Consider the following 288,358-nt stretch of genomic DNA (forward strand, 5'->3'; position numbering starts at 1 on the left):
CCGGCCCATTCCCCTCTTCCTGCCGGACTACTCCCCTCCTTCTGATGGCGCATTCCCTTCCTTCTGTATGCCCACTTCCCTCCTTCTGCCGGCCCATCACGGCACTCTCTGCAAACAGACATGAGGGCTAGCGCAGTAAAAATATTTGGCCAAAGGATTATTAAGCCTGCCACCATGTCAAAGAAGGCTCTTTAAGCAGGTACTGACACTGTACTAGAATTTGCATTTCTAATGTACAAATAAGAGCCATTTGCTTTAATCCCTTAGTTAAAAAATAACTATTGGTGGCCACTGGTGACCATTATAGTTCAACAACGGTCTTCTCCCTCCTCAGCAGGCTGTTTAAACTTGAAATATACTGGGCCCAGGACAACTATCCCCCCATTTACAGTTACATTAAAGACTGAGTTGTTAAAGAGACAAGAAGAAGGAGATCCCTGTAGAACATACAGTGTAAGATACGGTTGTTTGTTGTCTTTTGTCCTGATCACAGGTACAACACAGTACATATTCTGCTGCAAAGATAAATCACTGTAACTGTAAGGGGAAGCAACTAGGTACCAATATCCCAAAATGTGGGCCATAGGAAAAAAAAGTTTTAGTTATATGTTAACTGTTGTTAATTTGTATTGTTTATTTTACTTCATTTATTTACCATGAAAATGGTGGTTCGCTGTGAAGTCAACTTTTAGTAAGTTATACAGTAGAATGGCTAATTCTAAGCAACTTTTCATGAATTTCATGTTTTCTTTTTTATAGTTTTTATTTTTTTAAAAAACAAGTATAATAGACACTTCTTTGAGGACTTCACGGTGAGAGTGAAAAGGAGAGCTGCTTGTGATACAAAATCTACAGGAGAGAGAATGCAGAGAGAAAGCTTCTATTATTCTGGGGGCTATTTAGAGTCATTTTAGATATCCTTTCAGATGGATATTAATGAGCTGGAGAGAGTGCAGAGAAAGTGCAACTAAACTGATCAAGGGAATGGAAGATTTAAATTATGAGGGTAGACTGTCAAGGTTGGGGTTATTATTTAATAGTACAATAGAGGGTATTATAGAAAGATAGAAAATAGAATACAGTATACTCCACTACAGTTTTTTCTTTCAAAACTGTGATTAAACATGTGTAACTTGCTCATAGACTAATGCCTCCTCTCCTGATGCCACCCGGAAGCGTTTTGTAGGCTCGGGTTCAGGCACACTTGGATGGTTTCAGGGATATGTATTCATGTACAAAATCAACTGAGTTTGCCTGCACCCAACACAACTGTTCCAAGTGCAGGCAAAAGAGGAGGCTAATGCATATTTCAGCAGGCAGAATTCCACTCCAACATAACTAAAGACTTCTTTGCAATTGTGTCAGTCAAACTAAGCTGAAATCGGCACAATCCTTCCATAGGTTACAGTACTATTTTCATTTATAATCAGCCTATAGAAGAATCATGCCACCGAAAGCCAGTGTAATGCGCCCAAACCATTGTGCATTCTTCTTGATATAATAAACCATAGGGGCTCCTGTTTTTGAATAGCTTTGGGGTGCAGGCTCTGATTTACATTACTTAACTCAGCATCATCACTGGGCTGGGGGTGATTTTAGGCTACAAAGAATTTCATGCCACAACTTTTTACTAATACTGATACTATGTATTTTTATAAGACCATGTTAGTCTTGCTTTAAAATATTTCTGCAGTTAAATTTTTATAATGTATTAAAAACTGTATCACTTAAAACTCCCCAGTGCAGATCTTGATAACTGCCAAAAATACACTATATTCTGCTTAGCCAGAATTTCAACAATCCCATTGTCTATTTTGCACAAATTGTTTTATTTTGTCCAGACTCTTCTGATACCTGTCCCAAGAAATATCCTCAAGGACATGCAGTCAACATTTTTGGAGATCTATCTGGGCTAAGTCTAGACATAGGATCTCTAAAGCCATAATGTTGGTGCATATTTTTCATCCATTGATATTGGGAAGTGTCACATTTAAGAGAGTATGTACAACAGAGAATATGGGCCTTAGCAAAAGGTAAGAAAGATACATGCAAAAAATGTTATATACCCTGTAGATTAGATGGGATCAGATATCCAATGCTGAAAGTGTCAGCTGTTTCATTAATTGGCATATCTGTAAGCCTTAAACATTAAGTTAATATGTGGCGGGCTTAATTATGATGTCACAATAATCATAACTGTAAGTTCTAAGTTAATATGGGGTGGGGCTTACTTGTGATATCACAATGAACAGAGTAGACTTAATACATGACACACCAAACACCTAATCATTGCTATCCAGCACACAAGAGAAAAAGGACCTTAGCAAAAGGTAAGAAAAATACATACAACAAACTCTATAAGCCCTGTATATTATGGGATGTCACATTATGAAAGTGCCAGCTGTTTGACTAACATGAATTATGGGTAATTTTAAATATAAATTTATATTTTAAAAAGTTGTATTTAAGCATTACCATCCCTTTAAGATAATATGGGGGCGGGGCTTAATTGTGATGTCACAATGAACAGAGTTCACTTGATACCTGACACACCAAACACCTAATCATTGCTATCCAGCACACGAGAGAAGAAGGACTTTAGCGAAAGGTAAGAAAAATACATACAAAAAACTCTAAAAGCCCTGTATATTATGGGATGTCACATTATGGAAGTGCCAGCTGTTTGACAAACATGAATTATGGGTGATTTTAAATATAAATGTATATTTTAAAAAGTAGTATTTAAGTGTTACCGTCCCTTTAAGATAATATGGGGGCGGGGCTTAATTGTGATGTCACAATGAACACAGTTCACTTGATACCTGACACACCAAACACCTAAACATTGCTATCCAGCACACGAGAGAAGGACCTTAGCGAAAGGTAAGAAAAATACATACAAAAAACTCTAAAAGCCCTGTATATTATGGGATGTCACATTATGAAAGTGCCAGCTGTTTGACAAACATGAATTATGGGTAATTTTAAATATAAATGTATATTTAAAAAAAGTTGTATTTAAGTGTTACCATCCCTTTAAGATAATATGGGGGCGGGGCTTAATTGTGATGTCACAATGAACAGAGTTCACTTGATACCTGACACACCAAACACCTAATCATTGTTATCCAGCACATGAGAGAAGAACGACCTTAGCGAAAGGTACGAAAAATACATACAAAAAACTCTATAAGCCCTGTATATTATGGGATGTCACATTATGAAAGTGCCAGCTGTTTGACAAACATGAATTATGGGTAATTTTAAATATAAATGTATATTTAAAAAAGTTGTATTTAAGTGTTACCATCCCTTTAAGATAATATGGGGGTGGGGCTTTATTGTGATGTCACAATGAACAGAGTTCACTTGATACCTGACACACCAAACACCTAATCATTGCTATCCAGCACACGAGAGAAGAAGGACCTTAGCGAAAAGTAAGAAAAATACATACAAAAAACTCTATAAGCCCTGTATATTATGGGATGTCACATTATGAAAGTGCCAGATGTTTGACAAACATGAATTATGGGTAATTTTAAATATAAATGTATATTTTAAAAAGTTGTATTTAAGTGTTACCGTCCCTTTAAGATAATATGGGGGCGGGGCTTAATTGTGATGTCACAATGAACTCTGTTCATTGTGACATCACAATGAACTCTGTTCATTGTGACATCACAATGAACTCTGTTCATTGTGACATCACAATGGACTCTGTTCATTGTGACATCACAATGGACTCTGTTCATTGCGACATCACAATGAACTCTGTTCATTGTGACATCACAGTGAACAGAGTTCACTTTATACCTGACACACCAAACACCTAATCATTGCTATCCAGCACACGAGAGAAGAAGGACCTTAGCAAAAGGTAAGAAAAATACATACAGAAAACTCTACAAGCCCTGTATATTATGGGATGTCACATTATGAAAGTGCCAGCTGTTTGACTAACATGAATTATGGGTAATTTTAAATATAAATGTATATTTTAAAAAGTTGTATTTAAGTGTTACCGTCCCTTTAAGATAATATGGGGGCGGGGCTTAATTGTGATGTCACAATGAACAGAGTTCACTTGATACCTGACACATCAAACACCTAATCATTGCTATCCAGCACACGAGAGAAGAAGGACCTTAGTGAAAGGTAAGAAAAATACATACAAAAAACTCTAAAAGCCCTGTATATTATGGGATCTCACATTATGAAAGTGCCAGCTGTTTGACAAACATGAATTATGGGTAATTTTAAATATAAATGTATATTTTAAAAAAGTTGTATTTAAGTGTTACCATCCCTTTAAGATAATATGGGGGTGGGGCTTAATTGTGATGTCACAATGAACAGAGTTCACTTGATACCTGACACACCAAACACCTATTTATTTATTTCCAGCACACGAGTGAATAACAACTTTAGCGAATGCACATGAGTGAAGAAGAACCTTAGCGAAAGGTAACAAAAATACCTACAAAAAATTCTATACCCTGTATATTATGGGATGTCAAATTATGAAAGTGCCAGCTGTTTGACTAATTAACATAACTAGAAGCCTTAAACCTGAAATTAATATGTGGGGGGCTTAATTATGATGTCATAATGATCGTATCTGTAAGCCTCAAGTTAATATGGGGCAGGGCTTAATTGTGATGTCACAGCCTATTTATTTATTTCCAGCTCACGAGTGAAGAAGAACGTTAGTGAAAGCACACGAGTGAAGAAGAACCTTAGTGAATCCACACAAGGGAAGAAGAACTTTGGTGAAAGGTAAGAAAAATACATACAAAAAACTCTATATACCATGTAGATTATAGGATGTCAAATTATTAAGGTGCCAGCTGTTTGACTAATTGGCATATCTGTAAGCCTAAATATTACGTTAATATGGGGGGCTTAATTATGATGTCACAATGATCATATCTGTAAGCCTTAAATTCATATGGGGTGGAGCTTAATTGTGATGTCATAATGAACAGAGTTGACGTAATACCTAACACACAAAACACCTAATCATTGCTATACAGAACAGAAGAGAAGGACCTTAGCAAACTGTAAGAAAGATGCAAACAAAAACTCTATATGTCCTGTACATTATGGGATGTGAAATTATGAAAGTGTCAGCTTTGACATAATTGTAAGCTTTAAACTAGGGATGCTCTAGTTCGGATTTGGGATTTGGTCAGGATTCGGCCTTTTTCAGCAGAATTCTGATTCGGCTGAATCCGTCTGCCCAGCTTAACTGAATCAAGGAGGGAAATCGCTTGACTTTTAATCACAAAACAAGGAAGTAAAAAGTAATTCCCCTTCCCATCCTAATTTACATATGCAAATTAGGATTCTGATTTGGTTCGGTATTCGGCTGAATCTTTCGTGAAGGATTTGGGGATCGGCCGAATCCAAAATAGTGGATTTGGTGCATCCCTACTTTAAACATTAAGTTAATATGGGGGTGGGGCTTAATTGTAATATCACAATGATCATATCTGTAAGCCTTGAACATTAAAGCGGTACTGATAGTCAAGTTTAAGAACTTTAAGTAACAAAATGCAGCACTATCAGTGGTTTTGCTTTCCTCCACAAATCAAATTAAGTCAAGTTTTTCTGTTTTTCTTTATAGATTTCTGTGAAAGTTTCTGCACATTTAGTGATTTGCTGTAAGCAAGAAAAATGTTCAGAAACGTGTTGACCGCTTGTTTTAAGGTAAGTCTATTAAAAAAGATAGGGGTGTGTTCTGTTGGGTAGAATGGGGAGAAATACAAGTGCAAAGTGCACAAAGTATGGGCTATAATAATGGCCCCAGAAGAGCAAAACCTGGTAACACTTCTCCTTTTAGGGTTATAGAGAGGAATAATAATTATTTGAGTAATGTCCCTCATTATTTGACTCATTAATAAGAATTTCCCTCTTATTATCAAGTGCCTGAATGAGTTATCATTATGTGCACAGAGATTAAAATCAGTTCTTTTAGAGCAAAGTGGGCTTCATATATATTGATTTTCTTTATATTCGTCATTATTCAAGTCAAAAGTTGAGTTTGAGTCAATTTTAGTATGTTGTATACAGTTGCCTTACTTTCTTCCTTACATTAATTATTCTATTGTTCTTTTATCCAAAACAGGGACAACAGCGTTCAACTCATTTTAAGGTAATGGATTGTATTTTATAATTACTTTTTATTGTGTATATGACTTAAAAACACATTTTTAGTACGGCTATAGAGGAAGATGACCCCGCGGTCAGTCTGCTTCTTCTATAGTTGCATCACTGTCTGACTATTATTACTTTATATTATTTAACATTGCTCGGTCACTTTGCTTTTTCTTTTTAATCATATTTGTTTTTTATCATATCTCTAGGAACCCAGGGGAACATTGGACCTGGGAAATCTGATTGGCGAAGGCTCCTTTGGCCAAGTCTACAAGGTAAACTAAAGTATCTAACACAGAGATAGTAGATAAATAAGAACTTAAATTGGTTGTTCCCCTATGAAATAATTATTAGGGTGGTATAGACCACGAGACGTTTCTAAGACAGTTTGCAATTGGTCTTTTCTAAATTAAATATGGTGTCCCGCAGCTCAAACGTTTACAATTTCAGGAGCTATCTAGTTTTCATTTACCCTAGCAACTATGTAGTGGTTACATTATAGACTGGAAAATTAATAGAAAGGGATCTTTTAGCATTCAAATTATCGCTTCATAGAGCAACAGATTTTTATAAAGTTTATAAACTGCAAGCTGGATAGAGAAAAGCAATTAATTAAAAAAACTTTATAGAAATAAAAAATAAAGATTGTGAAGAATAGGTCATTTTGTATGATGCTAAAATTGAACAGAAAGGTAGACTTCCCCTAAACCTTTGATTAATTCTGCTGTAAGCATGGCTACCTATAAACATCGTATAATAAGCTAGCCTGTTATTATAGGAAATTATCTAAAGATGGGAACAATAGAGGGATGGGTTAAACATGTACTGAAAAAGCAACGTTTCAAATATTAACAAAATCCTTTCTTTGCTTTTACAGGGACACAATCTCAAAAGCAACAATGTTGTGGCCATTAAAATGATGAACCCTTCTGAGGTAATATATCTTTTTCCTTAAATTATGAGAAAACTCATCATTTTGCCTTTACTTATAAGAAAGAGCACTGTATTTACTAGTGTTTCTATTTACCTAGGATACGCAGAAGGAAATCAAGAAGGAGATTAAGATCCATAAAAAAGTTTCAGAACATGAAAACATTGCCTCATTCTATGGAGCCTATCAGCAACCTGGCTCCATAATGATGCCTGTAATGGTAAGACTATGGCTTTTGTATAGATACATAGGAGCAGTTTGCAAAGGTTGAGGTGAATTTTCTACTGAAAAAAAATTAGAATTTTGAGCTATTTTTTGTGTAGTTCGACTAGGGAATGGTCCAAATTCGATTTGACCATATTTGAATATCATGTACTGTCTCTTTAAAAATTGAACCTCGACCATTCACCATCTAAAACCTGCCAAATTGCTATTTTAGCATATGGGTGACCTCCTTTGACCTATGTGGAGTCAAATGGTGGAAAAATCAAAGTTTATTTTTTGGAAAACTTCGATTTGAATTAGATTAAATGCGTTATTCCTTCAAATCAACCTTGACAAATATGCCCCATACTGTTGGTTACTCTTACCCATATATTGTTCAGCTTAAACTGTTGGCTGGATGAGGGAATATGTAGTACATCTGTTCTACCTTGTTTTCTACTAAACTCAATACTTTGAGGAGCATACAGGGACATGCTATTAATATTTGTTTTTTTTCTTGCAGATTGAAATGGAATTTTGTGGAGGTGGGACACTCTTCCATCTGATCCACAGCCCTTTTAGTCAAGGTCTTCCCGAACCTTGCATTGCTTATATATGTCGGGAAGTCCTAAAGGTATGTCAGGCTCAACTTATTCAAGCATGTTCTAAGTATTTGATTATAATTTGTGTTAGAGAACATTGACAAATTGCTGTTTAATTCTTGTTTTTTGCTTTTTCTTTCTTACAGGGTCTGTCACACCTCCAGAAAAAGAAGATAATGCACCGAGACATCAAGTCCCTTAATATTGCCGTAACCGAAGATGCCGGTATACGTTTAAGTAAGAAAAATTGATTTAATATATGATAATTATAGAATACATATAATAATCCACTACAGATAGGTTTGCCATCTGGCAGTTTTTTTAAACACATTGCTTAAAATTATTCTTGATACCAATGATATTAATAGATAACAAGCATTCCAATGGCATACCAACTATGGTGTCAATTCTGGCTCCAAAGGGTGTTTATATATTTATAGAATTTTAGTTTTGTATACAGCAATACCTTTCCTGAGACAGCTGTATAGGATACCATTGTCAAAACTGTTATTACAAAACTTTAACAAAAACTATGACACCCTTTGATCATGTCAAGCCATGGCCAGGCCAAATTCTAGCTAGGTAGCATTTCAAATGTACATACATATACGAAACTTTTAATTTCTATTATATATATATATATATATATATATATATATATATATATATACAGCTCTTGCAAAACAACAGCTCAATGACAACACCTAAAGGCATATTTATCAAGGGTCGAATTTCGAATTGAAAAAACTTTGAAATTCGAATTCAAAAAGACTAACTGAAATTAAGTCGTTTTTTTACCATTTAACTTTTTAATTCAAATTTGTTCATTTTCAGTTGATTTTGGGCTTGCACGAAAAGTAAAAAGATTCCGGCCTTGTAAAGAACTACTGGGAACGCCGCACTACATAGCACCTGAAGTGTGGACATGCAGCTCATATGATTACAAGGTAAGAAAATCCCTTCAGCAAGTATTTTTGAATGCGGTCCAACTGTCATTTTTCTGTATCCACTACACCTTTCTGATTAAATAACATTAGTGTTTTGACCACCACTGTCCCCATAGGCCTAAGAATATACACAATATATACATACATATACACAATATATAAATAGCAGTTGAAGCTAAAAAGAGATATTTCTATGGTTCTTACATTAAACAAGCACTAAATAGCAATTTCTTCTTGAAACTATTGATTTTTACATCAATACATGAAAGTGTCAGCAATGCTGATTATCTGTTGTCTTTTCCCCTCAATCATACTCAAGAATAAACAGAGGCGTGATTAAAAACCTATAATAATATGTAACTGAAAAGTACAATAATTGAAATAATTGCCTTTCTTTTCATTTTCAGTGTGACATATGGGCTTTGGGCATTACTGCCATTGAGATGGCAGAAGCAAGATGTCGTGAGTATTTCTCAGTATTTTTTTTGTGTTAGACTTGTTTGGGGCTTTCACCAAACACATATAGATATTAATTGTATTTGTAATGTGTTGAATGAAAGAAGTAATGTTGCACATAAGCATAGCTCTCCCCAACTCTGAGGGAAGTAAGAATCCAACATGAAGTTTAGGAACAAATGAATGTTATTATCAACTATGATTAATAATGAAATAAAGATACAATAGTTTGCTAGCTCTGTAGCATTTAGTTGGAACCCTTGGAATTTATTCCTTAACAATGAATAAAGGGACCTGGGATGAAAATTACTAGTGTATGATTCATCAGATTGTAGATTGCTGGGCAGGCGGTAAATATTTTCTAAACAATGACCTAGACTTTTTTGGAACATCTGGAATCTGACATGTATTTCTTTATACCCATTAGCACTGCTCCATTTACAACGAGAAGCAGTTGGAGAAGAAATAGTTTTTGGCGATCCTCCAACTCTAAGTCGACCATACAGATGGTAAGCTAACCACATCCCATTTGACTTTAGTCATAATCTGAAGGGGTGATCCTTACCCCATTGCCACCATGGGGAGGCTCTGCCCTGATTTCCCCCATTCACCTTTTTAGCACCAGAGGGGGTTCAGGAGGGTTCTCTTCCCTAGTACAGAGAGTGCACTAGAAGAGCCTAATTTCCAGTTTGAAAACCGACATTCTGCTCTTAAAGTTATCAGGAGCATCTTACATTATCTCTAAATCAACACCCTTTTATTTTTTTCCAGGTCTGCAGAGTTTAACTCATTTATTGAGGCCTGTTTAACCAAGGATCCCAAAGACAGACCAACGGCTAAGTTTCTGCTCCAAAACCATCCTTTCGTAGCAAATATACAGGATGAAATACAAGTAATAGCAGAATTGAAATACTTAGTCGGAATCCTGAATGAAGCTAGACATTGGCAAGGTAAGGGACTTGTACATTTTTTACATGTTCGGGCATTTTATTTGTAGAGGTAGTAAAGGACATGAATAGATTATGGTTTTGTTAGTATAGAAATAAGAATTATTATTAATTCAGGCATAATCAAACATAGATAAATACATCCCTACATTTTATTTTATTTGCAGAAGACAAAGCTAGAATACAATCAGTTGAGAAAATATCTCAGATGCCAGATAAGAATGCAAGAGCCAATGATGTAGATCTAGCCTCAAAACCAGCAGAGGAGATTCCTAGTGCTGCTATAGAAGAAGTGCCCAGTGACGTTGTTGTGTCACTGGACACAAAAATAGTAGAAACAGCGGAGAATGCTGAAGATGAAGATCTAGCCTCAAAAACAGCAGAAGAGATCCCTAATGCTGCTAAAGAAGAAGTGCGAAGTGACATTGTTATGTCACTGGACACAAAAATAGAAGAAACAGCACAGAATGCTGAAGATGAAGATCTAGCCTCAAAACCAGCAGAGGACATTCCTAATGCTTCTGCAGAAGAAGTGCACAGTGACGTTGTGTCACTTGACACAATAATAGAAGAAACAGCACTGAATGCTGAAGATGAAGTTTTAGCCTTAAAAACAGCAGAAGAGAGTCCTAATGCTGCTGTAGAAGAAATGCACAGTGATGACGTTGTGTCGCTGGACACAAAAAGAGAAAAAACAGCAGAGAATGCTGAAGAAACTGCTTCAGAGGTTCAGGTGGATGAACCAGCCAGTGAAGTTGTGAAGAAAATTTCACCACAAGATGTCGGCTCAACCGACATTGAGGGGAAACAGGACACCACTACATTCACCATTAACATAGGTGAATCTGAAAAGGATGTTGAAGCCTCAACTATACCTAAGGAGGACCCACTTCAGTCCAGTGAAGAAGCCCCAGAACTGTCTGTTGCTCAGGAGTTGTCTCCACAAGAGGAGGTCGGCTCAACCGACACAGATGAGGAACAGACCACCGTATGCCATATTAACATGGCTGATTCTGATGAGGCTTTACATGCCCCACTTCAATCCAGGGAAGGAGCCCCAGTATTAGAAGAAAATACTGGATATGAGATCACAGAAAATGCTAGTGACTATATAGGCTTAGTAATGTTATTCTTAATATTGTTACTGGCACTTTATTATTTTGCAAGGAGGTGAGGCTTTTATAGAAGCACACCTTTTTAGCTTTTAATGCATTTAATATTTTTTTATATTTTCATATATTTTTTCCTTTATTGGGATATAAGTAAAAGAGGAGGAAGGAGGCACATTTAATTCAGAAGATGGAACACTGCATCTTCATTTCTTTTAAATGTTTTTCTACATTGGGATATAAGTAAAAGAGGAGGAAGGAGGCACATTTAATTCAGAAGATGGAACACTGCATCTTCATTTCTTGTAAATGTTTTTCTACATTGGGATATAAGGAAAAGAGGAGGAAGGAGGCACATTTAATTCAGAAGATGGAACACTGCATCTTCATTTCTTGTAAATGTTTTTCTACATTGGGATATAAGCAAAAGAGGAGGAAGGAGGCACATTTAATTCAGAAGATGGAAAACTGCATCTTCATTTCTTGTAAATGTTTTTCTACATTGGGATATAAGCAAAAGAGGAGGAAGGAGGCACATTTCATTCAGAAGATGGAATACTGCATCTTCATTTCTTGTAAATGTTTTTCTACATTGGGATATAAGGAAAAGAGGAGGAAGGAGTCACATTTTATTCAGAAGATGGAATACTGCATCTTCATTTCTTTTAAATGTTTCTCTACATTGGGATATAAGCAAAAGTGGAGGAAGGAGGCACATTTCATTCAGAAGATGGAATGCTGCATCTTCATTTCTTGTAAATGATTCTCTACATTGGGATATAAGCAAAAGAAGAGGAAGGAGGCACATTTCATTCAGAAGATGGAACACTGCATCTTCATTTCTTGCAAATGTTTTTCTACATTGGGATATAAGTAAAAGAGGAGGAAGGAGGCATATTTCATTCAGAAGATGGAATACTGCATCTTCATTTCTTTTAAATGTTTCTCTACATTGGGATATAAGTAAAAGAGGAGGAAGGAGGCACATTTCATTCAGAAGATGGGACACTGCATCTTCATTTCTTGCAAATGTTTTTCTACATTGGGATATAAGTAAAAGAGGAGGAAGGAGGCATATTTCATTCAGAAGATGGAAAACTGCATCTTCATTTCTTGCAAATGTTTTTCTACATTGGGATATAAGCAAAAGAGGAGGAAGGAGGCACATTTCATTCAGAAGATGGGACACTGCATCTTCATTTCTTGCAAATGTTTTTCTACATTGGGATATAAGTAAAAGAGGAGGAAGGAGGCACATTTCATTCAGAAGATGGAAAACTGCATCTTCATTTCTTGTAAATGATTCTCTACATTGGGATATAAGTAAAAGAGGAGGAAGGAGGCACTTTTCATTCAGAAGATGGAACACTGCATCTTCATTTTTTGTAAAATGTTTATCTAAATTTGGATATAAGCAAAAGAGGAGGAAGGAGGCACATTAAATTCAGATGAAGGAAGACTGCACCTTTCTTTTTTCCCCTGGATATTTGGTTTAACATCAGTAGAAACATGAAAGGATAGAAATGGCAGGCACATATATCATTTAGCCTCCTTGCTCTTTATTTCATGCCAAAAATTGATCCAGGGACTAGTCCGATTGTCATCTTGGAGTCAGGAAGGAATTTTCCCCCCTCTGAGGCAAATTGGAGAGGCTTCAGATGAGGTTTTTGCCTTCCTCTGGATCAACTGGCAGTTAGGCAGGTTATAAAGACTTAAAATATCGTGTCTTTTTAAACCTAACTTAGCATATTACTATGTTACTGAGTTTGACTTGTGTAGTCAAGTTGTATTTTTTGTCGACAAAGGCAGGGATCACCTCCCAAAAAGTTGAATTCACTACACAAGTCAAACTGTGTTGATATTAAGCCAAATATCAAGGGAACAGCAGAAGAAGACAGAGGCCATACATATGGACAGCCCAATCCTGGAAGAGGACAGTCCACAGGGCAATGGAGTGAACATAGAAGGGGAGGAATGAGCATGGAACATTAGGAATGAGCAAACGTGGAAGAGGACAAACCTCTGTTATATATAGACATAAAGGTTGAACTAGGTGGACATGTGTCTTTTTTCAACTTATTATGTTACTATGTTTGTAAAATGTAGTTTGTATAATATGTAAATAAACATAACATTACAATTAATAATAATAGCGAATGCAGTCTATTTTTTATATTTCATATGTTGTTTAAAGAGGAGGGGTAGATTTATGCACAAATAATCAATGATTTATTACTAAAGGTGAGTGCAGCTCCAACTATTCCAAAGTCTACCAAGTGATCCCAACAGGCTTTAGTAAAAAGAGCAACCCAAATCTCTTAAAAGGACAGTGTAATCCCTTGTTCAACATGAATTCAAAATGTTCATCTAAAGAAAATAATTGGCACAAAAGAACAGTGACACCTTTGAGACTCCTCAGAGTTGACACATTTCCTCTATTTAAAGGTTTTATTCTAACCAACCATTGTATGTCCTGATGTTAGTTCTGTGAAGTGTTTCATTTATGTTTTCAGTTTCTACTGGTTTTAAAAATACATTGCAAATTTGTAAATGTAATAAAATATTTTTATATAACGTTGCTGATTTACAAATGATCATTTGGAAAGACTCATTCTAATTGAAACATCCGTATTCATGGAAGGTAATGAGAGCATTTACAAAAGCAAGGGTAAATAAGAGCAAGGGGGTTGTAAGACAAGAACAAAATTTATGCTGAAAGATGGAAGACAGAAGAGTAAACTAAAGAAGCACTCGGTGAGTTGCCTCAGGGCAGGAGCGGCCCTTGAAGGGGCAGAAGAAGATGACAATTGAAAAATTAATTTAAAAAAATGAAATGCTAAGAGCAGGGGCATTAATAGACACAGACTACAACTTAAAATTAAATTAGCAACCTACAGTATGTATCATACTTAAATGGATTCTGGCATGATATTTATGGTGTCATTTTAATTTCTAAATTACACAGTTAACACTGCAAATAAATCAGTCTACCATTTACAATTGAATTCTTAACACAACAAGTGTATTTTTTTAGTTGTATTATTGGTGTGTAGGTGCATCTCAGGTTATTTTGCCTGGTCATGTTCTTTCAGAAAGAGTCAGCACTTTAGGATGGAACTGCTTTCAGGCAGGCTGTTGTTACTCCTACTCAATGTGACTGACACTAAATGTGTCTCAGTGGGACCTGGATTTTACTATTGAGTGTTGTTTTTATATCTACCTGGGAGCTGTTATGTGGTTACCTTCGCATTGCACTCCAACTTGCAGTACAGCAGTATAGAGTTACTGAAGTTTAACAGAGTCACATGACTGGGGGCAGCTGGGAAACTGGCAATATCTCTATCCCCGTGTCAGATTTTGAAATTAAATATTAAAAAATCCATTTGCTCTTTTGAAAAACATTGTAGTACAGAAGTCTGCTGGAGTAGCACTATTAACTGTATCATTTTGAAAAAAAAAACATGATAGTATCCCTTTAAAAACAAAGAAATATTTTGGGCTATACTACACATACAAGGGCACACATAATTATTGTCATTGGCCTATGTGGAGCTACATACCTCCCAAATGTCCCATTTTTAGAGGGACAGTCCCTCTTTTGACAGCTCAACCTGCAGTCACTCATTTGTACTGCAAAGTCCAGTTTTTCTCTGTACTGAACAGCCAGAAAAAGAAACAAAGTTTCTAACTTAATTGGCTTTTGGCAGAGAGCCCAGAGCAGCCATAGCTGCTTCTAAGATACTTTTGTAACAATTTCTAGATAAGCAAATAAGTAATTGTAACAATATAAGATAACAGGTCCCTTGGGAAAAGTTAGACTCACAGCTTAAAGGGCAATTCACCTTCATTAGCAAAACTGTAATAACTGAAACCACAGAAATATGTTAAAACTTTCATAACCTGCCATATTTTGTAAAATGAATACTTAATAATTAGGGCGTGTGGCCACAAAAATGCCATACTACGTGCGCCAACTTTTTTGTCACTCTTTTTATTTCCAAAATGTTGGGGGGTAGGAAAACTACATGGAGTGGATATCAGTTCGGAAAGAAAAAAGTATGCATTTTCTCATATACTAAATGGCTGAATAACTAACCTTTGGTATTTTTTTCACAAATAAATGTTGTGTCCCTTAAAATTTATAGGATTTATTTATTTATTTTTCTTCTTAGGCTGCTGGGGGGAAAGGGAGGAGGGGTTGATATCATTCCAACTTGCAGTACAGAAGTAAAGTGTGACTGAAGTTTATCAGAGCACAAGTCAAATGACTGGGGGCAGCTGGGAAACTGACAATATGTCTAGCCCCATATCAGATTTAAAATTAAATATAAAAAAACTGTTTGATCTTTTGATAAATGGATATGAGTGCAGATACATTTGCACTTTCCCATAACAGTATCCCTTTTTAAGTTAAATATCAAGTTTTTATGCCCACACTTTTGCAGGCTTGGGAGTATTTTCTTAAGAATGTGCTTTTGCGCACTGATAAATATGCTGCATACTGTACAAGTATCATCACGTCTCATTATATTGATATGCAGAAAATAGAAATGGGAGAAGTAACAATTAACATGTCATTATTTTAAACTGCTTCCACTTTACAGAGAATGTGACAAGTGAGAGTAGTAGTGAAGGACTTTCATATAATTAGATCCGCCAGGTTTGTCTGTTTTTAAGTCAAATTAAATGGATTATCAGCAGCATTTATACAGTAAGACATCTACGCACTCTTACCGGATTTGATGAGAGTGGGTGCGTAGGTCAAAAGATTAATACATCAGAACAAATGGACCCGCACTCCAAGAGATTTTGTGAAAAAAGTGTAGTTTTCACAGATGCATATCCGACGTTTTGGTCCCTATTGGGACCTTTTTCAAGGATCCTTGAAAAAGGTCCCAATAGGGAACGAAACGTCGGATATGCATCTGTGAATAAAAACAAGACACTTTTTTCACAAAATCTCTTTTAGTGCGGGTCCATTTGTTCTGATATATATATATATATATATATATATATATATATATATATATAAACCCTTTTAAGAAAGGCCTCAGATGAGGCTGAAACGTTAGGCAGTAAGTTCTGCAATAAAAACATTATTATTTATATAAATAAGACCTGTGAGTGCGGATCTTCTTGTGTGTGTGTGTATATATATATATATATATAGACATATAACTAGATAGGTGCACTCAGATAGCCATGGTGATGCCTAGGTGCTGGAATAAAAATTCATATCTATAAAGCAAAAAAACTTCCGCACACATAGGTCTTGATAAGTGAAAAAAAGCTGGTAGATTTATTTAGACGTTTCGGTTTACAAACTCAAGCCGTCATCAGCCCCTTCCAGCATCTCACTCACAACTCCCTTCTTGACCCCCTGCAATATGGCTTCTGCCCAACACACTCAACTGAAACTGCACTCATCATAGTAACCAATGATCTTCTATGAAAGTCTAAAGTTCGCTATTCCATACTAATCCTTCTAGATCTATCTGCAGCCTTTAACACAGTTGGCCACACACTGCTCCTAGACATTCTGACCGTTCCTTTAAAGTTGCCTTCTTTAACTCTACTTCTACTACGTTTCCTCTCTCTATCAGAGTTCCTCAAGGCTCTGTTCTAGGCGCTCTGCTGTTCTCGCTCTATACAATTTCGCTAGAAAAACGTATTCAGTTGTTTGGACTTTAGTACCACCTTTATGCTGATGACACCCAACTCTACTTGTCTACTCCTGATCTTTCTAATTCTGTCCTTTCCCAAGTTACAGACTGTCTCTCTGCTGTCTCCTCCTGGATGTCAAAGCGCCACCTGAAACTGAACCTTTCAAAACCAGAACTCATTATATTTCCTCCAAGATCTTTCCCTGTCCCTCAAATATCACTCACAGTAAACAACACCACATTTCATTCCACCACACAGGCACGCTGCCTAGGAGTTATCCTAGACTTGCATCTGTCTTTTTCACCACATATTCAAACACTTGCAAAATCTTGTCATATTCAACTGCGCAACATTGCCTTAACATGACCATATCTCCGTTCAGACAGGTGCGCTCCGCCAATGAGGCGGCAGCGCCAGATAAGTTTCCAGGGGCGGCAAAAAGCCGCTCCTGTCACTTTAAAGAGCCGAATTTCCGGTTTTGAAACCGGAAATTCGGCTTTACTAGTGCGAGAGAGCGCAGTTGCGCTCTCCGCACTAGTGTTTCTGCGAGGGGAGGGTGCGGCATTTAAGGAGCTGCCTCAGGCGGCGTCTTCATTAGAATCGGCACTGCGTTCAGAATCAACTAAAACACTGATTCAGTCATTCATCATCTCCCACCTTGATTACTGCAACCTACTCCTCGCAGGTATTCCAACAAGTCACCTTTCACAACTCCAATTTGTTCTAAATGCGGCTGTTGGACTCATTCATCTATCTCACCGCTCAACATCAGCTGCTCCCATATGCATGTCCCTTCACTGGCTCCCAATCTCCTCTAGAATCAAATTCAGATTACTTACACTCACATTCAAGGCCCTTAATAATGAATCCCCTCCCTATATTTAATCTCTGATCGCTCACTCCTTCACGCAACCTTTGCTCTGCTTCTGACCTTCACCTCTCTTCTCCTCTCATCACTTCTGCCCATTCTCGTCTACAAGATTTCTCTCAGGCTTCTGCTTTTCTCTGGAACTCTCTGCCTCGAGTTGTCAGACTTTCTCCTTCTTTCCAATCTTTCAAGCGCTCCTTAAAGACCCACCTGTTTAAAGAAGGTTATTTAATTTACCCTAATTAATCAATCATTGCTGTATCAAAAATTACAAAATTGTTTCTAATATCCTAATGTCTCAATTGTACCCTAACCTTTACTTTGTAAACTCTAATTTGTAGGGCCCTCTAATCCTATTTTACTCTGTAACCCTTTTTTGTTATCCTCCATTTATTCCCTGTTTGTTATAACTAAGGTAAAGCACTGCATATCTTGTCAGCGCTATATATATAAATGATGATGATCTTAGTGAATTTGTGGAGTTGCGTCCATTCGCCAGCGCGCAAATTCGCCAGGCGTAAGAGTGCAAAGTAATGCTAGAGTCCATCTTCTTCACTAGTGAAGTGATGCCTGCGTCTGTTAGTAAATTGGCGAAGTTCCAAAATGACATCACGCTGGCGAATTTTCACCAGCATTAGTCACTTCGTCCTTTAGTAAATTTGCCCCTCAGTAATGTAAATGATGTAGAGTGAACCTGGCCTACTGTGTAAAGTTTAATCTATGACCAGTTGTAGGGATGTATCCTGATTGTCTGAGGAAGTTATGGGTTTCCTCTAATACTCTAATCTATATAATGGTGGGGGGTTTCATAGTTCTTCCTCTGGCCTCCACCTTAAGGCAGTGGCCTGGGCAGACAGAAGACTCCATACAGAAGAAGCCAAAACTTTATGGTAAGTGAAGTTGGTTGCAGGGGGACTAGCTGTTGTTATAGCATTGTCCTGCTAAGGAGGGGGATTGTGGTTTAGTAATCTCCAGGCAACACCAAGCAGTGGGCTGTGGGGGCCTATGTGAAAAGGCACCTAGAGAACGGTATCTAGAAGAAATAAGTCCAAGGCAAATAGAATTTCTGAGGTTTTGGTTGGAAACATGTTACTACTTACCTGAGCAGCTTCTTAAAGGAACAGTAACACCATAAAATGAAAGTGCTTTAACGTAATTAAAATATGCATTGTTGATCTGCACTGGTAAAACTGGTGTAAAGCGTTGCCTGTCTCTTCCTTTCAATTCTCTGCACTGCTTGTCCTGACTGTATGGAAATGTGAAGCAGAGTAGCAGTAGTCTCTTACAGCCTAGACTTCAGTACAGTAATTATTCCAAAGCGCTGACCCAAATGGGGTAGATTTTACCAGAATGTGGGTGGTGGATCAGTGTCATTACTGGACAGAGACTGACCATACCTTGCATATTCTGTGATTAACAGACCCATGAAGACAATCACAACCTCCTGCAAGGCATTATGGGGAGGGGAAAACCTGACTACTGCTACAATGGTAAGTATCCTGGAGTAGTCAGGATGAGCAGTGCAGAGAATAGAAAGGGTTCAAAGCATTTACATTTCACAAAGAACTTTTCAGATCATTGCAAAAAGTTTCTTACAATTAAACTTCCCCTTTAAGTTATATACTTGCACATATGGAAATTGATGGACTGAATGTACTAGCGAGCAGGGTTATGCTTTATACAGGTATGGGATCGGTTATCCAGAAATCCAAAAACCTCTTAATTGTGGGAAGACCAAGACTCCAATATAATCAAATAATCCATATTTTTATAAATAATTTCCTTTTTCTCTGTAATAATAAAACAATTCCTTGTACTTGATCCCAACTAAGATATAATTAATCCTTATTGGAAGCAAAACCAGCCTATTGGGTTTATTTAATGTTTACATGAGTTTCTAGTAGACTTAGGGCATGAAGATCCAAATTACAGAAAGATCCATTATCCGGAAAACCCCAGGTCCCAAACATTCTGGATAACAGGTCCCATATCCTGTATGTTAATACAAATTTATCATCAATAATGTATTTGTTTTGGCACAAACATGGATAATGTAATCAAGGTGTAAGTTATTTAGTCCTGGGTCACATTAGGGAACTCAATTCTATGTCTGCTGTATATACTAGGGATGCACCAACATCCACTATTTTAGATTCAGCCAAATCCTTCATGAAAGATTTGACAGAATACCGAATTGAACCCGAACCCTAATTTGCATATGCCTTTTTCAGCAGGATTCAGATTTGCACAAAACCTTTTGCAGGGCCAAACCGAATCCAAATTCTAATTTGCATGTGCAAATTAGCATAACTCCCAACATTTTGGAAATAAAAAGAGGGACAGAAAAGTTGCACTGCACAGTGCAGCGAATTCTTTTGACCATGCCCCTTTTTGTGACCACACCCCCTAATTACCATGTTCATTTTAAAAAAATTGGGAGGTTAAGTTTGAACATATTTCTGTGTTTTTTTTAGTTATTACAGTTTTGCTAATGAAGTTGAATTGCCCTTTAAGCTGTGAGTCTAACTTTTCCCAAGGGACCTGTTATCCCATATTGTTACAATTATGAATTTGCTTATCTAGAAAATGTTACAAACAGGCCCGGACTGGCAATCTGTGGGTTCTGGCAAATGCCAGAGGGGCTGCTGTATAGTTCCATAGAAAGTTACCATATAGTGGGCTGGTAGGGGGCTGTTTGGGCCTCTGTGTACTTGGAATGGCAGGGCCTATTCTGACTCCCAGTCCAGACCTGGTTACAAAAGTATCTTATCTTCAGCTGTGGCTGTTCCAGGCTTTCTGCCAAGTGCCAATTAAGTTAGAAACTTTGTATCTTTTTCTGGCTTTTCAGTACAGAGAAAAACTGGACTTTCCAGTACAAATGAGGGACTGCAAGTTGTCAAAAGAGGGACTGTCCCTTTAAAATGGAACAGTTGACTCTATGAATTAGAGTCGGGAAAGAAAAAAAAATTACTTCCTTGTTTTGTGCTGAAAAAAGTCACCTGATTACCTTCCCGCCCCTAATATGCAAATTAGGATTCTGAATCGATTTGGCCAGGCACAAGGGTTCGGCTGTATCTGAATCCTGCTGAAAATGGCCAAATCCTGGCCGAATCCCAACCTGAATACTGGATTCGGTGCACCCCTGGTATATACAGATATTCTTCCATTATAAACGACAACTGTAGGACATTTCTCAGTAAATTGAGTTAAAGGATGGAGGCAACAAAATCGAAGGGGTTTTATTCTAGGCACATATAGTATATACACGCACTTAAGGGAGAAGAAACAGAAATCATACATGTTCTGCTGATGCTGAAAGGCTCCCAAATTATGAAATAAGAGCAAATCAAATGAATAGTTTGAAGGGAAGCCTGAGAGAGAGAGAGAGAGAGAGAGAGAGAGAGAGAGAGAGGAATACTAATAATGCATGGGAAGCTACATGGAAGTCATTGATCCTATTGTGTCAGACAGACGTAGGGCAGCAATATTCATGTGTTGTGTCTGACTCTGTACAAAACCCCTACTAATTCTACTGCTGGGCACATGGAATCTTTGCTCCTAATCCAGAAACGTAGCAGTGGTAGAAATATTTTCTCCTACTTCATCTGAATCATCCTTCTTTGTCGCATCTGCCGGTACAGTCTGCATATAGATAAAGTAAGAATTTTGATTTCAGAAACAAAGGTTAGAGGACCAGAAACATTAAAAAATGAAAAAAGGACTAAACCCATTGTATTCTACAGAGCTTATCCGTTATCTGCTTTGTAAGCTTTCCCTATTTGCTCTATTCAGATTGAATTTCTGCCCCTATGGACACACAGCACCTTAATTATATAAACTATAGTAGTGAAACAGTTTGTTTTTTTAGCACTGCTGGGTAACAGCACATTATATTTAGAGGAAGAGAAACACCAAAAAATTAAAGTGTTTCAAAGCAATGAAAATATAATGCACTGCTCTACTGCACTGGTACAATGGTGTGTTTGCTTCAGATACACAACTATAGTTTATATAAATAAGCTGCTGTGTAGCAATGGGGGCAGCCAATCAAAGCGAGGATTCAAAAAGAGAAAAAGCACAGGATACACAGCAGATAACAGATAAGCTCTGTAGTATAAAATGGGATTCTCCAGAACTTATCTGTTATCTACTGTGTATCCTGTGTTTGAATGGCTGCCCCCATGGCTAAACAGCTGCTTGCTTATATAAACTATAGTAGTGTTTTTGAAATAAATACAGCAGTTTTACCAGTTCAAAAATAAAAGCAAAAGGGCAGACTGATATTGGCATCAATAGCCATTACATTTACACATAAAGTAAAAATTATTGAAAATGTGTATTTAAATAACACAAATAACATTTGTTTTACAATCCAGAATTTTATATTTGGGCCCACATCCCCTTTGAAAACCAAGATTTACATCTCCCTTTAATATGTATTTTAGCTGCACATGGCATCCATGGAACCAATCAGATGTTTGCTTTCATTGTTCAACCTGCAGCAGGCTGAAAAAAAGTCAGTCATTGATTGGTCGCAATGGGTTACTGCCCAGGTGCATATTTACCCAGTGTTGAAACTAGGGCGGCATTGAGAATACATCCCTGTGGCCATTGGTGAATCTGAAGCCACATGGGGCAATTTCCACACCTTAGGTTAGGGTAAGGTTGGTCAGATTCACATCCGCATCTGCACATCAGTGATTAAGGGCACTCCGGGTCGGACTGGGGGGCCCGGGGCCCACTGGGGCTGCTGTCGCTGTGACCTGCAGCAAGAAGATTAGCACAGGGAACAGGACTAGGCCAGAGGGGCCCACAAGAACCAGGGGCCCAACTGTTTTTTTCCTGGTACCCTGCAATCCGACCCTGAGAGCACTAGTCCTGGACTTGCTGCTATTTGCCCAAACACCAATACATATAGTGTATTTATATCCAACTACATTAGCATAGACTCATGTTTCTGTGTATGACTAAGGGCAGAACTACACGGATGATTTTAGCTGCAATACCTTCCGTTCTGACGTGCTGAGATGAATCGCAGGTGTCACGTCGAATGCGCTGAATCTAAGTAATAGGTTAATAAGTTAAGTAATAGGAATGTTGGTTATGCATCTGACACGACTGTTGGATGAAGATCACCATGCCGGTCAGTCGTGCCGTTTCAGATGCACGCATCAACAACATCCGACATTCCTATTACTTACCTTAGATTCGGCGCATCCGACGTGACGCCTGCGATTCATCTCAGCGAATCGGAACGGAAGGTATTGCAGCTAAAATAGTCCGTGTAGTTCTGCCCTAAGACTTCTTCAGGTTCATCAGTCTCCACATATTCATATTGTACCTCAGGGTCTTTCTCCGGCACAGTCTCTTCTTTCATTTTATCAACTTCAGTCCCGGAGGCTGCTGCTTCTCCACCGGCTTCACCCTCTTTGCCAGTGCTACAAAAGCAATAAAAAATAGCAATAAATATGTATCTATATTCATATATACAAAAGACAGAGATAAGAAGAGTTTGCCGTTTTTATTTGTTCTGAATGTATTTATTTTAAATCTGTTCCATTCAATAAAAAATAAATGTCAGAAAAAGTGGCTTCCTACAGGGGGGCAGTAGAAATGTCTGCAGGGTTACTTCTGACATAGAGCCGTCTGGCTTGAAAAATTGCTGTGAAAGTAAAGGCAATTTTCTTCTTGATTGGAGTGCTGTTGGGTGGGATGTCTATGGTTATGGGTTACTTTTGCTACTGTTTGAGGCTTAGCAAAGAACCATAAGTGCAGCCCAGCCCAGTCTATTGCTTCCTTTAAAAACAGCTTAAGCAGGGAGTTTCTTCTTAGCAGCTGACCCTCCTTTGAACAATATTTTCATGCTGATTAGCTTTTTAGTAAGGAGCCCCTTTAGGTTGCACCACTGTGCTCCATCATGAACCTTACCCATAGTTAAAAATGTTTAAAGGGATCCTGTCATGGGAAAACATGTTTTTTTCAAAATGCATCAGTTAATAGTGCTACTCCAGCAGAATTCTGCACTGAAATCCATTTCTCAAAAGAGCAAACAGATTTTTTTATATTCAATATTGAAATCTGACATGGGGCTAGACATTTTGTCAATTTCCCAGCTTCCCCCAGTCATGTGACTTGTGCCTGCACTTTAGGAGAGAAATGCTTTCTGGCAGGCTGCTGTTTTTCCTTCTCAATGTATTTGAATGTGTCTCAGTGAGACATGGGTTTTTACTATTGAGTGTTGTTCTTAGATCTACCAGGCAGCTGTTATCTTGTGTTAGGGAGCTATCTGGTTACCTTCCTATTGTTCTTTTGTTTGGCTGCTGGGGGGAAAGGGAGGGGGATGATATTACTCCAACTTGCAGTACAGCAGTAAAGAGTGATTGAAGTTTATCAGAGCAAAATCACATGACTTGGGGCAGCTGGGAAATTGACAATATGTCTAGCCCCATGTCAGATTTCAAAATTGAATATAAAAAACTCTGTTTGCTCTTTTGAGAAATGGATTTCAATGCAGAATTCTGCTGGAGCAGCACTATTAATTGATTCATTTTGAAAACTGTGTTTTTCCCATGACAGTATCCCTTTAAACAACCTATTAAAGGGGGTGTTCACCTTTATGTTAAAGGAAAACTATAACCCCTAAATGAACACTTAAGCAACAAATAGTTTATATCATATTAAGTGGCATATTAAAGAATCTTCCCAAACTGGTATATATATTTAAGTAAATATTGTCCTTTTACATCTCTTGCCTTGAATCACCATTTCGTGATGGTCTGTGTGCTGCCTCAGAGATCACCTGACCAGAAATACTACAACTCTAACTGTAACAGGAAGAAGAGTTGAAGCAAAAGACAGAACTCTGTCTGTTAATTGGCTCATGTGACCTAAAATGTTTGGTTTGTTTGTGTGCACCGTGAATCCTACAAACCCAGGGGGCGGCCCTTCATTTTTTAAATGGCAATTTGGGGTAAAAAAAAATGGTCATTTTCCAGTTTGCCCATAACAACAGTAACATCATCTCACCAAGAACCAATATTTAGAACTTACTCTGTTTCCACCGGCTTATCACCCTTATCATCCCCTTGCAGTGTGACTGAGACTGACTCTTTCCCGGGCTCCTCTGCTGTAGGACTGGTAGGCGCCTCTTCTGATGGGGATCTGGTGAATGTAAATGTCATTTAAGAACATCTGGTTTTACAGGAACAAAGTGTAGTAGGACTTGTATATATCAAAGGACCCTCTCACCACATTCACTTGGAAGAACTTCAAAAAAGCAATGGCGGAAATTGAAAAATGTCTATATGGCACAGGTTAAATAGTGGATAACGGATAACACCATTATGTTCTACAGAGTTTATCAGCTGTATAACCTGGGCCTTTTCTCCTTTGAATGGCTGCCCCCATTGCTACACAGCAGCTTATTTATATAAACAATAGTAGAGTTTCTGAAGCAAACACAGCAGTTTAACCAAAGCAGGGCAAAATATAAACATTATATTTTTATTACTTTAAAACACTTTCATTTTTTGATGTTACTGTTCCTTTAAATCTGCCTGTATCTGGTCACTTTAATGGGGTTGTTCACCTATAAATTAACTTTTAGTATGATGTAGAGAGTGATGTTCTGGGACAATGTGCAATTGGGTTTAAATTTTTCATTATTTGTGGTTTTTGAGTTATTTACCTTTTAATTCAGCAGCTCTTCAGTTTGCAATGTCAACAATCTGGTTGCTAAGGTCCAAATTACCCTAGCAACCATGCATTGGTATGAATAAGAGACTGGAATATGAATTGGAGAGGGTCTGAATAGAAAGATGAGTAATAAAAAGTGGCAATAACAATATACAGTATTTGTAGCCTTACAGAACATTTGTTTTTATAAGGGGTCAGTGACTTCCATTTGAAAGCTGGAAAGTCAAAAGAGGATGGCAAATAATTAAAAAACAATTCAAAATAAATACTGAAGACCAATTAAGAAGTTAGCCATTCTATAGTCAACTGAGAGATGAACCACCCATTTAAGCTGCCTCCTCATTCTCCTCCAAGGAAAACCAGTTTATCTTTGTTATGCCAAGTTCCTGTTTATTTTGAAGAGAATTTGGGGTAAAAAATAATGTCATTTTCCAGCTTGCCCATAACAACAGTAACATCATCTCACTAATAACCAATATTTAGAACTTACTCTGTTTCCACCGGCTTATCACCCTTATCATCCCCTTGCAGTGTGACTGAGACTGACTCTTTCCCGGGCTCCTCTGCTGTAGGACTGGTAGGCGCCTCTTCTGATGGGGATCTGGTGAATGTAAATGTCATTTAAGAACAGGAACAGAGTGTAGTAGGACTCCTAGATATCTAAGGACCCTCTCACCACATTCACTTGGAAGAACTTCACCAGAGACTCATCTGCTTCATCCATGGTTACTACTCCAGCCTATTTCTACTACTTCTCAAATTTAACACTCACAATAACACCCTCCTTCTGATTTATTCTGATCTGTGTGAGCAGATAAGCTGCAAATGGGTCTAAAGGGCCTGAATCAGCAGCTTAAAGGAGAAGTAAACCCTTGCTACTAAAATTCCCTACCCCCTACTCTACACAGACCCCTCCCTGCTCCCCCCAGCCTAGGTGGTACCTTTGCTAAATGTCTCTAACTCTTTACTTACCCCTCGGTGCAGATTCTGTCCAGCGGAGTTCATGGGTGCCGTCTTCTTCTCTTTGGTAATCTTCGAGCAATTTTCTGTTTCGTGACAACTGCGCATGCACCAAAACTCACGGAAATTGCGAAATGAAGGAAGAAGCCCGAAGATTACTGAACAGAAGAAGATTGTGCCCATGAACTCCGCTGGACAGAATCTGCACTGAAGGGTAAGTAAAGAGTTAGGGGCATTTAGCAAAGGTAGCACCTAGGCTGGGGGGGCAGAAGGGAGGGGGGGGTCTATGTAGGGTAGAGGGGTAGGGGATATTAGTAGCAAGGGTCTAGTTCTCCTTTAAATCTGCCTGTGTATGGTCACCATTAAATTAACTTTTAGTATGATGTTTCATTTTTTATTATTTGTAGTTTTTGAGTTATTTAGCTTTTTACTCTGCAGTTCTCCAGTTTGCAGTTTCAGCAATCTGGTTACTAGGGTCCAAAAACAAGACTGGAATATGAATAGGAAAGGGTCTGAATAGAAAGTTCAGTAATAAAAAGTAGCAATAACAATACATTTGTAGCCTTTCAGAGCATTTGTCAGTGACCCCCCCCCCCATCTGAAAGCTGGAAAGAGTCAAAATAAGGAGGTAAATTATTAAAAAACTAGAAAAAAGAAAGGCCAATCAAAAAGTTGCTTAGAATTAATCATTCTATAACATACTAAAAGTTAACTAAAAGGTGAACCACCTCTTTAAGCTGAAGCAGAGAACACCTAGGCACGGGCATTGTCAGAATACATTCATGGTCATTTCGGAAGCAACAAAATATAAAGAATTGATTATTTTCATACAAACAACTAGTAGTAGGTTTCTTTGCAAATGTTATATTGTGAGGAATCCCCTTAAGTACTATTTTGCTTGGGTGATTAAACTGGGGGTTATCCACACCCAACCCCTTTCCCATGTAAGTTATTGAAACAGAGAAAGATAAAAGAAGAACAAGACAATCCCATTCATTTCATGCACTGATTCAGCCCATTCCGACTTGCCATTTTCAGGGTCCTCGTTACTGATCCGGAAAAATCTGCTTCTAAAGCTTCACTATCCCAGGAACAAACCAACAGGCAGTGACCCAGTTCTGTCATTGGCTTTCAGTGCTTTAGTCATGTGTTGCTAATGATCCGTCAGCTTGTGTCTAACTGTCACCTGGAAGCATCACTGTCCCTTTACCCTTTTATTATTACTAGAGGAAAACACATGGATTTAAGGAAATCTGCACTCACATGTCTTACCTTGCTCAAACACATGCAAAGCCAATTAAATAAATATTTTTTACTAAGATAAGACGTATGAGTGTGGATTCCTTTCACTACATGGATATCCATTATTTTGTGCATGGCACCCAGTTACAGGGCTTCTGATACACATGAGAAACACTTTGCATAAAAGGAATACTAATAAACAAAGATAAGATGAGTGGGATTCAGGTACCAGCACCAAACATATTATGCACATGAACGATCTTTTTCACCTGGGAGCTACATTCAAATATAAAATGGAGCCACACAATCAGGGGCGTAACTATAGAGGAAGCAAACCCTGCGGTTGCAGAGGGGCCCAGGAGGGGTTGGGGACCCATGAGGCCCTAATTCATATACAGTTTCAATAAATATTAATAAAACAAGTCAACCTCTAGACATTTTGGGGGCCTGAAAAATTATTTGCTGTGGGGTCCAGAAATATTTAGTTACACCACTGCACACAATCATAAAAAGTTTCCTAGGAATTGCCAATTATTATGTATCTTGAATTGGTGCAGCGATTTAAGTGCCCACTTTTTAGCCACACCCCATAACCACTCCTTGTTTTCCTAAATACAAGTGCAACACAAGTTTCCCCTTCCTATCCCCAAGGCAGAAGCATGTCCTTCAGGTGGCACAGACAGAGCAGTACTTATTTGACCATTTTTTGAGCAATTTTTTGGGTTTAATCGGGTACATTTTTCACATGGGGATTATGCGAGCCATACACAGAGATTTTAAAAGTTAATAACCGCTCACAGGGACGTTTCATGGGGTCAGTTTATCATGGAGGAGGTCTTGAAACAGGGACAGATGATAAGCTTTATTTGGTAATGCCCATATCATGGAGTGCAAGCCTACAGGATGCTTTATTTATACTTGTCTTTATAACCTCCAACACTTGCCTCCAAGCCAGGACTGAGCACCAACTTTTAGACCACTGAGAGCAACATTAACGGGGGTAGGGAGCAACATTTTTCTCATGAGCCACTAGTACAATGTAGGTCAGTGATTCCCAAACAGTGAGGCTGCCCCCCTAGGAAAGCCAAGAGCCACGATTGTAGGTTCCAGTCTGAAAACCAGAGGGAGCTTTGAGAGAATGTCTGTTTATGCATACCTCCCAACTGTCCCGTTTTTAGAGGGACAGTCTCTTTTTTGACAGCTCAACTCACAGTTCCTCCTTTGTACTGGAACTGTACTGTACACTGAACAGCAAGAAAAACAAAAGTGTCTAACTTTATTGGCTTTTGGCAGAGAGCCCACAACAGCCACAGCTTCAGATAAGATACTTTTGTAACAATTTCGAGATAAGCAAATAAGTAATTGTAACAATATAAGATAACAGGTCCCTTGGGAGAAGTTAGACTCACAGTTTAAAGGGCAATTCACCTTTATTAGCAAAACTGTAATAACTTAAAAAACAAACAGAAATATGTTCAAACTTTCATAACCTGCCAAATTCTGTAAAATGAACATGGTAATTAGGGGGTGAGGCCACAAAAATGGGCGTGACCAAGAAAATTGTCCCTCTTTTTATTTCCAAAATGTTGGGAGGTATGGAAGCTAAGCTTAACGCGATACTGTCATAGAAAAACATGGTTTTTTTTTCAAAATGTCTCAGTTAATAGTGCTGCTCCAGCAGAATTCTGCACTGAAATCCATTTTTCATAAGAGCAAACTGATTTTTTTATATTTAATTTTGAAATCTGACATGGCGCTAGACATATTGTCAGTTTCCCAGCTGCCCCCAGTCATGAGACTTTTGCTCTGATAAACTTCAATCACTCTCTACTGCTGTACTGCAAGTTGGAGCGATATCACCCCCTCCCCCCAGCAGCCTAACAACAGAACAATGGGAAGGTAACCAGATAGCAGCTCCCTAACACAAGATAACAGCTGCCTAGTAGATCTAAGAACAGCACTCCATAGTAAAATCGGCCAGATTGCCTAGGGCGCCTGGCCGGCCTAGCCCAGCTTTGATCATAGCCCTTATTTTGCAACACCCCCAGAACTATTTTCGTGTTTGTGTTGCTCCCAAACTCTTTTTACATTTGAATGTGGCTCACAGGTACAGATGGTTGGGGACACCTGGTTCACATCTTGCTGACTGAAAGTCAGAAATTGCCACACAAATGTATCCCTGTTCTTACTACACCAAGCAGTGAGGAACATACTCTTGGAGATAAATAGTCTAAAATATATGTATAAAAAACAATTAGTAAAAAAACAATGTTTAGAATACTTACTTGGTTCCATTATCCAAATTCTGAGGCTCTTTCTCAGCTCCAGGGGGGACAGGTTTGTCTTCTACAAAATTATTCCATTTATTTCTGGTCACAAATAAGACTATAATGTTAATAAGTAATGATGCCAAGTTTAATATAATTAAAAAATACAGGTATGGGATCCTTTATCCAGAATACTGTTATTCAGAAAGCTCAAATACCAGAAAGTCCATCTCCCATAGAGAAAATAATTCTTATTGCTTTAAAAAAATTATTTCTTTCTCTGTAAAAAAAACAGTAGCTTGTTCTTGATGGCAACTAAGCCTGAATCCGTATTGGGTTTATTTAACGCTTGCATGTGTTTTAATTTTAAAAAATGATTTCCCTTTTCACTGTGGTAATAAAACAGTAGCTTGTTCTTAATCCAAACTAAGATAAAATTAATCCTTATTAGAAGCAAAACAACCTGATTAGGTTTATTTAATGTTTAAATGATTTTCTAGTAGACTTAACGTATGAAGATCCAAATTACAGAAAGATCCATTATCCAGAAAACCCCAAGTTCCCAGCATTGTGGATAAGAGGTCCCATACCTGTACTATAGTTAGTCTTGATCATTTAAAAAAAAAAAAAACCTTTGAGCACAGGGGATTCTAAATTTATATTCCAGGAAATGTGGTGGAAAATGTTAATCGTTTTGGGTCTTTTCCCATTGAAGTTACAAAATGTGCGCTGGCTTATTGTAATCAAAGAAAAGTGACTCCCTGGAATTCCCAAACTTTAACAGTAATGCCGCTCAAAACCCTTCGTGCTATAACTTAAGCCATAAACTCAGTCTAAGGAGTTAGTAGTGGGTGAATAGTCACGGGTTGTGATCTGATCTGTGATCTTTTTTTTAGGGGGAGGAACCAACCATTACCAACAATTATGGGGACGAATGCGTCCCCATTCAATTACACCAGCTGCGACGGCACCTTTTTCACCGGCGCGCTAGGAAGGGGAAGTGTAGGAGGGCGCTAGGACCGCGCGGCCGCCTGGTCGGACCGCGCGGCCTAGGGGCGGCCGGTAAACAAATCTGGCACTGTACAGAGAGCCACATGGCTGAGCTATGGGGTTTCCCAGGGGCTGGGGCCAGAGCATTGTGGATGCAGCAGGGCAGATAACGGAGGATACCACAAGGTGCCGCTGCTGCGCCACTTTACTATAAAAGGGAGAGCCACGTGCTCAGACAGCCATTACAGATTTCTGCTTTCTTACTGCTGGATGTTACTTCTTGGGGGAGAGAGTAAATTTAACAGCCAAGATGAAGAGGCAGAAGGCCTCTGAGGCTGGCGTAGGCGACCCCATGCCTGGGAGCTCAATCAGGAGGGTCTGAAGCTCCGGATTTTCCAAACTGAATGTGGAAATTGCTTGCGCTATAGACAGTGCTGGGAGCTACAGTTCAGCTACGGATTCATCAAAGCTGCATTTCTTGGATAAAGATTCTCATTACTGTGGATGCCTGTTTCCGCTCTGTGTGAGCCTGCCAGCTCTGTATTCGAGCCCTTGGGTGAGTCTGCCTGGGGAGAGTAGAGGAAAGGGAAAAGATCCAGCAGGGTTTCTATTGTGTCACAGGCTGTTTGTGTGCCTGCCACGTGGGAACCAGTACCTTGTCCATCAGGAAAGGTACTTGGAAAAATAGTGCTAACTGGACCATTTGTGCTCTTGTTGGGAAAAGGGACAGACTCTTTGTCACCAAGGGAGTAGTGCAGGACTTTGCCTGGTAGGGAATTACCAGGATAGGACTGCCACAGTGTCACCAGGGTAGTGGGACATGCTTTTACATGCATATGTGTACTTTTATAGTTATTTCCCCTTTAATCTGCACTTCTGCCTTGTATAAAGTTGATATTTTTATAAAGAAAGTGTGTGTATTGAATGTCTTCCTAATGGCGCCACCCGCATGTGTATTCCCGGATCCGATTAGGTGGAGGCACTGCCAGAGAAGAGTTTTCCCAGTACCCTTTCACCTAGCAAAGGGGACTCAGGACCCAGGGCTGCCATCAGAAATCACGGGGCCCCGCACAACAAAATTTCCTGGGCCCCCCTCGCCACCCTTCCCTTAGTATGAAGGCCACACAAGACACAGGCATTACACAGGCATTAAAACATTAAGTGCCCCCCTACGAGTTAAAAAAATAACTTTGGTGCCCAGGCCCCTCCTACAAGTTTTGGTGTCAGGTGGTGGTTAAAGAAAAAAATCATTTGTGGTCAGGCCCCCACACATTTTAAAAATAAACAATGAGCCAGGGCCCCCACACAAATTAAAAAAAAAAAATAGCCAGGGCCACCACACTTTTTTTTAAAAAACAACAATTAGCCAGGGCCCCCACACATCTTCAAAAAAAAAACTAGCAAAGGGCCCCCACACATTTAAAAAAAAACAATTAGCAAGGGCCCCCACACATTTTAAAATAAACAATGAGCCAGGGCCCCCACACATTTAAAAAAAAAAATAGCCAGGGCCACCACACTTTTTTTTAAAAAACAACAATTAGCCAGGGCCCCCACACATCTTTAATAAAAAAAACTAGCAAAGGGCCCCCACACATTAAAAAAAAAAAATTAGCAAGGGCCCCCACACATTTTAAAAATAAACAATGAGCCAGGGCCCCCACACATTTAACAAAAAAAAAAAAATAGCCAGGGCCACCACATTTTTTTTTAAAAAAACAAGAATTAGCCAGGGCCCCCACACATCTTTAAAAAAAAAAACTAGCAAAGGGCCCCCACACATTTAAAAAAAACAATTAGCCAGGCCCCCACACATTTAAAAAACAAACAATTAGCAAGGCCCCCACACATTTCAAAAAACAATTGGTCAGGGCCCCCACACATTTTAAAAAAAAAAAAAATAGCAAAGGCCCCCCACACATTTAAAAAAAACTATTATCCAGGGCCCCCATACATTTAAAATAAACAAATAAACAATTGGTCAGGGCCCCCACAAGTTAAAAGAAAAAAAAAACTGCACGTACCTTAGCCAGGGAGTTCAGATGCCGGTATCTTCAGTTTCTTGTGCTCTGATTCGCCAGTGAAATGTAAGTCCCGGTAAACCCGCATGGTGATTGGTTAAAGTAGAGGGGAGGTTCAAACTTCTCCCAACCAATCCGCATGTGGCTTTACCGGGACTTACATTTCATGGCGAATCAGAACACAAGAAGCCAGTCATCGGAGCTCTGATGCAGGGGCCCGGCTGTGCAAGTAAATGCAAGTAAGTGCAAGTTAATGCAGCACGGCCGGGCCCCCCTTAACTCCCCAAACCACCAGGGCCCGGGACAACAGTCCCCCCTGTACCCCCCTGATGGCGGCCCTGTCAGGACCTGTAATTGGTAAGAAATGGTATGATGTATAACCTTTGGCACAGGGGGTGGCCAAAAAGGGGTTACACTTGTATCTCTCTTTATAGGCTGCCTAAACTGTCCAACCAACAATGCTCCATCACTATTTCTTTTAACAAATCATTTCTCTCATACAAAGCCTTCTAAAGCATTTCCTTTTGTGGGACTGGCTTCCAGGACTGGGTTCTGAACTTTCCTACATTTTTAAATTTTTTACACAGTTTGGTAATTTCCAACTTGTCTGCCCCCCATAAAAATTGGTGTGTGCCTGTGCTTTCGCCATTGCATTAGTGCAATCTGACAATCAACATGTAAGTTCAATTAATTACCAGCCAAATGTCCTATGGGATGAACAGTTGGATACCAGGTACCCTGATGTGTGTGGCCAGCTAACATATTTTATATCTTCCTTCTACCAGACACTATGTTATGATGCAGAAAATGGAACTGGCTCCTCTTTCCTTGCTCAAGCACTGAGCAAAATAAAAAGCATTTAGGGTAGAGGCAAACGAGGCTACTGGGGGAGATTAATTGCCCAGTGACAAATCGCCTCTTCTTCTGGAAAATAATCGCCTCCTCCTGCCTTTGTACCAGCTAGAATGTAAATCGCCATGGATGGCACTCGGAACGCCTCAAGAGCAAACTTCGGACAACTTTAGAAACCATTCCAGTGCCATCCTGCTACATCCTGCTACATTCTAGCCCGCACAAATTTTTGGGGAGATTAGTCACCAGAAGAAGAGGCGATTGACTAATCTCCCCCAGTAGTCTCGTCTGCCACCACCCTTAGTAGTTACTTAAATCCATTTTTTGCAAAGGTTTCACAGAAACTAAGCAAATTCAGAAAATCTGCAAATCCTCTGCATTAAAATTACCTTATTATCATATAAATGGAAACACCTGCAAGCCACACAGCCAGCAGAGCACCCAGAGCACCTATGGCACCTCCAAGCTCTGCTCCATATCTCAGAGAAAATGTCAGCGTTTTAGACAGGGAAAATTCCACAGGTGAACCGAACAGCTTGTCCAGATGTTGCTGAATATTCCTAATATTGTCTGTCAGATTCCTGAAAATTGGCAAAAGAAATTTAGATATGCAGCACAAAAAGGCATGATATTTGATATTCTATATATATATATATATATATATATATATATATATATATATATATATATATAATCGGTTTTTATTTTTTCTTTATTTATCTTTTTATCCAGCAGCTCTCCAATTTGCAATTTCAGAAATCTGGTTGTTAGGGTCCAAATTACCCTAGCAACCATGCATTGATTTGAATAAGAGACTTGAATATGAATAGGAGAAGATGCGAATAAAAAAGACACGTAATAAAATGTAGCAATAACAATACATTTGTAGCTTTACAGAGGATTTTATTTTAGGTAGGGTAAGTGGAAAAAGTCAGAAGAAAAAAACTAACCAACTGACCAATTAAAAAGTTGCTTTGAATTAGCCATTTTTTAACATATCACAGGTTAATGGAAAGGTGTGAACAAACCATTTAAGGGCACGGAGGTGAACAAAGAAAAATGGGATAAAGAGAAATGTAAATGCATAAGGAGAGAGGAGGAGCAGAGAGTTATGTAAATATAAAATTGGATTATAAAACTAAGGTAATTACAGTATGTCTTTAAAGTCGTTTTTCACTTTCCAAACACTTTTTCCAGTTGCGTTGTTTTTAGATTGTTTGCCAGAAATAAGGAGTTTTTTCAGTTGCTTCCATCTTTTATTTTTTACCAAAATTTTACCAAAATTTTAGTTTAATGTTCCTGACACTGCTGTTTCATTCTTGCAGCTCAGTAATTCAAGTGCAGACTCTGAACTGTTGCAATTTGATACATTAGTTGATACATTTCTCAGCAGCATCTGTGGAATATTCGTAACTATTGTATCAGTTCTAACAGCTGCCTGTAATGAAACTCAGGGATTCTGCTCAGCAGGGACAAAGATAAGAAATGGATTGACTAAAGCTGTGCTGTCCAACTTCTGTTTTACAGAGGGCCGGAATTGTTCTGGCCTACGTGGTGGAGGGCCAATAATGGAAGCCAGTTTTGACCACACCACTCTAAACCACACCCATGTTACCACAAGAATGTTTAAGAACATATCCAATTAATGGTGGTAGCACCAAATAACCAAATGGTTGGTGCTCACTGCAGGGATATCACTCATATGTAAATAATTTGTCATATTACAAGATACCTTTAAAAAAAAAAAAATTATTTTTCATATTATAAAAAACCCTTAAATACATATGCCTCCTCCTCCTCTGTGAATAACACAGCAACGCCCAGCACATGATTACACACCTTATGGGACAATTTCCAAATGCTAACAAACCCACAGAGCAAACCCTACCAGGCTCATGTCCCACAAGTAGCGTAGGGCAGACAGAGTATGGCACACACAGGGAGCATAGGGCAGGCAAAGTATGACACACACACACACAGGGAGCATAGGGCATACAAAGTATGGCACACACATGGAGCATAGGACAGGTAGAGTATGGCTCACACAGGGAGTACCTTGCCTCAGGGGCATCTCCCCAGAAGTTACAAGGAGCGGCAAAAAGCCGCTCCTTGTAACTTTAAGAGCCGAATTTCCTTTTTTCTAAACCGGAAATTTGGCTTTTCTAGCACAGAGAGTGAAATTTCGCTCTCTGCAATAGCGATGCGCCCACCCAGACCCCTGTCTGCGATTTTAAGGTAAGTGCGACGGGCAGGGGGGGTGGCATTTTAAACGCTGCCTCAAGCGGCAAAACAGCCTGGAGCGTGCCTTCACACAGGAAGCATAGGGCAGGCAGAGTATGGCACACACAGGGAGCATAGGGCAGGCAGAGTATGGCACACACTGGGAGCATAGGGAAGGCAGAATAGAGCAGGAACCTACCAGGACCGCTCTGAACAGTTCATACTGTGCTACATACAGTGACACAATGTTGGTGCCACTCCAGCAGTTTGTATGAGTGTGATCAATGTGGGCAGTTTTAGCCTGGATCTGAGGTGTGAACAGTACAGGGCTTTAGGGGTGTGAGCAATAGAGGTGTCACAAATATGAACAATGCAGGAGGTTACTGTCTAAAATTGAGGCTAACAATGCAGGGACCAGTTAATCTCAGTACAGAAACCCTTTCAAGTCACAGCAGACAGACTTTTATGTGGGGGGCCGCAGGCTGCCAGTTATACAGCACTGAACTAAAGAATAAACCGATTCCAGTGTCAGTGACCACACCTCCCAGAGCTGCTTTAGAAGACACAAAAAAATTAAAAATTTACACTTCAATATTAGAAAAATAGTCACAAATAGAAAACAGTAACTTTATTTCTGGTGAACAAGCTAAAGTCAACTAAACTGAAAAAATTGTTGGAAGGTGAACAACCCCTATCATGACTGCGGCGCTTATATATATCACATATAACGACATACAATACATACAATTACTTACTTCAGCACATCTTCTTCACGCGCCACATGGTTATTCTTATCTACAGCTTGAAACCAAATGGTTGTTATTTCTCCTCTCATTCCACCACCTTCTGCAGAACTGGAAACTAATCGTATCCATATGTTGGAATGGAGTATGCCTCCTATAATACTGTCAGATGAATAATATACATAAATACATTACTCACACAGAGTCAGGTAATAGCCTACCAATTTGGGGTAACCCATAGCAACCAAATAGATTTTTGTTATTCTAGTTGGACGTTTAGGGTAAAGGCAAATAGTATATTTCTCTTGACTCCCCCAGAATGACAGGGGCCACTCAAGGTTTATAAAAGTGTAAATGACACATTATAGTATTATTATATTATTGTGGGGTTGGATGTATCTGGTAGAGCCATTCCTAAGCCGCAGTGAAGGTGAGATGTAATTACCTATTGACTTTCCCAGATACTCCAAGAGCCCAATCTGGAAGGCGAATTACGCTGAGATTTGGGAGGAGTTGCTGTTCTAAATATCCTTTAAACAAATGGCTGAGATATCAGTGCTTTATATAATCTGTGACCTTGTGGAGCTGGAGAGGCCCTGACCAAATGTTGGACCACAACAAGGTCATACGCTGTTCTACTATGTACAATATAGGAGGTTTTCCTATAAAGATTGGAGATGACCAAAGTGTGGCCCTCCTGCTACAATAGAACTGTAACTTCCATCATCCCACAGGCAGCCATATTTGCTATAGCTGCAATTGTATTGCAACTTCAATATCTGTCAGATTTGGGCCCCAAACCTTCCTGTAGTGCCACAGTGCCTCTCATTTCTTAGTCCTATAGCACCCAGGATTAATGTTCATTCTTTTCCCCTAAAACCGTTGATATCAAACTCAAATAAATGGCTATTTCTAAGGCACAGACAGTGTCCCTTGAACCTTGCTCCATACCTAATAATATTTGGAAGCTGCTGCTCAGTGATTTTTCGTGTCTGATTAAGTTTAAGGACCACTAGACCATTATGAGAAGAGCTGAAGGAATCTTCAGGATCCACTCTTATCTATGAGAGAAAAAACAGAGTGTTTTATAAAGTCATGAACAAACAGATTGGCTCCCACCATAGGCAACTGGCTCTTCACCACAGATGCAAACCATTGTTATACTGGAACTCCCCCTCCCAGCTGTTTTCCCCTTCCCATTTAGGGATTAGGATCTGTTTAAATATTCGGCCAAATCTTTTGCGAAGGATTCAGGGGTGCGGCCAAATCCATAATAGTGGATTCGGTGCATCCCTAGAGGAAAGGTTTGATGTTGCTGAACGTTAACTAACACCATACAGTATATATACCCCATGTAGAAAGAAGCAGCTGGTGCTTCAAGGAAAAGTAAACCTTAAAAAGGAATTGATGGGGGGTGCTATTCTAAGCACTTGCACATTCATTATTTATTTTCCTTTAATTCCATGATATTAAGGAATACATGTACTGTTAATATGAATGAATTTTGTTACAACAGCGCCACCTGCTGGTCAGTTTCCCACCATTCTGACCACCAAGTAGTCAAGGAATTTTTCTCACATCTTTCCTAAGCAGAATAACATCAGAGCAGTCTCTATTTCTCTCTCTTGACTACTTGGGCAAAGTGCAGCTTCGCCGCACTCCGCCAGGCGTAGTTTCGCCAGCGCTACGCAAAAACGGTAGCAAAGTTGCGCTGGTGTTAATTCTTCAAGCAAAGCGAAGTTGCGCTAGTGATGCCTAATTTGCATACGGCGCCAAGTTAAAGTACAATGGACGTATATATATAGCAGCAAATACATTAAACTACACAAGCCTGGGAAAGCTTCATAAAATAAAATAGAGTTGTTATTTTGCCCTATACATGTGCCCACTGTATAGTTTAGGTGCCATATGTAAGGAAATGTAGGGGAAAGGAGGGTACCCCCAAAAAAATTTACAATCTTTCTCAGCCTATCACCCTTAAAAAAGTAAAAGACGCCAGCGTTTTTTGGGACTTAGAAAAATGTCAACTTTTTTTGAAGCAAGCCCTACGCAAGAGGAACGTTCAGTAAAATGCGCAAGTTAGTGAATTAGCGTAGTTACGTCACTTCGCCATAGTGCAAATTCGCCTGGCGTAAGGGTGCGAAGTAGCGCTAGAGTAGGTCTACTTCGCTAGCGAATTTACGCCAGAACCTGTTAGTAAATCAGCGAAGTAACGAAATGACGTCACGATGGTGAATTTGCGCTAGTGTTAGCCACTTCGCGCTTTAGTGAATTTGCCCCTTGGTGTTCAGAATGGTGGGAAACTGACCAGCAGGTAGCGCTGTTGTAACAAAATGCATTCATATTAACAGTACATAATATCTTGGAATTAAAAGAAAATAAATAGTGAATATACATTGCAGAAGTGCTTAGAATAGCCCCCTCATTAATTTTACATCCACTTATTTTAAAGGTTTACTTATCCTTTAACTTTCCTTGTCCTTTCCACCCCTACTCAGGGTTTAATAAATTCCTAAAAATGTGTTTTTAAAAGTCCGATTTTATTAAAAAAAAATCACAATTTTTTGCATTTGGAGTTTAGTAAATAAGCCCCTAAAAGTAATGTAAAGGTGAACCACTATTTTAAAAAAATTTAAATCAGGGGATGCAAAACTAAGGTTTCACTGTAGATACAGTACTGACATTTAGACCACTGTATAAACAAACCCATCCGTCCTCCAGCAACAACAATAAATCTTTCACCCTTCAGCAAATAAACACCAAAATATTCTGTGTGCTGTTCTCTGTGTTGTTAACCACGCGCTGTGATATCATATGATTTCATTGTTATATTAAATAAACGTTATTGACTAGAATAAAGGGGTGGTTCATATAAGAAGGAAAAAAAATAGCAAAGGTAACAAGAAAGGCTCTAACGTAGAACGAGCTCCAATTTTGTGTGTTTATTACTTCACTTACACTTGAAAAAGAGCCTATTGGGCTTGAACCATGTTGTGGTGATAAAAATACAAAAATTGTAGCTAGTTCTGACTTACAGTCTTTCTTGTTACTTTTTCTAGTTTGCTGTTGTGGGTTTAAACCTGTGACAGAGATGCAATACAAGAAGAGGTTTTGATTTTCTCTTCCCCCTTAGTGGCTGGTCAAGCACTTTGGGGGTTATTTACTAAAATCCGATTTTATATTGTTTCAATAAAAAAGCTTGACCAAACTCCTATCCCCGATTTTGCCTTATTTATCATTAAAATAGCTCGGAAAAAAACTCAATAACATTGAGCGAAAACCCTAATTGTACAATTCTTTCTTTTGGGTTTTTGGCCGAAAACCCTGAATTTTTTGGATTATCGGGCTAAACCCAGCGCAAACAACAATATCGTCAAATTGGGATAGGGACGTCTCCCATTGATTTATACAGGACCTCAACAGGTCCGAGATGGTGGATTTTTGGATTCAGGCTTTTCACAGCATCAGGGTATAATAAATCTTGCAAAAATCAAAAGTTTTTTTTCCATGAAAAATTTTAGATTTTGCCCCAAAAAGCCCGACCAGAAAAATTCAAAGTTAAGTCAATAACTCCCTTCATTAGGGATGGGCTAATTTTTTCATCTTTTTTTGCTGCAAAAATGACGCCCATAGACTTGTATAGCGGCGTGTGTCAAAAAAAAGACACGCGACGCATAGACTTTAATGGGCATCGGCGACATTTCGGTGTCGGCGAATTTTTGACGAGACGGGTCAAATTCGTCCATATTCGCCTTCATATTAAAATACACATTTGGTAAGATGTAAATATCCCTATTGTAAAACAGCTTGCATTGGCTTCAAATTTTGGTTGTGTTTTTTTTTAAATTTTAAAATGTACATATTTTGTTCTACTCACGCTTGGAATGTCAAATTCTATTTGGTTGCCAAGGCTGACTAACCCTAGCAATTACGGTTGAAGTCAGGATGGACTATGAATAAGAACAAGATAAATAACAAAAAATAAGAAAAACAATAAATCAGAAACCTCACAGCCTATTTTTTTTTTTTTAGCTCCTGTGGGTCAGTGACCCCGTCAACCCCTGAACACTGCCCAAGGAAGATTAGCCTGTGTGAGACACCAAAACAGACAGCCTAGAAATCATCTGAGCAAAATAGAAGGCACATTACATACATCTATTGCTTCCATATTATTACCTTTATTTATATTTAATATATATATATATATTATTACATGCATTGGCTTACATACTGTATGCCTCGTCTACTATTCTGCACATATAGCAAAAACACAAAAGCCCTGTTACACTAATAATGCAGTACAGGTATGGGACCTGTTATCCAGAATGCTCAGGACCTGTGGTTTTCCATATAAGGGATCTTTCCGTAATTTGGATCTCAATGATTTGAAGTCTGCTAAAAAATAATTTAAACTCATTAGACCCAATAGGATTGTTTTGCCTCCAATAAAGAAGTATTAATTATATCTTAGTTGGGATCAAACACAGGTTACAGCCTTCTTATTACAGAGAAAAAGAAAATCATTTTTAAAAATGTAAATTATTTGAATACAATGAAGTCTACGGGAGACTTCCATACCTGTACAAGCCTCCTTAAAAGGGTGGTTCACCTTTAGGGTAACTTTTTATTATGTTATAGAACGGCCAATTCTAAGCAATTTTTCAATTGGTTTTCATTATTTATTTTTTATTGTTTTATAGTTATTTGCCTTTTTCTTCTGACTCTGTGTAGCTTTCAAATGGGCGTTGCTGACTCCCTTCTAAAAAAACAAATGCTCTGTAAGGCTACGAATGTATTGTTATGGTTACTTTTTATTACTGATCCTTCTATTCAGGCCTCTCCTATTCATATTCCAGTCTCTTATTCAAATCAATGCATGGTTGCTAGGGTAATCTGGACCCTAGTTACCAGATTGCTTTAGATGCAAATTGAAGAGCTGCTGAATAAAAAGCTAAATAACTCAAAAACCACAAATAATAAAAAATGAAAACCAGTTGCAAATTGTCTCAGAATATCACTCTCTACATCATATTAAAAGGTATCTCAAAGGTGAACAACCCCTTTAATACTAGGATAATGTAATTATTACATAATGATTTTACCTGAACAGTGGATTGGTCAGAACGGCCAGCTGAGTCTGAAGCCTGAACTCTTAATGTGTATATTCCAACTTCGTCTGGAACAGAGACCCCATAGATTTGTCCCGTATGGTTACTGATATCAAACTCATTCCCTGATTGGTTCAGCAGTCTGTAGGTAATCAACGTGTTTCCTTCAAGTCCCGATTCATTTGCCTGGGTTATAAAATAAATGAGAATCCTATTGGACAGATCCCCACTAGATTCCAACAAGGAAAGGGTCTTTGCACAATACAATGACATACGGACAAGCTGCTCCTCATTTACTCTCTTGGTTACAAATATAGATATTCATATTGTGACTCAGTATTGTGACTGAATGGACATGTGACCAAGCATACATGAATATTATGGTATGAAAACCATGTAATGGATATGAGCAAATGTAAAATATCTTCCACGATCCAGCCACAAAGCAACCAAACATTCAGAAGCAGGCCCGGATTTGTGGTGAGGCCACAAAGGCCTGGGCCTAGGGCGGCAGAATATTAGGGGCGGCATGTTGCCCAGCCACCTCCCGGGAGCACAGCTCCCCAGCGCTCCAGTGCAGACACGCATGCGCGATCGCACCGGAGGGGGGTAATCGGGACGGGCGCAAGGACCGCGTGGCCTCTGGGCGCCCGTCTACTAAATCCGGTGCTGTTCAGAAGTAGTTTATTTCGATACACATGGATACAGCCTTACGCGTTTCGTATCCTTAGGATACGTAATCATAGGCCTATGATTAAGTATCCTAAACTCTTAAAGGCTGTATCCATGTGCACGGAAATAAACTACTAATCATCTTACAAGTCTGTCTGGAAGATTGGTCTTTGGAAGTGCCTGCTGCATTTTTCATACGCTTTAGCCGCTACCTCAGCTGAAGGTTTCTTGGCGGTGCACCTGGACCTCTCCTCGCAATTGGTGAGTCTTTACACGTTTGAGACCTGAGAACTTCAATATTTACTGCTTTCAACCAGTGTTCATTATTTAACATTTAGAAGTGACAGACAGATAACATAAGGATAAACACATATAAGAAATACACAAACACGACACACATACAGATGCCATGTCTTACATACCGTCACTCTGACAACTGGAGACATCGGTGGGACGGATTTTAAAATGTTTACACTATAAAAATGCTTCTCAAACTCGGGGCCCTTGTTCATCGCTTGCAATAATCTCTGTGAGGGAGCCATGGCTGTAATGAAAAAAGGGGATATTCCCTATTAAGTACAAGACTTCTTTTAGCCTGCATTTAACCTCTATACTATACTATACATTGCATACGTTTTATATAGGATATAGGTGTGTTTGTACGTATCAGGGTTGAAACCATTAAAGTCAATGGTAAAAATTGTAAAACCAAAGTAAATAAGAAATCTACTACCCAGTGGCTACTATTTAGCACATGCCCCAGCTGGCTTCCAATTTACAAATGTTGGAAAGAGGGACAAAATATCTGACACGTGTAAAGAGGTGAAAAATTTTTGACCATGCCCATTTTGTGACCTTAAATACGTGTCCATTTTACAAAATTAGGCAGGTTATGGAGAGTTTGTTATTTCAATGCACCGTAATAAAGTTATGGTTTGTACTGACAATAAAGTATCCTTGAATCCTGTTTCTTTACTTGACATGCCATTCCTCTCCCTGGATTTGTGCATAATGTTAGGAGAAGCACAGAGTATAAAATGTCACATCCTAACTCAAAGATTCATAGGGTAGAAAAATGGAAGTTCTTCTGTACACAGTTCTAGACAATGCTTTATTCTTGTTATACAGTAAATGGGCGGATCCCACTATCTCCTTAATGAAAATAAAATGTGGAAAGGTACTGTAAGCACAAGTTTTGTGCATTATGAGGTATAGAGGAAAGTCACATACAAGTATGGGATCTTTTATCCGGAAACCCGTTATTCAGAAAGCCCTGAATTATCGGCATCTCTGTTTTAACCAAATAATTACAAATTTTTACACATATTTCCCTTTTCTCAGTACCTTGTACTTGATCCCAACTAATAATTTTTTTTAAAGGTAAAATTTGTATTGTTTTATAACACATCAAACATAAAACAATACATATGCTAAAATGCAGTTGATTTTCTATTACAGAGCTTTGAGCAGAATATTTACATTAGTTAATACACTTAAGCAGTGATCCCCAACCAGTAGCTCATGAGCAACATGTTCCTCACCAACCCCTTAGGATTTTGCTCCCAGTGGCCTCAAATCAGGTGCTTATTTTTGAATTCCAGGCTTGGAAGCAAATTTTAATTGCATAAAAACTAAGTATAGTGCTAAGTACAGCCTCTTGTAGGCTGCCAGTCCACATAGGGGCTACCAAATAGCCAATCACACCCTTATTTGGCACCCCAATGGACTTTTTCATGCTTGTGTTGCTCCCCAGCTCTTTTTACATTTGAATGTGGCTCACAGGTAAAATAAAGGTTGGGACCCCTGATCTAAATTTTAGTTCAAACATTTATACATCTAGATGCAGATGTTACTTCCCAAATATCTATCATCGACATTGAACAGTAACAGCATGTTCTACATGAAATTGATACTTTTTTGACTTTAATATTATATATGTTTCTTTTCATGTTAGGGAGCCCTGCCCCCCCCAGCCCCGCCTCCCACCATGGACTTGCTTAAGTTGAAAGTACCTAAAGTGGGATAGATTGGGCTCCCCCAGTTTTTCTTTGAAGAACTCGTATGAGCCAAATGTGGCACCATCCAGCATATCTTGTAAACACCTGATGTATTTACATGGCCAGTAGAGAAAGTGATCCCAACTAATAATTATTAGGAAAACAATCCTTTTCTGTTGAGTTAATGTTTGTCAATTTTTAATTGATTTAAAGTATGGAGTATATTATATTCTATATTACAGAAAGACCCCTTATCTGAAAATCCTCCATTCTAGATAACAGGTCCCATACCTGTACAAGGAATTACAGCAGAGGTTTATGAGCAGGAACCAACGTTTCATAGCAAAGCTGTAGTTTCTTAGAAAGCAGACAAACTTGATTGTGATTGGCGTTTGCAATGACAAAAAAGGCAAAACCAGGATAGGATGTTAATAAACGTTAGAAGACTGGCTGTGACAGGAAAAAATAACAGCAGAGTATTGATAAATATCAGACACTGATTACGAGCTGAGGGGTCAGTGACTGTGTATATTTTACACAGGGAGCCATTGATCCAATACATTGCTAAGGCAACATAATAGCATGGACTTACGTCGACCTTGGAGAGGAACAGTAAATAAAAGTAAAATAAATCCTTTGAAATATAATTCCATTGGAGCGTGAAGATCCCTGCTCATATAGAAGAAGACAATCTGCAACAAGTAGACAATCCTATTATAAAGTATAACGCCCTTGCGTCTGGTTGATGTGGCTGTTCATTTCTTCTGAATCTTTCCATCCAATCTTAGTCGTGAAACCTGTACCAATTCCCCCATCCCCTCCCCATAGACTGTGTTCAATCCAGTCAGCTGCTCAGTTGCCAGTTGACAAGCAGGGCTGATTAATTAAACAAACAAACACATTTCGATTATGTAAACACTTCATTTTCTTTGGTTTGTCTGCTAAAACTGGGAAAAGAAAACCCCAAAAGTATATGAAATCCTTATATATGGGCTTATGTAGGTCCATTCAGTCTAAAGCAAATGAGATGTTGTCTGGAGTGGGCAAGAAGCAATCAGTGTATAGTTAAAGTGCCATACAACCTATGAGTAGAATCTTCTTTCTACTTCTCCTCAGGCTGGAATGTATCTTACCTATTTTTTATGTTTTTGTAAAGGAAAGGAATGAGCAATGTAAGGGGAGAAGAAGAAAATATGTTAAAGGAAGACTAAACCCCTCTTAATTTCCTGGCATTGCCCCCTCTCCCTCCCCGCACTGTGCATTAGTAAAAAAAAAAAAACCCTTAAAAAAATCTGACCCTCAAATGCAAAGCAGCGCAATGGAGCGCCAGGGCACCATCTTCCACTACTTTGTATTCTTTCGGGACTCAATGCTGACACAAAGCCTGCGGGAGCAATCGGGCCAAGTCAGGAATCGGCTTCAACTCGGCGTTGAGTCCCAAAAGAATATGAAGCGCCCTGGAGCTGCGCTGCTCTGCATTTTTTAAAGCATTTTTTACCAATGCACAGTGCAGGGAAGGAGAGGGGACAATGACAGGCAGTTAAGATGGGATTTTTTTGTATGGGGGGTTTAGTTCTCCTTTAAGAGGAAAAGTTGTATATTTGAATGCTGTTAACAATAGATACATATGGTAAGGTAATATTACATGACAGTGTTATTTTTATGGCTAATTACAATAAAAGTACATTCAGCTTTTATTTTCTCTCTGGTGCATTACATTCCAGTCTTTGCTTGCATAGAATCCTCAGGATAGAGTCCTGCAGTTGGTCGGATACCGCAAAAACCTGCGGTACCCTGCGGGTTGCAGGTAGAAGTTTCGGGAGTGGGTATAGACGCGTGTCGGCGGATCTCCGCGTTTGCGGGTCTTCTCAAAAGCAATGCCACTTCTGGTTTACAGTGACAGCACTTCCTGTTTTAATCCTTTTTTTCTGATTACACCCACTAATGATGTCACTTTTGTTTACAATGACAGCTCTTCCTGTTTCTTGATGGTCATCGGGTTGCGGATAAGGTACTTGCGGGTTGGGTAGCGGGTCCAAGCGGGTAAGTATGCGGGTTGGGGGTCGTGTTTAACAAATTGGTTCCGCGTAGGACTCTACCTCAAGACTACCTTGGGCATGTCCGGACTGGGATTCAAAATAGGCCCTGACATTTCAAGTACAAAGAGCTCAAACAGCCCCCCAGCAGCCCAATAAACAGTGACTGTCTATAACATCTTGCAGCAGCCCCAATAAGCAACTCTACCCAGAAAACACATGATAGGAGTTATAAGGTTTGGAGGCCAAACACGGCGGTAATGCAAAAGCAAAATAGAAAGAATTTTATAGAGATAAAATAGATTATGTATGTTGTGGGTAGGGTTGCCATCTGGCCGATATTTTAACGGTCTAGCCGGTAAAACACCTGCCAAGGCCGGTATTACAAATTTACCGGCAATGTAGCTTCCGGTAAATTTGTAATACCCTTAAAAAGACCCGTCGGCCCCCAATCCCCTGGAACCTAGAAGCCCGCCCACATTTACGTCATGGCCCTCCCCTTTTGACGTCACAATCAACCCCTTTTAGGAAAAGGTGGCAACCGTAGTTGTGGGTAGCATCATGTCATAGGGCTTCTTTTCATCAGCAGGGTCTGGGCATCTTGTTTAAATAGAAGGATGATGGGAAACACTGCAAGAGAAGTAGTCTGCTAAAAAAAAAAACCTTGAAAGTTGGACAAAAGTTTTTTTGCGGGACAATAATCTCAAGTAACACTGGAGTAACTAAAATGGCAAGTCAACTCCAAAATAAAAATTTGCCTAATAAAAGAAAACATAATTCTAAACTTTTCAATATACATTTATTCAATTTTTCATGCTTTAAAGGAGAAGGAAAGCTAGCAAAACAGTTTATTGCCAATAGATTAGCCACAATAGTGCAAGCTATAACACTATTTATTCTGTAGAATTCTTTACCATACCTTATTAAACAGGTCTTACTAAACAGAAGCTCTCTCAAAAATCACCCTTTTCGCAGATGACCTCCTTATATATTTGGCAGATCCCAATGATTCCCTTACTGCCCTCCTCGACCTAGACAACCGATTTGGCTCATTCTCCGGACTACGAGTTAACTGGGAAAAATCTGTTTTATTCCCCATTGACGCTGACCAACCTCGATCTCTACCGAAACCCCGCTCGAATGGGCCACCCAGTTCAAGTACCTAGGAGTAATAGTCCATACAGATCTCACCAAATATACTACCCTAAACCTCGACCCAATTCTAAGCAATCTGACCAATACCTTAAATCGGTGGACTAAGCTCCCTCTTTCTCTCTGGGGTAGGGTCAATGTCATTAAAATGATTTACCTCCCCAAAATTCTCTACCTTCTCCATAATGTGCCAATATTTATCCCCAAAAAGTACTTCAAAAGTATAAACCATATCTTGATCCCCTTTTTCTGGAACAATAAAACACCCAGAATTGCTTGGTCAAAGCTGTGTGCCCCATGTGACGAGGGAGGACTGGCCCTCCCCAACTTCCATTGGTACTACATAGCTTCACAAATATACTACCTCCACTGGTGCTTTCACCCTGACCCTTACAACCCAAACTCGCAGTTACAAGCTCTTTTACTATCCTCGTGGGAGAGTCTTCGCAACTTTCCCTATCGGAATCCCAGGGATTCTGGCCCTCTACCGACGACACTAACTACCCCACATAAGGCTTGGCTGATAGCCCTCAAGATCTTGGCCATGCACCACCCCTCCTATCCCCTCACCTCCCACTCTGGGGTAATTCCTATTTAAATCACTTTAGATCCTTTCAAGACTCGGTTTTCTGGCCAAGGCAAGGTATCAAATGCTTGAAAGACCTCCTTGAAAATCATACCTTCCCCACCTATCCCACAATGCAACAAAAGTGCCACCCAAAGCAAATCCTGCTTTTTAAGTATCTTCAACTACGACATACCTTCCACTCCCAATTCAGCACTCTTACTCCCCAGCAATCTAGCCTGGTCATAGAAGATATTCTTCATGATCCCAACCCAGCAAAACTATTATCCCGAATCTACCAACAACTCCTCTTATCTGGCCCCAAACCTTTTCGCTTAGCACAAGAATGGTGGTCTAGCAAAATTGTAGGCCTTGAGCAAGATAACTGGGATGAAGCAACAGAACACATATACACTGGCCTGAAATCGTTGAAAGACAAACTAATACAGTATAAAAATTATGCACCATGTTTACATGACTCCCATACGACTCAAACATATGGGCCAAATCCCTTGTGACTTCTGTCCCAGGTGTCACCAACAGGCTGCAGATTTTTTCCATTTAATCTGGGAATGCCATCACATAATGAGCTTTTGGACACAAATCGTAAAATACCTAGCAGATAACCTGGACTTCCCGAGAGTAATTACACCTGCTGTTTGCCTTTTGGGGGTCCTAGAAGAGATAATCCCAGCTAAGTATGCTCAAATCCCTTTTCGTATCCTACTTTTTTATGCAAAAAAAACTGTAGCCCTCCATTGGATGGCTAAACGCTTACCCTCTCTCAGTGCTTGGATACATTTGGTTAATAGTGTAGTACCCCTATATAAACTCACTTACGAAGTTAGGGGAACAACAATGAAGTTTGATAAAATCTGGGGCTCGTGGAATGATATTGACCCGACCCCTCCATAGTAAGTCTTCCACCTCTTATTATTTAGTCCATCATGATTTGCTATCCTAGATATCCTTGAGGGCCCCAAACCTAGCCTTCAGCTGCAAAACTTCATCTGTGTCTGAGACTGAGAGTGTCCGTCTGAACTGCTCAATAACTGTATTGTATTCTGCTTGGTGACAGCATGTGCCTTATATCCATTCTGCCAAACTCATATAGATTATTCTGCGAACATACTTATCTGTTGTATGTTTGATTGATGTGTGTTTATACAAAGAAATAAAACTTACCTTTAAAAAAAAAAAAACAGAAGCTCTCTCTGTTTGTTTAGGATAGCAGCTGCCATATTTTCTTGGTGTGACATCACTTCCTGCCTGAGTTTCCCTGCTCCCTCATAGCTCTGGGCTCAGATTACAGCAGAGAAGGGAGGAGGGAGAGGAGCAAACTGAGCATGCTCAAGCCCTGCCCTGGAGGTTAATGCTGAAAACAGGAAGTCTGATATAGAAGCCCATGTGTACACAATAGAAGGAAAGAAATGCAGTGTTTCTTTTGACAGAGGACTCAGAGCAGCACTACTTTGAGGGTTTACTGGTGTATTTATATAGACCTTTCTGATAAAGCTTACTTAATTTTAGCCTTTCCTTCTCCTTTAAAAATTGATTTGTAAAAACAATTGCTATTGAAAGCAGCATTTACTTAACTCCTGGTTGTTACTTTATAAACAATGTTGCAAAAGTCTTCGTTCACCTGCAAAGACAGGTCTGTTAATCAACTGCCTTGTCTTACATTATATTAACAGCCTGAGCCACCAGTGCAGAGAATAGAACAGGGACAAACACTGGTTTCAATAGTAATATATACAAATAACCACAGAACATTTGTAATAAATGTGTATTGCAAGGTTGCTTCGAATTATATTTTCTTTATTTAGCCAAAAAATATATTTTTGGGTTGACATTCCCTTTCATAACAAAAGGAGCATGTCCTCCTCCACTGACCCAGTCATCGTTGACCTCAGTCTAATTGAGAATCTAATTAAACCCAGCCTGGCCAAGGTACAAAACATACAGTATTTACCACCAATGATTTAAGGCCAAATGGGGTGTTTGCAGGAAATCTCTCCTGGGGGCAATAATGAACCTGAAAATAGCTGCCCAATCACATTCATTGGAACTGCTGCATGTGGAACAAGTATTTTTACATGTGGTGATCCCAGGTAATTATGCAAAAATGCCTTCTTTTGTAGGCTGGGTTTTTTTTGACTGTCTGTCCTGGTCCTTAGAAGTTGTTGCTGCAAAAACGAATCTACAAACCAGGGGGAATGAATACTTGTGCCAATAGAATACTTCAGTTTTTCTTAATTTTTTTCTGAAACAAAAAAAAAAACTAAGGGGCATATTTATCAAGGGACGAATTTTGAAAAACGTCAAAATTTGAATTCAAAAAGACCAACCGAAATTAAGTCAAAGTTTTTTTTTTTTGGTCGAATAGATCCATTTTCAATCGAATAGGTCCGTATTTGGCCGAATTCGAATTGTATGAATCAAAGGAATAGCGCATTTGATCGAATTCGATTCAAAGTTTTTCCCGAAAAAAACATTGATTTTTCAAAGTCCACCAATTGACTCCAAATACGTTCTAGGAGGTCCCCCATAGGCTAAAACAGCAATTCGGCAGGTTTTAGATGGCAAATTTTTAAAGTGACAGTACATGATGAATTTTGATATTCGAATTTTAAAAAAATTTTCCCTAGTCGAAAAAAAAAAAATAGCTTGAAATTCTTATTTTTTTCATTCGAAAATTCATCTCGACCTTTGATAAATTTGCCCCAAAATGTGATACTTGATATAAATAGTGGGATCATTGTGCGTCATGCAGCCCAACTGTCGCTTTCCCTTTCAAACATTCTTTCATTCATTCACAGTTTAAATGCCACCAAAATCGATTGGCCGTAACAGAAAACATCTTATTCCTTGACATTTTGTTAAAATAAGTTTAATTTAAAAAAAAAAAAAAGTTTTTTTGAAGCATAAATAAATAACCTTTTAAGCAAATCATCAAAGCAGATCCCCAGGCAGCAAAATTTGCTTAAAGGCCCCCATACACGGGCCCATAAAAGCTTCTGACAGACTGAGTCGGCAGCTTATTGGTCCATGTGTGGGGCCATCCGACGGGTGTCCCCGATCGATATCTGGCTGAAAGTTGGGCAGATCTCGATCGGGCAGGTTAAAAAATCTCGGCGGATTGCGGCCGCATCTGTGCGTCATGCAACCACCCATTTCAGATGCATTGTGATCCGATCGTTGGGCCCTAGGGCCCATGATCGGATCAGCGTGATATCGCCTACTTCAATGTAGGCATATCGGGGAGAGATCGCCAAATCTAATAAATTAAAAACAAAATATTTTCCATACTGATGAATAATATTCTATAGAATCGCAAGCAAGTCCTGTCCATGATGCCGGGTTTTATGTAGGCCGCCCTGTTCCAAAGCGAGGCTTGGGTCTGAAGAATAAAGGGGAAAACAGAATAAGTAAAGTGCAGCATTAGCAAATGTTCAGAAATAACAGAGATAACTACACGTGAACTACAAGAGAACTGATCTCTAAGAAATATAAAACCATTATGGATCTCCATGCTTTAAAGGGGTTATTTATCAAAGGTCTAGTTGTGTTTTCCACGAAAAATGTGAGATTTATTATACCCCGACACTGAAAATAGCTTGAATCTGAAAATACAACCATATAAAACCTGTCAAGGTCATGTAAAAGTCAATGGCAGAGGTCCCTTGAATCATGTGAAGCTGTTGATAGCCTTCGGATGTTCAAGCTTTTTTCGGTAGGTTTCGCTCGAAAACTCGATTAATTTGAGAAGTTCTATTTTTATTCCCATCACCCAGACTACACTGATTCGAGTTTTTTTACATTCAACTTTTTTCTTAATTTAGAAATCATTCAAGTTGTGAGTTCATTTGAGGTCTAAAAAAGCCCACAAACCTCTAAAACTCTATCTTTGAAAAATAACTCCCTAAGTCTACTAGAAGAACATTTAAACATTAAATAAACCCAATAGGCGGGTTTTGCTTCCAATAAGGATTCATTATATCTTAGTTGGGATCAAGTACAAGCTGCTGTTTTATTATTACAGAGAAAAGGGAAATCATTCTTAAAATTTTGAATTATTTTATTAAAATGGAGCCTATGGGACCTGACGTGGGATGTAATTAGGAGGTTTCTGGATAACTGGCTTTGTGATAACGGATCCTATATTAGTACTTTAATTAGGCAGATTTCCTACTTAAATGGATTAACTGCATTGGTTGATGGTTTGCCAGTTTCACAATGACCTTTTCTACAATGGATTCCCAAGGTTAACTACATTCTGATCATATGAAATGTATGTTTGGATGATATGCCCTTAAATGTACTTTACCTGGGAATCTTTTCTGTGTTCATTTGTCGAGTATTGGAGTGAGCAGAGGCCTTGATCTGTGCTTCCAGCCTGGCGTATATACCCCCAGCTTGCTACAAAGGATAAAGTAAAGGATTTAGATATGCCTTTAAAGCGATACTGGCACGTTCCTATATAAAGCATAGGAACGTGTCAGTATCAAGTAGTTGCTGCACCCGCAATAGTTCCCTTGAAAGCCGCCCCCATCCCTGCGAACCTTCCTTTCATAGGCTGATTACGAATGAAAACAGGACTTCAGCCAATGGATGGATCACTCCACCCCCAGCGCAGTGTCATGGAAGCAAGACAGAAGATCCGTTAGTAGTGTCAGTGGGTCAGCTGCACAAAGGTTTGTGGGTGGCTTTCAGGGGAACTATTGTGGGTGCAGTAACTATGATTTTTATAGGAACGTGTCAGTATCGCTTTAAGTGTCTCAGAATTTCCTAATACAAGCCATTCTTCTTTGGGGTACAGATACATAGAAATACTGAATGTCTGGGACACAAGCTGCCCTCATTGTGTATAACACATCTACAGGTATCTTGTCATGTGAGAAAACAAAACTGCGAATCAATAATTCTGGGCTGAAAGAGATAAGAAACCATAAAACAGTAGACCAAAATTCTTACTTCTTTTCCTTCCTTGGCTTTGACACGTTCCAAGTCCCCGAGTCTTATTTTGATAAGGTGACCTGTGATTTCTGTCATCCTTCGTTGATCTGTCAAGAACAGCAATTAGAATGCGTTCAATACAAATAACCTTTTAAGTATATCTTCACTGTGTTAGAATTTGCCCTAAGGAACATTCACTTGCACCAGCAGATGGACACACATCAAGCATAAGACTGGGGTACAGTGGTTACAAAGTCACTGAAGGCAACGACACACGTGTGCCTTGTGTTTTGTGCAGAATAGTGGGTGCTGAGAATTGCTGCAGGGGAAAAACTCAACTTCAAAACAACTATTTTCAAGCGATTGTGTGATTTGCATGTGCTTCCTGCAGCGATTCTCAGCACCCAGCATGATGAGGAATTTTATAGCATTTTGTCACCGCAACAAAATACGGGAGACAAAATGCCAACTGTGTTAATGCCCGTAAAGTAAGGTATATCTCCCTTCAGGTATATAAGAGAGCAGATTTGGAGAATAACAGGAGCTGTATTCACTGAGGCTAGGAAAGGTAAGTACAGGTGTTGTTTCCGATGAGTTATCACATTTGGGGCTGTGAGGGAGGTCTTTGTCCAGTAATTAGGAAATAGAGTGACGAGTGCAGTAAAAGAGCTGAGGAGAAAAGAATCCGAGTTAGGCCTCTTTAATAATCCTGTATTAATTTACTCCATTAGCAGTGCTCTCCAGTGCCAGTGAACCAGCTTGTTCTGGTTTCAAAAGAATGATTCTTAATTTTGTTTGCAACATTTAGGGGCAAATTACTAACCCTCGATATTTGACTGGGAAATGAAAATCCTTCGACTTCGAATATTGAAGTCGAAGGATTTTGCACAAATACTTCGATCGAACGATTGAAGGAATAATCTTTCGATCGACCGATTAAATCCTTTGAATCGAACGATTCGAAGGATTTTAATCTAACAATCGAAAAAAGTTAGCCAAGCCTATGGGGACCTTCCCCATAGGCTAACATTGAGTTCGGTAGCTTTTAGGTGGCGAACTAGGGGGTCAAAGTTTTTTCTTAAAGAGACAGTACTTCGACTATCGAATGGTTGACGATTTTCAGTTCGAATTGTTCGATTCGAAGTCGTAGTCGAAGGTCGAAGTAGCCCATTCGATGGTCGAAGTAGCCAAAAAAACACTTTGAAATTCGGAGTGTTTTTTCTTCTATTCCTTCACTCGAACTTAATGAATGGGCCCCTTAGAGTCACGGCACACGCTCAGATTCGGGGAGATTAGTCCCCCGACAAATCTCTTCTTCAGGGCGACTAATCTCCCTGAACTGCTTCCCGCCAGCGGCGATTTACATTCTAGCCGGCTGGAGGCAGTAAGGGTAGATTAGTTGCCCCGAAGACGAGGAGATTTGTCGTCGGGCGACTAATCTCCTCAAATCTGAACGTGTGCCCTGACTCTTACTGTCTAAAATTGATAAGGGGTCATGTTTTCTGGCAAAACCTGCTGTGAATACAGCAAAAGTTTGAAGTTACCCTGGGTGTCGCTGTCTCATACTCTGAAGTATCTATTACAGGTGTGGGATCCGTTATCCAGAAAGCTCCGAATTACAGGAAGACAGTATACCATGGACTCCATTTTATCCAAATAATACACATTTTTAAAAATTTGAAATTAACATGTTCAAATGCTCAAAGCAGTTGAAACTGTTTTGATAACTCGGTCCTTTAGTACACACAAATATATATATATATATATATATATATATATACAAAATCGCAATCTGGAGCACTCCCAAGTGATCGTCACTGCCTAGGTGCTGGTTAAATTATAAATAATCAAATTGGTGAATAAACCGCACTGCCAGGACTTCCATAAGATGTGAAAAAACAAAAATTATTTTATTTTCAACGTTTCGGCTCCCAACTTAAGCCGTCCTCCTGAAGACGGCTTAAGTTGGGAGCCGAAACGTTGAAAATAAAATAATGTTTGTTTTTTCACATCTTATGGAAGTCCTGGCAGTGCGGTTTATTCACCAATTTGATTATATATATATATATATATATATATATATATATATATATATATATATATATATATATATAATATATATATATATATATATATATATATATATATATATATATATATATATATATATATACAAAATCGCAATCTGGAGCACTCCCAAGTGATCGTCACTGCCTAGGTGCTGGTTAAATTATAAATAATCAAATTGGTGAATAAACCGCACTGCCAGGACTTCCATAAGATGTGAAAAAACAAAAATTATTTTATTTTCAACGTTTCGGCTCCCAACTTAAGCCGTCCTCCTGAAGACGGCTTAAGTTGGGAGCCGAAACGTTGAAAATAAAATAATGTTTGTTTTTTCACATCTTATGGAAGTCCTGGCAGTGCGGTTTATTCACCAATTTGATTATATATATATATATATATATATATATATATATATATATATATATATATATATATATATATATAAAAATATATATATTTTTGTTGCATATCCTGACGAAGAACCCTGTGCAGGTTCAAAACGTTGAGCCAAATAAAGACTTTTTTTGTTTTTGCTACAAAGAAACCCTGTGAGTATCGCAATCTTCTATACTTTATATATATATATATATATATATATATATATATATATATTTTTTTTTTTTCTCCCTTATATACACATCCATACTGCCATTTGTATTTTTTACAGGCAGCCCAGTAAAAGGCATCATATAAAAGACAATAAGGGGCAGTTCCAATTCAATAAAAATAATGTAAATGTACCATCCTCCCTTTGGGCGTCTTGGTTAAATCTCAGAGAGCGAGACGCATCCCACTTATTCCTCTGCAGGCTAACTCTGTTGAGATAAAGACAATAGAAGAATTAGGGGCCTCACAGGGCTTGACAAATTTATCCAAAACTTGGATTCAGAATACTCACGTAAATGGAGATGAATCTCGAGAGGCCTGAGGGCGGAGATAAAAATAAGAGTTTAAATTTGCCTTTAAAACATTAAGAATATGTAAAATGAGTTACACTGGAAAATATATGATTTAATACTTCAGCACGTCTCTGTAAACATCTGAATGGGGGTGTCATGTTACACATGCATTATTTGTTTCATGGTTTGCTATCCCTTGTTTTGTCCCATCTCTCCTCCTGTTATGCACTTTGATCTCTGACTGCTTGGTTAAAGGTGGCCATACACAGGCAGATAAAGCTGCCGATATCGGTCGTTTAGACTAATTTGACAGCTTATCTGCCCGTGTATGGGGGCTTCCGACGGGTCTTCCCGATCGATATCTGGCCACGATTACCCATGATATAGCTATGCCGTTAGTGGCATATCGAGGAAAGATCCGCTCGTTTGGTGATGACGCCAAACGAGTGGTATTTGAGTCTATGGCCAGCTTTACACCACTTGTCCGGTAGTATATGCTAGGCTCCATTCTGAACTGCATGTACATTGCAGGAGTGGATCATATTATAATCTTTTGACCTATCCGGATGTTCATTGCTTTCAAGATCCTCACAGTTTTGAATTAAACTTCTCAACGATTTTCAAGGACTGAACTTCAAAAACCGCTGAACTGTTGATAGATTGCTGCTAAGGATCCATGTGGGAAGCAAGTTCATTTATTGATACACATCTGAAAAAGTGTAATCTTGTGAGAAGGAAATTTGCCTGCACTAACTGGTGCTGTCTGTTTTGGGCAACTAAGATACTGCATAACTGGAACCCTCACATTTAAACCCCTCCCTGGTCTCTATAAGGGTTTAAAGGGTAACTTAAGCCAAACTTTTTCAAGACACACACAATTGATTAGTCACCAAGGGTGATTAGATTTGTTTTATAACACACTACACTATACGCACTTTATATTTTATTGTTTACTCCCCCGCTAGCCGTGCGGCTCTGGCCATTTTGTTGGACGTTGTTTGAATGTCCACACTTTGGATGTACTGTATATTGCGAGTGAATGTTTTCGTAGACAAATTTTAAATAAGAACTTCCTGAAAAAATAAAATAAGTACTTGGGCTTGCCGGACTGATTACAGGTTGCCCCCTTACCCCACCCACTTATCAGGCCAACACCCTTATATGTTAAAATTGAAATTAAACTTTATCTCCCATGTGTAATAAAAGGCACCAAGTTTTCTCAGGGGCAGTAACCATAGAAACCAATTCGATGTTTGCTTCTAAAGAGGTGACTAGTAAATGCTACCTGCTGTTTGGTTGCTATGGGTTACTGCCCCGGGCAAACTTATTGCCTTTTATTACATAACCACCTATTTGTTGAATATTAGAACAGAAGGAGCTGCAGCAGAATCGATACATAATGCACATTCTGTGCTATAACTTACCTTTTCCTGTTGCCTTTCCTTTTTATGGATACTTGGGGAGGAAATGTGCTTTTTTGTCTGTTTAGCAGATCTCTTTGGCTTCACTTTCCTCCCTGCTGCAAAACAAACTGGTAACTAAAATGCTTTCCTACACGGTGATAGAAACTACCAATGGTTTTTATAGCACTAAAAATCCCACACAGGCCAGCCATCAGTACTTATTTTGACCCCATACTACAAAGATATCAGGGCCCTCCAACAATTATTAGATCATCAGTAACCTGGGTGCCGTGGGAGGTGAACCCTGCCCAATATTGCACAATGTTCCTTATTTGCATATTTGTGTTCATTCATGTGGGAGAGGGTTCCATGCTGGCTGCTCTAGCTTTTATATACAGTATATGGGGCTTTACTACAGAGGAAGCAGACCCTGCGGCTGCAGGGGGGGCCAGGTGGTATAGGGGGCCCCATGAGTCTCTAATTAATGAGCAATATTAATATATATTGGTAAAACAGCACAACCTCTGGACATGTTAGGTGCCTTAAATATAATTTGCTGTGGGGCCCCATAACATCTAGTTACGCCACTGTACAGTATACAGGGTAGGGATGCACCGAATCCACTATTTTAGGATTCGGCAGAATCATGAATTATTTGTGAAAGATTTAGCCGAAAAACTAACCGAATTCGGTACCTAATTTGCAAATGTAAATTAGGGAAACAAGGGGGAAAGAGAACATGCATGGTTAAAAAAAATGTTGACTTCCTTATTTTTGTGCCCTTTGCTTTTTTCGGATTCGGTTCGGCCAGGCACTTGATTCAGCAGAATCCTGCTGAAAAAGCCAGAATCCAGAACCAAATTCTGGATTCAGTTCATCCCTAATACAGGGTATTTTACCCAATGAAACATTACAGTGCATTACAGTGGCCAAACTGAAAACCATATGGAATGCTTGCTTGATCTTCTTCTCTTAAGAGTTGGCCATACACAGGCTGATATACGCTGCCCCCCCCCCCAAGCTAACTGGACAGTGTATGGGCCTATAAACCTCTACCCTATTAACACTTCAACGTTATTTTTTTGCTTTATTTAGATTTTGATAATAAACATGACATGAAGCTTCAGTTTGTGCCCGTTAGCACTCGTGCTTTGGTTTTATGCCTCTACCTTGTTTTCTAGATAATTCTTCCTCATCTCCAACCTCATCTTCAGTGACTTCAGAACCAGTGGTATAATCCTCCTCTTCCGACAGCAAAGATTGTTGTTTCTGATCAGAATACAAATTATACAGTGAAAAAAAAAACCTCACTTTAGTACCAGGCATTCTTAAAGGAACAGTTACACCAAAAAAGAAAATGTTTTAAAGGAATGACAATATAATGCACTGTTGCTCTGCACTGGTAAAACTGGTGTGTTTGCTATAGTAAAACTACTACAGCTTATATAAACAAGCTGATGTGTAGCCATGGGGGCAGCCATTTAAGCACAGGATACACAGTAGATAACAGATAAGTATTACTATAGTTTATGTAAACAAGCTGCTGTGTAGCCATGGGGGCAGCCATTCAAGCACAGGATACACAGTAGAGAACAGATACATTTTGAAGAATCCCATTGTATACTACAGAGCTTATCTGTTATCTGCTGTGTATCCTGTGCCTTTTCTCCTTTTTCAGCTTTGAATGGCTGCCCCTGTGGCTACACAGCAGCTTGTTTATATAAACTATCTCCTCTGGAATTCTCTCCCACGGTCTGTCCGACTTTCTCCCAACTGCTTTCAAAAGATCTCTTAAAACGCACTTCTTTAGAGTAGCCTACCCTCACTCTGCTTAACTACCAAATGCAATACCACATACAGTACTACATCTCTCACTCACTTAATTCTGATCCTCTCCCTCACCTTGTGTCTATTTCCCTTCCCTTTAGATTGCAAGCTCCTTTGCACAGGGCCTTCCTCACCTATTGTACCAGTATTGGTTGTGATGTATGAACTAAATGTTCTAATTAATATGTTGTATGTAATTAATGTGATTTAGTTGTATAAACACATTTACTTTACAGCGCTGCGCTTTTGTAAATAACTATGCAGCTGCAGGACTCATGACTCAACCAGCTCATTTATTGTTTCATGCATAGATTTAATATATGATATAAATAAACTTATTCAAACGATTTGTACATAGTGCTGATCTCCCTGTGACTTCCGCTTCTGATGAACTTTGTTTGCATAAATTCAGCATTACTGTATTTGTTATGTTTCTGCACTAAATACACAGAGAAAAAGGCACGCGGTACTGGATCATGAAAGGCCTGAAGATTGATATGTTAAATCATTTCACTGGTAAAAAGTACAGTTATGGGATCTGTTATCCAGAATGGGATCATGTGTACAAGGTACTGGTTTATTAATGCAGACCCGTTATCCAGAAAGCTCCGCCTGCCTCCATTTTAATAAAATGATTAAAATGTTTAAACATCATTTCCTTTTCTCTGCAATAATAAAACAATAGCTTGTACTTGATCCCAACTAATATATAATTAATCCTTATATAAGGCAAAACAATCATAAGGAATTTATTTAAATGTTTAAATATTTTTTTCATAGACTTAACATATGGAGATCCAGATCCCTTATCCGGAAAACCCCAGGTCCCAGGTCCCGAGCAATAATAGGTCCCATACCTTTACTATATTTACAGAGTTTCATGTACAAATACAGACCAAGAACATAATATTGTTGCCTTTATTTATATATTTTTATGCTTTAGTTTCCCTTTCTTAAAAAAACTATAAGCAAAGTGAAAGCAATGGAAGGATTGGGTGTCCCTAACCCAGCAGTTACTTACCAGCTGTAGACTGATGTTCTTCAGTGAAAGAAACTAAGCAATGAGAAACAAAGAGAAGTATATAAATTGCTGGAAAGAGGACAGTGGGTTACTGTATGGGTATAACAGGTACAAATGCACAAATATCCGTATGGCAATAAGAAGAAAATTAAAATCGTGTTTGTTCAATCCTGTGGGACCAATGCCCAGCTCTATTTCCATCATAGAAAACCTTATACTCCTATGGGTTGTTGGCCAAGACTTTGTTTTGAGTTCCCAGATAATAAAATTTCCCCTTCTCAGATCTAAGGACCAGTAGCAGTAAAAATAGAAATAATTAATTTGCCCTTTTCTATCAGGTTTGCTCCGTTTAACCTTTTTTTCTGTTGTCTAAACAAAGTCCCACTTGGCCTTGGCCTACTGTGTTTAGTGGAAGCTTAGATAATACATATTTATCAGCTCCCTCCAGATGCCCTGCCAAATAAAATCACAGGTATTACTAAATTATAATATTATAAGGTTAATTTACATACAGAGGACTTTGCAATTTAAAGTTAAAAAAAACCCAACTATTTATGAATAATGTATTGCTTACAAGTACTTAAAGGAACAGTAACACCAAAAAATGTAATTGTTTTAAAGTAAATATAATGCAGTATTTCCCTCCACTGGTAAAACTGGTGTGTTTGCTTCAGAAACACTACTATAGTTCAGATAAACAAGCTGCTGTGTAGCAATGGGGGAGCCATTCAAAGGAGAAAAGGCTCAGGTTACACAGCAGATAGCAGATAAGAACATAATGGTGTTATCTGTAATCCACTATTTTACCTGTGCCATATAGCCATTGCTACACAGCAGCTTGTTTATATGAACAATTGTAGTGTTTTTGAAGCAAACACGTCCGTTTTACCAGTGCAGGGCAACACTACATGATATTTTCATTACATTAAAACGCTTTAATTTTTTGGTATTACTGTTCCCATGTAAATGTGGACACTGTTACACTGCCCTTCCATACATGAAACCAGAAACTGAAATATCAAAAGAAGAAAAAACAACAACACAAGGTGTAAAAGTCACATTTATTGCATATACTGCAAATAAGGAGCTTATATTCTGCATGGACAAAACATTGAACCCAAAGAGATTCCTCATTCACTTACTGCATTCATCTCTCCTGTTTTCTGCCCATACAAAGTGTTTGGCTCTAACAGAGCATCACATTTAAAACTTGGTTCCTCGCTTAAGACAATCCCAGAGTCTCTGCAAAATACACAGTAAGAACATGGTTACAGATGCTTTTACTTGCAAAACTCCCTTGTGTTTATTAACTACAAGCACACAGTAACAGATGTCTAACAATCCTTTCCTTCAATCACATTCTCTTTTAGACACAGAGTAATCCTGTTTCTTGCAGTAACAATACCCAGAAGTACTTTACCTAAGCTGGTAGGCTGTGCAACAGAATAACAGATATTATTATATATGTTTGAGGGCACCACCAGGATCAGGACAGGTACTGGCTGCACTAGCAGAATTGTTCCTCCGATCACCAAAATGATTTTCTAGTAATACGGTTCTCACCCATTCAAGTCTTTGGAAAAAGGCACAGCTATGACATCTCTACGCTGTAGTAAATCACTTAGAAAGTTACATGAAGGGTTTTCACTCATATCGTCACATCCTCCTGGCAAACCAACTACGTGATCCCTCACTTTACAGCCCTAAGGAAAATGAAAAGGAGGATTTATGAAGAAGTACGTAGTAAGAAGGATATTCACAGACAATGTAGATGTTGGCAATACAAGGCCTACCTTTGGCAGCTGTGCAGGGTCAAAGCGAAGTACTTTTTGGTTGCAGCAGGGATATATGCCAGTGCCAGGGGAATCAAGGGAGCTGGCTGCGCCGGGATAAACTGCAGGCTCTGGGTGATACTGGCAGTGGGATGATTCATTGCATAGGAATGACTAGAGCACAGAAGGCACAACCAAAAATAGTTAGGCATTCTATAGAAATAATGTGAATATGCCTGTATAAATAAAGAATAATGAGAATAATAATAGTAAGAATGTCCTATGATTGAGCAATTTTGGGGCCTCATTGCTGTCAAAAGCATCATGTTATGTTGAAGCACCATGTTATTATAATAATGGCAGTCCTCTTTACACTAGACTAATACAGGTATGGGACCTGATCCAGAATGCTCAGGACCTGGGGGTTTTACAGGTAACGGATCTTTCCATAATTTGGATCTTCATACCTTAAAGGACCAGTTCAGTATGAAAATAAAAACTGGGTAAATAGATAGGCTGCACAAAATAAAAAAAATGTAATGTATAAAGGCTGGAGTGACTGGATGTCGAACATAACAGAACACTACTGCTTCCAATAAGGATGAATTATATCTTAGTTGGGATCAAGTAAAAAGTACTGATTTATTATTACAGAGAAAAAGGAAATCATTTTTAAAAATGTGGATTATTTGGATAAAATGGAGTCTATGGGAGAGGGACATCCTGTAATTTTGGCCTTTCTGGATACCGGGTGTCCGGGTAACGGATCCCATACCTGTATACGTAGAAATTGTATAGCAGCCATATGCACTAAAACACAGGACAATTTTTTCATTCATGGAGAAAGGTTCTCCTCTTTAACCTCAAAAAAAAAAAGAGGATATGTTTTTAGGGATCCAAAAGTGTGTGTGAGCACATGCAATGCTAAGAATTGTCTCCTGCAAACAGCTGTCTGCACCATAGAGGCATGTGGATTTATTATGTATCTATCAATAAAGCATCCAATGGGTCATATTACAGTACTATAATGGAGGAGGAAGCTGGATTCTATACACTGAAGTATCAAAGTATTAGAGCAGTGATCCACAACCAGTAGCTTGTAAGCAACATGTTGCTCTCCAACCCCTTGGTTGTTGCTCCCAGTGGCCTTATTTTTGAATTACTGATTTGGAGGCAAGTTTTTGTTGCATAAAAACCACATGTGCTGCCAAACAGAGTTTCGTGTCGGTTGACAGTCCACATAGGGGCTACCAAATGGCTAATCACAGCCCTTATTTGGCATCCCAAAAACATTTTTCATGCTAGCGTTTCTTCCAAACTGCTTTTACATCTCAATGTTGCTCACGGGTTCAAAAGGTTGGGGATCCCTGTATTAGAGTAAGAATTAAACAGGTAGTACGGACACTTACTTGCTTACATCTAGAGCATGTCAGCCAATTAATTGTCCCCCACAGTCGCCAGTAGACATCTCGCCAAGACTTTAGTTCTTCAAATAAACTTATCAGGTATTCATGAACATCCCACGATTTGTCTCTGCAAATCAGGGAAAAGATTTTATAGAATAAAACAGTCGGTAGTTAGAATTACATTTGTTCTCATTTCCTTGTGGTTAAATTCCCTTTTAAATATCTCACTAATGAAAAAGTCCTTTGGATCATTCGATGATTTTTCCAGGAGCCAAAACTGACCAAAGATTCATTTTTATTGTATGGTCCATCCGCACTAAAAGCTAAACTACATATCAGCATGAAAAGCTTGTCTATGGATGCAGCAGTTTGTAATGGTCAAATATGGTGGACAAATATGAATTGGGAAGGGATGTGTTTATATTGCATTTTGGCTAAAATGTTACCCACTGCCAAACACAAGAGATACAGGACAGACAAAGGTTGCCTTAAAGGGATACTGTCATGGGGAAAAAAAATTTTTCCAAAATGAATCAGTTAATAGTGCTGCTCCAGCAGAATTCTGCACTGAAATCCATTTCTCAAAAGAGCAAACAGATTTTTTTATATTCAATTTTTGAAATCGGACATGGGGCTAGACATATTGTCAATTTCCCAGCTCCCCCAAGTCATGTGACTTGTGCTCTGATAAACTTCAATCAAACTTCAGCAGCCAAACAAAAGAACAATGGGAAGGTAACCAGATAACAGCTCCCTAACACAAGATAACAGCTACCTGGTAGATCTAAGAACAACACTCAATAGTAAAAACCCATGTCCCACTGAGACACATTCAGTTACACTGAGAAGGAAAAACAGCAGCCTGCCAGAAAGCATTTCTCTCCTAAAGTGCAGGCACAAGTCACATGACTGGGGGCAGCTGGGAAATTGACAAAATGTCTAGCCCCATGTCAGATTTCAAAATGGAATATAAAAAAACTGTTTGCTCTTTTGAGAAATCGATTTGAGTGCAGAATTTTGCTGGAGTAGCACTAATAACTGATGTGTTTTGAAAAAAACATGTTTTCCGATGACAGGATCCCTTTAAGTTCGAATCCTCGAACGCTCGGACTTATCGGACTTCCCCATCTCCCGACCTGCCACTAACCTTTCAGATCAAATAAAGTAGAAAAAGAACAGATCAGCCGATGTTCTGCCCCTGACAACAATCATACGATTATGTCCGACAAAAGCTAGTGACAGTCTCCCACTGAAGATCGGCAATACACACAGAGATATTATCGGCAGCTGACAGAAATTTTTTAACCTGTCTGATCGACTGGCACGACAGATGTCGGGACTCTCCACACATGATCCGAAAATCGTACGAATCCTGGATTCAGATCTTAGCATCTATGGCCTGCTTCACCTTTAAGTTAACTTTTAGTATGTTTTAGAACGGCCAATTCTTAGCATTATTTCATATTCATGTTTATAGTATTTGAATTATTTGCTTTCTTCTTCTGACCTTTTCCAGCTTTCAAATTGGGTCGCTGACCCCATCCAAAACATAAATACACTGTAAGGCTACAAATGTATTATTATTGCTACTTTTTGTATCACTCATCTTTCAATTCAGGCTATTCATATTCCAGTCTCTTGTCAATCAATGGCCCTAGCAACCAGATGGCTGAAATTGCAAACTGGAGAGCTGTTGAATAAAAATCTAAATAACTCAAAAACCACAAATGATATAAAAAGAAAAGCAACGGCAAATTGTCTGAGAATATGAGTCTCTACATCATACTAAAAGTTAACTCAAAGGTGAACAACCTCTGTAACATAGTCAACTGGCCCTTGGCAATCACTATCTAATTGGGGCTTATTCAGATGTCAAGGATGGAAACCTAGGCCTGCAAAACTCATCCAGATAATCAGAATTATGATTAAATGAAAGTACCGTATGTGTAAGTAGACAATATTTCCATGCTGATCTATGCTGATTCTACCAGGGAGACAGTCAATCTTTTTCTCAGCTTCCTTGGTCAGCAGCCTTTTACACAGACAGCATCTGGAAACAAGAGTTAAAAGTGTTAATTCTGTGAACTTGAAATATTTCCTTGGTATTCCAACAACAAAATTATACTGGAAATCAGCCAAAATCATCCTTTTTTCCCTGTACAGGTATGGGACATGTTATCCAGAATGCTCGGGACCTGGGGTTCTCCTGATAATTTGGATCTTCATTTTAAAGGAATAGTTCAGTGTGAAAATAAAAACTGTGTAAATAGATAGGCTGTGCAAAATAAAAAATGTTTCTAATATAGTTAGTTAGACAAAAATGTAATATATTAAGGCTGGAGTGAACAGATGTCTAATAAAACAGCCAGAATCCAACTTCCTGCTTTTCAGCTCTATAACTCTGAGTTAGTCAGCGACTTGAAGGGGGGCCACATGGTACATTTCTGTTCAGTGAGTTTGTAATTGACCCTCAGCATTCAGTTCAGATTCAAAAGCAACAGAAATGACCCATGTGGCCCCCCCTCAAGTCTCTGATTGGTTACTGCCTGGTAACCAGGGTAACCAGTCAGTGTAAACCAAGAGAGCTGAAAAGCAGGAAGTAGTGATCTGACTGACATGTTATACATAAAATCACTCCAGCCTTTATACATTACATTTTTGGCTAACTAACTATATTAGAAACATTTTTTATTTTGCACAGCCTATCTATTTACCCAGTTTTTATTTTTACACTGAACAATTCCTTTAAATCTAATAGAAAACCATGTAAACATAAAATAAACCCAATAGGCTGGTTTTGCTCCCAATAAGGATCAATTATATCTTAGTTGGGATCAAGTACAATGTACTGTTTTATTATTACAGAGAAAAAGTGAATCATTTTAAAAAATTTGGATAATTTGTTTATAATGGAGTCTATGGGAGATGTTCATTCCGTAATTCGGAACTTTCTGGATAATAAAGTGTGTGACCCGGAAGATGGCTGGCGTGAACTCCGATCCCTGAATCTGCACAGAGGGGTAAGTAAAAAGTTAGGGGCATTTTCCCGGGATAGCAGCTAGGCTGAGGGGGGGGGGGGGTAGGAGGGAGGGGGGTCTATGTGGGGTAGGGTTTGTTTCTCCTTTAAGACAGAGATCAAGCTTAAGTCGGTTTCCTATAGAGGCACTAGCCTCTATAGGAAGACGTTAGATCATAATACGATCCTACATGCTGCCAGCGATCACCCACCCGCCACCGCCAGAACTATCCCCTACTCACAATTTTTGCACACTATACACAATAGTGACCTGAAAAAAACTGAAGTGCAATTACAAGAGACTAATGTGAGGTTCTTAGAAAGTGGCTACAGTGCAGACTTACTACTACAACAACAACTCCAGAGGGCTCTCTCACACACCCAGATGGATTTACTTAAGGAGAAACCCCATGTTGAACAGTCTAATACACAGCTGATTTTTACAACTATATACTAACATATATCTAAAGAACTAAAGAAATGTGTGCGAAAAAATTGCCCAATGATTGCCATGGGGGAAACATTTTCCCTACATTAGTCCCCATTACCCATGTTTGGAACCAGTAGGAATCGTAGCCTAAAGAACATCCTGGCCAAAAGTGACTTTATTAACAGAACAAAGGGTATACCTTATTGGCTTACTGGGCAGCACAAACTGGGTTGTTACCGCTGCCCAGATTGTACAACGTGTAGATCGATGAAAAATCACAGGAAAATACTTCCCTTATCCCCACACGGGCAAACGTTTCAAAATACAGCACAGACTTACCTGCACCACCTGTTTTGTGGTATATATTGTGACATGTCCTTGCGGATTGTACTATGTAGGCAACGCCACTACCCCACTACGGGATAGGATTGCAAATCATAGATCGGCTATTAGCAAAGCATTAAGAGAAAAAACCTTGAATCAGCTGGTAACCAGACACTTCTTACAAATGGGCCACGGTTTACCCACTTTTCCCTGCATTGCAATCGATTTTCAACCCCAGCTCCCAAGGGGTGGAAAAAGGGATTTAGCCAATTCAATTCATGTGTGCTTCAAGAGTAGCAGACGGCTCTTTGCAGCCCCAGGTGCACGCTGTACCCTCTGCCAGGGTGGAATAGAACCCTGCCTAAGGCACTTTAATGATGGTTGCCTAGCAAAGCCCGAGGTTATATCACCAGTATATCGCAACAAAAAAATACCGTACTCAACAGGCTCAGTAACAGTAACTGATTTTTATAGACAAGCAAAAGAAATTCCAACGTTTCACATCATAGTGATCTTTCTCAGGGAAAAAAATTGAAGAAGATCACTATGACGTGATATATATATATATATATATATATATATAGGTAATTGAACAAACTTTTTACACTCTGCTGTGTCTAATTTATGGTGCATGGTAAATAAAAAGACAGAGGACACCAGCACTCAAATTCCTTAGAAAAGCTGTATATTATATCATCTGCCTGTTTATTGGTAACAAATAGTATATATATATATAAATATACAGACACACATTCTATGAATTTCTATTTGAATGAAGCCGTCTGCATAAATGATGGGGAACAGTATACATTAGCAATGGTAATTGCTTGAAGAACACCAATCGATTTACCTGAAAAGTGTTGAGGCGTTTGCTGGAGAATCCGCATTCTTACATTCTGCATCAAACAGCCTCTCGATTTTCTTGCAGAATATCTTGCTAAGGATAAAAGACAGGCCTTTTGATATTCGTATTGTTTGGACAGAAATACAATCAGTGAATTTATGTTCATAAATAATATTTTGCACAGGTTTGGGAGATTAAAATGTTCATCTACTGTAATTTTTCTTATGAATTGGCAAATCAGATGGTTATTGTTTTTATTTTACATGTTTTCCTAGCAGCTCCCACTACAAGAGAATCTTGTTAGTTTACTAAAAAACAGGGGCATTCTTGAGGCATTTGCTTCAGACAGGGACTGTATGATTTTCTCCAAAGACCAATGTCCTGAAATAGGGCCTGTCCCCGTGAAACGGGGACTGATGAGAACCCTATGCAAGTGTGCTTCATATGGTGTTAGTAGAGGAGTTCTACCTCAGTCAGCAGCACCTTAGCTACTGTTTTACAGACATCAAAAGTGTGAGGTTGCCCTACCCAGAGGCAACAGGATGGGGAGCCCCAGTCTGAAGACAAACTATGGTTTAACTGCTGAATGCATATTTGCTGGACGCTCTTCAAGGTGATTTCTGCAAATGTTGTTTCCATAAATCTATAACCTTGATATAAGATATTCAGGGGCTGAGCAAAATGGCCCACTAAATGGGGGTTGAAAGTAGGGATACACCGAATCCAGGATTTGGTCTGCTTCAGAAGGATTCAAATTTGGCCAAATTCTTGGGCCTGGCGAAACCTAATCCAAATCCTAATTTACATGTGTAAATTAGGGACAGGAAGGGAAATCACGCGACTCTTCTTAACAAAACAATTTTTTTCTCTCACGAAGGATTCAGGGATTTGGCCGAATTCCAAAAAATGGATTCGGTGCATCCCTAGTTGAAAGCAAAAACTGAAAACCTATGCTCCAAAATGGATGACAGATTCACAAAAAAGATCATAGTAAGAAATGTATATGCGGATCTATTGCACTGGCTGTCAAGTAGTTACACAGACAAAGAGCCACAGGAATTATACATCCAGGACATTATACGTCCCAGGCATTAAACGTCCCAGGCATTATACGTCCCAGGCATTATACGTCCCAGGCATTATACGTCCCAGGCATTATACGTCCCAGGCATTATACGTCCCAGGCATTATACGTCCCAGGCATTATACGTCCCGGGCATTATACGTCCCAGGCATTATACGTCCCAGGCATTATACATCCCAGGCATTATACATCCCAGGCAAAGCAATCAATTCACAACCAAAGCTCCACAGAACATTGCACTATATATTTATCATATATACATCAGTTGGTTGGGCAGAGCAGGGGTGAACTTGCCTAGCTTTAAAACCTTTACACTGACACAGACATTAAGTACGTTATATACAGAAAGGCACCTTTTAAATTTATCTTTTTTGTCCTTTACATCATCTGCCTCATTATGCGTAAAGAGGTTGGCGATCCGCGTTAGAAGATTTGCATTGATGCAGTTCATGTTGCAAGGTGTGGCTACAATGGCACTCATGTTTTTGTGACAATACCGGATACATTCCTCTACCTACAGACAGGGAAAATACAAAGACAACATTACTATAATGTATAAATAGTTTGATTTGTTCTCTCTTTTACTATATTTGATTTGATTTTGTTGGTGGGGAGAATCCCCCTCTTATGTCGATTGATGCATGTGGATATGTTGTACTGCGGGGTGCAAGGGAGAGCATAACAGAATGCATGCAAATTACTAACAACTCAAGTAAGAGCCAGAGAGGGGCTGGTTATCAGTGATGTGCCTAATGTGAATAAGGCTGTTTAAAGGTGTAACTCAATAAGTTGTATGGGGAGTGGGGACCAAGGAGTACCAGCCCTCAGCCTTCAGCAAAAGGAGTGGAAAGTCTGAAGGGATTCTTGACTGGTGGCACAAACCAGACCACTCAAAGTATAGATACTGTATTTAGGAAACATGGGGGGGGGGTTGATTTATGATGTGGAAGGCAGAGTGCAAACTGCAAAGTACAAACCCCCCATATCTTGCCCCCTCCCTTCTAGATTAATTGCAGCAAGTATCTGCTCTGTTTCGGAACATAGAGAGCTATGCCGACCCCTGTGAATACAAAGTTGCCTGTGTTCAGCAGTGCTGTATTCATGATGAATGGGGTAGAGGTACATAGGCGTCTGCCATCCTGCCCCTAATTTAGATGCACAAAGATAGGGCTGATTTGCACCTGCCAACAACTCTGCACCTTGTGCTGAACCCTTTAGCCAGGGTGAGGTGCAGATCACAGCCAGACCTCAGACAGAAGTAAATGACTACTTAGTAATGTATTGGGGCTAACGTGAATACAGTATATCCCATGACTTCAGACCAGAAGTTGAACACACTTGTAGTTTAATAGTCAGACTACTCACCAATGACTCCATCTTCAAAAATTCAGAGGAAATTAGGATTGAGATGACATTGCCAGGTTCTAAAGAAATATAATGGAATGACAGTCATCTTTAGAAGAGCACAGTGCAGATTCTAAACAATGTCATGGTTGCATAGTGTTGGCTGCACAAATCTTCCAGCAATATATATATATATATATATATATATATATATTATATATATATATATGATTCGCGCTGTGCAATATGTTGGCGCTCTAAAAATACATGTTAATAATAATAATATGATTGTAGATCACTTCCATATAGGCCTGAAATTGCAATCTGTGCAATCAGAGGGGCTGCTGTAATATGCCATAGACAGTCACTATTTATTGGGCTGCAGGGGGGGGGGTCCAGACCTGCCATTAATCCTAAATGTTTTCAATGTTTTCCCTACTTGCAAGAACAGTATGGCGCATTTATTTTTCAGGCTGCACAGATTGGATGCGTGTTCTCTACAGTGCATGTAACTCCCTTGATCTTATATTCTCTAGAGTAGACACTAAACACCATTTCTAATCACTGGCTTTCCTCCGTTTCTGATCACGATCAGCCCATAGTTCAACCAGATCTATCATATTTGAACTAGCTCCATATATTCCATCTGCATTGTCCCAAACATGCATATACCGTAACCTGCAATATTTGGATAGGTCACATTTATCTTCTTCTTTTGACTCCTCTACCATTTCCCGTCCTAATGTAGCACCTCTGCTTGGAACAATACACTCACCACTGCCCTTAACAAGGAAAGCCCAGCAATCACTTTACTCAGCACTAATACTTCATAGCCTCTTCAGAAATGTCAGGTTTTTTTCTTCTTTTAGAAATTTTATGCTAACCTATCAATGAAAATCTTGCATGCATGTCATCTTGGATCTGCCTACGTCACCAAAATTGCCTACAAGTTACTCCTGCATGTGTGCCTTGCCTGCATTCTGACCCTATCGGCTGTAACGTTTATAATTTAAGCAACATGGAAAGCAATCAATGCATGTGCAGTGGTTGCACCATGGGTACTCAGCATGCATCAAGCCTATATGTAAGTCTCCAAGCCCTAGCTGGAAGCAAAATGCTCCAAGTCTTCGGAAGCAGAATTGCTAGAGTCGCATTAGAGCTGCAGTGTGCATGCTACAAAGTAAGAGCCAATGCATTATTTAATGCACTCTGTTTGTTGGCTAACTATACACCAAAAACTATAACTTTTCAAATGTAGTCGAGTACCATGATATCCTGGTCAGAAACAGACATTCATAGATGCAAATCTGCACTGCTCTAATACAATACTCGCTTCTGCTTAGTCAAACAAACCTGCTTTACTGCACTCAACAATTCACTAGGGATGCACCGAATCCAGGATTCGGTTCGGGATCAGCCTTTTTCATCAGAATTCGGATTCGGCAGAATCCTTCTGTCCGGCCGAACCAAATCTGAATCCTGGATATGCAAATTAGGGATGGGAGGGAAATCGCGTAAAAAGTGTTTTCCCCTTCCCACTCCTAATTTGCATATGCAATTTAGGATTTGGATTCAGTTCGGTATTCGGGCAAATCTTTCAGGAAGGATTCGGCCGAATCCAAAATAGTGGATTCAGGCATCCCTACAATTCACAGACTAAAAACTCCAGCAAACGTTTTCTATACAGTCAGTTAAAGGGGACCCGTCACCCAAAAAAATTATTCAAAATCCTATTTTATCAGATTAGTCAAGGAAAATGAACTTTAATTACACTATATAAATTATTTGAATCTTGTTTTCTTCAGTCTGGGAACTCATAATTATAACAAGCAGGCAGGAGCCATTTTGTGGACACTGTTATTAAGACAAGTCTTGTATCATCTCAGAATCTTGTTTGTACACCAGAATGGGGGACCTGATGTCCATCCCCATGTCCTGGTTACACAATTATATGATAAAGAGAAGGGGGGAATGTGTGGAGAGCAGTGACATCTAAGAAGTGCTGAATTGAAAGTGAAAGTAATTGTCTGCCCCGCCTCTATGCCACGGGCATAGAGGAGGGGCAGACAATATTTGATTGACAGCTGAGATTTTTAAATGAGTTTACAACAGCTATGAATGCTTAAATAAAAAATAGAAATTGGATTTCATGTTTAATTTGAAAAGGACTTTTATTGTACAGATTTTTGTGTCTGGGTGACAGGTCCACTTTAACCGCTTCCCCACTTTGTCAATCTACTTCACTCACTACTCAAGATACTGATTGCAAAAGCAAAAATGTACCCTCTCTCTAGAATCCCCAAACAAATTTCATCAGGCTTCTAATATTGAGCCGATAAATCTCATTAAGATCTTTTTTCAATTTACATTCATTTTCTATTTCTGGTTTCTGGGATAACACCAGGCTACTAATAGCAGGCTTTCAACTCAACAGCTCCTGAAAGGCAAAGAGTATCAATGACCTTAATTCTCAATGCATTTCCTGTATTCACTTACTGCTCAGGTTGGTGACTCTCATGTGAGTTAAGGTATTAGATTTCTATAAATGCAAATATGTCAGAAACTGCTAAAAATAGAAAATTGTAAATTGCTCAGAGAAGCACCCCTGTATGTTTAGATCAATTCATTTTGGGATTTAGATCCCACCATAAGTTAAAATCAGTACGTTCTTGTTCCCGGGACATGGCCGCGTTTTAGGAGCAACGGCTTGGTGAAATAATTCACTAGGGGGTTCCTAGAATTTTGGCACATTAGCTGTTAAACTAATGTCCGGGGGGGGGACATTCTCAAAGTGAACAATCTTGCCTTTGCGGACACTTTGACCCTCACGCGATAGGAGGATATCGATTGCGAATTTTATAGTTTGCGCAGTGTATTAAATAAAACTTCTTAATGAAAACGTTGTTACGTTTGCTTCAAAAGTTTACGCCACCTTCAAGCAAGTGTTAAAGGTTCGCAATGCGCAATTAAGATTTGCAATGCAATAAAAGCCTAATGAAGAAAATTACATTGCAACATCTGAATTTTTATTCGCAAATTTGTGTTCTTTGCAAATTTTATTTCATTTCCCCCCCTAGTGTCCTTCAAAGCACATTTCTTTAGTAGCTAAATCTTTATTCTAATCTAACAGCTGCTGCCACTTGCCAGGTGCAAAACTCAATGCTATAGATTTCACATTGCTAACTCCTGATGTTGCCCCACCCTATAACTTGTGTCTCATCCCCATCTCTCCTATTAGACTGTATACTATAGATTGCAGGACCCTCTCTACCTCATGTATATACTGGCATTTGTATACAACTTTACAGTACTTTACGAAGCGGTCCGAGTGCCATCCCGCCGGCGATTTATATTCTAGCCAGCGGGATGGCACTCGGACAGTACTGTAAAGTTGTATACAAATACCAGTAGATACATGAGGTAGAGAGGGTCCTGCAATCTATAGTATACAGTCTAATAGGAGAGATGGGGATGAGACACAAGTTATAGGGTGGGGCAACATCAGGAGTTAGCAATGTGAAATATATAGCATTGAGTATTGCACCTGGCAAGTAGCAGCAGCTGTTAGGCAGGCAGGGGAGGCAGTTCGGGGGGATTAGTCACCCCAAAGAAGAGGAGAATTGACGCTGGGCGAATAATCTCCCCGGATCGCAGTGTGTGTCTCTGCCCTAAGGTATACTATATCAGTATGCTTGGGGTGCAGCTTTATGACCTGTGAACATTTACTTAATTTGTAGGGATTTAGATAAGATTGCATTGAGTCAGACAATGAAAGCAGTAGACTGTAATACACTGATTGTTGGATAAGGAGGTTTTAAAAGCCAATTTTCACCTATATATGTTGAATTAAAAAAAAGGCCTAAAGGGTTTTAGTTACCTAACTTTGGGATCTCTTGATTCTCATTTTCTGGAGCGCTACGTTTAACGTATCTCATCAGCCAATCAAAGATGTGAACATCACAATGAACAGATATATCCACTTCCTCGCAGCGCTGAGCATCGGTGGACAAGTATTCGGCAAAGTACTTCATCTCCGATACCAAAAGGTCTCGAGGGCACACAAAGTCCTCCTTAAGGTTTTTGGCTTCATCGCACACATGGATCACCATGTTAGGCCTTCAAAACAAAATAGAATATCAATGCTGTGCTCTTTTTTAAAATCTACTTATTTTTGAAATAGTATTTATTTTCAGATAGATAAAAATGGCCTCTAGTAAATTCACAGAAAAGCAATAAAGTATTTTACTGTATAAGGAATAATAAAACAACACTAGACTCATTTTATAAAGAAAATTTTCTCCCTTTCCTTTTTCACTCCTCTTTTTCCTGGAGACTTGGGTTATAGAACCACTTAATACACTGCCATCTCATGGCGATGGCTCCTTATATTTCTCTTACATTCCTTTCTCATACCATTACTGATTCTGCTAGAGGCACCCAATCTCCCTGCCCTTAGATGGGAGCACTTGTGTTTCTTCTACACATTATCCTGGAGAGTGGGTGCCAATGGTAACAGAAGTAATAATACAAGCAAGGAAATAATCTGGTTGGGTTCTTCAGAAGGAATACAGGCAGGTTGCACTGACAGTCCTATAGCTAAAGTGCAGTAATGAAAGTCCAAAAGAAAAGAAAACAGGCAGCTTCCAGGAGTATTTTCACCATTACTCTCACATATATAATTATTAAAGTAAGCCAAGCATCCTAATATGGCTGCGGTCAGTCTTATGAAGTCCCTGTATCAAGCTGAATATTGAGGGCTCTGCCTGTTAACCCAGGGTAATTGCATTCTTCTTTTCCTGGATTTAAGATAAAATATTAACATGGCCTAACCTGTAGGAAGTTTAGTACCCTCTGTATGTTGGCACCATGAAGCCATAGGTCTTATGGTCACTTTAACTGTCCTTTTAAATCTGTTAAATTCAGATTATGATGACATTAGTGAAAGTCACTTCTGAGCATTATTTGAACCTTGTCCTACCCCTGGCTTCCTGTAGTGCTGTCTCCTTTCAGCGACGAGGAACACCTGTCACTCTCAGAACACTTTCGTGCTGTGGTGGCACCCGGCCTTCCTTAAACAAAAGCAAACAAGGTTCCAATATTATTTTCAGTAAGCATTCATAAACAAAACACAATGATGCTGCAATGCTGCTTTTCTTTTTCATGTCACTGTGCCTTGAGCTCACTCAAATAAGAGAAAATTTAACTTCATACTTACCGAAATTTTCTTTTCCTGGTTACTATGGGCAGCCTTCACATTAAGGGTATTCCCACCCCCTCAAGCCGATAGGACAGGTCTAACCAAATCCACTCCCTAAACACTCCTATATACTCCCTTTCTTCCCTCCTGCCCTTGTCTTTTTCTGTCCGAGCATTGTTGTTGGGAGGGCTTAGTGTGAAGGCTGCCCATAGTAACCAGGAAAAGAAAATTTCGGTAAGTATGAAGTTAAATTTTCTCTTTTCCCCGGTCACTATGGCAGCCCCCACACTAAGGGTGATTTACTTGAGCTGTTCGTACGGGAGGGATTAAACAACAATTTTTTTTTTTTTTGCTGAAAACACACATTTTATTTTGCATTGCATACTACTTCCAAGACTTTTAAGCCTAAATTTGGCTGTTTAGTCGATTGCACATCTAAATGATAGTGCTTAAGGAATGTCTTTGCCGACTTCCATGCAGCTGCTCTGCATACATCTTCCATTGGCACCTTTGCCTGAAATGCCCAAGAAGTGCTGATTGCCCTAGTGGAGTGTGCCTTTACCCCTTTTGGGAAATGAATTCCACTCTCCTGATAAGCCATCCTGATGCAATTTACGATCTATCTACTGATTGTGGATGTAGCTGCAGCTTGTCCTCTTCTATTGCCTGAAGGAACAATGAACAATTTTTCTGACTTTCTCCAGGACTGTGTCCTATTTAAGTATAAAGACAGACATCTGACTGCATCTACGTTGTGCCATACTCTTTCTTGTTCCGTTTTTGGATTATGAAAAAATGAAGGCAAGACAACTTCTCTGTTTAAGTGCCGTTCTGTCACCACTTTAGGCAAAAATCCAGGTACTGTACGTAACACCGCCTTGTGATCCTGAACAATTATCACCAAAAAAACCAGTCACCAAAAACCCAAAAAAACCAGCCACCAAAAAAACCGTCTTCAACGTTAGAGTCATATCCGAAACCTTATCTAAAGGTTCAAATGGTTCCTCAGTTAACTTCTGAAGTACTAGTGGTAAACTCCAAACCGCCGATAGAGACCTTGTTGGAGGTCTTAAATGAAGCGCTCCTGCAAAGAATTTTACCACTCTGGGGTTCCTAGCCCACTGTATTCCTGTTATTGCTGAAATGGCAGAAGTTTGTAGTTTTAAGGTTCTTACACTTAGGTTACCTTCAAATCCTGCTTGTAGAAAATCTAAAACATGATATACCGTTACTTGTTCAGGAGTGACTCCTCTCTTAAGTAACCATGTTAAGAATGTCTTCCACACTCTTTCATAGGTCTTATTTGTGGTGGATTTTCTGGATGCCATTATAGTGTCTATTACTGAAACAGAAAATCCTTCTTCCACTAACCTGCCCCTTTCAACCTCCAGGCCTTTAGAGACAAGGTCCCGGGGCACGGATGATTGACTGGTCCTTGAACCAACAAATCTGGCCTGTCTGGTAAGGTTAAAGGCTTGTCCTTCATCATTGACCTTAACAATGGGTACCATACCCCAGGCCCGGACTGGCAATCTGTGGGTTCTGGCAAATGCCAGAGGGGCTGCTATAAGGTCCCATAGAAAGTCAGTATCTAGTGGGCTGGTGGGGGCTGTTTGGGCCTCTGTGTGGGCTGAGTGGGCCTCTGTGAACCTGAAATGTCAGGGCCTATTTTAATTCTCAGTCCGGACCTGCCATACCCTCTTGGGCCAGTCTGGTATTATCGCCACCACATCGGCCCCCTCCGTCCTGATTTTCTTTAGGACCCTCTGTATCAGAGGAAACGGAGGAAAAATGTATAGCAGTCCCTGACTCCATCTCTGAGCCAGAGCATCTGTTGCTTCTGCTCGAGGACATTGAAAACGGGAGTAGAAGCTGTTCACCTTCCAATTCTTCTCTGTTGCCATCAAATCCGTCTTCATCTGACCCCACTTCTGGGTTATCTTGGCAAACACCTCTGCATTTAATCCCCACTCGTGTTTGTCTATTAGGTTGCGACTCAGGAAATCTGCCACCTGGTTGGATTTCCCTGGAATATGTAGAGCTGTCAGATCTTGAAGATGACATTCTGCCCATACCATAATTGGATGGAGTTCTTGTAACAGACTCATACTGCGTGTTCCTCCCTGTCTTTTTATGTATATTACCGTTGCCAAGTTGTCTGATCTTACCAACAGAGCAGACTTTTCCAGCACTTGCTCCAACTTTCGAATTGCTTTTCTTACCGCTCTGAGCTCCAGAATATTGGCTGGGAGGAACCTCTCTTCTGGTTCCCATGTACCTTGAACCATTGTTTGACCCAGATGGGCTCCCCAACCCCATGGACTGGAGTCCGTCGTCAAAATCTTCCACCGCATCTGGTTTAGTGAGACTCCTCTTGCAAGATTGCTGTCTTCCAACCACCACTTCATATTCTGTTTCACTACCTGTGTGATTGTAATATTCTGTTCCCAGTTTTTTTGCAATCTGTCCCACTGCTGTAGAAGAAGTTGTTGTAATGGCCTTATATGCCACCTGGCCCACATCAACATCGGAATTGTCGAATTTAGGAGGCCTAAGATACTGCTGATTTCTCTTGCTGACATCACCGACCTCCTCATTACATGATTCAGTACCATCTTTATTTTTGTCTTCTTCTGTTCCGGCAGCATCACCAATGCCTGTCCCGTTAAAAATCTGGCTCCTAGATATATTAGATCTTGAGTAGGGATCAACTGACTCTTTTCTAAGTTTATTTCCCAACCATGGTCCTGAAGGAAACCACTCACAAAACTTCGATGTTTCTCCAAAATCTCTGGATTCCTTGCTTTCATCAATATATCGTCCAGATAATGATAAATTTGTATTCCGTATTTCCTTATTTCTGCAATCAACACCTGTAATACTTTCGTAAATACTCTCGGTGAGGTTGCTAAGCCGAATGGTAGGCATGTGAACTGATAATGTAGATCTTCTTGTATCGCAAACCTTAGATATTTCTGATGAGCCTGTGCTATTGGTACATGCCAATAGGCGTCCTTCAAATCTAGGGACAACATCCAATCGCCCTGCTCCACCTGAGTAATAATCGATTGTATTGACTCCATCTTGAATCTTTTTACTCTTAAGAACGAATTTATTGGTCTTAAATCCAATACTGGTCGATAATCTCCTGTTTTTTTCTTTAGTAAAAATAATTTTGAATATATTCCTCGTTTTCTGTATTCTACCGGAACTGGAACTATTGCCCCGTCCATAAGCAACTGGTGAATATACCTCAGTAAGATTTGTTTCTTTTCTTGTTGATCTGGAATCTCCGACAACCTGAAAAGATTGTGCTCTGGTGTTTTCTCGAATTCCAGATAATAACCTTTTTTCAATGTGTTCATTACCCATTGGTCTCTTGTTGACTTCATCCAGACCTCTAAAAACTTCTCCAGTCTTCTGGGTATACATGAGGGCTGGACTGCCGTCTGTTCAGAATAACTTCTTAGACTGCTTGAAGTCTCCTCTGCCTCTGTGCGATCTTGACAATGTACCTTGCCCCCCTCTCCAGCGGCCGCCCCTTCCAGTCTGTCTCGTTTCTCTAAACTGACGGGTATCTTTATTAAATCTTCTCTCTTGAAATCCTGATCTTCCAGAACTCACCTCGAATCTTCTACCTGGTGTACGATCCTGTGGAAGAAAAACACTCTTCCCTCCGGTTACCTTCTTAATAATCTCTTCTAACTTTTCTCCAAAAAGCATAGTCCCTTCGAAGGGTAGATTACAAAGGCTCATCTTTGAAGCCTTGTCTGCATCCCAGGATCGCAGCCACAAAGCTCTACGAGCTGCCACTGAAATAGCCATAGCCCTGGATGAGGATTTTACCAAATCTACCGAAGATTCTGCTATGAAATCTGTTGCCAACCTTATTTCTGCGAAAGCATCAAGTATCTTCTTTCTCTCAACCCCCTCTCTTATCACAGTTTCAACGTTGTGTATCCATCCTTGCAATGCCCTTGATACGGAGGTTAAGGCTAACGCTGGCTTTATAGTTGCTCCTAAAGCCATATGCGACTTTTTAAATGACGCCTCCATCTTCCTATCCATGGGATCCAGGAAGGACACCACATCATCCACTGGTAATGTTGTCTTTTTTGACAGACGCGCCACTGCCGCATCTACCTTTGGTGGTTTATCTAAAACTTGTTCCTCCTTTATTGGGAACGGATACATCCTATGTACCCTCGTGGGTATGGGATATTTTCCCTCTGTTTTTTCCCATTCTTTCACAATGCATTCTTTTATGACTTCGTGAATTGGAAATGTAACCCTCTCTCTTTTGAGAGATTTGAATGGGTTATAAGAGGAAGTTTGAGCTTCTACCTCTTCTGGCAAATTAAGCTGAGCTCTCACCGCTTTTACTAATGGCTGAATCATAGTTAAATCAAAAGCTGCGTTTATTTCATCCTCTCTAAAATCTTCTTCATCCGAAATATCCGACATCCAATCTTCTCTGTCCTGTTCCACTCTCGTATCTAGACCTGGCTCCGGATCCATATCCCTTGCCTGTCTCTTAGAAGCTGCTTTTACTCCTTCAGCCACAGCTTCTTTTATCCACCTCATAATATCCGAAGTGTCTGCGGCTGCATCGCCTGCTAGTTTTCTAGAACACCTCTCACAGAGCCTGGAATGCTTTTGGGCTGGGTTGTCACATGCCACACAAACTTTATTTTTCTCTTTACTTGATCTTTTCCTGGGTGGAGACACACTGTTAACCAAAAAAATACTTTTAATATTTAAAACCCAAAGAAAAACAACCAAAAAACATTTCATTAGCGTGGCTCACCTCCTACTATTATGGGCAGCATTGTCTGGGCTACTAGGCACCTGAGGCTCCATAGGACCGTCTAAAAACAAAAATTGCATATAGAGGAAATAATAGTAACCCACTCTCCTTTTACATTTTCCTTAACAAAACCGCTGACACAGGATAATAAAAAATAACCGCTAAGTAATTACCTAGACGCTAGTCTTTTTCTCTCTCTCTCTCTGCACGCCAGCTCAAACGCACCGGAAGTCGCGTCACATGCGGAAGCTCCTAACTGCGCTCCTTAACCACAACGGCGCGGTTCCCTTACTCGCTGCCTAGCAACCAAAGACGGAAGGAGAAAAACTTCCTCAGGTGCCGCCCTTGCACCTGGTGTAACACGCAGGCATAACTTTTTTGTGACTGTTACCAGATTGGATCTAGTAAGCACTTCATCTTCCCCCCGGGCTGCCGAAAACGGGGTACCCTAACTTACGCTCAATGAGCCGCCCCTGAAGTACCTCTGGAGCGCGAGTTCGTTGAACAGGTGAGCCACAAAATAGACCTGTCTACTTATTCTTCAGCCTGTGAGGACAGGAAAAAAGACAAGGGCAGGAGGGAAGAAAGGGAGTATATAGGAGTGTTTAGGGAGTGGATTTGGTTAGACCTGTCCTATCGGCTTGAGGGGGTGGGAATACCCTTAGTGTGGGGGCTGCCATAGTGACCGGGGAAAACTGATTCCATTGCAAACTAAATCTAACAAATTAACTGCCTTTTGCACAAATTCTGCATGTAGAGAGACAGGATTTCTGGTGATTTTTATAGAGTGAGCTCTAATACATCTTCTAGGCAAAAGGAGCCCCCCTATAAGATATATTGGATCATTCATCTGACACCCAACTGCTGAATGAAGACAGAATGAGGAGAAACAGATGCTGAGAGAGGGATAATGAAGATAAACTTCTGTACCGTTTATTTCTTAAACAATACAGATTTTTTAATTGATTTTATTCAGAACATTTCTTATTTTAGTATGCTGAAGCGAATATTAAATTTTCATTTTAGCAATAATTCCCCTTTAAAGGGGATCTATCGAGAAAATGAAAATAATAATAAAGTTACTCTTCAGTATCTCACTCTCCACAACCTGTTATTCTTCATGTTCTCTTCATGTTGAGGTTTGGGTTAGATTTTGATTGACAGGTCGGGTCTAATACATCTTTTAGGGGGGCTACCTTTCCAGAATAACTCAAATAACCAACTCCAGCACAAACGAAAAGGTAACAAAATAACAGACTCGAGTAAACACACTGCACGCAGAGAAACAGGATTTCCATCAGAGACAGTTATTTTTAAAGACTGAGCACCTGGGTTAAGGGTGCAACCGCCCCACCCTGCCAAAAGATGTATTAGACCTAACTGCCAATCAAAAACTGACTCCACCTACTGCATTAAGAGAGAATGAAGAGAGGTTGTTCAGAGGGGGAGATTGAAGATTAACTTGATTATTTCATAAATGGTACAGAATTTTTAATTGATTGTATTTATGAAGTTTCTTATTTGAGCAAGATGAAGCTTATAAAAATGTTCATTTTCGCGATAGATCCCTTTAATTAAGGCAGAGTAGGCCAGGTACAGGTGAACAAAGACAACTACCTGGAGTTAGAATACATTAGACTACATCAGATATATAAAAGACCGTAAATAAATAAATAAGGCATTCTTCTTGCCTCGCCTTCCATTATTTTCTATTTCACAAATCTGTTATTCTCTGCCAAACGTACCACTCCCCTCTTAAAGGAGAAGGAAACCCTGTAGAAAAACCCCGTACCCCCCACCCCACGTAGACCTCCCTCAGGCTAACTGCCCCCCTGGGGAAAAGACCCATACTTTATACTTACCCCATATCGCAGATTCTGGCAGCGGACTTTATGGCATACATCTTTCGGGTCCTCGCTGACTGGGAGATCGGTATGTTTGCGCTCGCGCAGTTGGAGCAATTTGCCGGTTTCGACAACTGCACATGCGACGAAATTGACGGAGATTGCTGATCTCCCTGTCAGCTTACCGAGGACCCGGAACATGGATGCAGTGATATAAGGTATGAAGTATGGGGCATTTCCCCGGGGGGAAGTTAGCCTGGGGGAGCGGGGTCTACATGGGGTGGGGGGTACAGGGTTTTTTTCTACAGGGTTTCCATCTCAGGCTCTTACTCACTTGCGTTCTGACCTGCGCTCCCCTGCGTTCCGTTTTTTGGCGTTCAGCCGCAGGGGAGCGCAGGAATAGACGCATGTCATTATTTCAAATGGGGCTGTACTCACTCAGGCGCGTGTAGGCGCCGAACGCAGGTTGAGACGCAACATGCTGCATTTTTCCTGCGTTCGGCGCCTACACGCGCCTGAGTGAGTACAGCCCCATTTGAAATAATGACATGCGTCTATTCCTGCGCTCCCCTGCGGCTGAACGCCAAAAAACGGAACGCAGGGGAGCGCAGGTCAGAACGCAAGTGAGTAAGAGCCCTTAAACTGTCTGTACCTGCCATGGCATGATGGGCCAACCTGATTGGTTTGATTCAAACAAATCAGCATACCAATGCACCTTGTGCGAATCCCTCCTTCAACCAACTGGATGGAAAAATTTAAAACAGAACAAAGCTTCCTATGAAAAGCAACAGAACATTTCCCCAAGAAAGAGCTGTGAAATAGATCTGAATAAATGGGGAGGATGTCAAATGCAATTACACTGAATCTTAATTTGGAGCAGCAGAGAGAGCAGAGTTTCAAGCTAACAAGGGAAACAGGGAAACAATCAGATCTTATTTAATCAGCTGTCACTTAAATTGTTGTTAGTTCTGCTCATGGGTCTGAGCTCAGTGACTGTTTGCAGGCAATTAAGGTCACACTAACTCAATTCACATAAACATTGCTTGGTTTTAAGGCCAAATGCTGCTAAATACGGCCAGGATGAAACATGGCCTCTCTTTCCATTTCTGTGCTGCTTCTAAGTGATTTAGGGCTTGATCAATAGTGATTTATCCTAAGGCCAGGAAATACCATGTGTATAGATTTTCACCACAAACAGCAGCTAAAGGTCTTTTATTCTAATCACCCATGAGGCTTTAAGGCTTTCAGATCTTTGGTAACCAGCAAATTACTAAGGCAAATGTAGGTGGAAGTGCCTCACTGTCTGCAGTGTCTGTGCCTTTTCCTCTAGACTTCCTGCTAATCATATTTCCAAGAAACATCTTCAGAACAAAGGGACATATCCAAAAAAATATACAGTGAATTGTCCATGATATGGGCGTTACCATGCCACTGAATATGTGTTTTTAGTACAGGCATGTAATTACCTTAAATCTACTAGAAAATCATTTAAACATTAAATAAAACCAATAGGCTGGTTTTGCTTCCAATTAGGATTAATTATATCTTAGTTTTTATCAAGAACAAGGTTCTGTTTTATTACTACAGAGAGAAAGGAAATCATTTTAACAATTTGCATTATTACATTAAAATAGAATCTATGGGAGATGGCCTTCCTGTCATTTTCTGGATAACTGGTTTCCAGATAACAGATCTCACACCCATACCATAAAGGCCGGTGCATTTTAGTAAGTTACAAGTTTAACAAAATACATTTAACAAATGTTATTCCTTATGGTCTTTAAGAACACAAAAAATCAAAATCGTTACACAGGCATGCCTGCAGGAGTTCCCTCTAAACTTTTATTGTGCATGATTTTTATTAAAAAAATATATATATGAATTGCAATAAAACTTTGTTTTTTAATGATTATGAAGAGGCAATTGGATGGTTTCATCAAGGATCCTATAGTATGTTCCTTACATATGCTTGCAGGATGCAGTGAGGGACTGCCCTGTGCATTATTGGTGCAAAGAATCTATGGTAAATACAGAAGACTTTTGTAAAATAACATGGCAAATGCACATGCATATCAGGTTAGAAGGTTCCTACAGGCCTCCAGCTTCACCTTTCTCCGCTCTAGGGAAGTTGATGGCATGAGAACACAGCTGGCAGTGCATGATCTGCTGTTAGTACACACAGAGAGTGATATTCTGGAACAATTTTGGTCTTCATTTTTTATTATTTGTGCTTTTAGAATTATTTAGCTTTTTGTTCAGCAGCTCTCCAGTTTTTTAGCAGGTAGCTAGAGTCCTAATTATCCTAGCAACCTGGCAGTCGTTTGAATGAGGGACCAGAATATGAATGGTAGGTGGCCTGCATAGACAGATAAGAAAAACTTAAAAAAGCAACAACAATAAAATTGTTATATCACAGAGCAATTGTTTTTCGGCTGCCGGGGGCAGTGATCCCCTGTTTGAAAACTGGAAGGAGTCAGAAGAGAAAAGCAAATCATTAAAAAAAATAAAAAAAACATAAAATAATAAAAATTGCCCATTCTAGAGCATACTACAAATTAACTTAAAGGAGAAGGAAAGGCTTGCAGCACTTGTGGGGGCCAAATGTTAGGCACCCCCAAGTGATTGTATTGACTTACATCAAACGCCGGGCTGGTGCTCCTATCAGCAGAAAACTGCACCGGCCCAGGGTTATACCAGTGAGCACCACAGAGCGATCTTCTTCTGTCATCCTCCTTCCTTGCACTGCTGCGCAGTAGAAAGAAAAGCAGAACTTTAACGAAAAAGTCACCTTTTCGCTCAACTGCGCATGCATTCGCCCCGGGAAATCAAAGACAGAAGAAGACGGAAGTGGATCGCTCCGTGGTGCTCACTGGTATAACAGTTTTCTTCTGATAGGAACACCAGCCCGGGGTTTCAGGTAAGTAACTACAATCACTAGGGGGTGCCTAACATTTGGCACCCCCAAGTGTTGCAAGCCTTTCCTTCCCCTTTAAAGGTGAACCACCCCTTTAAGGCTGCTGAAAATATTTCTATACAAATACCTGTTATAGAGATAGTGCCTTGGCCCACTGTCACATCCTCTTGGTTATCCACGGGATCCAGAAGGGAGGACTTGATGTATGAGGCCAAGCTTTCTAAAGGTATCCCACCAGTTGCCATTAAAGGGTTATACTGATTATCAACAGGAGAGGTCCCGCTGCTCTTCAGCTCTTCAAACCGTTTGGCACACTATTCAAAATGCAAAAAAAGGAGACATTAAGGGGCTTATTTATCATGCTGTGGAGTGAAACGTTTCAGGTGATGTTGCTCATAGCAACCAATCAGATCTTTGCTTTTGTTTTCTTACTGTTGAAATCTAATTGCTGATTGGTTGGTCTGGGCAACATTGCCAGTAATGCTCCACTCCACTTTTAACATAGCACGATAAATAGGCCCTTTATAGTAATTGTACCAGTGTGCATGTCAATGCAGAAAGTATATATGATATTAATGCAGATGTCAATTCCAATATTGATCCTGCCAGGCCCTTACAAATACTGCCTCTATTCAGAAGCCAAAAGGTGGCAATGGCAGAATAGAGAACATCCATTTTCATAAAAACCTCATGTACCACATGGGTAGTTTAATGACAGCGAGCAAGTGGCAAGACAGACTGAGAGGGACTACTATTGCAACTACTGGAGTGTAGACTGATCTGGATGTAGGTGTAACTCATACTACCGGACTGGCACAAGACAGAGACTTAAATATACACAGGTCTAGGACCTGTATATAAGCAGCACCATGAACAGTAAGGGAGGTTTCTCTATCTTTGCTATCATAGAAAAGCAGTCATGCATTAATACGCTTTTTTAAACATGGCACTTCAAAATAGGGTTCATGGGTGAAGTACAAATATAAGAATGCAATGCCAAGTTCTCCACACTTAAAGAGGTGTTTCACCTTCAAGTTAACTTTTAGTATGTTATAGAATGGACTTTTCATTTGGTCTTCATTTTTTAAAGTTATTTCAAGTATTTGCCTTTTTCTTTGGACTCTTTCTAGCTTTTAAATAGGGGTCACTGACCCCATCTAGCAACAATGCTCTTTAAGACTACATATGTATTGTTATTGCTACATTTTATTACTCCTCTTACTATTCATGTCCTCTCCTATTCATATTCCAGTCTCTTATTCATATCAGTGCATGGTTACTAGGGTAATTTGGACCATAGCAACCAGGTGGCTGAAATTGAAAACTGGAGAGAGTTGCTGAATAAAAAGCTAAATAACTCAAAAACCACAAATAATAAAAAATGAAAACCAATTGAAAATTGTCTCAGAATATCCCTCTCTACATTATATTACAAGATTATAGAAAGGTGACCAACCCCTTTAATCACATCTCTAAAATATATGCATTAAAAATGATGTATAGGTATGGGATCCGATTATCCAAAAAGCTCCAAATACGGAAAGGCTGTCTCCCATAGACTTCATTTTATCCAAATAATCCGAATTTTTTAAATAACTTCCTTTTTCTATGTAATAAAACAGTAGCTTATACTTGATCCAAACTAAAATATAATTAAACCTTATTGAAAACAGAACAAGCCTATTGGGTTTATTTTATGTTTACACGATTTTCTAGTAGACAAAGTATGAAGATCCAAATTATGGAAAGATCCTTTATTCAGAAAACCCCAGGTCCTGAGCATTCTGAATAACAGGTCCCATACCTGTACCAATTCTGTAATAAAATGGATCTTATATATTGCTTTCTTACTTCCCATCACATTCTCTGCTCCCCTGTGCATAGCTCTCCAGCAGGCTGCACTGCTTGTCAGTACTCAGCAGTGCTTAGACCCCCAGTAAATCTACAGCCTGTTTGATATAGAAAATGCCCAGTGCGATCATACTGACTTGTGGTGGGAGCACATCTGAGTAGTGACAGAGTAGTGCAGTTGGCAGTAGCCTGGAGGTCTATGTAACAGTCGGCCACAGGATGTGAGATTCAAATTAGAAAAATAAATCACTTTTAATACAAAAACCGTGTGCCATTTTCAATGGGTATTAATTAGAGAAACGATTACAGAAGTGTGGGAAACGTGGAATTTCATTTATATATTTGTCCTTTAACGGATCACAGTAATGATTCTTATTAATTACTATAATAACGAAGTTCACTGCAGCTGTTGATCTTGACTTACATGACGTGCATTGGGTGTTTAACATGCAATTAGCCAAGCAAGAGATGTCAGCTATACATGAGTCACACCAGTACCAACCCCTCCAGTGTTTGCACAGGAAGGCTCAATGTTTTATACTATAAATGGTGTGCAGTGGAATCATGCACGTAAGGAACCACTCTACGAATCAAAATGAAGCCAAAAATAACAGCATCTGTTTAGACATACAAGTATGGGATCTGTTATCCAGAGAGCCACTTCAACGCAGAAATGAGAGGAGGCTGCTGCCCACAGTAGGGCAGAAATTAGCCAGCGGATTTGGCTACTGGTTGTTGGTCCCAATGTGGCCCTAGCCTTAATAGCAGCCACAGGAAAATATGGATACCCTGCAGCACACTTTTATCAGGAGTGATAAATGATGGTTCTCCAGCTTAGTACAAGCTGTCTCTGCACTCTAGTATTAGCTGCCTCTCTGGCCTATTACAAGCTGTCTGTAATTCCTGAAAGAGTTGCCTCTCAATACTAATACCAGCTGTCCCTCCATTCATGGAGGAGTCATCTCTCTGCAACCTACTGAGTACTGTTTCTACACTCTATTAAGAGAAGTGTCAACACTCTAGCATTGGCCGTCTCTACACCCTAATATGAGGTGTCTCCCACTCCTCAAGAAGAGTCACTTGTGGCTGGACGTCAAATACCTGGACGCCATTTCTGATATCCCTGTTGAGGATTTACAAATCTTTTTGACCCTAGTCTAACATAAAATGGTAATATTGATCCTGGTTGCCCATTAATTTCCACTCTGGTCTGTGCAATTCAGGAAATGTTACCAGTTGTACTGGGGGGTCCGGGGGGCCACTGGGGCTGCAGTCTTAAGAGCCCCCCCACCCCAGGCCCGTGCCCCAGCCGCAAGGTCCACCCGGTGATGCAACCTGTCTCTGTCCCATTTCACCCCCACACCTACCTTGTCAAGTATATTGTTTTCTATTTTTGAGGCCACAATCAGGGCTGGGGAGGTCAGGGGCCAGCATCCAGGAATTTAGCGGGAGCGGGCCAGGGTCGACTGGGCCCACCGGGTTTTTTCCTGGTGTCCCGCCGGCCCAGTCTAACCCTGAATGTTACCTTCTTACCATTTGGAACAAATGCTGGTATACAGCTTACAAAAAAAAACTAATTTGCAGAGAAGTTTCTCCAGTTCAAGTCTGTTTGTTATACCTTCCCATAATTCTGAGCTTTCTGGATAATGGTTTTCCATTCCTTCTAAACCTGTTTCCATCTAAAATAAGGTTACATGACAAAAAAAATAATAATAATAATAATAATTTGACAAATTTATAAACGAGTAAATATATTTAGCCTGTTACCTCTTTTGGCGTATATCCTGGAACCAGCCTTGCAACACTGTCCCAACTGATGGGCTGCGGGACACCCACCAGGGAACAAAGGATCATGTCTAAAACCATCTGGTTATTGTCATAGGGAAAGTTATTGTTTTCAGAATATCTGTGACTCATCTTGTCTGCGAATCCAAACTAAAAATCAGATAAACCTGCGTTAGAGAGAAAACATAAGTATGTCAATATATATATATATATTATATATATATGTGATATGTGTATAGACATGTATATGTTTAACTCTTTGGGTTCTAATTTATTGAGAGACAGAGACACCTGCTGCCTTTACAGCAATCTCAGTGCAGAGGGGCAGCCTTGTAGCAGTTAAAGAAAAAGTCCCAATGTAAAAACCTAATAAGGTTATTATCTCACCAGTAATATGTGGGGCCTGGGTGCTCATGCCTCAGACCTACAACTCAAAGTGGAGGTATCCAAACAAAGAAGAAAACGGCAGGCACTCACGGATCAAACTGGCTTGTAAAAGAACTGAGAACGTTATTTAGGCCACAAAGTAGCTAAATACATAGCCTTATGCGTTTCATGCCAGTAGGCTGTACAAAAAACCCCACAGGTTTACCAAATATATACCCCAAACCCACCAATCACCAAAATACATTAATTAACCAATAGAGTAAAAAAGGGGAGGGGCATTAAAAACAATATACAGCTGGCATACAGGAATATAACACAGGGCTAATTTTCTACTACTGCTCCTACATAATACAAATAACTAGTCTTTCTGGTAAATAAATGTGATAAAGAATTACTTGCTCTTTTCCTCTCTCACTCTGGCACCGCGTGTAATTTAAACTTAACCCATAATTTATGTAAACCTTTATAAGTGTTGAAAATGACAGTACCCATAAACAATGGTTATAATTGTTTATTTTTTTTTTATTGTTATTTCATTAAAGGGGTTGTTCACTTTCCAAACACTTTTTTCAATTCAGTTGTTTTTAGATTTTTCCCCAGACTTATTTCAATTACTTTCCATTATTTATTTTTTACTGTTTTTCCCAAAATCTACATTTTCCAAAAATCAAAGTCTGGCAGCTCAGTAATTCAGTTGTTACAACTGTTACAATTTTGCAACATTTAGTTGATACATTTCTCAGCAGCATCTCTGGAGAATTAGCAATTATTGTATCAATTCTAACAGCTGCCTGTAATGAAACTCAGGGATTCTTCTCAGCAGGAACAAAGATAAGAAATGTATCAACTAAATGTATCAATTTAGAACAGTTTACAGGGTCAGCGACAGGGTCTTCAGAAGGTGAAAAATTACACTTTATACTTCAAAATTAGAAAAACGGTCACACATAGAAAATAGAAAGTCATTGGAAAGAACCTTTATTTCTGGTGATCTATCTGAAAACAACTAGTTGTCTGAAGGTGAACCACCCCTTTAAGTGACTCAGGAATTTAAAACATTGTATTCTGTGCCTATATATCCCTGCAGACTGGGGATTGTCCAGTATCTGCAGCTCCTGATCAATGTTTATGCTGTTTTATTTTATATATGTATGAGGAAAAAAAACAATATACAAATAAAAGGACAGGCATCCAAAGGAATATATTCATAGTATACAGGGGCGTAACTATAGAGGAAGCAGACCCTGCGGTTGCAGGGGGGCCCAGGAGTGTAGGGGGCCCAGTGAGCCCCTAATTAATTAGCAATTTTAATATATCTTGGTAAAATAGGCCAACTTATAAATATTTTGGGGCCCTAAATTGAATTTGCTATGGGGCCCAGTAACAACTAGTTACGCCACTGATAGTATATAATTTCTGATTAACAACTTACAACAAAGATGTAAAAAATGTTAGAGAAGAACATATAAAGTATGTTTACACAATGGAGGAGAACATTTATGTATATATACATAATATTTCAACAAGTCATTTAAGGGCCATTGAAGATGACCAAAAATATATAATTGTAAAGAGACCCTCATTATAGTCACAGTGAATTATTCATAGTAGCAGGACACATCATAGTAATAATTTAGACCCTGAGGTCATCTTGTTTTTAACATAAAGATCCATTTCACTTCTCTTTTATTTAAAAGCCTTGTAGCAGGCTGGTTTGGATAGAGAATGGGTGGTGCCAAATCAGACCAGCTCTGCCTCTGCCTGAGATGTGGAAAAGGGCACTAGCAGTTTCACTCTAATTGGTGCTGATAAATAATGCAGTGCCAGCCAGGCATAACAAGAGCTGCTGAATGCTGCATATGGCAGCTCATTGTAACCCTTTGTGTTATCACAGGGACTACAATGCAGATGGGGAAGTCTAGGTGAATAAAGATAAGACAGTTTATGACTTCTTTGCTGCCTTAACTATTAGGTGCCCCTTGTTTCATGAACAACAGGCAAGTGTGTGCCAAATGACTTACCAGGGGAATGGAAGCAAAAAGTCATTTAAACCACTGAACAGATTTAGGTAAGGTATTTCATAAAATTGCTGAGAACCCCCTGATAGATGTGACTCCTATCGACCTATATCCCTCCTTAATTGTGACATAAAGATATTTGCCAAGATCATAGCCAATAGACTCAGACTGGTAGCACCTGAATTAATACATCCGGACCAGACAGGCTTTATGCCCTCAAAGGCCACTGATATCAATGTGAGATGCCTTTTCACTAACCTGGCAGTCCAACATGATAACGTGGGAAATAGAATTGTAGTGTCCCTGGACACAGCAAAGGCCTTTGACACGGTTCAGTGGCAATACTTGTGGGAGGTATTGGCACGTTATAAATTGGGCCCCAATCTCCGGAAATGGATTCAGACATTATATGCGCATCCGAGAGCTAAGGTTTTGGTCAATGGGCAACTATCGAAACGTATATCTCTGGGAAGGGGTACTCGACAGGGATGCCCTCTCTTGCCCTTGCTTTTTGCCCTCACCATTGAACCCCTAGCCATCAGAGTACGGGCTAATGTAGGAATTCAGGGCTTACATATAGGTAACCTGTGTGAAAAAATATCACTTTATGCGGATGATATGCTGATATATTTGGCTAACTCAGGTCCAGCCCTAGAAAATCTCCTGACAACTGTCTCTGAGTTTGGCCAATACTCAGGTCTGAAAATCAATCTTGATAAATCTGTGGTGTTTCCCATAGATCCCCTTCCTCAGGACTCTCCGAACACTTTACTTCAGCTCAAAGTAGCAAACTCGTTTAAGTACCTGGGTATAGTGATACATAAAGATCTTAACAGATATGAGCAACTCAACCTGGATCCAGTAGTGCAGGCACTGACTAACAAAGTCTCTATATGGCAAGACCTACCTCTCTCTCTACCAGGAAAAATTAACATGTTCAAAATGATTTTCCTACCCAAATTTCTATATGTTCTCCATAATTCTCCCATATACCCTCGAGCCCGCTGGTTTGCTAGAATAGACAAAATAATTAGAAGCTTTCTTTGGGCAGGAGAACACCCACGATTAAGCTTTAAGGTGTTACAGGCACCAGCATCTGGGGGAGGCCTGGCACTTCCTAATCTCAAAATGTATTTCCTTGCGGCCCAGTTGGTATATGCCCATTGGTGGTTTGTCCCTGATTTGAGCAACACAGCACTGGTCCTAGAAGCCGCAGTGATTGGCTCCCTTGAGGCCCTTGCCAAACTCCCTTACAGAGGTGTCTCCCCCCATCATGTTACCACTACTTCTATGCACACGGTGGTACAGGTATTTCAGAAGTCTCAAAAACTGGCCCGGGGAACCTCAACAGCCTGGTCGCCCCATACACCATTGTGGGGCAATACTTACCTACCTTATTTTTACTCACTCCCAAACATCGCCAGATGGGCACAGCTGGGGATAAAAACGCTTGGTGATATTATCTCTGGGGGTGAATGTAAAACTTATGCTACAAAACAACAGGAAGCCCACCCTCGCCCAGATATGCTGTTTAGTTATTTGCAATTAAGACATGCTTTCAGTGAGACCTGTAAATTTAGAGATAACAACCCTAGAGTCCTATTTACACAGAGTGGACCTTACAAAACCCCTGTCCTGGTTATATACTATACTATCTACTGCTGGTCCCTCACCCCTTGAGAGAATTAAGGGCAAATGGCAATGTGATATTCCTGACTTGGATGAAGAAAAGTGGAAAGACGCTCTCAAGTTAGTCACAGAGCTATCCATCTCTATGAGGGACAGGTTTATACAAATAAAATTCTTGAATAGAGTCTATTTAACTCCCTACCGACTGGCTAAAATGTATGGGAATGTATCAGACCTATGTCCCAAGTGCAGAGTGGAACCTGGTACCATGTTTCATATATTCTGGACCTGTCCGGTAATCCGGAGATTTTGGAGTGTTGTACTTCAATTCTTGAATGAAAAACTCGCATTGCCAAGTATTCGTTCACCAGAAACTTGTTTATTGGGGATAACGGGGGACCTGCAGCTACGTTCCTATTCTAGAATCTGTTACCTACAGCTCTTATATTTTGCCAAGAAAGCCATATTAATGCATTGGAAGTCACTTAACCCTCCTACACTACAATATTGGCAAAAGCTGATAAATGATTCTCTCTCAAATCAGAAACTGACCTATCTGTCAAGGGGCTGCCCCGAAAAATTTGATGCTGTATGGGGTACCTGGTTGAAAGTGCAAACTGATTAACTGCATGTATTCCATTATGCTGGATATGACACCCTGTACCTTACCTCCCCTTCCCCTTCCCTCACAACTGTCTCCCTTCTACTATCTTTTTATTTATTTATTTTTTTTATTTATTTATTTTTTTTCCTTTTAATATTTGTCTTGTGTCTGTTGAATGTTGAAAAATTTTAAATAAAAACTTTAAAAAAAAAAAAATTGCTGAGAACACCGTATTCTTTCATTTTGCAAAAACAGTTTGTGGGTGAAGTTCCCCTTTAATAGCTGCTTGTGAATCATTGTTTTAAAGTAAAGATGTACTTTGGGATCACAAGCATTTTGAGGGCCATAACTCAGGGGTTACTTTGGCAAAAGCTGATAGTATACAACGCACTGGCAAAATCTATAGAAGATATTAGGGATGCCCCAAGTCCATAATTCTTGGATTTGGCCAAATAGTAAATCCTCTACAAAAGTTCAGACGAATACCGATTGGTATCTAACTTATAGGTGCAAGTTGTGGGCCTCTGCAAACAGCAAAAATCTTTGCACTTCTGGTATCTGGCTTGCATTCTGCTTCTAACAGCATCAGATACAAGAACAATGGAGTTCCAGGGATTAATGTTGCATTAAAACAATGTGTCATTTCCTTGTACCTGTTGACAGTCGGGACTTCTACTTCAACAACTAAGAGGTCACAAGACCCCTATATAACGTAGCTCAGTTATCATGGGGGGGGGGGTTCTTTAAAATGGTCCACCTACAGTTTAGTTTGTGATTTTGCATGCTTAATAATGCTTATTAGCCCCATGGCTACTCTATTATAACTGCTATCCCATAGCCACAGCCCCTTCCCAGAGACTATTATCCCACTGCTACTATAGGCACCATCTCTCCCTACTATACCTGCTATCCCACAGTCATACTCCCTTCCCAGAGACTATTATCCCACTGTTACTATAGGCACCACCTCTCCCTACTATACCTGCTATTCCACAGTCACACTCCCTTCCCAGAGACTATTATCCCACTGCTACTATAGGCACCATCTCTCCCTACTATACCTGCTATCCCACAGCCACACTCCCTTCCCATAGACTATTATCCCACTGCTACTATAGGCACCATCTCTCCCTACTATACCTGCTATCCCACAGTCACACTCCCTTCCCAGAGACTATTATCCCACTGCTACTATAGGCACCATCTCTCCCTACTATACCTGCTATCCCACAGCCACACTCCCTTCCCATAGACTATTATCCCACTGCTACTATAGGCACCATCTCTCCCTACTATACCTGCTATCCCACAGTCACACTCCCTTCCCATAGACTATTATCCACTGTTACTATAGGCACCATCTCTCCCTACTATACCTGCTATCCCACAGTCACACTCCCTTCCCAGAGACTATTATCCCACTGTTACTATAGCCACCATCTCTCCCTACTATACCTGCTATCCCAGAGTCACTGTCCCTCCCCAGAGACTATTATCCCACTGTTACAATAGGCACAATCTCTCCCTACTATACCTGCTATCCCACAGTCATACTCCCTTCCCAGAGACTATTATCCCACTGTTACAATAGGCACAATCTCTCCCTACTATACCTGCTATCCCACAGTCATACTCCCTTCCCAGAGACTATTATCCCACTGCTACTATAGGCACAATCTCTCCCTCCCATATGGAGTGATATGGAGTGACATATAGTGACATGGAGTGATATATAGTGATATGGAGTGATATATAGTGATATGGAGTGACATATAGTGACATGGAGTGATATAGAGTGATATAGAGTGATATGGAGTGATATATAGTGATATAGAGTGATATGGAGAGCCCTACTCTAGTAGAAGGTTATCAGGTGACATGGAACATCAGATAGAGTCAATGCACTGAATGTATTTAATTGGAATGTAATTATGGGAGCAGACCAGCAATGTGCATTAATTAGAAGTGCCCATTGTTTGCAGATGATCCCTGTATGTACTGCCTGTAGCCTGTGAATAATGTGAATGAGCCCAGCTTACCTGAAAGATCTATATTATCACTCAGACAGAGATGGCCATTGTTCCAGGCTGCAGACACATCAGCTCCTATTATACTACAATTCCCAGGAAGCCCTCGGAGGACGCTGCAGGTGTAGTTGAATTCCAGTTGATCCGAACACACGTAACCCGGAGCCAGTGGATGTCCCAGCCGCCCCGTTGTCATTAGCTGCAGTATCAGCTCCTCCAGCAAACACACCCTTTTTACCACATCCAAAAAGCCGGGGACAGAGCTGCACAGCGCACACTTCATTGGCCCAGCCTTTCACTGACACCCAGCCAATGGTTGTGAAGGAACCCCGAGCTGCCATCCAATAGGGATTCAAGGAAAAGCCCCTCTTCATTAAGACGGAGCGCGGACTGGTAGGCGCAGTCACAGAATGCTTGGTTGCACCGTGCCTGGTTGCTGTGCCGCACTGCAGCGGGTTATGGGCGGGTCAGCGTCCTTTTGTCGCCTAGTAACAGGGAAGGCGGAGGTGTCTGCGGGCTCTAAATTGCAGTATTCCCGGATTCGGTGTTGCTTGAGATGTTGTGGGACCTTAATCTTATGATAACAAGTGAGAAATTAATGAGTTTGGGGCAATTAGTGTCAGAAGGGTGGGGGAGGGCATTTCATTGGGACCCTCGGCAAGAACGTGTCATTGATTGTACAGGTACAAACGCACTCATGTCCCATTGTGTGAAACAAATGGTGTATTATTTCATTTTTGTCATCTCTGGGGTGTCCGGCGCCCCAGGCAACCCGGCCAGCCAAGTCGCGGCCCCCTGCGCGGCCGTGCGTAAACGAAGACGCGTGTGCGCAATCATGCGTAAACGAGGGCGCGCTTGCGCAACCGTGCGTAAACCAGGGCGCGCGTGCGCAACCGTGCGTAAACCAGGGCGCGCGTGCGTAAACCAGGGCGCGCGTGGGCTGCTGGACCTGCGTCTGCGAGTGGCACCCGCTTAACCTCCTTCTTTTGCGGACTAGGGGTAGGCTGCTTATGAGGTTCGTGCCTGGCGCCTCCAAGCTTTGCGCCCTAGGAACGTTCATCTTGTGCCTGCCCTTAGTTCCAGCACCAGCACTGCGTGCCTCCCTCAGACTGTGTGACGTGCCTTGGTCTTAATTGGTCTTCATTTTTTATTTATTTTTCTATCGTTTTTGAATTACTTGCCCACCTTTTTCCTGCTTTTAAATGGGGCAGGGTCACTGACCCCATCTAAAAAAAAAATTCTCTGTAAGGCTACAATGTATTGTATTATTGCTGCTACTCACCTTTCTACTCAATTCCTCTGCTATTCATACAGTTATCCAAATCAATGCATGGTTGCTAGGGTAATTTAGACCCTAGTAACCAGATGGCTGAAAGTGCAAACTGGAGAATAAAAATGCTGAATACAAATGCTGAGAAAAATAACTCCAAAAACACAAATAAAAAAAAAAGTGAAAAACAGTTGCAAATTGCCTCAGTTTATCACTCTCTACGTCATACTAAGGGGCAGATCAAGGGTCGAAGTGAATTCGAGGGAATTTTCGAAGTATAAAGATTCTAAATTCGAAGTAATTTTTTGGATACTTCGACCATCGGATAGGATACTACGACTTCGACTTTGTTCGATAATTGAAGTACTGTCTCTTTAAAAAAACTTCTACTTCAATTCTTTGCCAAATTAAACCTGCCGAAGTGCTATGTTAGCCTATGGGGACCTTCTAGAGCACTTTTCTACGTTTTTAGAAGTCGAAGTAAAATCGTTCGATCGTACGATAAAAAAATGTTCAATTCTAAGTATTTAATTGTTCGATCGACCGATTTTACTTTGACCGCAGAATACCAAAATTTGATGAAAAAAGTTTGAATTCGATGTTCAAATTCGAAGTATTAAAAGTCAATTTAAAGGTGAACAAAGCATTTAATGTTGCATGGTTAAATATATAGATATGCAAATGTTATACGTTTTCGCACATTCTGGGTGTAGTTTTGGTGACTTTAGGTGGCTGAATATATTTATTAATTGACTGGATGTTTTGTGCTTTGCTGGTAGGCCATGAATACAGGGAAAGCTCTTACAGAGAAAATGTTGCATTAAAATCCATGCAGAATGATATTGCTGTGAAACCTGCCCTTTCTGTATTCTTGCTCATTGTTGGGACCTGAACCCATAGAGGGAAAAGTGGGTGTTCCAGACATTCATAATCTGATGACACTTTGCACACTACAGTACAACAAATAAGCCCATTTGGAAGCAGAAGAATAAGACTGATAATTCAAAATCTATAAAATACAATAATGAAGACCAATTGCAAAGTTGCCAGGATTGCTTGCCTCATACCCACGCTTCTATACACGTTGGCCTAGCCGCCATCTTCTTTCCTCTCCCAGGGCCAGAATGAAGATCCTAAAATAGGGGGGGAAAGTCTGACAGCTGATGCTCATTAGAATACTGAAAGCTCGGAATTACACAAAGGCCGTCTCCCATAGACTCCATTTTATCCAAATCAGAATTTTTAAAAATGGTTTTCTTTTTCTCTGTAATAATAAAACAGTACCTTGTACTTGATCCAAACTAAGATATAATTAATCCTTATTGGAAACAAAACCAGCCCATTGGGTTTATTTAGTGGCACATTTAATTAGCTTGAGTGAAGGAATAGAATAAAAAAAACTTCTAATTTCGAAGGTTTTTTTTTGGCTACTTCGACCTTCGACTTCGAATCGAACGATTCAAACTAAAAATCGTTTGACTATTCGACCATTCGATAGTGGAAGTACTGTCTCTTTAAAAAAAACTTTGACTCCTTACTTCGCCACCTAAAACCTACCGAAGGTCCCCATAGGCTTTCTAACCTTTTTTTGGTCGTAGAAAAATCGTTCGATTCGAAGGATTTAATCGTTTGATCGACGATTTTTTGTTCGATCGTCTGATCAAACTAATTGCGGTAAATCCTTCGACTTCGATATTCGAAGGATTTACCTTCGGCAGTCGAATATCGATGGTTAATTAACCCTCGATATTCGACCCTATGTAAATCTGCCCCTTAATGTTTGCATGATTTTATAATAGACTTAATGTATGAAGATCCAAATTACAGAAATATCCATTATCCAGAAAACCCCAGGCCCCAAACATTCTGGATAACAGGTCCCATACCTGTACTACTGGCGCAGTCAGGCATGTTTTTTTTTGCAAAGAGAAGGAGGGTCTGAAGCAAGAGATTTTAATCGTGTGCCTAAAAAATTGGCAGCTTCCAGATAATACACCCCTTCCTTATCCATTAGACTTTATACAAGAAACCAAGCTGTAGGAGAACAGGCTCTAAACACAAACACAAGAAGGCAAAAAAGGGCCAAAACTGTCAGAAAATGTGTTTTATTGTTGAAATTAAAAAAGGAAAGCCAAAGAAAGCAGAGACATAGTCATTTTGTGCCGCTGAAAATCCGTGTTTGTTTATGTTTTTTAGAAAAATACCACTGGATCACTTTTCCAAGAACAAATGCTTTTTATTGGTGTGTCGGTGGTACAGTTACTGAGCTGCTGGAGCATTATAAAGGCCACAGGAACCACTGACAGAATCTGTTCTCAGATTTGAAGGAAATGGCGAGCAGGCAGAGGAAAAACTCAAGAACTGATGCCAACCCCATGGCAGAGCCCACAAGTTCTGGTATTCACTCATTCCATACAAACAGGCCTGGCAAGTCTGATCTCCCAGCCATTGCTGGAGTTGGTTTAGGAGTTCCAGATGCAAAACCGCCTAATGTCGGGTTGGCATCCAAACCAGTAAAAACCTATCCCAGCAATGCCAAGCCTGTCAGGATTGGAAAGTCTGTTATCAGCAGATCGGTGCAGGTAAGAGTAATTTTTGTGCATAAATGGGAAAATACAAAAGCTCTGCTAGTCAGTGCCACGTGATCATCTCGCAACAATATTATAAGTATATCATATCCCAAGCCTTGTAAATTGCAATACATAGCAAATATATGTACCTTTACAAATATACATATAGCACTGCTAACTCTATCTGCACTATACTCACATATTTCAGTGCTAATAGTAGTGTGTTATATCTAAATAATCTGCTACTTTAACATATTCTAAACATAGAGTGATTTATTGAATATTGACCAATTTCAACCTATCTCTGTATGATCTATCTATCATCCATCCATCATCTATCTATCATGTCACTCTCTATATCTCTCTCTCCATCTATCATCTATCTATATGTGTGTCTGTCTCTATCAATATTTCTATCTGTCTGTCTGTCTGTCTGTCTGTCTATCTATCATCTATCTATGTGCCCATACATCAGCTATCTATCTATCTACCATCTATCTATGTACCCATACATCAGATATCTATCTATCTATATCTAATCCAGGACTTTCCAAAGTCAGGCCCGCTAGCCAATTGCGGCCCTTTTTCAGATTTACACCAGCATGAAATTAATATCTAGATGTTTCATCTCTATCTATCATCTCTCTCTGTCTATCTATCTAATCTATCGATCATCTATCTATCTATCATCTATCTATATCTCATCCAGGACTTTCCAAAGTCAGGCCCACGGGCCAATTGCGGCCCTTTTTCAGATTCACACCAGCCTCCATCATGAAATTAATAATAACGAGGCCCCCCAGCACAGTGCAATCAGGAATCCCATAGCAGTAATATTTGGGCACATTAGTGAAATGATCTGCCACTTGGTCTATACTGCTGCCTGTGTGCTGAAGGTGTTAGTAAAGGACATGTAACGGCACATAGTGACGCACCGCTCTCACATACTTTTTTAGGGCTGAAGGTGCAACAGACGTACTGATGTGCCAGTACAGTGAACTATGCGACGTATGCGAGAGCGGTGCGTCACTATGTGCCGTTATGTGTCTATTGCTAACACCTTCAGCACACAGGCAGCAGTATAGACCAAGTGGCAGATCATTTCACTAATGTGCCTTAATATGACTGCTATGGCTACGTGATTTCTTGTTTAAATGAGGCACAGAGAATAAGTCCAAACAGACTCCACTTCTCCACTTCCTAAATGCCGTTTGGACACTCCTGATCTAATCTATCCATCATCTATCTATATCTATCTATCTGGAATTTTAAAGACATGGAAGTGGAAAGTGTGACATCTAGTGGTGGAGGAGAAAACATCTATCTATCTCTCTCTGTCTCTCTATCTATCTATCTATCTATCTATCTATCTATCTATCTATCTATCATCTAGCTATCTATATACTCATACATCAGCTATCTATCTATCTACCTATCGCTATCATCTATCTGTCATCTATCTATCATTTATCCATCTATCTATATAGTCTGTCATCTATCTATCTATCTATCTATCTATCTATCTATCTATCTATCTATCTAGATGTTTCATCTCTCTCTCTCTGTCTATCTATTTAATCTACCTATCATCTATCTATCATCTATCTATATCTAATCCAGAACTCTCCAAAGTCAGGCCCGCGTGCCAATTGCAGCCCTTTTTCAGATTTACACCGGCACTCAGCCTCCATCATGAAATTAATAATAATGAGGCCCCCCAGCACAGTTAAATCAGGAATCGCATAGCAGTAATATTTTTTTAGGGCTGAAGGTGCAACAGACATACTGACATGCCAGTACAGTGAACTTAAGACGTATGCGAGAGTGGTGCGTCACTATGTGCCTTTACGTGTCTATTACTAATACCTAAAGCACACAGGCAGCAGTATAGACAGTGGCAGATCATTTCACTAATCATGTGCCCAAATATTACTGCTATGGCTACGCAATTTCTTGTTTAAATGAGGCACAGAGAATAAGTCCAAACAGACTCCACTTCTCCACTTCCTAAATGCCGTTTGGACACTCCTGATCTAATCTATCCATCATCTATCTATATCTATCTATCTGGAATTTTAAAGACATGGAAGTGGAAAGAGTGACATCTAGTGGTGGAGGAGAAAACCTCTTACTTGACACACTCTCATAGAGACATTTATAATGAAGAGCATTGAGACAAGCGTGCAATCTAATCTAAAGAAATATCCCGACTGAATCATTGGATGTTGCACAATTTGGTGATTTATTAAAAGTTTTTTTTTCATATCAAGGGAGTTCTGCTCTATTCATTGAGATAAAAGTGTAATTTGCCTGTGCACCCCAGTAAATTAATTTTGATGGTGCTCACCTCCACCTTTTTTTGGCCTCAAAGCAGGTGTTCATTTTTTAATTTTTGACATGGAGGCAAGTTTTGGAGGCTTAAATACAGAGGGGCAGATTTACTAAGGTTCGAGTGAATTTTTGAAGTACAAAAAGTACGAATTTCTAATCAAATTTTTGAATACTTTGACCATCGAATAGGATACTATGACTTCGACTTCGATTCAAAGTAAAAATCATTAGACTATTCGACCATCGAAGTACTGTCTCTTTAAAAAAACTTTGACTTCAATACTTCACCCACTTAAACCTGCTGAAGTGCTATGTTAGCCTATGGGGACCTTGCAGAGCAATTTTCTAAGTTTCTTATATTCGAAGGAAAATCGATCGTACGATAAAATCGTTCGAAGTACGATCAGAGTACGATCGTACTACGATCGGAATACAATGGTATGATGAATAAAATCCTCCGACTTTGAATGTCGGAGGATTCTATTAGATGGTCGAATTTCGTCGACCCTTGATAAATCTGCCCCCAAGTGTTATGCCAAACAGAGTCTCCTCTGGGCAACAAAATAACCAATTACAGCCATTATTTGGCAACCCCCAGGAATGTTTTCATGCTTGTTACATAGTTACATAGTTAAATGGGGTTGGAAAAAAAAATCCATCAAGTTCAACCCCTCCAAATTAAAAACCCAGCATCCATACACACACCCCTCCCTACAGTTGGATTGTGGCTCACAGGTTAAAAAAAGGTTGGGGACCCCTGCTGTAGGAATGACTCCAGAGCACACAGCAAATTAGGGAGTGCATACAAAGTATTGGCTCACAGCCATTGTCCTCTCTGCACAGGTTTTTAAAAATGTGCACCGAGAAAAATCTTGGCACAGATGACCAAAATTACAGGCAACATTTTTGCTTAATTCTTCGCTGATCATTGAAACTTGGTGGGGACGGCTGCACAGCATTCACAAAGAGACATTTGTCTCCAAGAAACAGAAGATTGGTTGCACCTCTTCAGACCAGATCATACTGGGCAAACTAATTAAATACTCCATATAAAAATCAAAAGGAATTGTAAGCTCAAATGCTATTGATATAAGAAAATTCTCAAGCAATTGATATGAAAGCTGCATTCTATTTTCAGACTCTTATGAGCACAATAAAACAAACCAGCAGCCCCCTGAGAAGCCTTTGTATAAGAAGCAGCTCATCTCACAGCCTAACAAGCTGCAGAGTAGAAGGGGCTTTGTTTATACAGAGGCTTCTCAGTCAGTAGACTGGTGATTTGTGTTGACTTTGCTATTTGAATGTTCAGCACAAGCCCTATTCATAGACTAATATTGAAAAAAAATACTGCTTTTTTAATGAATTCTGTGTTTCTGGCACTGAATCATGAATTACCTGACATATGGGGGATTCCAAACATTTTGACTATGATCTGACTGGTGGCTGTCACTTCTTGATGTGGCAGTCAGCATTTCCTATCAACAGTAACCTGTTAAGAATGTGTATGGCGATTAGAGTAATTTCTAGTGTTTTTTGACCCCTACACATGGAGCCAGAAGATGTGTCCCATGTGTCTTAAGCATTAACCTGGCTATGAGCTTTAATTAGCTTTTTATTCAGCAGCTCTCCAGTTTGCAATTGCAACAATCTGGTTGCTAGGATCCAAATGACCATAGCAACCATGCACTGATTTAAATAAGAGACTGGAATATGAATAGGAGATGCCTGAATAGAAAGACGAGTCATAAAAAATAGCAATAACAATAAATGTGTAGCCTTACAGAGCATCAGGGCAGTGACATCTAGGAAGTGCAGAATGGAAAGTGAAAGTAATTGTCTGCCCCACTTCTATGCCTAAAGGTGGCCATACACAGGCCGATAAAAGCTGCCGACAAACCAAGTCGGCAGCTTATTGGCCCGTGTATGGGGCCACCCGATGGGCTTCCCCGATCGAGGTCTCGATTGGATGGGACAAAAAATCCCGTCGGATCGTGGTCGCATCTGTTCGTTGATGCGTTCCTGCAATCCGACCCCCATTCCCATTCGTTAGGATCCGATCGTTGGGCCCTAGGGCCCACGATCGGATCAGCCCGATATTGCCCACCTCAAGGTGGGCATATCGGAGAGAGATCCGCTCGTTTGGCGACATCGCCAAACGAGCGGATCTCTCTGTGTATGGCCACCTTAAGGCAATATGTGATTGACAGCTGATATTTGTAAACAAGTTTATAATGGGTATCAATATGTTAATAAAAAAAAATAAAGAATTTGTGTTTGATGATTATGTTTAATTTGAAAAGGATTTTTTTATTACACAGCGGTCCGCTTTAAAAAACTGCCATCTTACTGAAAGTGTGAGATAATAAACGTAATTCCCTTGCTTCCTTTAGGTATCTATTAGTGAAGAAAACGTGTTTCTCTCTCAGAATGAAGCTTTGCTGAAGGAGAACTTTTTACTCACTGCAGCTCTCAAGGAAAAAGAAGTTACCATTGTAAATCTAAGGAAAGTCCTTGAAGAAAAGGTGAAAAACTGAACTAAAACCCTGCGTGAAGATGTGTAGTTTGCAGAAGGTGTTTTATTAGTGAATGGTAAAATATGGACATATGGGGGTATAGACTATTTTTTAGTTTGTTACTTTTTAGTGTAGTCACCAACATATTCTATGATTTGTGTATGGTACGTTGAGAGAGAAATAAAATGAAGATTGTGTTCATGGGAACTTACAGTTTACTAACAGAGTGGAGGACTGCAGGTTGTAGCTGGTAATATACATATACATTACTTCTTATAATATATTGCACATAGAAATTCCGTGGTATTAAACATAGAAAAGGCATGGCATTATAGAGGTATGGGACATGTTATCCAGAATGCTTGGGACCTAGGGTTTTCCCGGATAACGCATCTTTCCGTAATTTGGATCTTGAAACTGTAATCTACTAGAAAATCATGTAAACATTGAATAAACCCAATAGGCTGGTTTTGCTTCCAATAAGGAATAATTATATCTTAGTCTGGATCAAGTACAAGCTACTGTTTTATTATTAAAGAGAGAAAGGAAATATTTTTTTTTAAAAATTTGGATTATTAGGATAAAATGGAGTCTATGGGAGATGGAACAAAGAAGCAATTCACTGGGCAGGGCAAGCCCTTGCTAATTTATTGCAGGGTGCAATGTTTTGGGGTAATGTTTCAAGCATCAAAGATGCCAATTCCTCTTTAGCTGTGCTAACGAGGCTTAATTGGGGCGCCAGGGTGTGCGAGTTGGACCTACTTCCTACCACCACTGTCTATGGTAAATGGCCACCCCCTAATTCAGAGCTTTCTCGATAACAGGTTTCTTGATAATGGATCCTATACCTGCTGTGTGTTCTAGGATGAATTGTACATTAAATTAGCATGGCATGTATAGTTCCATGCATCCTGGGATATTGCAGATGGAATTAGCACTGGGATAATATTAAAGCTTAAAGGAACAATAACACCTAAACATTACAGTGTTTTAAAGTAATGAAAATATCATGTACCCTGCACTGGTAAAATTGATCTGTTTACTTCAGAAACACTACTATAGTTCATATAAACAAGCTGCTGAGTAGCAATGGCGGAAACTGAAAAAAAGGTTATATGGCACAGGTTAAATAGTGGATAATAGATAACACCATTATGTTCTACAGAGCTTATCTGCTGTGTAACCGGAGCCTTTTCTCATTAGAATGGCTGCCCCCATTGCTACACAGCAGCTTATTAGTAGTGTTTATTATAGTGTTTCTGAAGCAAACACAGCAGTTTTACCAGTGCAGGGTAGTACTACATTATATTGTTTACTTTAAAAGACTTTAATTTTTTGATGTTCCTGTAAGTGGAAATTTTAACATCACCCACCACCTATAAACAAAGCTAAACTTGATCAGTGCATCCAGGTAAATTTGCAGTAAAGGGATGTGCACATTTGTTAGGAGTTTTAGAATGGATTATGGAAGATATAGGTATAAGTATACTGTAGGTCTTTGGCAGAACAATGAACATGGGTAAAGCATGGGTAGAGGGGAGACAGAGGTTAATATAGTTTAGGGCTTTGAACGTGAGAAACTACATTTGTAATTAGAAGAAGGAGGCAGCCAATTACTTTACTGCTAAAGTCTATGGGGCAAATTTACTTACCTTCGAAGTTGCGCCAGCATTGGCTTCGCCGCACTTCGCCAGGGCGCCGCTAATTCACTAAAATCCGTTGTGCTCAGGGAGGTGAAAGGTAGCGAAGTTGCACTAGCGTTAATTCATCAAGCAAAGCGAAGTTACACTAGCGATGCCTAATTTGCATACGGCGCCAAGTAAAAGTACAATGGACGTATATGTAGCAGCAAATACATTACACTACACAAGCCTGGGAAAGCTTCAAAACATAAAATAGAGTTGTTATTTTGCCCTATACATGTGCCCACTATATAGTTTAGGTGCTACATGTTAGGAAAAAAAAGTACAACCTTTTTCAGCCTATCACCCTTAAAAAAGTAAAAGACACCAGCCAACTTTTTTAGAAGCAAATAAATATCTACTCTATTGCACTTCGCCTGGTCTGAGGTGGCGAAGGCAAGTCTGGCGCAAGAGGTAACGGTCAGTAAAATACGCAAGTTAGTGGATTAGCATAGTTACGCCCCTTCGCCATAGCGCAACTTTGCCTGCCGTAAGGGTGCGATAGAGTAGGTCTACTTCGCTAGCTAATTTAAGCCAGCGCCCGTTAGTAAATCGGCGAAGTAACGAAATGACGTCACACTGGCAAATTTTCGCTAGCGTTAGCCACTTCGCCCTTTAGTAAATTTGCCCCTATAGGTGGTCATACAAATATGTTGGCAATGTGGCCATTGAATTAACATGGTTTGGAGCTACAATAGTGTGCTCTCCTGACTGATATTTATTTGGAATTGAACAAATAGCTTTTTTTAACCATAACTGTTTTCTTTACTACCTAGTATGTATAAAATCATCTGGTCGTAATTAACTTTATGTAAAAGGGAGTGATAAAATTACCCTGTAAACTGTTTATTTATTTTTGTATATAATGTGTGCACCCTTGATTCTCCTGTGCTTATAGCACTCATGCCACATGTGGGAAAATAGGGGCCTATTTATTATGCTGTTTTAAACAAAATTTACCAATTTTGATGATTTATTTACATCAGATTTGCTGCCTATATTTTACACTGCTTCAGACCTTTGCAAGTACGTTCCAGCGGAAGTTGCTCAAAGAAAAAACACGTACAACATTACCCCATTTTTACAGAGTTGTGTGGCAAATTATTCCACCACCGTCGGAGGGTCGCCATTACTAAGGCTCGCCAGGGTGGGGGGCCGCTTTGGGGAGCTTTTAGCTGCTTATATTTCTCATGCACCTTCTTTTTATTGATACCAACACCTTCCTATTTTTATAGGAACATGTCAGTATAACTTTCCTTATCTGTTGTGTCCCCCATTAAACTCTGAGCCTCGGGGTCACTCTATTGTTACCCCACTGAATGACATCAATAAATAAGATCTCCTTTGCAGACACTTCATTATACCAAAGATTTAGAAGCTGAAATAAACAGTCATGCGTTAACAAAGGATCAGCTGGAAGAAAGCCAGAGCTTGGTGCAAAAGAAAGACCAGTTGCTAAAAGAGAGGATTCTACATTATGAAAAAGTAGCCCAGGAATTGCAAGATCAGGTTAGTTCCGTCCTCTTCATTCTACATTGATTTCACAACTATCACATGCAGCTATGCATGGCCAGATGCATCCAATGCAATTCCTGGAGCATGCCCATGAATTAACTGTCCATTTGTGCCTTTGTGCTGTTTAAAGTAGTTGGTAAATACAGGGCTCCCTCTTTGCATGTACAGGATATTAAGAAGGCTCAGCCATGTAAAGGCTTTGCCATGCCTTTGATAAATGAGACCTTATTCTGTGATAAATGAGACCTTAGTGCTGTCAAGTTTATGTTACTGGAATATTATTTGGCTTCTCTTTCTCATTTAGCATGAAGAGAAAGTGACTTCACTGCAGACACAAAGCCAGCTAGAAATCAGAAGCCGAGATGAAAAGATAAACAAACTGAAACAGCAGATATCGGAATTATTCAAAGACAAATCATGGTAGGTGCCATATTGCCTTGAATAATATTATATTTTGATTATTATTCATTGTTACCGCTTAGATCAGCTGCATGGGACCTATAGTTCTGCACAATTTACTATCATCAGCAAAAATAGAAACAGTACTTTCAATGCCCTCCTCCGGGTCATTAATAAACAAATTGAAAAGCAAAGGACCTATTACAGAGCCCTGGGGTACTCCACTAACAACACGAGTCCAATTTATCACCACTCTTTGCAATCTATCCTTCAGCCAGTCCTCTATCCAGGTACAAATACTATGTTGCAGACCAATATTCCTTAATTTAACCATTAACCTTCTGTGTGGTATTGTATCAAATGCTTTAGCAAAGTCCAAGTAGATCACATTCATTGCCATTGCGGAGTCAAGGTTCCTTTTCAGCTTCTCATAAAAGGCAATTAAATTTGTTTGGCAAGATTGGTTACACATAAAATCATGCTGGCACAAACTCATAGTATTATTATTTGCAATGAAGTCCAGTATCTTATCCCTTGACACCCCCTTTGTAAAATTTCCTACCACTGAGGTCAGACTAACTGGCCTATAGTTTTGAGGCTGAGAACAGGATCCCTTTTTGAATAGCGGCACTACATTAGCAATTTGCCAGTCTCTCGGCACCATACCAGACCTCAATGAATCCTGAAAAATTAAGTAAAGCGGTTTTGTAATCACAGAGCTACATCTATAAGTACCCTGGGATGAAAACTACCCAGTCCCGGAGCTTTGTTTATCTTCACATGTTCTAGTCTCTTTTAAATTTCCTCATGTGAACTATGCATCATTAGTTGTATTACTACAATTGGGACTATTGAAAAAAAAATGGTGTGTGGTTGAAAATAGAGAAGCTGACAAAGAGTTATTTTCATGTATGTGGCCCAAAAGTATAGAAATTATTTTGTTTTTATGTGAGAGCTATTTGTGTTTCTCATTACATCATCATACAGGGAACATAAACAACAGACGGACGAGTATCAGAAGGAAGTTAATCGGCTGGAAGAAGAAGTTCGGTCACTTCACTTGCAGTTAAAAAGAGAGAGCACATTAGTGAAGGTTAGAAACTGGCACTGCAATATATTTGCTAATAAATTTAGGTATAATTTTGGTAATTTCTTAAATCAGTAGTATCAACAATAATTGAAAGTCTTTTATGCATTTTAATAATGTACTGTTGCCCTGCAGTGGTATAAAAGTGTGCTTTTACGTAAGAAACACTGCTACAGTTTATATAAATAAGCTGCTGTGTAACCAAAGGGGCAGCCATTCATGTTGATACTGGGCATACATTTGCATAATTAAAGGGGTTGTTCACTTTTAGTATGATGTAGAGAGTGATATTCTGAGACAATTTGCATTTGATTTTTATTAAAGGAGAAGGAAAGGCAAAATTAAATACTTATCTCCCAGTAATGTACACCCCAAGGCCTCTGCAATCGCTAAGTTAGCAAGTAACACAGTCCACTGTAATGATCTTTAATCCTTCTCCTCGTGCCATCTTGGAAAGGTAACGGACGCTTTCTTCACCTCTTATCCGTATTGCGCATGCGCGAAAAAAACCCCAACTTTAACCCAGGAGTGCGTCACTACTGACGTAGCGCTCATTAAGAATCATCGCTAGCAGATCAGTAGTGGCAGCACGAAGACAAAGAATCACACAAACGCGGGTCAATGATGACGCTCACAAATGCAAATTAGCAAGCGCGTCATCTTGATTTGGAGCAAGGAAGCACCCACAGGACTTGCACAGTAGATGGAAATTACACCGAATGCGCATCGTCTGCCTCTGGCAGCAGGACACAAGCAGACTGTGTACAGCGTGACGTCACCCGAGTCCACCGATGCAGTCTGTCTAGCAGCGCTACTGCTTCCACTACATACCATGTAGAAAACTTTTAAAAGGCTACGTAAATTGCTTTGCCACAAGCCTTGGATTAAAGGCTTATTTATAATTTGACTTTCCTTCTCCTCTAAATTTGTTTTTTGTGTTATTTAGCTTTTTATTAAGCAGCTCTCCAATTTCCGATTTCAGCCATCTGGTTGCTAGGGTCTAAATTACCCTATTAACCATGCATTGATTTGAATGAGAGACTGGAAAATGAGTGGCCTGAATAGAAAGATGAGAAATCAAAAGAAGCAATAACAGTTAATGTGTAGCCTTACAGAGCATTTGTTTTTAGATGGGGTCAGTGATCCCTTTTGAAAGCTGGAAAGGGTCAGAAGCAAAGGCAGATAATTAAAAAAAACTATAAAAAATGAAGACCAATTGTAAAGTTGCTTAGAATTTGACATTCTACATAATACTAAAAGTTAACTTAAAGGCGAGCCACCCTTTTAACAAGTAAGCTATGTATAATATAATAGATTTAGGTATTACTCTGGAAGATAAACAGGAGAAAGATATTCAATGCTTTCTACAGAACTATGGAATGAAGTTGCCAAGAAATTTGTAGGTGCTGGATGAACTGATTGTTCATGGCGTTACTGGTCATTTAAAGGGGCAACTGTGCTATAGTGGAGGCTTCCTCAACCTGTTACAATAATCTAAATTATTACAGGTTTTGAGATAATGAATTTCATTTGTATGCTTTCTCAGCCTTAAAGCTTAGGGTTTATAAGGTTTATGGCACAAAGGGAGCTTTTCAACTGACTGAAAATCACCCAAAATCCCCTACCACCACAAATTCAGTGTAATCCCAAATGATTTCACGTTTTTACGTTGGCTGAAGTGTGGCCCATCAGCCTCAAGGGGTACAGCAGTATGGCAAATGCTTGTTTGTCTTGTTCTCAGAAAAGCAATAAAACATTTTACTTCTGCTGAACATACAGTTTAATTAATGTATATACTGAAATATTGAGACAAGAGGGATAGGCTGTTTATAACAACACTGTTTCATATAACATTGCATTCCTGTCTCTCACACCCCCTTCATGCCCCCGGCCCTGCTCACTTCATAATTCTCCTGTGGGGTCATGAGTTGTAGAAAAGAAACTGCATTTACTGTAGATTTAGAACACTAAACAGGTCAGAATAATTAAGTATTTTGTGATCTCTTCCAAAGGAATGTGATCAGTGCAATAAATGGAAATCAGCTGTGGAGGATACTAAGTTACAGCTAAAACTGAAAAATAGGACCATCGAGGAACTCCAATCGATGTGCCAGAGGTTCCAGAAGCAGCTCATAGAACAAGTACGAAATGACAAAATAACAACAGCTCACAAAGCTGCCATTAACACTTGCGTTTTAAGGGGAACTATCGCAAAAAAAGAAAATTTAAGATAAGCTTCATCTCGTGAAAATAAGAAACTCTATAAATATAATCAATTAAAAATTCTGTACCATTTCCTAACCAGTCATGCAGTGCTCTCTTCATTTTCTCTTTATGCTGGAGCCAGAGTTTACAATTCTGATTCTGCCTCCTGCATGCATCGAGAAAGATGGCTGAATACTGGGGAATACTGAAGATTAACTTAATTTCAGAAAAGGTACAGGATTTTAGAAAAGTTCCTTATTTTCATCAGATGAAGCTGAAATAAGTTAACTTAAAATTATATTTAAAATGTCATTTCCATGTTCCCCATCAATATTGTTTACTTTTATTTCTCATGTAAAGCAAACTCTATTCTATTGTTATAAGTGATGTTCAGACCTACACTATGGTCATGGATTTATCAGCAATGAAAAACAACAATAAGGGGGTTATTTACTAAAATCTAAATTTATCTCATAATATTACTAAAAAAAGCTCGACCAAACTCCCACGTCCGATTTTAGCTTATTTATTAATGAAATAACTCGATTTAATTGGATCATGAAAAACTTGATAAAATCAAGCAGAAACTTGAATTGTACAAATTTTTCGGGCTTTTTTCCTGAAGCGCTCAAAATTTTAGAGTTTTTGGCCAAAAAACCCAAAATGGTCAGCTTTTTAGGCTAAACCAAGCGCAGACCACAATAAGTTCAAATTGGGATAGGCGCCTCTCCCATTGACTTATACAGGACCTCAACAGGTGTTACATGGTGGGTTTTCGGATTCAGGCTTTTTGCAGCATCGGGGTATAATAAATCTCGATAAAAGTAGAGTTTTTTTTCCATGAAAAATTTTGAGTTTTTGCCAAAAAAAAAGATTTTCATGGAAAAATTTTAATGTTTTTTTCCATGAAAAATTTGAGTTTTTGCCAAAAAAAATGATCAGAAAAATTTGAGTTTAGTAAATAACCCACTTCAATTATATTATATATATCAATTATATATTACGTCATATAGAAATATAGGGCAGTCCTAAAAAAACCAAAAAACAGTGTACTAGAATGATAAGATTCTATTTAGCTCGAAATGGCTCAGTGTAATGATATTGTTCATGAAATTGCATTACCTTTATCTATAAACTGCCTTCTTTCTCCTCAAAGGAAAAGTTACAGAATATACTGATAATGAAGAAGAGCAGCAGCAGCAGCAGCAGCAGCGTGCAGTAATTGTTCTGCCTTCCTTCATCCTGGACTTTCTTCAATTTGATTTTTTTTTTCATGTACAATGATCGATTGCTAAGCCTTTTTTAACGTTACTTTACTTTGATCAGATCAATGTACTTTAGGTGATTCTGACACATGCTGGGAAATGCCTACCGTCTCCAGTCCGGTACATCTGAAGCAAACAAACTCATAAAATGTCTTCGCTTTGCAGGTTTTTTTTTTACGAATAACAGAATTGTAGTTTATAATGAAAGTGGATATTTATCTATACTGCATATGTTAGTAACACATTTAGGGCAGAGACACATGCTCAGATTCGGGGAGATAAGTCTCCCAGTGACAAATCTCCTCTTCTTCAAGGCACAAAATATAAAATATAATGTTTCTTCACTGAAATCTGCCAAGCGTGTTTGTGCCAGAGCCAACTCGTAAGAAGAACGATACTGCTCACTGTAGGGGCTGAAATTGGCCTGCAGTCTAATAAGCTTTATAGAATAAGAGCTTCGCCTGATTTACAGGAGTAGACTGTATCACACTTTATTGCAGTGCCAGCGTTTGCCTGTGTAGCCCTACATAAAGCTCTAACTTCAGGTCAATAAACAGTAGAATGGCATTTGGGAAAGGAGTCATAGCTACTCACAATTAGCAGTAACACTGCATCACTGCTCAATTTTCACCATCATTGGTCATTTGAACGCACTTTTTTACCAGGTGCTGACAAAGCCTTATATTCAAACCCTTGGGAAAGTCCCAAAATGCCAGGGTCTGGGGCAGAAAGTTGTTATAATGGTAGCAAGCTGCCCCAATACTGTATTACCAGCCTGCAGTTGCACCTTTGCTGGCCTGCTCATGTCACAATCCATAGGGTTTTACCCTTGTTTGCAGTATGAGCAGGCCAACATGCAATGTGGGTTTTGCTTCTATGTGCATTTTAAGGGTTGAGGGGTACAAAGCGGTTGTGCCTAGAAGGGGCAAGAAAAGGAAATCTGGCTTTATATACAATACATATTGTTTTTAGCCAACGTGCACAGCATTTTCAGCAGCTTTCTTAAAGGCGAACTATCCCTAAAATGAAAATGTAATATAAGCTTCCACATACTGAAGTTAGAAACTTTCTAAATACAATCAATTAAAAAAATGTTTTATTTCTGAAAATTTAGATTCACTATTCCTCTCTCAGCATCTGTTTCACTTCATTCTGTCCTCATGCAGCTGTTGGGTGTCAGATGAATGATCCAATACAGTCATATGAAAAAGTTTGGGAACCCCTCTTAATTCTTTGGAGTTTTGTTTATCATTGGCTGAACTTTCAAAGTAGCAACTTCTTTTTAATATATAACATGCCTTATGGAAACAGTAGTATTTCAGCAGTGACATTAAGTTTATTGGATTAACAGAAAATATGCACCATAACAAAATTAGACCGGTGCATAAATTTGGGCGCCCCAACAGAGATATTACATCAATACTTAGTTGAGCCTCTTTTTGCAAATGTGACCACCTCTAGATGCCTCCTATAGCCTTTGATGAGTGTCTGGATTCTGATGGGAATATTTTTGACCATTCTTCCATATAAAATCTCTACAGTTCAGTTAAATTTGATGGCTGCCGAGCATGGACGGCCTGCTTCAAATCATCCCATAGATATTAGGGGACTGACGGCCATTCCAGAATATTGTACTTATCCCTCTGCATAAATGCCTTTGTAGTTTTTGAAGTGTGTTTAGGGTCATTGTCTTGTTGGAATATCCAACCCCTGCGTAACTTCAACTGATGAACATTATCCTGAAGAATTTGTTTATATTGGTTTGAATTCATCCGACCCTCAACTTTAACAAGGGCCCCAGTCCCTGAACTAGCCACACAGCATGATGGAACCTCCACCAAATTTGACAGTAGGTAGCAGGTGTTTTTCTTGGAATGTGGTGTTCTTCTTCCACCATGCAAAGCGCTTTTTGTTATGACCAAATAACAATCAGTCCAAAGCACTTTGTTCCAAAATCACTGTGGCTTGTCTAAATGAGCTTTTGCATTCAACACTTTGTGGCGTGAGTGCAGAAAGGGCTTCTTCTCATCACCCTGCCATACTGATGTTCTTTGTGCAAATTGCGCTGAATTGAAGAACGATGTACAGATACACCATCTACAGCAAGATGTTCTTGCAGGTCTTTGGAGGTGATCTTTGGGTTGTCTGTAACCATTCTCACAATCCCCCGCATATGCCGCTCCTGTATTTTTCTTGGCCTGCCAGACCGGAGTTTTACAGCAACTGTGACTGTGACCTTCCATTTCCTGATTCCATTCCTTACAGTTGCAACTGACAGTTTAAACCCGAGATAGTTTTTTGTAGCCTTCCCCTAAACCATGATACTGAACAATCTTTGTTTTCAGATTTTTTGAGAGTTGTTTTGAGGATCCCATGCTGTCACTCTTCAGAGGAGAGTCAAACAAGCACAACTTGCAATTGGCCACCTTAAATACCTTTTTTACATGATTGGACACACCTGCCTATGAAGTTCAAGTCTTAACAAGCTAATCCAACCATTTTGGTGTTGCCAGTAATCAGTATTGAGCAGTAACATGCATTCAAATTAGCAAAATTACAAGGGTGCACAGCCAGTTTTTCACATTTGATTTAATTTCATACAACTAAATACTGCTTCACTAAAAATCTTTGTTCAGAAAACACCCCAGTACTCCTGTTCCTGGGAAATGAAAGACATACCACGGTTGTCTTTTTGTTGAAAGTGGAGTAAATTATTATGCAGACTGAGAGGGGTTCCCAAACTTTTTCATATGACTGTATAGGGGGGATTCCCTTTCCTAGCAGATGTATTAGAGCTCACTCAAATAATGGATTCCAGTATGAACAGAATCTAACAAAATAACTGCCTTTTGCACAAATTCTGCATGTAGAGTGACAGGGTTTCTGGTGATTTTAATCAAAAGTGCTCTAATAAATCTTATTGGATCATTCATCTGACACCAAACTCCTGGATGAAGACAGAATGAGGAGAAAAGGATTCTGAGAGAGGAATAGTGAAGATAAACTTGATTATTTCAGAAACTGTACAGAATTAATTGATTGTATTTGGAAAGTTTCTTATTTCAGTATGCTGAAGCTTATATACAATTTTCATTTTCACGATTGTTCCCCTTTAAGGCAGTTAAACACTGTTAGAAAGTAACATACCTGACCCCCAACTCATATCAGAGCCAGACTTGGAATGCCCATGAACACGCACCTTATCTATAGGTCGCTTTCGATCTATGGCGATAAAAAAGCGCAAGACACGCCACTGAATGAAATTCTAACACATTTATTGCAAACAAGTAGTGATACACTTCTTGCTTTTATAACATTAACATTTAGATTTGAAATATTTATTTTGAGATCAAAAACTTATATATTTACAGTAGCAAAAAAAAGGAGCAAATTTAGATCACATTGAGAGACCCCATTCGGGATAGGGCTGTTCAGAATTAGAGAAACCGACATACATTGTTGTACTCTCAAAACATTCAGTGAGGGTGCTGGAGTGAACACTAATCTCAACCCCGTCAGGCAGCCAATGGAAATCTTGCTGATCAGGTCCATGGTTCCCAGAGCATTTTGATCACCTGCTACATGTAAAGATGATCACAATACAGACATTAATGGTCGCACCAAGGGTCTCCCTAAACCTAAAGAATTATTGGCGAAAATGGGTCTAAAGCACTCTAAAATGGCAATAGCTTGCGCATAATATATATATATGTATATATGTGTGTGTATGTGTGTGTGTATGTGTGTATGAAGGAATACCAGCACTCTCGTCTAAACATTAACGATGCCTGGGTGCAAAAATGTAAAGCAGGAGAAAGTCTCGCACTCACAGGGCTTAAAAATCAATTAAAGGTTTTTATTTCACAGAAGGAAGACCCGACATTTCGGTCAGCCATCAAACCTTTTTCTAAGGGGCTTTTGCACTTTGAAAAAGGTCTGATTGCTGACCGAAATGTCGGGTCTTCCCTCTGTGAAATAAAAACCTTTAATTGATTTTAAAGCCCTCTGAGATAGATAGAGATATATATATATAAAATTGTTTTGTTAAAAGGGTGTCTACAGTATATGCAACAAACAATTATTTCAATCTAAATAAAACTTCTGAAATATTTGTTAGCTGAGCAATTAAATAAGAATAAACAACCTCAATCCTTATAACGTGCAGCTTTTGTAATCTGCTTTTTTTGCTTAGCCCTTCCAGGAAGAAAAAAAAAAGCCAAGCATGAATAAGTTTGCAGGCTGAAGGTTTGATGCATATTTTAGAAGGAAAACAACCAGGAAACCGCAGGTCAAGAAATCATAGAAACTGAACCTATTGCAACAATGTGCAGTTATTAATACATAGAGGTAATCTAAGATCTGATCTTTCATTAGACACAGATATTAGCAAGTCAACTGCAGTTCCTTTAAGATAGCCTATATATCTTTATGACATGAAAAATGTATATAATGCTTACAGAAGCAAATTCACCCCTTACGTGACTAACATTGTTATTTTGTTACGTATACAGAAGAGCTAACCAGTTATAAGGCTGGTGGCACACCAGGCCTTTTCTATATTTGTGCATTTCAGCTGGCAGAGAAGCTCCCAAAACGGCCCCTGCGCCCTTCAATAGGAAATGCATGACAATAGAGAATCTAGTACTGTAATCATTCAGTTAAATGGGGAGTGGCAGAAGTAGTTTGGAATCATTTCCAGGGCTGTATTTTCTGTATATTCCTCAGATGCCTATATAGAATCACAATTTGTTTTAAAGCCCTCTCTGTTGACTGGATGAATTGGGTAGGTGAGGGGCAGACAAGGTTGGGTGGCACTTCCCTGTGGGTTGAAAACACCAGCAGAGAAAGCATTCCCTGTGCCACGGCCCAAAAGATTAACAAGCTCAGAAAAGAAGTATCTTTACTATCAAACTAACATGCAACTTACAGTATTTAGATCCTGCAACCCCCAAAACCTTAGCCTCAACTATAATGCTCCACTTGTGTATACGTCAGTACTTTTCCTGAATTCAGGTGTAGAAGTGTATGTTGTTGAACCTTGCACACTGACTCATAATGCATGTTATTCTACACCCAGAGCATTATTTAGCAGCATTCTTTGTACCAAGGGGGGGGGGGTATCTAATCCCTTATAGCTCCTGGAGGGAATAGCAATGCATAGTGTGCTGCAAACACATTGATCAGAGATCAAAAGCAACCCCTCGAATTTCATTAGAGCTACTGCTGCATGCAGACTTGTCGTTTTCCACAAAAACAGACTCCAGTGCAGCCTCTTGCTCTTCTAATGAGGCAACTGTAGCAGCCCCTTGAATAACCGAGGGATCAGGGACTGGCTGCTGCTCCTGCCTTTGCTCCACGCCTGCTGCTTTCCTTCCCCGTCTTTTTCCTAGGATTTTGATGTAGTTAGCAGGTACAAATCCAGTCGTTTGACCATCCACGCTTCCCAGCAGCCAACCCCGTATTTTGGGCTGTTGCTCTGAAAATGAACAGCACAGCATTATATCATTGAATAGGTACAGAATATTTAATTGATTGTATTTAGAAAGTGTCTCATTTCAGAGATGAAGCTTATATTAAATTTTCATTTTCGAGATAGATGCCCTTTAAAGGAAAACTATACCCCCAAAATGAATACTTAAGCAACAGAGCCAGTTTATATCAAATTAAATGACATTAAAGAATCTTACCATACTGGAATATATATATTTAAGTAAATATTGCCCTTTTACATCTCTTGCCTTGAGCCACCATTTCGTGATGGTCTCTGTGCTGCCTCAGAGATCACCTGACCAGAAATACTACAACTCTAACTGTAACAGGAAGAAGTGTGAAAGCAAAAGGCAGAACTCTGTCTGTTAATTGGCTCATGTGACCTTACATGTGGTTTATTTGTGTGCACAGTGAATTGTACGAACTCAGGGGGCGGCCCTTATTTTTTAAAATGGAAATTTTCTATTTATGATTACCCAATGGCACATACTACTAAAAAAGTATATTATTATGATAATGGTTCATTTACATGAAGAAGGGTTTTACACATGAGCTGTTTTACTCAGTATCTTTTAATAGAGACCTACATTGTTTGGGGGGTATAGTTTTCCTTTAATACCCTAAATATATTGTCTCCCACCATATTTCTTGCTGTATATGAGCAATTTATCACAACTGACCACTCCAGTGGCTAAACGAGTCTGAAACAGGATCCAAAAATACCTTTAGGAGCTAGATTTAGCAAATCTCCAGCATGGAAGGAAATTTCTTCTTCAGAGGCAGCATTGAAATCATACTCTGCTCTCCCCACGACGTGATCGTCTTCTCCACTGGCCCAGTTTACATTTTCTAAAAAGATAAGAGCAATTAACTTTTAAAGGTACTTAATGACATTAAGGGGTATATTTATCAAAGGTCGAATTTCGAGTCCATGGGTTTTTTTTTTTTAAACTCCCATGAACTCAAGATTCGACCAAAATTCAACCAACGGCAAATGGTGAAACATTCGAATTTTTCAAACTCGGGTGAGCAAACGCAAATCGAATTTGAATAGAATTTCAAATGGGGGTCACTGACCCCATCTAAAAACAAATGCTCTGTAAAGTTACACATTTATTGTTATTGCTAATTTGTATTACTAATTTTTCTATTCAGGCCTATCCATATGACAATCTCTTATTCAAATCAGTCCATGGTTGCTAGGCTAATTTGGACCCTAGCAACTCGAATGCTGAAACTGCAAACTGGAGAGCTGCTGAATAAAAAGCTAAATAAATCAAAAAGTACAAATAATAAAAAATTGAAAACCAATGGCAAAATGTCACTCTCTACATCATACTAAATGTTAATTTGTAGGTGAACAACCCCTTTAAAGAGCCACTACATGATAAATTTCGAAAATCCATTTTTTTTTTTTTTTTTTTTTTAAAAACTCGACTCGAATATTAACTATTCCCTAGTCGAATTTCACTTCAAAAAAACCTCAAAAATTGGAATTTCAAAATTGGAATTTGAATTTTCACTTCAACCCTTGATAAATCTGCCCCTAAATCTAAACTTTTCCACCTCTGTGACTCCTATGCCTATTTATCAGGCTAGATTATATTCAGATGCCAGAGCTTAATGCTCCTTAAAAGAACAGTAACACCAAAAAAATGTAAGGCTTTTAAAGTGATGGAAATATAATGTAGTGTTGCACTGCATTGGTAAAAGGGTAGGTTTGCTTGAGAAACACTAATATAGTTTATATAAACATGCTGCTATGTAGCCATTCGAGCTGGAAAAAAAGGCACAGGATACACAGCAGATAACAGATAAACGCTGTAGCATACAATGTGATCCTTCAAAACGTATCTTTTATCTATTGTGTATTATGTGCTTGAATGGCTACACAGCAGTTTGTTTATATAAACTATAGTAGTGTTTCTAAAGCAAAAACACCAGTGCATGGCAACAGTACATTATATTGTCATTCATTTATGACACTTTTGTTTTTTGGCGTTACTGTTCCTTTAATAAAGTCCTGGAGGACAACCATAGATTACATATTCTCCACAACACAAAAAGTGTCATTGTGACACCAGAACCGTATAAGAACTGGGAGCTGGATTGGGAGATTGGGTAGGAATGATTACAGAAAAACACAGCGCTGCACTTAGCTGTTAAACGACAATGATTACCTTTTTTAATAAATAAATCCTACTATTTATATTTGGGATGCACCGGATCCAGTTCGGGATTTGACCTTTTTCAGCAGGATTTAGATTCAGCCAAATCCTTCTGCCCGGCTGAACCGAATCCTAATTTGCATATGTAAATTAGGGGAGGGAAATCGTGTGACTTTTTGTCACAAAACAAGGAAGTAAAAAATGTTTTCCCCTTCCCACCGCTAATTTGCATATGAAAATTAGGATTTGGTTCAGTATTCGGCGAATCTTAGCAAAGGATTCAGGGGTTCGGCCGAATCCAAAATAGTGGATTTGGTGCATCCCTTATTTAGATGGAGTTCGGCAGTTGAGAAAGCATTCAGTAAAACAAACAACCAGTTCAGCACTGCTTTGCCCATCTCACTTACCATTATTAACATCATTACTAGCAGAAAGAAGCTTCCATATGAGATAGGGGCCACCAAGGATGACCGCAAAAAACAGGAAAATAGGCCACGACTTGACAGAGTTGGTGGCGCCGTCCTGTGAGCCAGCACGTGATACAGTTCCAGCACTCTCACACCACAAATCTTCTGCTTCAGAGTTCTTCTGAAGGCCCAGCAGGCGTTGCAAACGCCTATAGAGAAACCTGATTGTTCTCACTAAAGCAAAAGCGGAGAAAACATTTGTAAAATGCACCTTCATTCTGGAGAAGTGGTTTGCTACATCCAGGACAGCTCTAAAGCTGTTATAAACAGCAGAGAAAGTGGCATCCATCATCATGCTAACGGACGAAAAAGCATGGACAATACTTTCAATGGACTGGAAGGCTCCTCTGCTGCTTTCTTCTGCATGACGGACAAACCTGCTGGGAGGTATGTCGTCTGTTTGGAATCTGTTATAGCCCAGTGCACCACCATGTCCATAGCTGTAAGGACTGTAGCCGCCATAGAATGAACTGCCGTAGGAACCAAAGCTGGGAGAGAATGAGCTGTACGCAGGCCGGTAGCTGCTGAGCCCAGTACTTCCAGTCTGCTGCGATGGTCTGGGTAAAACAGGCGGTGCTACTCTGGTAAGGGTGGGCTGGCCTGGTCTTGTCAAGATGCTTGCTCTAAGATCTGCAGACCTAAAAATAAAGAGAACAGAATTGTATCAAAGGAAAAATAAGCTTGAACCATTTATGAGACAATACATAAAGAATTCTTATATTATGGCCAATCACAGAAAACATAAATAGGTTTATGGCATAAAAGCAATTATCAATTGCACCCCAACTTTAGTAGAAGTTGCTTTAATTATATCTTAGTTGGGATCAAGTGCATGCTCCCGTTTTATTATTATTACAGAGAAAAAGGAAATCATTTGGATTAAATGGAGTATATGGGAGACGGCCTTTCTGGATAACAGATCCCATACCTGTATAGGCAAAAGCTCATCCAAAAGTTGCACATTGTGACATGCTACATAGTCTGCCTTTTTTCACAGTCTTAGATGCTTACTCCTAAACTAGTAATTATTAAGTCCTACCTACAGATGAGTTACTTGTGCTGGAGCACTTGAGCACTGTGACTAACTATAGTAGCCCTCTTATCTCCAAAGATCTCCCGTGTGACCTTAGCTTAAATGGTAAACAGACCAGATAGAGACTGAATACGCACATGGGGGAAGGGGTTAATATACTGCAAAGAGAAAAGCACTTATTTAATCCCAGTGCAATGAAAAACCATGGTTAAGGCTTCAAAAAAATTGTTACCTGAGTATTGGTAAACTCAGAATAAAATGAAATGCCATTAATAACCAGTAAAACAAACTCTTAGGGCAGGGGCACACGGGCAGATTCGGGGAGATTTAGTCGCCTGACGACTTATCGCCTCTTCTGCGGGGCGACAATCTCCCCAAACTGTCTTCCGCTTGCTATAATGAGAAAACGCCAGCATAATGGCACTTGCGGCGCTTCGATTTCCGAAGTTGCCTCACGCAAAAACTTCGGGTGACTTTGGAAATCGAATCGCCGCGAGTGCATTGGCGCAGGCGTTTTCTCATTATAGCAGGCGGAAGGCAGATCGGGGAGATTGTCGCCCCGCAGAAGAGGAGATTAGTCGACATGCGACTAAATCTCCCCGAATCTGCCCGTGTGCCCCTGCCCTTATAATCAAAAAGCAGCAACTCTTTATCTCAAAAGCAGCAAATATAATATAATAAGAAATAATGTATCCAATGCAATAAAATGAAATAATATTAGAAGTAGCTTATTTTTACAGAAGTATATAAACAACTCTTCATAATGTCACTTTTGTCAATTCAAGTTGTACACCATTATCTGCAGATTTAACAGCCATAAAATTCCTTTGTAACTTGTAGCATATTGTCACCAAGACTGCTCATATATCATATAATATGGAGTTCAGTATTCTGCATACACCTATGCAGCTATGATTTTCAGATCATAATTTGTATGTGCGAGGGTCAGTGTTCCTTAATCTTTCAAGGCAAACTGTGGAGTCATATAAACATAACAAACAAACCCTTTGGACTTCCTTGAGCTGAGATTTGTCTCTGCTAATCATAAACAAAGGCACAAGCCCTGTGGGCTGTACAACAGGGATTCTGCTATAACACAGGCCTCCCAGCACTGCTTCCAAGGAAACTGTATTGTAGGGTATATCACTCAATTATAGACAAGTTGCTACAACTATACTTGCGCTTTGTGTAGCACGCTGCTTTCCCACTGCCAAAGGAACCAATTATTTATAGAAAAAATCATGCTGCAAAATAAATCTGAATTTATTTGTGCCAAAGCCTAGTGTTTGGCACAAAGAATTCAGATTTTCACCATTTTGGTGTGCTGCAGTGTGAATTATTGTATGTATTGTAGGGTATAGAGCTCTCTGTATGTTCTCACCTGTTAGTACCACCCAGCTTCATAGGCACCTAAAGGTGCTGGAGGCATAGTGCTGAAGAGGGAAAGTCTAACACACTAGTTTGTATCCAGCTGACCAATGCAGCTTTTACATCAATATTTACAAATGCAAATCAAGCCACACATTACATTTTATACTACGTGAAGGCTATAGCCAGCCAACTACTGAACTACTCCAGGCTCTGGCTATTAGGGGGATGATGGAGCTGTTGTTTGGAGGCAACCTGGTTACACTGATTTAATTATAAAACACACCCCACAGCAGCTGCTCTGACATTTGCTTCCATTAGGGCTCTTACTCACGAGCGTTTTTACCTGCGTTCCATTTTTCGGCGTTCAGCCGCAGGGGAGAGCAGGAATAGACGCATTTCATTTTTTCAAATGGGGCTGTACTCACACAGGCGCATGTAGGCGCCGAACGCAGGTTGAGACGCAACATGCTGCATTTTTCCTGCGTTCCGCGCCTACATACGCCTGTGTGAGTACAGCCCCATTTGAAAAAATGAAATGCGTCTATTCCTGTGCTCCCCTGCGGCTGAACACCGAAAAACGGAACGCAGGGGAGCGCAGGTAAAAATGCTCGTGAGTAAGAGCCCTTAGTGTTACTTGCACTTGGCCAAGCAGGTGTAATGAGAGTTGCTGGGAGTTTAGACCTTGTGCACATATGAGAGAGCAATGGCCTTACTCTTCTGTCCGTGGGAATGATGGGAGGCCAGGGCACCCTACAGGGATAGGAATAAAGTAGCACTTGCTGCAGTCTATAAGGCCTTTCTAAAGGGCCATAGTTGCTGGGATATAGCACCCAGTTCACAGGGCCCATATATCAGATACAAAAAATATATCCCAAAAACTCTACAATTAAGTTAAAAAGTTAATCTTGGTGGTACTAACTGTTTTAAACGTCTTAATCGGTATGTAAATATATATGCACTTTAGAAATTTTTACATATTTTGCTATTGAAGTACCGGTATACTAAATGTAGGCATACTAAAAAGTAAAAAGAACACCACCTTAATTATAGATAAGTAGATATCTGGTTGCTTTGACATTAGAGTGTGATGTGGCAACGTGTGATTGGTTTTTAAGTACTAAGGGAGGGATCTTTTTGGTTTTAAATACTGGGGTTAAATTGAACATTGTGAATGCCTATGCATAAGTACCAGTGGGTATGAAACGCGTAAGGCGGAACATCGATTGGTCTGCATGCCTACTCTTTTAATTCTATGTTAAATAAAGATTAACTTTTTAACTTAATTGTAGAGTTTTTGGGATATATTTTTTGTTTGGGAATAAAGTAAGTCAGATATGTCCAACCTATAACACTGTAGCTGTGGCGCTGCACTTTAATGGGGTTGTTCACCTTTAAACTAACTTTTAGTATGGTGTAGAGAGTGATATTCTGAGACAATTTGCTATTGGGTTTTCATTTTTTATTATTTGTGTTTTTTGAGCTATTTAGCTTTTTATTCAGCAGTTCTCTGGTTAGCAATTTCAGTAATCCAGTTGCTAAGGTCCAAATTACCCTAACAACCATGCATTGATTTGAATGAGAGACTGGGAGGTGAATAGGAGAGGGACTGAATAGACAGATGAGTGATAAACAGTAGTAATAACTATATATTTGTATCCTTACAGAGCGCTTGATTTTAGATGGGATCTGTGACTCCCATTCGAAAGTGGGAAACAGTCAAAAAAAAGACAGCAAATAATTAAAAAACTATAAAGAAGAAAAAATTAAGACTAATTGAAAAGTTGCTTAGAATTAGTTAGGGCAGATTCGGGGAGATTTAAATCACCTCTTCCATGGGCGACTAATCTTCCCAAACTGCCTCCCGTCAGCCAGAATTTAAATCGCTGGTGGGATGGCACTCGGAGCGCTTCGTTTTCCAAAGTCGCCCAAAGTTTCCTCGTGAGGCAACTTCGTAAATGAAGCGCAACGATTGCCATCCTGCCTGCGATTTACATTCTAGCAAGTTCGGGGAGATTAGTCGCCCCCGAATAGATTTGTCGATGGGAAGACTAATCTCCCCGAATCTGAGCGTGTCTGTAACATACTGAAAGTTAATTTAAAGGTGAACCACCCCTTTTTAAGAAGAGCCAGTGGGTTGCAGATCCCTGAAGCCTACACTTTATATTCACTATACAATAGCATCTGTAATTATAATACAGTATATAATATCTGCTGCTCGCCCTTAGTACAACTGTATAAGTTGATGTTCTTCGGACTTCAGAGCCACTGGCCTACACGCACTTCCTATTGGCGCACGCACGCACACACCTGCCCCTTACACTATCGCCAAACATTGTCACGCTTACTGGTAGGACGTGGCTGGGAGGCCGCCTAACACCCTCCTGCTCTCCCATGGTTTAGGCGGAGGAGGCTGAGACGCCATCGCAGGTCCGTGCCGAAGGAAGACCTATGCACCGAGCAGCCAGCTGATGATTAATCGATCGCCGATGCACCGAGCAGCCAGCTAAAGATTAATCGATCGCCGATGTACCGAGCGACTGGGTCAAGGGGTCGTTCTTCCTGTCTGGTTAAGGAATGTTTACACACAGCCGAGTACAGCTCATTATTGAAATGAGTAACAAAGACCCTCATTATGTACCGGATAGAGAATCATTATTACGTTAAAGCTTTGCTGTATTTTACTTATTTAAAAATAAATGTTATGCAGTAGAGGGCTCCGGGTTATCCCGCGCTATCGGCATTTGATTTGTAATGTCTGAGAGGTTTCTGCGCAGCAGATATCGGAGTCCCCCGTTCCAATACACCTGTCTATGTGTTCCGTTTATTTGCATACCTCTAGGTTTACAGTAGAACCACCATTTTACTTTTTTTCAGGGGACCAGAAAATGTTAAATCCAGGAAAATGGAAAATGAGGCATAATATATAGGTGGGACCACAAAACAACAATGTAAAATGAGGGAAAACTTAAAATCTGTCTGTATGTATGTAAAATAGGGGTTCTACTGTGTTTATTTTTTTCTAACTAGCTTCTGCTGACTGTCTGCTCTCTGTGGGGTGACATAACAGTGACCAGTCCTTAATATTATGTATGCTACACTGTAGTACATACCTACCAACTGTCCAGTTTTTAGCGGGACAGTCCTGCTTTTGACAGCTCAACCCGCAGTTAAGGTTGCCACCCAGCCGGTATTTTACCGGCCTGGCCGGTAAAAATTATGGTTGATCCCAATGTTATTAATAGGGAAAAAATACAAATATATAGGAAGGCCCGTATTTTTTTCCAGAAAAGGTGGCAACCCTACCCGCAGTCCTGCGTTTGTACTGGAAAGTCCCGACTTTCTCTGCACTGAACAGCCAGAAAAAGCTACAAAGTTTCTAACTTAATTGGCTTTTGGCAGAGAGCCTAGAACAGCTAGCAGGTGCAAATAAGATACTTTGTAACAATTTTGAGATAAGCGAATAAGTAATTGGGCAATTCACCTTCATTAGCAAAATTGTAATAACTGGAAAAAAAAACACAGAAATATGTTCAAGCTTTCATAACCTCCCAAAATTTGTAAAATGAACATGGTAATTAGGGGGTGTGGCCACAAACGGGCATGGTCAAAAATCACCGCCCAATTTTTTTGTCCCTCTTTTTATTTCCAGCATGTTGGGAGGTATGCTATAGTGGTCACTTTTGTGTCGTGCAGGAGAAGCAAATCCTGAGAACGTGCGTGTTCTTTTCTGCTTTTACCAAAGGTATCTCCTATACATTAGAATTATCGGTAGTAGAACGTGTCCTGTACGGGGAAAAAAGCAAAGTTTTTCTTTTCACCAAATAGATCCTGATACCTTGGATACAGAGAAGAGCAGGAATGAGTCTAAAAATAGAAGTGTAAATGTTAAAATGTTTCATTGTTACAGAAAAAGTGTAAAGTAAGATGATATTTGGGGTATAAAGTTGCCACATTTTATCTTAGCACGGAGAGATTCCTATCCTGCTACTTTCACTGCCACACAATAACCTATTGGTATAAAAACTAGACCTACAAGTTTGTGCAAGTTCATACTATTCTTTTATATACAGAAGGAATATGCTGAAAAAAAAGTTGTGTTTTGGACTGATTTATTGAAAACTTCTGCAAAAACTCTTCTAGTCCCGCCCATCTGTTCCACGTCCTGCTGCCTCCTTTCCCAGGCTGTGCAGGGGAGCCAGTGGCACTCAGCACACTGCACTGCAGGTTGCCACCTGGCCGGTAAAAATGATGGTTGATCCCAATGTTATTAATAGCGAAAAAAGGTAAATATATAGGAAGGCTGGTATTTTTTTCCAGAAAAGATGTCAACCCTAACTGTAGGGCTACGCTTACCGGATCAGGAACTGAAACCTTTACAATCTTTTTGTGTGACTGCATGGCTGTGATTGGCTACTCCCCCTCCTACTCTGCTTCTGGCAGGGACTGTTAAAACATGCCACCTAAAAATGATGGTTGATCCCAATGTTATTAATAGGAAAAAAACAAATATAAAGGAAGGCCGGTATTTTTTTCCAGAACAGATGGCAACCCTAATGCCACCCCTTATTTGAAACGTGGATAGGGACCATATCAGAACTATAAGCTTCAATACAGGGACCATTTTTAAAGATAATTATCATATATAGCCCAGAGGGAAACTAACACCATATATTCATTACGCTTACAAGATTGGGTCCTGCGTCCTGCTTTCCAGCTCTCACACAAAGACATAGAGTAATCGCTCACTTCCAGGTCCCTGCTAGACTCCAGAAGGGACCCAGAAACCACTAAACTCACAGATTCCACATCTATCTGATACCCTTTGACCATGCATAACAGTAGAAACTAGTTTTCAGCACTCCTTTAGGTAGTGAATATGAGGGGGGGGGGGTGGAGAGTGGACTATCAAAACAGTATGTCCTGGGTGGAGGCATTGAGTTTGGCCACACAAATGGCACACAGATATTTTTTGGGGAAAAATGTATTTTTCTGTAATCCCTTTGACAGCTCTGGGATAACTGTAGCCAATTTAACAGTAAGAATGAAAGAGATAAGTTGTGTTTAATAACGGCCACATATTGAATCCACATCCTGCATGGCTTGAGTAAAATACAAATGTTTATGTAGTGAAGGATTTTTTGGTTTTGAACTACATAACTGATTAATTTCTGATGTCATGGATTCTTTAAAGTGTTTTATATTCATTTAGTATAATGTGTTTTTAATCTTTACTTGTAAAATTATGTTTGCTTAAAAGAGAATTCAACCGTTAACTAAAAAAAACCCTACCCCATACCCTACATAGACCTCCTCCCCCCCCCAGCCTAGCTGCCCCTACGGGAAATGCCCTAATTTTTAACTTACCCCTCGGTGCAGATTCAGGGATCGCAGTTCACAGCAGCCATCTTCCGGGTCTTTTGTAATCTGAGACTGGCGAAGCAGCGCATGTGCAGTTGGATCAATTTCCTGGTTTGCGACAACTGCGCATGCAGAAGCACCGGAAGAAAACACAAAGAGCCGGAAGTTGGCTGTCGTGAACTGCGATCCCTAAATCTGCACTGAGGAGTAAGTAAAAAGTTAGGGACATTTCCCCGGGAGCAGCTAGGCTGGGGGGAAGGAGGGAGGGGGGATCTACGTAGGGTAGGGGGGTAGGGTTTTTATAGTTAACGATTGAATTCTCCTTTAAGGAACACTACTATAGTATATCAATAAGGTGTTGTGTATCCAAAAGGGCAGATATTCAAGATGAATAGGGCAAAGAGGCACATGTTTATATAGTAGATAACAGGTAAGCTGTGTATAATAAAGGCACTGACAGTCGGGGAGTTTAGTCAACCCACGATTAATATCCTCTAGAGCGGACAACTAGTCTATTTCAGAAAACCAAAACCATTTGTATATTTTCTCACTGGCAACTTAGTTTTTGCTGATGGGAAAGTATTTGGAGGAGATTAGTCACCCATGGGTCAGGGCCCTAATAATATTTTTCATTGCCTGTGTGATAACATCTGAAGTATACATTATGTAGAAATATTTTTTAATTGAGGCAACATTTGTCACTTCTAACGGTCAGTCATCATGCTTTTTATAGAAGAAGAAAAGTATAGATCGTTCGCTCAGGTGTTACTCTTCTCTGGTACCTGTGAACGTTGTGTCCTCTGCTTCAGCTCTCCCATGCAAGTATTTGCAGTATTTGATGGAATTTTGCGTGCTATAGGCAAGAACATACTGTATTGATTGTAGTTGTAGAACTGGTGCTCTCGCTGGCTAAATGTCTGTATGAGACCTCATTTTTAGTCTCTCCCATTAGAGTTCTGTCAAGCATGACAGGTTAAGGCACTCTCTTAATTTCGACCTTTTTAAGAGAATAAATCGGGCATCTTTAACCATTTCACACTTAGCACATTTTGGGGCAGATTTATCAAGGGTCGAATTTCGAAGTGATACTTCGAAATTTGACCATCGAATGGCTTTACTTCGACTTTGAATATAGAAGTCGAAGTTTTCTTCACTGAATTTCAATCAAACAATGAAATCCTCTGAATCAAACGATTCGAAGGATTTCATTCATCGATCAAACGATTTTTCTTCAACTTCAAAAAACTTAGAAAACTGCTCTAGAAGGTAGAAGGTAGGCTAACATAGCACTTCGGCAGGTTTAATTTGGCGAAGTATTGAAGTCGAAGTTTTTTTAAAGAGACAGTACTTCGAGTTGGTCGAATATTACCACGATTTTACTTCGAATCGAAGTCGTAGTATCCTATTCGATGGTCGAAGTATCCAAAAAATTACTTCGAATTTCGAATTTTTTTACTTCGAAAAATTCCCTCGAATTCACTTCGACCCTTGATAAATCTGCCTCTTTGTGTTAAAGGAGAAGTAAATCTTTAAAATAAGTTGTGTAAAACTGACGACAGTGCTATTCTAAGCACTCTTGCAATGTACATTAATTTTTTTTAATTCCAGGATATTAAAGGATACATGTACTGTTAATTTGAATGAATTTTGTCACAATAGCGCCACCTGCTGGTCAGTTTCCAATTGTTCTGACCATCAAGTAGTCAAGGAAGTTGTCAGGAGAAAGAAAGAGGTCTGCTCTAATGTTTCTTCAGGTTAGGAAAGATTTGAAAAAGCTTCTAATTTTTTCCTAACCAGAAGTCTCTAAAAGTAAGATGACCCCAGAAAACCACATATATTCACAGTCTACACATTCTGACATGAGAGATTTTTTTAAAAATTTATTTATTATGGTTATATTTATAAGAGAATAATCACCCTTCAGTCCCTGCCAGTGGAGTATACAATATAAGATCTCTAACACAAACACATGTTGCCATGGGGCCCAAAATGGCAGGGGGGAGGACAGTTGGTGGGGTTGCTAAAAATGCCAAAATAACAGTAGGAATATAGATTTCATGTGTATGCTTCTGTTCTGTGCCCTTGAGCAATCTCACCAGAGAGAGAGGGAGTCCAACTTGTATATATTTGTTTTTCTAACTTTGTCGTGGAAGTTGAAAATGTACATTTTTATTTATTTATTTATTTTAAATCTTGTTGCAGGTATTTGTGACAATAAATTCTGATGGCCACAAATTTAAAGATTTAGTTTTCTCCATATCTTTGCCTGCACAGCTTTCTGTCCGGCAGGTAAAGTTTCATCTTTGTTCCACTTCTTGCGTTGCACATGCATACCTCCCAACATTTTGGAAGTAAAAGGAGGGACAAAAATTTTTTTTCCGCACGTAGCACAGCAATTCTTTTGACCACACCCCTTTCTGTGGCCACACCCCCTAATTACCATGTTCGTTTTACAAAATTTGGCAGGTTATGAGAGTTTGAAAATATTTCTCCTTATCTAAACTGTGTTTGCGTCTCAAAATTGTTACAAAGTATCTTATTTGCACCTGTTAGCTGTTCTGGGCTCTCTGCTAACAGCCAATTAAGTGAGAAACTTTGTTTCTTTTTCTGGCTGTTCAGTGCAGAGAAAAGAGGGACTTTCCAGTACAAATGAGGGACTGCAGGTTGAGCTGTCAAAAGAGGGACTGTCCCTCCGAAAAAGGGACAGTTGGGAGGTATGCACATGCAGTGCCTGTCACAGCTGCTTAGATTTCCTGGGTTTAAATGAAGGTGGATTGTCATAAACCTATTCTAATACAGGTAGAGCATAGATAGAGCAAACAGGGAGACATGAGAGCAAAAATTGCATGCACAGAACATGCCTTTTATATAGTATATACAGCTTTTTTTTTATATTTTTCCTTTTTGAACATGTTAAAGGGTTTGAAAACATTTACAAAAATAATCCCTGGGATTATTGTTTTTTTTACAATTCCCGTATGATGCCCCTTTGTTGTTACTGAAGTGTTCCTTGGGTGTTGAAGGGTCTTTCCTGTTGATAATACATTTGAAAAGGCAAGATAAATCTGCAATTTATAAATTGTTTACTCTGAGTGAGCTCTATTACTTTGTTTAAACATAATCTTTTTTTAATTTGTTTTTAATTTGTTCAGCAGAGGGCGCTCTTATACAGGGCAAAAAACACAAATAATCGACATTAAAACTTAGATACAAAGAAAACCGTAAGTGAGGCATAAAAAAAACTTCACCATTCCACTTGTCCGCTGAGAAACACTGGTTTTGCAAGGTCCTGGACCCTAACTAACTCATCAATTGCCATTAGGAGTTGTTGCCTGTTAACACTTATGGACTTCTCAAGTTACTGAATGAGGATCTGAAAATGAAGCAATTACAAAGCAGGAGCCGGCTATAAGAAAACTGCAAGATGCCTCCAACTTGCAATTTCCACTGTCCATAATGTCCTCAAGAAATGTCTGCCGAAGGGGTCTGCCCCCGAAACGTTACATTTGACAATAATAAATGTGCACCACTTAAATAGCTTTTACGTGCTTGGTATATTGTTTTGCCTCAAGAAATGGCAGTTAAGGGGAATTGTGGAAGTCAAAACAAGAGCTGGACGACAAACATAACTTTTTAGAGAGAACTTCTCTTCTGATGGGCAGAAAGGCAAAGGCAGACCCTCATATGATTGCAAAGGACCTGCTGGAAGGTTTCACAGTGCAGCATTGTTTGTATAAACATGATCTGCAATCTGAAGGTTTTGAAATGGTCCTTACAGTCCCCTGATTTAAATATTGAAATTCTGTGGATAGACCTTAAATATGCAAGCAGAGCCAAGAAGATCATGGGATTAGAAGTATTTAGAAGCAATATTTTTCAGTGGTCAGAGAAAGAACAGCCATAAATACATTTTTAAATCTGTTTTCTGTACTGTGCTGACTTTTTAATTGTCAGATTAAGTCAGGCATGGGTGCAAGGGCATGAATAAATGACTTCATATTCATGAGATACGCCTCTCCCAAACTGTTTGTCTAAGCAGGTTACTCGCCTTCAGAGCTGTTATTTTTCTCCGCCACTTCCTTGTTCTAGGGCTGCAGTGACTCAAGGTATACGTCATAAAATGCCTTTCGAGGGATTCCCCTTTTTTCTCCCTAAAGGTTTACTCCCACTGAATACAAAGAGGGAAAGCTCTCAAGAACATAACTGCCTCATGTTTCTTTAGTGTGCATGCATGTTTTGTACGTGTGTGTGTTACAGTCACATGAAAGTAAACTCAGAACACTTTCGGCTTTTTTGATGGCTCTTTCTGCACTTGGAGTGCAACACAATGTAGCATTTCACTCATTATCACTGATATAGTTTTCATGATTTGTTCTTCAACTGCATTAATCATCTTTGCTGTACTAAAGATTAGTATAGGTATAGGACCTGTTAACCAGAACTCCCGGGACGTGGGGTTTTCGAGATGAGGGGTATTTCCATAGTTTGTATCTTCATACCTTAATTCTGCTACAAAAATAATTTAAACTTTAAATAAACCCACTAGGATTGTTTTACATGCAATAAGGATTAATTACTGTATATCTTTGTTGGGATCAAGTACAGTGTACTGTTTTATTATCACAGAGAAAAAGGAAATCATTTTTTAAAATTTGAATTATTTGATTAAAATGGAGTCTATAGGCGATGGCCTTCCAATAATTTGTAGTTTTCTAGATAACAAGTTTTTTGGATAATGAATCCCATACCTGTACTTTTGTTTTAAAAAACTGCTCAAAATAATAAAGGTATGGGATGTATTGTTCAAAAAGCTGTAAAATACGGGAATTCTTTTTCCCATGTCATGTTTCAGCAAACCATTTGTACTCTTTGTCTGTTTTTTTTTCTTTAAATGGGAACTATCACACAAATGTAATATAAGCTTCATCATCCTTAAAGGGATACTGTCATGGGAAAAAAATTTTTTTTCAAAATCAATTAGTTAATGGTGCTGCTCCAGCAGAATTCTGCACTGAAATCCATTTCTCAAAAGAGCAAACAGATTTTTTTTATATCCAATTTTGAAATTTTTGTGGCCCCTGGTCACATGACCAGGGGCAGCTGGGAAATTGACAATATGTCTAGCCCCATGTCAGATTTCAAAATTGAATATAAAAAAATCTGTTTGCTCTTTTGAGAAATGGATTTCAGTGCAGAATTCTGCTGGATCAGCACTATTAACTGATTCATTTTGAAAAATTTTTTTTTCCCATGACAGTATCCCTTTAAATAAGAAATTCTCTAAATATAATCAGTTATAATTCTGTACAGTTTCTGAAATAATCAAGTTACTCTTCACCAGGAATTCTGGTGATTTTGAAAGAGTGAGCTCTTATACATCGTATATGCAAATCGACCCCCAAAAGTTGTATTAGACCTAGATATCAATCAAAATGAGACTCCCCCCCCGCATGAAGAGAGTCAGAAGCTGAGAGGGAAAGTGAATTATAAATTGATTATTCAGAAAAAGTACAACATTTGTAATTGATATATATTTTCAGTATGATGAAGCTTAAACTACAGTTTCATTTTCACAATTATTTTCATTTTCACAATCATTCCCCTTTAATAATCAGATTGATAATCACATGCTTTGAGGGGTGAGGGTTGGTTTCTCATTCACCTAACAGTGTAAATGAGAGAAATTAAGCAGCTGATTGTGAAACAAGCTCTCAAAATCAGTCTCTGAACTTCTGCTTATAGATTGAACTGTACATACAAATAAAAATAAAAGTGGAGTAGTAAAAATGTTCTTTTTTCTTAAGAACTAAACCCTAAAAATAATTATGGCTAAAAATCATTGCACCAGCCTAAAGTTTCAGCTTGTCAATAGCAGCAATGATCCAGGACTTCAAACTTGTCACAGGGGGTCACCATCTTGGAAAGTGTCTGTGACATTCACATGCTCAGTGGGCTCTGAGCAACTGTTGAGAAGCTAAGCTTAGGGCTCGTCACTAATTATCAAGCAGAAAATGAGGCTGGCCTGCAAACGCTGATTATTTATTTCTGATACTAGTTGCATTGGTTTTTGTAATTATCTGTAATAATTGCTAACCAGCCTTGAATTGTGACATTTAGGGGCCGATTCACTAAATTCGAGTGAAGGATTCGAAGTAAAAAAACTTAGAATTTCGAAGTATTTTTTGGGCTACTTCGACCATCGAATGGGCTACTTCGACCTTCGACTACGACTTCGAATCGAAGCATTCGAACTAAAAATCGTTCGACTATTCGACCATTCGATAGTCGAAGTACTGTCTCTTTAAAAAAAACTTCGACCCCCTACTTCGGCAGCTAAAAGCTACCGAAGTCAATGTTGGCCTATGGGGAAGGTCCCCATAGGCTTTTCTAAGTTTTTTTTGTTCGAAGGATATTCCTTCGATCGTTGGATTAAAATCCTTCGAATCGTTCGATTAGAAGGATTTAATCGTTCGATCGAAGGAATAATCCTTTGATCGTACGATCGCAGTATTTGCGCTAAATCCTTCGACTTCGATATTCGAAGTCGAAGGATTTTAATTGCTAGTCGAATATCGAGGGTTAATTAACCTTCGATATTCGACCCTTAGTGAATCAGCCCCTTATATTATATATATTCAATATATTGTACGTCAATCCCTAAGCTCAGTAAGTGACATCAGCACAGAGCAGAAAAGAAGATGAGGAGCTACTGGGGCATCTTTGGGGGCACAGATCTTCCCTGCTAAAGGGCTGTGGTTGCCTTGGGCTGGCACAGAAGCCCATAACATTTCTAGCCTACTTCTTTTTTTTTGCAGAGTGAAAGAAAATGTAAACTGTAAAAACAACTTTCCAGTGTAAATTCCTTATATACTGTCTGTTGAAAGCGGATTCTATATTTAACCACTCTTTCCTCTAGGATATACAGTATACCGAACTGTGAAAAATAAAACAAGGTGTTTAAGTTTCCGTGAAAACATTTTCATGCCCTAGAGCAGCAGCCCCCTGGATAATGCTGAGAGAGGGTTATGTTATTTGTATGTAGGAGTCCACAAATGGGATAAAAATGAAGAAATTATACTCGTCCAGGCCCCCAGTGTGGAATTGATGGCACAGTGCAAGCAGAATGATGCTAGAGTTGTTTCCTTTTCAGTTGGGATTTTTTGACTGATGTTTTGTGCTCTAAACGGGTATTTTTCTGTTGCAGTAATGCTGGCCTGTGGGCTTCACACTGTGAGTAAAATGGCTTTTGCTTGTCGTATTGGTTACCAGCAAGTAGGCTTTTAGAGGGGATTCACTTAATGTTATAGAGTGAGAAAGGCAGTAGACTTTTACTTTTGCTTTATGTTTGGTTTGACCTGATTGTAGTTGCTTACACAATCTTTTGAAAGCCGTGTGCTCAATGTACCCTTGGGTATTCCCAGCACCTAACTACGGTTTCAACGGTCCCTCCATACCCATGCTATTGCCCATGTTTTGTGTGTTTGTGTTTTTGCTTTTTATTCATTTCACCACTTACATCTGCTCTGCATTAAAGGTGAACTAAAGCCTTAAAAAGAATAGGACTAGAAATGCTGTATTTTATATCCAGGTACTAAACTTACCGTACCAGAGGTTCAGCAGCCTATATCAGTAATGATACAGGCCTTCAAAGTTGTCCACAGTAGCTCTCCACCATGGAAGATTTTAGGTTTATATTTTGAGTGACCGTGGGGTGGTTGTTGAGAAGATTTGCTTAGGTGTCATCAGAAATCAACAAGCAGACATTGATGTTCATCGTAAAAACGATAGAAAATTTGTAATGAATGTATATTGTAAAGTTGCTTAGAATTAGGTTTTCTTTTATTATTTTGGGGTTTCCCTTTAAGTCCCTTGTGTGTTCCCATCTACAGAGAGTGTTTCTAGAAACCAGGTTAACTAATGAGTGTCCCAGAGCACCGACTACTTGGTTTCATTGTAGGAGAGCGATCTCAGTGTGAGCAGCTCGCCTTGATAAATGAAACACATAGCCAAACCCACCATTGGCTGTAAGTGGGACATGGTAAAAAAGGGCCACACAACATACAAATCTAATGTAAACCGCAATACACAAAATTTAAAAGCAGTTTACTCACACATTTTTTTGACATTCCATGAGAGGTAGTGCATTTGACCTCTGAGGTAATATATTTGTCTTCGGTATATTTAATCCTTACTTCCTCCAAGAAATGTAAATAAGTGTTTCTGGATAAGTATTTTCGGTTTCAGAACACAAGGACAGTTGTTAATGTTGGAAGTGAAAATAGTGACATGAAATATCACACTATAGCTAAACTTTGACTTTAAAAATCAATTTTCCTGCTTATTTCCAGAACTCCAAATTAGGTTTCCTTTGAATTTACATTTTTTTCCTGCAATTAAATAAAATGAAATGTAAATTTAAGGTGAGTGGAATGTTGGTAACTGTACTTTGAAATGCTTTATAATAAAACACAAGACAAAAGGTGAGTGAAATTGTAATGTTAAAAAGGATGTTAAAAGAAACACTGATGAAGCTTTTGTTGTACAAGTATAGGATCCCTTATCCGGAAACCGGATATCCAGAAAGCTCCAAATTACGGAATGGCTGTCTCCCATAGACTCCATTATATCCAAATAATCCTAATTTTTAAAAATGATTTCCTTTTTCTCTGTAATAAAACAGCACCTTGTACTTGATCCCAACTAAGATATAATTAATCCTTATTGGAAGCAAAACCAGCCTATTGGGTTTATTTAATGTTTAAATGAATTTCTAATAGACTTAAGGCATGAAGACCCAAATTACGGAAATATCCATTATCTGGAAATCCCCAGGTCCCGAGCATTCTGGATAACAGGTCCCATACCTGTATATAGGGCCGCCATCAGGGGGGACAAGTGTCCCGGGCCTGAAGGGGGGCACGGCAGTGCTGCATTTTTTAAAGAGCCGGGCCCCCCTTACGAGCGCCCGAGCCGTGCGGCCGATTCACAGGTTGGAGAATGTGGAAGTGCCGGAAAGCCGAACAGCCAAAGTTCCGAACTGGCGAAAAGAACCGAAGTCACTAAAACAGCCGAAATTAAAGTTCTGAAGCTGCAAAAAGACCCAAAGTCATGAAAGGAGGCGAAGTTGAAGTCCTGAAGCTTTGAGTTCAATTCTACTGAACACCAGTTTGTGTTTTTTTTTTAATTCCCTGGCTACCAATGTATTATTTTAATATTCTATAGGCCCCTGCCACCAATATATTTATTTATTTTTTTAAAAAATGTAAACATTTTTTTTTACATTTTTTTTGGAGCCCCAATTTTTTTTAACTTATAAGGGGGCCCTGACCATCAATAGCTTTTTATAAATTGTGTGTGGGTTACTTTTTTAGGAGCTGATGTCTGTGTGGTCTTTTAACTGTGATGTGGAGTGGGCGGGATATGGGGTGGGGCTTGGGCGTGAGGGTGTGCGGGGCCAGGATGGCCCAGGGGGCCCCAAAAATTTTTATGTCCGTAAAATCTCTTTCTTATGCAAACTTAGTTTCCAATAAATATCCCTTTTAAATAGCAACATTACATCCTATTTTCATTGAAAATATATCCTACTAGCAAAACTGTTACATAAAGATCAACATATTTAACAATTTATTCTAAACAAGCTCTTAAATTAAAATCAATATTCAAACCAGCTTTCCCTCTGCAGTGTTTTATTTATCAGATCTCCCCCTCTCCAATCTTTATTAACCCTCTCTATTCCACACCACTTTAGGCCTATGGGATTTTTATTATGTTTTTATTTATGTTTGGATACTGAATGTTTTGTATTTCCTTTGTGAATATTATTAATATGTTCACATATTCTTTTCCTTAAATTTCTATTAGTTTTTCCAACATATTGGAGGCCGCATGGGCACTCCAAAATGTATATCACATTTTCTGTTTCACATTTAATTAGTTATTTTATTTGGAATATTTCCCCTGTCTTTTGGCTTTTAAAGGATTTAGTTTTTGTACTATGTCTGCATGCTTTGCAGAGACTACACGGGAAAAAACCTTGGTATGTGTCTTTTGTTTTAACCTTTTTATTGTTACAAGCATGAATTCCTTTGTGTTTTAGGTTCGGGGCCTTTTGAAAAATTATTCTGGGCTTTTTGGGAGAACTGACTCTAGCTCCTTATCCAAGCTTAATACATTCCAATGATTTTCAATTATTCTTTTAATTTCTGTCGCTTTAGAATTGAATTGCGTTACAAATCAGATATTAAAATTTTCAATTTCTAGCCGTACATTTTGTGTTCCCTCTTTCTTTTTGTATTCTAGCATTTGGTTCCTATCCTGTTCTCTTACTTGTTCATATGTTTTTTGTATTGCTGTTTTCTTATATCCTCTCTCTATGAACCTTTTCTGTAAAATTTTTGATTGTCGATCGTAGTCTATTAAATCACTGCAGTTTTTTCTTACCCTTCTAAATTGACCCTTTGGAATATTTTTTATCCACTGTGGGTTGTGGTTACTCAATGCTAGAATATAGTTGTTAGTATCAACATTTTTAAAGAAGTTGCATGTGTGTATTTCATCGTTTTTTTTAATGAAAATCTGTAGGTCCAAAACATCTATTTTTTGAGAGTTACAATTCAATGTAAACTCTAGATGAAATTCATTTAAATTCAGTTTTTCTATGAATTATTTTAATGCTGCTTCCCCTTTATTCAAAATAATTAGGATATCATTGATGTATCTTTTCCAGAGCACTAGTAACATGGGTTCTAGAATGAGCTCCTCCCAATAGCCCATGAATAAATTTGCGTAACTGGGTGCGAACCTAGTTCCTATCACAGTCCCGCATGTCTGAATGTAATGTTTTCCATCATACCAAAAAAAATTGTGGTTAAGGATAAAATCAATACTTTCTATTATAAACTCTTTCCCTTTTTGGCTCATATTATCGTCATTCATTCTAAAATGTTTCACTGCCATTTTTCCCTGTTCGTGTTTAATGCATGTGTATAATGCTTTAACATCAGGGGGCAGATGTATTAAGGGTCGAATTAACCCTCGATATTCGACTGGCGAATTAAAATCCTTCGACTTCGAATATCGAAGTCGAAGGATTTTGCGCAATTCGTTAGACCGAACGATCGAGGGAATAATATTCGATCGAACGATTAAGTCCTTCGAATCTTTGATTTTAATTCATCGATCAAAGGATTATCCTTCGATCAGAAAAAACTTGGAAAGCCTATGGGGACTTTCCCCATAGGCTAACATTGACTTCGGTAGCTTTTAGGTGGCGAACTAGGGGGTAGAAGTTTTTTCTTAAAGAGACAGTACTTCGACTATCGAATGGTCGAATAGTCGAACGATTTTTAGTTTGAATCGTTCGAAATAATTGGTCTGCCTGGAGGTGTTATTGGGTCTTTATGTATCTAGGGTAGAATATAAAACAGAGGTGTTTTTGGATATTTGTTAATTATATAATTACTTTCTGTTTTTTCAATCACATTTTCATTCTCAGCTTTTTGGACCATTTTTTCAAGTTTCTTTTGAACAATTTCAATTGGATTATTTTCAAATTTTCTATATGTACCCATGTCCCCTAACGATTTTTCACACTCTTTTTTATATTGCTCAATATTCACAATTACTGTACCTCCGCCTTTATCAGCGGGTTTTATGATTATTTTTTCATTTTCCGAGAGTTCCTTTAGGGCTTGTTGTTCCTTTTTGTTATTATTTTTTTATTTCTTTTTTTGTTAGTTCCTAGTCTTTCTAAATCCTGTAAAACTAATTTTTCATACGTTTCTATTGTTTTCCCTTTTTCTTGTGACGGTATAAATATGGATTTCTTTTTTACTTTTTCTTTTTTTATATTTGTAGATTAGTAATTTTTTATTTCTGCATTTTTGTTTAAAAAATATTTCTTTAAAGTTAGTTTGCATCCCTACCTAATTTACATATTAAAATTTGAGGATAATCAAAACCATTTATTCATTTTCAACACAATTGTCACACCCAGTCGTCCAGAGCTTTAACGTAACATGACTTTAAGGGCCCTATTTATGATGGTTTTAGCCTTCCGGCTCCTGTAGTCATGAGCAAAACCTCACAATAATTTGCTAACCTACGCTTGCTTTTGAGCCAATTTCCTTGCAATTTTCATTTTTGTTTTTTGTAAAAAAAAAAAACAATAAACCTTCGCCAGATTAAACTTACTCAAGGTTTCAATTATGATTGCTTGAGCCTGAAGACTCGAACAACTGTAAATTGGGCCCCGAATGTCAGGCGGAACATCAATGGGTCTGGATGCCCACTCTTTTAAATTTTGTACCTAATAAAAGTATTGATTTTTAACTTTGAATAGAACTCTTTGGAGTATATTTTTGAAACTGGATATTTGGGCCCTTGTGGACTGGGAGCTATATTTAAAAGAGACTTTGGCCCGCCCCTTGCGACTGGCTCTGTAGATTGCAGCTTTTTTATTGAATTTAACCCAGAATCCTTTAGCCACTTCTCTCTCATCCAACACCTTATAATCTACCATGCAAGTACAATGATAAATAACGTCATATAAAAAAAAGGAATGCATCTCATTTTTGATTCTTTCTTTTCCGGTTGTGCCTCTAGCATTCGGCGTGGCTGCAAGCAAAACAGGAAATGGGGTGAGTATCGTTGCAGAAGTTCACAGTACTTTCAGTGAATATAAGTGAGACTATAAGTGAATTTGTCCTGAAAAGTCCCTTTATTGGTTTATCACTCAGAAGCTTAAATGTTGAAAAAATTTTGTTCTTAACAACATTTTATCATCATCACGACTGCTTATGCTATTCCTTTTTTGGCGCTGACTGTGACCACTCAACAAGAATTATTGGTTTTAAAATTATTATTCCAGTCACAGAATTGAATCATTTGAGATTTCATCATAGAATAACCTGTCCCACAATATAATACTAAATATTAATCAAGTGTATAATATTAAATCAAACCACTGGAAAACATTTTTGTGGACAAATTTGCCTTACTTATATGGATAGAGCTGGGACTTGCTCACCCACAAAGAGTTGATCATACCGGGTAGCTTCCTTATAGTTGATACTCTGGCTTTTGGAGGTACAGTAGGCATTCTATTTTGATTACTACTCTGTTTCCCAACTGTAATTTAACATTTCATTTCATACTCCTTCCCCATTTAGATTGTAAGCTCTAATGAGCAGGACCCACTTTACCTCCTATATTGGCCATTACTTTTTTATGTGTGAGGTATATTACCTTCTGTTGTACAGCTCTGTGGAACATGTTGAATACTTGATAATAACAAACACTTGTGGTAAATTCTCATTGCTATTGTATTCTTAATGACTGTCGGCTTGGAAACCTCCTCCGCTATCGGGTTGGCTTAGTCTTATGGGTGGAAGGCAAAGATGTTCGCAAATGGTTGTTGGATCACTGGGGACAGTTAGTCATAATTTGTATGACTCCCCTTAATTATTACTGAAAAATAGATTTGTGTGATGATAACCTAGGAACAAGAATATAAAAGGTTACCCTTTTAAGTAACTTTTATTAGGTTATAGAACGGCCAGTTTTAAGCAACTTTTCAATTGGTTTTCATTATTTTTTATAGTTTTATAGTTATTTGCCTTTTTCTTCTGACTCTTTGCAGCTTTCGAATGGGCGTCACTGACTCCCTTCTAAAAAATGCTCTGCTAGGGTAGAGGCACATGCTGCTATTTGGGAGCGATTAGTCACCCAGCGTTAAATCGCCTCTTCTTCAGGCGACTAATCTTCCTTATAATCTAAATCGCCGGCGGGATGGTACTCTGAGCCCTTCGTTTTCTGAAGCCCCCGGAAGTTGACTCACGAGGAAATTTGGGTAATTTGGAACACAGTTACCAGCCTACTCCCTTGTATATAAGAGGACTCCAAGCTCCAACCCTGCACCCCCAATAAGATCCAGCTCCTATAGCTCATTGTAAGATTGTAATTGAGGATATAAGGGGCACATTTACTTAGCTCGAGTGAAGGATTAGAAGGAAAAAAACTTTTGAATTTCGAAGGTCTTTTTTGGCTAATTCGACCATCGAATTGGCTGCTTCGACCTTTGACTTCTAATCAAACGATTCAAACTAAAAATCGTTTGACTATTCGACCATTCGATAGTCGAAGTACTGTCTCTTTAAAAAAAACCTAAAAACCTAAAACCTACCGAGCACCAATGTTAGCCTATGGGGAAGGTCCCCATAGGCTTTCCTAGCAATTTGTGATCAAAGGATTTAATCGTTCGATCGAACGATTTTTCCTTCGATCGTTCGATCAAAGAATTGCGGTAAATCCTTCGACTTCGATATTCGAAGTCGAAGGATTTAACTTCGATGGTCGAATATCGAGGGTTAATTAACCCTCGATATTCGACCCATAGTAAATGTGCCCCCTAAGTGTACATTCCATAATACAGGTTGTATTGATGTGACCAGAAGCAATAATTTCCCAGATACAGAGGTTATTCATACATGACCCTGACATACCTAACACTCTCATGCACCTTTCAGCTATTCCATACTATGATTTAGATAATAGTTGCATTGTGTATTTGTGACTATGCCTTAAACACACAGGATCATGATGTAAAAACAGGACTTGTGTCATTCAGGGAAGAGCTAAACATAAAATCCCCATGCCTTATCTGTTAATCATTGTATGGCAAAGGCTGTGCTGAGCAGAGTCACAGGTCTGACTCTGTGTTTCAGTCCTACACAGAGGACCTATATCAAGACATCACATCGTTTGGTTTGGGGAACAGTTTGTGGTGTCTTGATAAAAGTCCTCTGTGTAGGACCAAAACATTGAGTTACACAATTACATTTTTGTCCCATCAGTGTCCTTCATGCTGATTTATATATATATATAATTCTTCACATAGAACCGCACTCCAAATTTTTAGTGAATCACATCTCCTTTACTGCATAAATTTTGTGTGTCCAACGTTTCGGCCCCCCGTAGGGTCTTTATCAAGGATGCTTGATAAAGGCCCTAAGGGGGGCCGAAAACGTTTGAAACACAAAATGTATGCAATAAAGGGAGTGCGGTTCTATGTGAAGAATTATACAATAAGATTTGATCCCACAATAGTACGGAAAGTCCGGAACAGAGTGCACTCCTAGCACTATGACCATCTTTTTCAATGGCAGTGTGAATCCCTGACATATAGCTACACTAGTAGATCCATATAAGTATAAAAAAGAGGCTCAACACACACAAACAATAAGGGGCAGATTTATCAAGGGTCGAATTTCGAGGGTTAAAAAACCCTTGAATTCGAGCCTCGAAGTTAAATCCTTCGAATTCGAATATGGAATTCAAAGGATTTAGCGAAAATCCTTTGATCGATCGCTTAAAATTGTTCGAATCCTTCGATTGATTTTAAGCGATCGATCGAAGGATTTCGGGGAAGGTCCTCATAGGCTAACATTACAGCTCGGTAGGTTTAAAGTGGCGAAGTATGAAGTCAAAGTATTTTTTAAAGAGACAGTACTCAGGCCGGGATTTGCGGCAAGGCCGCATAGGCCCGGGCCTAGGGCGGCAAAAAATAGGGGCGGCATGCCGCCCAGCCGCATTATGGGGACGTTCGCGTCCCCGTTCAACCACACCAGCTGCGCCGGCGTTTTTTCACCGGCGCGCTGGGAAGGCGGGCGCTAGGACCGCGCGGCCGCCTGGTCGGACCGCGCGGCCTAGGGGCGCCCAGAAATGAAATCCGGCGCTGACAGTACTTTAATTATCGAATGGTCAAATAGTCGAACTATTTTTACTTCGAATCATTCGATTAGATCGAATTTGACCCATTCGATGGTCGAAGTACCCAAAAAAATACTTTGAAATTCAAATTTTTTTTCATTCGAATTCTTCACTCGAGCTTAGTAAATCTGCCCCTAAATGTGTGATTGTGTTTATTGGACAGAAAAAAAGAATGTTTTTGTGAGTATACAACTGCCTTTGCCATGCTGTCAGTTAACTATTGTTATTAAGACTCCAACTTGTTTCAAATATGTAGGGAAACAGGTTTTCTACATTCATCATGTTACACACCTAGAATTCCTTTAAGCCCAAAAACGAAAGGTTTTTATTTCAATATGTAACTGCACTTTTGCAAATGTTTCAGTTAGGTGGCCATAGTTTTGCTACAGGCCTTGGTGTAAGATGGATGCAAGATTCTTTAGTTTAGAACTGTCCAGACTTCCCCTTGATAATGCCTTGTGCAGAAATGTTGGGGTGGTTCTCACTTTCCCCTTCACTTTTCTTTGTGTAGGAATTTTCTGTATGTATTATTTCTGTTTTGTACTTTCACTGTAAATTACAAATACCTTTGCTCACTTTTCACATTAATATGTAAAAAAAAAAAAAATTATTACTACTATTCTTTTGTATTTATTTTGTTCAGGTGCAGGTATCCAGAAACCTGTTCTCCAGAAATCTCAATATGATGGCAAGACCATCTCCCATTGAATCCATGAATCAAATACATTTTTTAAAAATGATTCCTCTGGAATAATAAAACAGTACCTTTTACTTGATCAAACTAAGATATAATTAATCCTTACTAGATGCAAAACAATCTTTTTGGGTTTTATTAATATTTAAATGTTTTTTTAGTAGATGCAAATTACAGAATGATCCCTTATCTGGAAAACCCCAGGTCCTGAGCATTCTGGATACCAGGTCCATAGCTGTAATGTGTGCAGAGGATCCTTGTTTAAAAGTATATTGATTTATAATTCTATATTAGGGGATTGGATTTCTCTCCAGCACCAGATTTGGTTTGTTTATTTTTTTACTGTGTTTGGTTGTTTTTTTTACCTGACTCCGAGTGCCCTCCATTGATCAATATTCTCTTTAGATAACTGTTCAGTCTCAACTGTTCCGTCTCTGGATCTTTATTACAACACATGACATGAGCTTAGGGAAACTCAAGTTGCAAATATGACATCTAGCCTTACATTCCTGTGTTGTTCTTCAACATATACAATATCTAGTAGAATTAATAAGTCTAAAGAAACTGGACTTTTCTGAGTTCCAGTTGCTTTAGATTTAATTCTACTAGATACAGTATATCATGGCCTAGATGAATAAAAATCCTAATTTACTGTATTGAATTATATCTCTGTTATCTCTGTTAGGGTTAAGCTAGATTCATCTAAATTGTGTTTTTCCTGGAAAAAGTATTATTGCTAAAGTGATGACTCAGAAGCTTGGTCATTTGAAAAAAAAAACACATGATTTGTTTTTAAGAGTGTTTTTGGGTTTCTGTTTTGTTATTGATAACAAAAGTGAAATGTCCTTGAATGATGCATGTGGTATGCCATCACATTCTTAAACTGACCTTACATTGGCTGATATTGGCAACAAACTCAGCTCCAGGTCAAATATTGGACTACAAAAGGGCAACTTAACAGGAAAAGTTAGGAAACCTCTTTCTAGAGTGTTTTGGATTCTGCTGTACAGCCACTTTAGAGAGAGAGGCCATCGTCTCACCAATTGCACCAAAAGAGCACTTTCCCTGACAAACAGTTGTGGGGTCCTTTCTTCTGGCTGCTGGTTCAGTGGTTCTCAAGCCCCCTAACAGGCAACAAATGTCAAGTCAATGAGTCAAAATCCTCTGGTGTGTATGTCATAGTTACTCATTCACACAAGTCTGTGCACTTCTGAGGGCTTCCTCTCTCTAAGGTGTGTCCCTCTCAAACCACAAAGAATTAATCTTATTTACACTGGCTTGTGTTTTCATCCATTACTGATCTGCATTGGTGGATAAATGTCAACATATGAGCAAGACAGTTTCTCTAGAAAGAGTCCTATGGTTATTTGCCACTTTTTGTCATAGCTTTATGCCACAACCATTGAAGCCTCTCTTAACAAGAGGTTTGTTTTGCTCTATCAATGCTCTGCATGGCGTATGTAAAATCACATTAGAGTCCTGTAGTGGGTGGGGAACATTGGTACCAGCAGAGCAATTTGGGTATATTGTGGGTGGTAGGTAACTAAATGAAGGTGCAGACCAGGTCTTGTAGAACGTTTTGCAGCTCTCTGAAATCAATTGACCTTTGCTTCCATGTTTCATGGTAGTTGGTTGTTTCAATTTGTGGGTTGTGCAATATAACTAATTAGATGTGAGCAGGTCACTGACACTTGTGGTTTACAGTTCAGCTGAGTTTAGGCTACAGTAGGCTGTCCAATGGGGTATCTTATGTTTAACCAAGTAAACTGTATTGTTTTAAATAGAAATTGGGTCAGTGTCGGACTGGCCCACAGGGATACCAGGATACCTGGCCTATTTCATGGCCATTACCTATTTCTATGAGAACAAAGAGACTAAATAGATGGAATAATAGATTATAGCATGTAAAGTAAAGAGACTAACAGAATAGAGTTGCGTGAGAAGAGTTATAATAGTACTGAGAGTGGGCCCCTGGTCTAAGATTTTTGGGTGGGCCCCTGGTGTCCCAGTCCAACACTGAATTTGATTAATACATAGATACTTTCTATTATGCTGGAACATTTAGCACTCCATTTGTACGTGCATTCTTTAAAGACTCGAGTTTCCAGGGTATATGTTTATTATAGCAAAGAGGGAATTACAGCTATATGGGAAAGCTGATTTACTTAAATACAAATGCTTGAATTTCATTTTTCCTCAAATTATACATGTATGGGTTAGGTAGCTAATGGGGTTATATAATTAATAGATGCACCATAGACACACCCATAATATTGTATTAAAAAATTTTCGTACGATATTCGGTGCATATACAGTGGGAGACGAGCCGACCGATATCGGCAGAAGACTTGGATATCAGCCGGCTCACAATCGGGGCTGGCTGGAAAATTTTGATTGGGCGCCTTTGAAGGCACCCGAACATCGGCCATTGTTAGTGCTGAATCGTCAGATACAGGTAGAATTCTATTGTTTCTACCTGTATATCTGACGATTCAACTCTACACATTTCTATTGAAACGAACGATCTTTCTTGGAAAAATCCTTTCCAAAAAAGATCATAATTGTAACGTCTATGGCCACCTTAAGTTTGCCCAGGAGCAGTAACCCATAGCATCCAATCAGCAGGAAACCTTTAATGGTCGCCTTTTTAAAAACAACCGTCTTCTTGGTTGCTATTGGTTACTGCCCCTGGGAAAATGTTGTGCCTTTTATTGCATATGGGTGTTTTTGGTCTTTTTTTCCGAGACGAGGGTAACTTCTAGCTTGGTGGTCCACAAAGGAATGGGAATCCATTACCATTTATTTCGCTGCATGGATTCGCAGGGTTGCTTCTGTCGCAGGGTGCGCTGGTGGGCCCAAGGATACAAATGCGGCAGTCATTTTTTCTGAGGCACTTTTACCTGACCCTCCATTTCAGGCAATTGCCACTGAATTGAATTGGGAGACATGAAAGTGTTTTGTAGCACCCTGAACTGGAAATCACCTGGAATTGACACGTAGGCCTTTACGTTAACTTGTGTGCGGGTGTTGATCAGATTCTCTTGTCACGTTGTTATTATTATAGTCATGGACAGTTCTTTGTGCCATACAGAACCATATCAGCTGCTCTATGCTAAAGTGTTTCATTGTGAGTAATAAATGTTTTCCCCTTTTTTCATCAGGCATTAGTCACGTAATATTATTGTTTTTGCTTTTCTTCTAGAGTTTGTTTGAAGCACCCGGAAACTGATGGGGATTGTCACTTCCTGTAAGTGCTACTGTAGCTCTTCTTTCAGCTAATACCAATATTTTATGTTTCCCCAAACTTGCTTTTGGTTTAAAATAATGCTGTGTACAGCAGCAGTGACTGGCCAATCAGAACAGAGTGTAGGGCAGGGGCGTAACTACAGAGGAAGCAGACCCTGCGGCTGCAGGGGGGCCCAGGAGGTACAGGGGGCCCCATGAGGCTGTCATTGATGAGCAATTTGAACATATATTGGTAAAACAGGACAAACACTGGATATGTTGGGGGCCCTAAAATTAATTTGCTGTGGGGCCAGCAACATCTAGTTACGCCACTGGTGTAGGGTGTATGTTGAAGACCTACCCAGAGCTGCCCCATTCCAGTAGTTCATGGGGCATGAGACCGACTTCCCATAAAATGAATCTTCATCTTGTAGTGTGCTGTGCAGTTTAACATAAACATAGGTAGGAGTTTATTCCGAATTCTCCTATGCAATCAGATTGCCCGTCTGTACTCAAACATTCCAAACACAGTGCAGGTATGGAACCTGTTATCCTGAATGCTTGGGACCTGGGGTTTGCCGGATAACGGATCTTTTCATAATGTGGATCTTTGTAACGTAAGTATTTTAGAAAATCATGTAAACATTAAATAAACCCAAAAGGCTGGTTTTGCTTCCAATAAGGATTAATTCTCTCAAGTACAAGCTATTAGTTTAATATTACATAGAAAAGGGAAATCGTTTGTAAAAATTTGGATTATTTGGATAAAATTAAATCTTTGGGAAATGGCCTTTCTGTAATTCAGAGCTTTCTGGATACTGAGTTTCCAGATAACGGATCCCATACCTGTACATTATATATATATATATATATATATATATATATATATATATATTTTTTTTTTTTTTTATCTCTGAACCATCTATAAAACTACTTTTGGATTAATGAGACAAAGTTCTGCAAATAATAAAGGTTACTGGCTCCCATGACAAGTTGAAGTGATAACTTATGCTATATCTCTGTAATTGCCTGTATAGCAGTGATTTATGGCACAACACTTCCCTGTATTGGAGAGCACCGTGGGCCAACTAACAATGTGTAACCAGGGTGCTTTTTAATAAAATCACATCTGTTCAAGTTTGGTTCATTCTCACTACTGCATCATAAAAATGACACTGCATATACCTCAGATAGCATTTAACAAAAGTATTTGCATAAAAAACTACTCTAACCTGAATGCTGCACCCTTTCATTTGGTTAAGAGTTTCACTGAAAATGTTTTGTAAATATGTGTGTATATATTTTGTCAAGTGTTGAGATCAAACATCACACTCGCATGCATTACATCCTGACTTTGTGATCACAGATGGCTTATTCTGATCCTAATCCTGATATCAGATTATGATACCTACCCTAAAGGTGGCCATAGACACACATTTATTATCGTACTAAACAAAGTACAGTATTTGGAGTGTGTATGGTGGAAGACTAGCTGAGCGATTTCGGCAAAAGACTATATATCTGATGATTCAGGTATAAGGGGGTTATTTATTAAAGTCCGAATGCCAAAAACTCGAAAATTTCTAGATTTTTTAACTATAAAATCCGAATTTTTAGTGGAAAAAAAAAAACTCAAATTTTTCGAGATTTATTATACCCCGAGTATGGAAAAAGTCAGAATTCGAAAATCCGGCATCACAGACCTACCGTTGAGGTTGTATATAAGTTAATGGGAGAGATCCTTATCCTATTTTGAAGTTTCTGTGGTCTGAGCTGGAATTAGCTGGAATCCGAAAAATTCTGACTTTTTGGAAAAAAGCGAGAAAAAAAATCGAGTGATTGGGGGTAAAAACTCTGGACAAATCATACAATTCTGATTTTTGCTAGATTTTTTTGTGTTTGTACCTGATCAGATTAAATCATATTTTTTTAATAATAAATAAGGTCCAATCGTGGATTCTAGTTTGGTCGGACTTTTTTTAATTAAAATAATCATAAAAATTTGGATTTTGATAAATAAGGCCCTTAATATCTGTAATGAAAGCAAACTATCTTTTGCAGGAAAGATTATAATTGTTACGTCTATGGTCAAGGCTGAGGAAACATAGTGTGTTGGCTCTGCTGCTCTCAGCCTGAGAGAAGCGGATTCGCTCCCTTCCCCTAACGTCCCTTATCTGCACTGAATAGTACAGCTTTTGCTTGTGAGCAGGTATGCAAAGTGGAGGACGGCCTAAAAATCCCTGCTTTCGGTATCTGCTCTGCCCCATGTGCCTGCACACAAGCAGAGGCTGTACTTATCTGTGCAGATCAATGAAGCATAGGACAGGCAGGGCCGGAACTAGGGGTAGGCAGAGTAGGCACGTGCCTAGGGCGCAAAGCTGGGGGGGCGCCAGGCACGTACCTCCTCTGTCGCCTACCCCCAGTCCGGTCCCCTTTGTTCCCGACTCTTTTTACTTCTCTTTGCGCTCCTGCGCATGCTTGCGAACACAGGCTCGCGTCATTTTGCGCGTGTTCACGACGATTCGCGCATGCGCAGGAGGGAAAAAAATAAGTAAAAACTGTCTTTCTTGCGCATGCGCACGAGAGCGCCACCTTGGGCATGCGCAGGAGCGCTAAGCCAACGCCGCATCTGCCGGCTTGCCTTGGGCGCCTGTGCGGCGCGGCCCGGCACTGAGGAAAGGGATTGGACCCGCTTCTCTCAGCCTGCAAAAAAAAGCAGACTGAGAGCTGCAGAGCCAACATGCTGTGTGCCGTCAGCCTCACCCTGAAAACTGATCTTGATCTTGATATGTGGGTCATTAGTAGGGTTGACACCCGGCCGGTATTTTACCGGCCTAGCCGGTAAAACACCTGCCAGGGCCGGTATTACAAATTTACTGGCAATGTAGCTGCCGGTAAATTGTAATACCCTTTACAAAAGCCCTTGCCCTCCAGTAAAAACTTACATTTCCTTTGGCTTCTGCGATGTGGCCCTACCCCTTTTGCGGCGCTACCCTGTGGATCCGCCCCTTTTGCCTCACTGAATGCTGGCTCCGCCCCCTTTGCATCATGGCCTGCCCCTTTATTATCAGCCCCCACCACTGGCTGGTATTTTTTTTTTTTAAAAGGTGGCAACCCTAGTCATTAGGGTCAGACCTTAATTAAATACACTACCGGTATAGGATCTGGAAACCCGTTGTCCAGAAAACTCTGAATTACGGAAAGGCCATCTCCCATAGACGCCATTATAATGAAATAATTCACATTTTTAAAAATTATTTCCTTTTTCCCTGCAATAATCAAACAGTAGCTTGTATTTGATCCCAACTAAGATATAACTAATCCTTATTGGAGGAAAATAATCCTATTGGGTTTATTTAATGTTTACATTTAGTTGTTATTTTAGTAGACTTAACCTATGGAGATCCAAATTACGGAAAGACCCCTGATCCAGAGTATTCTGAATAACCGGTCCCATGCATGTACTTACAAACACTACTACGTCTGCCCCTTATTGTACAGATCTTTCCACCACAATCATTAGATGCTTACATAAAATAAATGAACACGTGAATAAGGAATATAGGCAAGTTATTCTGAGTGGCAAATCATCACATTCTGTTGATCCTCTCAAAAGTGCTATAAAGAAACTTCAGCATTTTGTTGGTGTTGTTATAAGAGACGTGCTGGTTCTGCCGGAGGACACCTTGGAGAGTAATTGTCAGTGTACCCAAATAGGCAGAAACAATGTAGCTTTCAAGTTCAATATCTCTAAATCCAAGTGTTCCCTGAGTACATAAATATGCTGCTGTTAATCTGCAGGAGGTCCACCCATTAAAATGCATCATCTTGAGCAAATGGCACTTAAAGCATTGTCTTAGAGAGAAATCAAGCAAGTCGGCATACGGCTATAGCCACATCCTCTTTTACAAGTTGTTTTTTCCCCCAGGTAAAGCTAACATTTTTACTGTTGTCTGCAGTCTGTTTTCACCAGAATGGCAGTTGTGAAGGCGCTAGAGAAGATAAAAGAAGAAGATTTCCGTGTGTGAGTCCCCTTGAGCCTTCTTCTAAGTACCGAGCATGTCATTAACAGAACTGTGTGGAGGAGGAAATCGTTAAAAGGAAACACATCAAGGCCCCTAATTGTTAATAATCTGCTGATTTACTCTAGAATTTTCCCCTTTTGGTCCTGCAGATAAACATGTCATAAGTTTTAGGAAGCTAATCGCTCTGCTACAGACTGGTTACAGATAGCACTTAACCAAGCTGCAGGAAAGAGTTCTACTTTGCTGTTTATTTAAGGTGGGCCTTAGCGAGTTTCTAGAGATGAGCTAAAAGGCACAACGTGACTGTATATATGTTGAAAGGATATTGTGATCACCTAAAGACGCCCCATTTTTAATCAATAATTTCATTGAGGTTGTTCAAAAGCTTTATCTTAGTGCTAAATCAGCCCGTTGTGCCTCCAGGCAGCAGTGCTACACATGTAAGGGCAGAGGCACACGGGCAGATTCGGGGAGATTAGTCGCCCGGCAACAAATCTCCTCTGCTTCGGCGACTAATCTCCCCGAACTGCTTTCCCGCCGGCTAGAATGAAAATCGCCGGCAGGATGGTACTCGGAGCGATTTGTTTTCTGAAGTTGCCCGAAGTTGCCTCACGAGGAAACTTCGGGCGACTAATCTGCCCGTGTGTCTCTGCCCTAAGTGTACACAGGGCCACCATCAGAAATCGCAGGGCCCCATACGAAAAAATGTCCTGGGCCCCCTGGGCTGCGCCCACCACAAGCCCCACCTACAGGTCAGCCCTCCCCACCCCACAGGTCCACCCCCACCCCACACTAAAAAAAAACAAAAAAACATTGGTTGCTATGGTTCCCACATGTTAATAAAAAAATATTGGTGGTCAGTGCCCCCCCATTGAAAAAAACATTTGTGGTCAGGGCCCCCCATTAAAAAATATTGGTGGCTTGGACCCCACATGGGGAAAAAAAATTGGTGGTCAGGGCCCCATCACAGAAGAGGGACCACAAAGGGTTACCTTTAGGGAGGCCCTGCCATGTTACACTTACTTCATTAGTGTGGCCCACCTGCTGTAAGTGAACTGCCAACTACAGAAGGGAGGAGGGGAGCACAGGTGGCTGCATCTTCTTCCAGTGACAGCATTTTCTTCCCTTATTGGTCACAGAATTTCAAGTCCTGTAAAGCTGCATGGTGATTGGATGAGCTGGAGGAGAAGTTCAAACCTCAGCTATCCAATCCCTGAGCAGCTCAACAGGGACTTAAACTCAGTGACCAATAAGGGGAAGTAATGGACAGAAGATACCTCCCCTTGTGCTCCCGTCCAGCCTTCCCGAAGTCAGCAGCTCTCAGAAAGCAGGGGGGCCCGACTAATCAAGAAAGTGCGGCGAGGCTGGGCCCCCCTTACCCTCGGGGCCCCCTACAACTCTCCCCCCTGTCCCGCCCTGATGGCTGCCCTGAGTGTACCACTGTATTATCCTGCCATAATACTAGAGGGAGCTGCTGTTATGTGCTAGAAAAGAGTAGAGACAAGAGTCACGTGAGGAAGTTCTCTTCCATACCAAAAGCAAAACCTTCAATCTCCTGTAGCAGCAGTTCATTCCCATGCTTCTGACGAGAGTCTCATGTCAAATCAAAAGCTCTGACTTCCCCCTTTTTTTGGTTCATGTCCTGTAGTTTCTTTACAAGAGCGTTGCATTTTCAAGGGCATCCAAAGCTAGCATTTGAATGGACTTGTTAACTTTTATTACGATAGAGAGTGATATTCTGAGACAATTATCAGTAGATTTCATTTTTTATTAGTTGTGGTTTTTAAGTTATTTAGCTTTTTAATCAGCAGCTCTCCAATTTCAGCAATCTGGCTGCTAAAGTGCAAACGACCCTAGGAACCATGCATTCATTTCAACAAGAGAATAGGAGAGGGTTTGAACAGAGAGGTGAGTAATAAAAAGTAGCAATACCAATATGTTGGTAGCCTTACAGAGCATTTGTTTTTAGATGGGGTCAGTGACCCCCATGTGAAAGCTGAAAAGTGTCAGAGGAAGAAGGCAAATTATTGCAAAACTATAAAAAAAGAAATAATGAAGACCAATTGAAAACAAAACCAGCCTATTGGGTTTATTTTATGTTTACATGATTTTGTTCTAGGTATTACAGGTTTGGGATCCCCTATCTGGAAACCCATTAGCCAGAAAGCTCTGAATTACAGGAAGGCTGTCTCTCATAGATTCCATATTGAACAAAATCACATTTTTTAAAATAATTTCCCCTTTCTCTGTAGAAATAAAACAGTAGCTTGTACTTGATCCCAACGAAGAGATAATTAATCCTTATTGGAAGCAAAACCAGCCTATTGGGTTTATTTAATGTTTCAATGATTTTTTAAGGTATGAAGATTCAAATTGTGTAAAGACACCTTATGCAGAATACCTCAGCAGGTTGCAGGCGTTCTGGAGAACAGGTCCTATACTTGCTAAATGAAACATGGCGTAGGTGGGCATAGTACACAGTAGCTGCATGGCATGCCTGGTAGCAATGATTAAACTCTTGCTGGAAGGGTAATATCCTAACGGACATGTAAAGCCTACATTTTCCTACCATGTATATAAGTTGGGCATATCTTTCCCACCCAAGCCACATCATTTGTACTGTATATACCCCCTCCATCTGCCAGCGCCATCACATTTTCCTAAAACAAAGAGCAGCTTTCATCCTGTGGCCATTTTCCCTCAGACATCATCAGTAACATCTGTAAACAGGACATGTATGATGTAAAGTTCATGTAATGCAGAATGTAGGTTACACAGGCATAACATACTTTGATAAAAAGTTCTGCTGGGGTTGAGCACTGCAATGGTTAAGCTGAGTTTAGGAGAGTTGGTTAGGAGAAAAAAAATAGGATCTGACAGCTAGAGTTTCTATGGGAACTAGCAGTGCTATCTCTCTTCATTGGCTGTAAGACTGGAGGGTGTGTTTAGTAATCTGAGCTGAGAAGAACTGAGCATGCTCATAAATCAAACAGCCAAAGTAAATTCCTCAGGGAGGGGGCAGAGGAGGGTAGAGGATTTCTAAGTGATTAAAGGGCACCTGTTTGGTAAAAATGTTATCCCCCAACCAAAGGTGCGGGCTAACAGAGCTTGCATTCCAGTTGGGGATAACAGTAGTTTTTTTTTGTTTTTTTTTTTTAAAAATGCCCCCCACTAGCGCTACGCTACCAGCAGCCATGTTGCGTCACCCGCATGCGGGTGGGGGGGGAGTGGTTGGCATATGAATTGCTTCGGATTTCCGAAGTCACCCGAAATTTCCTCATGAAGACATTTGGGGAGATTAGTCGCCCGAAAAAGAGGAGATTTGTCGCTGGGCGACTAATCTCCCCCGAATCTTCGGGTGTGCCACCACCTGGTAACCTTTTAACAATCAGAGTGGATTTCAAAGAGGCTGTTTGGGGAGATTGGTCGCCGCAAAGACGAGGCAATTATTCGACAGGCGACCAAATCTCCCCAAAACGCCCAGTGTGGCCGGAGAGTGCAGGAGATTAGTTGCCCAGAGAAGCAGCGATTAATCTCCTGGTGTGTCACGTAAGAGAGTGAAAATAGATACTGAGAGTTGCTTTATACTCATAGGAAAACTAACACTATTCACTGCCTTTTGATCTATTGACAAAAAAACAGAGACAGTACCAGGAGGAGTAATTCCCTGCTACAAATAGAAGAAATATGGTACTGTCCCTTTGTCCATGAGGGAAAACAATGACAGTTGTTTTGCTAAAAGAACATCCTCTCACCAATAAGTTCAATATGATGGTTTTTTTAACGTGAGTTATCATTTTCTGGTAGTACTTGAAATAATGTGTCCTCCTTTTGTAAAATGTGAGGATATACAGCCCTGGATTTATAAACCGGGTGCCCCTATGTTTGCTCCGCTTGTCCCCTTCCCCGTCCCATTCCATGCATGAGTATATGTGTGCGCAAATGCACTTCTTAACTGTCGGATCCGGCACAGCACTGGAGACTGACGTTTGTATCTCCAGTGCTTGTAACTAATTTGGATGATGCTGGACAGCACACCACCTCTGAAATTCTGCCTCCCGAGGCCTGGGCCTTTGTGGCCTTGTCACAAATCTGCACCCTAGAATATAAGATGCAGCCAAGTAGTTCAATGGCCATACATAGGTAAAATGATGCAGGCTTTTTATCGAGATCATGGAGATTTGTGGTACGTGCATTCAGCATTCTGTATAGTTTACAGTGCAGAGTTTAAAAAATGAGCAAAACGCACTGTTTCATACACTTTCCAGGGCCTGCCAGATGCTGCAAGCAAGGTGCTGGGGGTCCTTGTACTTACCAGCTGCCAATGGCAAGTTTTATTAACACAGCAATGCATAAAGAACTGAGTTGGGTACTTATGGATCAGTCATATTGCACCTATTGCCTGGCATGTGAATCTCCATTTGCACCAACATGTATTTGCATTGTAATTTGAGGATTTGTATGTGGCCAGGGGCCAGGAGGCGAACTTGGCAGTTGCACTGCATGTTTATGAGCTGTAAGCACCCCGGTGTGCAATTCAAAGTCAAACCTGATCTTTTTGTGGCTGCAGTAATGGCCGTATTTATATATAGGCCCCCGGGCGGCATGGTTTTGGGGGTGCCTATTTTTTTCTTTTTTTTTTTAAACCCTCCCCACCCTCCTCTATGGATTTCCATAGGAAATCCGGTGATGGAGCTGAGGGGGTGAGGGGTAGGGGGGCCGAGGAGGAATGCGGAAGTGACGTCACTCGCACTGTGCGCCAGGCATGGTACCGCTTCTGCAGCTTTCCCCTAGTTCTGACCCTTGTGTCAACATATAAAAAATATAAATGTCACAATATAAGGCTGATTAATAAATAATAAAGATAATTACTACATGGCACCACAGAAACCAGTACAATTAGCATCAGAATTTAATAATCAGCCCTGTAGCATCAGCTTATGTTACAGACAAACCTCATTTTCTGCTTGATGATTTATGACGTCCCCTAAGTTTATCTTCTCAACAGCTGTTTAGAGCCCACTGAGCATGTGAGTGTCACAGACACTTTCCAAGATGGTGACCCCCTGTGACAAGTTTGAAGTCCTGGATCATTGCTGCTATTGACAAGCTGAAACTTTAGGCTGGTGCGATAAGTTCAGTATATAAACTATGGCATTTTTAGCCATCTTCATTTTTAGGGTTTAGTTCTCTTTTGAAGTACCCATGGCCCAGCTGTTATTGAACTACAGCTTACTCATAAAGCCTTCAGACACATCTCTGATCTACAGACTAGCCTTGCTCTTGACAAAATTGTGGCTATATTTTCCTGCACAAATCTCCATAACTTTCTGTCCGTGGAATCGTATATTAAAATGGCAGTGTTTAATTATTTTTATTTTGCATTTGCAGCCAGTTTCCATACCCACCAAGCTCACCAGCGACTGCCTGTGGATAATCAGTGCACACATTCTAATGTTTTTTGTTGTTGGATTCTATATTATGTACCTCTTTCTGGGCTCCATTTGCCATATTTTGGTTTCCTTTAAAATGCAGTAGGGCAGGCAACGAGAAATAACGTTTCATATAGCTGTGCATGGACTATAAGTGCTGCACCATTGTGTACCTGCTGCGGTGACTTGACCTCCAATAGGATATTTACAAGATGGAAGTCCGCATTTAAATCCACTCCATTTCTCCAAATAAATGATATAGTGCAATAAATGAAATTTCATGCCACTGCAGAACTACAAAGTTCAACAATAAGCTGGGGGTTTTTTTTTTAAACACCTGTGAGTAAAAGATAAAATAAATACATGAGCAGCAATCAGTTTTTAACATTGCAATGCCCTATAACTTGGTCATGGTGGTCCACATCAGTGTGTTATTCTAGTTATGAATGCTGTCGCTGTGGTGGGGTTCTCTTCTTCCATTTTCGGAGAGGGCAAAGTAAGATATTTCTTCATAACTGCTGACTGTTCTTTCTTTGGGGAAAGCCTTTTTTTTTGCTTTTGTCATACTTACTCTCTATCCATTATGCCTACTCCTTCTTTCATTACCTCTTTAGATACACACCAGCAAGACTTAGTTTGAGTTGCACCCACTCTATGGAGATTCCCATACATTTTACAGTCTCTTACGGGAAGCCAATCTAACAGCTCTTTTACCAGAAAACTAATTGTACCCCAGCCCACACTTCATTCTAATGGGCAGCTACAGGTATGGGACCCATTATCTGGAAACCCGTTATATAGAAAGCTCTGAATTACGGAAAGGCTATCTCTGATAGACTCCATTTGATCAAAATAATCAAATTTTTTAAAAATGATTTCCTTTTTCTCTGTAATAATAAAACAGTGGATTGTATTTGATCCAAATGAATATATAATTAATCCTTATTGGAAGCAAAACCAGCCTATTGGGTTGATATAACGTTTAAATGATTTTCTAGTAGACTTAAGCTGTGAAGATCCAAATTACAGAAAGATCTGCTATCCAGAATACCCTAGGTCCCGAGCATTCTCGATAACCAGTCCCATACCTCGATTTTGTTGTAAACATCCTTCTGAAAGAAAAGGGCACACACACGTCACTCTCACGCTAAGGGGCAGATTTATCAAGGGTCAAACTGAAAATTCTAAATTCGAATTTTCGAGTTTTTATATGGTCAAAACTGTCAAATTTTACTAGGGAGTCACTCAAATTCGATTAGAGTTTTTCAAAAAAACTTGAAATGGATTTTTGAGATTTATCATACTATGGCTAGGGATGGGTGAATTTGACCCGTTTCGTTGTGCCAAAAATTGCCCGCCGGCGAAATGTCGCCGACGCCCATTAAAATCTATGGGCGTCAAAAAATTTTTGATGAGCGGCGGGATTTTTTATGTAGCGCGTCTTTTTTTTGTCACAAGCCGCCATACAAGTCTATGGGGTATATTTATCAAAGAGTGAAGTTAATAGTGAAGTTCCGCCACTAGAGTGAAATTCCGCCACTTCCCATTCATTTCTATGGGGTTTTTAAAGGCGTATTTATCAAAGGGTGAAATTTCACTTTCACCCATTGATAAATACGCCTTTCAAAATCCCATAGAAATGAATGGAGAGCTGCGGAATTTCACTCTAGTGGCGGAACTTCACTCTTTGATAAATTTACCCCTTAGGGCGTCATTTCTGCAGCGAAACAAGGCGAAAAAATTCGCCCATCCCTGACTATGGCCTTTAAGAACTTGAATTTGAAATTCACCACCTAAAACCTGCTGAATAGCTGTTTAAGTCAATGGGAGACAAACAGGAATCAATTTGGAGTTGTTTGCAGCCTTCCTGATATTCAAGTTTTTTTCGGAGAAAATGTGATTTTTATAATAAATGTTGATTGGTCGAATTTCGAATGTATCGGAGTTTAGGGGAGTCTTTAAAAACTCACATGAATTCGAAATTCGACCTTTGATAAATGTGCCTCTAAAGCCTGAAATGACATTCACCAGATGCTCCAACTGCGTTTGTTTTAATGCATCTCCTGCACTTGCGTTCGGCTCATGTAGCTCTAGTAACAACAGATTCCAGTCCTGGAATCATGGGAAAAATCACTGCATTGAGGGTAAATAACATGGCAATTGTGCTCAAAATTGCACTTCAACCACTGCACTTGCAATTGTCTTGTAACATTGTCCATTTACAAATATGTCTGAATCTGGTATACAGTTAGAGTTACCACCTTTTCCGGAAAAAAATACCGGCCTTCCTATATATTTAACTTTTTTCCTTATTAATAACATTGGGATCAACCATCATTTTTACCGGCCAGGTGGCAACCCTATATACTGTATATGTTCTCCTAGAATGCCATACTTGTATCTTTTTTGTGTGTTGTTTTAATAACTAATTATAAAATTTCCTAAATTTGCACAGAGCTGTTCTTCCTGCCCAGTCCAAAGATTGTCATCAGGAAAGATAACAAAATGTTCTTTGAAATCTGCTTAAAATAGCTTTACCAGGTTTTGGTTTTTCTTAAACACACCTTTATATATCCTGGACTTTCTTGTTCATTTCCTTCCATAAATCGTCTTACTAGAAGAACCACTTTATGCAAGAGCAGTGTAAAATGACAAATTAACTCAACTGCAAGCAGCATTCCCTTTTTGTATTTTTAAAAGTAATTTAAGTTGGGGATGCACACAAGCCACTGTTTTGATTCTGCTGAGCCCCTAAATCCCTCATGAAAGATATGGACGAATACCAAATTGAGTCCTAATTTGAATATAATTAGGGAAAAGGAAAAAGTGAAATGGAAATGGTTAGAACATTTTTACTTCCTTGTTTTGTGATGAAAATTCACACAAAATTAAGGATTCAGATTCGGTTTAGGCAGGCACAAGGATTTGGCCCAATCCGAATCCTGCTGAAAAAGGGCAAATCCTGGCCAAATACTGAATCCCTAATTTTAAATAGAGCGCAATGTTGCTCTAAACTTGCAAAAATTGAGTGTTTGCTTTCACTAATGATAGTTTATATACTGTAAACAAGTGCTGTGTAGTGACAGGGGTCGCCTGGAGCAGGGGGTACTCTTGCATTCAAAGACGCTCCTGCTTGTGCCAGTGGCATGTACAATCCTTTGCATTTATGCCAAACAGGTGCTTGTACTTGAGCATGTTTGGGAATAAGGCAATAATTACAGGCACAGACCTAATATTGACACTTATGTTTCTGGAGCAGTTTCCAAACCATGAAATGCATCATGGGCCTAAATGTTAAAAAAAAATAGTTCATGTTCAGGAATGGGACCTGTTATCCAGAACGCTCGGGAACTGGGGTTTTCCCGATAATGGAACTTTCTGTAATCTGTATCTTCATACCTTAAGTCTACTAGAAAATCATGTAAACATTAAAGTTATAAAATTGTCTCTCTAGGTTGTCATTTATGAAGGTTTTTTTTAATGGTTTTATTTAAAGGGATACTGTCATGGGAAAAAAAAATTCAAAATGAATCAGTTAATAGTGCTACTCCAGCAGAATTCTGCACTGAAATCCATTTCTCAAAAGAGCAAACAGATTTTTTTATATTCAATTTTGAAATCTGACATGGGGCTAGACATTTTGTCAATTTCCCAGCTGCCCCTGGTCATGTGACTTGTGCCTGCACTTTAGGAGAGAAATGCTTTCTGGCAGGCTGCTGTTTTTCCTTCTCAATGTAACTGAATGTGTCTCAGTGGGTCATGGGTTTTTACTATTGAGTGTTGTTCTTAGATCTACCAGGCAGCTGTTATCTTGTGTTAAGGTGGCCATACATGGAGAGATCCGCTCGTTTGGCGATGTTGCCAAACGAGCGGGTCTCCCTCCGATATGCCCACCTTGAGGTGGGCAATATCGGGCTGATCCGATCGTGGGGCCGTAACGATGCCTAACGGGCGGTCGGATCGCGGGACCGCATCAACGAAAAGATGCGGCCGCGATCCGACGGGATTTTTTGTCCCATCTGATCGAGATCTGGCCGACTTTCGGCCAGATCTCGATCGGTGAAGCCCGTCGGGGGGCCCCATACACAGGCCAATAAGCTGCCGACATGGTTTGTCGGCAGCTTTTATCGGCCCGTGTATGGCCACCTTTTGGAGCTGCTATCTGGTTACCTTCCCATTGTTCTTTTGTTTGGCTGCTGGGGGGGGGGAAAGGGTGGGGGTGATATCACTCCAACTTGCAGTACAGCAGTAAAGAGTGATTGAAGTTTATCAGAGCACAAGTCATATGACCAGTGGCGTAACTAGATATTACTGGGCCCCACAGCAAATTATTTTTCAGGCCCCCAAAATGTTTAGAGGTTGACTTGTTTCTCCAATATTTATTGAAATTGTATATGAATTAGGGCCTCATGGGGCCCCTATACCTCCTGGGCCCCCTGCAGCTGCAGGGTCTGCTTCCTCTATAGTTACGCCCCTGCACATGACTTAGGGCAGCTGGGAAATTGACAATATGTCTAGCCCTATGTCAGATTTCAAAATTGAATATAAAAAAATCTGTTTGCTCTTTTGAGAAATGGATTTCAGTGCAGAATTTTGCTGGAGCAGCACTATTAACGGATTCATTTTGAAAAAAATTTTTTTTCCCATGACAGTATCCCTTTAAATAAACCCAAGAGGCTGGTTTTGCCTCCAATAAGGATTAATTATATCTTAGTTTCGATCAAGTACAAGATACTGTTTTATTATTACAGAGAAAAAGGAAATCATTTTTAAGAATTTGGTTTATTTAGATATAATGGAGTCTGTAAAACATGGCCTTCCTGTAATTCTCATTCTGAATAAAGGGTTTCCAGATAACAGATCCAATATCTGTATTTCCTTTTATTCAACTCTCCTGACCCATACACGTTAGGATCCACCTGGAATTATCTGGGGTTTTTTTTGTTTATCCTGCTCGTTTTCATCTCCTTTTCTTAATTTTACTGGCAAGCTGTGTGCATAACACAAAACTGAACCCCTTATGTAGAACTAATGCTAAGCTCTGTGTCTTTCACAGGTTTCAACTTTTTAAGTTTATTGATTCAGTAGATTCGCACAATGAAAATTGTTTGGTAATGTGTTTCGTTTCTGAACTACCTTTTGGGATACTGAAGGTTTTTTTATTTTGTGTTTCTTTTAGGAAGACCATTTGCAATTGAGCTTTTGAACCCTCACAAAGTCAAGTTGAACGTACAGGACATAAAGGCACTGCAGCAGGAAGACAAGCGATACATACAACTGGACATATATGTTGGAATATAGATGAGGTTTGGAGGCTTGTATCTTGTAATGGCATTGTATATAAGGTCTGATAGGGTTGGTCATGTGTGGAATTGTTGTGGGGTGAGTAGACCAGTTTAATGTAAGACAGATGAAGTCAATGCCCTTGCACCCAGCTGCCTCCTGGTGGTGACACAGAGAGTAAAGTAAAGGTAAGTTTGGCCCCGTTGCCTACTCATGTATTGTCCAAGAACTAAAGCTTGTCATTGTGTAGTTCCCATTCTGTGTGTGAGCAATAAATCTCCTTTGCCTGACAGTTCTTACCGGTCTGTTGTACTTTCCTGTTTTTATTTCATTTTGTTTCCTCATTCTGTATCTCCTAATCCCTCAGTATTATACTTTCCCTTCCCTCGTCACTGATTACTGTAAAAAAGCTTTTCAGCTTTAAAAATGTAAAATTCCTTGAACACTGTGCACTGACTCATTCAAAATCACATGATGTATGTCTTTTTATGTCTTAGGGCTGTATATTACAAGCTATTCACCTTGCATACACACTCTTGTCTTGCCAACTGTCAGGAGCGCCTAATGGCGCTCCCCTCCCCGGGGGTGGCCAATCCAAGATGGCGGCACCCATGCTCCACGTGGGTTGATGCCGGCGACGTGACGCCGGTGCGATGATGTCATGCGCCCATTGCGAAATTCAAGTTTAAAAGACCTTCCAGGTCATGGGTTTGAATATAGAACTTCCTGTCTTCTGTTCCTGGGTTCCCCAAATTCCTAAATTGTTGTTTCATGGATTCCTGACCTTGGCTTTGTTCCTGTTTCTGATTCTTGCTGCTTGCCTACTGAATTCTTGCCTGAACTTGACTCCACTTATGCCTGATCCTTTTTGATACCGCAAACTTGGACTTTGACCTTCAGCTTCCTCCTCGGTCCGGACTTCTCCCCTTGGGGGGCCGATAGGTCCCTGACACCAACCGATAGCTGGCCAAATATAGCCCAGATCTATGGACCAGGTTTGAAAACTCTGTTGGACAAGAACCACATCAGCATGTTGAACAGTACTAAATGCTAAAAGGAAAGGTTGTGGGAGCACTCCATACTAAAATACAATGGAAGTGCTACTGATCTGGCCAAATTAACTACAGACATAGAGAAAAAGAAGAGAAATTGATCAATGCACATTCCCTGGTCCCCTCTCATATAAGTAATCTATGCAGATGCATGTATTTACATAGACAGGGGTTTTCTAGTTACAAAATCATGACCCAAAAAGCCCCAAACTTAAAACAGAGGCTGGTACATACATGTAATAATAAAAAACATAAAAAATATATATTTCAAGGTTGTTTTCCATGCAGCTTATGTAAAGTATGCAGGCATGGGACCAAAACCAAAACCTTTAAAAGTTACACAACTTTTCAAATCCAGGACCTAATAAAATCTGATACGGTTCCAATGGGAAAGATATGATGATGTAGTAAACCACCTTCTTGCTTCAGTTATTTTCTTTTTTTTTCTTTCTTATTATTAATCAATATGTATAATTTTAGCTTGATTCTTATGTTGAACATACTGGCCAATTGTTACATACAACATGTCTTAATATAATACATGTTCCATCTGTTCATTATGTATTGCAACATGCTATAAGATGTACACGTCTAATATTCTCTGATATTCTTTTGTCTGTAACAAACGACAACTCCTTTTCTTTTTCTTTTTGGAAAAATAATAAAAATGTATTGAAAATAAAAAAAAATCTGATACGGTTAATTTAATCTACATATTGGAATGCCCATTTGGCCTCCAATATGTGGCTAAAACAAATAGTAAATTAAAAAAACCGTATGGGATAGCATATATGTGATTAAAGGGAATATGAAGCATACAGTTTCAAGACATTTCTCTGAAAAACATAACAAGTGTCCATCAGGCCTAAGATGGTTTGGAATTGAAAGGGTTAAGGCACACTGGAGCGGAGGCGATTTGGTAACTAACACATTACAAAGGGAGAGCTGGTGGATACACAGATTAAAAACATTAAGTTCATCTGGCTTGAATGTTGACTTTAATTTGAGAGGCTTTTTGACATAATTTAGGGAAGATTGTACTACAAATTAAACATTTTGATGTGTAGAATTTAAATATTTTTAGTGAGGATATTTCCATGGATTCCTGCGCTTTTACAGATTTTTTCAAATGGGACTTTTTTCAAATAATACTGTGTCTATGAACAAGACGGATAAAGTTTTCTAATTCAAATACATGGGCATTAAAGAGGAACGATCTGGAGGAGACATCACTGCTCTTGGAGGAAGCCTGAATGGCGAAACGCGTCAGTGGTGACGAGGAAGTGTGGAGGCGTACCCTTTGTGAAGCGGAGACATGTGCAGTGAGACACTAGGGAGAGACCCAAGAGAGACACTGCACCGCTACAAAGCTGCTACCTATTGTTTTTAGGTGGATTTTAATGCGAATCAAAGCCGCATGCTTGTGAGTGCAATTTTATTTATTTATTAAAGGGTATTTTACGCTTATGCACATGTTGCTTTTTATTGCCCACGAAGGAGAAATGGAAGGTCGAGACTAGGGACGGAACACCTATATCTTGAGACGTGCTTTAACGTATTGCTGTCTGTGAGTATAATAGACCACCGGGAATACCACCGATCATAGTGTGGGTATTAAATGTACCCCATCCTACTTCATCACCTTAAAGGAATTGTTCAGTATAAAAATAAAAACTGTGTAAATAGATAGGCTGTGCAAAATAAAAAATGTTTCTAATATAGTTAGTTAGCCGAAAATGTAATGTATAAAGGCTGGAGTGATTTGATGTAGAACATATCAGTCAGGACTCTACTTCCTGCTTTTCAGCTCTCTTGGTTTACACTGACTGGTTACCGTGGTTACCAGGCAGTGACCAATCAGAGACTTGAGGGGGGCCACATGGGTCATATCTGTTGCTTTTGAATCTGAACTGAATGCTGAGGATCAATTACAAACTCACTGAACAGAAATGTACCATGTGGCCCCCCTTCAAGTCGCTGACTAACTCAGAGTTATAGAGCTGAAAAGCAGGAAGTAGTGTTTTGGCTGTTTTATTAGACATCTGTTCACTCCAGTCTTTATACATTACATTTTTGCCTAACTAACTATATTAGAAACATTTTTTATTTTGCACAGCCTATCTATTTAGACAGTTTTTATTTTCACACTGAACTGTTCCTTTAACAAATTACACGATTGATGTGCTTTTTCCACCTCTTATCACAGTTAAAAATACCTGTGGGGTGCACTATTTTACTTAACACGTGTTTAGTGAGATATGTTGATTAAAAATTACTACACTATATTATTTTTTCTGTGTTTTTTCCCCTCAATAATTTCTTTGAGGTGTACAGCGAATATTTTTTGGGATTTAAAATTATGATCATAAGATTGATAAGCCACCATACCACATCAAGGTAAAACCCATATGACGGTCCCTAACTATTTACCTCTGGTCATAATTTCAAATGCTAAAGCCTCCCGGCATAGAGCATTACCTGAAATAAAGGTTTCCCGACCTGAGCATTGGTTTCAATCATAGGGCTTAGTCCTCCCCTGCCATTAGCTTTCAAAGGAGAGCGATAACCTAGACCCCAGCATTGGTTCCATGAGATTAGTCCTCCCCCACTTGCGGCTTTTAAGAGAGAGAGACTGCCCAGACCAGGGATCCCCAACCTTTTGAACCCGTGAGCAACATTCAGAAGTAAAAAGAGTTGGGGAGCAACACTAGCATGAAAAATGTTCTTGGGGTGCCAAATAAGGGCTGTGATTGGCCATTTGGTAGCCCCTATGTGGATTGTCAAACTACATTGATACTCTGTTTGGCAATACATCTGGTTTTTATACAACCAAAACTTGTCTCCAAGTCTGAAATTCAATAACAAGCACCTGCTTTGAGGCCACTGGGAGCAACATCCAAGGGGTTGAAGAGCAACATGTTTCTCACAAGCTACTGGTTGGGGATCACTGGCCCAGAACAACACCTATTCCAAAGGCGTGGGGCCACCATTTGGAGGGACAAGTGTGGGGGTGCTACAACCACATGGAAGCCTGGCCTGAAGCATAGCTGCTAAACTTCCAAACAGAATAGATCTGCTACAACTCCATGGCTAAATAAAAATATACTAAAATACAATAGAAGTGTTACTGATCTGGCCAAATTAACTACAGACATAGAGAAAAAGAAGAAAGATTGATCAATGCACATTCCCTGGTCCCCTGTCATATAAGTAATCTATGCAGATGCATGTATTTACAAAGACAGGGGTTGTTGAACAGTACTATCCTGATGGGTCTCTTTAGGCTCCAGTTATGACAAGTTTGTTGATCAGGGGGCCTAGGGTGTTGGTGGTCAAATTGGGTAAACACCCGCTAATTTGGCGCCCTTATCACACAAGTGGATCTTGTAGTATATCCCTAGCTTCTTGTGATGTATGCCTAGCTGCAGGCAACATTCCAGCAACATGGACCAGTCATTGGAAATTTTTACTATGTTCTTTGTGCTTTGCTTTCTATTGGAAAGTGAAAAGGGTGAAACAAGCACTCAAAAGCAGTTGTAGCATATGGTTTTGTCTGCTGACATGTCTAGGCCTCCACTTGCCCCTTTTGTGAAGAATAATGATCCCAGACAGGTCCGGACTAAGAATTAAAATTGGCCCTGGCATTTCAGGTACACAAAGGCCCAATCAGCCCACACAGAGGCCCAAACAGCCCCTACCAGCCCACTAAATACTGACTTTCTATGGGACCTTATAGCAGCCCCTGTGGCATTTGCCAGAACCCACAGATTGCCAGTCCGGGCCTGATCCCAGCACATTAATGTCCATGGCACCATCAAGGCTCCCATACACGGCCCGATAAAGGCTGCCGACAGACTTTCCCGACTGATATCTGCCCGAAAGCCGGGCCAATCTAGATCAGGCAGGTTAAAAAATCCTGTTGGATCGTGGGCCCATCTGTGCGTTTATGTGGTCCCGCAATCCGACCACCCGTATCGGATCCAATATGATCCTATTATTGGGCCCTAAGGCCCACGATCGGATCAGCCCGATGTCGCCCACTTCAATGTGGGCATATCGGGGAGAGATCCGCTAGTTTGGCGACATCGCCATACTGATGGAACAGGCAGTTTAAGAATCTCAAGTGTGCCTTGTCCCATAAAGCTAATACTCAAGTTTCTGTCTTTGCCTAATATCACGTGTTCTATTAAAAACAAATACCTCAGGCAAGATCAAAGTACGAGACTTGCAGATTGTCTCCAGGTAAGCGAATGGGGATTAACAAATAGATGGTGGGATTGAAATAAAGGAAGGAGAGGGGGAAAAAACGAAATGTTATCGTGCACTAATATGGGTTGATAAAAAGAATGAAGATCTTCAACTACTTGATGGATTGGAGGTTTGTAAATGCAGTTTACAAAGAATAGAAATAAAAGAAATGCTATTTAGTTGAAGGTGGTACAGTACCTGTTTGTTTATTATTTGCATACATGCCTATGCACGTTACCATGAGCAAGTGATCACATCAGGCTTTGTTCTCCACCCGCCCTGTGAACCGACTACTCAACTGAACCTAGAGAGGATGTCGGCAGGTCCACACCTAGAGACCACAAGTTTTTATAAGAAATCTATTTCTGAGGGAAATGCTTGCCTCCGCCTGTTATGCATGTCGGTGTCACTGGCAATGCACACAAATAAAGTTGCATTTGACAACAAAGAACTGTGCAATCTGCAACGAGTGAGGTCGGATTTACTTGCTGGTTTGATGATTTCTTGCTTTCATTCCTTGCTAGGTTTTTATGAAAGGTTTGCAGCACCCAGCAACCTAATATATTAATAATTGTATCTCAAAGAAGCTGGTATGAGAATGCACGTTCATTTTACCACTGATGCCCAGGAGACACAAACTGGGTGATGATATATTGGGGTGACCAAGGACCTCTTCAGCATACATAACCCCTCTCTCCAAGACCTCTGATTTTGTAAGCACTCCTAAAGTAAATGAAAAAGGGCCTTTATAAATAGAAGCTGTGTATAGTGGTATATACAGTACATTTTTTTTGCCCCCTCCCTGATCTCCACAATCGTTTGCTTTTAGGTTAGTAGGGACTGGAGTTATATTTAGCTGTTTATACATAATGATATCACTGTGAACGTATGAAAATGGATGAACTGTCTGCAGCCGTCCAGTTGTAGGTTGGCAATCTACAGGGGGCTTATTAATGAGGAAGGTTACTGATTATTCTCTAATTGACTCAGAGAAAATTCCATAGGCTGATGTTCCATTAAAGGAGAGTTCAACCCTAACGTTAAAAAAAACCCTACCTGTAAGGAGCGTCCGCCCGCACGTCCTTCCATGCCGGTGTCTTCTCCAAGATGGTGGTGCCCAGGGTGAACCACGTGGACGTCGGACGTCAGTGCCTAAATCCGGGCGCAGCATCATGAAGCCGGCGTCAAAACGTGCAGCATCAACGTGCAACATCAACATGTACATCTTGCTGTGAAAACTCGCCTATAAAAGGACACTAAAGGCCCACAGTCATTTTACCTATTATAGGTTCAACTCTGTTGTGTTCCTGGGTGTGTTATTCTTCTATTTGTGATTCCTGATCTTGACTTCGGCCTGTATCCTGACTAAGAACTTTTGCTGCCTGAACTGACTTTTGCCTGGATTTGACTACTCTTCTTCTTAAACCCTTGTTACCACAAACTGTGTTTTGGAGCCTACAGCTTCCTCCTTGGTCTGCAACTCCAACCAGAGCCTTCAGGCCATGACACTAGCCTACATCTCCTCCCTCCAGCCTAAGTGTTACCCTGGGCAAATGCCCCTAACGTTTTTCTTACCCCTCGGTTCAGATTCAGGCATCGAAGTTCACGGGCACCATCTTCTTCTTTTCGGTAATCGTCAGAATGACGTGGCGGCACATGTGCAGTTGAAGCATTTTCCTGGCGCATATAACGGAAACTCGCGAAAATTGCCAAAGCACCAGTCTCATTCTGGAGATTACTGAAGGGTAATCGCTGAGGGGTAAGTAAAACATTAGGGGCATTTGCCCGGGGGAACACTTAGGCTGGGGAAAGGAGGGAAGGGGGTCTATGTAGGGTAGGGATTTTTTAATGTTTTGAACGGTTGAATTCAACTTTAAGGAGTACCTCCACATGGGAGGCACATTGGAGTCTGTCAGAAATAGTGCCTAACAATTTGCACAGACTGACGCACTTTCACATATACCTCCAAACCAGAGAGCTCAGAAGTCAAGGTTAGGGCCTTTTAAGCTGTTGTTGAAATCTTAACAGCCTCATCTGTCATGTGGACTCATACCAAACAAACTGAAAGTTCATAGGTTAGTTATCCTCACCCACTTGCTGCAACAGTCAATTTGATTGATAGATTGATTGATTATTGTGCTTTTCCCTACTTTGTATACCAATGACTTTTGCTCAGTGGGATTCCATTGTGTGAGGCTTAGGGGACTCTTCCCTGACTGGAACCCTCTACTATGGTGTTGGATTCTAATTTAATGTTATAATAGGCATTGTGTTAGATGGTTTCATGTGTAGGTTTGATGCCTTTTCAGCACGAGAATTTCAGGTGTAAAGTACAATGTTGATTCAGGCACAGGCCAGATTTGAATTTTAACCAGGAAGTAATTATTATATAATTATTAAGAGGGGAGTGTCTGTGCTATATTACCCCGTACCTTGTCCAAGGCCAAGCATTAACTTCTTTCAGATAAGGCCAGATCTTGGGGATTGCTGATATAAAGGTAGATACAAAGGCAACAGTTATACAAATGCAGGTAGTCCTTAATATCATCATAACGCACCAAGTGAAGGGAGAGGCCCTGAGCCCTCCGCAAAGGGAGTGGTTCAAAGCTGAAAAATTGTAGAGCAGACACTCCAATGAGCAATCTTCCACCGGGCAAAATATTAAAGAAAAAAATGTCTTTATTGTGTCATTATTACAGCCTTACGCGTTTCGTGTTCACAACACTTAGTCATAGGCAACAGTGGCAAATTGAATTCATTGTAAATGTAAAGAACAGATGAACATAATGAATTCTGCTTCCGAGATGCGCATGTGGAATCCACTGTTGGACATGGAAGATTTCCTGAGAATGACCAGAGAACACATATTAGATCATGTTGATCTATCGCTCGATTTTATTTTCACGAACAATTGTTTCGTCTGAAAAGCCAAGAATAAACACAGGCTCTGAGCATTAGAAATATGCAGAACCCCATTCACATTCCATTCCATGTCCTTGGTTACTGCTTACAAGTCTAAAACAAACAACCCATTTTGTTTTTTCTTCAAAAAGTCCCTTAACTTCAATGACAAGGCTGCAATCTGAAAAATACTCGTTAGTATTTAGCAGGGAATTTGTTCAAATGAGAAGCTTAAGGCTCTTTAGTAGAATGTGTTGGATTCTGGCTTTATGGCCACTGTTATACCTACTGATATCAATAACAATAATGCATTTTTTTATTTATATACACTTGTTTGTAATGTTGTTTGTCTGAGCACCAGTTCTTTGTTTCACACGACTCTCTACTTTAGTGACAACAAATTTGAATTTTAGAAACTTAAAGGAAAACTATACCCCTAGAATGAATACTTAACCAACAGATTATCAGAGTAAGTGCCCTATTGAAGAATCTTACCAAATCGGAATATAGATATCAGTAAATATTGCCCTTTTACATCTCTTACCGTGAGCCGCCATTTTGTGATGGTCTGTGTGCTGCCTCAGAGATCACCTGACCAGAATAATGCAGTAACAGGAAGTGGAAGTAAAGGACAGATACATTAGTTCTTATCAATTCTCAATTGAATGTCAGTACCAAGCCAATAAAATGATGGTACTAGAAACACAAATGATAGGACAATTAGCCTAGAAATAATATCTGACCAATCAAATAGCATGAAAATCAGCCTGCGTCTGGGAGAGTCTAAGCTTCTGAGAAACTTCTGCTGCAGGTTTAACACACAATTGTGAAATATGGTACCAGTATGGGACCTGTTATCCAGAATGCTCGGGACCTGGGGTTTTCCAGATAACAGATCTTTCCAGAATTTGGATCTTCATACCTTAACTAGAAAATCATTTAAACATTAAATGAACCCAATTAGGCTGGTTTTGCTTCCAATAAGGATTAATTATCTCAGTTTGGATCAAGTACAAGCTACTGTTTTATTATTACAGAGAAAAAGTAAATCATATACGTTTATATTAATGTATCCTAAGGAAATTGTTGTGGACACAATTTAGTACTTGCCCAGTTATTCAGGAATTCTGGAAAATTTTGGGGGGAAAAAAACATGGTGACTTTTATCCAAAAATCTCTGCATTCTGTACTGCCTTAGAAAATGAGCCCTCAGTGTGGCTATTAACAGCAGGCAGGGAAGCTGAACAAGACAAAGTAAATAACTATGTGTTGCTGTTAAAATCATTAGATAGAGGTGCAGAAAAAAGAAATAAAAAGTGTATTTCTGTCAGTATCTCTTTAATTATTGATGATGACATTATGAGCTGCAGAAAAGGGAACTTGCAAGAGAGCGACAACTCACAAACAGGAAGCAGCGGTTAGAGGAGCGGCTGCTCAGACTCTCACTCGTTTATTTCTCTAGCCCTTAACCCTCTCAGCTCCAGAGACCTTAATAAAATGAAGAGATGACAAAATTGATCTACAGTATATGGACTGTGTTGCGCCTTTGTATTCCTGACCCATTTACTGTCACCGTCCTCACTGAACTCACATTTTCCATTTCTGTGGGACTGTGATAAGTGCGTAGCTGCTGTAGGTGTCAAGTCGTCATCTAAAACTCCTCACGTGCATCAAGTCATATCTGTCTACAGCTCATTGCCACAAGCTGTTAGAATGAATGAAGCTGATGTAACGCACTACAGTCTGTGGCTGCATTTATACTGTATCCCTAAATAGAACTGGACAACTTATAGGCCCTCTAGATATTGCTGAACTACAATTCCCTGAATCCAATAAAATACTAAAGGGCAGAGTCCTGGGTCACATGCATAATGGGGTGTAGATACAGGTACTAATGGTAGACGTGGCTGTGGGATAGCAGGTATAGTAGGGAGAGATGATGCCTATAGTAACAGTGGGATAATAGTCAGTGACTGTGGGATAGTAGGGAGAGATGATGGCTATAGTAACAATGGGATAATAGTATATTGGAAGGGAATGTGGCTATGAGATAGCAGGTATAGTAGGGAGAGATGGTGTCTGTAGTAATAGTGAGATAATAGTCTCTGGGAAGGGATTGTGGCTGTGGGATAGCAGGTATAGTAGGGAGAGATGGTGTCTATAGTAACAGTGGATAATAGTCTCTGGGAAGAGAGTGTGACTGTGGGATAGCAGGTATAGTAGGGAGAGATGGTGCCTATAGTAACAGTGGGATAATAGTCTCTGGGAAGGGAGTGTGACTGTGATAGCAGGTATAGTAGGGAGAGATGGTGTCTGTAGTAATAGTGAGATAATAGTCTCTGGGAAGGGAGTGTGACTGTGGTATAGCAGGTATAGTAATGAGAGATGGTGTCTATAGTAACAGTGGGATAATAGTCTCTGGGAAGGGATTTGTGGCTGTGGGATAGCAGGTATAGTAGGGAGAGATGGTGCCTGTAGTAACAGTGGGATAATAGTCTCTGGGAAGGGAGTGTGACTGTGGGATAGCAGGTATAGTAGGGAGAGATGGTGCCTATAGTAACAGTGGGATAATAGTCTCTGGGAAGGGACTGTGACTGTGGGATAGCAGGTATAGTAGGGAGAGATGGTGTCTATAGTAACAGTGGGATAATAGTCTATGGGAAGGGAGTGTGACTGTGGGATAGCAGGTATAGTAGGGAGAGATGGTGCCTATAGTAACAGTGGGATAATAGTCTCTGGGAAGGGACTGTGACTGTGGGATAGCAGGTATAGTAGGGAGAGATGGTGCCTATAGTAACAGTGGGTTAATAGTCTCTGGGAAGGGGGTGTGACTGTGGGATAGCAGGTATAGTAGGGAGAGATGGTGCCTATAGTAGCAGTGGAATAGCAGGTACAGTAGGGACTATAAAGTGCAGTAAAAACCCGACTCCACATCACTATTGCCCAAGGCAAAAATAAGAAGTCTAAACCATTTGTTATACTGCAGGGGGTAAGTAAAGTAAATGATATCTTGTCTGGTGTAGGAACAGCTAAAAGAAAACTGACCGGTGATATTTGGTCTGTAAGATGGGGAGGAGCAAGTCCATGGCATGGTTTCAAGTCACATTAAATGACTTTTAAGAGGGACATCACCTGTGCCTGACACACGGCATCACACACACAGCACCTACTCGCACACACAATTCATACAGCTTTGGTTGTGGCCAGTGTGTGGGCCACTAGGGGGAGCACCTATGATGTCACATGTGATGCACTGGCAGGATCAAAGTGATTGGCTGCTTGCAGCTGAGCAACTGGGTTTCCATCTATATTATAGCAAATAAAAAACAAACACAAAAAGTATTGTAGAAGTGATACCTATATATACACTTGTACAATATTTTTTGCATTTGTTTGTTTTTTTAATTTATTTTTGCTACTGGCTAACGCAGTACCACAGTTTTTGTTTTCATCTATATAATTTGACTGCAAGCTCTTGGAATTCCAGCTGCACTGAATAGGGCAATGGAGTAATGTATTAAAGGGAGCAGGGGCACAACTACAGCGGAAGCAGACCCTGTGGCTGCAGGGGGGGGCAGTATGGGCATCATTAATTAGATTAAAGCAATACCACACAAAGATGGAGTGCTCTACCTCATGCGATGAATCCTTTCGGATCCGGTGCTTTTAGCAGTATTTGATCCAACCTGCCACGGGTCAGAAAATCAATTGCAAAAGTCCAATATACTGCAGCACACTGCAAATTGTATAATAATCAAAAGTGTACTTTATTGGCTCAAATGTGAGCAGACATGTGCCAACGTTTCGGGCCTCACAGGACTCAAGGCTTGAGAAAGGGTCCTGTGAGGCCCAAAACGTTGGCACATGTCTGCTCACATTTGAGCCAATAAAGTACACTTTTGATTATTATACAATTTGCAGTGTGCTGCAGTATATTGGACTTTTAGATTAAAGCAATACTGACACTAAAAAAGTATTCTTCATTACCTATAGCTCGTGTTAATCGCATTACACTGATAGTTCTGGCTTTGTAAGGAATTGTTACTTGAAGTTTCTAAACCTGAGTGTTTTGCCAACCTTTAACTACAAATACAACGTATAGGTATGCGCATGCGCCAATACGGCGTTTACATACCGAAGATTACTGAAGAGAAGAACATGGCGCCCGTGAGCTCCGCTGCACTTAATCTCTAACAAGAAGGGGTAATTACAGGATTTGTGGCAATTACTGGAGATATCATCTGTTCGGGCAGGAGCAGGGAGGGGGTAGTGGGTTTTATTATATGGAGATTGACTTCTCCTCTAAGGTGGCCATGTTCTGGCCAATTACTCATAGTTTCATGGCTGTAGGCTGAACACACAGATACAGTACAAGGGGCCATACTATGTTGCTCTCTCTGTTCAAGCTGACAACTTTGACAATGAAAAGATGACATTTCCCAAACTGTCTGATATCCATGGAACAAAGACATCAGTCGTTACAGACATTCTACGGTCATTTCTGTATTGCAAAGAATGCTGGGACGCTGGAGGAGAATTGTACCCTGAGCCAGAGCATCTTGGGAAGTAAGTCACAACTTGTTACCACCCACCAATTCTACCTTTCATTGTCCCGTAAAGTTAAATAAAACCATTAAAAAAAAACCTTCATAAATGACAACCTAGAGAGACAATTTTAGCAGCTAGTGGGAAAAAAAAAAACGAGGACAACTCTTACCATGTAAAACAATTTAAGTTTTTTTATTTTATAAAAAACATATTTGTAACATAACAGTTGACTATCGTGATTAAAGGCTTCTTGGTTTTATATTATCACAATTATTTGATTCCTATACAGGTACATTTTTATATACATGAGAACTTTAAAGTCAGAAAGTAGAAAAACTAGCAGTGGGAGAGCTTGAAGAGAAACTATACCCCAGGACATTGCAGGTTATAAAAAAACAAAAAGGTAATTTTTAGGTCCCTCTGGCTTGTATGAGGCTCCGTGCTCACACACACAAACTTGCTAGGTTATATCACCCAATGAATGGGCAGAGCTGTGTTTTTACTCCCACACTTCCTGTTTCAGTTAGAAGCTGCTTCTCTTCCTGTCAGGTGATCAGCAAGGGACACAGAACATAACACAATGGTGGTGCAGGCCAATAAAAACACATTTACTGCTATGTAGGTATATTTACTGCTCACTATTATTCAATAGGTAATTTATTAGGATGAAAAAACATCTGTGGGTTGTTTTCTTTCAGAAGGTATAGTTCTCCTTTAATTCAGTCCCAGTACTAGTGCTTATTCATTACCCTGGTGTGGCCCTCCCCAACAATCCCCTAAAATGAGTAGATAAAACAGAAATAGTTTTCTCTTCCCTGTAGCTTTGCTGGTTCCCTGGCACCCAAACTGGTGGATAATTTCCTCTAGAAGTTATCACTCCAATTATACATCAGCTCTACATATTCTGCTGAGCTGCCATCTTGGATGTGCCAGTGCTGGGCCCACACCCCAAATGCCATCTGCCTCTCAGCACCTTTATTCTTAGAGTCTTACCATTAGCTGAGCCAGGGCTAACTCTGCGTGCCCGTGGGCCAGGACAACTGTGAGGAGGAAGGAGGGCCAGTGATGTCACTGAAATTGGAAAGAGCTTGGTGATTGGAAGGAGCATTCTTGAAACGTAGAGCAATGAACAAAAACGTTTAGTGGCCGGTTATAGTGGTATTTTGATGGGAGTATTTATTTATAGTGGTATTTAGATAGGAGTATTTATTTATTTATATAATCACGAAAGATTTGGCCGAATACCGTACCAAATCCTAATTTACATATGCAAATTAGGGGTGGGAAGGGGAAATATTTTTTTACTTACTTGTTTTGTGACAAAAAGTCCCCGCCCCTTATTTGCATATGCAAATTAGGATTCAGTTCGGGTGAATCCTGCTGAAAAAGGATGAATCCTTGCAGAATCCCGAACCAAATCCTGGATTTGGTGCATCCCTATTTATTTATAGTGATATTTAGATAGGAGTATTTATTTATAATGGTATTTAGATAGGAGTATTTATTTATAGTGGTATTTAGATAAGAGTATTTATTTATAATGGTATTTAGATAGGAGTATTTATAGATAGTGGTATTTAGATAGGAGTATTTATTTATAGTGGTATTTAGATAGGAGTATGTATTTATAGTGGTATTTAGATAATCTACAAAAAAAATAATTTACCAATATCCCTTTCCCTTAATTTCAGTGACATCAGTGTCCTCTTCCTCTGCACCCTACCCTGACTCCTCCCGTTTACCCAAGAGCAGTAACCCACAGCAACCAATCAGCAAGTGGCATTTACTGGTCACCTGTTAAAAAGCAAACACCTTATTGGTTTCTATAGGTATAGTGCCTTTTATTACAAATTGACTACATTACAATGCCACAGTGATGATGTATCGGTGATGTAGGAGTCCTGAGCATCATCACCGACCTCCATGAATGCTACTGTATGCAGCATATCCAAGATGGCAGCTGTGGGCAGCATTTTCAAATCACCTACAACTTTCTAACCCCAGGGTTCCTTTAAAGGGGTGGTTCACCTTTAAGTTAACTTTCAGTATGCTAAAGAATGGCCAGTTCTAAGTAATTGGTTTTCATTATTTATTTATAGTTTTTTTTTTAATTATTTGCCTTCTTCTGACTCTTTCCAGTTTTCAAATGGGGGTCAATTACCCCATCTAACAATCAAATGCTCTATAAGGCTACAAATGTTTTGTTATTGTTTTTTTTTTTTTTTTATTACTCATCCTTCTATTCAGGCCCTCTCCTATTCCAGGCTGGTTGCTAGGGTAACTTTGACCCTAGCAACCAGTTATTGCTGAAATTGCAAACTGGAGAGCTGCTGAATAAATATGTTAAAAACCACAAATAATAAAAGATGGAAACCAATGGTGAATTGCCTCAGTATACCTCTCTCGACATCATACTAACAGTTACTGTAAAAGTGAACAACCTTGAGCCAGTAACTGGTTTAAAGGGGGTATGGGGCAACACAAAGAAACAATAAATATACATTCATTTCAAAATAATTCCTGAATAAACTATGAATAAAAAATGAAGTTAATCACAAATCTTGACTGCTAATCACAAGCCCAGGAAAATGCATACCCTAACCTTGTAACCCTAACCCTCATACACTGAGAGCTTTATTTCAGCAACATTATTAGAAATCCCTTAGCTATTATTTAAAAATAATGAGAAAATTGAGAAAGCAGGCTAATATTACAAATATATTATCCCATTTACAAACAATTCAGTAGAAGTTAACTTATCGAGGGGGGGGGGGGTAAAAAATCTCCAGCATTTCTATATAATTATATATATATATGAATAAGTGTTTATGTAATAAACATAGAACATTTTGTTAACATTTTCATTATGTTATACCCAAGTCCTATTTCTTTCCTATTTTCCATATCTGTATCAATGTAAATGTAAAATAGTTCCAGGTACATTCCCAGTGTGGAAATCAATATGGCTGCACCCACTCATGGGTATTAGCAATGCCTTGCTTAGCAAATATAAGGAAACCTCCACTCAGTGGCAGAACATTTCAATGTTAATCCTTCTGGACCAAAGGATACAAAGACCTAAGCGGAAACAAAAGTTTCTAATCAAAAGCTAACAGAGTAAAGGATTATTTTACTTACTGTCTATTGGCTGCTTTGTTATCAGGAAAAAAAAGGGGTCAATAGAGTTGGGTTAAAGAGGAAATACTATTTCCTCATTAGCAGCCACTTCCTAAAACACAGTTTGCCTACAGACGACACCGTTCTTATCAATGTAACTGCCAAAAAAAAAAATTAATTTAATATAGAATAAAAAAAAAACACAAGGACAAATTAAACTTTTAAATTGTTGTCTTTATTAAGAAATAACTTACCGAAACTCCGATTACGCTCCTCTTAAGAAAAGGCGACCCATCGTGCGGCGCTCGATTTCTCCTCCCTGCTTTCCTTATAGGAGATATATAGGGAGGAGAAACCGAGCACCGCATGATGGATCATCGCCCTGTCGCCTTTTCTGAAGAGGAGCGCAAGTGGAGTTTCCGTAAGTTATTTCTTAATAAAGACTTAGCGATTTAAAAGTTTCATTTGTCTTTGTGTTTTTTTTGTTCTATACTAAAGAATTTTCTTTTAAAAAAAATTATGTTACTGATCCTTTAAGGGCAGAGACACACAGGAAGATCCGTGCCTCTTCTTCGTGCGACTAATCTCCCCGAAAAGCATTCCCACCGGCTAGAATCTAAATTGCAGCGGGATGGCACTCGGAGCGCTTCGTTTTCTGAAGTCGCCTCACAAGGAAAGTTCGGGTGACTTTGTACATCAATGTTTTTCTTACTACATCTTGCAAACAAGAGATGTTGAGATCTATTTTCCAATTTGAATGTCTATTTATAGGTCAGTTACATTTTCCTGATAGTGAAAATGCTCAAGTTCCCATTGGCTTTCAAAAGATTTTAGGGCTCATTTACATCTGCAAGTGAGGTGGGCAAGGTGCAATTTCGAGAGCAATTTTTTGCAGTGTTTTTTTCCCAGTGTTTTTTCCCCAGAATTCCAGTATCATTGCGTTAATGGGGGGGTGACAATGTCTAATATTCGATTGAATGTCTAATATTCAACCGAATTGTTTCAAACCAAACATCTGAATCGTATTCAATTCGTATTCATATGAATCAAGTTTTTCCTTGAAAAAAATCCCCTCAAATGTCAGGAAGGCTATTAACATCTCCAAACAGCTCAATGGACCTCGAAAGGACATTTGAATAGGGGAAACTAAAATTCGAACGTATGAATGTTGACACTCGAAAACTAGAATTTAAATTTACTATTCGACCCTTGATAAATCTGCCCTTTAACGCGACATTGTTCCTTTTGAAGTAGAAAATCAGCCCTACATTAGGCTGCTGGCTGCTGTGTGACTCCAATAAAAGGCACCTTGAGATGTGGAATCACGAACACGAGAAAGCAATTGAATAAACAATGAAAACATTATTTTGGCCTAATTCTAAGTATTACAAACATTTTGATACATTTTTATAGCCTAGCCTCTTATACAATGACATAGTCATTAGATTTACAGATAATTATTTCCATACCAGAAATACCGCGTGGTGCAGCTTGATCCTGGATAGAAAATGACTGTATATATATATATATATATATATATATATATATATATATATATATATATATATATATATATATATATACACACACACACACACATTTGGAAAAGGGTCTTAAAGCGTAGTACTTGAAACAGTACAAAAGGTCCTTATGATCATCGGCTAATGATATTCTTTCATTTATAGTCTAGCACATGGATCCCCAACTTTTTGAACCCGTGAGCAACATCGAGATGTTAAAGGAGTTAGGGAGCAACGTTACCATGTCAAATAATTGCTTTGATTGGCCATTTGGTAGCCCCTATGTAGATTGGCAACCTATATTGAGGCTGTGTTTGGCAGTGCACCAAAACTTGCCTCCAAGCCTGGAATTTAAAAATAAGCACCTGCTTTGAGGCCACTGGGAGCCACATCTAAGGGGTTGGTGAACAACATGTTGCTCATGAGCTACTGGTTGGGGATCACTGGTTTAGCACATAACTGACAAGTTCATTTGGAACAATTCTGCCCCTACATTATGCCAGATACTGCGTTACCAGGGCAAGGCACTTACTAAGATAGTAAGTTACTAAGGTAGTAAGAACATAGAATATTGACCCAAACAGCATTGTTGGACCCATATCAAGGAGATGGCTGTAAGCTCTTTCGTTTGAAAGTGCTAAAAGGCTGGACTGTGACCATCCAAATATCTAGCATCTGAGCAATCGCTAGTCATGTAACATTTCACTTGTACTTCCAAAGTTCTGCAATATGCTATCAAGTTCGGATTCCACACTGATATAATTGTCATCGCTTTGTACAATGCCCGGGAAGATTTCATGACCCATAGATGTGCTGTGCGGAGCAGCAATGCTGGTGTCTGGTAGCCTTTGCTCAGGGATTGATGGGTGGTAACTGAATGGTGTAGAAAAGATAGGATTGGGCAGAACACCATTAAACGATAAACTTGAGATACTGGAATCATTTACTGTACTGGTTGTCATTTGGCCTAGCTCACTTATATCCATATGATTGGAATGTGCAGTATATAAATTAATGTCACGGGGAACACTAGGGCAGCTGGAAACCTGGCCACTGGTATTGGGTACATTAAAATTGAAAATGTGCTGTCTGAACATATTGGTGGTATTGCTGGGGGCTACATCAGGTCTAGGGTGACTGGGCTCGGCGAATGGGAGTTTGTGAGTGTTTAGCTGTGATGGAACTGCCCTCAAAGTTTCCATGAAGTTATTAATGGAGCTAGTGTATGTGCTGTGCATGTTAGCTTGCATGGCAGGGTTCAAAACAGACAACTGAGAAAGATTGGGCTGGATACTTGAACTGTTGTTTGGCATCCTTGTCTGGACAGAGGTGGTGTCATTATAAGTAACATTAGGTGGTCTTGTGGGGGGCTGCATTGCATGGGAACGTTGTCCACACCCTGATGAATTAGTGAAATGTTCTGTAATAAGAAAAACAAAATACAACAATGAATAGTAAGGAAAAGCATTATATACGTAGCTGATGGCACTAATACAATACATGGGTCCCAAAAAGAGTTTTAACTAGGGGTGATACAGACAATTTTTAATTCCTGAGGAATAACCTTGAATGTATTTCCAGGGCTACTATTGCCAGACAACCAGTGACAGGAGCACTTGTGCAGTGATTTACAGTGAAGTCTATGGTGGGCTAAGTTGGCATTGTTAAAGGATTCTGCCATAGTTTTTATTTCTAAATTACACTGTTTACACTGCAAATAATTCACTCTACCATATAAAATTTAATTCCTGAACCAACAAGTGTATTTTTTTAAGTTGTAAAATTGGTGTGTAGGCGCCATCTCAGGTCATTTTGCCTGGTCATGTGCTTTCAGAAAGAGCCAGCGCTTTAGGATGGAACTGCTTTCAGGCAGGCTGTTGTTTCTCCTACTCAATGTAACTGAATGTGTCGCAGTTGACCTGGATTTTACTATTGAGTGCTGTTCTTAGTTAGATCTACTAGGCAGCTGTTATCTTGTGTTAGGGAGCTGCTATCTGGTTACCTTCCCATTGTTCTGTTGTTAGGCTGCTGGGGGGGAAGCAGTACAGCAGTAAAGAGTGACTGAAGTTTATCAGAGCACAGGGTCACATGACTGGGGGCAGCTGGAAAACTGACAATATGTCTACCCATGTCAGATTTAAAAATTAAATATAAAAAAATCTGTTTGCTCTTTTGAGAAATGTGTTTCAGTGCAGAATTATGCTAGAGCAGCACTATTAACTGATGTTTTTGAAAAATGTTTTACATTTTTTTACATGCACGCCATGGAGATGCATATAATTCTGATTATAATAAACAGATGACAAAAACCCTGAAAATGGCATAAAATCCACATTCCCTTTTATTACCTACACTAAGAAAATCTGTATCATATACAGAATGTGTAGAAAGCCTCATCCCCTCCATTGATTGGGACATTTGAAGAGTACATATGGATACCATAGGGCCCACTGAATTACTATATATTTTAATATATATACTTATACAGATTATTTAGCAATAATAAAGTGATAGAACTAGCCTAACAACATACCTCTTTTAATTGGATTTACATTGAATTTTGCAGGACTAAGTTCACGTCTTTCTTGCATTTCTACAAAACAAGGGAAAACACAGTAATACTTATTAGCCTACATCCATCCATGCGGACAATAATCCAACCTCTATCCTAACAACTCAAAGTTGATGTCAGTCTAGAAGCCCATTGTCGTTGAGCATCAAAGCCTCAAGGTGACTTAGGCTAGGACCAGAAATCAGCCTGCCAAAATCTTCAGCCCCCAACCTCTAGCCGAATCTTCTTGTCAAGCTCACGTCCGGAAGCCTTGTGTCGCAAACAAAACTTTGCAGATAAGAGTTTGCATTTCGAGTTGAAATCGATGTGACTTCTTGCACCAGAGCCAACTTAAGGCTTCCAGGTGCGAGCAGACAAGAAGATTTGGCTACCGGTCAGGGGCTGAAATCAGTCTGCTGATTTCGACAGGCTGATTTCTGCCCCGTTTGGCCCTAGCTTAAAGGAAGGCAGGGGATTAATTTTACAACATGAAATTAGTGCTGTTAAAATCCGTAATGTCTCTGTTGATACTGTTGTGAACTGTAAATGAAATGGATTATGTGACTGAAAGTGAAGTAGAGCCCTGGGTTAGTAAGGGGCTCATTCGCTCGCACACTTAAGGCAAAAGGCTTGTCTTGTTCCCTAAGTACATATGATCACGCAACGTAGCAAAAAGAACACTGGAACTCACCAAATTTGAACTTCTGCATCACTTCTGAGGTCCTCTGCTTTTTGAACTTGTTTCCATGTGGGTCTAAATACAGAAAAACAAGAACAGTTATGTCTAATAAAATGTAATCCTATCATTAGTTTCTCCTCATCACATGAGGGAGTAAATGGAATTATGACTAAAATCGGTTCCCATCATGATACTAAATTTAGCAATGGATAGGAAATGTAACCTTACCTTCTGGGTCAGGTAGGTATCTAAAATCCATTGGTTCACTGACCTCCTGGTCAGACGGCCTTCGAAGTTGCATTTTTACTGTTACAACATCAGTGATGGATCGGTGAAATGGGGGCGTTTTGAATACAATGGCTACCTGACGGTGCACATCGGCTTGTCCAAACGTCCCCTTGGCTTCCCAGTTGTCTGTAAAAAACCTGACTTCTATGTCATCTACAAGAAACAGGACAGAAGGAGGAATTAAAATACAATGTAGGTTATAGGGGTAGGCTGAAAACACAGAGTTACCCATGAAAACACTGAGTTACCCATCAATGTTAATGCTTGAATATCAGTCATTGTTCAACTATTGAAGGTGGGCAGTGTTACCTTTGACTTTTGCAAAAACCAAACAAGGGGGTGGGATAATGGCATCAGGGGCAGAACAGTGACATATGGGGGTGGGGCTATGACATCTTGGGGTGTGTTTGTGCTTCATGTTGGTGGGGTTTTGACATCAGACGTGGTTATTGGTCACATTATTGTTCATGTTTCACAAGACTGAAACCCGAACAGGCAGGTGTGACTCAAACAGCCCTAAGAAAAATCAAACTGTTCGTCAAACTCGAACAGTTCAGGACTGGGAAAGAAAGCTTGATTTTCTTCATACAAACATATGACAAAGTATTTCAGAGGAGCCTTTTTGCAGAGGACAATGATATATATTTTTACACATTGTACTTAAATAACACAATCCCAGGAGCAGAAAGAGCTGGAGAGATGGGGAATGCTTTAATGCCACATTCTTTTATAATAAAAGAAAAGGTGGGACTAGAACATTCGCCCCTCCACTCTTCACCCCTGGAGGAAGCTGGGAAACTGCTATTGAAAAAACGTGGTCACATTCCATGGACTGTTAAACAATAATGGTCTGATTTCAAATAAAACAGTATGCAGAACATATTCTGTTTTAAAGGTGAACACTTGGTGCTCATTTCTGAAAATTGTTCCAACTATGTACTGGAGAGGGGGCCAACTCTGATATCTTTGTAGAGTTTTGGGTAAGCTGGTGATATTCTCTATGCAGCCCCAATTAAGTACCTTTCTGAACTTTGTCACACAGAAGGAATATTTCATCTCCACCATTTACATTTCCACAGTTCTTGTTGACACGACATATCCTCAGCTCAGCCGTGTTGGGAGCACCTTGGGAAAGAAAGGGACACTATTTAACCTGTGACTCTTTGTTTGAACATATGGCTGTTTTACAATGTTTCTTTAAAGGAGAAGGAAAGTCGTTTCACACTTGGGGGTGCAAATAGTTAGGCACCCCCAAGTGATTGTATTTACTTACCTGAAACCCCGGATTATTCCAGTGAGCCCCACGGATCGTTTTGAAGAAAGTAGAAGCCGGAAGAGGATTGCTCCGTGGTGCTCACTGGTATAACCCCAGGCCGGTGCAGATTTCTGCTGATAGGAGCACTGGCGTGGAGTTTCAGGTAAGTAACTACAATCACTAGGGGGTGCCTAACATTTGGCACCCCCAAGTGTGAAACGACTTACCTTCTCCTCTAAAAAGAGACTGTGTTCTTGTGATTTTAAATATAACATAAATTCATGTACTAAACATAAATCCCTGTGCACAATAGCCAACAGCCTAGAGGACAAATGCAAAAAGTGCCCTAGATCGATTGTTGTTCCCTCACACCTCAAGCAAATTCCTGATTCCCAACCACACCTCCTAATTTACTTACGGTTATCGTATATTGGGTTGGACACAACGGGCCCTAAAGCTCTGGTGTAGCTGCCATGTTCATCGGGAAGAAAGACTTGGAAGCACAGGCGCACAACGTTTAGGTCGTAATCTTCGATGGTGAGAAGCTGTTCTTCTCTCACTGCAAAAAAAAAAAAGCAGAACAAGGGTGTTGGTCTTTAGCATCTTGTCCAAAATGCAAAAAACTTGTTGCCACAAACCGTGTTTATCAGTGATGGCTCAATCCAACAGTGATCTGGGTTTGCCACGTCCAGAAAAGCGATATCATGTAGGAAATGAAGATTTCACTGGAGAGCTTTTTTAGTGAAACAGTGAAGTCGTTTATTCAAGATGCATTAAAGCACTACATGTTTCGGACCTCTGGGGTCCTTCTTCTGGTGCAGTACCAGAAGAAGGACCCCAGAGGTCCGAAACATGTAGTGCTTTAATGCATCTTGAATAAACGTCTTCACTGTTTCACTAAAAAAGCTCTCCAGTGAAATCTTCATTTCCTACATCTTTAGCATCTTGTCCCCATGGAATTTTCTCCTTGCACTTATAGGCACAGTATCATGGCTATGAAAATAGTGTTCTTGGTGATTATCAAGTACGACTAATCGCACAGCTAATGTATCCTGTAAAGTGGACTGGAAAACTGTCAGTTTGTTAGAGTCATTCATGGCAGTAGCAGTTCATGAGATTATGTGAATGATTTTCAATAGCATTTCTCAAAGGTAGAACTGAGAAAAAAAACCTTTCCAGTGAGGTTTCACATTTTATCAGGGACCCTCCCGTCTGCCCACCTGCTGTGATACTCTCTGGTACTTGGCATTATCTCAGGGGGCTACAGGGGAAACGTACATTTGAGGAATCATTTGTTTAGAATGATTGCATATCATCAGCCCATCTGTCTTTTATGTACAGGTATGGGATCGGTTATCCGGAAACCCATTATTCCGGAAAGTTCCAGATTAAATGAAGGCCATCTCCCATAGATTCCATTTTATCAAAATAATTCACATTTTTAAAAATTATTTCTCTGTAATAATAAAACAGTAGCTTGTAATTGATCCCAACTGAGATATAATTAATCCCTATTGAAAGCAAAACCAGCCTATTGGGTTTATTTAATGTTTACATGATTTTCTACTAGACTTAAGGTATGAAGATCCAAATTATGGACAGATCCCTCATCAGGAAAACCCCAGGTCCCAAGCATTCTGGATAACAGGTCCCATACCTGTACTGTTATGTTCAAGGCCAGCAGATGAGGCGTAAGATAAAAGAAAACTGAGCACAACCCTAAAGCTTTGTGCAAGGCACCATTTGAGCCTGAAGTACTCCTCAAAGGAGTGTAACTTTCCATTTCCAGCTCCACTGAATTACTCTGCATGTATAGGTCAGTTACATCCAGGGACACTTTTTTAAATAATGGACTATGAGTGGAGGAAGCAGGGAGGGGGGACAATGGAGGGTAGTGGATGAGGGCTCTCTCTCTTTTGGGGGGTGGGGTTAGTTCTCCTTTAAAGCAACCCCTTGCTTTCAAGCACATTCCTTTATATAAAAGTGCCACTAGTAACCTTCCCACAGATTGAAGCACTGTCAAGAGTTTATAATATAATATATGTGACTTAAAGGAGAACTAAACCCCCCAATAAAAAAAAGCCCACTAACCTAGATCGTCCCCCCTCCCTTCTTCCTCCCCGGAGAGTACATTATTCCAAGGAGTGTCCCTGAATATCATGCTCACATATCCATGCAGATTAGCGCAGTGGAGTTCATGGGCACCATCTTCTGCATTTTCGGGACCGTTGACACTGAGCCATTTGGTGCATGCACAGTTGGCGCTGGACTTCTATTAGCAGAAACTGTTCATGCCGAAAAGCTCCGGAAAGAAAAGAAGAAGATCCGAAGAAGAGAAAAGATGCGGAAGATGGAGCTCTGCTCTCTGCATGGATATGTGAGCATGATATTCAGGGACACTTTTTGGAATAATGTGCTCTGCGGGGGGAAGAAGAGAGGGGGAACTATCTAGGTTAGTGGATGAGGCTTTTCTTATTGGGGGGGGGGGGTTCGTTTCCCAAAAGTTATATTTCTTTATCGGATTCAAATTTCCTGAGACTAAACCTAATGAATGACACCACACTCCACTGCTGTTTTCCTTTAAAGGTCCATTAATAAAGGAATTTTAAACTTGGGTAGTTGTGGGTCATACCAACCCTCCAAGCCACACGCAATCAGGATTTCCACTTTAAAGGGGTTGTTCACCTTTGAGATAACTTTTAGTATGATGTAGAGAGTGATATTCTGAGACAATTTGCAATTGGTTTTAGTTTTTTATTAATTGTGGTTTTTAAATTATTTAGCTTTTTATTTAGCAGCTCTCCAGTTGGCAATTTCAGCAGTCTGGTTGCTAGGGACCAAATTACCCTCTCAACCATGCATTGATTTGAATAAGAGACTGGAATATGAATGAGGTGAGGGCCTGTATAGAAGGATCAGTAATAAAAAGTTACGATAACAATACATTTGTAGCCTTACAGAGCATTTGTTTTATCGAAGGGAGTCAGCGACGCCCATTTGAAAGCTGCAAAGAGTCAGAAGAAAAAGGCAAATAACTATAAAACTATAAAAAATAAATAAAGAAAACCAACTGAAAAGTTCTTAGAATTGGTGGTTCTATAACATCATAAAAGTTACCTTAAAGGTGAAACACCCCTTTAAGAACAAGTTTGCTGAGCTAGTCACTAGTCTATTTTAATACTGAGAGAGCGCGTATCCTCTATCAATATGTTAATTTATATGTTATGGCAATCTATTCTAAGTAAAGATGATTCCGCCTAAATCTTAGCAACTCCCCCACAAATTGAAGGGGTGCAAGATATATATTGTAATGATAAAGCTTTGAATGCTACACAAGGTTGTTTTCTGGCCTCCTTTGCACAGTTCTTTATTGGCCAGTGCTTAGCAGTTAATACGGGAGTTGGTGATCGGCCTATAAAGCAATTTCCTTTCGTGTATAATACGTGGCTAAAGGGTTAAGCACGACTTCCTTCCAGCAGTGAATTGAATGAGAGCCAGAGATAGTCAGCTTGCACTAAACTTTGGCTTTATATAAAGCTTCCCTTTAAAGTGAATTTATTTTGTTGCCTATTTACTAAAGTGCACTAGAACGTGCCAATGACTATTATATAGCGATATTTGTATTAATTGGTAATAATACAGCTTATTGGTAATTCATACGGTATTCACTAGCTCGGTATTATGCAATACTTATGCAGATATGGGATCTGTTATCTGGAAACCCATCATCCAGAAAGCTCTGAATTAGGGGAAGACCATCTCTCATAGACTCCATTATAATCAAATAAATCAAATTTTTAAAAATGATTTCCTTTTTCCCTGTAATAATAAAACAGTAGTTTGTACTTGATCCCAACTAAGATATAATTAATCCTTATTGGAAGCAAAACATTGGGTTTATTTAATGTTTACATGATTCTCTAGCAGACGGGAAGGCACATTTGTCAAGATTCGAATTCATGTTCAGTTTTTTTTTAAACTCACATTACTAGAAATTTGATTGGGGTAATTAATTTAAAAAAATCAAACTCGGACAAATGTTTCTGACCCGAAAACTGGATTCGGGTTTTTATGCCAAAAAAAAACCCCTTGTATGTCAGGAAGGCTACAAACATCTCCAAATTGGTCACTGGACCTCTACCATTGACTTACACAGGAATTAGGCAGGTTTTAGGTGGTGAATAGTCGAATTTGAATTCTTAAAGGGCCAGAGTATAATAAATCTTGCAAATCAAATTAGAATTTTTGAAAAATATCGAATCGAGTTTGGATAATGCCCTAGTCGAATTTGAGAATTTTGAGCATAAAAAAAGATTTGAAAATTTAAATTTTCAATTTGACCCTTAAAAGAGAAACAACCCCCTTATTAAAAAAAAACCCGACCCCCCTACCCCACATAGACCCTCCTCCCTCCCCTAGCCTAGCTGCTACCCTGGGCAAATGCCCCTAACTTTTTACTTACCCGTTGGTGCAGATTCTGTGGATTGGAGTTCACGGCAGCCATCTTCCGAGTTTTCGTATCTTCTTCCGGCAATTCGATAATTTCCATTCATTTCAGCGAATGCGCAGTTGTTGCAAACCGGGAAATTGCTCCAACTGCACATGCAACGATTCGCCGGTCTCAGTCTCAGATTACCAAAGACCCGGAAGATGGCTGCCGTGAACTCCGATCCCTTAATCAGCACAGAGGAGTAAGTAAAAAGTTAGAGGTATTTGCCGGGGGGGGGGGGGGGGAGGGGGGTGCAGATAGGCTGGGGGGGAGGAGGGTCTATGTGGGATGAGGGGTGTTTTTTTAATAAGGGGGTTGTTTCCCCTTTAATGTATGGAGCCAAATTACTGAAAGATCCATTATTTGGAAAACCTGAGCATTCTGGATAACAGGTCCCATACCTGTACTGCATTTGAAAAGCTCACAAACCACCAAAAACTCACAAGAATCAGCAGCATTGCATTTTATTAAACATACAATGCTGAAAAAAACTGCAGCATTGAGCAGCGAGGATTTATAGACAAGTTTAATAAATGGACACTTCATTAAATCTGTCTATCCCTTGTTCTGCTATGAAACTAGGAATGTTAAGCATCACGGTGCAACAGGACTGCTAGATCAGCTCATAGCCTGCCACTTGTGGTTGGTATGAAGTGTGGGCACATGAAGCAGCTACAGCCCACTAGTGTTCTTCCAACGTAGGGCTTGGTATTTGCAAGGCATTAAGAGGAGCAGCTTGAATGAGATAGCAAGAAAGGTCAAGGGACCTTGAACATGGGAGTTCTTTCCTCTGCCCCCTCCGAGTGGGAGGGAAGTGCTGCCTACATTAACACCGCACTGCTCAACCAACCATGCTGAATTTGCATCTCCGAGTCATGAAAAGAAGAGCGGAGAAGTAATTGCTTTTTTAACAACTAACAAGCCAGCTTCAGACATTGCTTCTACTGTAACTGCAACCTCAGATGCAAAAGTGACCACAGGGTTTGCAACTGCTCCATTCAGAGTAAGCCATAGAGGAAAACATATACAGATATGGGACCTGTTATCTAGAATGCTCAGGACCTGGGGTTTTCCAGATAAAAGATCTTTCTGTAATTAGGATCTTCATGCCTTAAGTCTACTAGAATCATGTAAACAGTTAATAAACCCAATAGGCTGGTTTTGCTACCAATAAGGATTAATTATATCTTAGTTGGGATCAAGCACAATGTACTGTTTCATTATTACAGGGAAAAAGGAAATCATTTTTAAAAATTTTACTTATTTGGATAAATATGAAGTCTTTGGGAGACCTATTCTGTAATTTGGAGCTTTCTGGATAACGGATCCCATGCCTGTATTCTGTTTATTAATAGAGTTATAGATTTAAGTTATAATCAAGATTTGTTCTGGCTTTTTGAGACAAAGCCTCGCATCCATGTGCCGTTGATCTGGTCCACCCTTAAGGCCCCCATACAGGGGCAGATATAAACTGCAGACAGATGAAGTTGGCAGCTTATTGGGCAGTGTATGGGGCCCTCCGACAGGCTTCCCCAATCAATATCTGGCCAAAAGTCGGTCAGATGTAGATTGGGTGGGTTTAAAAATCCAGTCAGATCGAGTACCACATTGGTATGTTGATGCAGTCCTCAATCCAACCACCCGTATTATCAGCGCCGATTCAGGGGAAAACGCAGCCTGAGGCGGCTCCTGCATTGCCACCCCCCTCCCCGGTTTACTAGTCGGGAGGGGAGGAAGGAACTCTAATGCGGAGAGCGCTATTGCGCTCTCTCGCATTAGTAAAGCCGAATTTCCGGTTTAAAAACTGGAAATTCTGCTCTTAAAAGGTACCAGGACCGGCTTTTTGCCGCCCCTGGAAACCTCTCCGGCGTGCCGCCTGAGGCGAGTTTCTCAACTTGCCTCGTTGGCGGCGCGCCCCTGCGTATTATTCTCATTGTGATCTGATTGTTGGGCGCTAGGTACCGAATCCACTATTTTGGGAATACCGAAACCCAATCCTAATTTGCATATGCAAATTAGGGTCAGGAAGGGAAAAAGTGATAAAACATTTTTACTTCCTTGTTTTGTGACAAAAAGTTGTTCGATTTCCCTTCCTGCCCCTAATTTGGATATGCAAATTAGAATTCGGTTGGCCAGGCACAAGGATCCTGCTATAAAAAGGCTGAATCATGGCCGAATCCCGAACCCCATCCTGGATTTGGAGCATCCCTAGTCCTAGAATCAGCCCGATATCGCCCACCTCAAGGTGGGCATATCGCAGAGAGATCTGCTCATTTGGGGAGATCGCCAAAACGAGCTGATCTCCCTATGTATGGGCAGCTTTTGCTCATGACCAGATTACAGCTATAAGAAAACAACAGTCATCGTATTGTAGCACTGGTCTATACAGAAAGCAAATCAGCACCTGCCACAAATGTAATCCTGTCCACTAGCTTTGTTCCTTCTAGGAGGGCCACAACAAAAGTGTGGGAGCCTCTTCCCTAAACAAACATTTGTATATGTCGCTGCGACTAATAAAAACCTGCGGTTTATTCCACTTGTAACAGCCCTGTTGTGCCCGTATCCATTTTACTAGATGCAAAACGAAGTCACCACATAGACCTGGAATTGGCTTAAAGGGGTGGTTCACCTTTACGGTAACTTTTAGTATGTTATAGAATTGCCAATTCTAAGCAACTTTTCAATTGGTTATCTTTATTTATTTTTTATAGTTTTATAGTTATTTGCCGTTTTCTTCTGACTCTTTGCAGCTTTCAAATGGGCGTCGCTGACTCCCTTCTAAAAAAACAAATGCTCTTTAAAGGAGAAATCAACCTGTGGGGAAAAAAACCCCTAGCCCTCACCCCAGGTATCCCTCCCTCCCTCCTCCCCCCTGGGGAAATGCCCCATTCTCCATACTTACCCCTCGTCACAGATTCTTCCAGCGGAGTTCCAAGTGTCCATCTTCCGGCTCTTCTGTAAGCAGACTGGGAGATCGGTATTTCTGCTCATGCGCAGTTTGCCGGTTTGCGCAACTGCGCATGCGCGGAATTACACGGCTTACAGAGGACACAAAAGATGGATGTGTGGAACTTTGCTGGAAGAATCTGCACCGAGGGGTAATTATGGAGTATGGGGCATTTCCCAGGGGGGGGGGGGTAGTTAGCCAGGGGGAGGAGGGAGGGAGGTCTACCTGGGGTGGCGGGTAGGGTTTTTTTTCCGCACAGGTTGATTTCTCCTATAAGGCTACAAATGTATTGTTATTGTTACTTTTTATTACTGATCCTTCTATTCAGGCCTCTCCTATTCATATTCCAGTCTCTTATTCAAATCAATGCATGGTTGCTAGGGTAATTTGGAACTTAGTTACCAGATTGCTTAAGATGCAAATTGAAGAGCTGCTGAATAAAAACCAAAATAACTCAAAAACAGGGTCTCTACATCATACTAAAAGTTATCCCAAAGGTGAACAAGCCCTTTAAGTTAACTATTAGTATGTTATAGAATGGCCAATTCTAAGCAAGTTTTTAAATTATTTGCCTTTTTCTTGACTCTTTTCAGCTTTCAAACGGGGGTCACTGACCCCATCTAAAAACAAATGCTGTGTAAGGCTACACATTTATTGTTATTGTTACTTTTTATTACTTATCTTTCTATTCAGGTCCTCGCCTATTCATATTCCAGTCTATTATTCATCAGTGCATGGTTGCTAGGGTAATTTGGACCATAGCAATCATATTGTTAAAATTACAAACCAGAGAGCTGCTGAATTAAAAAGCTAAATAACTCAAAAAACAAAAATAATAAATAATGAAAATCAAATTCAAATTGTCTCAGAATATCACTCTCTACATCATACTAAAAGTTAGTTTGAAGGTGAACCACCCTTTTAAGTGTACCAAAGTCTCAATTCATGGCCGCTCCCTCTGCACACAGCATTGATTCAGGTTGGTATTGCTTTACTATGCTGTCTCTCAACATATGAATGGGCCGCGCTACTTCCCACAGCAGGTATGAAATGGAAAAACTGCACAGCACAAAAAAAAAAAAAAAAGAAAAGAAGCCTAAAATAGAGCGTCTCTGTGAAGTGAAACAGGAAGTTCTTGTCTTTAACCAGAAAATGAATTCAGGATACGGAGAAGCACACATCTGTTACCTGTGTCTCATGCGCAATGGTTTGACTAATTCTCTTTCCATTTGCAGCAGGAAAGGGTTAATTGAAAGATGCCATCAACGTAAGAAGAATATTCTTACTACTAGAATTAGTGTCAAGTCGAAAAGACAGAGGGGCATTTGTTGATTTAATGACACAATAAATATAGGCTTTTGTTCAAATGGGTGGTTCACCTTTATGTCAACTTTTAGTAAGTTATAGAATAGCTAATTCTGAGCAACTTTTTAAATAGATTTTTACCTTATTTTTCTTCTTCTGACTCTTTGCAGCTTTCAAATGACCCCAAATTCCCTGTAAGGCTACAGATGTATTGATATTGCTACTTTTTATTACTCATCTTTTTATTCAGGCCTCTCCTATTCATATTCCAGTCTCTTGCTCAAATCAATGCATGGTTGCCAGGGTCACTTGGACCCTAGCAACCAGATTGCTGAAATTGCAAACTGGTGATAGGGGCCAGGGGATAATACCATCACTGCAGGGCCTGAAAACGGATCTGTCATTTATGCAAAAAGTTATCAGTTCCTTACATACAACCCATACTGCTCGTAAGGGGACCAAAGTTCCTAACCACACTGGGGCAGATATATCAAAGGTCCAATTTCGAGGTGATGGGGAGTTTTTTTAAACTCCCGTCAACTCTAAATTTGAATAAAAAGAGACCAATCAAAATTTATTAAAAAAAAATCTAAGTTTTTAATTTTGGGTGAATAGGCTGTATTCAAATCGATAGAATCAAAGTTTTACCGCTTTTGATCCAATTCGAATCAAAGGATTTGCCCCAAAAAACGATTTTTCAAAGTCCACCAAATGACTCCAAATAGGCTTAAGGAGGTCCCCCATAGGCTAAACCAGCAATTCAGCAAGTTTTAGATGGCGAATGGTCGAAGTTGAAGTTTTAAAGAGACAGTACATAATACATTTTGATATTCGAAGTCGATATCTTTTCAATTCGAATCGCATTTTGGACTATTCGATAGTTGAAGTACACTAAAAATAACTCGAAAATCAAATTTTTAAATTCGATTTTTCAATTCGACCCTTAAAGTCTGCTTCTAGCTGTGTGGATGTTTCCTTAGTTAGCTATATTCTAGATTTGTGGCCATCTGTATGAAAGGCAGACTTTATTTATGACGAGACCTGGAACAACAGCCTTAAAGGAACAGTAACACCAAAACATTAAAGGGTTTTAAAGGAATGACAATATAATTGCCCTGCACTGGTAAAACTGATGTGTTTGCTTCAGAAACGCTACTATTAATTCAAGTTTTTTTTCTGCCGAAACCTCGATCAAAACCTGACAAAATGTCTAGCCCCATGTCAGATTTCAAAAATGAATATAAAAAAATCTGTTTTCTCTTTTGAGAAATGGATTCAGGGCAGAATTCTGCTGGAGTAGCACTATTAACTGATGCGTTTTGAAAAAAAACATGTTTTCCGATGACAAGATCCTTTTAAACTTTAATTTGGAAAACATTAAAAAAAAGGGAAGCAACTGAAAAAAGTCTTTATATTTGGTGAAAACAAATTAACTGAAAAAAAGTGTTTGGAAGGTGAACTCCCCTTTGGAGAGCTTACATATACCGCAGACAGATGTAAGAATGCAGAGTACATCTTACTTATATAATACATTTGTATACACAGCATTATCTAGTTTTATAATACATACAATAGTGCACACAAGGGAACATACACTGCAATAAGTATACACTGTGACAAAGATAAACTGCTGTTGAGTGACACAGGCACTCGACTGTGAGAATGACCTGAGCTGACATGCGAAAATAAAGACATATAAGAACAGAACGGGGAAAAGGCTTCTTTTCCTTTGAAGGTAACAATACAACGGAATTATGGAAACAGAACAAAGTGATTTGCTCAATCAAGCGCAACCACAGACACCATCAAGCAAAATCCCCCACGTTGCTCTACGTCAGCGCACACTACAGAAGCAAAACAAACCCACGGGCTTCATCTGGATTTCTGGTTATCTTCCCACATCACAATCAAGTTCAAATACCGGTAGGTACTAAAAAAAAAAATCAGTGTGCTCAGTTTTAAAAGATTTCACCTCCTTTGGCCTAACTGAACTGAAATATTTCCCACAACTGCTTGGGCATTGTATATTATTTTATATTCCTATTTATGAGTTCAAGTGCTCAGCGTGTCTAGATATGGCTGCAATGAGTTAGGTCTATTGCATTGAAAAACAATAACTTCTCTCCCTTAACTGGAGTCCTGCATCGGGTCTGGTACCTGTGGGTTACCCGCAAAATGCTGCAGTACCCTGCGGGTTGCCGGTAGAAGTTTCGGGAGCGGTACAGATAAGGGTCTGCGGTTCTCCGTGTTGGTATGTGTTCTCAATAGCGAGTTTTACTCCTTTTTTTCTAATCACGTCTACTTCCAATGATGTCACTTCCGGTTCACAATGACAGCGCTTCCTGTTTTACTCCTTTTGTTCTGTTCACGCAAACTTCCAATGATGTCACTTCCGGTTTTCAATGACAGCACTTTCTGTTTTTTGATGGTCAGCAGTCGTGGATCGGGTTGCGGATAAGGTACTTGCGGGTCGGGTAGCGGGTCCAAGTGGGTAAGTATGCGGGTTGCGGGTTGCGTTTAACAAATTGGTTCCATGCAGGACTCTACCCTGAACCCCATTCTATGTCCAAGTGGTGAATAATGAAGATTTAGGGAGGCTGAGCCTCAACAAAATAAGAATGACTCCTATATATTTATATATAATTGTATAATGTCAAATGAAAAGTCTTTCATCGGTAGCCTTCAGGTCTGGACTGAGATTAAAAATAGGCCCTGGTATTTCAAGTACAGGTATGTTATCCAGAATGCTCAGGTTTTCCGCATAACGGATCTTTCCATAATTTGGATCTTAATACCTTGAAAATGAAAAAACGTTATTAGGACATACTCTAGCTTGATGCGTTTCGTGCCAAAGGTGGGCACTTACTTAGGCCGTTGAGTAAGTGCCCACCTTTGACACAAAATGCGTCGGGCTAGAGTATGTCCTAATTAGTTTTTTTCATTCTTATAATTTTTGGGCACCGTCTTCACTAAACAGTCTTTCCCGATTTTTGCCTTTTGAAATTATTCAACTTTGCACAACCCTTGGACTGGGGGTACTTTGGGATATGACTACTGTGTATAATGTTTGATCCCCTTGAATAAGACATTTGTGACTTTAATTAGACTTTGAATTACAGTTAGAAAAGTGGAGGCACACACCACAGCAACACTTCACATTTATCTAAATACCTTAAGTCTACTATAAAAACATTAAATAAACCCAATGGGCTGGTTTTGCTTCCAATATGGATTAATTATATCTTAGTTGGGATCAAGTACAAGCTACTGTTTTATTATTACAGAGGAAAAGGAAATCATTTTTGAAAATTTAGATTATTTGGATAAAATGGAGTCTATGGGAGACAGCCTTTCTGTAATTCAGAGTCTGGATAATGGGTTTCCGTATAACAAATCGTATACTTGTCCACAGAGGCCCATCACCACCCCAATATATAGTGACTGTGGCAATTTACAGCAGCCTCTCTGGCATTTGCCAGAACCCACAGATTGGCAGTCTGTGCCTGGTAGCCTTTACAAACAAAAATTGTTGCCGTACTTCATTGTTTCTATTGATAGCAATACTAACTTTGAGCAGAGTGGGTCTTGCCAAGTATTTTCCAAGGTAGAATCTTTAAAATTTTATGCAGCCTTTAGACAGTATATATATATATATATATATATATATATATATATATATATATATATATATATAATATATATATATATATATCTGTATCTATCTATCAATTCTAGGACTCTAAATTCTATTTATAGCTCTATATACAAGAGTACCTCAAACAGCCATGTAAGCAGCCAAGTAAAGTGGGCACTATGTGGAAAAAAAGGGGAATAAACAAACATAGCATCCAATAAACACACAGGTTCTGTTGCAGTTAGAATGTTCAAAGCAGAAATGCGATTGGTGGTCTGCTAACTGAATAAGGGACTGGAATATAACCAGGTGAGTGGCCAGCTGCTGATTCAGGCTTTGCGCATGAGACGGCATTTCAGATAACTGCTGCAATCACATTTCACAAATTATCCTCTAATAATGAAATCCTGCTATTTTTAGCATCTAATTTTCCTAGAGACAAAAATAGTAATGGCCAAAAATAACTGTTTGGGGAAATCCATGAAGATGCAAAAGAAACAAGGCTGGCAAGATCTAAATATATACATAACTTATAGTTGTGATATCTTAACTCTTCCTTATCATTCTTATGCACTACAACAATATCTGAGTAAGCGCTTTATTATTCAACTTCCCTTTCATCATGAGCCAAATTTATGCTACTGAGCCTACAATCTCTTCCTGGCCGCACCCTCTGCAACAAATAATTGCTGTCTGGCTGCTACAAAGCAATGAAAAAGAATTTTTTTATTTATTACAAATACAGTGTGTGTGTGTGTATATATGTGTGTGTGTGTGTCACCCAACTGGCTGAACAGGAAGATGCAGCTAATATGAATATTATTCCACTCCAATTCAATGTAGGGGTAGCCCCACATACTGACTGGAAACAACACCAACATGTGAATATCTAATTTTAGGGGCACCTAAAACCTTGCTTATTACTGAACTAGGTAGTTTAGAGCTAAAAATAACAGGGGCATATATAGCATAAAGTGTAATATTGCTTTTGAAATGGAGAAAGGCAGTCCAATAAAGTCATATAAGCATACAGGCAAAACATAATTATCACTAAGTACCCAAGAAGTAATTGCCAAAAGGCAGGTGACTTACCACCGAAAGGGTTCATTTTGCGAAGTATTCGGGCGTGGATTGCCTCTCGGACTTCTTTTCGACGAACACATTGAATACCCAAATTCTGAAAACTGAAAGAACCACTGAAATGTCATTATATGTTACCTGGGAAACAATTCTCTTTTCCCCATCTCTTGCAAATGATCTCTGCTTTGTGAGAGGGAGGGTGAATGAACCCTGGCTGCTATTATTTGCAGGTTACACATATGGATCACACAGCTCTGTATATTCATGACATATAAATGCCCAAAATAATAAAAATAAAGATCATATTCAGTTAAGTACATCATAACATAATTGCCAGTTTTTGGTATAGAGTTGGCAGAATACCAGTCACTCTCCCAGTCTGCTCCTTTTTCAGGTATACAGACTAGCGCGGAGATATAAGAGATGCTTTATCCCACATAAATAAAACATAGCACTTCCTAATTGCACTAGAGCCTTAAAGGAGAACTAAACCCTAAAAATGAATATAGCTAAAAAATGTCATATTTTATATACTGAACTTACTGCACCAGCCTAAAGTGTCAGCTTCTCAATAGCAGCAATGATCCAGGACTTCAAACTTGTCACAGTGGGTCACCATCTTGGAAAGTGTCTGTGACACTCACATGCTCAGTGGGCTCTGAGCAGCTGTTGAGAAGCTAAGCTTAGGGGTCATCGCTAATTGTCAATCAGAAAATGAGGTTGGTCTCTAATATAAGCTGATGCTACAGGGCTGATTATTAGATTCCAGTGCTAGCTGCACTGGATTCTGTCCTGCCATGTAGTAATTATCTGTATTAATTACTAATCAGCCTTATATTGTGACATTTATATTCTACATGTACTGTATATTGTGAGTGGGTCCCTAAGCTCAGTAAGTGACAGCAGCACAGAGCATGTGCAGTGAATCAGCAGAAAAGAAGATGAAGAGCTACTGGGGCATCTTTGGAGACACAGATCTTTACTATAAAATGCTGTGGCTGCATTGGGCTGGTACAGAAGCCCCAAACATAATGTACAACATTTCTAGCCTACTTCTTTAGTTAAGCTTTAGTTCTCCTTTGAATGGCTACAATCTGCAAGGAACCTATCCAGATAGGCTGTTTGCCACCATATTTCTTATTTGGTCAATCAATGCTAGGTAATCACAGGGGATCTTTCATTTCATTGTGAAGCATCGCATATAGAAGCTATAAAACCCAAACAATCCAGCATTGAAGTGCGAGTGCTTCATCAGTAAAAGGGGATAAATCTCTCTGTGATCAAACAGTACCTGGAACAGTTCCTGCAGCAACACAAATGAAATAAAAAGGCAAGTGGCTTTGTAACAATATCGCCTGCCTCTCAACAGATCTCCTATAGACCTCCTATAGACCTCCAAAGGGTCTGTCTAAATTTTATTTCAGTATTTGCTGAAAGTCCTACAGATATTCATGTAGGAAAGTAGGAGAGGTCATTACCCTGAACATGCCTTGCATGTACTTAAAAAGCAAGGTGGTGTTTAAATGGCAGGTCAACGTCAAAATAAGAAATTTCCAATCAAAATAAAAAATAATCTGAAGCAACTTTGCTACTGAAAGCAGCATTTGTTGTTACTTAATAAAAAATGTTGCAAAAGTTTTTGTTCACATCAGGGCAGAGAATAGAAAAGGACAGACACACACTTCTTTAAATAGCAATAATGTTAGCTCCTACCCACACCCCTACTATGAACAACTTAAAAACTATAGAAATGTGTAATGAATGTATATTGCAAAGTTGCTTAGAATTATGTTTTCCTTTATAAAGGAAAAAATTATATATATATATATTTATTTATTGTTTGGGGGGGTTGACATTCCCTTTAACAGTAGGCATTAGGATAAGCGAGAGCATAGTTCTCCATTGGAAAATCCCTTAAAGGGGAATTATTGCAAAAATGAAAATGGAATATAAGCTTTAGCATACTGAAATAAGAAACTTTCTAAATACAATCAATTAAAAATTCTGTAGTGTCTGAAATAATCAAGTTTATCTTCAGTATTCCTCCTCATTCTGTCTTCATTCAGGAGTTGTGTGTCAGATATTCACTGACAGTTATATTCAATATATCTTATAGGGGGCTCCTTTTGCCTAGAAGATGTATTAGAGCTCACTGTATTAAAATCACCAGAAATCATGTCTATCTACAGGCAGGATTTGTGTAAAAGGCAGTTATTTTGTTAGATTTTGTTTGTACTGGAATCAATTATTGAGTGTCTTGGAAAGAAAGTCCCCCTCTATAAGATGTATTGGATCTAACTGTCAGTGAATATTTGACTCCCAACTGCTGAGACAGAATGAAGAGGAAAAGATGCTGAGAGATGGATAGTGAAGATAAACTTCATTATTTCAGAAACAATGCAGAATTTTTAATTAATTGTATTTAATACACATCAATCTAATTGATTGTATTTAGAAAATGTCTTATTTCATTATGATGAAGCTTATATTAATTTTCATTTTCGCGATAGTTCCCCTTTAACCACTACATAGCCACTGAGTTGGACCCACGACCAATCATAAAAACCCAAAATAAGCTTATGAAGGCACTAGGACTTTCAGAGAGGGGAAACAACAGGGTTGTTGAACGCTTCAAGCAATATTGCTTGATAAAAACACTCTCTGTCAATCCAGGGCCACTGGCTTGAAGAAATGGAGAAAGCTCCAAAAGTCAGAAAATCCAAAAACTTCCAAAAAAAGTAGAATGTTCAAGCCAAAATGACAGAGTAATGTTTCAAATCCTGTATACTATCCATGCCTACAGAGGTGGCAGATATATCATGCACTGAAAGTGTTCTGAAAAACGCTAAGAGAGTGTTTCCCGTTCTGTGGGTTTCTTGTTACCTCCTACCCACAGCCCTACTATGAACTGGAAAGAATGATAATATGAATCCAAAAAAAAGTGCCATGAATAATGGTAGGCTGAAGTTAAAAAAGGGGAGATAATAAGAGGAACATAAAACTTGCATGCCTCCTTGAGTCACAGATGGTTTCACGGCACAACTATTTTCATTACACAAGCTATTTTCATTTGCATTGAGCAGTATTATACATTCAGCAGAACCTGAACGTAGGCTTAAGGAAATAATAAAAGAGCAGGCTCCGGTGTTAGTCACCAAAGCATCAAGGCAAGAGTGTGGTTGAGGTGTTTATCTGTCATCCACAGTGATTGCATTACAGTCAAGAAAGCAAAAAGCTTGCACTCTTCTGAAGAGCACCATTCTGGTTTAGCGGTTGGACAAGAAGTTAAAGTTAGGAGTTCAAATATGGAATAAACTGATATTTAGCTTAGCACTAAGATTTGTCTTTGTGAACTGGTTTGCTGAAACGTTGAGTGACTGTCAACTGATTTATCATCGGTTGTATATTTGGCATGCAAGTTAAATCAGAGCACAGGCCTCATGTCTGAGGAATATACATTATATTCCTGGCTGATAGAATCAGACGTACAGTTCAGCATCATCTAAAGCTGGCCATACACTATAAGCTCAGCACGTTTGGCGATGGGAAAATAAAATTGCTGGTGTTCAGCCAGATATTGGTAGGGCAGGCCTGTTGGAAGTCTATACACATTGACAAATAAACTGACCAACTCATCTAATGGGCCCGAATCGGCAGATTAAATTTTTCCCATGTATGGGCACCTTAAATGCCACTACTATTCCATGTAAATCAGCAAAGAAATTAGCCCAGTCATCCCTCTGTCACGGCTGCTGCTAACTTTTCTTCTAGCCATGGCACCCAAAATAATGGGTGACACACATAAGTAACTGCTCCTGCCCAACATGTTAATACATAGCAGCATATTAGCTTTCTAACTCTAGAACTAAATTCGTGTAATAACTTGCCTTCTGCATACTGTATTTTGTAGCTTTCATTTACCCAAGTGTTGCCTTTTTCTCCCAGTTACCACCATGTTTTTTAAAATATTTTCAATTAAATTGCAGAAATAACTTCCTTAAGGTCATGTAGAAAAACAAGCAAACACAGAAAATTCTTTTATATGTGTATTATACCCACCATAAAACTGTGCGATCTGAACCAAATTCTAATTCATAATATCCATCCCGGCAATCTTTGCCAACCAAGTCGTGGGGGTGAGGTTTGTGGGGTTCATTTTTTGTAACAAGTGTGATCCTCACTATTCCTTTACCAGTATAATTCATAATCTGCAAAAACACAAAAACAATTGTCATAAAGAGGGACGAATAGCTATAATGATCCTGGCATGCTGTAATAAAATGAAAAACTAATTGACCTGGCTATCTAGCCCATGTACACCTGGGTAACACGGAACCATGAGTATCATGCCATGATATCTAGCCATTCCACTGCAACCTTACATTTGAGTTGTGTCTCACTGGAGTGAGAGTATCTAACATTCTTCCTCTCTTCTCTATGATCAGTAACCTTTAATGTGGTCTATGGGGGAGCCAGTACATAAGGTGGGCATCAGTGACCAAAAAAGATGTGCTAAATTGATACTAACTCTGTATGTGCCCAAACTATTGGATACCAAGATACCTGTTGTATTAATATTGCCCTTATTCATGCTTGGCTGCCTACAGGTGGCTTCCTGTGTGATCTCTGAGGGAGCGGAACATTTGTGTTGTGCACCTTGTAGGAAGACTATTCACTTTCAGCCCACAGTTAATACCGTGAGTTGGTGTGTTGTGGTTGGGGTGTTCAACTTCTCTGCCACCTACTATTTGCATGTAGAAAATAACATGAATGAGGCCCACAGAATTTGTTGTTAAGAAAGAAAATGGCACTAACGTGCTGACACTACTATAAAAAAAAAAAATCACCAAAGTGAGTGCAGTTCTACTTTACCCTCCCCACGGACATTTCTGCTAGGGTAATTTGGACCCTAGCAACCAGGTTGTGAAATTGCACTGCTGAATAAAAAGCAAAATAACTAAAAAACCACAAATAATAATAAAAAAAATGAAAACCAATAGCAAATGTTCTTTGAATACAGGTGAACAATCCCTTTAAAGGAGAACTAAACCCCCAATAAGAATAGCTCATCTGCACTTACTCTGCACCCATACATGAGCAATGTATTCGGGACACTTTCAGGGATAATCAACTATGCCGGTGGGGGGAAGCAGGGAGGGGGACTATCTAGGGTAGTAGGTAGGGGCTTTTCTTATTGGGGGTTTAGTTCTCCTTTAAGTTCACGGCAGATGTAATACTTCTCCATGCAGAGTGTGCTTTCTGCTCTGGGGTGACAGACGTGCAGTCTTTACAGCCATTACAACAGGGGATGCCCAGCCCCAATGACAAAAGCAGGAAGAATATTCTGCACGGAGAAGTGTCAGACCTGTGGTTAGTTTTAAAGCACCCCCCCCAAATTAAGGAACAACGCTGGGGTGGGCCTATTTTATTTCCAGAATTCCCTGATGTTTGTATGTATATTTTTATTTGTACAGTTGAAACTAGTTTAGAGGACGATTATCACATCAGCATTACCTTGATGGACGGGTATGTTCTGTTGTTCTCAGTGCTGTGCTCGCCATGTATACTCCCAGCACATCGCCCTTCACATTTGTATCTGTATCTCATCCCTCTTTGTCGAGGTTGTTCAAATATTTCAATGTGGGGATCATTTAAACCTGAAAGACATGTTTTTTTTTTAACAGCATGAAATAATATAAGCACAAATGTACACAGATATAATCCCACATCCCAATTCACCTGTTGCAAATGTCCGAGGTATTTAGAAACTACAATTTCACTACACACACACACACAGAGATGTGAAACCCAGTGACCCCCAGGCCCTATATACTGTTAAGCTAGGTAAGTTGTCAAATGAGTGGATCTTTGCCCAGTTTGGCCCTGCCTTGGATAAAAGGTTGTTGGTTAACAGAATTTTCTAATCTTTTTGGACAGATATTGGTCAGTATGACTGTTGGCAATGCCCCATATATGGGCCTATAAGCTGCTAACATGGGCTATAGGGGCTAAACTGACAGTTTATACTGGGCACTTTATGGCCCGCTTTAAAGGGGGTGTGCACCTTCCAAAGACTTTTTTCAATTACTTTCCATTATTTATTTATTTACTGTTTTTCCAAAATCTAAAGCTGCCCAGACGCAAAGATATAGTCTTACCAATCGACATTTCATGCAATTTTCAGATCGAGTGTGGATTATTTTTGGTAACTGGCAATTCGTCGTTTAGTAGCTCGGACAGTTTAGAAGATTTCTGTCGGCTAACGATAATTTCTCTGCATGTTTTGCCTATCTGACAATATCAATGGGTGACTTTCAGTAGAATTTGTCAGACATAACTTTCGTATGATTGCTGTCAAGGGCAACACATAATCTGATTTGTTCTTTTACTACTTTATTTAATCTGAATGGTTAGTGGCACATTGGAAGTTGGAACGTTCAATCGTTCGTCGGATACAAGGGTGAAATCTGCACATCTATGGCTAGCTTAAAGGGGATCTATGGTCAAAATCTATAATCTTTCCTTGGCTTTGGGGAATGATTATAAGGTTATTTGTAATTGCAATGCATTTTTTTTTTTTACGGTTTTGATGCTATAATAGCCATTACCTTGCCTGTCAGGGTATTCCCCCACAATCTGCTCAGTTCACTTGTAAAGAAAACTTCAAGGCCAGTGGCCTTCTCATTTGCCTAACCCGCCCACCCACCAATGAAAAAACAGTAGGCGGTTATTTTTACAGATAACGTTTTCAGAAGCGCACACAGCTGAGGGGGAGACTCGGCAGTGAGGGGGAAGACTAGCACAAGCAATGAAATAACCTTACAGTGACATTACAGCACATTACTCGTTTTTTATTCCCACTACACTGTTACCGAATCAGCGCGATCTACTTGCGCTCTCAAGGCAGGCAGGGTAACGGCTATTATAGCATCAAAACCGTAAAAAAAAATAATGTATTGTAATTACAAATAACCTTATAATCATTCCCCAAAGCCTAGGAAAGATTATATATCCCCTTTAAGTTTAAAGTTGAATGTCCCTGTCTCTGGTGTTTGAGTCTGGCAGCTCAGTAATTCAGGTGCAGACTCTCAACTGTTACAATTTTGCAACATTTAGTTGATACATTTCTCAGCAGCATCTCTGGAGAATTAGCAACTATTGTATCAATTCTAACAGCTGCCTGTAATGAAACACAGGGATTCTGCTCAGCAGGGACAAAAATAAGAAATGTATCAACTAAATGTATCAATTTAGAACAGTTTACAGGGTCAGTGACCCCCCCCCCTCCCAGAGCTGCTTTAGAAGGTGAAAAAATGACTCTTTACACTTCGATATTAGAAAAACGGTCACACATAGAAAATAGAAAGTAATTGGAAAACTTTGTTATTTCTGGTGATCTATCGGAAAACAACGAGTTGTTTGAAGGTGAACAACCCCTTTAGCTCTACAACATATGTACTGTGACAGCAGATAAAAGATCCCCACATATACACACCTATAACATCCCCCTAATCTGTGTATTTGTGTGCTTACATACACAAGAGATGACACCAATGCATCATTTGTGTGGGCTACACAGAACATTTTGTATACCCACAAAACTCAGTTCTTGCTCAGACCTATACACTCTGTTGTTCAAACACGTTTTCAAAAGTGCACAAAAGAATGTAAAAAGATCACTACTACTGGTACCCCAACCACAGATATATTTATAGGTACAACAATGATTAACTGGCACATGATAAAAATGACCCTATTCCTCTATGAGAATGGGTCATGAGTCATGGGTAAATGAGTGTAGGGACTGATGTGAATGATGTATAACCTATTGAAAGCACAGTGGAAATGTATCTGCCCTATATAAATACCAGCAAATAATAATAATAGTAATGTTGCCAGCAGTTAGTATCCAGGAAATTAGCTGAGTTTTTTTTGGAAATCCAGCAAAGTAAAGGAGTGAAATGTTTTAGAATTCATTCAACGACAATAAAAAACTTACCAAAAGATGTTTGGAGACGACCATGATGAGAATGTTGAGCTAGGGGTAAAAAAAATTAAAACTATTCAACTGAAAGACAAATTTCTTAAACATATACCTAATGAAATACATTTGTTATAGTGTACAGTATATATATATATATATATATATATATATATATATATATATATATATATATATATATAGTGAATAAAGTACCCCCTCTTGTAAATTATATGGATATTATATGTTACCGAGGAGTTTTATGACCATATAGAAACACAAAGCCAAAGGCCTCGGAACGCCGAGGTAACATCTTATATCCTCATATTTTGCAACAGGGGGTACTTAATTTATTATAATACACAAGTTTTAGTGAGTCATGTGGGACAAATGACATCACTACTATTCATGGCTTTTGTGTATTATATATATATATATATATATATATATATATCATATCTACAATTGGCCAATAAGACACATAAAGAAAGATACATCTTTTCCGCTACTGTTTAGGAAGGATATCCAGATTTTGCTGACCAAAAAGAGAACAGGGGCAGGGATTGAGTGTAAATAGCCATGGTCTGTGATACGTGCTGTGGCTTAAAATATTATGCACATATTATTTGCACATATTGGAAATGCAGTTCCAATAATAACACCTTCTCAACTGTTATAAGTGAATTGCTAAACTTCAAGGCCAGAACTAGGGGGAAGAAAGCAGAGGCCTAGGGCCTGACTATTTTTGGAAAGAGGCATACCTCCCAACATTTGAAAATTGGAAAGAGTGACACAAATTACTGCCGAGTGAAATTTTTTGACCATGCCCATTTTGTGGCCACACCCCCTAAATACCATGTCCATTTTAAAATAATTGGCAGGTTATGGAAAGCCTGAACACATTTCTGGGGGGTTTAAGGTCATGTTATAAGTGTTATCACAGTTTTGCTAATGAAGGAGAATTGCTCTTTAAGCTGAGGGTCTCAGTTTTCCCATGAGACCTGCTTATCTTAAATAGTTACAATTGTTTATGTTTGTCTTAAATTTCACTTTTGTGTTAACTTTTAGTATGATGTAGAGAGTGAAATTCTGAGACAATTTGCAACTGGTTTTCATTTTTTATTCTAAATGGATATTTGGGTATTTAGCTTTTCATTCAGCAGCTCTTCAGTTTGCAATTTCAGGAATCTGGTTGCTAGGGTCCAAATTACCATTGCAACCATGCACTGATATGAATAAGAGACTGGAATATGAATAGGAGAGGCCTGAGTAGAAAGATGAGCAATAAAAAGTAGCAATAACTAAATTTGTAGCCTTACAGAGCATTTGTTTTTTCAATGGAGTCAGTGACCCCCACTTAAAAGCTGGAAAGATTCAGAAGAAGAAGGCAAATAATTCAAAAACTATAAAAAAAAACCATGAAGATCAATTGATAAGTTAGATCTCAAATCTCTCGCTACTGAGCGCTGATTAATAGACACAAGTCATGCTATTATCTATTCTGGCTTTATTTAATATCAAAGATATATCAGTGGGTAAAAATGAACTTGTTTCGTGCCTGCTAATCTAGGCACTTCTCTTCTTTGAAGAAGTGTCTAGGTTAGCAGGCACGAAAGACATTTGTTTTTAACCACTGATGTACCGTTGATATTAAATAAAGCCGGATTAAATAATAGGATGACTGTGTCTATTGATCAGCGCTAAGAAACGAGCGATATGAGGTTTTGCTGAAGCCGGAGCAAAGTATTGGGTGTCTCGCAAGAGCAGCCGGGCGAGATTCGCCATTTCAACTCTGCGTTCTGTTGGAATCAATTGATAAGTTGCTTAGAATTAACCATTCTACAACCACCCCTTTTAAATAGTTGCAATTATATCTAAGTGCAGGTGCTGAGTATTCTGGGCTCTCTGCTAAAAAAAAAGCCTCATTTAATTAAGTTTTAGAAACGTTCCTGGCGTCAGTGCATGGGATCAAAGAGAAACTGGGATTGCAGGCTGAGCTGTCAAAATCGGGACAGTCCCACAGAAAACATGACAGTATGGGTGGTATAGTGGGTTCAAATCCATAAATAGTTTATTGGTGTCAAGATCTATCAATAACACTATCAATTACAGTGCTGCACACCTATGTATAATGTACTTTAATATTCAAAGCTACCACTGGTGTTGCACTTGTCCTGCAACCAAGTCCAGACTAAGAATACTACAATAAAATAAAATAGGCCATGCCATTTAAAATACACAGAGGTCCATTTGCCAGAATGGCATGGGCCATTCAACACTGTCTTGGGTGCCAAATCTCCTCTGCAAAACAGAGTGGTGCTACTGATACTAGCTTTTAAGCCCGGTATATTTATGTAAAATAGCTGCACAGCAAACAAAGTTATGTTCTAAAAATACATTTACGGAGTTATTTCCCTTTTCAGCTATTAGCACAGTATCTGAGGTTAGCTGCTGCGTGCAAATCCTTCCGTCAGTAGACGAGTAGTGCAGGCGGTATGAATGGATGTTGTTAGGTAACATGAGAATTCATTCACACAGCAGTGACACCGTTGAGTTGTGCGCTTAGAAATGTGGTACAATTTGTGACTAAGCCGCTGTGTAGGTGGGCACATCAGAAACCAAAAAGATCAAAATGGCTAAATTTGGAATACAGGTGAAAACAATGTATTTCTAAATGGTTATTTTTACCTGCTAGATAGTATATTACTTCTGTTTATAATGCTCGTGTAGTTGAGAATTAGCCATTAAGCAGCCAGCAATAACAATAGTAAATAGAAATTCCAGTAATAACTCACTCGTTATGCTGCTCTTCTGCTAAATGTCCCTCTATTCTAGCCACAGAAATCAGTTTTCTGTGTAACCAACTCAAATATGCAGTGGAATCTTACAGTAGTTGCAACAGTAGCGAAAAAGCACAGGAATTGGCTGGTAAAAGTGTGGTAGCAGAACCTTAACTCCCAGAATTTCCTCTCCATAATGGGCACAGAAAGACTACTGCCCACACTGCGTCTACAGAAACAGGCAAATGAGGCCCAATTACTGCCAAAGCTGGCTCCACTGCAACCAATTATATATTTGCTTCTAACATTCTTCCTCTCTGCTGTAATTTTACCCAGTGATTGTAAATGAGCTCTGCTGCTGCCTCTCCAGGTCCCCCAAACCATCTCTACTTTCTGGTACAAGTACCCACCGAGGGTTACTATGCTGGGTATCAATTTTACTTAGGGATTATACTGGCATGTCTGGGGTTATTATGCTCATTATCCATTTTCTATGGTAATTATACTGGAACATCTGGGTTGTGCCCAGATCTTTGCCCAGGGCCCACCAAGGCTTTAAAACAGCCCTGCCACAAGGCAGTCTTCTTCTGTCAGCAAATAGAGGAAAAACACTGTCCTGTGGTATGTTTAAAGGAGAACTAAACTTTAAAAATTAATATGGCTAAAAATGCCATATTTTATATACTGAACTTATAGCACCAGCCTAAAGTTTCAGCTTCTTAATAGCAACAATGATCCAGGACTTCAAACTTGTCACAGGGGATCACCATCTTGGAAAGTGTCTGTAACACTCACATGCCCAGTGGGCTCTGAGCAGCTGTTGAGAAGCTAAGCTTAGGGGTCATTGCTAATTGTCAATCAGAAAATGAGTTTGGCCTGTAATATAAGCTGATGCTACAGGGCTGATTATTAGATTCCAGTGCTAGCTGCACTGGATTCTGTGCTGCCATGTAGTAATTGTCTGTATTAATTACTAAATAGCCGTATATTGTGACATTTATATTCTATGTGTACTGTATATTATGAGTGGGTCCCTAAGCTCAGTAAATGACAGCAGCACAGAGCATGTGCAGTGAATCTGCAGAAAAGAAGATGGGGAGCTACTGGGGAATCTTTGGAGACACAGATCTTTACTGCTAAAGGACTGTGGTTGCCTTGGGCTGGTACAGAACCCCAAACTACTACTTTAGTTAAGCTTTAGTTCTCCTTTAATATGGACAGAACTAGGGGTAGGCATGAGAGGCACGTGCCTAGGGCTCAACGGTAGGGGGGCACCATTTAAGGGTTAATATACTATCCCCCCGAGTGCAAATGTTGGAGCACTAAGGGGTGACTGCAAAAGTGCGCCCCTCAGTTTCAACAAACACTTGTGCCTGGGGTCTGCACCATGAGCTGGATTGACATATGTATGCAGTGCTGTATATATAGGGCTCATAGAGTTCTCTGCATCCATTTTGGAGTGCACTTTCTCATAGCATACATTAAAATGAGGATGGTGACAGGGGGAGTTTTATGTCTCTCTGATTGTACAAGCTTATTTGGAAGTCATTTGTCTCTTAAGAATTACTTTATCTCTACAAACACTTTCCCTTTAACGAAAGTACAGTCATTTCCCCATGACCTGAACAAATACTGCTTTTTTTTTTTTCTCACTGAAGAAGCCGCTTTTGAGCGAGATGAATGTTATGTTTTACCACGAAGGTAGAGTGGCCGCATGCCAGCATGTCGCCTTACACATCTACGGGAAACGTCTTGCAAGGAATGCGGCCTGACTAGTAACGACAGCTTTCTGCTGATTTATGGGACACAAATCCATCTGTACAGCTTTAACTGTTTCAGCGCAAGAGAAAGCCTTTGCCACATCGGAAAAAGTTGTAGGCCTTAGTAACACGAGGAACGAGGCAGCACAGTGTATCATGTGCGGAGGAAGTGGAAACCGTAAAAAACCATAACAAGCTGGTGAAGGTGCTAGCTCCTATATATATATATATATATATATATATATATATATATATATATATATATATATATATACCACCAGGAAGGCCAGCACTCTCGTATAAAGTGTTCATATGCCTGGGTGCACGATAAATAAACCATTTCCATCGATTCCAAAAGGATCAGCACTCACAGGACTTAAAAATGTGAAGCCAGTTTATTTGTAGAACAGCATAGGACTAAAGTTTCAGCTCCATTTTTGAGAAAGGCTTCTGATGGAGCCAAAACGTTAGTCCTATGCTGTTCTACAATAAAAATAAACTTGCTTCACATTTTTAAGTCCTGTGAGTGCTGATCCTTTTGGAATGGATATATATATATATATATATATATATATATATATATATTGAATACAGTACCCCCTCTGGTAAAATATAAGGATATTGTAAGTTACCGAGGAGTTTCATGACCATATAAAAGCTTTTATACAGGTCATGGAACTCCAAGGTAACTTCTACTATCCTTAATATTTTGCAACTGGGGGTACTTTATTTTTATAATACACAACTTTCAGCGAGTCATGTGACAGAAATGACATCAGAACTCACCGTTTATAACTGATAACTTCAGAACTCAGCGTTTATAAGGATATCATTTACAAGATATTCATGGCTTTTGTGTATTATATTTATTGTGTCACAGTAATGACAAGGAAAAAGTGGAGTCAGATACATATAACATGAAGAGCTCAAATTCATTGGACAATGTTTATAAGCTTATCGCTTTAAACGGTGGTGCTCATGCCCCAGACCTTCAGCAATAGGGAGTATAGATTGTTTTTCTTCAGTAACTCCGCCCATGTAACATATTATTGGTTCCTTTTCCTTTAAATACTCTGTTTGTTGAAAGAAAGTTAGCCTATGATTATGTGTCCTTCTGTGACATGAAATGCGTAAGTCAGTTGTTTTTAAACATAATGTAAAATATAAATGAATATTATTTAAACTACGGGCTCCTGGATGCTACATTCTGAGGTTCCAGATTGTTGCCTGGCTGTCACTATATCTACCAAGGAAAGAGCAGGGCTAATATATATCAAGCTCTCTGATTAGATTTTCCAGAACTAGGAGATAGAACACCAGAGGCTGCCACTATGTTTTTGTTCTAGGGTGCAATGCCACCATGTTTGATCCATTTCCAGAGTATCCTGTGTTGGCTTGGCAGCCATATTTACTGTACCGTAAACTTGCCAAAAGTACTAGTTGCCACCTATCTGGTTGTGACCCGAACATTCCGGTTTTCATAAGGGCTGTCTAGGTCAAAAATGTCTGCCTGGTTTTCCAAATTAGTAAATCTGGACAGGATTCTCCTTGAATAATGCTGTGACCAGCCAATAAACGTTTGCCAAGCCCGCCCCCACAACTTGCCCTGCCCCGCCCCCTGCACAAACTTACGGAAATGTGGCAATCACTCACTGGGGGGAATACAACTTATTGCCCCCCTTGTGCTTTAACTATTAGTTCTCCTTTAAAATTTATGAGGGTAATCGTTCTACACGCATATAGTTCTACAGGCTGCCACACAAACACTATACTAGAAAAACCGCAAAATAAACTGTATGGTTTGAACCATCCATCATTAACCTATACTGTCTCCTAGTAGCAAATACGCAGATTTATTTTGGGGCAAGTCAACCCCAAAATAAAAATTTTGCCCAAGAAAGCAATTTAAAGCAACTTTCCACTATACATTTATTTCAGTGCTTAAAGGAGACATTTTGTGTAAAAAATTAGAGTGTGCCAGTGCATTATACTCATTTAGATATAGAAGAATTGTGCATAAAAAATTAGTGTTTCAGGCTGATTTATTGAATATTTCAGCAAAAACCCTAATAATCCCTCCCTTCCACTTCCTGCTCCCTGAATTCCCAGGCTGTGCAGGGGAGTCGGCAGCTCTAAGCTCACTGTACTGTAGGATATGAACCAATCAGCAGCTAGCAGGACCTGATAGGGAACTGAAGCCTGTGTTTGCTTGTGTGACTGCAGGGCTGCGATTGGCTGTCCCCCCTCCTACTGTGCTTCTGGCAGGCACCATAGGACACGTCCACTCCTCATTTGAAACACAGACAGGGACCAGAGAACATCTATAGGGAGCTCCAATAAAATGACTATTTTTAAAGATAATATTAATTTTTAGCACCATGTAAAAGCAACACCATATATAACTTATAATTGCCTACAAAATTAGGATTTTTTCATTTATCCTATATATCTCCTTTAATTGTAATTTGCTATTGAAAGCAGCATTTGCTTAACACCTGATTGGGTTGACATTCCCTTTAAATATAACTACAAAAACTGATAAAAAAGAACCCATGAGGGAGACAGTGGCCTGAGTGTTGTTGAACGGGAATCAATGGCCCCTTTCTTAGAAATGCAATTTACAATCATTTTACCAATAAAATGCAGCACTGTCAGAGCATTATAAATAAATGAGACAGCGCTCCCCCCCCCACTTTCCTTTTTACTGATAGCAAGACGGTTGCCTTCCCCTCTTACATTGGGCAAGCCCCCTTTTGTAGGGAAGGTCTGACCTTTTAGCTTCATTTAACACATGAGAAGTGCAAGAAGGGCTAGCTATACAGTGCAGTCACACTAAAGCACTGAAACATTCACTATGAAAAACAGGTGAGAAAAGCATGGGATCAAAATTAGTGTAGTTCACACGCATAAAACAAGGAAGTAAAAATGTTTTTCCCCTTTCAACCCCTAATTTGCATATGCAAATTAGGATTCAGATTCAGTTAGGTATTCGGCCGATCTTTTTGCGAAGGATTCGGGGGTTCGGCCGAATCCAAAATAGTGGATTCGGTGCATCCCTACTAACAACAGAACAATGGGAAGGTAACCAGATAGCAGCTCCCTGACACAACAGCTGCCTGGTAGAACAACACTCAATAGTAAAATCCAGGTCCCACTGCGACAAATTCAGTTACATTAAGTAGGAGAAACAACAGCCTGCCAGAAAGCAGTTCCATCCTAAAGTGCTGGCTCTTTCTGAAAGCACATGACCAGGCAAAATGACTTGTGATGGCTGCCTACACACCAATATTACAACTAAAAAAATACACTTGCTGGTTCAGGAATTAAATTTTATATTGTAGAGTGTATTATTTGCAGTATAAACAGTGTAATTTAGAAATAAAAATGAATTAGCAAAATACATTTTTTTGTAAATGATGATGTGACATGCATGGAGAGTCTGGGGCATAACAATGAGTCAGAGGGCTACTACTGGTCACGGGTTTCCAGTTGGACTACCATACTCTGAAATATAATCCATCTTCTTATTTGCTCATGAATCACCTGCCTCTGACTCACCCCAGTGGTGGCAATTACCATGAAACATTGCAGTCTGTGCACTGAAAACAACACACAGCATATATGACACTATGGGTGGGACCCCCTGGGGGATGCTTACAATTTGATGGGGTTTATAAATTTAAAAAAACACTTTTTTGCTCTGTCTTTATTCCTTTTTAATATCAATCCATTAAAAATAAAATAAGTTGAAAAAAAAAGAGGTGCAAAGTTCATAAATACATGTCCCATCCTGTAAATATTTACTGAATAGGGCTTGGGCTGAACATTCGTTTTGCCTATTCTTTTAAACACAAAGGATCTACGTATTTTATTTATCCCCTTGACAAAGGCCTTGGTGCCAAAACGTTGGGGCCATTCTAATTTTTTGGCAGGTGTATCCACTTCTTGTTGCCTTTCTTTACTGTGGAGACAATTGGGTGGTATATTTGTTCTAAATGCACTAATACCTTGTATATTGATGTTTTTCTGAAATTACAATTGCAATTGCCACATAAAGATATACTTTTATGATACCACCTGTGTCTGATAAGTTTTTTGCTTGAGTGTGCATACCTAACATATGGTGTAGTGTATATTCGTTTTCTCAATGTAGTGGTAACCTTAGGTTTATGGCACCTCTAAATTTTTACGCTTATTATATTTTTCTCCAAATTGTGTGCCCTCCATTAATCTATATTATTATAGATAAATAGATTACCAGCACACATACGCCCCCTAGATAATGGACTACTGTTAACAAAATAGACATGATACTGTTTGGCATTGTATACATGTGGGGCAGAATGCTCTATTTATGTAGTCAGTAGTGATGTGTGGGCCAGCCCGATTTGCCAGCCCAATTTGTGGGTGGTGGGTGGGTCTGGGTCAAGCTCTTTTTCCTGCTTCGCTGCTTCCTGCTGGCTTCCGACTTCCAGTTTTATAGCAGCACGCCTGCTCGCCCGTCCCTTTTGTGACATCATCGGTGGGGCGGGTTGACGCGGGTCTATAAAAGGAACCCGTAAGTCGGGTGTGAGCGGTGGCGCGGGTGGTGGGAGGTCGGATATCGGGTGGGTGCAGGTATAACCCGAACCGCACCTCACTAGTAGTCAGGTTTTACAAGGTGCTTTAGTGATAGCTAGGGTGGAACCAAGTCATGGAGGGGTAGAACTGGAAGACAGTTTCAACACTATGGTAAGGGGCATGACAAAATGCTGGAACAGAGAGAGGGGTTGGATCTATGACAAGATATTATATGATTTATCCATGCTGGAAACAGTCACATCTCAGTGCTTTGGGGTTACCAGACTGTAAGTACATGGCTCCCAATACACAAACAGAAGTACCTTGTTCAATGCCCACATGTTGTGCTATGTGTCCTTGGAAGAACCTCTAGTTCCAGTCTGTATGTAACGGCTGCTTTCATTAATTTTATATACTGATTTTTTTTGCAGGCTGAGAGAAGTGGATCCGATCTGTGCCCCATAACCAAAAACTGTGGCATCAAGTCTCATTTTGCTGGCCCGGTCAGTTAGAGAACCAGCCTGGAGGCAACCCTGAGAACAATCCACCAGTGTTTAGGTGCAGTGTACTTTGGATACCTATTTTCTTTTTTATGTCCAGGCTTTATTCTGCAGAAAATATGAAATGCTGCCTAATGCCATAAAGAAACACAAACCATTTACTAAACTGAAAAAATCAATTAAACCATTCAATGAAAAGGGAGGACATGAGAAGAAAACCAAAATTCTCTTCTAAATTGCATTCTGCTGCAAACAGAAAGTCCCAAAGACGTCTATAGCAACAGCACCCCCTGCTGCCAGATTTATTAAGGGTCGAATTGAAAATTCGAATTTTCACATTTTCTTGATAGCCAAAACTGTCAAATTCGACTAAGGAAATTGTTATAATTCGATTCGTTTTTTTTAAAAAAAATCGAATTTGATTACTCTGGCCCTTTAAGAACTCGAATTAGACTATTCGCCACCTAAAACCCTCCAAATTGCTGTTTTAGTCAGTGGGAGATGTCCTGGGATCAATTTGGAGTTCCAACCTTCCTGACATTTGAGTTTTTTTCAGGGAAAAATATGAATCGAGTTTTTGGGTCAATCCTATTCACCCATGTTTAGAAAATTAGATTTTTTAGAAATATTTAGATTGGTCGAATTTCGAGTTCATGGGAATTTATGTGAGTTTTAAAAAACTCCCATGAATTCGAAATTTGACCCCTGATAAATCTGCCCCCAAGTGAACTGTATATTGTGAGTTGATCCCTAACCTCAGTAAGTGACAGCAGCAAAGAGCATGTGCAGTGAATCAGCAGAAAAGAAAATGGGGAGCTACTGGGGCATCTTTGGAGACACATATCTTTACTGATAAAGGGCTGTGGTTGCCTTGGGCTGGTACAAAAGCCCAAAACATAATGTATAACATTTCTAGCTACTTTTTTAGTTAAAGGGGACCCGTCACCCTAAGAAATAATTTCAAATTCTTTTCTATCATGTTAGTTGAGCAAAATAAACTTTACTTACACTGTATTTATTATTTAAATTTTGTTTCCTTCTGTCTTGGAATTATACAATCACAGCAAGCAGGCAGCAGCCATTTTGTGGACACGGTTATTAAGGGAAATTGTGTATCACCCCAAAATCTTGTGTATGCACCAGAATGGGGGACCTGATGTCCATGTGCAGTGCCCTACACAATTATAGAGTCTGAGGAGGGAGGGGGAATGTAAGGAGAGCAGTGACATGTAGGAAGTGCTGAATGGAAAGTGAAAGTAATTGACTGCCCCTCCTCTATGCCACGGGCATAGAGGCAGGGCAGGTAATATTTGATTGACAGTTTAGATATTTAAACACCTTTATAACAGGTATGGATGTTTTAATGAAAACAATTTTTGGGGTTTCATATTTAATTTGCAAAGGACTTTCATTATGCAGCTTTTTATGTGTAGGTGACAGGTCCACTTTAAGCTTTAGTTCTCCTTTAATGAACAACACTCAGCATCAGCAAGGAAGCTTTGTATACAATTCACACAAACTATTTTGGGGGGAATAAAAACTTTGAGGGCTTTCATTCAACTTTTTTTTTTAAATATTTGGGTTTAGGGAATATGCCACAGAATGCTAGTAATCTGTCCCTATGGCTATGTTTATTCAGATTGTTATTCACATTTCATTTATAATAACTTCATCAGTGTGAAACAGGTCACTGCCATTCTAACAGTTTGGGAATTCACAGGAAAGGGTGTATAAAGATGAATAGATGTCTGGAATGCCCACTGAGTCACCCATGGTAGCACTAGAATATATGTAATATATATAATATTATTTACACATGAGTGAAGCTACAGAAATGTCAGTGACAAAGTGCCAAAGGCCAGCTTAGAAGTTACTGCAAGGAGAACAATCACCATGATTTACTCACACAGATAAAGCAGAATTAAATCATAGGCTATACAAGCTCTATGAGAATAAACATTGAACCTGAAGTTTTCTGGATAATGGATCATTTGGATCTTCATAAACCTAGTAGGCTGGTTTTCCTTCCAAAAAGGATTAATTATATCTTAGTTTGGATCAAGTACAAGGTATTGTTTTACTATTATAGAGAAAATGGAAATTGTTTTTAACAATTTGATTATTTGGATAAGATGCTCCCATAGACCCAATTGTATAATAATCCAATTTTTAAAAAAAAATATTTCCTTTTCTCTGTAATAATAAAACAGTCATTTGTACTTGATCCGAACTAAGATATAATCAATCCTTATTGGCACAAAACCAGCCTATTGGGTTTATTTCATGTTTTCATGATTTTTTAGCAGAGTTAGGGTATCTGAGATACATATACAGAGGTATATATATATATATATTTTTTTTTTGAGACAAAGGTCTCAAGGAAGACCACGAAAAGTTAAATTAACAAATAAACGTTCTCTTTTTCACCATATTTTAAGACCTGTGAGTGCCTTGCTTTACATGATATTCTCTCTCTCTCTCTCTCTCTCTCTCTCTCTCTATACATACATATACATTGACTCTACTGTTGATAAATGATATAAACAAGATGTGAATAATAGGATAGAAGGTAGCACACACTCCAATCATTTCCTCTTTACAATCGTGTGATGTCACACTTCAAGGAATACAATCGAGGAAGTTACTAAATAGTCGAGGGGGAAACTCCCCGAGCATCTCATGAGACTAATAAACAAACTGATTAATGATTTATATATATATATATATATATATATATATATATATATATATAGACTTCCAAAAAGATCAGCACTCTCAGGTCTTAAAAATATTAACAATTTATTAATAAAATAACAGAGACTAATGTTTCACCTACCCGAAGGCCTGTTTTCAAAGTGCCACAATCAACTTAGAGCATGTCTTTTGACTACCAAATATATATATTCAGGTCTAACAAATATGAAAGTTATTTCCATGATGATATTTTGCAGCATTTAAAGAGATCGTATACCATTTCAACATGAATTCCACAAAAGAAAACACAACCAAAGGGAGAAAGGAAAAGTTTGTATATTGGTGAAAAGCTAAACATCTGCCTTGCGAGGACCAAACATGGAGGAGATTCGGTTTCCTGGATTAGCTCAAGAACCACAGATTTCTTGTAGTGATTAAAACAAGAGGTAAAAAGCCTGTTCAAGCCCTATTCACTGCACCCACGTTGGAATAGTAAGTGCCCTGTTAAAAAAAACCTTTGTCTTCAAGAGGCAATTATGTTTAGATTTAATACATTTCTATATGCTATATTTTGTTTGTTTTTCAATCATTCCTATTATCTCCAGCTACATGCAAGCAAGAACTTATATATTTTTGTGTTCTGAGCAGAGAGAAAGAGGGAGAGAGTTGTCCATTTTTTATTTTTGGTTAATCGATTTAATTACGATTTGTTTTCCACATACTTGAGGTTAACAAATTGTATTTCCTTACTAGTTGTGCTGGCACTAAGTTAGAGAAACTACTATGTGTCTGCTTAAATTCTGTCATGACGCAATGCATGCATTTTGTGTTCACCTCTGAACCAACATATCCAGTTTTCAGCAGAATGTTTTCCCAACGTTAGGGAAGAGACGAGGCACTCAATGTGAAACACTACAGACGGAGGAACTACAAGTGGATGACACTTTTTCCGTGGAGCAACAACTTGTCTGACGTGTAACATTTGGGTAGGTTCAAGTGCAGCAGATGGATGATGTTGCACCTCTAAGGTACATAAAGGTATGGGATCCGTTATCCGGAAACTCTTAATCCAGAAAGCTCTGAATTACAGAAAGGCTGTCTCTTATAGACTCCATTTTATCCAAATTTTATAAAAATGATTTCTCTATAATAATAAAACAGTATCTTGTACTTGATCCCAACTAAGATATAATTAATCCTTATTGGAAGCAAAACCAGCCTATTGGGGTTATTTCACGTTTATATGATTTTCTAGTAGATTTAAGGTATGAAGATTACAGGTTACAGAAAGATCCATTATCCGGAAAACCCCAGGTGCCAGGCATTCTGGATCTCATACCTGTACAATGATCTCTATGGATATGTCTTTGGCAGCGATTCAACCATTTTATCAAGTACAACAACCATAGTCAGGGGCGTAACTATAGAGGAAGCAGACCCTGCGGCTGCAGGGGGGCCCAGGAGGTATAGGGGCCCCATGGGCCCTAATTCATATAAAATTTCAATAAATATTTGAGAAACAAGTCAACCCCAAAACATTTTGGGGGCCTGAAAAATAATTTGCTGTGGGGCCCAGTAATATCTAGTTACGCCACTGACCATAGTGGATGTTTACATTTTGCTGAATACTTAGCGACTAACGTCTACAGATAATAAAAGCACTACTTTATGGAATATAGCTGCCCTACATATGCTCAGGTATAGCAGTCCTGCCCTATACCTCCAAACATTTTGGAGACAGAAAGAATGACAAAAAGATTTGCCTCATAGAGTGTGGCAAAATTTTGACCACACCCATTGTGTGGCCACACCCCCTTAATTACCATGTTCATTTTACAAAATTTGGCAGGTTTTAAAAGTTTGAAAACATATCTGTGGTTTTTATGTTATAACAGTTTTGCTAATGAATGCGAATTGCCCTATAAGCTGCAAGTCCCAGTTTCTCCAAGAGACCTGCTTATCTTAAATTGTTACAATTAATTCTTTGCTTATCTTAAATTGTTACAATTGCTTCTTTGCTTATTTTAAATTATTACAAAGGTGTCTATGTGCACTTGCCACATATTCTGGGCTCTCTGCCAAAAGCCAATTTAGTTAGAAACTTTGTATCTTTTTCAGGCTGTTCAGTGCAGGAGATCAAACAGAAAGTTTGGACATTTCAGTAACAATCCAGGACTGCGGGTTGAGCTGTCAAAATTGGGACTGTCTCGTGAAAAACGGGACAGTTCGGAGGTATGCTATTCGAAATTCAATTCAAAAAGATCAACCGAAATTAAGCCAAAGTTTTTTTTGGTCGAATAGGTCTGTTTTCGATCGAATAGGTCCGTATTCGGCCAAATTAGAGTCGTACAAATCGAATTAATAGCGCATTCGATCGAATCTAAGTTTTTTCAAAGTCCACCAATTGACTCCAAATAGGTTCTAGGAAGTCCCCCATAGGCTAAAACAGCAATTTGGCAGGTTTTAGATGGTACATGATAAATTTCAATATTCGAATTTTCGAATTTATTTCAAATTCGAATCGAATTTGGACTATTCCCTAGTCAAGGTACACAAAAATAGCTCAAAATTCTAATTTTTTCATTCGAAAATTCACCTCGACCTTTGATAAATCTGCCCCTTATTGTTGTTGCTACTTTTTATTACCCGTTTCTATACAGACCTTCTATTTAAATTCTAGTATCTTATTCAAATCCATGCATGGTTGCTAGGGCAATCTGGACCCTAGCAACCTGATTGCTGAAATTGCAAACTGGAGAGGTTCTGAATAAAAAGCAAAATAACTCAAAACCCACAAATAATAAAAAATGAAAGCCAATTGCAAATTCTCTCAAAATATCACTCTCTGCATCATACTAAAAGTTCATTTAGGTTGATTATATTAAACAGGGTGTACATTTTTGCAATGGGTGCGGCTTCCAAATAGGGATGCACCGAATCCGGGATTCGGCCTTTTTCAGCAGGATTCGGCCGAATCCTTCTCCCCAGCCGAACCCGAATCCTAATTTGCATATTGGGGAGGGAAATTGTGTGACTTTTTTTCAGAAAACAAGGAAGTAAAAAAATTTCCCCTTCCCATTCCTAATTTGCATATGCAAATTAGGGTTCGGATTCGACCAAATCTTTTGTGAAGGACTCAGGGGTTCGGCCGAATACAAAATAGTGGATTCTGTGCATCCCTACTTCCAAACAACTTATATACTCCCCCACTTTGTGTCCCCCTTTTTGTTGGTGGAAAAAAAAAGGAAAATAAATAAACTTCCAAATATTAACAAATTAGTTTTTCTTAATGATTAGCTTTACGCCAAGAGGACACTAACTGCCCATATTTATCTCCAGAACTGCTGGTCATTAGTTGCCTAGTGCTGCGGGTGCTCTCATGCGGTTGATGGATAAACAATGAAAATGTGGGTGGGCTGTTCCCTGTTTTGATGTCACTGAGGGTTCTAAATTCCCCTTCCAAGCTTTGATAATAAATTCATGGTAGACAAATACAGAGCAGGGTTCCCATAACTTTCACTATGTCACTCAGTAATAGAAGGGGTTTATCCCGTAGCAGTTTGTAATTGCACTATAAGGAGCTGGTTCATCAACATGATGTCATATTTTAGCCAGCCTTCTGATTGGATAGCACAACTTTTTTCAGCTTTTAGGGAAGTAATCTGTCTCGCTCTCTCTCTCGCGTCACGCACCGGGGAATCTGAACTTCTTCTTTTTGCGTTTCGAGACTTTATTTGTTTCGGTGAAAAAAAATTACCCTCCCGATTCATGAATGGCTCACAATATTAGGGAATAGCCTTTCCAAATGAGCTGGGGCACAAGCCCATGATTAGAGCTATGTATTTACACTGGACCATCTTGCCACCCTGTACTGACCCACAATTCCCAAAGATTATGAGTGCATGCTGCACCCAGGCAAAGAAATTTAAGGGTAGCCAGAACCCCAAAAAACTCTTTCATTATGTGACAGAGTGCTAGGGTGTAGCTATTCGGCTTGTGACAAAACAAAGTCAGGGCAGGAGTTGCATTTCCTGATTTCTTTTTACTGGACAGGAATGTTTATTTATACCCTAATGTATGCTGTGCAACAGGGCCACTCACCTGCTCTAGATTATACCGCCCAGTGATTTATAGTTTCTGTTGCAATGTCATTCTCAATAAGCTGCTGCATCAGCATATCAGCCTTGTGTAGAGGATAAGGTGTCTCTGCAGTTCCTACAGCCTATATGCTTTGCCCAGTGCATTCCTACAGCCCCTGTGCTTTGCCCAGTGCATTCCTACGGCTCCTATGATTTGCCCAGTGCATTCCTACAGCCCTATGCTTTGCCCAGTGCATTCCTACGGCTCCTATGATTTGCCCAGTGCATTCCTACAGCCCTATGCTTTGCCCAGTGCATTCCTACGGCTCCTATGATTTGCCCAGTGCATTCCTACAGCCTATATGCTTTGCCCAGTGCATTCCTACAGCCCCTATGCTTTGCCCAGTGCATTCCTACAGCCCTATGCTTTGCCCAGTGCATTCCTACGGCTCCTATGATTTGCCCAGTGCATTCCTACAGCCCTATGCTTTACCCAGTGCATTCCTACGGCTCCTATGATTTGCCCAGTGCATTCCTACAGCCTATATGCTTTGCCCAGTGCATTCCTACAGCCCCTATGCTTTGCCCAGTGCATTCCTACAGCCCTATGCTTTGCCCAGTGCATTCCTACGGCTCCTATGATTTGCCCAGTGCATTCCTACAGCCCTATGCTTTGCCCAGTGCATTCCTACGGCTCCTATGATTTACCCAGTGCATTCCTACAGCCTATATGCTTTGCCCAGTGCATTCCTACAGCCCCTATGCTTTGCCCAGTGCATTCCTACGGCTCCTATGATTTGCCCAGTGCATTCCTACAGCCTATATGCTTTGCCCAGTGCATTCCTACAGCCCTATGCTTTGCCCAGTGCATTCCTACGGCTCCTATGATTTGCCCAGTGCATTCCTACAGCCCCTATGCTTTGCCCAGTGCAATCCTACAGCTTCTGTTCTTGTCTCAATGCCTTCCCTATAGTTCCTGTGCCAAGTCCAATTCATCTCTATAGTGTGTAGGCTTGGTCCAGTGGATTCCTACAAGTCTTGAGCTCAGCCCAAAGCATTCCTACATCTCCCCTGTTTGGTGTATGTAGTAATGGCCCAATTAACAGCTCATTTTACACTTCATGTCGGCTCTTTTGTGACTTTCTTCTTTCTGACAGGCTAAATAACTGCCGGCAGCTCTAGTAGGTTGGTGGCAACAATACTAGAGGTAAAAGCCTAGGGATAAACCTGCACATATCTGTGTCAGAACTACAACTGCTGCCATTTCCCTGTAACAATGTAACGCTCAGTTTAGAATTGTGAGTAGAGCCATACACTGCAGCCTGTGTATAGGAACAAGTGTAGAAAATATAATATGAGAATACATACATACATAAGAGAGGGGCTTTGTAGCACTAGAATGAGTCTATAGGACTGCACGGGGGTTTGACAGTCATAATTATGATATCTCGACACCTGCAGCTGTTGTGGTGGAACTACATCTCCCAGAAACCTCATTAGTCATGGCCTGATATAAATATGCAGGTTGGAATATATGTACTGAGGCAGTAATGGAGGAAAAGCAGCTGGAGGGCTGCATTCCTGATAAGTACCTGAATAATATCTACACAAGGTTATGGATTACGTTATAAAGTTCCTTCATGAAATCTTACCATTACCAGCCATGTTGTGCTCAGTGCAGCGGAGTGACAACAGGAACCAGGGACAGTGAAGAGGCCGCGGGTATCACTCGAGTAAATGGCAGGTATCCTTGGGCAGCGGCTCAGGACTCACAGCTGGTACATTTTCAGGAGACGCACTCCACCAAAGATATCCAGGCAAACAGACTATCCACAGTCTCTTCTGAGCTTCAACGTGTCCACTTCAGCCCTCCTGCCGACAAGCTAAACCCCTACACTGACCATATAGCTGGGGTGAGGCACATGAGCTTCTCTTGCTACAGCAAACTTTTATTCCTGCCCCTGTACCACACGCAACTACAGCGATTCCCCTGCGTGAGCCCGATAGTATTATGTAGCTAGCCGCATTAACGCATCTCCACCAATGAGCTTCAACCTTGGCGAGGGGCGGGCCGAACGTGTGGGCGTTTCTGCGGGGTGGCTGTGTCTGTGGAAAGTCCCTTTACCTGACAAGCGGGTGTGACATCAGAATTTTTTAATACATCAGCGACTTACCGTTCGCTTGAACATCTACTCTCGTTTACCAGAGGGTGTGGGGGGTTGTTGAGCCGCTGAGGTGACATTTGAAAGAGTTATTTTGACGTCAAACGAGTGGCCACAGTGAGGTAGCCGCGTAACCACGTGACCGCCCAATGGCCGGGGGGACATTGATGAAATGTTGAATAAAAGTGCAAATACTTCGCGTGTGGCTTCTTTATAACGAACTGTAGTTACCCTTGGCTTACTTGCAGCTGCCACTCCCCTTCCAGGATCACAATCCTTGGTTTTGGCGCCATGAAATAGGGACCCCAGTACCTCAGCCTTGGTCTGCACAAGCACGTGAGGGCACACGCTCATATTCAGGGACAGAGGTCGCCCAGCAACAAATCTCTTCGGGGCGAACTGCCTTCCCGCCGCCTAGAATGTAAATTGCCGGTGGGATGGCACTCGGAGCGCTTCCTTTTCCGAAGTTTCCTCTTGAGGCAACTGTGGGCAACTTCAGAAAACGAAGCGCTCCAAGTGCCAATCCCGCTGACAAATGAGGGGCTGCCGTAAGGGCCTTAGAGCGTAAATACGCCAATGAAACCACACGCACATGATAATATGCATTTTTCAGCCTGTAGTTTTCTTTTCCCAACATGCATTTCTGTTTTTTCTCATTCCCCACAATTCCACTCCGAAGTATTTTAGTAAAGTTTTGCGAAAAAAGCTGAGTGGAAAACAATTTACATGCAGAATATAGCCGTATTGCTTGTCAATACACAACGTAATTACGCCACCAAGCTGCCGTAAATACATATATAAGAAATCCATCTCTAGAGAGTTTGGCCGTCCTGATGACAAAGTGTCAGCAAAGGGTATTTCCAAACCTGCGGATCCCATAGAGTTCAATAATATGGTGTTTCCTTGGCATATTAGCGTTTCTGCTAAAAACTCAAATACTGGCGTCTTGTGGTGGATGTTGGCTCGCAAGAGCCCCGTAGGAATTGATATAGTGTGTATTCCATTATTTTCAATAGGGCTTCATTTTGTGCGTATTTGCGCTCGGCTGTATGTTTGTAGAACTAGAGTTAGTCTATAGGGCTGCAGGGAGGACTGGGATTTTAAAAACGCAATGTAACAACGCCACATGTGACCTTTCCCTAAGATTAGGGGCGCTCCACCAATGAGGCAAGTTGAGCTACTCAGCAAAAATGCCGCTCCTGGTAACTAAGCCGAATTTCCAGTTTTCAACCCGGAAATTAGTCTCTTCTAATGCAGAGAGCGCAATTGCGCTCTCTGCACTAAGTGACATGGACCACCCCTGCCCTCTCCGGCGCTCTAAAGGAGAGTGCCGTGCGGAGGTGGTGGCAAAAGAAGGCCGCCTCAGCTGGCTTAATGGCTAGAATCGCACCTGCCTAAGATGCCATAGACCAGTGATCCCCAACCAGTGGCTTGCGAGCAACATGTTGCTCCCAGTGGTTTCAATGCAAGTGCTTATTTTTGAATTCCAGGCTTGAAGGCAAGTTTTGGTTGCATTAAAAACAGGTGTACTGCCAAACAGAACCTCCCGAAGGCTACCAGCTCACATAGGGGCTACCATAATAAATATTTTTTTTTTTTTACGCTAATATATTCAAATATACTTGAAATTCGAATGGGAGGTTATTTAAGAAAAAAATCGAATGTCTAAAATGAATACTACCGGCTCAAAAACTCAGATTTGACTAAACTCGAACCGAGTTTTTTCTCTGTCAGGAAGGCTATTAACATCTTCAAATGGGTCACTGGACCTCTGCTATTGACTTTTACGTGGACTTGGCAGGTTTTAGGTGGCGAATATTCAAATTCCAATGGTTTCCATGATTTGATAAATTTCATATCAAGTGTGGATTAGTATTCCCAATTTGACTTTGTGAGTTTTGACCAAAAATACAATTCGACTTTACTAATAAATCTGCCCCAGAGTGTAAAGCCTTCTGAAAAAAGAAGGTAATTACATGCCTCATGCCATACACATAGTACTGCATATTTTTAGTATGACGGCAGTGCTATGTGTATAACATAAGGCATGTAACTTTCTGTTTTCAGAAGGCTTTACACTGCATGTTCCACAGGTAGGTGACCGGCTCAAGTCCTGTGCTGAATGAGATAGGAGAGAACCTTTTCTGAAGGCTTTTTTGCCCTTATAACCTTAATGGTTTCTCCATTTGGATGCTCTACCATCTTCAGAGAACCTTTTCTGAAGGCTTTTTTGCCCTTATAACCTTAATGGTTTCTCCATTTGGATGCTCTACCATCTTCAGAAGCTGCATTACAAAGTCTTACTACTGTGAGATCTAAAAAGATTTAAATAGGCTGTTTGCAAGGTTGGAAACATGACTTTGAACGGTTATACGGAACGCATTTTAGGACATCATCAGGAGAACAAACGCTCCTGCATGCGCTCTCGTAAAGAAGAAGTATGCAGACATCTTTTATTCTACTCACTTATCCGAAGAAACTGCAGTCACACCTCCGTGCTGCCCACGTTTGCTGTTGCAATCTCCCCCCTCGTGGCTCATTCCTCAGCCCTCCCTCCTTGGTCCTCAGCCCTCCCTCCTTGGTCCTCAGCCCTCCCTACAAAATCCTGCCTTCCTCAGCTATCAGCCTGGCTTACGAGCGGAGGTCTGAGCACGGAGAGCTGAGGAGGGAGGGCTTTTGTAATTAGGTCCAAGGAGGGAGGTCTGAGGACCGAGGAGGGAGGGCTGAGGAATGAGCCACGAAGGGGGAGATCGCAACAGCAAATGTGGGCAGCACGGAGGTGTGACTGCAGTTTCTTCGAATAAGTGAGTAGAATAAGAGACATGACTGCCCATAATTCCTTGAGTGAGAGTTAAGGCATCTCATCTCTGGGTTTAAAAGCAGTGCTATTTCTGTAGCACGAGACATGGGAATACCTTCTATTTTTAGAATTTTTTTATTAATCTTTATTATAACTTGGACTGGGTAATTTACTAAATGTTTTTTTAAACTTAATACAATTAATAAACAGTTGGATGGAATTTCCCCAGAACACATCAAATAAAAGCCACACCCAACATTTTAGGTGCCAGGTTCCTGACCGCGGAAAACACCAGAATCCTGATCCCTGAACCGGGAGATGCTGGTGTTATCAGATGTTTCAGGCAAGTTCAATAGCGGACCACATTTTGAGTGAACATAATGGGAATGAGAAGTGTATTTCCTTTCAAGGTATAGAACATGTGATATTAGGTAAGAGAAAAGGAGATATAGAGAAATTGTTAAATGAGAGAGGTTGGTGGATGTTCACCCTAGAAACAGCCATCAGGAATGAACAAAGATTAGGAGATCAAATATTATCTGGATACCTAATAAAGACAGTTCAAGAGAGTAAAAAATCTTTCCGATATAAAAAATCTTTTCAATAATCATAATAATGGGGACAAAAAGCAAAAACTAAATAAAAACTAGGAGAGGGATATAAAAAATTTGTAAAAGTATATTAACAAAGGAAAAATTAGGTAGTTTAAGATAAACACATTTCTCTATTATATATTGGAATATTTTAATATACCTAGATAAGTTTTGCTTTTTAAGAAGAATAAGTGTGTATATCTTTAAATGTTTTTGTGATGGCTTGTATGGCGATCTATAAAGTTTGCCACAATTGTAACAAGAAACTATGCTCTGAGGAAGTGACCCTTTGAGGTTACAAACGCGTCAGCAGCTTGTGACCCGTGCCATAATATGTTTTGTTTTTTTTCTAAAGGATGAAAATAAAGATGGAATAATTTTAACAAAAACAAGGTTTGATCCATGGCTGTGAGTATATTGCATATACTCTGCTCAGTAAGGTCTGGATTTAGGCATGTGTTAATGGACCAGTACATTTTTTTTTTTTAAATTGTTTCTTTTTAACGAAAATAAAACACCAAGACAGTTTAAACTTTTAAATCGCAAAGCTTTTATCATCAAGAAATTACTTACAGATTCTCTGCATGCGCTCCTCTTCAGAAACGGCGACTATCCATTGTGCGGCGCTCGATTTCTCCTCCCTGCCTTCTATAGGAGATACCCAGGGAGGAGAAATAGAGCGTCGCACCATGGATCGTCGCCGTTTCTGAAGAGGAGCGCAAGAAGAGAATTGGTAAGTAATTTCTTAATAAAAGCTTTGCGATTTAAAAGTTAACTGTCTTGGTGTTTTATTTTCGTTAAAAAGAAACACTTTGTTACTGGTCCTTTAAGGGATCACAAACTATGATGCCCTGCTCTAAGCTCTGGCTGATAAGAGCAATTCCATGCCGGGAGTGGAAGCCCAGGGAGGGGGAACTGTTCACAGAAAGACTCAGTTGATGTGGAGGTCATACTAAACCGAGTTCCCAACATTTTCTACCCATGAGCCACATTCAAGTGTAAGAATATTTGGGGAGCAGCACAAGCATGAAAAAAAAAAGCTCATGGAGGTGCCAAATAAGTGCTGTGGTTGGCCATTTGGTAGCACTATGTGGACTGAACCTACACAAGACTGTTTGTCAGTACACCTGGTTTTTATTCAACCAAAACTTGCCTCCAAGCCTGGAATTCAAAAATAAGCACCTGCTTTGAGACCACTGGGAGCAACATCCAAGCGGTTGTTACTCACAAGCCACTGGTTGGGGATCACTGCTCTATACCATATACGCAAACATATTTATCCTCACAGAACCAAGACCTGTTGTACCAACTAGGGGATGCACCGAATCCAGGATTCGGCCTTTTCCAGCAGGATTCGGCTGAATACTTGTGTGGTCGAACAAAATCAAGAATTTGCATTTTGTAAATTAGGTGTGGGAAGGGAAATCACGTGACTTTTCGCCTCAAAACAAAGAAGTTAAACATTCTTTATCCACTTTTTCTTTTCCCGTCTCGGGTTTCGGCCGCATCTTTCAAGAAGGATTCGGCTGAATCCCAAATAGTGGATTTGGTGCATCCCTAATACCAACAGTATAAAAAAACAAAAACAGGTGATGGGTTCAATGTAATATTAGCTTTCAAATGAGTCCAAACAGGTCTAGGTTTAGCACTTTCCACTATTTTGGATTCAGCCGAACCCTTCGCAAAAGATTTGGCCAAATACTGAACCAAATTCTAATTTGCATATGCAAATTAGGGGTGGAAAGGGGATAACACGTTTTACTTCCTTGTTTTGTGACAAAGTCACATGATTTCCCTCCCAACCCCTAATTTACATATGCAAATTAGGATTTTGATTTGGTTCAGATGGGCAGAAGGATTCGGCCAAATCCTGCTGAAAAAGGCAGAATCCTGGCCGAATCCCAAACCGGTGCATCCCTAATTCAGGGTATTGCACAAGAAGCCTAATTTTATTGCACAGCTGCATGCAATAGTAGTAAACGATTAGGATTTCACCAAAACCGATTTGCATTGATGTGCTTCATGGCCATTTGTGTATATCATTTTTATAAGACAAGGACAGGAATGTTGCCAGACACATACCACAGCATGCAGGAACTACATACCCCACAATGCATTGCACTGGGATGTTCCTTTCCTTATTGAAATCACGTGTGGAGGGAAGGACAGCTGGCTGCTGATACAAAAACAGTAGTCAGACAGCTCAGCAAAGTAGTCAGAGAGATCAGCAGAAGAGCAGGGGGCTATAGGCTTATGGAACTGTCAGAAACCATTAGAAATCATGAAAAGTCTGCATTTTTTTTATATTGCAAAGTTGCTTGAACTTGTGTTTACTTTCAAAAAGCTTGTTATGTTTTTGTGGAGTTCCCCTTTAAATAAATAAAACCCAACAGGCTGGTTTTGCTTCCAATAAGGATGAATTATATCTTAGTTTGGATCAAGTACAAGCTACTGTTATATTACAGAGAAAGAGGAAATCATTTGGATAAAATTAAGTCTATGGGAGATGGCCATTCCATAATTTGGAGCTTTCTGGATAACGGGTTTCCAGATAACAGATACCATACCATATACACACGGAATAAATTCAGTCTTAAACAAGCATGGGGGATACATGAGGACTTTATTTTTTGTGGTTTGAAAAGGTGGCACTTTACATACAAAAATAGTTTGAATTCATATGGCTTTTTTACAAAAACCTGCAGTCGTACAACAGTAGTAAAATGTTCCGTATAAACTGTATGCTGTGCAAAAACCTAAAAGCTGAATGAGCAGTAATACAATTTTATTAACACTGGGAAAACGGATGCGTCCCTGAGGCAGTTCACAAAGCAAATTCAAAATATATACTTTTCCATTTAGCTGCAAGAGAACTTTGTGAAGCTAAAGCAGAGCAGGCATAAAGGAATTCATTTATGCAATATACACCCCCAACACCCGATTAGAATTTCTACAGATAGGGCTATAGTAGATGGGCATTTTGATCAAAAATCTGAAGTGACCCCCCCCCCCCCCGCAATGCAGAATTGTGATCACTTCCCGCCATCAAATCAGCCCGTCATCTATTTCAGCTGCCGGCAGCTTTTACTTAAATCCTGCCAGTGTATAAATCATCATCGCAGGCAGAAGAGTAAGAATAAAAAAGGATCACTGATGGGTGTGTAGTGACAACTTGTCTGTAAATAACCTTGTGTCAGAGGTAATACAGGTATGGGACTTGTTATGCAGAATGCTCAGGACCTGGGGTTTTCCACATAACTGATCTTGCTGTAATTTGGATCTTCATACCGTAAAGGAATTATTGATTATAAATACTGGGCTCGTTTCTAATATATTTATTTAGACAAAAATGTAATGTATAAAGGCTGGAGTGACTGGATGTCTAACATAATAGCCAGAACACTACTTCCTGCTTTGCGGCTCTCTTGGTTTAAACTGACCGGTTAACCTGGTTACCAGGCAGTAACCAGACTTGAGGGGGTACATGGGTCATATCTGTTGCTTTTGAATCTGAACTGAATGCTGAGGATCAATTGCAAACAGTTATGTCCCATATGACCCTCCTTAGGGTAAAATTACACGGGCATTTTGAATCCAATACCTTTCGTTCCGACTCGAGGAAGCAAAGGCGTCACGTTGGATGCGCCAAATCTAAATTAAGTAATAGGAATATCGGACGTTGTCGCATCGTGCATCAGTCAAGACACGACTGTTTGTTGCAAACGCTGCATGTTGTGTCCTCATCCGACAACGTCAGGCATTCGTTAGATTCGGCGCATCAGATGTGATGCCTGCTCTTCCTCACGTCACATTGGAACAGTATGCATCGGATTCAATGTCACTGACCCTTAAAGTCAACGACTACTTCCTGCTTTGCAGCTCTCTAACTCTGAGTTAGTGTTCTAGCTATTATGTTAGACATCCAGTCACTGCAGCCTTTATACATTGCATTTTTTGGCTAACTAACTATATTAGTAACAATTTTTATTTTGCACAGCCTCTCTATTTACCCAGTTTTTATTTTTACACTGAACTGTTCCTTTAAGTCTACTAGAAAATCATGTAAACAATAAACCCAATAGGCTGGTTTTACCTCCAATGAGGGTTAATTATATCTTAGTTGATCAAGTTCAAGCTACGGTTTTATATTACAGCGAATTTTTAAAAATGTGGGTCATTTGGATAAAATGGAGTCTATGGGAGATGGTCTTTCCATAATTCAGAGCTTTCTGGATAACAGATTTCTGGATCCCATACCTGTAGCAGACAATTCTCATTAAGCAAAAGGCCTTACTGTAAAAATGTTAGAAAGATTGCGGTGCCACTAGTATGCAATTGGTCTTCAGCGGGGTTTAATGGTTATTAGCCAGCAAAAGAAAGTGCTAAAAAAAAAAAAAAAAAAAAAAAAAAAAAGCCCAATGGTTTCTGTAAAAAAATTTCTGTGGGTGCCAGTTTTTAGATAACCTTTGCAAGCAGCAATTCTTGTTTATGGAGCTGGTTACACTTTATAGCATCTCAATAAAAGATACTTTTTGGGAAGTGATTAGAAAACCGTGAAAGGCAACATTAAGGTAAACAAGGATTTCAATTCAGTGGCTAAACTAAAATATGGGGGTAAATCCAAATGCCGAGGGGTATTCTATTGGCCTCCACAGGAGACAGCTCAGAGGAAGTCAATACTGATGGGAGGAAAAAAACATCACTTTCACTCTGAGAAGAGTGTACTGTATTTAAGACCAAACTAGGCTTAGGGTCTATAGTTTAGCTCTTTTAATGGGTTATTTACAATGGCAGAAAATAAATAAATGAACCATTGTGATCACGGCAATATCAGCTGTAACTATAGCAAGCAGGGGATGCAGAAACAAAGACGTTACATACTTTAAACAAAATGTGAGTTACTCAAGGTGTAGGTCCTCGTGCCTCTCACTGAGCCTTTCCAACGGGGAGTTGAGGATTTCCGAACAGCAGAGCAGCTACAGCAAAGCAGTTATTTGTCGGGGGATAAGGTTGGGTTTTTAACCTGCCCAATCGAAATCTAGACGATTTATGCTCAGATATCTGAACTGTTAGAAAGTCTCAAGGACAGACACGAGAACCTGCATTTTTTTTTTAATTTAATATTTATAAAGAGAAAAAAAAAACATTTTTTTGTAAATTTTCAACAATTTTAAACAAGCCTGAAAACGGTGAATGGTACAACAAAATAGACATACAAATATATATTTATCTCCTGATTTTTTTTCTCATTTTTCTTTTTAAATATAGGATACATCGAAAAAAAAAGAACTCTAAAATGCTCTAAAATCTTGTGTACGTGGCAGTTTTACATTTTATGGGTTAAAATAACAAAAAACAACCCATATAAACTACAGCACCAAGTTTGGAGAATAGAACGCTTTGTCTGTACATACATTATTGTGAGGCATCTGAAGCAGTAGAGTAGTTACCGATTTAGCGTTAGCCTGATTGAGTTTTTTATAACACGGATGTTATTGGTTGGTGCAGGAGAAGACGAATCTGGTAGCTCTTTACTGGGAAGCCTCTATAAACAGAAACCATGGAAATTTCAACGGTCAGACTGGTATTTACAATGTTAATAAAAAGGACTGGTTAAAAATTACACACAACTTATTTGAAGGGTCATCTATAAAACTTGCAGCTGAAATCTTGGATCGATTAATAAAGAGGAAGGTTCACAGAATCACAACAGGACAGCGTGGTCTACACTAGTGATGTGTGGGCTGACCCGATACCCATGGGACGGTAGGTTTGGGCCGACCTTGCATGCTCTTTTCCGGGTCATGGGCGGGTACGGGTTGAGCTCTTCTTACGGCTCTCCCTGCCCGCGAACTTCCAAATGCAGGCTTCCGACTTCCGGGTTGAGTTTTTGAAGCACGCCTCTCGCCCCGCCCCTTTTGTGAAGTCATGGGCGGGGCTATAAAAAAAAAAAAAAAAAAAAAAAAAAGACCCGGAAGTCGGGCTCAGACGGTGGGAGGTCGGGTTGCAGGCCGGAAAAAGCCCAACCTGCATATGTTTAGTCTACACATATGGCAGCAATAACTTCAGGGAAAACACATGTATTTTCTACTTTTCTATAATTGAATGTGTGTTTTCCCTTAAATAAATTACAATTAACAATAAAAAAAAAAAACCCCACAATGTACATAAAAAAAAGAAAATTCACCTATTTTTAATGTGTTAAAGGGGTTGTTCACCTTTAAATTAACTTCGTATGATGTAGATGATATTCAGAGACAATTTGCTATTGGTTTTCATTTTTTTTTTATTATTTGTGGAGTTATTTAGCATTTCACTCAGCAGCTCCCAATTTGCAATTTCAACAATCTGGTCGCTAGGGTCCACGTTAACCTAGCAACCATGCTTTGATTTGAATAAAAAACCGGGAATATGAAAGGCCTGGATTGAAATACAAGTAATAAAAAGTACCAGCAACAATACATTTGTAGCCTTAGAGAATATTTGTTTTTCAGATGGAGTTAGAGACCCCTCATTTAAAAGCTGGAAAGAAAAGGACCATTCTAAAACTATAGAAAAAAATGAAGGCCAATTGAAAAGTTGCTTAGAATGAGTCATTCTACAACATACTAAAAGTTAACTTCAAAGTAAACCACCCCCTTAAGGACACGATTAATGCAAATAGTTTAGATGAAATATATTGTGGGGGTACATATATTCAGTGCCTTTTAGGATTTCACACATTTTTTAAGCATTGACCTAATGCACAGAGGCAGTCAATTGTTTATTACAGATATACAACAGTGTACAGGCCCAATTTACATATATACACACACAACCCACGAGATAGCTGCGGTGCAAAGACAGCCGACAAACCTACAAATATGAATTTTATGGCTGCATAAAGATTTCAATCAATTCCTGACTAAAGGAGTGCAAAGACCTAATTACATGTTGCCTAGAATTGCTCTGGCAGATATGGAGACTGCTGGAGGAAAAAAAAACAAGTGCATTTATAAAGCAATGCTTCTCTATGATTAACAGGTTTCGTCTTTAATTTCAATGTCTCAGACGAAGAAAAAAAAAAAAAAAATGTACAACTGTGTGAAGACGTTTTAAATGGCAGATACATAGTTATAAAGATCCTATGAAACAGTTCCTGTTAATTTGGCAAAGAATTCTTTTATCCCCATGAGTTACCTTGTGATGGTTAAAACATTCACCAATATGAATACTCAGACTTTTTGGATAATACCTGTGATCTAGAGCGTTCAATGGTGGGAATAGGCATAGCTCCAGCTGGAACGAGGTTTTCCTAGAAGATAAAAACACATCAGCTGATCATCCTTCATGTGACACTTGCACAACATTAGTGAACTGCCGATTAGACAGAAAAAAAAAAAAAAAATGATATCCCTTCTTTATCAATTATAATGTATTCACAATTAACTGGAGGAACTAAATAAAATGGCTTCTTTAAAAGAAACTGGATGATTACACCAAGTGCCAATATGATATTGCATTTATAGTTTCAAAAGGATACCCAATTAGATAAAAATATATATTTGTATAAAGTGCTAATTAAGTTCATTGACTTCCCCTCTTAATACTTAAAGTGGCTGAATTGATAAAGTGGCTTAATGGCAAGTAAATAAATGATCTTAAGAACTTTGATTGTAGACTAGATTAAATCCTTAATTAATGCTCTCACCATTGCGTACACATTCAGTCTATGAGGGGTTAAATAAGTATCCAATTAATAAATTATTAAGTGAATATATGCAAAATTGAAGATTCCAATTCATCCAGTAAAATTCATGTAATTGCTCAGATTTCATCGATAAGTAGGAAAAGGAAATAATAGAGGGTGGAGAAATCCCGTTGTAACTGTCTAATATTTTGCTATCCTTGGGACCCCACAAAGGTGGAGAAGTCAGGGCTTCTGGGACTGTAGTCTCAAGGCTACCTAATGTAACTTGTATGGAGAGCTAGCTTTGTTTTCTCTACTAAGCGCTCTGGGATTTGTGGTTTTGCAAGAGTTTGGTATGATTGTTAGATAGATTACTGAGCAGGAGAAAAAAAAAAGTTTCCAAAAACATTTCTAAAACCCCCCCCCTTGCTTCAATTAAAAATGGTATAAACCGCAAGTATAAAATACGGTGCGGACGCGCGTTTCGCCAATAGCTTTTTCACAGACAATGTTTATACTCCGGGATGTCAACTATTTATGACCTCTCTAGTCATCGTTATTGCAGAGCCTTCAACAGAACGCAATGACAATTGCGCAACAATTCAAAGAACGTGATGACGTCACCTCAGGACTCGGCTCCACTGCAATCTCATTCCATATAACCCAACATCTTGTGAGAGTTGCAGACTATGGGGCAAATTTACTAAAGGGCTAAGTGACAAACGCTGGCGTAACTTCGCTAGCGAAGGAGATAAGACTCTGGCGCTACTTCGCACTCTTACGCCAGGTGAAGTTTCGCTCTGGCAAAAGATAAGTTACTTTGCAAATTCAGTAAGATGCACATTTTACTGAACGTTCCGCCAGACTTGCCTTCGCCAGCTCAGACCAGGTGAAGTGCAATGGAATGTATAGGGCTTCTTCAATTTTTAGTTGAAAAATTTTCTAAGTCCCAAAAAACGCTGGCGTCTTACTTTTTTCAGGGTGATAGGCTGCAAAAGTCCATAAAATCTTTTTTGGGAACCCGGCTTCCCACCTACATTTCCTAACATATGGCACAAACTATAAACTGGGCTCATGTGTAGGGTAATATAACTACACCTGGCAAAGTGTTGCAATGTGAGCGAAGCCGTCGCTGCCGAATTTTGGAGAATAGTGAATTTTCCCCTTAGTCTAGAACGCTTCTATAATTCAAGTTATGTTCTGTAGCATTGTACTTATTCTGAAAAGGGGCTAATTTTGCTTTACAACATTGTGAACTGTAAATGTTGTAACTGCAAAAATGTCTGCTTGTCAGCAGACGTTATCATGATGTACTTGGTTCTACAATTTGTAGGATATGCTTATCCTGTATTGGGCTTTCAGCACATGCATTTTAATTATCAAATTAGGAAACCTAGGATAACTAATCAGAACAAATGCTATATACTTACTGAAATGGACTGTACTTGTTTATGTGGTGCACCTACATAGAACAGATTGCTAAAATCTGACAAGATATAAGCTGAACGCACACTTCTGCAGTGGCATGAAGCAAAAGCACTACCAAGGCTTTAGTACTGTATAAAACCATGTTTGGTCTATGTTATAGGAGTACAATAAGACTAATAATATAGTTGGTGAATTGGGTGTTTGGAATTCGGCTATGTCTGGCAAAAGAACCCAGAACACGACAGAGTGGATTCTGGCAGGACACTCTAGAACAGGGATCCACAACCTTTTGAACCCATGAACAACATTTAGAAGTAAAAGGAGTTGGGTAGCAAAACGAGCATGAAAAATGTTCTTGGGGTGCCAAATAAGGGCTGTGATTTGCCATTGTAGCCCCTATGTGGATTGTCCACCTACATTGAGGCTCTGTTTGGCAGTGCACCTGTTTTTCATGCAACCAAAACTTATTCAAAAATAAGCACCTGATTTGAGGCCACTGGGAGCAACATCCAAGGGGTTGGAGAGCAACATGTTGCTCACGAACTACTGGTTGGGGATCACTGCTCTAGAGAATGCATCTTCATAGACTGTCTGCCTGGGTGCAGTTGCAGAACAATCACAGCGCAGAGGTAAGCAGAAAATAGGATTTTTGACACTCGCCATTAAATCCTTTTCTCTGTAGTCAATAGGGGGACACAGGGAATAGCTGGGGTTAAGCTCCACCCCCCGGAGGCAGGACACAAATGAATAATTAAAGGGGCGTGACCTAGGGACTGGCTTAACCCGGATGCTACGCCAACCTATTCAGTTTGTACCAGACTGCTACACAATAGGAATTAAACTAAAACTAGCAGAACTGTCAACTCAGGGAGTATTCCCTCATGGACCAACATCTCGCCACGGAGCGGGAAGCCCTGTGCCCCCCCCTACCGACTACAGAGAAAAGGATTGAACGGCGAGTATCAAAAATCCTATTTTCTCGGTCGTCTCAGGGGGACACAGGGAACAGCTGGGGACTTAAAGGAACAGTAACACTAAAAATTTTTTTATTAAAATATCCATTTCCTCCCCACTAATAATAGATCTACCCTGCATAAAGTTTATGAATATCAATGCTTTATTAAAAAAATACTGTTTGAAAACACTGGTTCCTGTCTACTGCAAAACGGCGATATGGCGACTCACTCTGCAGATCTGCGCTCCACACCTTCCCCCTAACCCGACGTCTGCCTAAACCGGAAGCTAGGCAGGAAGACTACTTCCAACTGAAAATGTTCAGCAGCACTAAGGGCAGAAAACACTTTCTGTTTCCACCAATTTCCAAGCTTTCTCTATGTAGCCCATTCTTACACAGCATACAAGCCTTATTTTGCGGTAAGTGGCAGAGATCCCCTCTTTTCCCCAGCTTACCCCGTAGTGGCAGGACTGCGGGAACACTGAGCGCTGCCCCAGTGCTCTTTCCTATGGTAGCAGGCAGCTGATGACAAGTCCGTGGTACCTGAGGAAAAAAAAGAAGTCGGCACGTCGGCCCCGCACCCAGACAAGAGCCTCTCAAAGCCCCTGGCAGCAGAGACCAACAGAGCCGGGAGTCGTCGCTAAACACAGAACGCCGGTCCGCAGCCTTCCAATTGCCAGAATCCAGCCACGACTCCCGGCTCTGTTGGTAAGAGCACTGGGGCAGCGCTCAGTGTTCCCGCAGTCCTGCCACTACGGGGTAAGCTGGGGAAAAGAGGGGATCTCTGCCACTTCCCGCAAAATAAGGCTTGTATGCTGTGTAAGAATGGGCTACATAGAGAAAGCTTGGAAATTGGTGGAAACAGAAAGTGTTTTCTGCCCTTAGTGCTGCTGAACATTTTCAGTTGGAAGTAGTCTTCCTGCCTAGCTTCCGGTTTAGGCAGACGTCGGGTTAGGGGGAAGGTGTGGAGCGCAGATCTGCAGAGTGAGTCGCCATATCGCCGTTTTGCAGTAGACAGGAACCAGTGTTTTCAAACAGTATTTTTTTAATAAAGCATTGATATTAATAAACTTTATGCAGGGTAGATCTTTTATTAGTGGGGAGGAAATGGATATTTTAATAAAAAAATTTTTTTGTGTTACTGTTCCTTTAAAGCAGCCCAGAGAACAGCAGGGTGGGAGCGAAGAGATTGTGGCAGATTACTGGGAGTGAAGAGATTGTGGCACATTACTGTCCACCGAATGTAACACCTTTCGGCCAAAGGCAGCCTCAGATGAGGGAAAAGGTGTCCAATTGATAGCATTTGGAAAATGTGTTAACAGACGACCAGGTGGCCGCTCTGCAGATCTGGTCCAGGGATGCCGAATTGCACCAAGCCCAGGAAGCTCCCAATGATCGAGTAGAATGTGCTCAGACATGCTCTGGTGGTGGTTTTCCTTTGGAAATGTAAGGTTGTCAGATGGTCTCCTTCAGCCATCTTGCAATGGACGTCTTGGATACCGCCATGCCTCTTCGAAGTCGCTTCTCCTTAGGGGTCTTGGGTTCCGGCACAAGGACGGTACCACAATTTCCTGCTAGATGTGGAATGAGGACACTACCTTAGGTGCAAAGGATGGTACTGTGCGTAGAACTGCTTTATCTTTGTGGAATACTAGATAAGCTGGATCACAGGATAGTGCACTCCGTTCCGACTCTTCTGGCAGAAGTAATCGCCACTAGAAACACTACTTTTCAAGTGAGCCACTTGTCAGAAATGGTCCCTAGCGGCTCGAAGAGAGGATCCAGTAAGGCTTCCAGAACTAGGTTGAGATCACATTCTGGAATCGGAGGCCGAAAGGGTGGTACTACATGAGCCACTCCTTGCAGGAAGGTGTGCACAGAGTCTTCCAGGGCTAGACATGAGTGAAATAGAGCCTACAGTGCTGAAACCTGTACCTTTAAGGAACTCAATTTGAGGCCCAGCTGAAATCCTCGTTGTAGGAAGGATAGGATTCTTGGGATGTTGAACTTGAGGAAAGGCACTTGTGCCTCTTTGCACCAGTTCCAGTACTTACGCCATACCCTGTGGTAGGCCTTGGAAGATGTGGCTTTGCGGGACTTCCAACATCGTGTCAATAACTTCCTCGGCTATGCCTGTCTTCGCCAGATGTCTGCTTCAATAGCCATCCCGTCAAAGCAAATAGGCCCAGATTGTGGTGGACTATGGGTCCCTGACACAGGAGATCCGCTCAGGATGGTAGACAAACTGGTTGTGCTGCTGACATTTCTTGGAGATAGGAGAACCACGTTCTCCTGGGCCAGAAGGGAGCTATTACAATCGCTGTGGAATGCAATAGTTTGATCTTCTTGAGAATCCGAGGTAACATGGGTAGTGGTGGAAAGATGTAGGCTAGATTGAATTGCCAACTCTGTGTCATGGCATCCACCCCTACTGCCAACGGATCTCGTGAGTGGGAGAAGAATCTCTTCACCTTGTGGTTGGTTCTGGAGGCCATCAGGTCGATTTAAGGAAGTCCCCAATGACTTTTCTAAGAAAACTTCCAGATGAAGTTCCCATTCCAATGGATCCAGATGGTTCCGGCTGAGAAAATCTGCCTTCATGTTCACTCCTGGGATATGGATAGCTGACAGCCTTACAAGGGTGAGTTCTGACAATCTCAGAATCTCCTAAGTTTCTGCAAGAGTTGCTTTGCTGCGGGTTCTGCCCTGACTCTTGATGTAAGCTACTGTGGTAGAGTTGTCACTCTGAACTCTCACGGATTTTGTCTGCAAATGGCGTGTCCATTGAAGGAGAGCCAATCGTACTGACCAAAGCTCCAGTATGTTTATGTGAAGTTTGGTTTCTGGGAGGGACCATCTGCACTGATTGTCCCATGTTGCCCCCCAGACCTGGAGGTTGGCATCTGTCGTGATTACCGTCCAATCCAGAGTCGCCCAGGATTGGCCCCTTGCTAGGTCTTGTCGCAGCCACCATTGGAAGGATTCCCTTGTTGATTGCAGTAGTTTGATCTTCTGGGAAAGAGGACCTCCCTTCCATCCTGACAGGATGTTGAATGAGACCATTGATCCTAGAACCTTCATGGCCAGGTGCACGGTCTGATGCTGGATGTGAGATAATTTGGAGACTTGATCTCTGATCCTCATCCGTTTGTCCAGTGGTAAGGTCACCCGTTGAGTGAGTGTTGAATTCTAGTCACAAGAACGTCATCTGGTGGCTGGGGACTAGGCTGGACTTGTCCCCAATTGATTGTCCAGCCAAAGTCTTGGAGTAATAGGATCGCCGTCTGAAGATCTGCTCTGCCCTTCTCTAATGTCCTGGCCTTCAGGAGAAGGTCGTCCAAGTACAGTGTCACCGATATACCCTCGGCAGCTGTTACTGCCATGAGTTTGGTGAAGACCCTAGGGGCCGATGAGAGGCTGAAGGGAAGATCTACGGACTGGTAGTGGAGATTTTTGAAGGGAAATCTCTCGGGTACTAGGAACAGATTGGAGTAGAACCCGGAGAATTTCTCCGGCGGGGGCACTGGAACAATCACTCTGTTCCATCTTGGAAATGTATTCAAAAGAAGGGTTGGAAGGGTTGACTGGAATTCTGGACATAAGGAATTTTCTGGGGGGGGAGAAAAGTCCAAATGATAACCCTCTGAAATTATTTCTTTGACCCATTTGTCTGACTAACGATGGTTCTACACCTCCCGGAATTGAAGCAACCTGCCCCCTATTGGATGCTGCGACTCCGGAGAGGATGCCGGTCAACCAGATGTGGACTTGTCAGTAGTGGGCTTGTTGTGGAACTTGTTAAGTCTTCCATTTAAATCGTCCCTTCTCACTGGTTTTTGCTTGAAAGTGGGAACGTTGGGGAGGGCTACTGCGTCTATTATAATGTCCACCTTGGCCACAAAATTTTTTTCCCTGTCTGTAGGAAGAAGTGGTTCTGTTTTTGGTTTGAGGGAGAAATGTGCTTTTTCCCCCCTGTGGCTTGCGATATGATCTTTTCTAATTCTTCTCCAAAAAGTTGCTGCCCCTTGAATGGAAGTGAGGTTAGTGGTTTCTTTGAACTGATGTCAGCTATCCAACTCTTAAGCCAAAGGGTTCTACAGGCAGCTACCGACAGAGCAGAAGTGCGAGCGGTAATCTGGGCTGCATCCAAGGTAGCGTCACATAAGTGAGCGGAAGACTCAGCTATCGCCTGTGCCGTGGCAAGAAGTTCCGCTAGAAACTCTTGTGTTGAATGTCTCTGGTTAAGGAATCGGCCCATGTTTGTATGGCCCTGGTCACCAAGGAAGAGGCTAGTACCGGTTGAAGAGTAGAACCTGCGGATGAGTACAGTGCCCTCAAGAATCCCTCTAGACGTCTGTCAGATGGGTCCTTAAATGCTGCCGAGTCTGACTGGTAGTGCCGTGGCCTTAGACAGTCTGGAGACCGCAGCATCAACGGTTGGTGGCATGGACCACTTGTCCACCAATTCTTTTGAAAAGGGATAGGACTTGGAGAATTTACAGGTCATCTGGAATTTTTGTTGGATGATGGCGAGGAGTTGATCATAAGAGGGAAAGACTGTCGCGGACTTGTGTTGTCTCTTGAATAATCTTGAAGTCTGAGCTTGCTGTTCTGTTAAGGGAGTAATCTTGAGGACTTCTAGTACCCCTTTAATGATAATATCAATGTCATGTTGCAGTTCGCGGCCTTTTTGGTCTTCGCATTCGTCCTCTTCCTCCCAGAAGACACATCGGATGGAGGTAGTTCATCCTGACTGGGATGAGTCCGCTTCAGCGGATGATCCCTCTGAGGGAGTATGATTGCTAGTTTCTCCCTTTGAACTGTATGCTCGTTTGAGTTTCCCGCTGGATTTCTGACCCAGCTTGGCTAAGGCTTTACCCAAATTATTTGCAATGGAGGGTAAACTCTAAGGACGCCAGTGATTGAGACAGTTGTACAGCCCAGAGGGGGGTTGGGGGGGGTCTGTGGAAGTACCAGCTACCCCATCTGGGGGGGGGGGCAAGTTGGAAATTCCGGCCTGAAGGTCCATAGGATTGGATGAGGCCCCTGAAATTGGTGCAACTCCCTGCCCCCCCTGAACAAGGTCTGCAGAGAGGCTCACCTTGACCCAACAGTGTTGGTGCTGCTGCCTGGATAAACTCCTACCCAGTGTTGTGGAGTAAGCTTTCCTTCTCCTTTAAAAACTGAATAGGTTGGCGTAGCATCCAGGTTAAGCCAGTCCCTAGGTTATGTCCCCTTTAATTACTCATTCAAGTGTCCTGTCTCTGGAGGGTGGAGCTTAACCCCAGCTGTTCCCTGTGTTCCCCTGAGACGACAGAGAAAGGCTGTTTCTTGCTCAGTGTTTATCCACAGCCCAAGCAACAGCCTGGTCTGATGGCAGCCTAAACTACGCCATGATTTTTACCAGATTTTGTAGGTCAGACTTTATCTGACCAAGATCTAGCAGGATGATACATAAGCTTTTACTATGAAAAGTTTTGGACACAATCCTACAAAATCTCCCATGTAGTTTAGGGGTAGATTTACCAAGGGTCAAATTTTGAGTTCATGAGTGTTATTTTAAACGGCCATAAAGTCAAAATTCGACCAATTAATATAAAAAAAAAAAAAAATAAAAAAAAAATTCAAAGTGTTGAATAGGATCGACCCACAAATCCAAATCGAATTTGAGTCGAGTTTTAAAAACTTGATTCGTTTTTTTCTCTTCCATAGGCTAAAACAGCAAATTCGGCAGATTTAAGGTGGTGAAGAGTAATAATTCTAATTCTTGTATGGTAAAAAAAAAAACAAACAAATTGAATTTTAACAATTTCCTAGTCAAATTTGACAATTTGGCCTTAAAAAAAAATTCTCAAAAATTTGAAATCAATTTGACCCTTGATAAATCTGCTTACCTCGGACTGTTGTCTTCCTTCCTCAGGAGGGACAGAAGGCTCAATAAAAGTAGGCTCGGAGAATCCTAGAAGCTGGAATGAAAGATACCATGTGAGCTATAGGCTTATAAAATAGACACCCGTTTACAGCTGGCACATCTAATTAAAATATTTTTTGCTATTATGCATGGATATTTTAGAACTTAACCCCCAGGATTAATATACACAACGGGGTTTTTAATGAAGAAACAAATCTAAATTTTAACAAATGTACTTTTAAAAGCAAGAACCCAACAGATTAAAAAGAAATCCTGATCTAGTAGTAATGCAGGCAATTCCAGATAACTTATTTTAAAGTCATGTCCAGAAAAATTAGTACTATTTACATTTTCTAATTATCAATGCTTGATCTGCTTTGGTCACCGAAAACGGCAATATTTTGGGCCCCAATCATCCCTCCATTTGGACAGATCAGATCTCAGACTAAAAGGGACTTTAGTGAGAGTAAGGAATCAGAAGCAAATATGTTCATACCATTTCAGTATCCTTTATTCTTTTGGGTGATCCCTCCAGACAAGGGGGATGAGCTCTTTTAGCTGCAGCACTTTTTGGGCTAAGACTTATCGATCCATTTTGAGTAGGATTCCCCTGGGAAAAGTTAGGTGGTGATGGAAGACGTGGAATCACATTTAATCCAACTACTGTTGGAATGGTGCATCCGGATGGTGGAAGCAGACCTTTCACTGCTATAGCCGATTCAGGCTCTAAACAGGTGGGCAGGGAGAAAAAAAAAAAAAATTAGATCCCCATTTTTAGAGAAATAAAAGTACCCTGCGTAGATATATTTGGAGAGGGCTGCTATGACCTTACTTGAGCCGATGACTGGTATAGACAGTCCTTGAGCAGGCTCTGCATGTACATGAACATCTGCCATTGTCTGGCTGCAAGTAGAGGAAGTCCCCTCCGTGAGAGATCTAAAAAATGACAAATGACAACTATGAATTCCATGCAGTGCAACAGTTGAAGGAAAATGCAAGTTTGCCTATCCCTGAAATTAAAGACGACTTTTTTGGTCATATTATACAATTCCTTTACTTCCCAAACCGCTATCTTAAGAAGGTTGATAACCTGAATGAGCCCCATCACAGATTCAATTTCCTTTTTTTATGGTAAGAGATTTTTTAAAAATTCGGAATTGATTTTCTTTAATTATCATACTCTGACCCTGAATTTGACTCTTCGCCACCTAAAACCTGCCAAATTACTGTATAAATTAATGGGCGAGGTCCAGGGGTCAATTTGGAGAGGTTTGCAGCCTTCCTTTTCGGAAAAAAAAAAAATCTAAATAGATCAAATTTGATGCGAGTTTTCAGGTCGTTTAAATTTGTCCGAGTTTTAATAATTCGTTTTTATTAGTAAATTTTGTCAAGTTGATTTTCGAATTCATTCAAATTTAAGGGAGTGAAAAAAAAAAAAAAAAAAAACCTCAATTCGACCCTTGATAAATGTGCCTCCATATGTATATAAAACCCTCATCATTTTTTGGGGTTAGAGCTCTTTTTAAATACTGTACATCTATGCACCACCTGGTGGCAGATGTGAGAATAGCACTAAGCCAGTGCTAAAAAGTTAGATATCACAGCTCTATACATATACTGGAAATGCTGTAAACATTAAGGTCTGGAACAAATTAGTTGCCCATGTTTAAGACTTGCCCTGCTATCACCAGGAACAAACTGTAAAAAAGCACATACCTGTGAGCATCTGGAAGACTAGGGCTATCAGATCTAGAGCTTTTGTGACAAGATGTAGGAGAGTCACAAGGTGTTCCAGTGTCTGTGTCTCTAGAACTATCTAAAAAATTGCCATCCAAGGAGGTTCTCTTAGACAATAGCGCACAGGCTGATCTGTTGATATCTGGAACACTTTGCTAAAAAAATAGAAAATGACATGTTCAGAAACATATTTAAAACAGATTCATATAAAAAGCCATTGCTGCATTGAGTACCTTTTTCCTTTTCTGCACCACTTCTGCTGGAAGGTAGTGATGGAGTTGTTTTCGCTTGACATGGGTGGCTTCAATTTTCATCCCTTTCTTTAGCATGTTTATGTTGTTTGCTTGCCTGTACACTGCAAAGAACATGCAAATCAGCACACTTGCAACAAAGATTGCTGAACAAAAGGAGACGTCTAAAAGTGGCCATAGACGTCAATTACCGTCTTTCCTGGAAAAGATATTTCCAGGAAAGATAGTTTGTTTCAATACACACGTGTAGAGCGGAATCGTCAGGAATACAGAAGGAAACAATAAAATTCTACCTGTATCGGATGATTCAGCACTAACAATGGACTATGTTTGAGTGCTTTCAAAAGCGCCTGATTAACATTTTCCATCCAGCCTGATTGAAGAGCCGACCGATATCCAAGTACGAAATTTTATTTTCATACAATATTATTGGTGCGTCTATGGCCACCTTAATACCCCCCACTGCATATCAACACGGACAGAAATTTAGAGGTTTGCCCATCATAAAAAACGTGAATCCCTGCAGGATCTATCATCCTAGCAGGAATAATCTGGGCATTTAAACTGCACAGATGGTAATTTAAAAATATTTTTTGCAAATGCAAGTAATGGGTGCTGGGACATACACTTGATAAAAGACTGATTGCGGTCTGAAACGTTGTTGATGGTTGGGTCAGAGCCCATGTCTCAATAAAGACGAGAAGTGAGAAACACAAGCAGCGGAGATGCAGAAGGGAACAGATTAAGCAACTAAAGCTTATATGGAAAAAGCACAAATGTCTGCAAAGCATAGTTCTACTATAGATTGTACTTGATGCATCTAGTAACTTACCTGTGTCAGTAAATGACTGTATATCATGTGTCAGATCAATATTTACACTTTCAGCATTCTCTACTTTCTTAAAAATAATGCCAAGAAACCACATGGATACATATTCATTGCTAAAAAAAACCAAAAAAAAAAAAAACATAAGCAAGTTAATGTTAAAGAACATTGGCATACTACTGATTTTGCTATTAAAGGAGAAGGAAAGCTACCAAAGCAGTTTATTGCCAATAGATTAGCCACAATAGTACAAGCTATAACTATTTATTCCTCAGAATGCTCTAGAAGCTCGGTTTGTTTAGGATAGCCGTCATATTAGCTTGGTTTGACATCACTTCCTGCTAGGGATGCACCGAATCCACTATTTTGGATTCGGCCGAACCCCCTAATCCTTCACGAAAGATTCGGCCGAATACCGAACCAAATCCTAATTTGCATATGCAAATTAACGGGTGGGAAGTGGAAAACATTTACTTCCTTGTTTTGTGACAAATTCACGCAATTTCCCTCCCCGATCCTAATTTACATATGCAAATTAAGATTCAGTTCGGCCTGACCGAAGGATTCGGCCGAATCCTGTTGAAAAGGGCCGAAACCTGAACCGAATCCTGGATTTGGTGCATCCCTACTTCCTGCTCACTCATAGCTCTGGGCTCAGATTACAGCAGGGAGGGGAAAAGGGAGGAGTAAACTGAGCATGCTCAAGCCCTAGCCCTGGAGGTTTAAGCTGAAAACAGGAAGTTGATACAGAAGCCCATGAGTACACAATAGAAGGAAAGAAATGCTGTGTTTCTTTTGACAGAGGACTCAGCAGTATTACTTTGAGGGTTTACTGGTGTATTTATATAGACCTTTCTGATAAAGCTTATTTAATTTTAGCCTTAACTTCTCCTTTAAGCAAACTTTTAAATTCAATATAAGTAGCTTATTTTGCTAATGCATGGCTTGTTCACAGAATTCCTTTACTTACATATGAGTCAAAGCTGTTAAACCATTTAGATTGCTGTACCAGTCAAGTACATCATTATAAAATGCAAGCAACTGTTATGGTTTACTGAAGGTCTTTTAAAAGGGGTGGTTAACCTTATATTAACTTTTAGCATGTTATAGAATGGTTAATTCTAAGCAACTTTTCACTTGGCTTTCATTTTTTTAACAAAATAAATTAGCTTTTGAATCGTTTCCTTCTGACTCTTTCCAGCTTTCCAATTAAGGGCCGCTGACCATGTTTAAACAAAAATGCTCTGTAAAGTAACCAGATTGCTGAAATTGCAAACCGGAGAGCTGCCCAAAAAACCACAAATAATGAACGAAAACCAACTGGTCTCTAGGTTTCATACTAAAATTTCATTTACAGATGAACATCCCCTTAACGCTCCTGTAACACTCAAGGATTGCAGCAGAGCTGGAGGTTAATTCTCAATGCAAGGGGCTTCTTTGCTCATAATCTTCCCTCCACAGACCTATATTTATTCTAAAGGTTCTGCCTAGCGAAAAAAAAATTAAAGAGAAAGGCTAAGTTAATTGCACAAATGAAATTTAAATATACATACTCTTTGCAATGATCCCGATTTCCTGGAAAGGACTGAGGATTTACATGGGCAAGAGTGATAAAGTTGTTTCTCTCCAAGTTGCCAACAAGAACACGGATTTTCGATTCAACCAAACCAACCCTATGAAAGAACAAACATTTAATAGGTTCTGAACTACAAGAACACAAGTAAGCCAGAAGATGCCTACAATTAAACATAATTATGGTGGAATTCCACGTTACAGAAGAAGCAGACTTTAAGTGCCCTGGCAGGTTTCAGGCGGTTACAAAGAAATGGCAATTCCAATATATTTGGCACCCACCTGTGGAGTTTGAACGTGGACCTTATTTAGCCTCTGAAATGTAAAACTGAAAATTTCCAGGACACTTCAAAATAGAAGAAACCGGTTTTTAAAACTGGTCTGTTTTTGTTATATGGGGTTTTTTTGGTAATTTCTGGAAAGATTTTTTTATCTGAAGAAAAAACAGCCGTTTTAAAAACAGGTTTCTTCTATTTTGAAACGTGTTCTGGATATTTTCAGTTTAACATTTCAGGCTAAATAATGGACATACTTTGGAAAATAACAATAAAGTTTACAACAATTACCATAAAGACCACATGAATATTAAATGGCGAAATATAAATCTTAAACTTTGATTCTATGAAACCAAAAAAGTGGTGTAATGCCAACGTACCATTCTAGATGGTGCTCTTCGGTGGATGCACTGGCAGTTAAGACGATATAATGCCTGAAATAAATTATCAGAAACATTGTAGCAAATTATAACTTATTTCATCACGAACTACTAAAATACTTGTATTACGGATAAGAGCAAAGAGTAATACAGGAATAAAAGGGCAACTGTTGGGCCTTTTTTTTTTTTTAAATACTGCCCCCCCCCAGCCACGTTGTGCAGAGCGCATACATATGAGCTTCTGACATCACACACAAGGTGCGGGTGTCCAAGCGCTTGTGGGGCAATTTAAAAAAAAAAAAAAAAAAAAAAAAAAAAAAAAAAAACCCACTACAGTTGCCCAAACCTTTTGTTGGGGACAATATTTTTGCCCAACAGGTGCCCTTTAAGAAAGCAGACTTGACACTTTTAGAGACAAATTGAAAAGACAAATTATTAAGTATCAAGAGTTTGTGCTGGCATATGTTCTGGCCATTTGATAAAACAAACATATACCTTTTGATGTAAAGGAATTGTTCAGTGTAATACAAACTGGGATAGGCTGTGCAAAATAAAAACACATGCCAGTCAAGACCCCCTTCATTGTACAGCAGGGATCCCAAACTTTTTGAACCCATGAGCAACATCGAGACGTTAAAGGAGTTGGGGAGCAACGCTAGCATACAAAATGTTCTTGGGGTGCCAAATAAGTGCTGTGATTGGCCATTTGGTAGCCCCTTTGTGAATGGTCAACATACATTGAGACTGTTTGGCAGTACACCTAGTTTTTATACAACCAAAACTTGCCTCCAAGCCTGGAATTCAAAAATAAGCAACTGAATTCAAAAATAAGCACCTACTTTGAGCAACATCCAAGGGGTTGGAGACCAACATGTTGCTCACAAGCTACTGGTTGGGGATCACTGTTGTACAGGTATGGGATCAGTTATCCTGAAACCATAATCCAGAAAGATCCGTTTACAGAAAGGCTGTCTCCCATAGACAGCATTATAATCAAATAATCCAAATTATTACAAATGTCCTATTTCTCTGTAATAATAATAAAAACAGTACTTTGTACTTGATCCAAACGAAGATATATTAATCCTTATTGAAGCCAAAGCAATCCCATTTGCTTTTTTTCCCCAATGTTTACATGATTTTATAGTAGACTTAAAGAGATACTGACACCTGAAATTAAACTTTTTTTACATCTATTATAATATTGGCTTTGCAAGCTACTTCTAACTTTGCCATAAAATATTTGCATGATGCTTTTACATTACCTGTCTGATCCCCCATGTTCCTGTATGAGGGGGCTGCCATATTTGTGCAGCAGGAGTCCGTTAGCATTAGAAACTGTAACTAACAGGCTAAGATGGGGCAGTCAGGTTGGCAAAGTCAGAGTGTCAAAGAGTCCGGCTTAGGAACTTCAACTAACAATTATATACAAAAACAAACCTCTCAGCAAAAAACTGATCAACATGACCTATAGGTAACATTTAATGTACATTCATATGCTAAAATTCATTTTTTAGTGTCAGTATGACTTTAAGGTATGAAGATCCAAAAAATAAAATCCAGCTCACGTTTCCCCTTATTCAAGACTGAATTTATTCCGTATTTTATATGGTACAGGTATGGGATTTGGAAACCAGTTATTCAGAAAGCTCTTAATTACAGAATGGCCTTCTCCCATAGACTCCATTTTATCCAAATTTTTAAAAAGGACTTCCTTTTTGTCAGTAATAATAAAACAGTACCTTGTACTTGATGTAAACGAAGATATAATTAATCCTTATTGGAAGTAAAACTAGCCTATTTAGGTTTTTTTAATGTTTACTTCAGATATAAAGATCAAAATTACAGAAAGAATAGTTATCCGGAAAACCCCAGGTCCCCGAGCATTCTGGATAACAGGTCCCATACCTGTACTGAGTCCTACACTGCCTAGTAACAGTTAATTGAGTTGAGAAGGGAGGAAACTTTTAAGTTCCAGCTAATTAAAGGGGTTGTTCACCTTTAGTATGATGCACAGACAGTCTAAAGCTGGCCATAGATGGAGATTTTTTTTTTTTTTTTTTTTAAAAGATCGGATCATCATCGTGAGGCCACGATTATCTCGGAACGATTGTACGAATTGTCCATCAACTAAAAAGACCAATTTGCCAGGAAAACAAAGGGGAGCTCCTGCTTGGCCCAGCAAACTTAGATAGATTGCACTGGGACCGACAGATTTTTTAACCTGGCCGATAATTTAATGACAGATGTCGGCTGAAAAATTGTAAGATGTACAAACGTTCAAATCTTGTACACTAGACAGATTTCTTACAGATGAAAAAATACATTAGCTGGTGGATCCAATACGCAATATAGGTCATATAGCAATACTTACTTATACTTATGAAAAAAGTTTGGCGGTTCAAACAGTTTGGACCAATCACATCGTCCTAGTAGAATTTCATCTGTAACTAAAAGACCTGTGTGTAGAACCAAACAAAGATAATTTCTTAGCATTTCTTCAGTGATTAAATCCATTTGGGAATCATGCATGTATTACCACTTCACATATTGAGCATTAAAAACATATGTAGACTTGTTTTCCTTTTTAAGCACATTTAACTAGGGTGGTGTGTCAAAACTGCATTCGAAAAGATGGACTTGCACATGCCTAAAAATAATTAACTATGTAACTACATTATGCAGGCCCGGATTTGTGGAAATGCCACCTAGACCCTGGCCTAGGGTGGCGGCATGCTGCCCAACAACTCCCATTATAGAGGTACAATCATTTTTTAAATTTCCTGTGTGCCAATCTCCATTGCTACATTCCAGATGATGAAAATTTGCACGAATAAAGGGGAGGGGACAGGGGCAACGAACGGCAGTGGGCCTAGGGGCGCCCAATATGTAAATCCGGCCCTGACATTAAGGGGGTTATTTATTAAACACTCAATGCCAAAAGCCTGGGGGGGGGGGGAAAAAAATAAAATAAATAAAAATCGGGATTTATTATACCCAGAGGATGGAAAAAGTCCAAATCCGAAAACCCGGCATCTCAGAACTGCCGAGGTTGTATAAGTGAATGGGAGAAGATATCTTGATCTGCACTGGGTTTCTTGCAATCATCCAAACATTTTGTGTTGATAAATGAGGGGAAAAAAAAAAAAAACCAGTGCGGATTTCCGATTTAAATGGGCCTCTAAATATATGCTATCAGAGAGGTGCACAGCTGATTCAACTCTGCATGATGGACTGAACACCCTTTGGCACATGGACTAAAAGAAGGGAAGAAGCAGGTGTGTGTGTGTGTGTGGGGGGGGGGGGGCTGTAAGCTGCAGGTATAGATTCTGAGTTAATGGAATTGACTGTACAGAAGGACTCATGGTATTTTCCGATCTGAAGGAGTATGTAGTTGGGTTGAATATTTAAATGGTGTTCTCACTAGACTATCATAATTTAGGAGTGCTTCAAGGAAGGTTTCATGACCAAGTAGGAACTAGAAGAAATCATTCCTTTTGTGAGTGGTGTACCATGCACTGTATAAATAAACACTCCAGACAAGGACAAAATGAATTAGGATTCAATAAAAAAAATCTTTACCCTGCTTAAATTCTTCCACCATTACTGAACGTGTAGAGATTGAGACATTGTATGTTGAATTTTGTTGGGGATATGCTGGAGTAATGATGGGCATTAAGTGGCAACGGTCAGCTGGATTTACCTGTTAGGAAGGAAAAAAAATAAAAATTAAAGATTGTTAAAAATAAACGGATAGGGCAGAAATGTTGGTGATAGTTACTCTTGGATCCCAAACTGGTAAATTCAGGTTGCTATCCTCTGGTTGTTTCAGCAACACAGGATTAGGCCACTCCCTGCAAAAAATGAATAAAAAAATAAAATTAAAAACAACATTTTAAAAACCACATTGCTATGCAAGCTTGGCAGAATGTTGTACATGTGGGACAGACATGACAAATACAAAATAGCAAGTTCTTTAGGCTGTTATAGTGAGCGGTACACAAACGTTACCCAATCATGAAGTGTAAACAGTTAATTTTATTGAGCCTTATTAACATACAGACATAAAATGTATCCGATACACAAGGAAGCTTCAGAATTACTTAGAAACAATATTTAATATGGATCAATTTTTTAAGGTGTAAAAGCTTTTTTTTTTTTTTTATTTATTTATTTTTTTAAAGTGATCCAGAGCACTCAGTATATGGAACACATATGTATGGACGGCACCCAGGCTCCTGTGTCACTGTAGCATGAGCGCTGGCATCCAATAATAATCTATACATACATATGATCACTGCCTGAAAGTCTAATACTTACCACTTCGAAAAGACAAGGAAAAACTTGTGCACAAGTGTGGAAGCTATAGCATTTGGGTACAACTGACAAGTCCTTGCAACCAACATTGCCCAGGAAACGCCACCAAGAAATCCCAGCATATTTGAGTAAATTCCACGACCTGCATAGCACATAACACTGTTTACGTTTGATACATTGATAATTACTACAACACAATTAAAATATCTGAAAAAGACAAAGAATCCCTAATCTTAAATGAAGACCAACCATCTACAAAATTGTAACATTCACAAGAACACAGGTGGTTGGTTTATGCTTAATTTCTCAAATTTGACTACAATTTATACACACATAAGGACAAGGACTGACCCATCTGCTTTAAGTTTTACTTGGAACCAAAACTTACGCTTTGCCCAAAGTTTGATGGCTCTCAGGGTTAACCGGAAATTCTCTTTATTGGGTACTAAATGTAGAATTTCATCTGTAACCCTGCAACCTGTAAAATAAACATTGCATCACAAATTACAACCATTTTATTTGCCTTTGTTCGATATAATTTTTAGTTAGATCGTGTCACTTTTTTTGATGAACAGGTAATACATATCTTGGGCATATAAAACGACTGTACAATATTTTTACAGTTTGTATTAATTTACAACTGTATACATTTTTTTGAGATTAGTGTCACATAATTTATGTTTTACAGCAGCCTACAGAGATTATATAACATTGCCAGCAGTCCCTTCTCCAGTAGAGCTTACAACTCAAGGTACAAACACAGGTTAACTGGCTTCTGATAAAATTGTGTCGTGTGTAAATTCCTTGCAGAAGGTTCTCTTGGCTGGAATTGAACGAACAAGCCCAGCACCTCAATGCAGCAGCGCTAAACACAAAGCTGTCAATCTCACCATTTCATTGAACACAAAGAGTGAAAGAATTCTGTATAGGCTGAAATACAATTGTTATCCTGGCACAGTGTACAATTGAAACAGCAAGCAGACGGTTATTTAGTAGATTTGGTTATTTTGATGTTCTGGCAACGAACAGCTCATTAACAATTTCCATACACTACACCAGGGGTCCGCAACCTTTTATTAACCGTGAACCACATGCAAATGTAAAAAGAGTTGGGGAGCAACACAAGCATGAAAAAGTCCTTTGGGGTGCCAAATAAGGTCTATGATTGGCTATTTGGTAGCCCCTATGTGGACTGGCAGCCTACAGGAGGCCTCCAAGCCAGGAATTAAAAATAATCACTTGCTTTGAGGACACTGAGAGCAACATCCAAGGGGTTGGCGAGTAACATGTTGCTCACGAGCTACTGGCTGGGGATCACTGCAGTACACCTACCATTTAAACTTCTTATGCATCTAATGTCCAAGTTTCGCAAACGGGAATCATCACGTAAATCCAAGTTATCTGGAATACACTGCAATGGCAACCGAGCAAATACCAAATCAATCTGTGGTAAAAAAAATAAATAGTTTGTTATTAGGTTGACTATAAAAATAAATTCTTTATTCTGCAATCAGCTTGGAATTTAAACCCTTATCGGACTGCTAGAGTTTCATTTACCCTAACAACTATCTGAAGGCAACTGTCTGAAGTTGGAAGAGCATTTCAATAGAAACAATTGTGAACTATCTAGCCTTATAGCTACAACGCACGCACGCCAAAATTGCCCCTTGTGTATAAAAGGGAAGCGTGGCTGTCACTACACATGAGCGTTTTTTGACCGAAATGCACCGACTGTGCATTTCCTGGATAAAATCTGCCATGTAATGGGAATGCATCTGTCACTGCAAACACTGGGCAAAACATCCAGAATATGCACGGAGACAAGAAAAATCCCCCCTGCTGTCAATGAAGATTTGCCTTTTCTACAGTAAAGGAAAAATTCCTCCAGTATGAGGAATGCCTTATGAATGAACAGATTTGTGGCTGCTGAAGTCTGTGTTTCAGGTACTAGGGGCAGGAGGGGTAAATGTAGAAATAAAAGAGGGGGTGTGAGTAAAGAGGGTTAAAAACAGAGAAATTGATAAAAACTGAAGGAAAACAAAGCATAGCAACAATAAATTACAAGAAGAGGAGAAACAGAAGATGTGTTGGGAACACAATTATTTATTTACTGTCTGAAGATAATAAAGTAGTCTTGCACTCAATTTCTCTTTCTGTAAACATCACAACTTACCTCAGTATTCATGAACTCAAATTTGATTACTGGCACAAATGCATCCTCCACAGCCTAAAAAAAAAAAAAAAGAAAATATTTGCTCTACTCAAAGAAAATACAGTAGTTTTGTAGGTCTACAACAGTATTTATCAAACTGTAGGGATAAGTCTTTGAAGGATGGGCCTATGGTATAAACCAGCTGGAATTACATTTATGGAGACTGATCATCCCTTCTCATCCACCCTGGGACTTTAGCAGTTGAATTATGGCTGATACAACAGTGTTTCTAGATGTTTTTAACATTAATCTGGGTCCTCCTTTGCAGTTATTTCTCCTCGGTACGGGGGAACTCAAATTACCCAGGCCAACAAGTGGAAAACATGAGTTATATAAATGTGTGTGCATGATAAGAAGCCTCCCATTTAGATGCTAAATGACTTGGTGGAAGTCAAAAGCAATCCACACTTCACTCAGCTTTAAAAAAAAACAAAAAAAAAAAAAAAACTAATAAATAAAAAAGGTGTTTTGGTCAAATGCAGGTCCTTCAAATCAAATCATACAAAGTGAATACAGTTTTTAATTTGGAAAATCATATCATCCTTTTGAGAACTATAGCTTATCTAAAGAAGTAGCTTAGAAATGTTGTTCATTATGTTTTGGGCTTCTGTACCAGTCTAAGGCAACCGCAGCCCTTTAACAGTAAAGATCTCATCCTTTTGAATATGCCCCAGTAGCTCCCATTTTCTTTTCTGCCGATTCCCTGCACATGCTCTGTGCTGCTGTCAAATTACTGAGCTTAGGGAGCCGCTCACAATATACAGTACACTTAGAATATAAATGTCACAATATAAGGCGGATTAGTAATTAATACAGATAATTACTACATGGCAGCACAGAAATCAGTGCAACTAGCATCAGAATTTATATTACCGGCCAACCTCATTTTCTGTTTAATAATTTGCGACAACCCCTAAGCTTAGCTTCTCAACAGCTGCTCAGAGCCCACTGAGCATGTGAGTGTCACAGACACTTTCCAAGATGGTGACCCCATTTGACAAGTTTAAAATAATGGATCATTGCTGCTATTGAGAAGATGAAACTTTAGGCTGATGCAATAAGTTCAAAATATAAAATATGGCATTTTAGCCACAATCATTTTTAGGGTTTAGTTCTTTAATAAATATGACCTTATGCACAGTTCAGAGTGAGCTAGTCACAGGTGGAAAAGGGATGCTGAATATCAGTCAATGCCTTTTCTATCGGAGAGAAAAAAAAGCCACTGGTACATGTCTCCATTAAGGCAAAGAGTTATCGTAAGTAATTTACCTGAAGTGTATGAAAAATGCATTTGTAAATCTGGATACGGGAAAATCTACATGTTTTACATAAGGCAAAACACATACCCTTAGGTTTTTGATCCCATCCTGCTGCTTTAACTTCTCAGAGAAAGTCTGAAAGAAATCCGAGCGTTCGACATGACGGGGAGCAACACAAAGCGAATCAATATCAGCCCCTTTACAAAAAGAGAAAAAAAGTCAACCGATTATTCTCTACCGGAAAAAATAAATAAATAAATGTACGAATGCCGATCAGGGAGGTGAGATGGACGAACCTTTAGTGTGAACTCCAAGCCGATAGGAGCCAAAAGTGAAGATCTTTCCACCAGCAGCGGATATTATGGTTGGTGGAAGGCTCTATAATATAAAAATAAAAAAAGATGGGTAAATAAAGGTCGCCCTACACCACAAGACTCCACATGCACCCCCATAAAAGAGGGTCATACTTTTGGGCTTTAGATAATTTATACTTCAAATTAGTCTGGCTCTAAAAGATAAAATATGTAATTTGACATGTAATACTGCATCCAATATGTAATTTAACATGTAATACTGCATCCAATACTCTTCTTAAAGAAAAGGAAAACCATGGATGTTCCATATAACTCCCACATATACTGCAGGTGCCCTCCTAACCAACATGGCATAGCCAAGAATGGAGCACATGCAAAAATATATAGGCTACATAGCAATTTATATTGTGGGCTAGGGAGAAGGCACATATTAAAGGTCTATAATACGGAGCATGGCGAATTCAGTGGTTCACCTTTAAGTTAACTTTTAGTATGTTCAAGGACGGCCAATTCTAAGCAACGTTTCAATTGGCCTTAATTGTTTATTTTTTATAGTTTTTTTTTAAATTATTTGCCCCATCTAAAAGACAAATTCTCTGTAAGGCTACAAATGTATTGTTATTGCGACTTTTTATTCCTCAACCTTTTGTCCACGGCCTCTGCTATTCATGTCTCTTATTCAAATCAATGCATGGTTGCTAAGGTAATTTGGATCCTAGCAACCAGATGGCTGAAATTGCAAACTGGAGAGCCGCTGAATAAAAAGCTAAATAACAAAAAAACATGAATAAAAAAAATGAAGACCAATTGCAAATTGTCACTGAATATCCCTCTACATCATACTAATATTTTATGTTATTTTATGTTAGTGAATGTGTTTAAAGGACCAGTAACACTAAATTTTTTTATTTTTTTTTTCAAAATTTGTTAGTATAGAACGAAAAACACCAAGGCAAATAAAACTTTTAAAAAGCCTTTATTAAGAGATAACTTACCAAAACTCCACTTCCTGTCCTCTTCTAAAACGGGGACCATCCATGCAGCGGTGTTCAACTTCTCCTCCCTGGCTATTCTAGTGACAGTATTTGAAGGAGGCAGAGGTCCGCTCTGCAGCGCTTCCCCTATTCCCAGCAGTCGGACTTTGACTCCAGCCTTTCCTCCTCCGACGAGGAAGAAGAAGAGGAGGAGGGCAGCCTCTGCCTCTCCAGCAGCAAGTGTTGTCTGCAGGCGCACCGATCTGCTGAAGAAAATCCCCAGGACTACGGTGCACAAGCGCATGGATCATTTGCAAGTGAAGAACCACCAATGCGACGTGGAGGAGCTGCGCAAACTCAAGGCTTTCCGCGCGGCCAAGTACACTCTCCAAGTGCACAGCTCCTGCAAACCTTGGCTTTGCATTCCGCTCCGCCTTTGAGCCGGGAGTGCTACCGGCTCGTTTTATATTTTTACTAAATACACTGGCCACTGCTTCCCGCAATCGTATCGACGGTTAGCAAGTGGTTCGGAGCTACCGGAGTCTAAAATCGCCGCCTTCTCCTGTAGCAGCGGGGACTGCCAGCCCCAGGCACACTCAGATGGGCACATCGTTCATGGTTCGTCCATGCGCTTGTGCACTGGGGAGGAAAGGAAAGGCTGGAAATAGGGGAAGCGGTGCAGAGCAGACCTCTGCCTCCTTCACATACTGTCACTAGAATAGCCAGGGAGGAGAAGTTGAACACCGCTGCAAGGATGGTCGCCCTTTCGCCGTTTTAGAAGAGGACAGGAAGTGGAGTTTTGGTAAGTTCTCTCTTAATAAAGGCTTTGCAATTTAAAAGTTTTGCCTAGGTGTTTATTTTTCGTTCTATACCAACGGATTTAAAAAAAAAAAAAAAAAATTAATGTTACTGGTCCTTTAAGCCTGATGTTTTTAAACATGGCAGTAGTTGTGTTACCTCCTTTTACTTTTCTGCACTTTAGCTCATTGCCCCTATGTATGCAAATACTTTATATTGGTTTCTCCAATGGCATGGAAATGCTGATCTATTGCCTTGTGCTTCCTGAACATATTTGCACGGACAGCCACAGAATTAGCCTTTCAACAGAAAGAGAGCAGACTTTTGTGCAAAAATGTATACTTTTGTTTCCACAGCAAAATCCCCTGTGCGTGTGTTGAGGGGCTGATTTCATGCATATGAGCATTATGGATGCACCAAAGCCACAATTTTGGATTCGGCCGAACCCCCGAATCCCTCAGGGAAGATTCGGCCAAATAACGAACCAAATCCAAATCCTAATTTGCATATGCAAATTAGGGGTGGGAAGGGAGAAATTTCTTATTTCCTTGTTTTGTGACAAAAAGTCACGCAATTTCTCTCCCCACCCCTAATTTGCATATGCAAATTAGGATTCAGTTCAGATGAATCCGGCTTAAAAAGGCCGAATCCCGAACTGAATCCTGGATTCGGTGCATCCCTAGTGAGCACACATGAAATCAGGCAGCAGCAGATTGGACATTTACTGCTGGATTAGGAACCCAGTGGAGAAAACAAACCAGCATTGGCCTAAACAAACTCTAGGATAGCAGTCACTCCTCTAAAGGACTTTGTTATATACAAAAAAGTCTGTCCTTTTCGCTTTGTATAAACCCCTCACTCCCAAATAGCACAAAAATATTTTTTAACTTACCTTTTGTTCTCCAAGTTCGGCAATCCATTCTTTTACCAAATTGTTTAATTTGCCCAAAACAACCATTCTAGAAAAGATGCAAAGAAAAGCAAGAATGTCATAGCATGCATGATTTTTTATAGAACAAGTATTCTATCTTTAGAACACGAGTCACATAGGAGTCAATGCAAGACCAGTCTGAAAGGTTCAAGATCTTTAAGGCAAAGACATTTTAAGATGGGGCAAAATGAACCATTTGGTTTCTCTGCTGGGAAAGGCAAAACTGAAGTAATCTGAGATGTACCAGATGTTGATGCCATTCACCAATAGGATAAACCAATTCAACTGTGAAACAAATTTTTTTTATTTATTTATTTATTTATTTTTTTTAACATAAAAAAGTGGGTAAGCAGAGCGCTATATGACATTTACAGCCCTAAGTTTAAGGAACAGTAACACCAAAAAAAGGAGTGTTTTAAAGTAATGAAATGTAGTATTGCTCTGAATTGGTAAAACTGCTGTGTTTGCTTCAGAAAACAGGATTTTTGTTACTCACCGTTAAATCTGTTTCTCTGTAGTCGAAAGGGGGACACAGGGACCGATGGGTTAAGCTCCATCCTCCAGGAGGCAGGACACTTGAAGTAATTAAAGGGGCGTGGCCAACGGGCTTTACCCCTCACACTGTACATTCCTATTCAGTTTGTTCCAAAGCTGCTAACGTAAGTATTAAAACTATCAACAGACAGAAAGTAAACCAAGGAACTATTCAAACGTGACCAAGCGGTCACCAGCTCGCCGAGGCGGGAAGCCCTGTGTCCCCCTTTCGACTACAGAGAAACAGATTTAACGGTGAGTAACAAAAATCCTGTTTTCTCTGTCGTCTTAGGGGGACACAGGGACCGATGGGGACTTAACAAAGCAGTCCCAACAACAGCAGGGTGGGAGCGAGCTGTATATACATATATGAATTTATTTGATTACGGATTGCAACACCATCCGTCCAAGAGAAGCTTCGGCGGAAGAATATGTGTCGACTTTGTAAAATTTGGCAAATGTATGAGTAGAGGACCAGGTAGCCGCCTTACAGATTTGCTCTAAGGAAGCTGAGTTACGCCATGCCCAGGAAGCACCCACCGCTCTGGTAGAGTGAGCCCTGAGTCCCTCTGGAGGAGGTTTTCCTTTTGCAGAATAAGCTTGCTTAATCGATTCTCTGATCCATCTAGACAAGACCGACTTAGAAGCTGGCTGACCCCTGCGGGGACCAGATGGAAGAACGAACAGAGCAGGGGATTTCCGAAAGGATTTGGAACGATCAATATCCCATCGCAATGCTCTGACAACATCTAACTTGTGTAGTCGGCGTTCCTTATCATTCTTCGGATCTGGACAGAGAGAAGGAACTACGATTTCTTGGTTCACATGAAATGCAGAAACAACCTTGGGCAAGAACGTCGGTACCGTTCTGAGAACAGCTTTATCTTTATGGAATATCAAGTATGGAGGTTCACATGAAAGGGCGCTGAGTTCCGATACTCTTCTAGTAGATGAAATTGCCACCAGAAAAACCACCTTATAAGTAATCCATGTATCAGAGACTGAACTTAATGGTTCAAACGGTGGATCGAGCAATGCTTCCAGCACTAGATTGAGGTCCCAGCCTGCCACGGGTGGGCGGAATGGTGGCATGATGTGTGCCACTCCTTGCAGAAACGTGCGTATAATATCTTCATTCGCTAGGCGAGATTGAAAGAGGATTGACAGAGCCGATACTTGAACCTTTAAGGAGCTAAGCTTGAGGCCCATTTTTAAACCTTGTTGCAGAAAGGAAAGTATTCGTGGTAACTGTAGTTCAAGGAAAGGAAAGTCTGACTCCTTACACCAATTGTAGTACGAGTGCCAAACTCTGTGGTAAGACCTGGACGAAGATGCCTTTCTAGCCTTCAACATGGTAGGTATGACCTCTTCATCTAATCCTTGGCTCTTCCAGATGGAAATCTCAACAGCCATCCCGTCAAAGAGAACAGTCCGGGGTTGTGGTGTGTTATGGGCCCCTGCTGCAGAAGATCTGGTCTGGACTCCAGCCGAACTGGCTGAGCGATTGACATTTCCCGTAGATCGGTGAACCACGTTCTCCGAGGCCAGTATGGTGCTACCACAATTACCGTCAATTGAGATTGTTTGATCTTTTTGAGCACTCTCGGTAGCATAGGAAGTGGAGGGAATACATAAGCTAGATTGAAATTCCAGTGCTGGGTCATGGCATCCACCCCCAGTGCCAACGGATCCCTGTAGCGGGCGAAAAACCTTGTTACTTTTCGGTTGCTTCTGGAAGCCATTAGGTCTATGCTGGGAATGCCCCATTGATTCGTGAGTTGATCGAACACTTCTGGGTGTAGTTCCCATTCCCCTGGATCCAGATGATTTCGACTGAGGAAGTCTGCCTTTGTATTGGATATTCCCGGAATGTGAATTGCAGATAGCTGTACTGAATTGATCTCTGCCCAGTGTAGAATTTGTCTTGCTTCCGTCAGTGCTGCCCGACTTCTCGTGCCTCCCTGACGGTTTATGTACGCTACCGTTGTAGCGTTGTCGCTTTGAATGCGTATTGGTTTTTCTGCAAGCTGTCTCGTCCATTGAGCTAGGGCTAGCTTTACTGCTCTTAGTTCTAGGATATTTATCGGTAGTCTGGATTCCTCGGGAGACCATAGACCTTGTGCTGACTGATTGTAGCAAGTCGCACCCCATCCCTGAAGACTGGCATCCGTTGATATCACAACCCAGTTCGGGGTTGCCCAGGATTGACCTACTGCTAGGTTCTTCGGACTCAGCCACCACCGCAATGCTTTCTTTGTCGGTTGTGATAATGAAAGGAGTTGAGATAGCGGACCCCCTTTCCATGAAGTAAGAATGCTTGCTTGAAGCGGTCGAAGGTGTATTTGTGCGAAAGGTACCGCCCCGATGGCCGACACCATCGTCCCTAAAACTTGCATTGCCCTGTGCACCGTTATCCATTGGCTGGATAAGAGTGACCGCACCTGATCCCTGATCCTGATCTGTTTTTCTGCGGGTAGACTTACAGTCTGCGAAATCGTGTTGAATTCCAGACCCAGAAACAACATGTTGTGGCTGGGGTGGGGATTGGACTTCGACCAGTTGATGGTCCATCCGAAGTCCTGTAACAACTGTACCGCCTTCTGTAAATCCTCCTTGGCCCTCATCTCTGATCTGGCCTTCAGGAGGAGGTCGTCCAAGTAGGGGGTCACTGAAATCCCTTGTAGCCTCAACGTGGCCGCTGTTACAGCCATTAACTTCGTGAACACTCTGGGGGCGGACGATAGTCCGAACGGAAGCGCCACGAACTGATAGTGCTTGTTTTTGAATGCGAATCGGAGATAACATTGATGAGGAGGCAAAATCGGTACATGTAGGTAGGCATCTTTGATGTCTAAGGACATCAGTTGACCCTGTTCCATCCCCCGAATTACCGACCTCAACGTTTCCATCTTGAAGCGTATCGACCGAATAAATTTGTTGAGACCCTTGAGATCTAGTACTGGCCGTAGTCCCCCATCCTTCTTTGGTACTGTAAACAGGTTGGAGTAAAACCCTGAGAATCTCTCCGTGTAGGGTACTGGAACTACAACTCCGGATCTTTCCATCTTGTCTATACACTGTAGAAAGGCTTTTGCCTTCTGAGGGTTGTGGGGTACTCTGGACATGAGGAACCTCCTGGGTGGAACAGTTGTGAAGTCTAGATGATATCCTTCCGTCACAATTTCTTTGACCCAAGCATCCGTAGAATGCCGGGTCCATTCCTCCCGGAATCGAAGTAACTTGCCCCCTATCCAGTCCAACGATTCCGGAGGGAATGCCCCGTCAGACTGACGTGGGCTTATCTCCTGAGGGCTTGTTGTGAGGTCTATTGGTCTTCCAGGTTGGCCGACCTTTATCGTTGGATTTAGGTCGAAAGTGAGATCTTTGAGGGGAACTGTTACGTCTTGTATATCTGCCGCTGTGGCCACGAAAAAATTTCCCCTTTCTATGTGAAGCGGCCGCTCTGCTTTTGGCTTGTGGTAGGAAAGTGCTCTTGCCCCCTGTTGCTTGCGAGATGATCTTTTCCAGCTCTTCTCTAAAAAGACGTTGACCTTTAAAGGGCAGTGAAGTTAATGACTTTTTGGAACTAAGGTCCGCAGACCAATTTTTGAGCCACAGTGTTCTGCGTGCTGCAATGGATAAAGCTGAAGTGCGCGCCGTGATTTGAGATGTATCCAAAGTGGTATCACAGAGATAACTAGAGGCCTCAGCTATGGCTTGAGCAGAGGTTAACAATTCTTGTCTGGACGTTCCATTCTGAATGTCCTTAATTAGGCCCTCAGACCATGCTTGAATAGCTCTGGACACCCATGCTGATGCCAAACAGGGACGCAACGTCGACCCTGCAGAGGTGTAAATTGCCCTTAGAAAACCTTCGAGCCTTCTGTCCGAAGGGTCTTTGAATGCTGCCGAGTCAGTGACTGGAAGAGTGGTGGATTTTGAAAGTCTAGACACTGGAGCATCAACTGCCGGTGGGTTAGACCATTTTTCCACCAATTCCTTTGGGAATGGATATGACTTTGAGAATTTTTTGGTAGCTTGAAATTTATGTTCGGGGGAATTCCACTCCTCCTGAATCAAACTCTGTAATTGCTCATTATCTGGAAAGCATACTGTTGATTTATGCTGTCTTTTAAATAGCGTAGGTGCGTTATCAGTCTGTTTGGGCTTTTGAGAATATTCAGTACCTCAAGCACGCCCTTGATAATATTGTCTACATCGTGTAAATTTTCACGGTCTCTGCCCTCATCCTGATAGTCTTCCTCACCCATAGAAGAAGCCCCAGAAGAATCAATTTCACCTTCAGAATGAAATAATTGTCGCTCAGGAGATGACTCATCAGATCTAGTAGAATTGGCATCATCATCTTTTGTGTCATCTGACCGTTTGCGTTTAGTACTGGATTTGTGACTAAGTCTGACTAGAGCCTTTCCTAGGTTGTCTGCAATGGCAGGTAACCCCTGTAGAGATGCTAGGGATTGGGACAATTGAACAGCCCATAGAGGGGGCGGAGGTTCAACTGGAACTCTAGGATTTGGTTCCTCTGTGTCACTTCTAGGAGAATTTTCCACTTGTGCCGGTGGAATACTCCCTGAGGCGCTGGCTGCACCCTGCCCCTGCGTGCAAGACCTGCACAGCGACTCCCCCTGGCCCCCTGAAAACTTATTCTGACAATTTGTACAAGCAAGGTATCTCACCTGTGCTGAAGTAGGGACCTTCCCCCCCGACCTCGTGAATATTCCCACTGGCCTACCTTCTGCCATGTTATATATGAAGGTATAGTGTGTGGGGTATCGCCAGTAGATCACAGAAAGTGTTTCTCTTGGAGAGCCTGTCAGTAGCGTGCTTATCGTTGCGCTGTATGCTATAAAATGGCCGCCTGGAACGCATGTATGCGTTCCAATACGTGCGCGCATGCGCACCAGCGCGTTAATTCGCGCCGAAAAAAGATGGCCGCCGGAGAATCAGAAGGTGGAACGCATATGCGTTCCACTCTCAGGCGCTCCCGGCTCAGCGCAAGTAAGTGCACAACCAGCGCTTCCATCCTCTGACACAGAAGACGGACCATGCGCCCAACACACACAGGCTATAGAGCGGATACTGTGGCCAGCACCCCAGAAGGGCAGCGTCGGTGGAGGTCAGGGGGGGGGGGCAATGGGGGGGAAACCAAGGTTAGGCAACGTTCCTGTTAACAGGTAAAATGCCACTTACCTTTCCCCCCACACCGGCTAGACCCTCTGTACTGGTTTCTGCAGTACAGGCAACGTCTAGGTGGTCTGTATAGCTTTATGCTAGAGAATGACCCCGGTGTGTATCACCACGTAGGGGGCTGCCATACAAAAAACAGGTAACCCTGCTTTTTCGGCCTCACCCCGGGTATCAGACAGAGCTGAACGTAGCGTCAAACGCAGATCCAGCCTCCCGGTAGCAGGACACTTAAAAAACTGAATAGGAATGTACAGTGTGAGGGGTAAAGCCCGTTGGCCACGCCCCTTTAATTACTTCAAGTGTCCTGCCTCCTGGAGGATGGAGCTTAACCCATCGGTCCCTGTGTCCCCCTAAGACGACAGAGAAACTACTATAGTTCATATAAACAAGGTGCTGTGTAGCAATGGTGGAAACTGAAAAAGGCTATATGGGACAGGTTAAAATCGTGGATAACAGATAACACCATTATGTTCTACAGAGCTTATCTGTCGTGTAGCCAAAGTCTTAACTTCTTTGAATGGCTGCCCCATTGCTACACAGCAGATTATTTTATAAAAACAATAGTAGTGTTTCTGAAGCAAACATCAGTTTTACCCGTGCAGGGCAACACTGAATTATATTTATTACTTTTAAAACAATTTCATTTTTGATGTTACTGTTTCTTTAAAGCAAATAGCATGCTGTACCAATATGCAGTTTAGGGAAACCTTAAGAATAGCAGCACTAGAAGCAATTGGCGTAACTAGATATTACTGGGCCCCACAGCAAATTATTTTTCAGGCCCCCAAAATGTTTTGGGGTTGACTTGTTTCTCCAATATTTATTGAAATTTTATATGAATTAGGGCCCATGGGGCCCCTATACCTCCTGGGCCCCCCTGCAGCCGCAGGGTCTGCTTCCTCTATAGTTACGCCCCTGCAATTAGAAGCTACAGTAGAAACAGGCCCCAAGAAGCATCTTGTAAACATGTGATGCAAACTGCTCTAGTTCTGGATCCTAGTGCTCCCAGTAATGACTGATACAGAAATTATCACAACATGGCAACTATGGCTTAAATAATGGTGCACACATCACAAAGTGTCTTACACAATCAGTGGGGATGTGTGTTGGCTGCCCTACCTTCAATCACATTATCATCATGTACTTTTGGTCTCTATCTAATCTTGCTTAAATAAAAGGGATACTGTCATGGAAAAAAATGTTTTGTTCAAAACACATCAGTTAATAGTGCTGCTCCAGCAGAATTCTGCACTGAAATCGGTTTCTCAAAAGAGCAAACAGATTGTTTTATATTTAAGTTTGAAATCTGATGTGGGGCTACACATATTTTCAGTTTCCCAGTTGCCCCTAGTCGTGACTTTTGCCGACTAACTTCAGTCACTATTTCCTGCAAGTTGGAGTGATATCACCCCCCCCCCAACAGCCTAAAAACAAAACAATGGGAAGGTAACCAGATACCAGCTCCCTAACACAAGACAACAGCTCCCTGGTAGTTCTAAGAACAGCACTCAATAGTAAAATCCAGGTCCCACTGCAACACATTCAGTTACATTGAGTAGGAGAAACAGCCTGCCAGAAAGCAGTTCCATCCTAAAGTGCTGGCTCTTTCTGAAAGCACATGACCAGGCAAAATGACCCGAGATGGAGCCTACACACCAATATTACAACTAAAAAATACACTTGCTAGTTCAGGAATGAAATGTTATATTGTAGAGTGAATTATTTGCAGTGTAAACAGTGTAATTTAGAAATAAAAACCCCTTTAAACATGTGCCTTTAAAGAGAACAAAATAATTTTTCCACTTAGATTGTAAACTCTACAGCACAGAGACCTCTATCCTTCTGTGTCTTAGCCCACAGCTGTACAGGTTTACAGATGGAAAGATGAAGTTTAGCATCATCTGGAGCACCAGAGGTTACCTAGCTCTGCATTAAAAACCTAAATAGGCATAGATGACACAGCTAAATAAGTAAAGTACAACTGAAGCTGTACAGTACATCATACCAGACACAGTGAACTAAATTACTGACCGGTGACTAAGCTCTGCATCATCTTCAAATACCCCAAAAGGTCTCATTGCTTCAGTTAATTTCTGGGTGTAGATATGATCAATGTCTTTGGGACCAGCTAAACTTATTGAAGAGGTAATGCCATAATGCTTTGGTGGCTGGCCATCCAGCAGAGAGCTTCTGTCAAAACAAAGAAATATTAGATAAACAGTAACAAATAGTATTTTCAACACTACATACATTTTTTAAGTTTTTTTGGGTACTTTACACACCAGGATAGCAAGGTCTGTGAGGCATAATGCACATGGGTGTTTATGCGTGTAGTGGAACACCTAAATCCACTACTCTGTAACATACATAGACAGTTTATTTTAGCATTATGATCAGTTCTTATGAGTTAAGACCAATGCGCTACACTACTTCCAGCAAAAGGCATGATTTTCTGCTCAAATTCTCGTTTGACCAGTCTAAAAATAAAACATTCTATAGAATATAAAGGGGGGTCAATATAAATTTAGCCTCAAATGAAGGATTAACAAGTGCAGGAACTAGTTCCCTGGATAAAATAAATGAAGGATAATAAATTAGTGGAGAGAGAGGAATTAAAAAGGTGGAGTTACAGGGGATTATCATCTAAAAAGGTTTTGCATAATAAGGTCATTCCATGCAACGTTCTATTAAGTGTTACATTTCTGTAAAGGTTTATTGAAAAGATGCTAAAAATAACATTATGTTTCATTATGAAAAAAGCCCAGCATCTATGTTTTGACTAGAAAACATTTCTCACATAAATAGCTCTGATGATCAAGTGTGCTGCCAAGAGTCAAGGGCAGTCACTGAACATACTAGGCTCATGCTCATACTGACTGACCAGATGCTTGCCAAGCACAAATAGAGGGCTAGACAAATAGTGCTGAGTAAGTTCCACCAGCCCACCCAGCTAGCTCTAAATCTCCAGGCTTACTACTATACCGCACAGCTTTTGGGCATTTACCTTAAATTGATACTAAAAAAAACTACTCTTCAAAATATTAATGTATGTTAAAAATCACTTAATTGATAAGTTTTCACCGATAGGTTAGGTTTGCTTTTGTATTTACTTGTTATTAAAAAGTTCCTAAAAATGACTGTTTTGCCAACCTGCCTGTCGCTTCTCAGAGTTTCTAATCTTAAACGGACTAGTACTGCTCAAATATGACAGCCCCCTCATACAGGAAAACGAGGAGTGGAATGTGGAAGCATACTTTTATGGCAAAATTACAAATAACACACAAAGACAACGTTATGATAGATGTAAAAAAAGAAAAAAGAAAAAGTTTATTTCTGGTGTCGGTATCCCTTTAAGGATTCAGTACAGACTTACATCTACCATGGCAAAAATCTGTCCAATCCAAAGGGAATCAGGTTATCAATTCACACAGTACAATTAAAACAGACTGGCTTGTGTAGTACTTGTATGTCCTGTTTAGAATGAAATAATTAGGGAAATGTGTGCATTCAACTGTATTACTGTGGCTACACAATGCCAACAAAAGACTCAAGTCCTTCCAGATCCAGTGGGAAGCTTATTGGCCCAAGTATGGGGAATAGATAGATAGCTAGCTAGATACCCCCACTGAACTAAGTCAATAACTGGGCAGCATATCGTTAAGTTCAAAGACCACAGCAAAGTCATATATATTTATTAAAGGGGGGGGGGACTCTGGCTTCCGAACCAAAATTTGTTAAAGAGCCCCACACAATGTTCACCTTCAAACACTTGGGGGGGGGGGGAGTCTATTTCAGGTGAAATATCTACAACCAACTGAACAGTTACTTTCTATTTTTATGTGTGACCATTTTCTAATATTGAAGCATAAAGTCTAATTTTTCACCTTTCTAAAGCAGCTCTGGAAGGGGGGTCACTGACCCTGTAAATGGTTCTAAAGGGATACATTTAGTTGATACACTTCTTATTTTTGTCCCTGTTGAGCAGAATCAGAGTATCATTAAAGACAGAATTGATACAATAGTTGCTAATACTCCAGAGAAGGGCCTAAGAAATGTATCTATATGTAAATATATCTAACTAAATGTTGCAAAATTGTAAGTTCAGAATCTGCACCTGACAGACAGACAAGAACATTAAACTTAGATTTTGGATATAAAAAAATGCAAAGCAAATGAAAGAAGCTTTTATTTCTGGAGAACAATCTGAAAACAACTTAACTGAAAAATAAATAAATAAAAAAAGTGTTTGGCAACCCCTTTAGTTCAAAGACAGCAATTGTATAAAAGTTGTCAGTAGGGAGAGTAAACCATTGATATCGTTATAAATGCAATACATGCAGAGATATTTGCCTACAGAATCTTTAACCTGTCTGAACTAGTAAACGAATGCTCGACATGGCACGAAAAATGTCGGGACGATCCATACACAAAATTTACAAAGTGATGATTCGTACGACTGTATCTTTGCCTCTATGGCCAGCTTAAGTTGAGCTTGGGTGGTATTCCCCTTTAACAACAAGTACACTGCAAGACTGTTAGGCATATTATGAAGAATTCATACAAATTTAAAGGAGAATTCAACCCTTAAAGGACCAGTAACATCAAAAAAATTAAACTAAAATCGCAAAGCCTTTATTAAGAAATAACTTACCGAAACTCCGCTTGAGCTCCTCTTCAGAAAGTGGTAGGGCGATCCATCGTGCGGTGCTCGATTTCTTCTCACTGCCATCCTTATTTGATATAGCCAGGGAGGAGAAATTGAGCGCCACGCGATGGATCGCCCTACCACTTTCTGAAGAGGAGCGCAAGCGGAGTTTCGGTAAGTTATTTCTTAATAAAGGCTTTGCGAATTTAATGTTTAATTTGTCTTGGTGCTTATTTTCCCAATGTATACTAACAAATGTTTTTTGTTTTTTTTTTTTAAATAAATTTGATGTTACTGGTCCTTTAACAAAAAAACAAACAAAAACCCTACCCCATGTAGACCCCCCACCCTCCTCCCCCTAGCCTAGCTGCCCCTGGGGAAATGCCCCTAATTTTTACTTACCCCCTCGGTGCAGATTCAGGGATCGCAATTCATGGCAGCCATCTTCCGTGTCTTCTTCCGGTGCTTCGGCAAATTCCGTCTATTTTGGAAATTGCTCCAACTGCGCATGCACCGATTCGCGGGTCTCAGTTTGAGATTACCGAAGACCCGGAAGATGGCTGCCGTGAACCGTGATCCCTGAATCTGCACAGATGGGCAAGTAAAAAGTTAGGGGCATTTCCCTGGTGGGGGGTCTAAGAAGGGTAGGATTTTTTTTTTTAGTTAAGGGTTGAATTCTCCTTTAAAGGCAAAGCACGTCTTACACTGACTTTTTGGCAAGAGCTCAATTGTATTCTAAAGCTGTTTGAAGTTTTAGTTTTATGTCTTCTTTTTTTGTTCATCTGGCATTAAAGGGCTATTAAGTATGTAGAACTGGTTGCCCATAACCAGGAAGTGGTTTGCCTGGCAGACAGGATAAACAGAGCACGAGCAATGGGAACACAGGGCATACAACTCCCACATTTTCGGGTGACTTTCCTCACTTTCAGAGGATGTTGGGGCAAAAATCTGCTGTCCACCAAAGTGTCTAGAGGTTGAGCTGTAATTGTATATGTATTAGGGCTTTAGGGGACCCCTATACCTCCTGGGCCCCCCTTTGTAGTTATGCCCCTGGTGACGGGAAAAATCGGTCCCATTTTGCTTCATGGAAACATTTGCGAAACAGTGAAAATTTTAAAAAGGCAGATTTCCACAATTTTTTTTTTTTACTTATTTTTTTTCACTGCACATATTTGGCTACTTCTGCACTGCCTCTTGGCTGGTTTTGAAAATCAGACCTGACAACCCTGGCCTGTAGTTGAAACAGAGCACAGAGACAGGGGTGTCGGGCCTTACAGGTTGTTGCTGAACTACAGTTCCCTCACAGTCACAACATTTGCCTCAGGGGGGCCTCCCAGTACTACATGGAAGTTGGGGACCAAGGTGTAAGAGGAAGAAAGGAAAAGAAGTCAGGGATAAAACAGCTTCCGGCATGTGGGCAGGGTGCTGGGAGTTGCACAACAGTTCCAAGCGCCGGTGTATGAGGGTCCCTGGGAGTTGTAGTAGAACAAAGCGAAGAAGCAGCAGCAGATCAGGGATTTACAGCCCCTTAAATAATTAGCGGCCGTCCAGGCACTCACCCTACAGTCTCTCTCATGGTTAAAGTTCAGCTTATTCCACGGACGCAGTCAGGAAACAGCAGCCGTAGTGTGCGGCATACAGTAGCAGATCACCAAGTTAATTAACAACAAGCCAAACTGCGACACGACCAGTCAATACACCGCAGGCCTGACTGCGGCTCCTTATTTATAACACGACAAAGCGTCCAACATGGCGGCCTCGCCGCCGCTACCCCGGCTTCTTCCCGTCGCCTCCCGTCACCCCCCGCGCTATTTGGAGGCGGGGCCAGAGCGGGGAGCAGCCTGGCTACGCATGAAAGCGGGGGGAACGCTAGCGCCACCCAGTGGAGCCCTTGTAGAATGCAACAGACTTTCAAAAACAGAGCCGACAGATCTATTGCACGTGTGTATTTACTAGAGAACAGGCCTGGGCCCGTCCCATATACTTTCATTATAGTTCATAATACAGGTAGGGTTTTAAAGGGAGACGTTTAGGGTTGCTGACAGACTGTATGGCATATTGTTAATTGTGTAATTGTGTTTAGGTTTATCCAAAGCTTAGCTATATTAAAGGGGGACTCGGCTTCCAAGCCAAAATTTGATAAAGAGGCCGCCCACATAACCCCTAATACCGTTCATACCTCCCAACTGTCCCTTTTTCGGAGGGACAGTCCCTCTTTTGACAGCTCAACCTGCAGTCCCTCATTTGTACTGGAAAGTCCCTCTTTTCTCTGCACTGAACAGCCAGAAAAAGAAACAAAGTTTCTCACTTAATTGGCTGTTAGCAGAGAGCCCAGAACAGCTAACAGGTGCAAATAAGATACTTTGTAACAATTTTGAGACGCAAAAACACAGTTTAGATAAGGAGAAATATTTTCAAACTCTCATAACCTGCCAAATTTTGTAAAACGAACATGGTAATTAGGGGGTGTGGCCACAGAAAGAGGTGTGGTCAAAAGAATTGCTGTGCTACGTGCGGAAAAAATTTTTTGTCCCTCCTTTTACTTCCAAAATGTTGGGAGGTATGCTAATACCTGTCACAGATACCTGTTTCTTTAAAAAGTATGAATAAATGCCATTTTCTATGCAGAAATCCAGCTGTTTAACAGTTCTTCTTTTTCTGCATCATTAGAAATCCTGACAGGCAGGGTTGCCGGACTGAGAATTAAACTAAGCCCTGGCATTTTAGATACACAGGGGCCCAATCAGCCCATATAGAGGCACAAACAGCCCACTAAATAGTGACTTTCTATGGCACCTTATAGCAGCCCCTCTGGCATTTGCCAGAACCCACAGATTGCCAGTCCGGGCCAGGTTGCCAGGTGTAATTTTCAAAACCAGCCAAAGTCTGGCACTTTAAAAGTAGCCCAAAAATAGCACTATATGTGCAGTGGACAAAAAAGTCTAAAAAAAGTAAATGAATGTGAAAATACATGTTTTTCACATAGTCACTGATTTGCAAATTATTCCATGAAGCAAAATGGGACAGATTTGCCCTTCATCAGGGGGGGGGGGAGCAGGTGGTATAGGGGCCCCATATAAGACTAATACATATACAATTTCAATAAATAGTGGTAAAACAGGTCAACCTCTAAACATTTTGGTGGCCAGCAGACTTTTGCCCTAAAATAGTCTGAAATTGAGGAAAGTCATCGGAAATGTGAGAATGTTTAAAGGAGAACTTTACCCCCCCAAACGATGTAGGTCTCTATAAAAATATATTGCATAAAACAGCTCATGTGTAAACCCTGCTTCATGTAAATAAACCATTTTCATAATAATACACTTTTTTAGTGGTATGTGCCATTGTGTAATCATAAATAGAAAATGACCATTTTGAAAAATAAGGGCAACCCCCTGGGATCCTACGATTCACGGTGCACACAAACATACCATACATGTTAGGTCACATGAGCCAATTAACAGACAGAGTTCTGTCTTTGCTACCACACATTTACCTGTTACAGTTGTAGTATTTCTGGTCAGGTGATCTCTGAGGCAGCACACAGACCATCACGAAATGGTGGTTCAAGGCAAGAGATGTAAAAGGGCAATATTTACTTAACTATATATTCAAGTTTGGTAAGATTCTTTAATATGTCACTTAATATGATATCAATTATCTGTTGCTTAAATATTCATTTTGGGGGTAAAGTTTTCCTTTAAGAGTGACGGGAGACTGGGATAACTCCCAACTTCCACACAAGTCAGTCCCATTGCATGCTGGGTATTGTAGTCTTACATTAAACTTGGTAGTCGGCAAATTGTTAAACAAAAACTACATTACCCAACATGCATTGAGAGATGCAGGCTTTGCACATTAGGGCAAGAAAAACTTTGGCTGGTTTCCAAAGTAGAAACCAGTCAAAGGCCGAAAAAGTAGCCCAAATCCATACCTTGGCTAGTTTGTACTATCAAAACCCGCCTGGGCTTTAAATTAGTAGCCCAATTTACCTGGAAAACCGTCAACCTGACAATCCTGCTGGCAGGGAAGGGGGAATAAACACTGATGTTACAACTTCTCCACAGCTTACAGACAGCAGGCAGGAACTACATAACCCAAAATGCATTGCAATGTGATGTTCCTTTCCTTATTGAAATCACATGTGCAGGGAATTGTGGGGTTTGGAGGATGCAGGCTAAGGACAGCTGTCTGTTGATACAAAGTAACAGTAGTCAGCCAGCTCAGTAAAGTAGTCAGACAGATCGGCAGAAGAGCAGGGGCTAGGCTTAGGGAACTGTCAGCAACCATTAAAAATAATGAAAAGCCTGCATATTTTTTAACTGATGTATATTGCAAAGTTGCTTGAAATTATGTTTCCCCTTTAAGGAAAAATTACAAACAGTGGTTGCCATAACAGCATAACAGGTCTAGACTGAGAATCAAAATAGGCCCTGACAGTGTCAGGATCTGCTGGGATTTGAACCAGGGACCTTTGGGCTTCTGGCTTGATGCCTTGACCACTGGGCCAGGAAAGCAGCCTGCAGGTTTGCTCACTAAATATTACCTGGCCTTTGCAGGCCCAGCAGCAGCCTGATGTTTGCAGTCAGTCAATCAGGGCTGAATCTGCCCTATTTAAGGCCAGCTCTCCGAACACTCCTTGCCTGAGCATTGGTTCGCATCCTAGCAGTGCGGCACTGTCCCTAGCTACGGGTTCCTGTTCTAGCCTCCTTCCTATTCTGCCTTGCCTTGTCTGAACTCTTCCCTGTCTTGTCCTGCCTAGCTCTGAACCTTGTCCTGTCTTGATCTGCCTTACCTTCCCCTTCCAGTTCTGCTCCGGTCCTGCTTTATACCTTAATCTTTCCTTGCTGTGACCTTGCCCTGCTCAGCTTTCCTTGCTATGCGGAATCTTGCTCTGCTCTTGCTCCAAACTTGATTTTGCCTTGACCTTGACTTGACCGTGTCTTTCTGGTTCCTGCTTCCTGTTCTGTTCTGACCTGTACCCTGTCTATATATTCCCTCTTCTCGCTCTGCATATTGCCCTGCCTTTTCCAGTGCTCTCCTGCTATCTGCTCCAGTCTGTGGCTATCCAGTCCTTTCCTGCTATCTGCTCCAGTCTCCTCAGCTGTCCAATCCTCCTGTTCCCATCTCAAGTCTGCTCCCGAGCTACGCCTGCACCGTCCTGTCTTATACTTCTAGTCTGCTCCTGATCTACGCCTGCACCGTCCAGTCCTAATCCAGTCAGTCTCTGTCCTAACCTTCACCCTCTTCATCCTGTCTAGTCCAGTCCTGATCTTCGCCCTCTCCGTCCTTTTCCGCTCTGCACCTGATCCAGTCTGACTCATCGCCCTCTTCAACCTGTGCCTGCCTTCCCTTTGTGTGTTCCCTAGGCACATACAGCTCCTGCCTCAAGGACTCACCCTTCCCTCATCAGTCTCCACAGCGCCCCCTGCCTAATCCTTGACACACAGAGGCCCAAACAGCCCCCACCAGCCCGATAAATAGTGACTGTCTGTGGGTAGGGCCGGATTTACATAGTGGGCTCCCCAAGCCCGCTGCTGTTCATTGCCCCTGTCCCTAGGGTTGCCACCTGCCTGGTATTTTACTGGCCTGGCTAGTAAAAATGAAGCTTGATCCCAATGTTTTTAATAGCAGAAATGCATAAAAATATAGGAAGGCCAAAAGGTGGCAACACTACCTGTCCCCTCCCCTTTATTTGCACAAATTTTCATCATCATAGGTACATTACTGCATAGCCAGACCATATGTACATTACTGCATAGCCAGGCCATAGGTTCATTACTGCATAGCCAGGCAATATGTACATTGCTGCATAGCCAAACCATATGTGCATTACTGCATAGCCAGATCATATGTACATTACTGCATAGCCAGATCATATGTACATTACTGCATAGCCAGATCATATGTACATTACTGCATAGCCAGATCATATGTACATTACTGCATAGCCAGATCATATGTACATTACTGCATAGCCAGATCATATGTACATTACTGCATAGCCAGATCATATGTACATTACTGCATAGCCAGATCATATGTACATTACTGCATAGCCAGATCATATGTACATTACTGCAGGAAGAAGGAGGAGAGAGGGTGGTCCAGGCCTAGGGGCATCCTATGTATTAATTCAGCCCCGGACTTGATAAATGTTTTCTACTTGTAGGCTTCATTAGTATAAGGGAGTATAAGGCATGTGTGTGTTACTGCACCAGGGCAAACATTTTTTAATTTCACTTCACTTCACACCAGAGTGGATTTGTCATATGACACCCACAACATTTGCAGAGTATTGAAATGTGAATACCTACAAGAAAAGCTAAAAAGTATTGATGGTTAAAAACCAGTCCCTACCCAAAACACAATGATAATTAAAATAATTGTATTTGGTTTCAATTTTGTACCCAAAAGAGCAAATGAGATGTTACAGATGGAAAGACAACAGAAGACTGGTATATGAATTATAGGTTAATATACATGTAAGTCAATACACAACTGGCAGCAGTGCTAATGGCAGAATCCTATATAGATGTTCTACACATCTGTACAACCACAAATAACAGAATATCAACAACCACCTCTTATTGACTATAAAATGGACAAACATATAAGTTCTCTTAGTAAAAAAATATTGTTTTCGGCAACAAGTTCTCACATTTCAAGCTGAACCCTGGCTGAACTCTGCCAGTGACAAGGAACAGCAATGGCACGGATCCTAATACAGGAACAAATTCATCTATAGAACATTGTTTTACTTGTAAATTTTCTTTGTAATACAGTCATATGAAAAAGTTTGGAAACCCCTCTTAATTCTTTGCAGTTTTGTTTATCATTGGCTGAGCTTTCAAAGTAGCAACTTCCTTTGAATATTTACCATGTCTTATAGAAGCAGTAGTATTTCAGCAGTGACATAAAATTTATTGGATTAACAGAAAATGTGCAATATGCATCATAACAAAATTAGACAGGTGCACCTCTAGACACCTCCTATAGCCTTTGATGAGTGGCTGGATTCTGTATGGCGGGATTTTTGACCATTCGTCCATACAAAATCTCTCCAGTTCAGCTTCAAATCATCCCATAGATTTTCTATGATATTCAAGTCGGGGGAATAGAATATTGTACTTACATAGTAACATAGTAAGTAAGGTTGAAAAAAGACACACATCCATCAAGTTCAACCTTTTAGTTTTTTTTTAGTTTTTTTTATCTGCCTAACTGCCAGTTGATCCAGAGGAAGGCAAAAAAAAACCCCATCTGAAGCCTCTCCAATTTGCCTCAGATGGGGAAAAATTCCTTCCTGACTCCAAAATGGCAATCGGACTAGTCCCTGGATCAACTTGTACTATGAGTAGGGTTGCCACCTTTTATAAAAAATTTTACTGGCTGCTGGGGGCCTCTCATGGGGCGGGCGTGACGTCAAAAGGGGTGGGGTGTGATGCCAAAAGGGGCGTGGCCACTCGATGGAGACCCGCGGACGCTAGAAGAGGCAAAAAAAAAAAAGGTAAGTTGCAGGGGATTGGGGGGCAGGCAGAGGGCTCCTTTTGATCGTATTACAAATTTACAGCTACATTGCCGGTAAATTTGTAATACCGGCCTTGGCAGGTATTTTACCGGCTAGGCCGGTAAAATACCGGCCGGGTGGCAACCCTAACTATGAGCTAAAAAGCCATACAACCCCTTCTTAAAGCTATCTAATGTATCAGCCTGTACAACTGATTCAGGGAGAGAATTCCACATCTTCTCCCTCTGCATAAATGTCTTTGTAGATTTCCAAGTGTGTTTAGTGTCATGGTCTTGTTGGAATATCCAACCCCTGCGTAACTTCAACTTTGTGACTGATGCTTGAACATTATCCTGAAGAATTTGTTGATATTGGGTTAAATTCATCTGACCCTCGACTTTAACAAGGGCCCCAGTCCCTGAACTAGCCACACAGCCCCACAGCATGATGGAACCTCCAACAAATTTGACAGTAGGTAGCAGGTGTTTTTCTTGGAATGCGTGTTGAAGTTTCCCTCTAATGTTTTCAAGTGATCCAGTAAAGTACAATGTTTTGTTCAAACCTCAATGACATGGAAACAAATCCTCGCTACTGCTAAGCTACTGCTTTCTTCTACATCTGAGGATTCATCATAGCTTATTTCTATCACAGGTTCCTTAGATAGATCCTGGATAAAAGAGAAAATAGGATTGCTCACATTAACTAAACCCAGTGCTATTTTATAGCAATATTTCTTAAAGAAATCATTGTGTTTGTTTTATTTGCTTTTAATTTTTTCTTTTCTGCTTGCCTGCCAGATGTTAGCAGGCCTCTTGTCTAGGCGCTGGGAAAGAAAGTAAAAGGTGTTATAAAATCCAATTCAATGATCAACCAACCTCCTTCTCTGTATGTATATACATATGCATGGTTGTGTGTGGTGTGTTACCTCCTCGTGTTGTAGCCAATAATGGCCCAGATGCAATTCAAGAAAAACATAACTTCTAATTAAATTCCAGATTTTCCCATAGATGTCAGTTGCCTCTTCATGTGAGAAAGTAGAGAATAATTTTTACTCAGTTCCTCCCGTAATGTTTTTAATTGTTAATGTAAAGTACAATGTTTAATTCAGACCTCAAGAAATGGAAATAAATAACTGCTACTGGAGCACAACAGGAATAGCATTCCTCATGTTAAACCCAGTGCAAAGTACCAGCATGATTTTTTTTATAGAATGTTTAATTAATTAGTCTTTTTGTTTTTATAGAAAGATATGTGAGAACAATTAGTTTATTATCCAAACCAAAACTTATTGTTCCACATTTTGGCAAGAACAGGTTTGTTCTTCCTCTTTTTTGAAGAACTGCTCCTGACTGATCTCTGTAGATTTTATTACAGGTTGTCTTGTGATATAGGCTTTGAGGGGGCCCCAGACTACGGGTTAACTGAAATTTTTAGTAGGATAACAAATTCTCTGATAGTATTGGCGATTGGTGATCCTGGGTGGTTTCTTTCATAGAAATAAGGAAATTATAAGGAAAAACAACCTCTGACTTCTGATTTGAGTTTGGATGAAACTGATCATATAACAGTACGGTATTATGGTCCACTGGATACCTGCAATAGCAACAGAATGGTAGAAAGATCATTAGCAACTGAATAGGCTAAAAGACTGACTACAACTGAAAGGCTGAAAAAGAAAAAAATCACTATTTTGGAATGGCCAAGTGAAAGTAAAGACCTCCTCAACTCTGTAACCAGCCTTGTTTTCCTTTCCTCCTTTGGTACCTCAGTTTCACCATTTGTAGCTCAGTTGCCTGATAATCCATGTCTCTCTTGCCACAACAGCCAGGGGGCACAGGGGGTACAAGTGTACCGGGCCTGAGATTAAAGGGGAGCATGGCTGTGCTGCAGTGTTTGAAATAGCCGGGCCCCCCTTTGCAGTACCGAAGCCGTGGCATCTCTTTGAAAGTCCTGAACCGCCAAAAAGCTGGAGTCCCGAACTGCCGAAGTCCCGAAAAGAACTGAACTGCTGAAGTCCCGAAGCTGCAAAAAGAGCTGAAGCCATGAAAAGAGCCGAAGTCACGAAAAGAGCAGAACTTGAAGTCCTGAAGCCGCGGAAAGACTTAAAGTCATGAAAAGAGCCAAACTTGAAGTCCTGAAGCCGCAGAAAGACCCGAAGCCATGAAAAGAGCAGAACTTGAAGTCCTGAAGCCCTGAATTAATTCTACTAAAGACCATTGTGCGTTTCTATTTTTTTTAAAGCCCTAGGTACCAGTTTATTATTTTAATACTCCACAGGCCCCTGCCAACAATGTTTTAATATTCTCTAAGTTTTTTTTAACTTGTAAGGGGGGCCCAAAAATGTTGTTGTACGGGACCCCATGATTTCTACTGGCGGCCCTGTCAACAACGCTTGGACTTTCACGTTGGAATACCTTTTATTTGACCATATCACACAACATCTTTTTTTTTGGGACTGGTTTTTATCCACCTTTATCAAGTGTGCATACAATTCATCTAAATACCCGTTTCCCCACCTACTCATCACATCACTCCCATGAATTGTGGTTAATAAGAAAAAAGTGCACTTCTGTGTCACATGAGCGAAATGTGTGTCTTACTGTAAAATGTGCAAAGACATTTGCAGAATTATTTCACTTACTAAACTATACTTATTGTATTTACAGGGGCACACAGTTGTGCTGTCTATGCTAAAAGAGACAATTCCCAAATTTGAAGACATAAATTTCTCTTTTAAAGGGTAAGGAAAGAGTTAATCATTGGGCCTACCACTTTGCACCCCATTATGTATATAATCTGTACCGCAGGACCCAGGCCTATGCCCCTCCTTGCTGAAAAATAAGATTTTTTTTAAGCATTAGGCTGCCGTTTCCCAGTGATCCCCTTGCATTCATGATAAATTACAAGTTCAAGTTTTTAACTTTTTATCATCCTTTACATAGAACTAGGGTGCACAGTGGGACAGTAGGGATAAGCAAAACCAATCCGTATCTTCATGACAGGTGCAAATTTTTCAAATCTGCACTAGATTTTCTACCACTGAAAAAAAAATTATTTTTACTGTGGGAAAAATGTGAGAAAAAAAACACGCTATGACTGCAATACATTTTATGCAAGAACAAACACAGAGGGAAACAACACCCATTGGGGCAGATTGACTAGAGTCTGCTTCGCTCACATTGCAACACTTCACCAGGCGTAAATTCGCCAGCACAATGCTAATTCACTAAAATCCGAAGTTGCGTCCATGGCGCCGAACACTGGCGAAGTTGCGCTAGCGTTGGATAATTTGCATACGGCGGGAAGTTCAAGTTGAATGGACGTATATGTTGCAGCAAATACATTACACTACACCCCGAGCCTGGGAAACCTTAATAAATTAAAATATAGTTGTTGTATTTCCCTACACATGAGCCCAGTGTATAGTTTATGTGCCATATGTTAGGAAATGTAGGGAGGAAGCCGGGTACTGCAGAAAAAATTTACGATCTTTTGCAGCCTATCACCCTGACAAATGAAAAGTCGCCAGCGTTTTTGGGAATTAGAGAAATTTTCAACTATTTTTTGAGGAAGTCCTATCTACTCTATTGCCCTTCGCCTGGTCTGAGGTGGCGAAGGCAAGTCTGGCGCAAGAGGTTAAGTTCAGTAAAATCCGCGCAACTTTGCCAGGCATAAGGGAGCGAATAACCGCTAGAGTCTATCTGCTTTGCTAGCGAAGTTACGCCTGCGCCCGTTAGTAAATCGTCGAATTAACGAAATGACGTCACAATGGCAAATTTTCGCTAACGTTAGTCACTTCGCCCTTTAGTAAATATGCCCCATTGACTGCAATGCATTTGGTGTGAGAAAAAAATTCTACAAAATATGGCCATTGACTCCAGTTTAGCAAACCTTTGGCACCAGGGCCCGTCCCCCTCTAGTTATGTTACTGGGGCTATCTCCAAAAAATCCATTTGGCTGCCCTTTTTTCTTACAGGAGTTGCCTGTAAGAACCCCCCCCGGGCCTTTTTGGGGCGTGCCTTGAATCAGCTCACAGTTGACCTTGGTAAATTGTTGAACAAAGACAGGGTTCTGTAGATAGCTTTAAAAAACGCATTTGAGAAGCTGATTAGAGAAGGCAGTTTTGGCGCTTTACCGAAGTGTAAATATTGGTTACACATTAATGAAGCTAGAAAAAAAGGCAACTTACGGAGAAAGGCTCAAACCCCAGGCCCTTGTGGGAGAAATCAAGGATTTGCTGCATGCGCCATAGAACAGACACCTGAGGGTGCTGCTTTTGTAGACTCCAAAGTAGTAGTCACTTTTGAATGCAGCCAGACGAAAATGGAAGGGTTCTGTAGAGGCATAAACAACCCTAAAAGGACCAGAAAATCATCCACTTCGGGATCCGAACTCAGGACTCCACAGTCTGGGGCTATCTCCAAAAAATCCATTTGGCTGCCCTTTTTTCTTACAGGAGTTGCCTGTAAGAACAGGCAACTCCTGAAAGGACCAGAAAATCATCCACTTCGGGATCCGAACTCAGGACTCCACAGGCAAACAACAGGTGCTTTAGCCGGCCGCACCACAGAACCCCCACCTGCCATAGCAGGCTCTAGATGACCACAACAACCTAATTTCCTCTTGTGCCTCTACATTGACTGGCAGTGACAACAGTCCATCTTCTGCCTTATAGAGTCAATACAAACCCTGGGTTCCTCACTAAAGGAGGCCTTAAATCGTGAGTTTGATTCCCACCTCTGCTGAAAACTCGCGCCAAAGCAGCTCAGCTTGGTTGTGCTTCAAGAATACTGGATGGACCAATGGAACCCTGTCAAAAGATGGGTCCAAATCACATTGCCTGCTAGCGCCATAAGCTCATCGATCTGGGTGGTGGCAGTTCGAGTCAATCAAATGGTGGAAAGGCAAGCTGTCTGCCCCCCTGGTTGATTACAAAGGGGGCACTGGTGCTAACCTGCCTGTGATGGGAAGCAGGGCTCTTTTTCTTACAGGGGTTGCCTTTCTAAGCTACCAAGGTATCTACTTCAGGCCAGTGGTTCCCAATCTAGCACCCATTTTTTTGCCCTTACCTTGCCCGTACTTTGCCTTACCTTGCCCATAACTTGCGCTTACCTTGCCTTTGCATCAACTCTGGGTTTTTTCCCCATACAGAACCATTTTTGGGGTTTGCCTAGCATCAGCCTGCAGTTGACTTTGGCAAATTGCTTAAAGAAAAAAAGTATTCGTGAAGCTGATTAATGAAGGTCGCTTACTCGGTAGCCTGAGGAAAATACAGCTTTGATGCTTTACGAATTTCAAGCTATTTTTTGTAAACTTCGACTAGGGAATAGTCCAAATTCAATTTGAATTTGAAAAAAATGCAAAAATTAGAATATTGAAAGTTATCATGTACTGTCTCTTTAAAAATTCGACTTCAACCACTTGCCATCTATAACCTGCTGAATTGCTGTTTTTGCCTATGGGGGACCTCCTAGGACCTAATTCAATTGGTGGACTTTGAAAAATCAAGTTTTTATGGGAAAAACTTCAATTTCAATCGAATGCGCTTTTCCTTCAATTCGTATAATTCTAATTCGGGGCCTATTCAATTGTATACTGACTTATTCGACCAAAATAAAACTTCGACTTAATTTTGCTTGGTCGGTTTTCGGTTTCCGTTTTTTTTAATTGAAATTCGACCCTTGATAAATATGCCCCTAAGTATCAGTTATTCATTAATGTAGCCTGAGGAAAGTGCAACCGATGCCTTTGTGTACAACAGACACAAACTGGTACCAAACAGGCCTGGAACTAGGGGAAGGAAACCGGCAATTTGTCACATGCTCCAAAGAGCAGACAGGCCATCTTGGAGCATGGGGGGAGTGATTTTGCCAAATCGAAAGTAAAGGTCGCTCTTGAATGCAGCATGAAGAACATGGCACTGATGACCCAGCAAGGTGGGGGTGAAGGTAGCCTGCCTGTTATGGAAGGAGGGGCAAGCTGTCTGCACTTAGGTCAGTCGCTCGGATTGCCATGCCATCCATCCCAAAGTCCTCCCTTTCTTGGGTACCCAGGCAGCGTACTGACTGAAGAAGGTGGAAGATGGCCTGCAGGCACTTCCTGACAATGTAAAGGTACACGGAACATTTTGGTTGTGGAACCTCACCGGGTAGGTATAGGCCAGAACGCTGTCCTCATTAACAAATGGTTTGGTACTGAGGTCAACTGGGAACTAATCCAAGACAAGCCCCAAAAAGTGCAGTGGCTTTAGCCAGCCCGCTGCAGAGCCTAGACCTGCCTGGTGAGGTTCGGGTGAACATAACAACCCAATGTACCCATGTGCCTTTAACTCGAAAAGGCAGTGTTGGCAGCCCAAGGTGGAGGTGAAAATATCCTGCCTGTGAAGGAAGGAGGGGCAGGCTGTTTGCCCCTAGGTCAGTCGAGTAAAGGTAAACAAAACTCTTTTTTATTTTACTTATTGTGAAGATTTATCCTCTATTTATTTATTTAATGGTGGCTCCATAATATCCACCAAGATCACACTAATCTTGTATCATCCATCAGTGCCTTGGTAATGTGTATTCCTACCCCTCGGACATAATGATAAAATCCTTTTCTAAATACCATCTTGCACCTGCTTTTCTAAATCTTCGCAGAAGCTTTGTAATTTGCTGGGCCAATTCCCTATTACACTTTAAATTGTAGGCAAGATTAATTAAGTGATTCACCTGACCATAGAACAGGTTTAGTAATGGAAAGTAACTGTGAGCTTAGTGAAGCACTTCTAATTTCACAGTCTTCAATCAGGCCCCCTTCTTTGATCAACTCATTCTCTCTCAGCAGGGCAAGAAGATCGCCACGGGACACAAGTGCTTCGTATGCAGTCGCGTTAATTTTGCTTTTTGTTTGTCTTTAGCTGTTGGAGATTAATGAATAAAGGTAGCGTTTAAAATTGCAAGCCATTTTCTTTTAATCGTTACGTTGGAAAATTCTTTTGGTTTTTTTTCTTCTTCTCTCTTTTATCCTGATTACCTGCAGCCGCGCACTTAAAGACCTGTACAGAGTGTGTTCTGAGCTGGGTAATTTCTAAGTGTTTAGTCTATCTGCAGGCTTTGCAAACAGTAATACTTTTTATTGGGCCATAATGAAAGCCGTCATTAGAAGAAATTACGTTAACATTATACAACATTATGGTTCACATTTGCAGGAGCGGTAAGATAAAGGCATGGGCAAATGAGGCTCAACTATTCTCATTTCTATTACATTATTTCCCATTGTAGGCGAACAATGCGTGCAATGATCTTTTTATTCTGTTTTGAAGAGGGCCTGTCTTTCCTGCAAGCTGAGATTTTATGAATCCTAATCAACTGCTTTTAGCCAACACTGAAGGTAACGGAGATTCAGAAACTTTCTTATTTTGTGTTACAATTTCCTGATACCTCCGGTTAATTACACCATGTAGTAGAATTGATTTTCAGACGGAGATTTTCAAATGACACATTCTAAAAGATGCCATTATTTAAACAATCATTTATTCCATAATCAGTTTTCAACACAGTGATCCCCAACCAGTAGCTCGTGAGTAACATGTTGCTCACCAACCCCTTGGATGTTGTTCCCAGTGGCCTCAAAGCAGGTGCTTATTTTTGAATTCCTGGCTTGTAGGCAAGTTTTTGTTACATAAACACCAGGTGTACTGCCAAACAGAGCCACCTGTAAACTGCCAATCCATATAGGGGCTAACAAATAGTCAATCAAAGCCCTTATTGGGACACCCCAGGAACATGCTTGTGTTGCTCCCCAACTCCTTTTACATTTTAGTGTAGCTCACGGGTAAAAAGTGTTGGGGACCCCTGGAGTAACATATAGCTCTCCCCAGTATTCCCAACCTATTATTAGGTTTACTATGCCCCCAGGCACAAGTGAGTGTCCCTTAGTGCTCATTCAGGCAGAACTTCTGTCTGGGGGAATAACAATGCTGTGCACTGGATAAAAAAATGCATCTGGATTCCAGGGTAATTTACAAAGGGAAGAAGTGCAAGAGCAATAAGGGGTACATGGCCTGTGTCCTCTTCCACTCCCTAACAGGATAGGTAGGGCGCTAGAGAGGGAGCATCTATGTGCCTCCCTCATTTTAAAATAAATCATTGATTATTGCAGTGCTCTATTCAAAGGAGAAATGGAGTGCAGAGACCTGAGGCAAGTCTCCAGTAGCAGAAGACAGAATGAACACTACCCAATAAGTCATAAATTACCCCTTAGGTCTCTAAAGAGGCTGTTGACTCAGGGATATCTACTGGTTCTCAGACAGGGAGACAGAATTGTGATGACACAATTATAAACAAAAGGAGAACCTAACCCTGTGATGGATTTGGCCCTGGGTATGTGGAGACAAAGTTAATTGAAAGATCTTGGAACCCATAACCTCTATTAAGATTATCAAAATAATTGGGAGGCATCCTATTTTCATCTGCAAATACTGAGTAGGCTATTTGACACTATGTGCCCTTTGATGTATATTATATTTCTGCTTTTCCCTGTGCTATGTACTAATTTTCACTGTAAATAGGATTTAATAAATACAACGCCAGTTGCAGGCCATTTTTCTCTTCGTCATTGCTTATGATTCATCATTCTATATACCAAATGACTGATTTTATGAGTCTTTCATCTTTACATCAGTAATATTTATCTGTATATGGTTGCCTTGACCCTTACTCAACTGTACTCAACAATACTTTTATAGTTAATAGTTGTCCTTGGAGATGTTATAAAGCCATATATGTACTGGTGTGGAGCTCCATTTCTTTGAAGAAAGTCAAAAAATAAAAATTAAGTTAATATTTAATGAAAACTACGAAGTCAAAAATACAAAAATATGTTTGAAAGATGGTCTCTTACCAGGGGTATCCCCCAGTCCAAGGGGTTGCCAACATTTTTGGGAAAATACAAAGCATTGAGATGTAGTGAGAGGTCATCCAGCAGTAAAGCAGTAGACAATGTATTTTTATAAAAGTAAAAAATCTTTATTAGGACATATGTAAGCCTGACGCGTTTTGTGCCTGAGGCTAGCCTATGAGTTAGTGCCCATCTCAGGCATGAAACGCGTCAGGCCTTGGAAATATTATGCCTGAGTCAGCTTTATTCCAAATCCAGTGTGCACTAATGGGGTTATGAAATAAAAGGCACTAAGTTTGCCCAAGTGCAGTAATCCACACTAGCCAATCAGCATGATGCATTTACTGGTCACTTGTCTGAAAGCAAAACTGAGTGCAAGGTCGAAACTAGAGTGCACTGGGCCTCCCTGCGAAACATTTTGTGAATACCAAATGCCCTCCCGCCTGCCCACTCCCCTTGCTCACCCACTCCTTGTGCCGAGTCTCCCGTCTGCCTACGTCTCCCTTCCTGATGCAGATAAGAGATTGGCTGGGGAGGATTCTTTTCAGCTATAGAGGTCCGGCCCACCTGTTCCCTGGGCCCCCCACAACCGCAGGGCCTGCTGTCTCTACAGTTATGCCACTGACTGAGTGGTCAAAGATCCTTTCTGAAACCCACTGTTTACATCATTGAAAAAAAGATTTCAAACTTTAACTATAGTTATTAGCAGATGACTGAGATGAAAAAGCCTAGAAAGGCAAAGAAAACAACACCATGGCAGTTTTATTATTTTAAAAAAATGGATACAATTAGTGACAGAAAACACAAAGGGGCAGATTTATCAAGGTTTCAATAAGAAATTAGAATTTTCAAAAACAAAAATTGTCAAAACTCACAAATTTGAATTGGAAATAAACAAAACATTGATTCAAATTTCGACCCATTTGAAGATGTTAATAGCCGTTATGACATTAGAGTATTTTTCTAAGGAAAAAACACGATTCGAGTTTTTCGGGTCGATAATATTTGTTCGAATTTTAGATATTTGATGTTTTTAATTAAATAACCTCCCAATCAATCGAAATCAAATGTTGAGTATGTTCGAATTTAAAAGAGAAAAAAAAAATTCAACCTTTGATAAATGGGCCTCAACAACTCTATTATGTTTCATTTAGGGATGGGGAATAATGAAACATTCCTGTTGTGTGCAGATTGTGTTTTTTGTTCATTTGTTTGAATTGCGTTGCTGATCATATAAA

The 288,358-nt window shown here is 40.0% G+C and overlaps 7 protein-coding genes across 14 annotated transcripts; 2 read left to right on the plus strand and 5 right to left on the minus strand.

The window, feature by feature from the left end:
• The first annotated feature begins 7,722 nt into the window (after positions 1–7,722).
• On the plus strand, positions 7,723–12,393 carry LOC121393625 (biorientation of chromosomes in cell division protein 1-like 1). Its single transcript, XM_041562647.1, has 2 exons — positions 7,723–8,133; positions 8,731–12,393. Exon 2 carries the CDS (start codon positions 10,455–10,457, stop codon positions 11,418–11,420), a length of 966 nt encoding a protein of 321 aa, XP_041418581.1. The 5' UTR covers positions 7,723–8,133; positions 8,731–10,454; the 3' UTR covers positions 11,421–12,393.
• An 8,708-nt stretch (positions 12,394–21,101) lies between these two features.
• Positions 21,102–45,470, minus strand: LOC121393626. 3 transcript variants are annotated; one of them, XM_041562649.1, is made up of 12 exons: positions 45,247–45,468; positions 44,946–45,028; positions 43,080–43,201; positions 41,980–42,171; positions 37,829–37,938; positions 36,890–37,039; positions 34,304–34,495; positions 30,070–30,153; positions 26,073–26,183; positions 24,938–25,048; positions 23,229–23,325; positions 21,102–21,529 (listed from the first exon to the last, which is right to left on the minus strand). In XM_041562649.1, exons 3-12 carry the CDS (start codon positions 43,197–43,199, stop codon positions 21,446–21,448), a joined length of 1,251 nt encoding a protein of 416 aa, XP_041418583.1. In that variant the 5' UTR covers positions 43,200–43,201; positions 44,946–45,028; positions 45,247–45,468; the 3' UTR covers positions 21,102–21,445. The 3 variants fall into 3 exon arrangements, with proteins under 3 accessions (XP_041418583.1, XP_041418582.1, XP_041418584.1); XM_041562648.1 differs by lacking the exon at positions 44,946–45,028 and having other exon boundaries at positions 45,247–45,467; XM_041562650.1 differs by lacking the exons at positions 24,938–25,048; positions 44,946–45,028 and having other exon boundaries at positions 45,247–45,470.
• Positions 45,471–51,277: 5,807 nt separating this feature from the next.
• On the minus strand, positions 51,278–96,263 carry sanbr.L (KIAA1841 L homeolog). 2 transcript variants are annotated; one of them, XM_018261581.2, is made up of 21 exons: positions 95,876–96,263; positions 89,181–89,365; positions 85,690–85,876; positions 75,779–75,869; positions 74,678–74,916; positions 70,822–70,880; positions 69,810–69,970; positions 68,379–68,465; positions 65,698–65,808; positions 63,762–63,885; positions 62,374–62,526; positions 62,144–62,283; positions 61,723–61,822; positions 60,581–60,613; positions 58,902–59,001; positions 57,754–57,845; positions 56,329–56,354; positions 56,172–56,245; positions 53,382–53,470; positions 52,735–52,826; positions 51,278–51,807 (listed from the first exon to the last, which is right to left on the minus strand). In XM_018261581.2, exons 2-21 carry the CDS (start codon positions 89,328–89,330, stop codon positions 51,771–51,773), a joined length of 2,145 nt encoding a protein of 714 aa, XP_018117070.1. In that variant the 5' UTR covers positions 89,331–89,365; positions 95,876–96,263; the 3' UTR covers positions 51,278–51,770.
• A 36-nt stretch (positions 96,264–96,299) lies between these two features.
• LOC108716595 (coiled-coil domain-containing protein 18) lies at positions 96,300–113,780 on the plus strand. The gene is made up of 8 exons (XM_018262846.2): positions 96,300–96,450; positions 99,330–99,715; positions 104,425–104,556; positions 107,580–107,738; positions 108,049–108,164; positions 109,131–109,236; positions 111,243–111,371; positions 112,592–113,780. The coding sequence occupies exons 2-8, from the start codon at positions 99,464–99,466 to the stop codon at positions 112,655–112,657; spliced, it is 960 nt and encodes a 319-aa protein (XP_018118335.1). The 5' UTR covers positions 96,300–96,450; positions 99,330–99,463; the 3' UTR covers positions 112,658–113,780.
• A 2,178-nt stretch (positions 113,781–115,958) lies between these two features.
• Positions 115,959–125,901, minus strand: pex13.L (peroxisomal biogenesis factor 13 L homeolog). The gene is made up of 4 exons (XM_018262848.2): positions 125,575–125,901; positions 120,766–121,463; positions 118,914–119,039; positions 115,959–118,176 (listed from the first exon to the last, which is right to left on the minus strand). Exons 1-4 carry the CDS (start codon positions 125,649–125,651, stop codon positions 117,881–117,883), a joined length of 1,197 nt encoding a protein of 398 aa, XP_018118337.1. The 5' UTR covers positions 125,652–125,901; the 3' UTR covers positions 115,959–117,880.
• A 53,543-nt stretch (positions 125,902–179,444) lies between these two features.
• On the minus strand, positions 179,445–225,355 carry rel.L (v-rel avian reticuloendotheliosis viral oncogene homolog L homeolog). 3 transcript variants are annotated; one of them, XM_041562652.1, is made up of 11 exons: positions 224,641–225,355; positions 206,628–206,666; positions 204,143–204,285; positions 202,688–202,836; positions 198,641–198,732; positions 185,592–185,732; positions 184,939–185,043; positions 183,859–184,071; positions 183,643–183,705; positions 182,934–182,993; positions 179,445–181,820 (listed from the first exon to the last, which is right to left on the minus strand). In XM_041562652.1, exons 1-11 carry the CDS (start codon positions 224,645–224,647, stop codon positions 181,087–181,089), a joined length of 1,746 nt encoding a protein of 581 aa, XP_041418586.1. In that variant the 5' UTR covers positions 224,648–225,355; the 3' UTR covers positions 179,445–181,086. The 3 variants fall into 3 exon arrangements, with proteins under 3 accessions (XP_041418586.1, XP_041418585.1, XP_041418587.1); XM_041562651.1 differs by having other exon boundaries at positions 224,635–225,355; XM_041562653.1 differs by lacking the exon at positions 206,628–206,666 and having other exon boundaries at positions 224,635–225,355.
• Positions 225,356–232,771: 7,416 nt separating this feature from the next.
• papolg.L (poly(A) polymerase gamma L homeolog) lies at positions 232,772–272,550 on the minus strand. 3 transcript variants are annotated; one of them, XM_018262078.2, is made up of 22 exons: positions 272,293–272,550; positions 268,120–268,275; positions 260,308–260,374; positions 257,626–257,707; positions 257,417–257,526; positions 256,032–256,085; positions 255,191–255,302; positions 254,247–254,336; positions 253,862–254,000; positions 253,323–253,395; positions 253,124–253,244; positions 251,916–252,000; positions 249,542–249,595; positions 248,868–248,987; positions 247,321–247,430; positions 246,471–246,592; positions 246,217–246,392; positions 245,333–245,436; positions 244,997–245,226; positions 244,484–244,555; positions 235,772–235,831; positions 232,772–234,082 (listed from the first exon to the last, which is right to left on the minus strand). In XM_018262078.2, exons 1-22 carry the CDS (start codon positions 272,307–272,309, stop codon positions 233,984–233,986), a joined length of 2,253 nt encoding a protein of 750 aa, XP_018117567.1. In that variant the 5' UTR covers positions 272,310–272,550; the 3' UTR covers positions 232,772–233,983.
• Positions 272,551–288,358: the final 15,808 nt, after the last annotated feature.

This window comes from Xenopus laevis, chromosome 5L (genome assembly GCF_017654675.1).
Source record: "Xenopus laevis strain J_2021 chromosome 5L, Xenopus_laevis_v10.1, whole genome shotgun sequence".
In the NCBI taxonomy this organism is placed as follows: Eukaryota; Metazoa; Chordata; class Amphibia; order Anura; family Pipidae; genus Xenopus; species Xenopus laevis.

Excerpts from the sequence above, each read along its gene's own strand:
- rel.L (XM_041562651.1), bottom strand. Across the intron at positions 185,733-198,640 it reads CAAAATGAACCCTTTCGGTG|TGAGAGAAGAACAGCTTCTC; the intron begins GTAAGTCACCTG and ends TTTTTTTTGCAG. Across the intron at positions 184,072-184,938 it reads GTGTGACAAAGTTCAGAAAG|ATGACATAGAAGTCAGGTTT; the intron begins GTACTTAATTGG and ends TGTTTCTTGTAG.
- LOC121393626 (XM_041562648.1), bottom strand. The coding sequence starts at position 45,331 with ATGAGCAGGGATCTTCACGCTCCAATGGAATTATATTTCAAAGGATTT. Across the intron at positions 42,172-43,079 it reads CTCCAGTTGTCAGAGTGACG|GCAAATGAATCGGGACTTGA; the intron begins GTATGTAAGACA and ends TTTATAACCCAG. Across the intron at positions 26,184-30,069 it reads AATTTGGATAATGGAACCAA|ATCCCCATCAGAAGAGGCGC; the intron begins GTAAGTATTCTA and ends TACATTCACCAG.
- pex13.L (XM_018262848.2), bottom strand. The coding sequence starts at position 125,651 with ATGGCGTCTCAGCCTCCTCCGCCTAAACCATGGGAGAGCAGGAGGGTG. Across the intron at positions 121,464-125,574 it reads CTCCCAGCCACGTCCTACCA|GTCTGCAGATCTTAGAGCAA; the intron begins GTAAGCGTGACA and ends CTTTATTTTTAG. Across the intron at positions 118,177-118,913 it reads GCTAAATCTAGCTCCTAAAG|AGCAACAGCCCAAAATACGG; the intron begins GTATTTTTGGAT and ends GTTCATTTTCAG.
- LOC121393625 (XM_041562647.1), top strand. The coding sequence starts at position 10,455 with ATGCCAGATAAGAATGCAAGAGCCAATGATGTAGATCTAGCCTCAAAA.
- papolg.L (XM_018262078.2), bottom strand. Across the intron at positions 256,086-257,416 it reads ATGGGATCAAAAACCTAAGG|GCTGTGGAGGATGCATTTGT; the intron begins GTATGTGTTTTG and ends TTTTTTTTTTAG. Across the intron at positions 244,556-244,996 it reads GAATAAAGGATACTGAAATG|CTTCTAGGATTCTCCGAGCC; the intron begins GTATGAACATAT and ends CTTTCATTCCAG.
- sanbr.L (XM_018261581.2), bottom strand. The coding sequence starts at position 89,330 with ATGAGTCACAGATATTCTGAAAACAATAACTTTCCCTATGACAATAAC. Across the intron at positions 56,355-57,753 it reads AGGAAAGGCAACAGGAAAAG|GCCTCTCGAGATTCATCTCC; the intron begins GTAAGTTATAGC and ends CTCCGCCCTCAG. Across the intron at positions 52,827-53,381 it reads AAGCCAAGGAAGGAAAAGAA|CAAGCTGGGGGTATATACGC; the intron begins GTAAGAATTTTG and ends TATCCTTTGTAG.
- LOC108716595 (XM_018262846.2), top strand. The coding sequence starts at position 99,464 with ATGGCGAGCAGGCAGAGGAAAAACTCAAGAACTGATGCCAACCCCATG. Across the intron at positions 108,165-109,130 it reads TTATTCAAAGACAAATCATG|GGAACATAAACAACAGACGG; the intron begins GTAGGTGCCATA and ends ATCATCATACAG. Across the intron at positions 109,237-111,242 it reads GAGAGAGCACATTAGTGAAG|GAATGTGATCAGTGCAATAA; the intron begins GTTAGAAACTGG and ends TCTCTTCCAAAG.